The 288,358-nt window shown below is 38.9% G+C and overlaps 7 protein-coding genes across 17 annotated transcripts in view; 4 read left to right on the plus strand and 3 right to left on the minus strand.

The window, feature by feature from the left end:
* Window positions 1-981: 981 nt before the first annotated feature.
* On the minus strand, window positions 982-12,635 carry ADAD1 (adenosine deaminase domain containing 1). Its single transcript, XM_032997779.2, has 12 exons — window positions 12,161-12,635; window positions 11,670-11,864; window positions 10,077-10,253; window positions 9,471-9,638; window positions 8,867-8,932; window positions 8,179-8,301; window positions 7,087-7,210; window positions 6,710-6,880; window positions 4,805-5,031; window positions 2,514-2,751; window positions 1,861-1,993; window positions 982-1,441 (listed from the first exon to the last, which is right to left on the minus strand). The coding sequence occupies exons 2-12, from the start codon at window positions 11,851-11,853 to the stop codon at window positions 1,328-1,330; spliced, it is 1,725 nt and encodes a 574-aa protein (XP_032853670.1). The 5' UTR covers window positions 11,854-11,864; window positions 12,161-12,635; the 3' UTR covers window positions 982-1,327.
* Window positions 12,636-13,046: 411 nt separating this feature from the next.
* On the minus strand, window positions 13,047-139,365 carry KIAA1109 (KIAA1109 ortholog). 9 transcript variants are annotated; one of them, XM_042796302.1, is made up of 87 exons: window positions 139,271-139,365; window positions 131,125-131,254; window positions 127,390-127,506; window positions 125,469-125,547; window positions 124,733-124,797; window positions 118,881-119,067; window positions 117,585-117,666; window positions 116,870-117,063; window positions 111,953-112,032; window positions 110,616-110,766; window positions 108,551-108,707; window positions 107,669-107,747; window positions 106,807-106,898; window positions 105,817-105,934; window positions 104,564-104,719; window positions 103,479-103,576; window positions 102,298-102,476; window positions 102,048-102,154; window positions 99,795-100,003; window positions 96,419-96,646; window positions 95,709-95,846; window positions 92,447-92,623; window positions 89,328-89,456; window positions 88,282-88,401; window positions 85,904-86,181; window positions 84,874-85,124; window positions 84,162-84,420; window positions 82,913-83,756; window positions 81,961-82,031; window positions 81,305-81,478; window positions 80,865-80,985; window positions 79,830-79,976; window positions 79,324-79,451; window positions 78,687-78,889; window positions 76,331-76,528; window positions 75,321-75,532; window positions 74,822-74,973; window positions 74,321-74,471; window positions 73,010-73,162; window positions 71,487-71,727; window positions 70,038-70,186; window positions 68,013-68,232; window positions 66,950-67,108; window positions 65,108-65,283; window positions 64,403-64,578; window positions 63,051-63,757; window positions 61,616-61,855; window positions 61,086-61,179; window positions 59,557-59,607; window positions 55,768-55,974; window positions 55,387-55,625; window positions 54,542-54,786; window positions 53,050-53,155; window positions 49,062-49,159; window positions 48,590-48,775; window positions 47,411-47,579; window positions 46,691-46,902; window positions 45,341-45,539; window positions 44,665-44,724; window positions 43,189-43,415; window positions 42,485-42,685; window positions 42,156-42,286; window positions 40,587-40,710; window positions 39,536-39,645; window positions 38,027-38,117; window positions 37,464-37,526; window positions 35,570-35,814; window positions 34,723-34,938; window positions 33,259-33,439; window positions 31,637-31,829; window positions 29,320-29,481; window positions 29,069-29,208; window positions 27,818-28,019; window positions 27,221-27,424; window positions 26,926-27,105; window positions 25,111-25,248; window positions 24,485-24,742; window positions 23,181-23,331; window positions 22,737-22,894; window positions 22,020-22,212; window positions 21,609-21,826; window positions 20,704-20,955; window positions 19,913-20,116; window positions 18,263-18,457; window positions 17,237-17,371; window positions 14,730-14,895; window positions 13,047-13,768 (listed from the first exon to the last, which is right to left on the minus strand). In XM_042796302.1, the coding sequence occupies exons 2-87, from the start codon at window positions 131,219-131,221 to the stop codon at window positions 13,552-13,554; spliced, it is 15,270 nt and encodes a 5,089-aa protein (XP_042652236.1). In that variant the 5' UTR covers window positions 131,222-131,254; window positions 139,271-139,365; the 3' UTR covers window positions 13,047-13,551. The 9 variants fall into 9 exon arrangements, with proteins under 9 accessions (XP_042652236.1, XP_042652234.1, XP_042652229.1 ...); XM_042796300.1 differs by lacking the exon at window positions 42,485-42,685 and adding an exon at window positions 67,379-67,405 and having other exon boundaries at window positions 24,485-24,745; window positions 31,733-31,829; XM_042796295.1 differs by lacking the exon at window positions 42,485-42,685 and adding an exon at window positions 67,379-67,405.
* Window positions 139,366-178,843: 39,478 nt separating this feature from the next.
* TRPC3 (transient receptor potential cation channel subfamily C member 3) lies at window positions 178,844-224,252 on the plus strand. Of its 2 annotated transcripts, XM_032997863.2 has the most exons (12): window positions 178,844-179,492; window positions 188,440-189,211; window positions 200,098-200,283; window positions 207,386-207,550; window positions 210,392-210,608; window positions 212,329-212,562; window positions 213,907-214,171; window positions 215,741-215,936; window positions 217,715-217,924; window positions 219,490-219,573; window positions 220,660-220,735; window positions 223,282-224,252. In XM_032997863.2, the coding sequence occupies exons 1-12, from the start codon at window positions 179,263-179,265 to the stop codon at window positions 223,422-223,424; spliced, it is 2,778 nt and encodes a 925-aa protein (XP_032853754.2). In that variant the 5' UTR covers window positions 178,844-179,262; the 3' UTR covers window positions 223,425-224,252. The 2 variants fall into 2 exon arrangements, with proteins under 2 accessions (XP_032853754.2, XP_032853756.2); XM_032997865.2 differs by lacking the exon at window positions 207,386-207,550.
* Window positions 224,253-224,504: 252 nt separating this feature from the next.
* On the plus strand, window positions 224,505-244,290 carry BBS7 (Bardet-Biedl syndrome 7). The gene is made up of 19 exons (XM_042796808.1): window positions 224,505-224,648; window positions 224,972-225,037; window positions 225,749-225,811; window positions 226,637-226,812; window positions 227,443-227,629; window positions 228,335-228,407; window positions 229,335-229,451; window positions 230,783-230,913; window positions 231,668-231,752; window positions 232,909-233,011; window positions 233,589-233,781; window positions 235,277-235,351; window positions 236,408-236,473; window positions 238,391-238,530; window positions 239,520-239,684; window positions 240,807-240,916; window positions 241,016-241,119; window positions 242,631-242,754; window positions 243,794-244,290. Exons 1-19 carry the CDS (start codon window positions 224,613-224,615, stop codon window positions 243,928-243,930), a joined length of 2,151 nt encoding a protein of 716 aa, XP_042652742.1. The 5' UTR covers window positions 224,505-224,612; the 3' UTR covers window positions 243,931-244,290.
* Window positions 244,291-244,787: 497 nt separating this feature from the next.
* CCNA2 (cyclin A2) lies at window positions 244,788-252,988 on the plus strand. Its single transcript, XM_042796455.1, has 8 exons — window positions 244,788-245,007; window positions 245,157-245,400; window positions 246,453-246,568; window positions 246,920-247,143; window positions 247,720-247,924; window positions 248,766-248,879; window positions 249,406-249,539; window positions 249,975-252,988. The coding sequence occupies exons 1-8, from the start codon at window positions 244,879-244,881 to the stop codon at window positions 250,024-250,026; spliced, it is 1,218 nt and encodes a 405-aa protein (XP_042652389.1). The 5' UTR covers window positions 244,788-244,878; the 3' UTR covers window positions 250,027-252,988.
* Window positions 252,989-253,295: 307 nt separating this feature from the next.
* EXOSC9 (exosome component 9) lies at window positions 253,296-259,014 on the minus strand. Its single transcript, XM_032997777.2, has 12 exons — window positions 258,879-259,014; window positions 258,612-258,706; window positions 257,811-257,930; window positions 257,597-257,699; window positions 257,019-257,156; window positions 256,461-256,543; window positions 255,999-256,131; window positions 255,459-255,547; window positions 255,117-255,263; window positions 254,556-254,746; window positions 254,153-254,231; window positions 253,296-253,611 (listed from the first exon to the last, which is right to left on the minus strand). Exons 1-12 carry the CDS (start codon window positions 258,942-258,944, stop codon window positions 253,530-253,532), a joined length of 1,326 nt encoding a protein of 441 aa, XP_032853668.2. The 5' UTR covers window positions 258,945-259,014; the 3' UTR covers window positions 253,296-253,529.
* Window positions 259,015-259,300: 286 nt separating this feature from the next.
* ANXA5 (annexin A5) overlaps window positions 259,301-288,358 on the plus strand; it is a 52,551-nt gene continuing 23,493 nt past the window's right edge. The window contains exons 1-4 of one of the 2 annotated variants that reach the window (XM_042796457.1): window positions 259,301-259,565; window positions 279,368-279,427; window positions 283,404-283,484; window positions 286,969-287,012. In XM_042796457.1, coding sequence (XP_042652391.1) covers window positions 287,004-287,012 — 9 coding nt within the window. In that variant the 5' untranslated portion in view covers window positions 259,301-259,565; window positions 279,368-279,427; window positions 283,404-283,484; window positions 286,969-287,003. Of the gene's footprint in view, window positions 259,566-279,367; window positions 279,428-283,403; window positions 283,485-286,763; window positions 286,853-286,968; window positions 287,013-288,358 lie in introns of those variants that run through there. The other variant, XM_042796456.1, reaches the window with a different exon arrangement.

Genomic DNA, 288,358 nt, shown 5'->3' on the forward strand with positions numbered 1-288,358 from the left:
AAGATAAAACAGTAACCGATAACAAAATAGCAGAATAGCCAAAAAAGGTCAGACAGAGTTGTAACAAGTCAGTGAGCGTCAGCAAACTGAAAATCAACATAAAATTGTCTCCAGTAAAGATTTCACATACTAGTTAAAAGAAATAGATTAAGGGAAAAAAAAAAAAAAAAACTGGAAGGAAGTTTTTGTTTTAGAATCCTCTTAATATAAGAAGCTGAAACATGACTATACCACTATACTATTAATGATGTATGAAAACCCTTAACAGCTTCCCACACTTGTATGATATACAAAAACCAAGTAACATAATACTGTGTGCTATCTAGTTTAAACACACTGCTATTTCACAACACCACACAAAACTCAAGTATGGTACTTACCAACATCCTTTTAAACACTGTCATAATGTTACCATATTCTTACTATAACTTGCAAGGAAGCACCTCCCTCTTGACAGGTAACACTTTTCAGATTATTATGCATGCAGACAATTTTTTGAGGGCTTTTCATTGCAGGGATAAAGTAGTCTGTGGGTGGAGGAGTTCAACTAAGCTACAAGCACTAACATCTGATGGTTTTGGGGGCAGCCCACACAAATTCAAAGAACCTTGTTTCTTGTGAGTTCTGTATGACATCGCACTACTTTGTTATCTACAGCTCTGACACCTTTACACTTTAAATCCACTACCAAAAATCATGATTGTCACTGAACAGCTGAGTAACAGCTTGGTAATTCAAAGTTTCACATTTGGAAGTACACAGACTATTTTGTAACTCTTCTACCACAAACAATATACAAGCCACTTGGCAAATCCATGCTAAACAGAATGACTAGGAAAGGATGCCTACAGAGAAAACATATATTGCCAATTTTTGTTTCTGAAAGTGATTCTCACATTAGTATACTTTTTTTTTTTAAAAAAAAAAAAAAAGAAATCCAATTTCTACTGTTTTTTTTTCTTTCTTAAAGACAGTTATGAAAAAGGTGGGAAAAAAGAAATCAGCACACGGCAATCCCGAAACTAACAGGAAAAAAACACCATGTTAATTACTCCACGGGGTATGCGTGGGGTGGGTGTCAGGGTGAGGGAGCAGAAATGAGGTGGCGTTGAGGGGCAAAACAGCACCGATTTGCAAAGCCATTAGATACGCCTACCTGTGAGAAAACATCAACTTTTGGAAAAGATTAAGCTGCTACAGATCAATTAATAAGTGCATTTAAATTGAAAAGAAGCAGTTCTGGAATTATTTTCTTGCTGCAGATATGAACCCTACAGTTAAAACATTTTACTAATCAAAATTACATTTCATACAGTGTGCCTCACAATCAGTCACTGAACTGTTCAATATGTGGAGACTTCACAATCCAGGATCCATAACTATGTTGCTCTAAGTAGCTTTGTAGCAAGTTTTTAGCTTCTTGGTACAATTCAGATTGAACCTAAAAAGAGAAAAAGAAAGATCCTGAAAGGTCTCAGTAATGATGGTTACAGAGATCTGTGTTCTTTACCACCAGCATATAATACACACAAGAACAAACCTGTAGAAAACAATACTTACAAATCTTACAGTTGCGTCTGTTGCTGGCAGTGCTACAGACTCTCAAAGCATACTATTTTTCTATGTTTGGGCATTTACTCGGATGAATGTTTCAAAATTAATTCAGTAGATTGCTGTTTTCAGATAAAATTAATTTCATACATTCTTAGGCAAAGATTATAGGCAAGAAAGGAGATCCAGCTGGTCAGGTAAAGTCTTCAGCAAAACAGAATATCACCCTTGGCTACCAAACCAGCTTTGAGAATAGCCATTAAGAGACTCCTTGCTAAAACTATCCCCTCCATCCCTGTACCAGCGTACCTTAGCTTCATGGTATGTTGCAACTTGAAGCAAATCATTCCGTCGTGCTTCCTTAGCAAGCAGTCTGAAACGACTAAACATGGCTGCCTTGCAAAGGCGACTTGCCATGTAAGCGCCACTTCTGAATGGTGAGCTACGGTCCAAATGAAAAAAGAACAGTAAAACTCAGGAACAAATACATTACAGGTTTATTGCTTTGATCGTTACAGGATTTTTTCTTTTCCCTTTAATGCTTTGTGAACATGAACATGTGATTCTACTTCCACTTTCAGTGAGCAAAGCTAATGCAAAAAAGCAGCTGTGAGAATTTAAACAAGCCAACCAAAACCGGTTTTCAAACTGGAATTCATCTGAGCTAGGATGCCAATTGGTTTTATGCATTGTGAAAACTAAAACATTCCCTACAACAGAAACCAGAGATATCTCAATTCAAAATACTATTTAATTTCATGTTTTGGTATCTCACTGTCAAGTTCCAAGATCTCTAAAACTATGTCTAATCATATGATGTGTTCCAGTAACACAGGAGAGAAACTCTCATTTGGGTAATACCGCGGCCTCCATGCATAGCTTAAAAAATTAGTATGTCAATGAACCAGCACAAAACAGTAAGGTTAACCATTATTTTCAACATAATGAAAAAAAATTCTAACCTTTCAGTGGTTTTTCCATTTAACCCATCCACAACCTCCAGTGATGCATCTGACAATGTCCAATTCAAACTAAGAGACCTCTGTGTGAAGTCCGTTTGAATTGGGTATGCAGCATTCACTAAGTAAGTATGAGATCTGTTGACCAGGTAAGGCATGGGAAGCTCTGATGTAAATGCATCATCAACACGTTGTTTTATAGCTATTTCTAGCCCTCTTGTATCCTTGCAATTTCCATTTCCTATTAAACAAAGTAAGATCAGTCACATACAAGTACATCAAATTCAAAACAAAAAAAATAATGCAAAAAGCTAAGAATGCAGAAGTTTTCGTTGGTCTACATTATATTAATTTTTCTACAGAAAACTGATGTTTGGAAAATTCAGTTCCAATATTCAGCTTGCAGAACAAAAAATGATTTCAACATTTCTACTCCAGAGGCATCATTATTTTAATTGGGTACATCCTTTTTGGAACTCTTACTCTTCATCAACTCTTTACATTGCTTGCAGAAGACACCATTAAAATAGAAGTTGCAGCACAAACTTTGATGTTCCAGATTATAAAATATGCGAGGGAGTTTGCACACATTACTCCATATCCAACAGTATTTCTGGCTGCCTACTAAATAAACATACTTTGGCCCACAGCTTCTCAAGGAACAGGCATAGAATTTCTATTAAATTGAAGACCAATATATTACAGATTATTATGTTTGAATACCACTTAAGTGAGCATATTAGAACTTTTTCTATCACTTTTAAGTAAAAGCTCCCAAACTTCCTCAGAAGGAACAGACAGGCATTTACCAACTCTTGCAAGATCTTTTGGAGCACTTCAAAAACCTTGTTCTGTGTTGGAAAAGGAAAAGCTGATACATATTCAATGTCTGGGGAACTCAAGATGTCAGTGTACTAAACCTCATAACACAAATACTGAGAGGAAGAAACACCTGAAAACCTTCAGGATAATACCAGTTAATTTAATTCCACCACATAAATAAAAGCTACTGAAATGAGTTCTGATAATAGTATGGTCTTCCTGACTGCCACAAAATCCTGAGAATTCACTATCACCTCAGTAATCCCTATTCCTCAACAAAACACCTATTTACATTAACAAATACAAATGGGGGGAAGCAGGGGAGGAGGGGAGTGTGCAGACCATGGTCACAACACAAAACCAAACAAAGGCTTTCCAATAGAGCTCTCAAGATACCCCAGGGTGAAATTGAGCATTTTCAGTTAAAATACTGGCAGTTTTTCCACCAGTGTTCATTTCTACAGTTAAGTGACTAATACTGTCACATTAAAGTCAAGGTATTTAACTGAACAGTTTACGCAGCATTTGTCACGCTTGCTATTTTCTCAATATCCAAAATTTAATTTGTTATAAAACAATGCTGCATTTTTTCTGTTACTCTCATACATAGTCAAGGAATGGCAATATGGGAATGTTACCGGAAAGTGGTAATTAATTCACTCTCTAAGACTCAATTTTGGAGTTTTAGAAAGCAGGCATTCTTTATTACAGTGCCGGACACGCAGGGGATAGATCCTCCTAATGTGTGTGTGTGAGAATGAAATCAACAAGTATTTATACTACCCTACTCATACATATTCATTGCATTTTTATCATATTCATAACTTTCCCGGGAACTCATTTAGCATATGTTAATGTCTCTTGCACATGTCAGTTGGAGTCTTTGGGCGGTCGTCAGGGATCTTCAGATGAAGGCTCGCAGTCTTCTTCATTGTGTCCGCCAGTTGACCCTTACTTCTGCACAAACTCAGTCCTGTAGTCACGTACATCTTGTCCTTCAAGTCTGGCCTGGCCTGGTTTATTGCTAATTTGCAGCTTCTTTATGTTTCTTTGCACCTGCCACTACAAGGCCAAACCGTCTCCAATAAGATTAAGTTCCTTATCCTACAGTTAATCCAACTATTCCTCAAAAGATCAGTATTTGTTCTACAGCGCAATGGTTAAATGGCTAAACCAGCTTCAATTGATCCTAATAATTCTATTCCTCAAATATCTATTTTCTAATAACCTTAGTTCACAGGTACCAGGAAGCTAAAACAAACCCACACTAACAAAAGAACGAGCCAGAGTTTTACATTAGAGCATTTTAAAGATGAATGAAAAAAAATAAATATACATACTTAGTACCTTTCCAAGAAAATTCTGCAATTCTTTAAAGAACCATCTTGGTTTAGTTCATGTTTTATAAAACGTAACCAAACTCGAACATGGAAACATAACAAAAAACCCAGTGAAATTTGCACTTAGCTTACCTACAAGAATACTGTTGATATACACTGGTTCAATGAAGTGACTCAGCAATGCTCCCTGAATACCAACCACTTCCCATTTTGTTAATTTGTCACTAGCTGACATACTGCTTGCTCTAACAGTTTTAGGTGGACAACAAAGAGTCAGGTAAATCTTGCCTTCTACAGCAACATGAAGACTCATTTCCTCATTAGTTTCATAAGCAGATATAGATTGTGGATTGAGATGTCTAAAGTAAAACAAGAAAATGAATTTCAGTGAGAAAGTACTCTAATCAGATTACTGTAAAGCGGTATCTAGTACTGCTTCTCAGAAAGCAGTTATCAATAGATCTGGGCTGTACATTATGTTCAATATTTGTAAATTTTAGAAACACCATATTCAGCTCTCAAGTGACTAGAATACTGAAATCATTATTTAAATAAGAAATAGTAACTCAGGCTAATCTTAGCCATCAATTGTGCAAACATTAAAAAAGATCAGCATATGCTGCAAACAAGCCACCACTTTGTGTCTACTTACACTATGACAGAAGTTACCTGGGAGGCTGTTCATCTTGTGAAAAAGCAGCTGTAAGGTTCTTAATCTCCTTTAAAACATAATTTACACTCCAATTCTTCGAAATATTTAAAATGAGCAGATGCAACACATTAGGGATACACAACAGTGATTGTTCCGAAGCACCCCAGTTTTCCCCCTTAACTGAAGGGGGATAAGAAGTCAAAGCCTGAAGTTTTGAGCTAACTCTCCCCAGTTTCACTGTAATTTACAACGTTATGATTAAAGGTGCTTTTGCTTTACCACATTACTTCAAAGCAACCATTTAATTATGGCTTAAGTAACATACTACTGCCTATTAATAAGCAGACACATTTGGCTATTCAGTGGATTACTTGCAAGTTAGCTCCCTTCTAAAAACTATCTTTAAATAACTCTGTGCATTAGCAAACCTGCTGTATTTGAAGAAGGTACTTCACAGAGTTTGCCTCCAGAGAGCACACACCAGAACGGACAAAAAGCAGGAGAACAAGTGCTCAATCTGTGATGTGTCAACTATTACAGAGCAGCTAGCCAACTGCATCCAGTCTCATCAACCATTTCCTTGTAAGAGCAGAAAGTAATCTAACACAAAGTAATCTAATACCTTCTGCCATTCTAACAGGAGGGGCTCCCTCAGTCAGCACAACTCGCAATAAACTGGCTGTGATTTCTAGTTCAGAAGTCTGCCTTTCCAACACCCATACAAATACAGTATGAAAGCAGCTAGCTGTCTTGTGCCTATGAAAAAGCTGTGACTGTACGACTTTTGGGGACATTATTCCACTGCACCACTCTAAGGACACAAAATAATCCTGTTTGTACTAACTTGGTAAAACAGTGACTGCTGCTGTTAAATGTCAAAACTATTAAAAACCTCTCAGAAATTTAACAAAAGTTAGAAGGGTAAAGATAAGCATGAGAATATTTGTCCCATCAGGCTCCTCTCATTACCTTTTTTCTAGAAAGCAGAGCAATCAAGCAATTCAAGGCTTTTTATACTCTAGTCCTGTGGTGCAAAGGATGACATTAAGTCACCACATCCACTTGCTCAGTGTTAAATTAATGATTTATTAGTATTTTAACAGTATCTTGGATGGCGGGTTAACAGCTAAGTAGCTATCTGTAGCAAACACAGCATCATCCTGAAGCTATAACCCATGTAGAAGTTCTTTGTACTGTCATGTTGAGCTGTATCTCATACACTTCTCGCTACCACCCTCTACATTAATCCTTCCAAAACACAAAAATAGCCCACCCCCACCTTAGAAACATGTAACAATGCATATTTTCCACACTCAATATGTGTTTGTCACTGCAAACAAATTATTCTTCCACTACAACATCTCTAAAAATACCAAGGCACTTACATCTGTGATTTTAACTGAGCAGTTCCTTTGGGAAGCTGATTCATGTAGAGAAAGATAGTTGTATTTTGCTTTAGAGTAAGCAACTTTGAGCCTGGTGCTGTGCAAAATATGGACTTCTCTGTCCTTGCTGGATTTTCATTATAGAACAGCAAAAGGTGTCTATAAAAGTATCTAAAAGGAAGTGTTAAGTAATGGTAAATATGAAAAACACTATTTTGTTTACAAATACATGGACATTAACATTTAATTCAATTTGAAAGTAATCCAGAAGGTAATAACTATAAAATGCAAGTGCACTTATATTTACACTTGCAAAAGTAAAACTGAGAAGAACTGGATGCAAGAGAACTGATAACTATTTGTACACCCATTCTCACCTGAGTAGAGAACGCCTGGCAATAACAATGGCATGGCTGTCATGTAACACTCTTCCACAAGGTTGAAAGCACTGACTGTAATTACATTCTCCTGTTCCCAGAGCTACAACTTCATGCTGTCCACCTAAAAAGAAAACATTTATTTTGATGTGATTGTGATGGGTTAACATTGTCTGGCTGCCACGTGCCCACTAAGCTGCTCTCTCACACGCCCTGTCCCCCAGCAGGTTGGACTTGGTCTTCATGTTTTTTTCCAAACTAAATGATTCCATGAAAAAATAAAAAGCTCATAGGTCAAGGTAAGGATAGGGAGATGACCTGCCTTTTACCATCACATGCAAAACAGACTCGACTTGGGGTAGATTAATTTATTGCCAATTAGAGGAGGATAGTGAGAAACAAAACCAGAATTAACACCATGTTCCCCTTCCCCACCCCCCCCACCTCCTCCCAGGCTCAACTTCACTCCTGACTCCTCTTCCTCCCCTCCTCCCTGCTGGAGTGGCACAAGGATACGGGGAAACATCAGTTCCTAACACTCTGTCTTTGCTGCTCCTTCCCTGTTCCAACATGGGGTCCCTCCCACAGGATACATTCCTTCAGGAATCATACTCCAGCCTGGGTCCTTCCCACCAGCTGCAGCTCTTCACCAACTGCTCCAGCGTGCGTCCTTTCCGCAGGCTGCAGTCCAGGAGCAGACTGCTCCAGTGTGGGTCCCCCACAGGGTCACAGGTCCTGCTATAAAACCTGCTCCAGTGTGGGCTCCTCTCCACAGACCACAGTTCCTGCCAGCAGCCTGCTCCTCTATCAGTCCTCCATGGGCTGCAGCTTCCTTCAGGGCAGATGGACCCACTCTGGCCTACACAGCCTTACTCCTCTTTGAAACAGGACAGGAAATGCTTATGGAGGTCTTGAGTATTTGCTGGACTGCAGCACAGTTATGCACGTGACAGAGCCGTTAGAACAGATATCAAAGGAGAGACACCCTTTACATTTATTTACCAGATTAGAAATGCATTAATTGAGGCTCTCTGGGAACATAAACAGCCTAGGTCTTCCACTCCCCAATACCCACAATCAAAATAGACTTGCCTTTTTCAACGATGAAGGCAGCCAGTGAACTGCCACAACTTTGGTACTCAGGATATTTGGTAGTCAGGCTCTTAAATACTTCTTCAAGTGTTTGCAGAAGTTTTTGATACATAAGGTGTCCTCCTAAATAAAACAATGAAGGCCAGCAAGACAGAAATTTGGGTGGGGGGCGGGGTGTGTGGTGTTAAGAAGGGAGAAACAAACATGATCAACCACTTGCCAAACTATAAACAAATGGTGAAAGCACTACTATCAACACACACTTGAGGGATTCTGACGATTATCAGGATGGAAGTATATAAAGAAGTAAATAAAGGACAAGAATACCTAATTGCTTTATGCTTTTATTATTCATGATAATAAATCAGGGATATGGATCAAGTCTGATCACCTACTGCACACAGTATGTCAATTAAGGACAGAAATACTGTTTCTATTTGTGTCACCAATTCACCACCTAAAATTCAAGCTATTTACTGAAGTTCAACCATTGGTTCTATAAATGGACACATCTACTTTAGTGACACTGATTCTTAGAGCGTTCTTCACAGAGATGTTTAAAATCACAGTAACTTCACGGAGACTGCTAAATGTATTGAAACAATAATTTAAAAGAAAAGAAGAAAAAAATAAGCAAGCATTTGCTAGGTAATTTGAATCAACAGAGAAAAACAAGACTATTCCTTACCGAAACAGATCCTTGAAACATGAACGGAGTTTGCTGGAGTTTGGGGCCCAGCAGTACAGGGTGGATCTACAAATTTAACATTTCAAACTGAGATGGACATTCCAAATTTCAAAACATGGATCTCACGCTATTTCCAGCAAGTTAAAGTTTGTAATTGTCTAAGAATTTTCTTTTCTGATTTTGAAGTCCTTGTAAGTATAGAACTATTTAGGTAGCAACCCTTAAATAAATGTTATGGTAACTGAATTCTTTTGAAAGTATTAACTCAGTGTTGAAGCCGTTTAATCATAAAAATTTGAAACCTCTTAGGATCAACTTTATATTGATGTTACCTATGAGTAGCAAATCAAGTGCAATAGCAACAAATAAATAAATTCCTTCAGTATTCTCCACTCTCTGTTACAAACTGATGCAACTCCTAATGCACAAAACAAAGGAATAAAAGTTTCAGAACCATACAACAAATAGCTTAGCCCAAAGTATTCAAGAAAACTGACAGAGGCCCCGATACAGAAGCATTTAACAAAACTACACAGATATTTTGCATAGGAAACCTTTAAGCCAAGCTTTTCAAGTTCTAATTAGGTGCTGCTAGAATATTTACCTGACTTTTCAGAAGCCCTTGCCCCTGAATGATCCAAGTTAAGTAGCTCATTAAGAGCCAGTTTAGCTGCATTTAATTTAGATTCCTTCTTGTTTTTTCCCAGGCCAGTTTTGTAGCAAACATCATCTACCACAGCACAAAATGCAAAATAAGGCCTTATGATATTGCCTTTAAAGGAAAAAAACAAAACAAAACAGACACAATTAATGATATTATTTTATGGTACTTTTATCCATTGCTTTATGTGCTTACATTCATTCCAAAGACGAGTACAAGTCAAAAAGACAATTTTAGCAAAATACAACTCAAACCTTTCACCTCCACCAGAATTCTGGTGGCTTTCGCTTTATGTAGTGATTACAAAGTTCTGGTAGCAGCCAGAACTTTATACAATTCATCTGATCAAATTATGTAGTAATTATGAGAAGCAGCTGTGTAGACAATAAAAGGGCAGAGCACCAAAAGCAACAGATGTGGAGGATAGTGCAACCAACAGCAAAAAAAAAAAATCATCTGTATTAGTGCCATCCATAATAACTGCAGAAATTCAGATCATCTCAAGGATAAGCAAGTATTATTTTACTTAGGAAAAGAAACAGCATTTACCTGGTACACTAGTTTCTTTCAATTCAAGTCGTAAATGGTGCATTTGTGCAAACTGGTGCAAGGCAGATACTGGGTTAATTAGTCCTTGTTCAAACTTTGCAATGAACTCCTCTAGGTCTTTCTTTGGAGGAAGTGCTGATAATGACGGTGTATGGGCTGCTTTCAAAAGAAAAGGTTCTGAAACAAAAATCAGAAAAAAACACTCTCTGACAGTTTAAATATGTTTACAATATATGCTTTTTAAAAAGACAAAAACATTCACTCTAGAGCAATATTGTTTTCTACTGAATCCTATATTAACAATGCTAACAATTCCAAAATGGTGTGCACTTCCTCTTTTAAAAGCATCAATGTTTATACTTTGAGTACTAAATCCATTAACCTCTGAACACAGACAAATACTACATGTAAATGCAACATATATTCTTACTCCCTTCCCCTGCAAACCAGTGATCAAATGAAAGTTGCTGATGGCAGATTCAAAACAGTGGAACGTGGTTTTTCACACAAAACTACGAACTGCCTGTCATAAGGCACTATGAACGTCTTAGCAACCCCACACGTTATTCAAAAAGCAGATAACTAATTCAAAGAAAAAGAAACTCACCCACAAAGAGCTGCTGAAGACAGAGGCAGCACCACTGGCTGCGGTGGCCAGGACATAACACCGGGACAGCCGCAGGGCAACCCCCTCCCTGACCCCGCAAGGTCCCCCCACACCCACAACCAACCACACCGCGAACCAGCACTGCTGGTGGGCAGGTATTTCATCTGTCCTAGCACAGAGCCCTTACGCTCTTCGGAGGGCAATATGAAGCAAGTTAGTCAAGTCGTAAGAGACTTCTGTAAATTTTGAGAAGCAGGCCCAAGGCAAACCCACACTTCTGAGTTTCATTTGAAAGACAAACTCCTCCAAGGAGCACACTGTATCTGGGCAGTTGTCTCTGAGCTGTAAATCTCCTATAGAATAATGAAATTAACACTTCCTGCTGTATCTACCTCTGTGATGGATTGGTGTGGTTTTTTAGATTTAAAAGAAAAAATTAAATCTTTTTCCCTGTGTCAACTCTAGGATGGATGGAATCATCACCTTCAGGGTTGCCATATGCAAAGGCACAAGTATTTTCCAGCCAAATACTAAAATAAACTGTTATCTCCAAGTTTCATAAATAGATGCCTTTACCTCAATACAACTATTCAGAGACAGAATTCAAAATACATTCTGGGACATCTGGAACTGCAGTTAAAACTTTTCTCAATGATCTCTATGAAAATTCATGAAGCAGTATATGGCCTATTATTTTGTCCACCCCTACAGCACTTTTAATGTTAGAGCTTGGAATTGATAATTATGAAACTCTGCAGACTATATACCTCACACCACGAATCTCTTAACAAACTTCCAGTATGAAAGGACACAGGAAAAAGAGGAAGAAATTCAAGCAGATGCTACAAAGTCATTTAAGAAAAATACAGCTCTAACGAAAAGCAGCAGAGGGTTGCAAACTTTCAAAAAGAGAAAATGAGTTACTTTCCCTAGCTTTAACCGTTTATTTTAATAGCTAATCCCAGTGTATAAACGGAAAACTATACCTGGATTTGGTGTCATCTTTGGTACACTGCATCTTTCAGAAGGTAAAAGATTTGGCCTTACGGACACAGACTGAGAAAACTTTAAAGGCAGCTGCCAAGGACCGCGAGCTGGCAAAGTCTTCTTTTGTATGGGGCCAAAGGGGGGTATTTCAGCACTCTGAAACCAGTCGTTGCTGCTAGCCATTTTTGAGCAACCTAAGTAAGTTGAACAGTAAAGTTATGAGGTGTTAAAGGCATGCAGCAAATTCCGGTTTTCTTGGTTAAGCCGTTTCACAAGAGCTCTACGAACAACTCGCACTCTGCTTCCCTACACACTGAAGCAAAAAGAACCAAGACCCAGCGTCCCTCCAACCCCTCCCTCGCACCAAGAGCTTCAAAATCACTTCTCCGGTTAACTCAACTCCTTTCCCCCACGCTTAATGCGGCTCTGCACCTCCTCTTGCAGCCAGCTCTCGAGGGAGCAAAGCAAAAACTAAAGCAGCAAAGCTGACCCTTCTCAAGTTTCCAGGACGAGCTGGCGCTGGAGTTGAAGGCTTCAGTAGCTGCTCTCCTCTCCTCCTCTGCTGTGAGGAAGCCCACAGCCGTGGGGCGCGGCCGCCCCAGCCCTCCCGCTGCGGAGCACACCTGAGGGGAGCGGAGGGAAAAGGCGCGGGGGACGGACGGCAACTCCCCCGCCCTGAGGGGTGAGCTCCAAGGGCCAGGGAGCCCGCCCCCAGCCTCGCAAACCCGGCCCGCAACTGCCGCCCCCGCACCGCCAGGACTGAGGGCCGGAGGCGCGCACAGTTGCTCAGCGCCGCCATTTGGTGAGGGGCAGATCCCTCCGCGGAGAGCTCTGAGAAGGGAGGGAGTGAGGGAGGGGGCTTTCGCCTCGCCCCGGGGGAGCAGCGGCCGCCCACCCGCCTGCCCCCACGCTGTCTCTCCGGCTTCCCGTGTCGCCGCCCGGCGCGTCCCGGCGGGCAGGGCGGCACCCGAAACCGTGAGAGGCGTCACGGGCCGGGAGCAGCCGAGCGGGGCCGCGCCCTGACCCACTTGCGGCGGGAGCGGGCCGGGAGCGGGGCGAGGGGAAGCACCGCCCGTGGGGCAGCACCGCCCGTGGGGCCGCCGCCCCCTCCCTGCGCCTGGACGGCCCGCGGCCGTGGGTGCCGCTCTCACGGTTTCCTAGCCGGAGGCACCGGGAGCTCGCCTCGCCTTTTTCCAGCTGCCCGAGGGGCCGGGCGGCCAGCTCCAGCGGCTGGCGGGGCAGGGGGGCCGGCTCGCCGCTGGTGCCCAGTTGCGCGCAGTCACCTCGCCGAACTCGAGGCAAAGTCACACTTAAAACACGTTTTCTTAATCAAGGAAGTTGGAGGGAAAAAAAAAAAAAAAAAAAAAAAAAGGCAGTCCTGTAGAGTAGTTAAATTTTATTACAAGTGTAATAAACTTAATGATTTTTAGCACTAAGGCAATCACAGTTTCATAAGTTATATATATATCTATATATATATATATATAAAATTTACACAAGTCTACCTTGACAAATCAATTACCAGTCACATCAACAAGGGGTTCATGTTATGGCAAATAAAGTGTATGAAAATTCACAGTTAATCTGCAAGTATTTTAAAGATGCAGGAATCATATTGCACATAATAAAACAGTGGATGCTGAGGAGGAGATTTACAGTGTTCCAGCTATTCCTTCACAGAATATACATTGGTCATCATCATGCAAGAACTTCAAATACAGAATGGTATCATGTACCACAGTAAACAGTTACTCACAATGTAAGTTTTAAATAGAGTAGCAAAAAGCTGTTAGGTTTCTCTTTAAACCATATTTAAATTCTTAAAATACAATAAAACACTTTGATAAAATCAAACGGAATTACGGTTGTCACATTATACTTCTAGTATTCTTCTTTATCTTTTCCTTTCTTTTCTTTTTCATCCTGTAGTGCAGTACCAAGTTTCTTTATAAGGACTGACAAAACCTTGTCCAAAGGATCCATGACACCGCGCTGCAGCCACTTTGGAATAGTAGTCCTTGCATGGTGAAAACCCAGCTTTTGGAGGATGTAGTCAACTCCAACAGGATCAATTTTTCTCCCTGTCCAGGATATTAATCTAAAAAAACAATAAATAGTGGACTCAATCTGAAATATATAAATATAGCACCTGGCATTTGTATAAACCAAACATCCATTTTTACCATTGGTACTTCTGACCAACTTAAGTCCAACAGGCATTGTTTCAAACTAAATCTATACAGATAAGCTCAAGATGACCAATGGAACATCCTCTGAAAGGAAGAGGATGCTCAAACAAGGCAAAAAAACAGACTGGGCTGACTCCAGATCATGTTTAAATTGATTTATTATTACTGCTAACACAAAATAACAACTATCAGGATTTGTTTGGCCTGGATTGATGTTTTGTTTTGGTATGCGAACGAACATTTTGATATTTGAACAAATTGCTCCAGCAGTGTCAGCAGAGGTTAAAAAACAAACCAAACCTGACACAGAGAAAAGTAATTTTCAATGATTAGAAGTGCATATTGAGAGCAGCCAGCTGCTGCTATACACACTGTTATTTTGTGCTAAATTTAAACTGCCATCTAGCAACTAGTATATAGTGCTTTTTTTATTTTTAGGTGACTGCTTAAAGAAAAACTAAAAGTGGAATAGCTAAAAATGGAAAAGTGCAAGATGAACAACTATATGGCAGAAGGTGAATGGACTGTTGCAGGACAGAGTCAAACACAGTAATCTGTGGTCCCCAATGAGCTTAGTTTTACTGTACCCTAATTTTCAAGAGCCTCCAACAATATCTTTAATCTGCATAAATTCTAATCTAGAAGTTAACTGATGTAATAGCTAATTGCCTTATTCAGTTTTTGTCATGTCCCGTAGCAGGTAGTTTTCCTAGCAGCACTAGCAGCTGAAGACTGATGTGTAACAGCATCCACATGATTGATCCTCTTAGGAGATTAACAGCATCAACCTGGAAACACGTGTCATTTGCAGGACAGTACCCACAGATAAAATGCACAGACAAAGAGACTGCAAATAAGCCTGCTTGTTACCTGAGCGTGGGTTCCAAATGCCAAGTATTGCACATAAATTCTCTCCAGTCAACTGTAGTGTAAGTAATGCTTTCCTCTGCCTCTTTGTCAGTGGAGCTGTCCTCAAGAACACCAACGGAGTTTTTCTGCCCTGGACGAGCAGCCAAAATGCGAGGAGGAAAAATTGCTACAAAATGGAGAGAGGAAAGCCGCACACCAGTCAGTCACGAGCATCTCACTTGAACTCTCTTTGTAGAACATTTAGATAAGACAAAAGCACAACTCTCAAAGAAAGAGAGAACTACCTTGTCTTTCAGTTTTACAGAATTTCTGGCAAACAGTTTTAGTTTGAACAAAGTGCTAGTAAAAAATACGCTGTGAAAACTGTAATAGCCACTGGATACCACTGTAATTGGGGATTCTTCCCCTCCTCTGCCAGACCAAAGCATATACAGGGGCTTGCTTTCAAATTTATCAGAGCATTCAGCAAAGTGTGTTATATTCCCTAAGCAAAATTCAGACATGCTCCTAGTTCAGAATATTTTTTTAGATTGACAAAGTAGTCTCTGAGGAGAATAGTGAAGTTAAATCTTCTTCCAAAGGCATCAAAGGGACCTGAACGCAGCTCTTAAGTCCTGGGATACAGAAAAGGAAGAGGAGCTCCTGCTCCAAACAACATATTTCATAAAATAAGAACACATCTGTGAATCTGGATTGCATTTTGCTTTAAGATATATTGAAAACAATTTTTTTGACAAAGTTCCACCAGAAATAGTTATCTTCCCCTTTTGTTAGTTTCTGCACTTGCTGGAAATTTTACTATAAAGTGCTTTTAGGAAGTGCTGCTAGCTCTGCTGTACACATTTACACATAAAGGGATTTTGATATGGTTAGTTATAAAAATGTCAAAATACTGAATTTAGTATGTTCTACATCATATAAGTGTTACAGTTATACATCACGTTACATCAAATGAATAAATGTTACATTTTCTATACAGTTCAGTAGTAAATGCAAGCTACTATGCACAACATGAAATTTCACACACCCCAGAAAAACAAAATATGTGACTTTCACTGTGGTGGTAACTCATCTTTTACACTTACATTACCGTGTTACATATTTCTCTAAAGGCTGCCACAAGCGTAAAGTATAGAAATGAGGGTCTGGAGTAGGATTGCTGTGGTAAAATTTGGAAAAATCTTAATATCAGAAGTTGTAGAACTTGAAATAAGCAGCTTTTAATTTCAGTGATGACATCTCATCTGACCTAATATGTAATTATATAATACTTGCTCTCCGGAGCTTCCTGAGGAGGAGAAGTGGAGAGGGACGTGTTGATCTCCCTGGAATCCAGGGATAGGGCACATGGGAATGGTTCAAAGCTGCACCAGGAGAAGTTTAGACTGGACATTAGGAAGCATTTCTTAACCGAGAGGGTGGTCAAACCCTGAAACAGGCTTCTCAGATTGGTGGTTGATGCCCCACGCCTGTCAGTGTTTAAAAGGCATTTGGACAATGCCCTTAACAACAGGCTTTAACTTCTGGTTAGCCCTGAAGTGGTCAGGCGGTTGGACTAGATGATAGTTGTAGGTCCCTTTCAACTGAAACAGTCTTCTATTCTACTTATAGTAAACGTAACATCTGAAGTAATTTTATCTGTGATCAACACCTGCAGTGCTGTTAAAATCATTTTCAAGTCTTAATTAATTTAGTAGGTTTTAGCTACTCGTGGCAATAAGTACTTGTAAAGCATTAAAGCCACTAGACAGTGACCTTCCCTTCAGCACGCAGGTAATCACAGAGCACAGTCAGTCATTCAGGACCTGAACAGGCACTGTTTGTTCACCTTAAGTCTGCAACAATGAAAATCACTCTGTGTTTGGTGCACTTTACATCCAACTCACTCATCTTCAATTTCCTGCTCTTGGCAAAGACCACATATTGCTTAAGGATATATGTGCCACATTTGAATGCTGCAACTGGACATATTCATGTGGAAAAGTAGAGCATTCTTAAGTCAGAAAAATGCACATCTTGAAAGAAACTCCATGGATGAAAGGACACACAGAGATGTGTGGCCCTGCACAGCAGTGACATGTCAGTGTGGTGACACTACAAGGTTTGTAAGTATGTATGCAACTGCTTTGCTTCCAGCCCTACAGGAGCTGACTTATAATTAGCTCTAGTATTTCCTGAACAATGTTGCACTTTCTGAGAAGTGCCAAAATACATCTTGGTTTTCAGTCTAAAGTAACCCAGAATACATTTTGTTACTGTACAGTTAAATTTCACTTATCAGTGACTGAATGAGATAACATTCATTTCATAGCATTAAGTCTAGATTTCAAGAACAATTAATACTCCTTTTGTTGATTTAAGAGAAAGCAAAGTTAAGCTTTTTTTTTTCTAAATTAAATCCATTTTTAACAAGTCAACTCTATTAAAAAGTATGAAGACATTTACTATCAAATAGTCTGACAACTGCAAATTGTCAGATGAGCATTACCTGATAAACAACAACTTACCTTTTTCTTTTTCTTTTAGATAAGCAGATACCAAGTCATGCAGAAACATAATCAATTCAGCATCCATAGTTACACAAATGTGGTCTGTAAATTCAGTTACTACACTGCATTCCACCTTTGGTTTAACACTTGTATCTACAGTCAGATAAAAACTAGTATTAATAAATTTATAAGTAAACACAGTATACATAAAAGTACACAGAATTTGAATACAAATGATTTTGAAATGACACTGCTGTTACTGAACCAGAGACTCAAAAGAGAAGAAGGACCACTATTAACATCTGTGTTTAGCAGCCTTTGCATCTTTTAAACAGTTTTACCAGAGTAACTTCTGGTATTTTATAAAATGTGTTGTAAATACAGAAACAGTATTATGTAGCAACCTTGATCATCCTCAATGTGGAAAGTCAACCTAGAGCAGCATCACTACCTTGTGCTGTGCCATCAATGCAAGATTTTAGACAAGAAAAGCTGATAGAAATTTTTGGTAGTTTGGCTAATGAAAAAACAAGCAAAAACCAACAGGTTGACTTATCTAGCCATGTTACCCAGGGTCAGGTATGGAGTAAAACAACAGCTTAGCCAAGATAAATATCTTCATTAATGTCTTACACCTTCAGAAGTCTTATTTTCCACTAGTTCCAACTGCAGTCTAAAGATAACATTTTGAAAACAGGACCATAAAATTCAGGTTCCTATCTCATACTCCCTTTTTCAGAATGGCCCTCCTCTTCAACTTTTTAATAACAATGAGAAAAGCAACCCCCTAAAAACAGCCAACATAGCTGAAATGTTCATATTAATTTCTCTTAGTAAGTTTTTTCTATAGTGACCAGTCTCTGGACTGGATCTTCATTCTCTCAACAAAATTCCCTCTACATTTTATTATGAAATAGTATCCTTTCTTGCAGATCTGCAGTAATACTCAGATTAAATGTTCTTATCAGCGTGGTAGCTTTGTACTTAACTCCTCATTTATAAGAAATAGCTTTGGATCAAGGAAAAACCATATGTTTACTGCACCTTGTAATGAAGGCTCCTGGGGCTCTTGAACATGAATAGATTTAAAATCCAGCTGCATCCTTGGCAATGCAAAGATGGTTTCGGTTTCATGGTTGTAACTGGAGCCACCTCTGAAGCCACTTAGCAAGCTCGAGCTTTTCACTGTTGTGCTGCTTTCTGGGTTGTTAGCATCAACATTTCGAAGCAGGTTTAACTCTACATGGACAATGGGAAATTCCTGAATTCAGTAGTCTTTATTAAAACAAGGTTCTTGTCAGCAAATGTGACAAATTTTCACAAAATACAGCTCATGATAAGAAAGGGGGAAGAAATAAGTGTCAGTACCATAACATCTAAGCACTTCTAAGGATCTCTGTTAGTTTTTTGGAAGCTAAAAGTCCAAATTTTTTTAATCTGACCACCCTATCACAACTGCTCTAGTAATGAGCTTTTAGTTAAGTGAGATATAGACTGTATGGGTTCGAAGTATGCCCTTTGTGTTTGAAAACGTAGTAGTACCTAAAATGAAAATTAATCTTTCTGGATAATACAAGTAATACCTAAATTCACTGAGGCAGCACTGCTTTCAGAAATCAGCGCTGACCAGGAATCCAACTCTGTCACAAGACTTTTACCATAGAACACATGCAACATCATTTCAATTAGTTTTCAGTTCTTAAAATTGTGACAAAAGATTCAAAGTTACTGTTTTCCTTGTAGAACTGCTGGTGTATGATTATTAAGAAGATTAGATCCTTTTATCCTGCTCCCAAAAGCATGGCTACAAAAAGTCAAACAATCAAATGTTACTGTTGTTTATATACTGAAATGCTCCGGATGTGGCAAAAAAGGGCTATGTAAAAACATCTAACAGACAGCGCCTCTATTTGTGAGCTTCAATCACTGCATCTTGTTGTGTCTTTCAACAGGAATAAATATTAGTATATCAATAATTTAAAAATATTTTTTCAAGAAACTATCATCTGCTTATTTCTCACTATATGCCATATTCTGCTCTTCATCCTTTCACAGAAATTCACTTGATAACATTTACCGATTCTTAGGTTTGTGAATGAAATAGCAACATCTGTATTTTAAGACTTACTTTAACATTATCTTGAAAGTTTTATTTTCCAATTAACAATGACTTAAAGATACAATTCAAAGTATTTTAAGGCCTGGAAGTAGCTGAAGGTTGAAAAGCCTTAGGCAGATGAGTAATTTTCAAGTGTTAGTTGTAAGTGGTGACAGAAGCCTAAAATATATTCCTACTTCAACTTAATCCATAAATCCTTCATATACAATGAAATACATCCTCATGTTACTAGTTCACAACTGGATGTGAAACAAGAAAATTTTTTGGGTATAGTGAAAGAGGAAAAGACTAGAACTACTGTAATGCCAGATACGTAAATGTCCTGTACACTAACAGAACATTTTGGCTTTACTGCACAGTTTGAAAAAGGACTTAGCTCAGGAATGCTTCCTGCTGTTCAGCACACTGCTGTGCTTCACAGTTTATCATAAGGTTCTCAAGAAGAAACAACTTCCATTATTTCAAATTCCCTTCTACCTGGAGCCCGCTTGAAATTCAGCAGCTATTAAAAACAGCAGCATGTGCACTGCCTGGCAAGCAGACCAATCCCCAAACTTAATGAAGATGAATCTAACCTTCATTCCTTGTGGCTGTAACATAATTGAACCATTCTTTCACGCTGGCAACTCCATGTGGGGGGTTTTCATGGCGGCGCCTTGTTATCTTTGTGATTGTCGCCATAGGGCTTTCGAGGGCTCCACACGGTTTGGTGACCATCGTGTTGTGGCCCAGATGAAAATCCAGGGTCTGCACAATGTACGTGGAGTGTTCACTAGTACCTGCATTGAAGGTGGCGGTGGTATGAGGTCAGAGAGGATAAAAAAAAATAATGGAAAAAGCAGCTTGGTAAGGGTAGTAGGATTTCTCCTTTCACTCTCCTCTCCTTGCACAGGTATTTAACATGAATAATTAGTATGCCCATGGCATTTACAACTGGTATAAATCTTGCAGGCAACAGAAAAATGAAATCCTCTGTAGCTACAGACAGTAGAAAATTCTCAATATGGAGACAAATACAAGCAGTAAGACCACCAAAATTCATCATACGGAAACAAAGAACCACATACAGAGACATGCAACTGACAAGGCAGACAATCCGCTTGGTAGGCATATCATCAGGGACATATCTAGTATATTTGAAAGCGTACTTTGCATTATTCCACAGATAAAGCAAATTGTGGATGGAGAGGGAATTATTTTTAGGTAATCTTTAGGGAGATTATTATTTAGGTAAGTGGTATATTTTTGGGAAATAATCTCAACTCAGACTTAAAGTAAGTTTTTCTTTGCTTTCTTCTTACATATCAATACATTCTTAAAACTCATTTGAAGGAATTTAGAGAAGTGAGGAAATGGTTTAAATTACCATCTTCCCAAACTTTCTGAGCTTCTGTCCAAAATGCAATATTGGGTTCTTCAAGGTGAAATAAGGCCCACGATTTTGAGCGGAAATTAGGTCCATGAAAACAAGCGAGCGTCATATGGTTTCCATGCAGGCTCATGGATCCCCCAAATTGCATTCCATCTTCTGGCAATGGCATCTGAAATAAGGATATATGGCACCCAGACACCACTTTCAAAACTCCTGGCCAATGGCGATGATGGGCTGCATCTAACACTAGAAAGTAAACATGGAATAGCAAGAAAAACTTTAGGAAAGAGAAAGATACAGAACAGATAGCTGACATATTTATATTTTTTATAAAACATGTAATTATGAGAGATATTTTCTAATCTGTTTCATTGACACTCTTTCATCTTTGTGATCTAAGGTGGTTGTAGTTTAAGAGTACCAGAACAAGCATACTTGAAAATCAGTGACTCACTGAGTTCAGACAAATTACGGTTTCAGCTCATGATTAATAGAAAGTAAGAATAACGTGACACTTCCACTCCTACTCAAAGTAGAAATGTTTTTTTTTTTTTATGAAATAGACTTCAAAATAGACTTTGAAAACTACTTCAACTCTATTGAAATAGTTTGAAAAGAGCAAAAAAAGATTTTTTTAATTTGTAAATGAAAATACCTATTTTTAACTAAAACCCAAAAATAACATGTTAGTTCACTGTTATGCCCCAGGTCTAGCAGGGTTTGCGAGATACTGGCATTCCTCATTCAAAGATTATGTCCAGCCCAAATTTTCAGGAAAAATGTAATGAAGAAACTATTTCAAGTCCAATAGCTAAATTTGCATGCACAAAGTTGTTCAGATGAATTTTTGCAATTAAAACATCCTACCTGGGAAGTATAGCATTTTTTGTACCACTTACATTGCTCATGTGAGCTTCTCTCTAAGTTGTTGGCCATTGTCTTGGGAGGAAGATAAGGAACAGGTCCCCAAGTGGACAAAGCTCGCTTGCTTGTATCAAACTGCTGAGTAAAGAACTCCTGGAGTTTCATTCCTATTTTTATTAGGTCTGGTGTAGTCGATCTTGAAATCATCACTTGGAATATATCCCATTTCAAGTCCCCATGGACAAATATCTCACTAGATATTAAAAATAGCAAGAACATTAGCAGTTACTTTATTTTCTGCTGACAATAAAAAACCCCAACACCACAAACCCTTTGCTTTCTAGCAGATGCTTACAGTTTTGGTTAGCGATAGCGGACAGAAGACGTATAGGCAGAATTTGACCTTATCAAACATTATACATTTTAAACAGAGGAAACAGTATTACCTTTTATCAGAGATGCTTGAGTCTAAAGCATTATACAGATTAATTTTCCATTCATCCTGTAGTTTAAGATCAGCATTACTGAAGATCCCCATTAGGATACTGGACCCCATATAGTCAACACGTGCTTCAGTAGAACCCATAGTAATTTGAATTTTATGACTGGGCTGTTGGTTTGGGTGTTCAGAAATATGAGCTAAAATACAACCAAAGCAACACAGAAATACAGTATTAAAGATAAGAAAATCAGTTTTTCCAGTGATAACACCCATATGCCATCCCACATGAATCAGGCGGACTGAGAAAGCACTGGTCTTCTCCAGATGCATGGGGAGGTCATGACTCTGGTGTAGCACGAGAACACCTAGCCTCTTTCCAAAGACAGTTTTGTGTTTCCCAAACCATAAGCACTTGTGAAATTCTAGGAGGAGCTGAAATTCTATCAGATTTTCAGTTGCCGTCTATCCAGCCAGCTGAAGGGAGCTGGAGGGTTGCACAACTAGACAGTGTAATTTCAGAGCAACTCTGAGACTGAATCAGCCCCTGATCAGAAGCCTATCCCTTCAATTCAAAGTGTGTTTCATAGTCAGAATGCACAAGTAAGAGTCCAAAGTTTTTATATACTAGCAGGTTTACAAAGTCAGGTACTGTGTATATTCTTTACTTTTTCAGATTTATTGCCTGAAGCATATACTAATACCAGGCAGCTTTCCAACTTACCCACCATCTCCAGGGTATTAACATCTATGGTACCTCCAACAACTCCCCCTCTGGAGTCCAACTGTGATCTTCCCAAGCCAACAGACATGCTAATTTCCCGGTCTCTGCTACTACCCACAGATAGACGACCCTGGCTTTTCAAACCACTGGTGGTCCACCTAGAAGAGAGGTGAAAATAGGCAACAATTTTCTGAGCTGTTGAAAGAGAAACTGAAAACTGTTTACTGGAAAGCAGTAAATAATGTGATTTAGGCATATGTGACCTCAGGATTAAGCATCTGCCAGTATACATGAAGGGCTTCACAGTTCAAAACCGAAAAAGTTAGGATTTTAAAGCTAGAAGACGACAGGCTGTTAACAGTCTGTGGGGGAGAAAAATGTGGGTTTTTTTCACCCAGAACAACACCATCTGTCAAAACATGCTTGGTCTTGTTTTATACTTACGTAGTATTGCCCATTACATTGCTCATATTCATTTGAACGTTTAATTGTTTTAGGTTCATAGCAAATACAACCAGTGTTTCCCATGGTGTTCCTTGCTGGCTTCCAGCTTTATTTGACTTATTAAATGGAGTTGATGTTTTTGAGAGAGCATCTAAACAAACAAGTAGACAAAAATGTATATTATTCCACATGGTAGGAAAAACGGGCAGAATATATCCATTGTACACATTATAAAAGGACAGACCAACAGGAGCAGCAGAAAGCTACGAGTGAGGATAAGTGAGAAATAGAGGATTTGCAATATGCATTGCTTTAACTGTCATAGAAATGGACTCATTTTACAATTATTTTACACATTTATTTTTACTAATATCTTTAAGAGAAATTATTTTTAATTTTCAGTCATTCATGCAGGAGCATATTTCAAATGACTTATCTATTTAAAAATACCAGTGTATTCAGAAAGTGAATTATTAGTATTTGAATATTCAGGTAGCAGTTATTTGCACAAGTGCCAAGCCAGAATTTCAAGTATTAGGGGTTTTTCTTGCTCTTCTCACAAAAATCCAAGCAATACTCTTATAAGCCTGTGCAAAATTGCATTTCTTATCAACAAGCCACTCGACCAGCTGTAAGTCCTTCTCCAACCGTGTCTTCTCCTAAAAACTGTTCATGTATGACATCTTGCTTGTGTTCTAAATCGGCAAAATACCCGTCCTTTCTTTTCTCACAGATATTTTTCTTAGTCTAAAATAAGCACTGTAATTCTAAATCTCCTATATAATGCCATAAATATTCCACATAGCCAGTGCTACTCTGCCAAAAAATACTATACAATAACATCTGTAGCAAAATAAATTACTTTATTTCTTATATTGAAACTACCCTTATTTAGACCTCTTAGTATGAGCCCAAACTCTCAGATGAAATGAAGTAACTGACCTCACCTGTTGAACCTTGATGTTGACCCTCTGCTAAGATGGTGCTATAATCGCTTGGATGAGAATAGAGTGCCAAGAATATGACAATGCAATCAAACTAAGGTGGAGATCTCGTCTAATCCCAGCTGAACAACTCCTGCTCTAGTAAAAGAAACTGCAATCTTATAGAAAGTATGCTAGCAAGCTACACTGATTCATCCATTTCATTTTCCTTTCTCTAAGCCATTGACTTTCCACTTCCAGGCACAGTGGAAAAGAATGACTTTACGATTGCTTTGTCTACAAAGCAGTAACGACATACTTTTTTCATACAGCTGGTGAAAATAGTTTAAAAAACAAAAGAAATCATTGAAAAGAACTCACCTCTCTGAGGCACTGAAGAGTCAGACACACTCCTGGATCTTGTAACAGCTGGAGACTTTAAGCTATGAGATGCTGTCCCAGGTGACATACTGCTGCTTGCATTATGTTCACTAAAAACATTAGGTGACTGAGCCATATGTGTAAATGAAGCAGACTGGCAGGGCTGCTCCCACGTCCTACAGTAGGCTTTCCGTGATGATTCAGGAGAAAGATGCTGGTTCACCCCTTCAACTGAATCTGGTGTTCCAGGACCCGATGCTACTAGAGAAAAAGCAGCACATGAAAGGCAGAAAAACTATTTCCTTGTTGTTTAACAATATCCTCCCATATACTAAGAAGTATTTGGAGAGTGCCAAAATATATTTCATTTATTGTAACTAAAGGTTTTCTACTGTTTTCATTAATATAACGTCTTCAGATAATTCAATTACCAACTTTAAAAATTTTCCATTTCTTCCTTCCAGGATTTTCTATTAAACTTACTAGAGTGACTGCATATGAAATAAATGATAATACATTTATATCTAGTCACATATATAGTAACGCACAGGTAATAAGCATTTATAAAATTCCTACTCTAACTCCTTGTACAAAAAGGTTTTTCAATATAAGAAGCAGTATCTTACCTGGCAGATTTATTGTTTGATCACCTAGGAAAAGCCGTCTAGCAATGCTTCTCCTGTACCAAGCCCTTGGAAAAGCCAGAATCTCACTGAGTCGGCGCATATCATATTTAAAAGAAGCAGATCCTATATCACAGACAGCTGAAAAAGAAAAAAAAACATACACACAACTGTAAAGACTCAGTAGTAACAGGTTTTGGTAACCAAATCTAGTAAGTGTTCAATATAATAAAATACTTCTACACCTAGCAGTATAGTCTCTGCTGTAATGAATAAATAGCTCTGAGGTGTTGCCATTTCTCCAAATCCAGTATTAGATACAAACACATTTCAAAAAGGCAAGATGGAACCTAAGAAGGTAACTGATGTTGGGTCATACTGCTGTTGTATGTGCCTCAGGACTTGTCATCTGAGGCCTTTAGTATCAGATTAATCACAACCATTCTGCTGTTTGCCCAGTAAGTCATGATCCCAAATACAAATAAATAAATAACAAATCTTTAAACCCTACTTTCACTTCAGTGGTCCTTGAGAATTCCTAAGTCCAGCTCTCAACATAGATTCATAGGCACCAGGTGGCAAGGTGATGAAATTTGACAGCTGGTAATCAAACAGACTGCAGACCTACCTCACTGAGCTAGACATGCAACAGTGCAGTCTGAATTAAAATAATAACAGACAGCAAATGTCAGACAAAAAAAAAAAAAAAAAAAAAAAACGAAAAAAATAATCATGAAGAACATTAAGAAGGCAGCTTGTGATCTAGATTTTGTACGCTAAGACCATATAATAAAGTTGACATACTAACATTACTACTACATAATGAATTCAAATTACTTGCTTCTGATAATACCTGACAGAAATATTTGCAATACAACTAAAATGACGTGTAACTTAAAGCTGACTAAACACAATCAATCTAGGCTTTCTGTCTGTTGTGAGCTGGCCCTGGCTAACTGCCAAATGCCCACCAAGCTGCTCACTCATTCCAAGCTCCTGTGGGAGAGGGAGAAAACAGAAATAAGGCACAGAGACTTGTGAATTGTGGTAGCAAAAGTTTAACAGGGAAAGCATAAGCTGTGCATGCAAGCAAGTAAAAAAAAAAAAATTATGTACTGCTTCCCATTATCAGGCAGATGTTGAGGTACTCGCTGGAAATCAGCCCCTCAGTACACCTAACAGCTGCTTTCGAAGACAAATGCCATAACCACCAAAATGCCGCTTTCCTCCTCCTTTCCCTGAGCTTTTATTACAGAGCTCAACACCATATGCTATGGAATATCCCTTTGAACAATTTGGGTCAGTTGTCCTGGCTGTGTCCCCTCCTGGGCAGAGTGGGAAAGAGAGGAGGCCTTAAGGCTGTGCAAGCACTGCTCAGCAACAGCCAAAACATTGGTGTGTTATCAATATTATTTCAGCCGCAAATTCAAAGCACAGAACCATATGGGCTGCTATGAATAAAGTTAATTCCATCCTAGCCAGAGCCAGTACAATCTCAAAATATTCAAGGGTCACATTAGTCACACAGACTGATGCCAGAGATGTGCTTCAGCAAGCCCATTTAGTTACATTAAATGAATCAGGAGGCTAAAAAGGTGCATCTACAAATAGGTACACTCTAACTACCATTGAAATTTAATGTATCAATCGCTACTTTACTCAGAAAGAACAAAAATTTTACTACATGCTACAAGTAGATGGCTCTCATAACATCTACAAAAGCTGTAACACGTACAAAAGCTCCAGTGAAGTCTATCACTGGAACAGCAATTCTCTAATTAGCTGAATAGATGGGACTAAACCAAAACAACCACTTACCAGATATGTTTATCAATGTAGTATCTATCTTGCTAGTAGCTTTGCTCGCAGACTGACTCTCAAAAAAGGAGGAACCTCCTGAACGCCTTATTCGTGACAGGCTGACTTTCACAAACTCGAGATTAATGCTCAAAGAATCCTTCCGGCCAGTGACTGAAGTTGGTTCCTCATCCACATTACCTAGAAATAGAAAGGAAAAAGCTTAATCTTCTGTGACCTTTTCACATTCCCAGTTCAGAAAACCATGCCAAACTTGAAAAATGTTCATTAAAGCAAACAAAAACTAGTTCTGTACCTAAGGCTCCTGATCCAGGGGTTAGAACAGTAACAGCAGATTTTTGCTTTCCAGCTCCGTATGGATGGAAGACATAAAGAGAAAAGTCAGACATGCAGGCAGTAAAACTCAGGCCTGAAGAGCTGCTGCTAGAAGTAGTCAAGTCAGATTGACTGCTGCTGTGCCGTGTTCTGCCAAGAGGGCTACCTAGTCCAGGTGATGAACCTGAAGTAAAATTTTTTTGCAAATGTTAGTTTTCGTATGAAAGCATTTTCAAATGTGAAATAATACTGACTGTTAACAGCAATATTAAACAAATACACAAATGATGCCCTTGTAGCAGCAATGTAGCTTAAATATTCTATGTGTTAATGCTAGCCTTTTATAAGAGATAACTGAAGTCACTTAACCAATGGAAGAAAAACTCCAATATACTGTATCTGTGCAAGCTTTTATGGGAAACTGATACAACATGATGAAATCCTACTAAACTCATTAAGAGAGAAATGTCTAGCCTTAGGGTGTGTAAAAGCTTATCTTCTGCTCTAATTTTACAAACCAGAACATTATATTTATTTATGCCACAAGTTGTATATAGTATAAACATTAATTTGTTACCTGGTGCTCCAGATTTACTGACTGAATTCTTTGAGCCACTCTGTGAAGTGTTGCCAACAACTGACATGTTTTCTGATGGGTACGTTGTACCTAATGTTTCCAGTTCTCCTCGGTTTGAAGAGAAGACAAGATCCAGGGAAGGCAACTTCAGCATACATTCAACTCTTGATACTGGCAAGCAACTGAACTTGATTTGAGAGGGCTGAAAGACAGCAAGAAAATAAAGCATTCAATGAACAAACACGAAATACTAAAAACATTCCAAATTTGGCTTATGAACTGCTACATATTTATTTTTTAAATCTTCACAAATTACAGCCTTTTCAGACTGGTTTTAGAACTAATAAGGTAACTGTATACAAGTTGATGTAGATACATTAATTTCAAGGAATCCCTCCAACACCAGGGCTATTATCTGGACCAGTTTTTGGAAAACTTAGACACAGGAAGGCTGGATGCAGCAGAGAACATGTACCTCCTGCTCTCTTCCTCCTCCTCAAGTCAATTCATAGCTCATCTCATATGAGAACTATGCAGAATCACTGGAGCAGATGCTGAAAGCCTCAGCTCCCCTCAACACATTCTTGGCCACATCGGTTTGCGAGTAAAAGCTGAGAGAGACTACAGATGGTTGTGGTTAATTTTCATAGGCATAAAAAACCCAAAACCATATGTTAGAATATATTGTTCAATTTGGGAACCTAATCAAATTTATACCAGGAAAAAATGCTTGAGCAGAGTGGAAAAATATGATAGTAACATTCAGATGAAGCTCAAGTGCTCTGAATCACTTCTCTCTCTTACACCATAAAAAGCCCAGACACATTAAATATTAAGCCATGTGAATAATGCCTTGTAGAAGCATACATTCCTACATCTTCCACATAAACGGAGAAAATCTTTATTTACTATTTTTGTTTTGTAATGGTACCTATAAACAATGGACAGAAATACCAGTTATGAACAATATTTTCAATAAAAGTCCAAAAGAGACAAGGAAGAAGTAATGATTAAAAATGCTTGGAACTTTTGTGACTTCTCAGAATAGCTCATTTATTTGGTCTCCATGGGACTAAAATATGTCAGAACCTCTGCTGAAATAGGTCCTATTTTATCATCACACTAGAGATTAATATCTCAGAAAGACCACTTGAAAATATTTTTTTTTAAAAACAAGCTTAGAAGCATGGATTGTCTCAAAGACTGTGACTGAAGTAACTTACTATACTGGGTGTCAAGTTAAAACCTCACCTGAACTCGTACATAAACCACCACATCTACAGGGAAGGATGAATATGCTGATGTCGAGGATGATACTAACGATGTTGTGGACTCTTCTAAGGGATCCTGCATATCGAATTGCCCCATGTCTTCATCCTGTGAACTAACAGCTTTTAACAAGTACAAGAACTCATTAGAAAGTGGAATTTAAAGTGAAGAGCAGCCCAGTGCCACCAGAAGACAAAAATCGTAGAGTACTAGAATGTAAATATGCCACTTGCCTGTGTAATTCCTTTCAATGGGTGTAATTGGAATGGTTTCAAGAGCTTTCTCTAGAAAGTCCAGTAAGCATGGGCTAATCACCATTTCCTCTGGCAATGACTGGAGCGCAACCCATGCATATAGTTTAGCAGTTTTCACTCCACCACTTCCTTTCCCTTTGGCTGCAACATTTAAAAGATAAATTTGTCTAATGTAACACCACTCAACAGTCACTGATAAACATTAGAAGATACTTCATAACTAACACCGGTTTTCTCCAGTTCTCTATCATCATCTGAAAAGGCATAAATCAGGTTGGTTAGAAAAAATTAAGGCGTAAGTTCTCACTAAGAAAACTCTGTAAATACAACAATTAGTTTGTCATGCTTGATTTTAATACCATTGCACACAGGACCAAGCACTCCTATGTCATTGTTGCCACTTTGCTTTTTGAAAAATAGCACTGAAATCAGACGTGCAGAATTCTTCTCCAAATACACAATGCAAAGTAAACACAGCTGACTGGAAATGAAAGTTGAATTAGGAAAAATAAATGCATGAGCCTGGGAAGAATGTCAGTTTAAACCAAGAAACTACATTAAAAAAATTAAAACTTTAAATGGCAAGTGCTACTATATTTAAGCAAAGAATTACTAAAGATTGTAAACAAGCATTTTAAAAAGCCTGGAGCTAGACCGAGTATAAACTAATAAAAAAATTGTTTTCTTCTAAACCCGTGGAAAATGCTAGCACTTGGATCCACTCTCACCAAAATATAAATATGCACAGAAGGTATTAGGACCAGCTTAATTACTGTCTCTTATGAAATACAGCTATTAGAATGGAGATAAATACTGATTTTAAATTCTCCAAGAAAAATATAAACATTAACTAAATGACTAAACTGGAGCTTAAAAATCCTTTTATTTGCTAAAAAAAACAAGCACTGAATTTTCATTCTATGCAAATTATTCTGTCTATTGCCTCTGAATAGATTGTCCTATCTTGCTCTTACTGGAGACCAAAGACAGTAAAACAAGCTGGATTTTATTCCAGAGGAAAAGTAATATAAAAAAAAAGTAATATAAACAACAATAAATGTGTTTCAAAACAATTCAGAACTAATAAATATTTATAAAAATACAATGCATAAAGAAATACAGTAATTGCAATCCCTAGTTTTGGGAAGACATTTATAATCATACATGTGCAATTTCCATAAGCCTCCCACCAAATGTAGAGCTTACAGACATAAACCCAACAAGACTCAGTAACTGGAAATGACATGGTAAAAATTAAAATGCAAAAACTGGAAAGAGGATAGGAAAATACAGAACGAAAATGAAGAAAAGCAGTATAAGTCAAGATTACACAACATTTGGTAATCATAAAGGAGATGGACACTTAAAGGAGTAAGAGCTAATGGTTCAACAGCATGGGTAATTGAGGTAGGTGACCCCATTTCACTGTTCCCTCCCAGCACCTCTGCTGGTTTTATTAAAAAAACAACAACAAAAAAACCAAACAAAACATTCAGACACAACTTCAGTTATTAATTTTGCCTGCAGATCCAATTTTGACAAAGTTTTGGCTTTGTTTTTAAAGAAATATTCAAATGCCAAAGGAGAGAAGGGTGAATGTCTCAAATTGGAGCTGCAATCTAAATACCTTTAGATCTGACATCATGCAACAACAGACTCCTGCTTGAAAACAGGAATCAATGGAGATAAAACAAAACTTTAACTATTAGAACTCATGTTACTTCAAATCATGGTTACTTGAGGGCCTGCAACAGTTGAGGACACTGGTCTGGTGTTTTGATTAATACAAAAAGGTCTAAACAGCTACAAGAAGCAAGCCAGTTCCAGAAGGCAATAATTTACACATTACTTGTGCGGCAAAAGGCACTTAAAAGCTGAAAGTATCCTTTGAATAGTGTACTGTATGGAAGCAAGTATTTAAAGGATTTTTTTTTTCCTTGGACTATGAAGAATAAAAACAGTCAGCATTCACTTTTTATACAGATACTTAAATTTTGCTTTCCAGTAATAAGCATTATTTTGCTAAATGAAAACAGGGAGAAGGGAGTGATAGTCCATCACTGTGATAGAGCGACTATGACAGAAATATTACTGAGACTGTTTTGGCAAAAGATTTTTAAAAATGCAGCTTTATAAACTGCATTCATGCTTCTGGGACCAGGTCTCTGCAGCCAGACGTTAAAAGCTGATAAATGCAGTGCTTCAGGTAATGTGCAGACAGATCTAAAGCTAGTAGATTACAAAAAGGAAAGATATATATCCATGATAGTTCTAGAAGGTTACTGTCTAGAAGTACCTGATGGGATGGGTGGGGGTTGGGGAGGAAGTAAGGTGTTAGTCTTGCTGTGGCTAGTGCTAGATAAAGGAGGAGATGTGGCAGTATCTTTCATACCATACAGCTTGGACTCTTTGGAAAGGGTTCTTGGCAAAGAGGATCCTCGAGAAGTATTTGGCGAGTCAGTCTTTAAAGTCTTAGAGTTGTAGTGCAACTGGAAACCAAAGGAAGTTAAATTTACTTCATACAAGTAACTCAATTTCTATACATCAATTTGGTGTCACTCCTTCCCTTACAATTTTTTTTTTTTTCATAATTCAAAAAAATATAGTTGTAAGATACATTACATTCCAATTCATTTTCTACAGATATAGCTGGTGCACATAAAGATCTGAAATCTTTGTACAAAAAAAGATAAATTAATAACCTAAAAAAAAAAATATCAAGGAAACAGAAAGAAACAGAAGAAATTAACTATTTAGGAACAATGCCTTAAAGCTTGCTTCTCCAGTCTGTTGTATCGTACATGTTCTGTGCCATCAGCTATTTGTCCCTGTCCACATAGTTTGCTTTCTGTCTTACTGCATGGTGGAACTATTCCACTACTAAACACTGGCATACAGAAAGTTACATAAAAAATAAAAATAATGAAATATTCCAAGAGTCTACACCTCCTATATGTGTATAATATACTATCAGTGAAAATACAGAACATAACAAAAGCTGTAGAGAATGTTTAGGTATTCCTAAATTTCACTAAAAGCAATGGGCAGGACTTCAGGCATAACTGTTATCCTTGAAGATAACCTGGAATATTGGAAAAGGGACACACGTGGCCCTTCCACATCAAAAGACTAGAAAAGCCAGGTTGTTTCAAGTGAAGAGCATTTGATTTATGGCATTGCCTCAACTGAATTGCATGAAGTTTCCATGCAACAGTGACCTATTTTTCCTGTTCTTACTCCATAGGATTTCAAGTCACAAATACAAGAACACTTCTGTTAAGACCCTTTCTTACTAGGATATAGAAACAATGATTAAAAAAAGAAGGGCGTGTACAGTTTGACAGTGTTTGAGAGAACATTGTCTTAAAGAAAACAGTTTTTATACCAAGACTCTGACTGCTATATGAAGCAGTACAGAAGACACAGTAAGAGAGCGTTATGTGTTAGTGGGCCAACTACTAAGCTGCTCTTCCAATGAATTACTGACAGCAAACAGATTTTCCTTTAATTAAACATGGCAACAGTAAAAATTACCTGTCAGAGAAGAAAATATCCAAAACAAATGTCTAATTTATACACAAAAACGTTAATGGAACAGATTTTTTTTTAACTATGTATTATCACAAACACTGTTATGGAGCATCATTTGACATAGTTCTATTTTTGATGGTACGTACAAGATCTTGGGGACTTTTCTGCCACTAAGAAAACGAGGGTAAAAGCATCTACCAGTTTTCAGTGTAGTACTACAGAAATTATTATTTCCATTTTAGCATTATCTATATAACTGAAAAAAGATTTTGCTGAGGTGCTTTGTATACATGAACTTGTACATACTGTTACAATGTATTTGTTTTGAAATCATATTTGAGTGGAGAGAAAGAAGTGCTTCCCCGCTGAGTTATACGCTCCTTTTACCTTTACATCCACCCCAGGAATATAAAACACTGTTGTTTCCACATCACTGGATTTTGTCTGTAGAGATGATGGCACTTTCTTGCCAGCAAGTAAGTGAGTAGTAGATGCATAATTAGTTTGAAATTTCTTCTTCTTTGAAGGAGACTCTTGATCCAAACTTCTGGAACTCCTATCATAGCTCCTAAAATAAATGCACTGCATGTTATTAAAGCAAGCTTAGCACTCATATTAATTAGAGTATATCTTCTAGTATTGAAAAACCTAGAGATGTCTAAAGCAATTTTGTAGTATCACCTATATAAAGGAAGCATTTCAATCTCTGCTTTACTTTGTGACCTCTACTCCCTTCCTGTCTGCCCACTCTTGTTTCACCATTTTCATTATGTGATTAATTCACATAGTAAAAATCTACAAAATTATTGCTAAGTCGTTAGAGAAATACCTTCCAATGCTCTGTACTCTTACAGTGAAGTTCATCTACATTACCCAGCACGATCTATGAAAACTCTTCGATACACAGAAAACACTTATCAACTTTCTTTCTCTGCTGTAAAGCCTGTCTTTATATAAATGCTTAAGAGATTCTTTTTCTTTCTGTATTGATTCTTAGAAAGAAGTGTCTTGGAAAAACAGAAACCAAATTGCTTTCTTATTACAGATCTCCTAGGTATACCTCTCAGTATGAAAAAGTATTTCTCATTTGTTCCTTTCTTACAGTTGGAGTTAAAACAAGTAAATCTAATTTCCTTATACCATACTTATATTAATAATTATTTTTGCTGGCAAACAAGTTTCTTAAAATTCACCATATTTTTAGTAACATATTAAGAAGTAATGGAAAGCTGCCATTAGATCCCTAATCACATACACACGAAAGAAGGAGAATTTAAGAACCGAGGATCAGATCAAACCTCATTAAGCTCAGAAGCACTTCTGTTGCCTCAGGTAATTAAAAAAAAAAAAAAAGCATATTATTAAGAAATATACATATCAGCATGCTTTTACACTCAAAAAACAATGGAAGCCCTCAGAGATCATGAAAAAACACATTAGTAGCTCCATTACTAGTCAAAACATTATGTGGTTTCACTAAATTATAAAGTTACTACTTAACATTTTAGTTATGAAAGATAAAACGTGATTTAAAAAAAAATAAAAACAGAAGAAAGGCATATGCTGCTTCTTGATAAAGAAACACACTCCCCATGCCACACTTGGCCATAACAATTGCAACTTACGGTGATGTTGTGAAGCAGTGATAATTACTACAAATAAAGTGATGGTAACAAACTAATGCATACAACTTCTATGCTTTTCAAACAGGTCAGTGCTTCAGAGTCATTAATTATTGTGCACATGGTCATAACTGAAGTGATGGAAATATCAGATAGACTTAACAGCTAAAGCAGAATGAAGTACTCATACCCTGTTCTTCATAAGGCAATTAAGTAAAGTGTTTGTTACCTTCGTAAACTAATGTCATCATGTTCCTGCTGAAGCATTGTAGGGTGCAGTACACATTTTCCACAATCAATTTCAACCCTGATATCAAGTTCAAAGTCAATATTTCTCTCTGTGGTTGTGCCGGTCATACTTCTGTTGGTAGGTGTTGTTGGCCAGCGCTCAGTGAACAGCTGGTGGACAGCAGCGAAGCCTGTTGCTTTCTTGCGAGAGGTACTCCTGCACAGGCACAATCGTGGATTAAATATTAGCAGGACATTTACCTGAACAGATGGTAGGAGGCATTCTTAGACTATGTCCACACTCAGTATATAATCTTTCAAGACCTTTTCTGGAAGAGGCCTTATCTGATACACAGCAATACAGTGATCCATCTGCCATTAACATATTATTAAGTATCCTTTTCTTAGTATGGGGTATTACAAGAAACTAAGCCGTTCGTAAATTCTCAATCAAGAAAAGGAAATAAAAGATATATACAATAATTTTTATATTTATATATATTTACATTATTACATGCACTTGGTGGAGGTATAATCAACTGAAAGTTATGCTGTATTTCACAAATCTAGTCATTCGGTCCCACTACAACATGCCCTGTGCCTCAAAAAAATAATTTTCCAAGTTCTTTTATTCCGTTTCAAGCCCTGAAATTTCTAATAGTTGTCTCCAGATCAGAATTCCTCCTTCCCTCACAGTCACATCTGCCAAACACAATCTCCCCTGCCTTCCACAAACACGCTTCAGGCAAAATTCAATCCTTCATTAGTAACCGATTTTGTAGCTTTCAAGTCAATACTTCAAGTGTATTTTCTTAATTTCTGTGTTCTTCCTTAAGACCATTACTTACGGTGGCTTCCTATAAACATACATCCTCCCTTTCTCATGGTCATCCTCCTTCTCAGAGTCCTCACTGCTTGACGATAAGCTGTCATCCCGGCGTCCTTCTTCAGGCTGGAAGGGAATGCCGGGTGAGAAGACTACTGGAGTTTTGGGTGAACCAAATACCGAGCATGAGCCTTCACTAGTAGATGAGTAATGGGAGGGACCATCAATAGTTACAGACAAAAGGTCCATTTCTGTCTCCTCTGGAAACTGATTATAAAAAGACAAAAAGATATTAAATTTCCACAAATATTGTTTCCATTGAGAATGCATTAGATAGCTCTGGAAATAAAAAAAAAAGCAAGAGTGCTATGAGAAACTCTCACTCCCAAGTTCCTCATAATACAGAGACGGCAGGTGTAGAAATTGCAAGAAGGATTACGGAAAAGAAAGAAATGAAAGCTTGGTGGGGAGACATTTGCCATTGCCTGGTGATCGAGCTCAATCTGTTGGCTAAATACGTATCATGCTCTCACCGATTCACACCATCAGAAGGAATGGAAACGTTTAATTTAAATTTAAAAAATATTTTGAAAGAAAAGAACAGGAGACAGCAAAAATCATCATGAACCTTGTAGAGGGGCGAGGCACCCAGAGGTGTTAGTGAGGCGTGCATGCAGAATGCTAACACAGAATGTACGGCACCAGTTTGCAATTCTGGGCTGCGCTCTTGGGCACACGTGCTTTAACACGAAACGAACTTCAGGCCAAATTTCCAAAAGGGGCCTCCTGTTTCTCACATAAAGCACGCCACAAGCACCACACAAGCAATTTTCAAACATTAGCTTCCTAAAATGCCTGTGAAAAATATCTAGAAGTGTTAGTTCGACACCAGCACTACTTACGCAGTGTTACTATAGAGCTACACAGTCGTCATCTGCAAACTCAAATTAGAGCTCTGCTGGAGAACTGGCATTATACTGTCAGTAAATTTTTTTTTTTTTTTTAAATATTCAACATTTGATAGCTCTAGGTGTTTGATAAAATTTTGCTGTGCCAAAGTTAACTGGGCTTATACGTAGACAACCACAAAAAAAGGTAGGATAGCTTTCAAATGTGAACATATGTAAATGTGCAACGCACAATTCTATGTCTCATTTCCACCTCTCTCTCGGAAATAGGAACGTCCTGGGAGCACGAGGTGAGTTGGAAGGGAGAAAAAGTACGTTATTATCTCTTGAGTTTGTTTTCTTGTTTGTTTTTGTTTTGCTCTCGATGGTTTGTTTTTGTGTTTTTGATTTTAGTTGCTTTGTTTTTTTCCTTTTTTTTTTTTTTTAAGAAAAAAAGTCGTCTTTACTATTTACCCTCAACGTGTTTTTTAAAGCAGTTAGCAAATACCGCATTTGTTCTTTGGGTATAAGTTTTGGCACGTTCCCTACTCACTATTATTTGAAAATGCCTTACTCTCCATTAAATATAGGAATCCCAAAATAAATAAGATTGTGAGAGGATGTCTTCCCACGTAACAATTATTTTGTACTGGTGTTGAAGCCTGCAATCTTGGAACCCAATGTAACAGATGAAGGCACACACTTCTAAAGCATATGTCAAGACTAGATTTGCATCGCTTTATATCAGCCTTGATAAGTCTTCATAAATAAACAAACAAAATTCCAATAATTAATTTTACAAAAACTAGCAAGTTTTAGGTCTACATAGGGGTGGTAGAAACACTCTGGAAAGTTCATCAACAATCAATCATGTTGTTCTGCTTACTTTACATATTTAAATTTAAATATTTTCAAATTTGATATACATTCTGTTTAGCTGAATGCGAGAGAGATGAAGCATTGCAAAGCAGCTCCCTGTGAGATGAATTAGTTCTCTGGCAAAGAATACTTGTTTCTTCTGAGAAATACCTGAAAATACCCTTCCCCTGGACAGGTGGATTGTTGTGCAATCCCCAAATCTGTTTTATTCAACTTAATTAGAAGTGAAAAAAAATACATATAAATTAAAACAATTACAATAATCTCAGCCATGCAAAAATAACATACTAGGAATGTTTTCAGAATGAGAAAACAGCAACAAACAAATCCAACAATTCAACAACCCATTTCAAAAACTCTAAGTACATTCAAACACAAAAAATACTAGATGATTTTTTTGCACATTTATGATAAAAATTCCCAAACAATTGTATTACTACTGTGTCAGCCTAAAAGAAATTTTTTAAAAATAATTTTCGAATATGTTCTCTAATGATCCAATTAATTGCTGTGTTAAGAAACCAAAACACACCTGTCTTCTATCAAAAGAAATCTGTCTTCCAAAAACACGTCCATAATTTGAGGGACACACTGACAGAGACACACACAAAAATATACAGGCTATTCAGGTCTGCCTAGGCATACCTGTCTCATGAACTTGTGACCAAATGGCACAGGACATATAATTGTATGGCATATAAAGTAATTCTTACAGAATCCTGTATGTTGAAAGTTACTCTTGGCCCAGGAGATGCAGCATCTACACGGATATCTGGGAGGTCTTCACTGTCTCCTAGTCGAGAGCTATAAGCAAAACCAACACACAACAGCTTGTTGAATTTTACTACAGGATTTTACATTCATGCAAACATTTAGCTACACAAATATATGGCAATAAAAAAAGTGCAGTTAGTACTTACGACTTTGTTATGGAAGAAAGTATAAAATTATAATTTAAGCACTTAGGGTACATAAAAAGGAAAAAGGAGGGGGAGAAGGAAAGAGAAGGAAACTACACATTACTTGGCCGAAGTCTATCGCTAGCCAATCTCTGCTTATTTCTTTATGCAAATTTTTCAATCCTAATCCAACATGAAGAAATTATAAAAATATAAGATATTTGTGCTCTAACACGAGACAAAGCAAGCTGGCAGATTATGTATTCTCTGAAGCAACTCAAATGAATTATTTGGCCTTATAGTATATGCATGCTACTTCTCATTCATAACTAAAGTACCCAAGTTTTTCAGAAATTTATGTTTCTTATAGAGCAACAGAAAAGCCCCATTATCTTTTCCATACAATTTCTGGTTCTTTTCAGGTAACCTTGTGAAACGGTAAAATGAAAGCAGTTTTCATCTGACAGATCCTGAACTAGAACCTTCACGCCTTCAACACTTGCTCTGCTTTAATTCTCAAGAATGCTAATTAATTCAGAAGAAAGATTCCTCTTCAAGGACATCTTGAAAAATTCACTTTACAGTACTTATAAAGATTGTTTTATGCTGGACTATCTGCTGTCTGATATTTTCGCATCTGGATTATTTATACATTCCCATTCACTTCTACAGAAGTATTCACATTTGAAGCAAATTTCTATTCTCATGGAAAAAAAGCCCAAAGAATTCTAACCTGCCTCTCCACCTTTTTAATTTTCAATTCTCTTATACTTAATAATGCAGCACATAGTTAATTCCAAATTTTGAATGCTTCAGCTGGTTCTACAGGAGCAATAGATTCCAACGCACGTATTCTAAAAACAAAGCACTTTACTAGGAGGCAAACTATAATTTGCTCAGCAGCCATTAAATGATGAAACAAAACCAATACACATTATACAGGTGAAGAGATACAACAGCCCTTCTTTAATGCAGATGACTGCAAATTGAGTGTAGAAATCTAAATGACTACACTATGCCATTTTTCCTTCTATACGTTTCTTCAGTATGCCTTGAAAGCACTATTTGGTAGAAAAAGCTGAATTGCTGTCGAAGTGGCAACTTCTAACTTGACATACTACTGAGTCTGTCAAAAAAGTTTCAAAAATGGTGAAAAGTTGCTTTGTAGAACATGCCTGTCTTCCAAAATTACCTCCTCCTATCCCATTCCACCACATACAGCTGCTGCCTATAGTAAAAGGAATCTTAGGGCCAAAGTCCAATGTTTCCTCTGTTACATATACTGTTGTTGGTATTGCAGATCTCGAATTCCCAGAAGCTTACCTTGTTCTGTCCATTCTCTTCAGAGGTGGCCTTCCTGATGCTGAAATACTCTTAGATCGGCTATAGCTGGGTTTGTAGCTGAGACCCCATTTGTCTTTCAAGGAGGCAGCCTAAAACAAAAGTTACATTTAAACGCAACAACTCAGTACACAGGCAAAAACTCTGGCAAGCTAAAATACTATTTTATACAGGTGTGCCAGTAAAGCAAAAAGATTTTTTTGTTCCATAATGGCTAAAATGCATTTTTTATCAGCATTTGCCAACATCTGCATCTTGCCTCTGAATAAACATTCACTTTCCATACGTGCTGGAATTGGTAATGTCCTGTTGCCAAGAGAAAAGCATACCCAAAACTCATGTGACCACTTTGACAGACATCCTTCCTAGCTACCCCTACAGTAACTTTCTTATTAATGAAGCATCATACTTGGAGTTCATGCACTAGGTACACCCTGAAAATAGTGGCTTGCTATGTCTGTTAACAGGATCTGGGACAAAAGCCACATGTTTGTGGATTACCAGCAACACTGGGTTTTGTCCAGTTTCTTCTAGTGTCTATGCTTAGTAGCTCGGTTTTATTTTTATATTGCCCAACCCTGCAACTATGCTGCTTATTTATATATAGAACTCACTTATAGAAAGCACACGTGCTCCGTGGAATACAGTAGGTATCTATCATTTGCCTAGGCAGTTAACATGCTTGGCTCTGCATCTGCAGTTATCAGGCCAGCAAGGAATAATTTTAACATCTGCTAAGAGGAGGAGTAAGTTACATCTTCAGATTGACATTTTCTGACTATTTCTTTTGAGTGTGAAGATAAACCCATTTACACTACAGTATCCGTCAAATTTCAATTTTCCTATCACCATTATTACAAGGGGGAAAAAACTCTACCCACCCCCTCCTGAAGATAAAGGAGCTGCTGAACTAGTTGATATTCTTAACCCTCCTTTTCCATTACTAATGTTTTCTTTGCTCTAATCAACATGCAGACAAGAAATACGCAATGCAAGTGCTATCATATTTTTAAAGTAACTTAATACTGCTTACCCTCATACTGGACCTACGTAGCTTTTTGCGAACATCTCGACGGATGTCATTCACAGCCACAGACTCCAGTTGCTGATAGCGCTGAATTTCCTGATTTATAGTTCCTTCACTTGCACCTAATTTTCTGGGGATAAATGATGGCTGAGTTATCTTACAAGTAGGTGACATTATTTTCACCATTTCCAAATCTGTATTGCAAAGATGTTTGGCTTTCCCTGGGAATTATCCAATTTTCTTATTTTGTCAGTAGTTACTTATGACCAGTGCCAAATACTGCTGCAGAAGATTTATTCTTGTTTCATGATACAACTTTTTGTCAGGTGTAATATTTTTTCTTTAAGACGACTCTTTGATTTTAAGGTTTCTGTCTCGAAGTGACTTAGCAGAACAGATAGAGGATGTAGAACAAACCAGCGTGCAAGGAGACCCCCAAACAACAGTGCTACCATGATGCTAACTAAAGGGGAAAAGAACAATGGCTATGCAGCAACTCCCTTGTTTCAAAAAGCCCTAGTTGTAACAACTAGATTAAGCGCTTCTGACACACTTTCAGTCACATGACAGCTGTTTAATTAAAAAACAAACATAATGGGCGAATCTGAGAATCCCCAGCAGGATGAAGAAAAATACTCCTGCTGTGAGACTCCAAAGTCCTGTCACACACCAGTGACAGCCTTCTGCAGCAGACGACCTTCTACAGAAAAAACACACCTCTAATTTGAAAAACTCTATAAGCAACTGCTATTTTCAAAGAATCACAGTTTACTGAAGCATTCATAAACAGAGAAAAGGCAAGCACAGAACATAATTTTGATTCTTGAACTTGTACTAGAAGAAACACTTAACCTAAAATCCAAAGTTAAGATACAATTGCCCTCTGAAGGATGACAGCAATTTTATTTCAAGTACAAGCAGTAAAATGTGTCTCCTCTTCATTATTTTAACACATAATTACCAAGTTCTGTATTCCCATCCCAGACAGAGCCCATTTATAGTAAAGCCTGTCTTAGGGAAGGGAAGAAACCAAAAAAGCAAGCTCAACAAACCATGACTGTGAAAAATTATTAATAAAATTCACATAAGTTCAGGTGAAACTTATGAAATTTGAAATAATTATTTCTTCAGGGTTTTCTCAAGCACAGCACAGGAGATTTAATTTTTAAATATCACCTACAAGATGCAAAAATAGTCTATTTAAATATTATTCTTCCAGTGAACAAGACTAAGCTTATTACAGTTACAAAGTAATATGTTTTGTTAATCACCACAATAAATCAAGATGGAACTATGATTTTGAATCAGTAGTAAGTTGATTATAATCAGCCATTGTAACGCAGAACCAGAAATAATATAGACTAATTTGACACTTGGGGAAAAATTTGAGAGAGTACTTGCATATATAGTTTTGTCTTATGGAATCCAAAATGACAGTTTTTATTTTTTAAAGAAAATGATTTCCACTTGACCGTCACAATGCCAGAAGGTTTGTGATAAGAACAATAAACAGACAAGTCTGCTGCAGTTTGTTATGCCCAAACTTTGTGCAAGTTAAAGCAAAACCCAACTTACTTTAAGTCATCAATAACTTTAGCTTGCTCATTGAGTTCTCTAATATCGACTAAACGTTTCACAAATTTTCTTCCCCGCTGTTCTCCAGTTTGGATACTAGAAGCTCCCTGCCGTCGGTGATCAACAATCTCCTATTTAAAATAAACATTTAATTAATACCCTCATCAAAAATTGGACATTAGTTAACAATAGGCAAAGGGAATTTCACAGTTTAAAATTTGGACTACTGCATGCAAAAGAATCAGTTTCATCTCAAAAGGCAGCTGATTGGATTTTTCCAGTGATCCAAACCCCATCATTCAGTAAGACACACTGTAACTACTACATACATGTCCCCATGAGCAGGATCTGCCTGCTTTCATATGTGATCTGCTAGACTGAAGAGAATCACACTTCGCTGACCCCAATAGATATTCTACAGGAACAGAGTATCGATGGGTTGGGGGGCTCAAACCCAGCAGGTGATTTACAATCCGCTGCCCAAAAGTTAGCTTGCGTGCATCTCCACATAATGAACCTCCACCTGATTTCTAAACAACAAACAGGAACATTAGTGATCTGGCATAACGTTTTCACCATTGGCAGGCAAGAGATGTTTCAGATAGCCATTAAAGAACATCTGTTAAAATGCTTTTATGTGAAACCAAAGAGCAAGGTCAGCAGCATACTGGGTAGAAGTACCACAAAAGAATTTTTTTCTAATTTGCTCACGTTAGCAACTTATTCTTCTGTTAAAAAACCTTATCTACAGCCACAGCTTTTCCAATTCAGGTACCTGAAGTTAGGTATTTTCATATTTTCAAATCCAGATTAATACTTCCACGTAACACCAGTAGAAATATGATCTGTGATTTTTTGCCTTTGAAACATAGTGTTAGAAAACCAACATGAACTTCATGGATTTGCAACAAGTTATATAAGCTATAAGGAGTAGCATGCTGGACTCAACTCAAGACTAAGATTTTTCCATTTGACTGAAGACTTTGTCCTGCTTTTTCTAATTAGCAGCGCTTATTTTGGTTGATTCACTTACTGCATGTATGGTGGGAGACATAGTGTCAACTTCATCCTCATCTGAAAGGTCAGCTATGTTTACAGAGTTGAGGTCAGCAATATCATCAATATCTTCTTCTCCTGTCAACGTCGTGAGGGTGTTGCCTAAAGCATTCAACCTTTTCCCAATATTTGGATCCATGTGGACATCAATACCACACATCTTCCACAACACATTCAGTGTCCAGGTTCCAGCACTACTACTTTCTGTATTTATGAAAAAAGAAAAACAAACCCACATTTAATCAGTTTCTCCTCTTTTAAAAAAATCCCCCATACTGAGTAATATATTAGCTAGCGAAGACAGTGTCTATCAGTTAAAGTCTTTTCTGCCCACTCTGAGGAAAACATATTCCACAACTGAAATGCTTGCCAGAAGTACTTCACAGCTACAAAGTTATTACTTCTTTAACCAGTGATGTACCACAACAAACCTAATGAAAATATAGTCCCTTCAGCCAAGCTGATGGCCAGGTATGCATCTCAAGCTTCAGCTCTTACAATTGCAACCAAGTATATGATTCCATAACGGAATTTCTAACAGCAAGAAATCTAAAGGATGTCTATCTGTTTGTAAAAATGCTGACCTATTTACAGTTTCAGGTCTTGAATAATGATGCTGGCAGATGTTATATGTGTAATGTGCCTGCTGAATACCCTGTCTTCCCAGGATTTTTCTAATGACTACCATCTTTCAGTATCAAAATACAGAGCTTGTTATAAGCAGAACTCCACAACATAATACTTTTCCTCTTAAATAGACTAATCCTGGTTTTCGCCAGTCACCATTCCTCACAAATGTGAGGTTAATTTTTAATACTTGCACCAAGCGTTTCATATTTATGTCTCCTCAGCACAACAAAGGAAGCGGAGGACAATGAGCAAAACTATGGGGACAGGAGACACCGCTGATACAACATGTGGGTCAAAGAGATGAGAAGAAGCAAGCAGCAGGTATGAAGACCAAGACAGAGCTTGCCAGCTATTTTTGAAGTCTCTGGAGAATGTCCAAACAACTCAGCCAGAGAGACAGGGAAGAGACTGGAAAGAATAGAAGCCATCTCGGGAAGAGGTGAGAGAGGAATGGGAGCTCAGGATGCAAAGTCTCAGCATTAGCAGGACTGGAAGATTTAGTGCCCCTAGGACAGGAAGCAGTAGGACGACATTGCTGATATAAAGGACTATTCTCCAACCCAGGATCAAACAAATATACACCATGTGTTTTCCTGCAGGTAAAAGTCTAAACCCAGTGTTGCTGATGTGACTCAAAACCTGGAATAGCTTGAAAAGATGGAGTAGAGAAAAACATTGAGGAGTTTTGCCAGGAAAACAAGATACTAAACAAAAGTAAAAAATGAAACCACCAATTAAATTACAACACAGTTAAAGCATTAAATGTCCTATTTTATGAATGCTTTGTTTACATAGGACTTGATTTATTAAAAATGTGTATTACCTGCAGCAGCCTGTCCTGTTGTCCTAGAACATACTTCGTACGTACCATCTGGCACAACACCTATATGAAACATATGAAGTACATACACTGATTAGGCAGACAGTCAAAGCTGGTTTAGACCAGTCCTTCCAAATTCTACCTCAGTCTCTTACCCTCCGCATTTAAAGCATGAGTGGTGTTGGATAAGAGGTTTAGTTTTAATTCCCATTGAGTGACTTGACTGACTTAGTAAAGTGAGTCTACTTGGTAACAGCCAAGTTTATATCACCTTAAAATTCCATATAAATTCTAGAATCTTCACCATAAGGAAAGATATACATATATATATATATATATATATATTAAAACCATCTACATTAAACTATTAAAAACTTACTGAGATCTTATGAAATTTTATAAAAGCAACACATCCAACTCTTCGGACATTTCTGAGACAGAATTTAAATGCTTACAATGAGACATATAGCAACAAAGTTACTAGTAGAGGAAAACAACAAAGAAATGCAACCTTTTAGATCCATATTATTCTGCTTTCAAAGGCCAAAGTCTTTTCAGGGAAAGTTCAGCAATTTTGAAAATCTTGGGAAAGGGTAAAAGTGGATTTTTATCTGAAATACTATTGTCTCATGAAATTAAATGATGATGAAATATGTTGTATGAAATTACACCCACTTACAAGCATTCATGACTAGATCTCCTCTTATTTCTGGTTTCCAGTCATCCCAACTTGTCTCAAAGCCATCAGCAAAGCGGATACAGAAGTTTTTAAAATGACCTTTGCTAACCAAGGATTCTGAGGAGCAGGCAGTGATTAACGTGCTTTCAATAGTCAGAACTAAAGCAGAGCCAGTGTCAAGATCTGCAGTGTGGTTAGACTAAAAAATAAAATCACAGAGAGAATTTACTGGTCATTCCAATGTCAAAGTGTTATTGTAGATGCGTTAAATGCTGTTTATTTTTTCCTATTAAAAACCTGATCCCCTTCTCGTATCTCCTGGTATTTTTCACTCTCTGCAGAAAGTTTCAAAAGCATCACATCTGTTCATACAATGTCTTACACTGTTCTTTTCTAAATGCAACACTTACATTGTAAATATACTAGGGGACTGTGAGTCAAGCTCATCTGGTGAAGGAAAGAAAATCCATGTTTGATCCAGGGCTACGGACTCTATGGCCCCATGACCAGAGAACACAAGCCCAGAATTGATTTTTTTATTCAAGAAGGGTTGCACATGAATTGATTGAACAATGACAAAAAGTAGCTTTAATTTCTACGTGATATTTTGTGCTTATTTTGATATCTACATTTATGCAGAGTCCTAAATACACAGACTGCCTGATTATTTATTTTCCAGCTCTTTACATATGAAGGTCTGTAATTTTGTTTACTTGCAAAAAAGCCACATGTTCCCTTTTATAAAGCTAGACTTGATCCAGAATAAGTATGTACTACACTGTACTGTACTACAATGATAAAGTTTTTGTCAATGATTGCATTTTAAGTATCTTTCTTTAACCCAGTCTGAGTTCCTAAATAAAAGTAACATTGACAAACATATATCTATATCTCTCAAATAGTTATTCATAATCTCCCTCCTTTTTTTAGTTAAACAAACAAACAAGTCAGAATATCACATTCAAGTAAACAGTTTTCAGAGTTTTTTTATCTATAACCATATGAAAAATAAAGGAATAATTGGAATTTATGATAGAAGCTTTCAAGAAAATATGTTCCATCTGAAACAGTTCCAAGGACTTTCCAAAGTGCTGAGCTCATATGTTGTGTAAACAAGAATCCATTACACTTCCCCAAAACATGCACAACGTAGATCTATAAATGAGAACATGATTTCTATTACAGGCAATGTCACTACTGCAATAATCCACATCCTATGACTTTTGTGTTGCTGTGATGAAAAGTTATATTTATGGACATAAAAGCCATGTACCACATACAAATAGGTATTTCAACCGACTACTAATAGTACTTGCTTAGATATTTTGTTGCTTCAGACGTTTTGATTACCTGAGGTGTGTTTGTTATGGGCAGGCAAATTCCTAAATCATTGACAGTCAGCTGAAGAAAGAGGGTCCCGAAAGCCTGTGCGGAGGTTTGTTGGATTCCAGGCAGCATATCTACTACTTCTTTTGTGGCCATATGAATATCTTTATGTAAAGCCATTCTCTGCTCATTCCAGTTGTCATACGCAGCCTTGTAGTTCAGCCAAAATAGCACAGCTTTATGAAGAAATCAGAAATGCTTAATTGAAATCAACACATACACAAAAAAGCTGCACATTCACTAAATAAAGTTCACTTTTTAATTTTTTACGGTTTCTCCATTACTTTAAGACAGTGGATGTACAACAGTGGGCACATACACATATTCAGGATGTAGTGAAGAGGCTTATGCTGCAAAGGACAAGATGGACAAAGCCGATCATTTAGCATCAAAGTTAGCATGTTAAAATACAGAAAGCAGTGCTGTTGTCAGCATTGTCTATTTGTGAAGACTTACAAAAACAACTTCCCCCAAACCATCCAAAAACTAATCACACCTCAGCAAACAGAATTTCTGATGTTAGGAATTATTAGCCTGTTGGCATGCAGTAGATGTCCTAAGATTCTCAGCTACCTAATATTTTGATTTAACATGAAATATACTAAATCTTGAATAGTCAAACCTCTTTGAAAAAAAAATACATAGCTTCCGCAGTATGAAAATAAATTTGTAGCAATTCAATACCTCTATCAAAGGCCACAGGCTGCGCAAAAACAATTGGTCTGTTCAAAGTAATGAGCACAGCTTCTCTATCTGATGAGCCACTGATTTCTTCTCGGAGAGCATTTCTTAATCCAATTCTTGTCTTGAAATAGGCAACTTGATGAAAGTCTGAGCCAGCTTCTTCATAAACCTGAAAATGTTCAAAAAATGGGAAGAGGAAGGGGGTTATAGGAGGGAGGAGTTCAGGGGCAGGGAAAAATAATCAAATTATTGGTTTTGACAAAATGTAAAAATACAACAAGAAGTAAAGACGTTTCCTTTCTCCTTTTTCTCTTCTAGCCAAAGCTCCTTTGAGGATATTCTATTTTCTCACATTAAATTCTCATCACAGTGTTGTTTTCCTTGTTTATCATAAAATATTAACTAAAATCACTATTTTTATATCCAGATCCTCTATTGTGACAGTACATTTATAGGTCCTAAGACTTGTATTTGCTTGTTTCTATGCACCGCAAAGTATTTTCATACCACAGAATTAGTGATTCCAGGTAACAGTGGGTTTAAGAATCCAAGAGATACAACTGACAAACTAATACAGACAAACTAGGTCAAAATGTAGGTTTAGTCAAGTTTGGATCTTATCTGATCTCATTATTTCATTCATGTATCCTAAAACAAATAGCAATATCAAGAAAAATTTTGAATTTGACTCAGTAGCATTGCCATTACTGTTGCAAAGGGCTAATAAGTCCTACAATATTAACAGCATGAAAAAAATACAAAAGCGCCCATAACTTGACGCCTATTTTTTATGCATGTACACTGGTCTTCATAATGAAGATTTGTTAATTCTTCTGAAGAGTCATCTCCAGTCCCTTCCTGACTCAGTGAGCAAATTTATTTTGAACTACTATTTAACAAGTATGAGAGTGTATTCAGGAAGTAAATTTCTACAACTGGGTGCTGCAGAACGCTTAAATTTTTACAAACAACAACAACAAAAGCTGAAAAACAAACAATACAGCCCCAAAAAGCCCTCAAACAAAAAACCCAACACCCTTCCCAGCCCTCCTACACTATATACCCACTCCACCACCAGATCAGAAAAAAAAGCAGTGTAAGATAGCCCCTTGGCTTGGTTATGTATTTTTAAATCAGACACTACTAAGAACACCACACACACATATGTTGAGCACTAACCTGATGTTTAACAATCTGTCCTAGTGCCAGATTTAAATCCACCTGGCATTTCCCAAACAGTTTGAGGTAGCTGCTACTTCCAGGCATTGCTTTGGTTTGCAGTCTGTTTGAGAGTTCAAGTTCTATCAATCCAGTTTCAAATCTCACAGCTCGCATTGAGGGAGTTGTAGCTGTCACTTGAATTCCCTAACAAGTAAGGAAGGTACACAGTTATTAGGATCTGGTTCAGAGACATAAATAGAAGGGAAAAAAAAACACAACCAGAAAACCCAACAGAAACCTGTAGAGCAAACAAAGAGGACATAACTGTTTTTCACAATGCAATGCCACTAAGCTATTGTAAAAGATTACAGGAACCAACCTCAAGGTCTTTTTCTTCATGCAGAGTATTCCTCATTCAATAAGCTTTGAGCTAAAAACCCAAAAGCCATTAATAGCATCTAGGGCCACTGTTTTGTCATCATAATATTACCTTAAACTGTAGGCTCAATGAATAAAGAAGAATTTTTGGTTTTTCTCCATCAGTTGTGCCATCATGTTCATTCCAAAGAGGTATTGGCTGCTCACCTCCTGTACACATTAGATACATATCCAGAGTTTTAACAAAGAAAACATTTTAAAACACACATATAAAAAAAGTTGACAGTGATTTAAGCCTTATTTTAGACATAGTAACTAGTTGAAGAATTATAAAAACAAATATAGGTTCAAGATGGAAGACATTGGTGAGGATTCAGCTCATTACATATAGTTAATAGCTCTCTACTAAGAATTGAGGCAGAGTCATGTTCCTCCCTCCTGGAAGACTTTCCACAGGAAGGCTCAAAGCCTGTAAGGAATATCACCTAATTTTCAAAAAGACTTCTTTGTCTCCTGTATCAATGTGTCTCCTAATTATCTGACAAAAAAAATTAAACACTTGACTGAATACTGTGCAAACTGCACGAAAATAGGAACTGAAATTATATCACTATTTTTCAATTACAGGAGGAAGAAGTATCCTGCGGTTATTTTATTTTTGTGTTTATTTCCTCATTCTGGCAGATTTCATCCCAAATTACATATCCACACAGGCCCTAACCTGAATTTTTCCTTGAAATTTGATCTATATTCAATCTTAGTTCATATGAAGGTCTTGCTGTTGGAAAATGCTAAGCCATTAATTTTCTCCCTATATGCCAATTCTTTCAAATACAGGTACTTGGTGGTAAGAATAGGCAGCTAAATCATGGATTAAAAAATAAACAAACAACAACAGGAAATTTTTATCACTATTTTGTATCTGGATGTTGTTCTTCTCCAAATTAGTCTTAACAACCTCCTCCTCTTTCTGCTGTTCCCCCCCAAACGTTTTTAACTAGGACGATGTAAAACCTACAATGATAACCTAAGGGTTCTGAGCAAAAAAACTAACTCATCTTTCATGTATTCTCCACATGCATATTAGAGGCTATTTTTGCAATGACATTTCTTCATGAAGTTTGTAAAGCATTTGCGAGTTAAAAAAAAGGGAGATATTAATTTTAAATAACGTTCTTCCATCTACCCTCTCACTTAAGGAAGCATAATATTCTTAAATGAAACTCAGTTGGATTTGAATCTTTACATAAACTAGTGCAAAAAGTGATACAAGTTTGAAAGCAGACACCAGCTATCTTTAAATCAACACTGCTTTCAACTTGCAGATAGAATTATTATGAACTTCCAACATGAGGAGGACACAGACCTGCTCAAGTGGGTCCTGAGGAGGCCACAAAAATGATCAGAGGCTGGTGCACCTCCTGTATGACAGGCTGAGAGAGCTGGGGTTGTTTAGCCTGGAAAAGGCTCCAGGGAGACCTTATAGCGGCCTTCCAGTGCTTAAAGGGGGCTACAGGGAAGCTCCAGAGGGACTCTTTATCAGGGGGTAGAGGGTTAGGATGAGGAGTAACAGTTTTAAACTGAAAGAGGGTAGATTTAAATTAAGGAAGAAATTCTTCCCTGTGCGGGTGGTGAGGCACTGGTACAGGGTGCCCAGAGCAGCTGTGGCTGCCCCCTCCCTGGAAGGGTTCAAGGCCAGGTTGGATGGGGCTTAGAGCAGCCTGGGCTGGGGGAAGGGAGCCCTGCCCATGGCAGGGAGGTGGGAAGTAGATGGTGTTTAAGGTCCCTTCCAACCCAAACCGGTCTATGACTGTATGCTCTGTTCATTAACTAGCTTTTAATCTGTGGAACTTCACTTTAAGTAACTGGTACTTACCCAGTTTTTGTATGAGGATAATATGCAATCAATATTTTAGTGCAACAAAAAACATAATTAGAAAAACCACTTTAGTATATTACATTAATTGGAATTTTCAAGCCATGTAAAATTACTTTGCTGCAAGCAAAAAGGACAGCAGCTATTTTCCATCCCCAATGTTCTGTTTTCAGCACTCAGATCCATGGATCGCTGGCACCTGACTGCGTTCCTGCTGAATTACCACAATGTGGAAGGTAGCAGTCACATTTCAAAAACCATCAGGCTGCTTACTTGCAGTACAAATTTATAGTCTGGAAAAGCAAAGAACCAGCAGTGGTAATAAATTCCTTACATAAAAACAGAGGAGAGATCGACCTCTAGAGACTGAGAAATGTTGTAAAAGAAACCTAATACAGATTTTCCACTTTACCACTTTATGCTCCTCTATAAAAACTGTTCTAATAGAATAATGACAGCTGTTGAAGGTTTATTCTTCCCCTAAGTGTTCTCTTACTACCCAATGCTAATATATTTTGCCCAGAACAAACATCAGTGTTTAAAATGTGTTTCTTCTTATCGTTCAGGAGTTCTGACATTTTTCATTTTCTCCTCTGCATTCTTTAACTCCCTTGAAGGCATGTCATCTGGACCTGCACATTTCTTTTATGTACATTGGTATGCCCAAATATATACACACACACACAGAGGTTTATGAAAGGAACGTGTAGATGCACACACAGACACTTCTTTCACTTAGTTACCACTTTTTAGTTTATCTTTCCTCATGATGTTTCCAACTATTAATGAATCCACTTAAAATTAGCTATATTTCTCTAATAGTCTTTTAGGGTAACTCAGAAAGTGTTAAACTATGTGAGGTTTCACCTGCTTTTGAATATTTATTCACATCTGTCATCCTGTAACATTCTTCCTCTAAAAACGCAACTAATAAAATTCAAATTCCCTTTATTTCCCCTGGATATTTTTTTCTTTCTTTTTGACTTTATTATTAGCAGACAGTCAACACTTCTTATTAATTATTGCTTTTCCTTTTTCCAATTAATTTATTGTTTATCTCCATCAGCCAATTCTTATTTTGACCTAAAGAACAACAAAACACTTCTATATTTACTTATTTATTTGCTTTTCTGTTCATATCCTCATCTGTCATGTAACAGCCACAGTAAATTATATTCCTGTATTTTTTTAAAAACTACCAAACAATAACTAATGTATCAAACAAAGCTTCCAGTCGTTATGTTTCCCCTCAGAGTAGTCACATATCAGAAAAAATGGTATAATTTTGTACTATTTTTTCCAGTGCGCAGGGTGATAGAACTTGCCTGTGGAGTGAAGTATCATTGTGTGGCACAACTTATCAGCTCTTCAGTTTGCTTTTAGTTGTTGAACAAAGACCAAGTGTCCAACAGCAAGGACTAGGAAGTGAGTGGATGTATTTTTAAATGCTGTGCAAAATGTGATTCAGTCACATAGACAGAGTTTTTTATGTAAAAAAATAAATGTTGTGTAACCTTGACTGTCTACTCAAACAGATGAACGCACAATTCAGTTTGCAATTGCCATTGCATTGCTGAAAAAGAGACAGCACTGAGGGATTTTGCAACTGTTCTCTACTTCAGTTTTTAATCAAAACACTATTTTTCTTCTGAAAATTTTTTGAGGACAGAAGCCAGCCTGAATGACGGAAACAAAGCAATCATTTCTGTAGTATACAGCATGATACACAAAACAATCTAATGAATTGTGAAATGCCTTTTTCATACAGTTCTGAAACATGTTCTCTGCAAAGAATTGAAGAGCTAGGAATCAGGAGACACTAAATAATACCAATATTTACACTATTTTCCCTGGACGTGGCTGTTTTCCTTTAAAAGAATATGCTGACATTATTTTACAGAATGCAACATCAGTATCTGTATTTTACAGGTGAACAGTGAATACAGAAATTAACCCAGCCAAGGTCATGTCATAGATAGACACAGAGGCTGGTATTCATAATGACAAACTATCCTACTTCCCAATAAAATGTCTTGTTTCTGATAAAGCTACAAAAATTTCCAGAGCCTCTGTTATCACCTCAAACTGCTGCTTGCTGCCGCATGGAGTGCTAGATGTGAAATGATGGTGTCTGTGAAATAAATAGCTGATCCCCAGAACGATATCATGTTGCCATCGAACAAGGTTTAAGGATCTTCAAGTTGGTTTTAAGTGTTCTGCTTACCTGAAACCTTCTGTATGACTTCATTTACTTCCTTCATGAACACTTTTTGCACAAATACTAAATGATTTAAAAGATCGGTTGTGAGATTATGTTCAAAGGAACCAACCTGCAGAAATAGAAAGTTTTAGAACAAAACTTTAGAACAGTTACCTATGTTTTCAAAACAATGCGGTTTTTGTTTCCAGGCATATCTTTTCAAGTCCAATTATACTGTTATTAGCATAAAAACATGAAATAGTTTTATATTGCAATTTTTCTGCTGTTAATGCCTATCAGAAAACTGAAGGACATACACTGTTACATGAAAAAGTTTATTCTCCTGCTTCAGTCTAGCTTAGACAATAAAATACAGGACTTGATTAAGGTTCATGGAAGTATGCAAAATGCTACTAAATTCCAAATAGTAAATCATGATCAGAACAAAATAGAAATGAGTTGTCAATCTCTAGAAGTGCATTATTCTAGTTACTGTAGATGATCAAGTTTACTGATATCTTCAATGGTAAATTTATATGCCCTATCTAACAGAATATTCCTATAGAATGGGAGTCTAAGATTGTTTAAATTTGCCATTAAGATATTTAGAAATAAAATTAAAATACAGATATTTTCTAAAACTACTTGGGACTTGGCTTCTGCCTTTGCTAAGCAGCCTCTCCCTTTTGTTTTACATGCTGAACAAATTCAAAGACCCTAAGATCTTTCTCCAGCCAGGAAATAAATGGGTTGAACAAAGAGCAACACCTAATAAAACTTCTCCCATAAAGATGCAAGCATAAGAAGTTTCAATTATAAACATGCTAGACTATTTTTATGACTAAAGAAATGCAGTTAGTAGAAAAGCCCTGCTTTTCCCCAACAGATAGGTTTCTTCTAAGCAGCATCGCTTTTATCTCTGTGAAAAGTAACTGCGGAAATTGGTATGCAAATATAATTTGTGAGTAGAACACTGTGTCAAACAGAAAATTTTATATAATTAAGTAAGGTTATATATAGTCTCTCCTATCTGTGGAGGTGTCTAATCATGAAAAAATAAAAAAGATACAAAACAATAAAGTTGTTTTCATATTTTTCAGTATTTCTTTTTGCAAAATATACATCTGAAGTGTTAGCATAAGCTTTCAGTTTAAAATTAATTTTATTTGAATCATCAGCATAGTATACTTTTGTCTACTTCACTGATGAGAAATATTGTAATTCAAAAAAGTTTCTAAGCGTATCTTCCTTATTTATTTGCACAAAGTAACATATTCAAAATCCTCCGATACAGTTGTCTTGATTGCTTAATGTGTTGGCTGCTCATCAAACTAAGGACTGAGAAAGTTCTATTTCAATGTCACACAATTACAAATGCTCTATTTAGATCAACCCGTAAATCTGAGAGTTCTGGAGTAGGCAGGTTATTAAAATAATATGGAGATGAACATACAGAAATGTAACAGAATGGAAATAACAAGTTATCAAAGATGACTACACCGTCTTCAACACTTACTTCAGCCACACAACGTAAGTAGTTCCCCTGTAGATAATAGCCTTGCTTAGCAGGTAGTTCATCTATGCTCCAAATTTGGTCTGAGTAAGTATCATGTTCTTCCATGATATATTTGCCTGACATAGTGACAGGAGGAAGGTTGAGACTTGCTGAAGGAGGAATGGTTGACATATCAGTGGCAGAGACTTTTGAAGTGAAGCGCAATCTGTGACTTGGAAGCTCAAAATTAAATCTAGTTTGGGCACCTGTAAAAGAAGATGGAGAAAGAAAACCTATGAACTGGCAAAATAATATTTTATTTATCCTTAAATTTAAGAACGCTTTTGGAATTAAAAAAAAAAGAATCTTTAAAACTTTACTGACGTGCACAGACCTCTAAAGCTATAAATATCTACCACATGATTCTGGATTTTCTTAATTGTTAAAGAAAATGAAGACTTCACTGCAGTTAGATGGAGAAGGGGGTCTTACAAAGTACCTCATCTGGACTGAGGGTCTATAAAAGTATTCTCAAGTAGCCATACGAATCAGAATTTAATTAATCAAGGATCATAAACTGATTTTAGCAGTCAGAAGGAAGATTCCTGGGAGGAAGCTATATATGAATGTATACATGTCTTCATCTGCTGTTGTATTCTGCCTCTGACAACCGTGTATAACAACAAGAGTGTAGATTTTTTTACATGGCCCTGTCTGATTGAAGTCCACATTAAAAAAAAATAAGCTGATAGCAACAGATTCAAAGCTCTGGCAGTAATTCAGCAGAAGTATTGAGTCCTCTTGGATGCTTCTAGCAAGGTCAAACTAAAAGCCATCAGGTTTTTAAAGTTTCAGAGAACTGTTACCTGTCATTCCATGACTCCTCATTCTTCCCATCTTGTATTCCGCCTTTAGAGAGGGCAAGAGTGCTGCTCCAATAGCTATACCATCTATCATGGCACTGAATTTAAGAACTATAGGCTTCTTTTCTAAGCCTTCTGGCAGCTGTGGAAATTCATTTGTTTCAACAGGTGTTTGATTAATACTTGTTGGAGTCTTTTCAGAGGGCAAGGGAGTCGCAACATCTTCTTTAGTAGGCTGAGGCCTATTTACCAAAAGAAAGATCAGAAAATGCTTTTTGACGGTATATGACTAGCTCAACACTCCCAGATATGTTCAGAGAAGCACAAGCTCATCACTGGATGGCAACTGGCAGCATTTGGAAGCGCCATGCAAGCAGCACTTACGCGGTTGATGGTTGCCTGATAAGATCTGAAATCTGCTTGGAGAGCTGGTGGGAACTGCGCACCATCATGCTGTGCAGCGTGGCAGGGTGCTGAGGAATATTGATGCTGATGGCTCCGACTTTGACCACAGCAGCGTTGTTTGTTTTCAACCCTCTCTGCGCACTATACAGGGCCTGGGATTTGGCAATACTGCATTTCACGACAGTTCTAACAAAAAAGGAAATAGGGCTTATTTGCAGGTCTTTCTGAACAGTTACAATTTTATGTTAAAATGGGTTTTTAAGTGTTAGCTGATTTTTAAAGTATTCGTAAGTCATTTTATTTATCAGCTACATACACATTCCTTTTTCTTTCACTTTACACACATAGATGCACTACATGCCACAAACAACTACACTACATTTAATAGAAGTACAAATCATGCGTTGCCAAAATACCTGTTAAACTGTTACTCTTGTATAATGTAAGATCATTTGAGTTTATAGACACTAGGCTGCACATACACAGACAAATTTGCACACATGGAAACAAATAAGAGCCTTCAATTTCAGCTCCTTCTCAGGAATAATCTTGAATCATCCTTTTTATAAGGAGACTTAGTAAAATCTGATTTTAGCATCCAAAAAGGCCAGTGGAAGAAATACTCAGCAATAAATACAAAGCAAGTGATAAATGGGCTTGTGAATTAATACCAATGCTTAATTGACACATATTATTCTAAAACATGAAGTCTAAACTTTATTTTAATGTTAAGGAGGATATGGTTCCCAATGGTTAGACAAGATAAAAATACAACTGCACAAAGCTGATAGTTTTTGATGTCAAAATAAAATTCTGTCATATCAGAATTCACTAAGCTCCCATTAAAAAAGATACATGGGTAACACATTAATGTTTCTCATCAAAGGTCAATGACTGGAGGGTTACCCAATGGAAGTATATTAGGTAGCCAGCACAGAACATTACAGCCTCAAAGAGAAAGACATATAGTTGAGAAGATGCAGTACATGAGCTAAAATGTCTGAAAAATAGAATCTATAAAATTGCAACGTTCAATGAGTTTCTCAAATACTAAATTTTAAGGAGCATACCTGAAATAATTTTTGTATCATGATTTGAATAGTTCTATAGACAGTGTGGTTTCATGGTGAAATTTACAATATTCTATGAATGCTACTCCCTAAGTAATGTTTCTTTTGTGAAGGCCTAACACAGGGCTCCTTATTCTGATGCTAAAATACCAGCTAGTCCAAAAGCATCACAGGTGTGGAAATTTCAAAATCATCCTTCTGCTTATAATGAAGAAATGCACAGCACTGTAATGCAACCACAGGTCTATCAAGAGCAGATTAGGTTTACTGAAGCTCTAGAAACATTTTCAGATTTTCATAGCTACACAACAGCTACACATGACCTAAAGCCATTATGGATTAATTTTTAAGGGTAGACCGTCAAGTAGAAAGTATTTCAAAACGTTTGAAGAATTTATACATATATGAAGGAGGAAACAAATCTTAATTCACAAGTATTTTCAGAAAAAAATTACACAAATAAACATTACTAAGGAAAGGGCAGACTTATTTTAATCAACCTCTAAAAGAGACATGATTATTTCTCTGTTGATGTTTGCTTATTTCTTATTCTCTTCCTGCTACCGTTCTGACTGAACTATTGTGAAGCCACTCAAGAATACATTCTTTCCCCCATCTATAAAACGAAATACTGCTACATTAGCTATTCAAACATGACAAGAACAACTTTCAACTTAAGTGAAGTTGCAGGATCTCTTCCTGCCTTGTATCAGACAGACAGCCTCATCTTAACCTATCCTTGTGTAGAAGTTAAAAGTAAATGTAGTTGAAGTCGGTACTGAATTTACAATCAAATCTGAACATGGAAATTCATCCCATTTTAAGCACTTCCTTAATTAAAAAAAAAAAAAAAAAAAAAAAAAAAAAATCATACCAATATAGCCATCACAGGAGAATCAGATTTCAGCGAGATTAATTGTGCTTCTCTGCTAAGGTATTTCCACATCTCATTGAATCAATTAATTTCACTGTCACCTGTCTGGTCCACAAAAAGCCTAATTCCATGACAGAATGATATGTAGACTGTAAGTCTATTTGGACTAAAAGTGTGACTATAAGTTTATTCGGAATGAGCATTGTGCACTATATATCTGCAGTTTGCTTACCTATGGTGATATACCTATAACAGGTCTGGCTGAATATTATTCAAATCATTAATCAACATTTCAGTTATATAGCAGTAATGCATTCAGAAATAAATTCTATGTTCTTGCATCAAGTCCATAATGATGGACTTTCCAGACAAACTTGTGGAAAACGTCTTGGTCCCACTACACAACTGGCTATAAGGCCACCACTCAACCTAACAGATTTTTGGGAATGTTAGAAAAAGGAGGGGGAAAGAAGACAGCAGGAGGCCAGTAACAGACACACAAACTACCATACCAAGTCAGATGAAAATTTGGGCAGTATCAGATATTTAGGGAATAAAGTGATCCTGTGATTAATTCCAGCCATTAGGGGTTTACTTTTTGAGCCAGAGGCCGTATTGTGTCCATGACTCACCACCAGACCTATCCTACCTGGATTTGTCCAATCTTTTTAATCATTTATACTTTTGTTGACCACATCAGATGGCAACGAATTCAACTGTTCAGTGATACACTATGCAAAAAAGTACTTTCTTTTGCTGGTTTCATGTTGCTACCAGACATAGCAGAACAAAAAACCTGAATATTTTCATTATATTACTTGCAGTTTTACAGTCCATCGCCTCTCCTTCCAGAGCTACCATCTATAAGGACATTTTAAAGTTAATACTCTATTATTCCAACACTGAATATACACAAGTGTTGTAACAAACTGCAGTTGTACTAAGTTCTTCTAAAAGATAAGTACCAGTGGTCTAAAGCAGGAAAAGAAACCCATGCTCAGAAAACTGCTTTGAGAAAAATAAAGAGAAAAAAAAAAATAAAAGAAGAGCTTTACAATTTTTGGCTATATAACTTTTCTCCTCAGAGTATCGCAGCATCATTGTGTAACAGGGCTTCTAGGCTGCCAGTGCACCATTTCCTACCCTGACCACTACTCCAGTGAGACCCTCTGGACTTTAACATCAGGAAGTAAGGAAGCAACTAGAAAGGAAACATTGCATCTACTGTGAGAGAAAAGACGTACATTCACACATAGGGATCTGGGGGACATGAAGAGAGTCACCTTCTCTAGCAGTAGATGCAAAGGCATAGTTTCAAGGAAAACATTTTGTGTTAGCATAACCTGGTCAGCACACCTAGTAATTAAACCCTGCACAGAGGTAAATAAAGACAAAAGGAATGGTCCTAATTCATGCTGATATCACAACAGGTACTATCACTCCAAGAACAGCAGTTCCTTACCAAGTTCAAAGCAAATCTAACCTGTCTGCTCCTTTACATTTATCAGCCTTACTTTACCTCATTAAAATAAGCATAGAAGCAGATCTAAAGAACTGCAAAGCCAGTGAAACCATTCTAGCATTACAGTAGTGACTGTATAATGTAATACCTGCCCCTAAAGCTAGATTTTTAAAATTTACAAGGGATTTTTTGACAGATATTTAGCAGGCTACGTTAAAAGCGTACCTAGGTAATATTAGATGTTAAACTAAAATGTATTCAAGCAACATCTGCCTACACAGTCACACACAGTAGGAATGCAGCCATTAGCTACACGACACAGAGTTAATTGCAAGACTATTAAACATAATAATATGACATACAGAAACTCTTGTTTGGCTGTGCTTGTAGGAGATGTAGGAAAATCCTCCAGTCTACAGATGAAGATTGAAGAGAAAGCAAGAAAAACAAAGCAAATAAAGAATAAACATTCATGCAAAATTAGTCAGTTAATTACTTGTAACCCACAATATGACATTTATTTTCAAATTTACCAAGTTGAAGGTTTTGCTTTTGTTAGGAATTGCTGTTTGCTGATGCTGTTGTTGTTGAAGATTTATCACTATTTTTCCCCCTTTCCTTTTGTACCCTCCCTATATGGAAACTCAGTCAGATTACGACGTAAACCAGACCTGAATAACCTCAGCTGTCTTCAGAAACCCAACGTGTCCATTGGATTAGAACTTCTATTTATCCCTCTGCAACATGCTTATCAGAAGCAATTTAGCTGGGGACATCAGCAAAATTCTACATATTTTAGGTTCTATATAGCATCTTCCAAACTAAATAGGAATTAAAAGATGAGAGAAACTCAAGTCACATTATTTAGCCCCTTTTCCACAACATTAATATTCTAAATCACATACTGAGGGTTACCCAGCTACCACTCAAACTGCACGAGGGTGGTCTACATTACAAAGAGTTCTGGTTCCAACTGCTGTTTCGCAACTCAAACAGAAAGAAGTTCAGCTAGAAACAAAGAAGAATAATGCATGCTCTTTCTGAGTTTGTGAACCTGGCAAAAAAAAGTAACAATGTGGATGCTGAGCAAATCATTCAAGGTGTTCATGCACAAAAAGTGATTCTCCCTTCTAGCCCTTTCCAAGTTGTATCAATTATGTAAAGGCTGGAGAACAGATATTAGAACTGTAAAAATAACACAAGGAAATCTGCATCATGGGAGTTCAAAAAGATATCTATTAAGGAAACAACATAGACCTTAAATGGGAATAATCAGCATCAGTGGGTTAAATGCCTCCTAAAAATCTTGAATGGTTTTAATGGAACCTATAAGCTTCAAAAGGCAATTAGAAGCTTAAGAGAAACTACCACAATGTGTACACCCCATGGAATAAAATTAGTGCAGAAAGCTCTGCTTACATGAAATTTCATTTCTTTCTTTTTATGAAAGGACCTGTCACCTACAATTTTTCATTCAAGTCACCCATTTACACTGTGATCCTACAGTCAGTTCTGAACTTAGTAATATCTTTTACTAGAAATGGAAAGGAACAGGAATATTTATAGTCAACGAACTATGTTCAAGACTTGTGAGAATGTGTGCCCTAGACAAATCTACTACTTCACTGTATTCCTTCTCAGCTTTCTCAGGTATGCCTTTCATAGAAAAGCCTCCTGTCAATGGGCACATGCAATTAGTTTTACAAGTTGAACTCAAGCCCAATTTTGCAACAGCGGCGTGGTTGCCACCAAACTCTACGACGTCTCAGATTCTACCTAAAAACATACCACTAATGCTTTCTCCATATTAAGCTACATACCTTTATTGTCACACAACTGATACCACTTCAATGCACTTGAACAATTTTAAATTGTCAGGCTTCATACTTACTGAATATTTGGGGTAATTCCCTCCAGCAGGACGATATTGACACCTCCTATGTGAGCAGTGGCACATGTCTCAGTCATCTTTTGATGTAGTACATCTTTAAGAAAAAAAGATACTTAACAGCATTTTGTTCAGTAAAGTACTTCCACATGTGCCTACTGCTTTCAAATATATAGTGGCAGGAAAATAACTAAAAATTTTAGTAGTCACATTAAGTAATATCAAATTTACACTGTGACAAGATGAAAGCTTTTGAAAATTAAAAGAATGACTGTGTTCTAAAAAAAAAAATCTCCTTCACAGCATTTCCTGAAAATCTTGTACCCCTTTAAAATCCTTCAGCATCCTAGTGATAGTTTTTAAAAGAATGTGTTGAATGTTATGCTATCCACACACAGACATTATGTACATCTGTTTACAAACAAAACCTATTCCACACACATATACAGACGCACTAGTGGAGGTATGCGCACACATGTAAACATGTAAAGCTGCCACTGAATTTAGTTAGAGTACGTTTTAGCTTACCCCACCTTTCATTTTTTCTTTCAGGGTGAAGCTGCCATGAATTCTCTTCAGTTCAGATTCCATTGTGAGACCGCCGATGTCTGCCTCCAGGTGGGTTCTGTTCACCATACCTATTCCAAAGACGATGAGAGTCACATGCTGTGGCTCCGAAGTCACCAGGCTGCGCTTCCTCTGCGTGTCCCGGCCATTATCCTGTTCATTCTCAAACACCACTCTACAAGCTGGTTCAGTTGGGCTTCGAACACCTACAAAAATACAAATGAGTTATGTAAGGACACTTTACAAGGAATCTTTGGCATATCTGATTTATATTTGTGTTTGAAACCAAGGATCATATATCTTGCACAAGCAAACTCTTCAGGCAAATTATCTGCGCCTCACTTATTCCACTCTAATAACATTGCATCTGTACCAAATCCAAGACACAGTGAGGACAATAACGAGTGATGCGATTTCATTATTATTCACAGATATATTCTTATGCATGCTATATAAATATTCATATTTGAGATTTTATTGTTATACAATAAAAATGCTCCGACAGTTTCCAATTGTCCTGTTTCTTTTTTGATCATTTCACAGACAAAGGTTCTTATAATTTAGTTTTGGATGTGCAAGGTTTCCTTTTCAACACTGAGACCACAAAAACAACGAAAGATTCACATTTTGTGCAGATATTATAGCTGTGGATATGATATTCTGTGCATGAAAGATACTGCCTTCTGTTTAACAGAAGCTCTCATTTGACACTTTATCAGTTTCTCATTCTTTAGCTAAAAGAAGTCTGAAGAAAATAGGCGTAACTAGTAGCTATACCATCCCCTGCATATTTACAGCAACCTAAGTACACCAACAAACAGAATGATACTAATTCAGCTCTCAAATTTACTCTGCTGTGCTGAAATACATTAGAGATAGAGAGCAATAATCACCCCAGATCTCAAAGTTTTGGGTGAAATTATGGCTCAAATACCTGTAATCTTTGCTGGACTTCATCGAAATCAGCATTTCACCTTTTACCCTCTCAAAATTAGGTTCACAGGTTATTTTTTTATTCAGTCATTCCCAGGGCAGAAATTACCTCCCTCAGGATCACTTATGTATGAGCTTACATTATTTCACAGAACGATAATATACAGCATTTCCATTAGTCAACTGAGAACAAAATAATACCTGGAGAGGAACAAACTCAATCCACTCTGTACACAATTAGACAAAAAAGTTAACATTTTAACATATATTTTTAAATATTTTTTTTTTTGTACACCATCTTGGTGAACTAATTACAAGCTGCCTCCGCATCCTCACCACTTGCCCCTCAGACCAAAGTTGGATGGGGTGGGCAACCTTCAAAAACTGCCTGATGATGAAGCTTTAAAAAAACCACACTTGAGCAAAAAGCACACACTCTCAAGTATTTGGATTCATTAACTAGTTTACCTGTTGGCCCAAAAGTTTCAGAAGACTTTTCTAAAATCCCGGTTGGATCAGAAATGAGTGAATAGAAGTTCAATAGCTTATACATATTTTGCCAGCACTCAGCAGAAGGTTCGCTCTGTTCCGACACAGTAATAGAGTCAGAGTCATCCATATGAATAGTCATGTGGTCAACTACATCTTTTGAACCTTTCCTGGATACTTTAGAAGTTCTTCTTTCTGACCTCCCCAAGGAATTCTTGTTTCTAGACTCCTTTTTATTGTTCTCATTGTTTGTTCGTTTGTTCTTGGTGTTGTTCACTCTGTTCCCTCCGTTAAGACTTCCTCGAGAGCTTCGGCTGAAATCAGAAGAGCGGAAGTCTCTGTGTTTGCGGGTTTTAAAAGTAGGTGTCGGAGAGGCTGATCCAGCTGTGTATCTGCTAAGCTTGATGTCTGTCTGCGTGGCTTTGATATCATCAATCATGGTACTGAACTGATGAATGAGACGAACCAGTGCCATATCTACGTGTTGGCTTATGGACTGGCAAGAAATTGTAAAATTACAGTGAAAAGTATTATAATAGCGTTTATTCAAGTCGTGAAAAGAAAGGGCATTGGCGGAGTTGTGAGGTGTGCACATGGATTTCTCCATTACAACAGCACTAATACTGAAAGTTTCTAACATCAAAGCTGGTTTGAATTCAAGAGGAGGAAGATTGACAGCTCCTTGCCTAAGGAAAGGAAAGGTACATGTTACTACTCGGTTTCTTTTTACAGGAGTCAAATACATTTTTACACAGTGGTACATCTAATTTACTGAATGCAACCTTTTACACCCATTAGGATACTACCTTCTTACCATAGTTCTCAATATAAAAAAATCAACTTTCATACTGCATGCTGCTAACACAGTAATGATTCAGTTCTATGTAACTCAGTTTGTCATGCCACCTTTCCATCATAACCTAAATCTTTGCCCAAAATCATTGAGAGGGCAGGGGGCAAGATTCAGCATTTACATCAAAAGTAACATCCTCATTTACAAGATTAATTACCAAACAGCATTTAGGAGCCTCTCAATTTCCCCTACTATTATTCCCACTAGCTTTCCCTTCCCCAATCTCCAGTTTTCAAAAGTAGCTGAAATTAAAACACTTAAAATTTCCAAACCGTTCCATAGGAATAATTAACAATAACAAAAAAAAAAAAAAAAAAAAGAAATTCCAACAGGAAAACAAAACAGATAAAAGAGTGAAGGACTGCTCCTTATTCTGTGCAAGTGCTTTGGAATTCTATGTCTTCATGTGAAAAACATTAAACATGAAAATTTCTGTTCTTTAACCAATATACACATTTTCAAATCTCTCCCAACATACCTCCGAGCTCGCTTGCTTTTTCTTTCCTTTGCTGTATCTGAATCTACTATATCTGCTCTTAGGCAGTCCAAAGTTCCTGAGAATGAAAGGTACTCTCCGAAGTACATTCTGTAGCAGAGTGGCATTGCATCCTGAGACTGAATTCCTGTGTAACTTAGAAGAGGTTTGAAAACAACCTACAAAACAAAACCCACTGATTTACTACTAATTGTCTAGATTATTCCTATATTCTTACTCCATCATTTGATGATCTAGAGTATTTAACAGTGTCAGCTACATAATGTACAGCATGAAGTTTTACTGACAGTGCTGTAAAACAGAAAGAAGGGGTATAGAAGGGAGAAGCTTTATGGACTTCTTGAGTAAAAAGATTGACTACACAGCAAGCTAGCACTGAATGCCAAGCTATGGGAGCAAGGTTTCTACATGTACCTCTCAGTAGAAAGTACTCTGGAGAACTAGGTTAACCTCATAAATGCTCCAATATGTTCTTTGAAGTGATAAAGCAATGCTCTATTAATCACCATTCATAAAGTTTGATATGGGACACCTCAGAGGTTTCTTGAGCCTTTCATCTTTGCATAGGAATGCATAAGAAATGTGTGCAAAAACAGGATAACATTTTCATTGTTGTAAGGTTTTTTTTTTTAATAACTAGTTTTTTCCTCCAAAGAACTCCAAAATACATCAGCAAAGCACACCTACCTGTGCATCTGCTAGCTGGACAGCAGGAAAGCCCTGATTACCCTCTTCCACACCTGCAATGTCATCCTGACTGGTGCTGTGCTGTGAGTGTGTGCCATCCAGGGTGTTCTGGTCACTAGACAAAACTGTGTTGAAGTCTGAAGCAGAGGGTATAGTAGGAAGATTGGGTGCCACACCTGAAAAATAAATACCCATGGAACACTAACACTACAGCAATTTTTAACACCACCAACTCTATTAATTCAGCAAGATTAACCGTATAGAAACACATGACAAACATGGAGAAAGTTGAAGCCCTAGTCAGGTCTATAACCTCACAAGAGTGGCATTAAGGATAAAGAAACAGTCTGATATTGCTGAAGCAGGTCACAGAGATAGTCCAGCTCATATATGGAGAGCACAAAAATATTTCCTTTTTTTTTCCCTCCTTCTCAAGGCCTTCTGTCTGTATTGCATTCTGTAGGGTACTTAACTCCCGTTTAAACTTAAATAGTTTATAGGCTGAGTAGCCTATACCATGAAAAAAGCAAGTATCTGCAACTGTGGATAATCTTTGAACTTTCAATGTGCTATAAGCTTCTGGGTTTTCACTCCCAATGCAAGATCCATTAATTAGATCTCTATAGATTAGTGTCTAGACAAATATGCTCTTCGTAAAAATGACTATGGACAGCCACTTCCCTGCAGTTTCTCTATTCACAAACAATCAAGACTTGCAGCACAAGGGCAGAGCAATGCTCAATCGCCTGCATATCGAGTCTGGACTGGACCCAAACTCCATGGAACAGAATTGCTCTGCCAATGTAAATTAATCCTGATTCTTCAAAACTCAACCTTACAGCACTCAGAGAGCCCCAACTACACGCCTCCACAGAAAAATGGTTTGGATACAAATGTGTCCAAGTTAAAATCACTGAGTCTTAATTACAGGAACGTGAGCTTGTGAACAAACTCTTACAGTTCCAGTAGGAAAAAGTACAGTTTTTTCTGGAAAACAAAACAAAAAGACAAGAAAAATTGAAAGCTATACTTTTACCCTATGATTTTGCAGAGAAAGGCATACCAGTTTACAGAGGAGCCACACCAGTTAAGCAGTAGGTACAGCACAAATATGTTTTGTAGAATCAGACTACTTGTTCAATATTAAAACCCAATTAAATCCACTTATTACTGCCTAAGATTAATATATTACAACTGAAAGACTGTTAATAGAAAAAACAAAATTTCAGTGTTAGTGAAACATAAAGATACACATATTTGAGAATTATGAATGATGACAGACTTACAAGAATAATAAGCTGCAATAAGTTGTTACATATCTGTTTCTTTAATACACTTATGACTTTCAGTAATGCTTATTTTCTTTTCTCCATTCCCTCACTTCTCATCCCTGAACAACATTACTCTCAAAACACGTGTTTATGTTTAGTCCAGAAATTGAACTGAGAAAGAGCAAGGATTCCAACCTACAAAATGTTCATTACAAAAACAGCGTATGGAAATCAGATTAAAAGTAGCTAACAAAATCCAAGGAACTCAGCAATTGATGATCATTTTATAGCTTAACTTCTGGCAGGTATACATGGTTTTAGAAGGTATATTTACAGTTCCGATTGTAAGAAAAAGCTAGATTTTTGGAGGCAAGGTGAGGGAAATGAAGACAACCGTTTTGCTTAAATCACATTTGTTCATTTTCTGGTTTGCTGAGAAGTCCCACAAGTAAGATTTATGTCTGTTGAACTGAAGTCACTTGCTCAATTACATTCAGAAAGAATGTGGTAAACACAGGAACAGCCAACTCAAAATCATCTCTTAAATTCTGTAAGCTGTAATTAGCAATACCTGTTGGAAGACTATTGTGTCCAGATTTGGTGGCTGGACTTTCTTGTACTACACTTCCTCTGTTGCCCACAGCATTTGACATCCAGTTATAGAAACTCACAGAAGATGGTTCAGACAGCAAAGGATGTTCAGATAACATGTCTGTGGCCACAGTATTTCCTATACAGATAAATCAGAAGCTTTAGCATTTGTTATACCAAAGTCAGCAAAAACCAGGAATGCAGCATAATTTTACTGACAATACCTATATACTATAAAAGCAAACCTAATCCTCAAGGTTTTTTCCAGTAAAGTATGTGTCAAGCAGCACTGCAGGTGCTATCACAGAAGTTATACTATGACACTAATGGATGTTGCACTAAGCGTCTTTGCATTTGTTAATCTCTACAATTAATTAGAGGAAAGAAGTCATTAAGAAACCAAAAATACCTTTTCTTCTGAATAACATTTTACTCCCTGACAGCAAAGGAGAGAGGTTTCAGAGAAAATGCAGTATCAAACTTAGCTTTCTTTAAATAAATTATAACAATGCACTCTGAACAATAGTATAGAGCAGAAAAAATTAAAGGTATGAATTTCAAGCTTCTACAAACCACATTTTTTCAATAGACCATGACTAAAAATCTGCCAATTATTATACACAAAGTTAATGGAACATTAGTTTTAGTCTACTTTTTGAGCTACTTACAAGGTCAAGAAAAAATGACAAATACAGAATGATCACTTCATTTCCTTATTCATTCAAAAAGGCTCAGATAATTATGTATTACACTGAAAAGTAGTAAGACCAAGTAAAAAGAAAATATTTTATTTATTTTGTTAGTTGTAATTTCTTTTTCCAAGCTGGTGGAACCGCTGTTTGCTTCTAGGAAATGGTACAGTGCAGCGATGTCTAGGAACTGCTATTAAAAACTATGGTTCTTATTTGGGGGAAAGGAGGAGGGGGTGGGATTGTAAACATATATGATAACTCATAATGAAAATATAGTCCCTTTTCTAAATTGTTAATACAAAAATCAATCCTTCCTTCCCCTCCCTCCAGTTTACTTAAGCTACATCATACCTGTTCTTGTTAAAGAACTACTTTTAACTGCAGTTGTACTTCTTTGAGGAGTCCCTTCCAAAAGATTATGCAGGCTAGGAAAACTCCCAGTAAGATAGCTGAGCAGACTCTCTTTTCTTGGACTTTCTTTGACTGCCATTCCAGAACGGCCAACGTGCACTGGTGAATCTGTAGCTGTATCTCCACTAGTGTAACTTAAGGAGTGATACGGATGTATACCCTTATGAAGAAACCAAAGAAATAAATGAAATATTGTGTAAACTGCAAAAATGAAGCAACATTTGGTCTGAATATGAGATCTGAATACAATAATGTTAAAATTCTCATTCCTGCAAACTTTTCAACAAGTAGGACTTCACTTGGGGCAGGTTATTCACCATACATGTATTGTGCATAAATGTACTATTGAATTCTCAGGCATTAAAGTAATTTTACATGTAAATACAGTTTACAAAGCCAAACAAGTAACTAGTGGAACTTCAAATGTGTAGAATTCACCCAAAGCAAGTTTGCAGAAGGAACAGCATGTACCTCTGAATATAAGCTTCATTTATATAACCCTTCCATCCCTAGTATAAGGGGAAAGTGAAGAACAGAAGCTGCGGACTTCTGGCACCAAGAGGAAGACTCCTGGTCCAACTAAAGGCTTAAAACTGAAACAGGTTTCTCTGCCCTCAAAACAGAAGAGCCAGATGTCCTTCAAAGCATCTGGGCCACTTAACCCTAAACCATGCAAGACCACCAGGAGGGAGCAATAAGTGGCAGTAGCGGGTGACTATCTGCTAGATATGGGACAAATGCACCAGCATATGGTGGGATCTGACCAGATGGAAAGCAGCTTTGCATAAAAGGACCTGTGGGGTCCTGGTGGACACCAGGTTGAATATGAGGCAGCAGCATGCCCTTGCTAGGCTGCACTAGGCAGTAAGTCACCAGCAAATTGTGGGGAGGTGATCCTACGCCCCAGCTCAGCAGTGGTGAGGCCACACCTGGAGCACTGTGCCCAGTTATGGGCTCCCCAGTACAAGAGAGAAATACTGGGGAGAGTCCAACAAAGGGCCACTAAAATAATTAAGGGCCTGGAGCATCTCACTTATGAGGAAAGGTTGAGAGAGCTGGGACTGTTCAGACTGGAGGAGAGAAAGTTCAGGAGGGATCTTACAAATGTATGTAAATATCCAAAGGGAGGAGGCAAAAGCAATGGATCCAGGCCCTTCCCAGTGGTGCTGAGTGACAGGGCAAGAGGGAATGGGCACAAACTGAAGCACAGGAGTTCCATCCTGAACATCAGGAAACATTTTTTTATTGTGAGGGTGACTGAGCACTGTCACAGGCTGTGGAATGTCCAATCTTGGAGATATTTCAAAAGCCATCTGGACATAACCCCGGGCAACTGGCTCGGTGGCCCTGCTTGAGCAGGGGTTTGGACAAGATGACCTACAGAGGTCCTTTTCAATCTCAATCATTCTGTGAAAAAACACAGCTGAAAAGGATCAGTACAAGACACCAAGCTGCCTAACATACATACAGAAAACAAGCTACTTAAAACAAAAAAACAACCCCCAAAACCCGTAAACATTCATAGGCTCTTTCTATTTAGAGAGTAGAGATAGAAATAAGACCTTGCAGTTTTCTGAACAGCTTCTGGAATAAAAAAAACACATTGATTTTACTACAAGTTACCGGAGAGCTTTGTCAATTTTAGATTTTGTATAAAGATAGTTAAATCCTCATTTCTGCTTCCATAAACAGATGAAAAGCCATAAAAGTTAACGTACATCCTTAAATGATGCACATATATATTATTTTTAAGTGTGGCTCTAATTGCCAAGAAAATCAATAAAGTACAGATGTAGAATACAGGCCAACTGATCAGGCATCACTTTTATAATGTAAGGAGCATACCTTCCATGTGTTATAGTTACTTTTTAGACAAGTATTGCTTCATCTGCAGACTGAGGAATTGATTCTGAACAGGTCAGCTACAAACTAACTTTACCCTTGTGCACAGCTCTAGAAGCTTACCTTTATTTTCAGAACAGAATCACTGTGTGTGTGAGTCTTGGATAATTTCCTCATGATCTCAGCACCAGTTACAGGCCCAGAAGAGCCACCAGCGGGTGGAGGGCGATTAGCTGTTCCTTCTAAGAGCATTGTATGCTCACTGACAGTAGCTGCAACCAAGCAAACAATTTTTCTCATTTGTATATATATAGGCAACCAAGATTAGCTGTCATTAGGTACATTTATTTACAAGCAGTCATGAACTTCCAAATTCTGCCACACACCTACACACAGCTGTCTAGGTAATTTTAAGACAAGTAAGAAAACCTCAGATATGGGCCTACTGGATTTTGTGTAATAATCCAAGCACAAATCTTTCTGTCTTCCTAATGTCATACAAGTGTTGCTCTGTGCTATAGATACAAAGGAAAATTTCCAAGTTTCACTTTCTTTTGCTGACTCTGATATGGCTGATCATTTTTTTAATTAAGATGCTTATATTTCCATGAATTCCATCTAGAAGTAAATGTATAAGGCAGCAATATTGCCACTTCCAAAATTCTTGGTGAAAAATAGAATAATATACACAGGGGGAAAAAAAAAAAAAAATATTTCCCCGGTTCTAATGGGCTTTTTCTGCTTAATCAAAGCAGGTGTTTTAGAGGGGGCAAAAATCATTACATGTAAGTTTCACACACAAACACCTTTGGTTTTGTTCTCTTTAAGCTGATAACTGCTGCCTGGCTTTTAACTAAAAGAAAATTCTCCTGATTTTTTTAAATTATTTTTTCCTCGATGTGATGTAATTGTTCCGTGAGAAAAGAAAAACATAAATATTGTATTCTTGAGAACAGTAGCCTTGTACATAGATGTTCCAAACCAAAATAACTAAGTCGACTCAAAACAGCAAAAAAGAGTGCTCCAACAACATATATTTATTTATGCTCTTCCTTTCTGTGATTCTTACTTAAGTCAGCTCTATACCAAGTACAAAGCGAAATCAGTAGCTTATATGAAATTGGCAATGTGTAAACTGGCAACAGAAATCTACCACATACAAAGTAGTAAAAATAATGAAAAAAAAAAGTCTTCACAAAAAAACAAATAAGGTAAATCTGAAGTTTTCCCTAGGAGAGGTCATAGAATTGCATGTTACAAATCTCAACCAAGGTCAGAAGCTGCACAAACTCCTGATTCCAAGCTAGCAAATAATTCAGTTGATGTATTTTGTGCAGTAAATAACAAGACAACACATGTGAAAAAAGTCTCCTATTTTGCCTTTCCCCAAATGAGTAATTATAATACTACAATCGTCAGCATCAGCTTCAAAATGAAGATGATGCTAAAAAAGAAGCTTGATGATTCTAAAAAAGAACAATATAATGTATTCAAGCATTAAAACTAAAGAAGATACAAGAGGAGCTACCAGTCCCTCTGAATTTTTATAGAGACAGCAGAACAGAAAAATACCTGCATCAAATTCAAACTCTGCCCCATCTGCACTTGTGTCACTCTGAAGACCCCCTCCGTTGTCTAATCCAAGTCCATCCTCATGCTCATGGCAGGCATTTGTCTGCAGTTTCACTGGCTGAGTTGGTCTGTGTAAGCTGACTCCTTTAAAGGCTGGGGTCACCACAATGAACTTCATCCATTGCCTTGCTAAGGCAACTAGACCTTTCTTTAAGGTTACTAAGGCAGGCAGGCCATCACTCTTAAAAAAAAAGAAAAAAAAATAAAAATGCATATCACAGGATTTTAAAGTGGGAGGTTGCTGAGGTGGGAGGTCAGAACTCCCTTTGTGCTCAAGAGGCTTATGACAGAAACATCCTGGCATCACACACAACGTCCATTCAGATGTAAGAAGCCATAGTGCTAACAGATAAGAAGTACAGCTTCACTGAACACAGTAAATACATTCATCTACATGACTCGAGGATCTAGCCCAAGGGACCAAAAATAAACAACAGCAAACAGGCTTATTGAGTATGAAACTAAAAGTACTTAAGTAATTACAAGGCTCTGAACTATGGACTAAAATTCACAACTGCACTAGATTGACTGTAGAAACAGAACTGAAATGAAAAATATGAGGTTTCTTCCATTGTTGGTAAGCAGTATTTTAAAAACATAAACTTAAAGCAAAAAATAGGGATTGATTATATCACTGAATGGTGCTAAAAAAACATCCAAACCCAAAACAAACAAACAACAACAAAAAAATCCAAAACCAAAAACCCAACAACTACTTTTATTTTGATTACCAATCAAACTGTGCTATTTCTGCCATGAATTGTGCTATTCCTGATCACTGGGCTCTCAGCTGAATACATTGACAGCCATGGAACTGGATCATGAAAATGACAAAATCAGGAACAAACACTCCTCCTTATGCCTAATATGTTTGTTCAAACAATTATTTACCACTACAATCCAGGCATTTACATTCTAAAGCTACCAAGAAAAAGATTTGATTCTTAAGCCTTAAAGTTTCTACAAAACTAGCTCTTTTATTTATCTGCCTGAATTATCCAAGTATTTCTAAAAGACGTGAAAACTAGTTCTGAGAAAATAATTTGGAATAAGCCAATCAGTGCATGCACTTGCCTTAATAATTGAGATTAATTCAGTTTTAAAACTACGGACACAAATTTTTACTACTTTGCTGTTATCTTCAAGGAAAAAGATAAGCGATAAAAAGGCCATTAACGATTTAAGGACATGCATTTTTTGTTTATGATTTCCCATGTATTTACTAATAAAATAGTTTGATAAAAATTATGCATATACACAGGCCACAACAAAACCAGCCAGATCTAAAAGAAAATGAAACGAGAGAAGACATATCTACTTATCAATTTAAGGATATATATGAGTTTGGGTTATATGTTCTTGTTTGTTAACTTTCCCTAAACTGTTACCTAAGTTAAGACATTAGAATTGGTACATTTGCAACTAACACCCGTAGTAATTTCCATTTTTACAGGGTAACTCACCATGGTGGCATCCTCAATGATGGAGTAATTTGCTTGATGAAGGTAATGGTGCAATATATTACACAGTAAACAAGAAGGATTTTCTTGCAAGAAACGAGCCACTTTGGTAAGCCTGTTGTACTTGCTTCTCAGAGGAAAGTGCACACTTTTATTCTAGATTAAAATATAAATGATTTTTCACATATGAACATATTTATAAACAGAACACATGCATGAACTACAATGTTTCACCTATGATATCACAAACTTCTATCCCTATTTTGAAATTCTGTAACAAAGATTTGCCACATGAATACCTACCTTATTTTAAATACTGTATATGGAAAATCATACCTGATATTTATTTATATGAAGCAATAAAACAGAAGGCTGGATTCGAATCACAGACTTTGTAAATTCACTTCTGGACTATCAGACATATATGCATACTTAGCTGAGATTTTCAAAGCAACTGTTTATTCCTAGTTAAAGAAAAAACAAGCACTTTTCTAATTTGGTTTAATGCTAGAAAAAGAAATAGGAAGGAAATGTTAGGAAAAGAAAGAAGAAGAGAGGAAGCAATATGAGGCTGCTGCTAAGAATGTTTTTTGAGTACAGCAGAAAACTAGCCTGATACTAAGCTCATGAGTGTTACAATGAAAGACAGGATTCTCCACAACGGGTATCACCTCAAAAATCTCCCCACTAGATGGTGCCAAGTAAACGAACAGCAGAAAAGTGCCTACACACAAGAAAGCTCCTTAGCAAACCGCAGAAACACCCAATTTGTCACAAAAGCTCTACCTATCCTAGTTTTCAACAAAAAATGTGTCTATTTTGCCTTTCTTTCTAGAATTTTTCACCCTCACTATGCTTGTCCTCCCTTCCACTAACAAACAGGTCCAATTAACCCAATGATTCGGTACAATGCAGCAGCACAGAAATTCACATTTTTCCCTGAAAGATACCCTGAATATTTTATAATTCAGCACACTTTGGTATTTCAGAAAAAAATACCAGAAGCTACAGTCATATTTCTTATTCTTCCCTTTCAAAAGACAGAATCTCCAATAATTTTACCTGGTTATGCACTCCCGTAAGAGACATGAGAGCTTTTTACTAGTAACAGCTGAAACGTTTTTCCACTGAAATTTACATTGTGTACAGAAAGCACAGGTAGTGAGCTCTTGTAACCGATTCTGGAAGTAAAGGCTCCTAAGAAGTGCTGTAAGTTTGTCAGTGAAAATATCCAGAATCCCAAACAAATATATATCATTACATATTACACGACTCTGTTCTAATATACCTACTGATATTATGAAGGTCATTTACCTCTAAAGCTTCTGTCATAATGCAACCCATAACAGCACAAATTCGCAGGGTTCCCTCAGTTTCTAGTTTATTTAATGATGATTTCACTTGATCAATGGGAACAAGCCAAGCACCAACTGCAGGCGTCGCAGTACTCAGGAGGTTCAGCTGCCTATTGAGAAAAAGAAAAAGAATCAGGTATTCACATTCAGCAGCAGCAACTAGCAAAATTTTCTAATGCTATTAAGAATGCCATTCAAATAGGTGGAATATGACAGAATAAAGTTACAAAGCAAAAAATGCCAACTTATGGCCCAGAAAATGAAAACTGTCTGTCCTGGTTTCAGCTGGGATAGAGCTAATTTTTCTTCTTAGTAGTTAGAATATGACATGTAAAATCCAAAATTTTAAATTTCCAAAAATTATTCAAATATTATTGAAATTACACTCAGAATCTACCAAATACAACTGCAATTTAACAAAGTAGAATTGTCATTTTCCTTAAATTTGGTAAAACTATACCTTGAAAATATATGGGCTGGAGAGCGCACATTGGTAGGGGCTGCAAAACTAAACCAAATTTCTTTGATTGTTAATTTCATGCTGCAAGAGTCAGGGGGAGGAGGCATCAAGGGTATGTCTTTTTTTAGATCATCAGATTCAACCCCTTCATCCTTAAAAAAGGAAACACAAAATCAAAAGTGAAATTGTTTTCCAAACTGATTACACCAAAAGGCACTAACATACCATACTGTGTACTGATCATAAGAAATAGCTTCATATGCATTTAGGCAAAAAAAATAAACTAATAATGTCCACCAGCTCTGCCAAGGCAATACCAAGAGATCTCACAGAAAGCCGAAAATTTAGCCTGCAAGTAGACAATATGAATGCAGTTGGCACAAGACGATATCTGTTAAATTGTTGTTTTTTTAAGAATGTTAATCACATAAAAAAAAAAAAAAAAAAAAAAAAAAAAGACAAACCAACCACCAATCATTTGTACATAGTATGTACGTACCTGCTCATCTGAAACTGAATTTCCATTAATATCTGAAGAGGGACTTATTCTATCACAAGGAAGGTTATCATCAGACACATCAGTATTATAGCCACTACCAGTTGGAGAATCTGAAGAGTTATTTGATGCAAGCAATCCACCTCTCTCCGTATCTCTTGATTTACCCATGACTCCAAATGTATTATACAATACTGCTCCAGATTGTCTTCCTCCTATAAAAGCACACATACCAAGACTGTAAATGTATGCTGTGCATGAACATCTGTAAGTTAAGTCCCATAGAAAAGATCTGCACTTAAGAGGACAAATACATATGATTTTGGTTAAACAAGATGTGTTAACATTACATACAACAATTTATCACCACATTTTTTATACAACAACTTAACAGTTAGTTGTAGAGCTTCTGGTAGTTTGTTCCAAGTAGATGATGAGTACTCACATGAAGACTGTTTTTAAACACTATTCCCTGAAAAGAGTAACTTGGATGACAGAAAATACATACCCACTGTTTCGTTGTTGTGGGTTTTTTTTTTTTTGTTTTTTTTTTTTGGTTGTTTTTTTTTGTTTGTTTGTTTTGGTTTGGTTTTTTGTTTGTTTGTTTTTTGTTTTGTTTTTTGTTTTTTTCCTTCTTTTTGAAGCTAGCTTTCTTCTCCCAAAGCAAAACTCTGGACCTATATGCAGACACTTACTGTGGGTATGATTGCAAGGTCAGAATTTAAGTGACCAGTGAAAGTATCAATTTCCACCTTTATTTTAAGTTCAGAAACTACTGAAACCAGTTTATATGAAATTGTTTCATACACTATTATAAGTAGTATCGATTACTGAAAGTTCCTTTATTGTATAATCTACTATGTGATCTAATTAATTTACAATAGATATATACTATTTAGTATCACCTATATTCAGCAATTTCTAACCAAATAATTGCTAAACTAGAAGACCTAACAACAGAATTGTTACCAGTTTCATAAAACAAAATAATATAAAGCCTACATAAGTTTTACCTTTAATAGTTAAATTTTCAATTCCACACTCGAACATTATCCAACCCCACTTCTCTTGACTAGGACCAATTCGAGTTACATCTGGAACAGCTTGTTGATCTGTTTCATCCACAAAAGCGAACTCATCCAACTCTTCCAAAGTAAAAAGAACTTTTGATTTCCCAAAAGGAATAGCTGTTATTGCACAAGTTCCAATATCTGTGAAAACAAACATATTTACCACTTTGTTACAAAATGAAAAAAACTTTACATCTTCAACCAGCTTTCTGAAGTTTACAGTGTTTCAGGAGTGTTGCTCCATTAGTATTACTCAAACAGGAGCTGGGGGCAAAAGAAGGAAAAAAGAAAAAAGGTAAATTGAAGCATAAGCAAGAAAAAAAGAAGCATAGAAAGAGGAAGAAAAATCTTTCTCCTGTTATGTTAATATGGGCAGAGTCATTTTTCAGTTTGGAAAAAACATGGCCCAAGTGACACAAAGTTAAACCTTCAAGACATTCCCAATCCTAAAAAGTCTGCCTTCTCTGTTTTTTTTTTTTAGAGTCATGATTCCAAAGACGTGTACAAACAAGCTCTTCCAATTTTTATCTGAAATGGGCAATTGGCCTGAAATTACTTTGCCAAAAAAATACATCCCTAATAAATGTCTAAAGGTTTGATAGAAACATATGACAACGATACTGACAGTGGTCTTGGATAATATGTTTTAGTACAAATACATTTGATATTGACTATAACATACCTGAAGGATATTTAGAAATAAAGTTCTAATTTTAATTCAAAGATCACTTCTTGATTGGAAGCATGTCTATGTCTGTGTTTGGAGGATGTAAAGCACTGAGTCTCACTGATTCCTAAGAAAATACAGACTCAAGTAGTTTTTAATTCATTATGATTTCGGTGTCTAAGATCCAGGAGGGTACTATGCTACATTGATTTCTTTGAGGTTAGGATGCAGCTTAAATATAAATCCTTTCTTCTAGTGACATTTCCAAACAAACATTTTAAATAATTTTATACCTATTGCCTATTAACTCTTACACAGAGCTAAATGTCAAATATCTGATGAAAAGAACTACACAAAGTAGTAATTTATGTACCTTCCAATCCTCACTTTCTGCCCCCAGCTAATAACTGCAATCACTTGTGAAGTATTCAGGATATGCTAAGACCCCCAGAAAGACATTTTTCAAACCTGTTAAATAGGAGATGATGAGTTTTCCTGGTTAAAATTCAAAAATTCCTTGGCCTTCCTGAATGTCTGCATCATACCTATCACAGGACACTACTGCCAAGATTCTACCTATAACTAAGTAAAAATGGAGTTAACCATTTTAATGTTCTCTTATTCCTCTTGTTTTCTTCCAATTTCATGTGCTCCAAATCTTTGCAAGCAGTCTTTTTTTTTTATTATTTCTTTTGTTTGTTTGTTTGGGGATTTTGGGGTTTTTTGGTTGTTTTTTTTTTGTTGTTGTTTTGTGGTTTTGTTTGGTTAGTTGGGTTTTTTTGTGTTTGGGTTTTTTTGGTTGGTTGGTTGGTTGGTGTTTTTTGTTTTTCTTTGGTTTTTTTTTTGTTTGTTTGTTCATTTATTGTGTGGTTTTTAATCATAGTTGTTTCACAGAGCACTTTCTCATGTCCTAAAGATTCCTATTCTTTATGGGACAGAGTAAAACACAGCACCAACTGGTATCGATTCCAAGAAAATTGAATCAGTTTTAACAAAAACTGCCTGTACTTTTGGTCATCTTTTCCAGGTTAGCCTTTCCAGGATCAAGAGTTACAGTCACTGAATTTAACGCATAGCTTCTTCAAGGGATTTCCTTAATACAAACAGGAAGGACGACTGAGTAGATTTCATTTTCAGTTTTATAGTCACTATAGTTGAAAATCTACAGCTTGGCATGCTGAAATTAGGAGTACAACAGGCACATTATACCTATCTTAAATTTGTTAGAAAGTAGTAAGAAAGCAAGGAAGTATAATTCATTCCCCGCATCGGTGACAAAAAATGGTAGCTGAAAAGAGGTCAGCTGGGAGGAAGGAAGTCCAGGCCTGAAATCCTACCAGTGCATATCATTATTTACAGTGCAATGCATCTGCCACACAAGCTGCTTAGAAGTTTGTCTTGATAGTTTTCACTCTGCCTACATTTAAATCTAGCACTTTAGATTCAGAAAATTCAGAAAATAATTCAGACCAACTATCCTAAACTCCTTTTTAGAGCATCTGCAAAATCTCCAGGTTCAAGTGTCTTTTTATCTGTGTTGATAAAAAAAACACCAAACTACAAGATCAAGGCCAACTATAGCTACTTGCTTCTATGAAAACTGGCATTTCCACAATTTAATAAAAGGCTTACCCGTTGTATCAAGGCCTCTAAGTTGTCCATGAACGCGATGGATGTTCAGTTTAGCAGCAACTTCTTTTCCTTTTTCTGCTCCAGCATTGGATCTCAGTGAGCCAGAAGACTGGGGCTGCATTTTACTGGTTTGGATGTAACGATCAAATGTCACAGAGTTCCTCCCAGTTTCTGCACTGTTTGAAGTATCCTCAACTATACCCCTTTGAATATAAGAGAGAAAAAACAATTAAGCACATCTCATATAGATACATTTTGTTTGATTATTTTTGTTTAAAATTTTAAGTGACATTGGCACACTAGTGTTAAAAAGAATTATTTGTAAGACAGAAGATATATACGCTTTGGTATAAAAATACTTTAAAAATTAATGTTATCCTTCATGACATTTAAGCAAGAAAGAGTTAAAATTCAAGTTCCAAAATTATTCCAGAAGGGATCCTCCACTTGTTAAAGAAACTACAATTCTAATTAGTTATTAGATGTGAATTTATAAAACACAGAAGACACATATTATTGCTTAACTCAGTCATGACTGTTTCAAATACTCTTCATAACTGCAAAAAATTAGCATCACTAAGTCTTTTGACTAACTTAACAAGAAAGAGCCACATATAGAGATACGTATTATTCTTACCTATTCATACGAACTTGTGTAGCAATTCTATCAAAACACAAAGCTACTAATGAAACATGAGTCACAGTTTTGCCAGAAGAAAGACCTGGGGATTCATCAACAGACGCTTGTAGTAAACACAGGTTCACCTATATGTAAATTCCCCCAAAGAGTGAAGAAATTTAGAAAAACATGTTACATTAAGTATACATCACTCATTTCTGATACAATCTTGTCTTATTCTTCTCAGTAAAATGAAAAACTAAAAGATAAAACTATCACACCTAGAAAATGAAAAACATAATTTAAAAACATGGCAGTCATTTATCCCTACAGTGGTTGTTATTTAACTTGCACACCTGCCATAATAAAATTGAGCAGCTCCAAAACAGTCTATCCTATTTAAAACATTAGTTATCTAATACAAACACTCAGCTTCACTTAGGCTTTTGGGGAACTAACAGGGATGCAAAATATGGGTAATTTGTGAGGCACATCTACTAATAAGCTAAACAAAAAGTTGTTACCTTTGGTACAGTAACGTTGGCCTGAAGACCTTTAATTGTCACATTATCTTGCTTTAGTGAGAGATTGGTCTGTCCTGGACCCTGGTTTGTTGTTCCTGTAGTGGTAGTATCTATTTTTGTTCCTCTAATATCCTGCTTTGAAGATAACTCAGAGGGGAGAAAAAATAATTTATTCTCACTGAAACTGAGAGCTACTACGCTAAAGAGTAACGTGATGGTTTATTAGCATGGATCAACAAGAGATTCTGACTTCATTTAAAGCACAATACCATGATTTCTAGAACAAGGACTGTAGCACTTACAGATACAATAAGTCTAGATCCATAAGGGTAGCAATGCCATTCTGCAATAAACTTTCTAATGACCAGATTTTAGCTGGAAGTTTGAATTCTACATACATAAGTTATACAGAACAACTAATTATGAAGTAAATAATTAGTGTCCATTACACTGTGAAGTCAAGAAATCACAAAAATATAGATATGATCATTAACTTGGACAGAAAGCACTACTAATTCTGTAGAACTACCACACAATTCTTTTCAAGCTAAATTAATTTTGTAAGGTATCAGATGAACTGCAAAAAACCCCAAACCCATGCACCTTCACAGCTTAGTTTTAACTTTCCTTTCACAGACACTATCTCCCTAACTACCAGAAAATAACATGATAATAACAACAATGTATTGCTAATATGATTATAATACATAAGAATATCAGTTACTGTAATTTCTAAGAACAGAATGTATGATCTCCTGTAAATTACTGTAGCTACTGACTAGACCATCCAAACTAGAAAAACTTCGCTTCAATTGCATAAGAGAGATTCCTGGTCACTGAAAGACAGTGCGTAACAGTTGATTATAAAAATGCACGTACATTAGGCATAAGAGAAAAACAAATCTATATTCCAAATTAATATAGCATTTAGATACTATATCTCAAAACACTGAATTAAATTATTTTTTTTTAAACTTAAAATACAGAAAACAATATTCTTTCAAGTCTGTGCATTTTTCTTGTTCTCTTTCTTACATTTTCTGAGAAGCTCGTCTTGCTGTTCTGTACAGCGTCTCGAAGAACTTTGCAGTGCAGATCATCAACGATTGCTGCGGGGTGTCGAGAGCTAGCACAATGCACCATTGCTTCTATATACCTGTGAGAAGAAACAAGCCCACAACAGACCACTTAAAATTCCAGTTTTGCATGACACACCATCAATAATCTTTAATTAACACTACAGAGAAAAAAATTAAGCACTGACAGATATAAAGAGCACTTCCTTGGTCAGCACAGCATTCTTCTATCTTAAGGAAAATGCAGAATTACATTCATTGGGTACAAGCCCCTACTGTTCCACCAGTCATGTTACTCAATCCTTCTATCTAAACCTTTGCTGAACAGAACAGCTTTGATTTTAGACAATTTTTAGCATAATCGATTAACACTGTAGTAGTAAAAATAAAATCAATTACCTGTCCAGTGCCTCTGCTACAAGAGGAGTCAGAACTACATCTACAGTTCCTTTTACTTCTACTATTGCTGTTGTCCGTGTCTGGAAGACAGGGTGATCCGATGTCCATTCTTCTGTTATTGTTTCATCATCTGTATTTTCTGCAGACTTCTTTTCCAAAGGAGTATAAGGTGTACTAAACAAGTCAAATACATATTAATAATCTAGGTTTGTAAAATAAATAAAAAAGTGTCTTGGTATCATTTTAATTCTTATTAAAATGCATATAATGGCAGATTTCTTCTACCACATAGTTTAGAAAGCACAGAAATATATCCCAGTGCAAGGTCCTTCCCTAGTTCAAGTTCTGCAAGGTTTTCGCAATGCAGTGGATACTTGCCATAAGCACTTGCCACATTTATTTAAATTAAATTTAATTTCTTAATCTTGAAATTGTATGGGTGAAATCATTTAATGCTTTCACGGTGCACTTTCTTTTTGACCAAACCCAAACATTTTATAATAGAATACTCTGTTCTAAAATAGATCTGTACTGAAAACTACTGCTTCAAATCAAAATTTGGAAGGGCTAGCAAGAGCCAAAATATTTAACAAGAGTATCAGGAAAATCCTACTTTTAAAAGATATGGTAATAATGTTATGCAGTATTCAACTTACTTAGATGTTGATCCTGTAAGCTGCATGCCTCTGTCCAGTAACGAATTAGCTGTGAGACCCTGTTTAACAATCTAAGATAGAAATGCAAACAAATGTATTACATGCCTTCTATATATGAAAAAAATACCCAAGGCATCTTCAAATAAAGATTCTCCATACAGTTTTTTTCTGAAAAGGATCCGTCGTATGTAGATTCTCTATTATAGTAGACAGAAACTCCTAGGTTTATTTTTTTAAATTACTTGAGAGATTAGATTACAAAGGTTTTTCATTGATAAATAGTGACTAATTGCTCTTAAAAAAAAAAAACAAAACAAAACAAAAACAAACTTCGAATACTAATCTATGAAAGGCTTGCATAAACACAAAGCTTTTGCTGCAAATTGATAACAAATTAAATTCCAGAGGTTAGACACCAATTTTCTATAAAGTAATTTCCATTATTTTCCATGTATTTAATTTCAGCTCCTTCCTTAAGCATGTACGCTCATATCACATACATCATGAGGAAAAAAAAGCACGGACATTTACAAAAATCATTTGCTAAATCTGAATTTCAATTTTACTTTAAATAAAGCATTTACACTCTAGATTATACTTTAGCAGTTTTAAATGTACTGCTACTGAATTTCTGTGTAACATATTTTACACACAACTCACGTAAATATCCTTCAGCTGCACGTCATTCAAAAGGCAGCATTTTTAAGGGCATTAATGAGAATTCAGAACATACATCTTATCCACAGAATTCTAACTCCCTCTTTTTTTTTGCACAGTCTCCCAGCCACACTGCCCATGATCTGAAGTCAGAAATCCAAGGTATTCCTTAACTAAAAGCAAAGAAGTTTCAAGTTTCTCATAGCTTTATTTACACAACCAGTGTACTAAGCAATTCTAATTTCCTTTGAATTCATATTCCTTTTTCTACTCCTCCTTCCTCCATCTTCCATACCTTAAAAGTTGGGACAGAAAGTTGCTCAAAAGATGATGAACTTTCTTCACTCGTCGGTGTGTCAAGGTCTAAAGGGCGATGTAATGAGGATTTTGAAGTTCTTTTGTTAGTTGGATGCTTTACTGACCAGTTGATCACCTGGAACTGTGTAAGATAATTTTGGTAACATGCCATTACAGGCTGCTGGGAAGTTATTTGCTCACTTTCCACAGTCTTCTCAGATTCCACAACATATATGTTCTCAACATGCTCATCTTCTCCTCCCAGAGCTGAAACAAATGAAGCCTGTGAAGGATGAGTCTTAATTGGCAGTGTTTTAACATCTTGGCTGATTTCTCCATGGATTGTGCTTGTTAAGGGCCCTTCCACACTGTGATAAATAGACCCTCTACTATATTCAATTTTCTGAGCTTGCTTTTTTCTCTTCTTCCTCCCTGGATAGGTTCCTGGACCTTCATCACTACTTATTGGCTCAAACTCTTCTGCTGCAGAAAAATAAGCTTCACTATCAGCCATTGACATACTGGAATCCATGGAGCGATACTGGTGAAATGAGTTTGAATCTGCAGATGGAGTATACGGAAAAGAACCAAAGCTCCTCCTCTGCTTTGGAGAGTCTAAGACATTCTCATCACTGCGAGACACATCGCTGCTGAACTGCACACCAACTGGAACAGGCTGCTTGTCTCCGTAGAAGGCTGCCGTGAGGCTCTTGGTGCTCCCGAGCCGGGTGGAGCAGACAGACGCTTGCCGTTTCAGTGGAGACCTCATGGGAGACTGACCAACAGGCCTTTCCTGGTTGCCAGGGGATGCAGGGCTGCCCTCTGCACCCTCGACTGCAATGCTGGAAACAAAAATTAAAGGTTCAATAGCTTATTTTATTATCATTGCTTCTCTTTTTATATTACAGAAGCTTCCAAATGATTTTGTGACTTTCTATTAGTGTAGCAATTAGTTTCATAATACTGATTACATGCTAAATTCTGCCACTTGTTAGTCCACTTGTCTACATGGAGGATGGAAAAATAAACATTAACAGCAAGTGCTGCTGTCTTACATGCTGGATTTTCTACTCAGATAAGGTAGTCATCCCCATTGGAGACCTAAATTTACATTCAAGCTAGGAAATGCATTTCAGCAGTACCATTAGAAAACAACCAATACTTTATAAATTGCTAAATTTAAGGGGTTTTCCTGTCATAAGGTGTTCAAGAGTAAAATTATCCTTCTACTCAGACAGAGTACTAACCTTCCATGACCATCCTCCCTTTTTGCACCAGACAAGAACTCCTTCTGTCCCAAGTGATCCTCAGTAGCTGATGACGGGCTGTCCTTCTCACCTGCAAGCAAGGGGAGTGCAGCACTAGAACTGCTCGTTTCCTCTGAGGAAGATGAGGAGCTATGGGAGCGCAATGGCACTTGTAGGCTCAGATGTTGTGCTTTTCTTTCTATTTCTATGCCCACAGATCTGCAATCCCAATCTTTTCGTTTTACACCATTTGTTTTACCTAGGATCAGAAACAGAAAAGAGAAATTGATAACGCAACTGCAGTGGTCTCTTCCCTGACCACTGAAATAAAAATCCTTCTTAAAGACAAGCCCTAGTTTTGAAATACGTACACATACTAGCATGTTGTACTAACAAAAATTAATAAAATCATAGCAGCAAAACATCAGATGGTCTCACCAGACTGCTTTCTATTTAAGTAGAACAGATGCAAGGCAAAAAACTTCTTAGTCAGGAAGGAATTGCACATTAATATAAAAATTCAGTATATGTAAGCTTGCTCACTACTTTCAAGCTACTGTCTGCTCTTAGAAGGGCCCATGCCACTACAAGACCTCTTGTACAAGAGCACAGGTAGTACTACTCATTACCAGAATCAGAAATAATGTAAATACTAATGTACAGTTAAGAAATTATACTTTGGGGCAAAAATTACAGTACAATGCATTCTCACCATCTAAAATTTTAGGAATCTCCTTAGTAATTATCCATTCTCCTGGCTGCAGTAACGACTGCCCATAAAACATATCAGATTCTGCACTTGTACTTGAGAAAGCAGAGCTGCTTGAAGGTGTCAGTTCCTCAAGTTTGAAAAAGTCTAGTCCTGTTAATGTGCCACCGAAGAATCGACAGCCACCAAGACAGCCACACTTGTTCTTGCTTCTCTTATTCCTCAAATTATCATCAGGCCACAAAAACCACAATCTACACAAGAGCAGAAAAACAGAAATGATAATGAAAACATGACCACATCAGGCTTAGTACCTTTAAATTCAGTGAAAGCAAGATTAAAAGATATCCCTCTGTTATATGTGAATTCTTATGTCACCTGGCATGAAACGAGCTAGTAAAAGTTTAACTGAAACACAGATGTCAGACACAAAATGAAGGATTAGCTCCAGAAAGGAGCAAATCACACGTGTATATGCAGCGCTCAGGCAGCCGTGCTCAGGCACAGACTATGTTCACCTGCCACAATACATGCTAATATAGTAACAACCGTTTCTCTCTGCATGGAGGCCGTCACTGCAAACACAATCCACGCTGGTGGGCGTTGCTTATGTCAGAGGCATCTGCTCTTTGGGTAGACATACAAATCACAGTTAGCACCAGGCATCTTGCACACAGCTGTTTATCAGCTTGCTCAAGACTTTTTGAGGCCTGTTTTCAGTCCAGCCTGAGAACAAAGAACAAATTCGATTCCCTCCTGTCCCCGATCTTCATTTTGGGAAATAAAGGAAGGTAGAGACAAAAATTTAAGTTTTGCAAAAAAATCATGCAATTCTGTATAGTCCCAGCACATTCAAACCACCAACCCCATGAGCTAAGCATTCAACATACTCTAAAAAAGTGACAAGAAATTGTAATTTATGTAAGCAATTCACAACCTCAAAAGAAAAAATAAAGTTCCATCATTAGATTAATGTACTAACTTATACCCCCAAAAAAAATTTAATTGCATCTTCTTCAATCATGTCTCTTACCTCTTAGTTCGGTTATCATGCGTTTCTAAGAAATGTCTCTGCACTTCATGTTTAGAAGGATGATCTGCAGCTAAAGCGATGTCAGCAGTGATAAGCCCCAAGTTGACAGAGCCAGCTTCCAGCCAGTATGCCCTCCTTAATATTGGCTGAAGACCAGTTCTGCAATTGTTCACCTGCTCAACGTATTGTCTCAGTTGGAAGTCTTGAATAGCAGCACTTACACCTTCTCGAACAGACTGGTTGTGGAGGTTGCAGTTTGCAATACGTATAGCACCCATCTGAAAACATAATTTAAAACATGAACTCTGATTAGTCATGAGTGAAACAAAGAAAGCATAGCCTTAAACCAGCTAACACATCACCTACTACATTCCAGAAACATCTCCATTAACTATTCTCTCCAAAAAAGACAGAGAGCCAGTTTCATATAAAAGCACGCACAGACACAAAAGAAGGCAAGCTTAGAAATTAGTTTCAGCCAGTTGTTAAATAACAAAAATAACATCTTTATTTATGAGTCTCCTTTTGTAAAGGCATTAAAAAAGACAGCTCAACTTTGGACAGATGTTGTAATGAACCTTTAAAAAATTAAATCATTATTAAATTCTTCACTGTCATCTAAAACCAAAGAAATCTTAAACTTTCAAAATCAGATGATTTGACAATATATATAATTCTATGTCCTTAGACTAAAACATTGATTATATACTTTGAATAAAGCAGTATTAACTCTACAATTAATAAATACCTCAGTGAGACAACCATGTTAAATACTGCAAAACTCAAGAAATTCTAGATACTAAACCTTAACTGAGATCTATATGAATTGTGTTCTGGTAGCCGTTATATGACCACACTAACTCCAGTAGTTTTCTTGAACCAAACAGGAGGCTGCCCCTCTCCTATGGCAAACCTGCTACCAGCAGTAGCCAACCCTCCCCAGAGACAAACCAGAAGTTCTTGCTTTACCCCCACACTCAGCTGTGGGAACTGGTCCCTGTACAACTAACCTGCCTGCCCATACAGTATCCATCCTCCCCGACACTGGCGTACACTACTAAAAGATGACATAGCCCTGCCACATATGCTTAGTCTTCAAACTTCAATCTGAAGACATTGGACCAAGTTTCCTGCACAGCTTGAGTCTTTTCCAAAAAGTCACCGTGAAGTACCTGGAAATTTCAAATTGAGTTTTCAAACTTTTCACAAGGAAAGGAAGGAAAGCTGAAAAGGAACCCAGCCATGGAAGAGCTACCCACAGAGTTATTATTAAATTAGTACTTCTCATCTCTGTCACAGACTATAAAAGAGCACTGGAAACTTTTTTTTTTAAATTCAAATGAAATGCAGTCAGGATATAATTTTCTATAGTGGTTCAGGTTATTAAGCTGCCTTTGAAAATACTGCCATTCATATTGATGCCTATAAACACGGTTAGTATTTGTGGTGGTGCTTTTTAATATTGGACTCAAAAGAACTTGGAGACTCAAATACTATTTTTTTTTTTTAACTGTCACAAGGTAGCAAGCCATTCAAATGGCAAGATACCATGCTGTTAAAAATGTCTAAAATAATTACCACTTTCCTTCAGTTAGATTCTTGCTCATAATGTGAAGCTGTCCCCAAAACCTTACATGTTAAGTTTGGTTTTCACAGCTGAATTCATTAATGGAGAGCACAACTACTAGTCACTTAAACCAGCATAGCACTTTTCTCCTTTTCTGTTGCTACCATAACTCAATTGTCTCTTAACTTATATTTTCCTACATTGAGTACCTCATTCCAGTTTTCTCTTGTATGATAGGATAATGGAGAGAGTATCTGCTCTCTCTGCACATCCTTTTTTGAACGGAGGATACAACATGCAGTATTCTAGATTCAGTCTGGCAGTAGCACTAACACTTCTCCCATCTCTATCAAAGATATAACTTCATTCAAGCAGCTGTACCACATAACCTGATTATGAGGTATCAATCACTGACTTGTACACAGCCCATATAATTAATTTCCAGTTGCTGAGTTACTAACTTACAGCACAAGTTCTTATTAGTTCTCAGGTACAGACACTGAGATTTATGTTGCCCAGTGTTTTCGTAAATTTTTTTATGCCAATCCTGCAGCTTCCACTCTTATTTTGGCAGACATCCACTCCTCCTTACCATTTTCCAAGATCAGTAATGGAATTACTACACAGAAGCCAACCTGACCTACTCCTGGGCAAGCCCAAGCCAACCTTTTATCACTTAAATTTTCAGAGATTCTGCTTAGTCTGTTGCATGTAAGCAAGCAATAAATTCAGGTAGCTATTCTATCAAAAAATGCTAAGAACTCTATGGACAAAGGAGTATTTTAATTGCTGTTAGGATACATATTTTTACCTTTATATTGGTGGCACAGCCATGTTCTACCACATACAGATCTGCTCCGTCCATGGCTAAGCGTGTCATAGTGTACTTTAAGTCATCAGATGTTGGGCATGGCCCAGGGATGCAGTTCATCTGAAGGAAATAAAAAAAAAAAAAAAAGTTTAAATATACATTAGGTGTTTTAGTTTAATTTGTGCTTATCCTTGTTTTTATGTTCTAGTTAACAGAGGACTCAAACCAGAGCAATAAAAAGTTACTTATTCTACATTATCAACATGAGTTTCAGATTGGGTGTTTCTGTGCTAAGGTTTCATTTTCATTAGTGTGTGTTTCATACTTCTGTCCAGCAATGCCTGGGGACCCAGCTGGCTCTCCTGGCTTCCACCAGCAAAAGGCAAATGAAGTCTCCTAATAGAGAACATCACAAAAACTGGAACAAAACAAGAAGGATGTCAAGAGATGAAATCTAGGATTCATACTTAATATATGGTAAGCCTCCTTCCGTCTTCAAGTGACCGTGCACATGGATTCCAAGAAATAAGCACGAAAAGCAGAATTCACAATTGCATAATGGTCAAGTAAGAGTCCTGTGTTAAAACCAACAAAATTTAAAAGAAAAAGTGCATGGAACTTGTAAGTTGCCAGCTTAAGTCTCACACCAAAGCACTGTTTCATCAACAGAGGATAGAGGATGAAAAAGTACCATGGAAATGTTCCAGAAGCATGAGGGAGAGCATGACCTTTGTCTCTTAAGCGACACTGGAGTATGCCTTTTGGCTCTTAACTGTCACAGAAGAGCTAAGAATCTAGGCACGACTTCAGCGGATACCGTTTCTCAAAATGATTCATAGAGCTCAAAACCATTATGCATATTCACAGGAAAAATCCAGAGAAAATTGCCTTTCTTTCTAAAACATAATTAGCTATACTTTATCAAAGGGAACATCCAATCTGACCATATACTCCATGTGTCTTGGTCAACTTTAAGGCTGGATTTCTAAACTGTTCCAAAGATCCTATGCAAATATAGAAAGCAATTAAGACAGATGAAAGGTTACCTTAGAGTCACAAAACCGCCGATCAATTCCATGCTGGCATATTATTACAGATTTTGGCCTTTCCAGTTCAAACTCCCGGCACACGACATGAAATACAAAAGTCTGTCCCCATTCCAGAAGACAGGCAAGCTGTAAGCACATAACAACACGTTGTCTAATAGTAGGTACATAAAAGGAACTTTCAGTATTCAACAGAGCACTGAAAGAACATCACCAAAGGCAGAAGGTGAGCAGGAGCAAAAACAAAGACCCCACCATAACATTCTGGCTGCATTACCTTGCTTACTCATAGTCTATTTACTGTTACTTAAGATTAATTTTTTGGTTTTGTGTGCACCACAATATGCAAGTCTCTGTAGTTTTTCATGGAAAACACTGTGACATTAAACAATTTCCTACATTATTTCTTAATATAAAGAAAAAGATTTTGCTATTACAGTCACCCGAGAACTTGTAAAGACAGAGCTCCCCTTATTTTACCTCAAAAATACTCTATTACCGTTCATAATTTAAATCTCAGACTTCCTTGCATATAAATAATAAAGTTACATGTAGAAAGCATAGAAAAAAACTGGCTAAACAGAACACTGCTGAATCTCAGTAGATCTTGTAATGACCCTATCATTGACTTAAGTCTTTTATATACTTATCTCATTCATAAAGGAAATGATTCATGACTGACTGTCTCTATTATGAGAGGGAAATGGAGTTTTTTTGGCTAGTCAAAGGAAAGGGCATTTTGTCTTGGTTTGGGCTGAAATAGAGTTAATATTCCTTTTCAGGGACTAGATGAGTGCTGTGTTTTAGATTTAGTTTTGGGTTTGGTATGAGAAGAATGCTGATAGCACACTGATGTTTTCAGCTGCTACCGAGACTTCAAGGACTCTCCAACTCCTCATGTTCTGCCCGTGCGCAAGGGCACAGGGAGCAGGGAGGGAGCACGGCCACAGCACCTGACCCAAACTGGCCAGTGAAATATTCCATATCATGGCACGTCATGCTCACTATATAAAGGAGGGGTGGTTGGGAAGGAGCTCTCTCGCTTCCGGGATTGCGATTGTGGGATCTTGGTATCTCGGGGTCGCTGGCCGGGAACGGGCTGGATATTGGTCAGCGGGTGGTGAGCAATTACGCTGTACATTGCCTGTTTATATATTTCTTTTTGTTTTCCCCCCATCATCGTTATTGTTTTTGTTTTATTGCCATTATTAAACTGTTCTTATCTCAGCCTGCGAGTCTCCCTTCACCCCTCTAATTCCCTCCCCCATTCCCAGGTGGGGAGGGGGAAGGGAGGGTGACCAGCTGCGGGGGTTGGTTGCCGACCAGACCCAAACCACACCAATTTAAAATCAGCAGTAATTTAAATGGAATTTAATATAGCTATGCCTGTCCTGCGCAAAATCTCTCCTCTTCCCCTTAATATTGTCCCTTCACAAATTCTCCCAATACATCACACTGTGGGAGGAAAAAAGCTAATGACCCTGAAACAGCAAAGTCAAGTTTTGCTCCATAGCAATGCTGACAACAAAACATAAAATAAAATAAATATCCTGTACAAAGCATACAAATGAGAATAGCTTTGTAAGGGAAGAAAATCCTTAAGTTGTGTCAAGCATTTAGAAATGTTCTGTAACGTTAAAGTACTTTGAATCAGCTAGGTTTAATTTTGAAGCATAGAGCAGTGGAGTAAATACTATAGCTTGTCTAAATAATTAGTAGTATTTTGGGAAATACTGACACATTTTCATGCTACAGATACAGTTTTTTGTATCTGGAGTCTATTCCTTAGATTTACTGAAATTGCTTTTATGCCTTATTTTGATTTTATTTGCTGCAGAAGTGAAATGAAATACATGTTTAATCCTAGAAAATAATGAAGATTTTTAGAGGAATAAGATGATGTTGAAGTGCCTTTAAAAAAGGTTTAAAAATAAATACATGAACCAAACAGTAACTACTAAATAGAACTTGTGGACTTTTCTCATGTCTTGGAACACACTGACAAAGCAACCTTTTTTAAAGATCTGGCAGCCCACACCATAAATAAATCAAAGTGATCTGCCTATTGTAGACTTGGAGTCATTACTATGTCCTGAAAAATAAAAATAGCATAAATGGCAAAACTAAAAGGAGTTAATGCTAAAACTGGCCCAAGAAAATCCAATACTGTGAAAGCAAACTATGTTCCAGTGGGACCAAGCATCAGCATTTGCAGTGAGTACCATGACTGAGCTATGAGCTACTCTCCATCCGAGGCTTGCCCATACCTCACTCCCACAAATGATCTCCTTTGTCTTCTGCTTTAAAATGTGGCTTTGTCCATCGCTTTCCATGGAAAGGCAGAGCTTTATCTTCAAGCTAAATTCTTGTCAGATACTCAACTTGATATCCTTACTGCTGGCAGCATCCCTTCATGCAAATGCCTACATATCTCCAAGAACCTTATATCCAAGGGATCTTGAATTGCCTTTCAGACTGCAATCACAGCTGAATACTTCGTTTGTCCTTCCCAGAGAGTTAACCAGCAGGGGTAACAAACCTGCATCTCCAGACATCAGCATCATAAAACTGAAGTAACCTCAGAGGAAGTCACAGACAACTAAATCACCTCATACTTTAACCTTTTGAATAGATTTTTTTTTTTTCTCCTCTTCATCACATTACCTAGTTTATGGCTGAAGACATCCCAAAACATCCGCTCTATTTACAGAGAAGTATTATTTACTCTGCAATTAAACCACTTACAGTGCATGTAGATACTGTGGTTGCCTTTCTAGTCAGTATTAAATTACTTTAACATACACAGATGTAACATTCATGTGGTTTACACGTAGTGACAACAGAGTATTCACTACTGATTTTTTCGTGCTCTCCTACCAATGTTGTTTCAAATTCTCATACAACACTAGCCACTCTGTTATACCTAGGTTTAATATAAATATCAGGTTCAGCCCATTTAGCATCTCCTATCCATTTACAGAAATTATTAGATTTTCTAACTATAAAACTAAGGTTTACTTAAAGCACAGATGCATCCAAATCCAGCTGAGATCACATCCTCTCCAAAAATCCGCGCTACACCAGTTTTACAAGGAAGGTAAATAGTTTCTCGATGGTACCTGTGGTGCCGTAACTTTGGCTGTAAGACTTCCAGCTTGTACATCTATCAGCCATGCATATTCTAAAGTATCACTCCCAAGAGGCAGGCCTTCTGCTGAAAACATCGCGTGAGCACGCAGCTGCAGACCTGACAGGCTGATGTGACCCTCTCGAAGAACTTCATCCACTGCAGGTCGCTGTTAAGAACAAGTAAGGTAAAGCTAATATTTGCAAAGAATACATCAACAGAAAGGGTGAAAAACTGTGTAGCCAGAGGTACTTCATTACGCATTCATCTTCACCTCTTAAATCCTGTAGACTTTTGTACAGCCAGAATGCCTGGAGACTTCTCAACATGACCCACACATCAACATATATGCAAATCTTACAGGGTGGGGGCGGGGAGGGAAATTTATCTAACCCAAGTTTGTTCTCATTTTTAAGCAACCATTATAGACAACCTTCCCTTGGTGAACTCCACACAGTGACATCTAGACACCATCTGTTAAATATTACTGCAATAAAAGATAAACAGGGAACGGAAGAGCATGTTTAACAATGGAAGTGATCAAGAGGTTAAAAAACATGACTTATGAAGGTTTGCTACTATCCGAAAGCTGACACATCATAAAAAAATAAATTTAAAAACAAGTTTAAAAACCCAAACAACAAACACCAGAGGCTGTCCTCTAAGTCACACTTTTCACTGCAGTATTTCTTAGCTACCTAAAAGCAAAGTTACTCGTTTGCAAATATGAAAATTCAGATACAATACTTTTCAGAAGAATACTACTCCATCAGCCAGATAAGAAACTGAAAAGATAAAAATGGCACAGGCATACACTTGTAGATTGTGCCTGCATGGAGGTAAGCAGTGGATTAAAGGCAGTAAGTCAGCCCCAAAACTTCTCTTTCATTCAGTTTTTTTAACTTGTTACCCTGCCTGGTTTGTTTTTCACAGTCAGCAAACCTTGTGGAGTTGCTTAATGATGACAACACATGCTCTACTCTTTTGATATGACTCTTGACTTATGTCTTGGTTTAGAAGCTATTTCAAGACAATATGAATGGGAAACACGAAGCAACAAGACTTGCTCAGGCTAGGCAGGAGGGAAATTCCTGTTCTATCTACATTAGTACTGTGAACTTCTCACTTTGAGGTTAAACTGGGAAGTATCAAACAGCATTTTTGAGACATGTAATATGAATAGAGAATCAAATTTAAACTTTAAAAACCCCCCCAAATATTAGTGTTTACAACATTAAGTGGCAAGAATTAAAACAAAGTCAAACACTAGGCAATAGTAACACATAACTGATCAAAACTTTCTTCACGGTATTTTAAAAAACATGTCACCTTGCATGTTTATCATTTCAACCAACAAAAATTCCCAGGCAGAAGTCTTACTTGTCTGAGTTAATGTTTCTGAATGAAAATAAATCCAACCAAACTGAACATATAAAACCTAAGACAAAATAAGTTACAGATTTGAACAACATTTAAGGGTCTCATTCAATGCACAAAATAGACTGTGTTCTTAAATAAGCAGCTATTCAAATGCTAGGATTCCTCATAGAATAAACAAAGAACAAACAAACAAAACACCACAGAACATAATATACAAAACCTTCCAGCAGACTTGGGTACCATAAATTGAAATTCATAGGATGCAATTTTTCATTACATAAAGGTTTGTATGTTCAAGCCGTAATTGTTATTAGCTTCAAACTGCACCTTCTGACTTCAATTGAAAACCAAGCCCTACTACCCGGCTACTTAGCTCCTGACAAAAGCTATGAAGGAAACGGCCACCATGCTGTCAGTACGTCCAATTTCTGCAGCTCTCTCAAAAGGCAGCTCTATTAATCCCATATAGATTATGCATCTGCAATTCCTGCGACTTCACACCATCGCTTTCTTCAGATTGCTGCTAAAGATTGTTGCCACAAAATTACAGTGTTGCCACAAAAACCGAAGATGCTTAGATTCTACCTTCTCATTGGGGATTTCTCTATGAATCAGAGGTTGACAGAGTAACATCTCAAAAATATGAGGGCTAATGTGGAACCTTGTAAGATGTCATTTAACTTTTTTTGCCATGAAGAACATTCATTATTTCTTCTAACACCTTTATCTATTAGTCAGTCTACAGTCAGTGGTTATACTTAAGGTTCTTTTGTGCTTGTGGTGCACTGGATCCAAATTTGAAATGACTAAACAAGCATCAACCTATTCCTTTCATTAGCTTAGTGACACAGGAGTTAAAAAAAATACAGTGACGTACATTTTCATCTGTATACAGCATTCCAGTTTTCAAACACTGGAATGTGCATAAGAAAAACATTTTAAGTTTTATTTCATGTAGACCATTGGCAGCAATGTATTTCAGAACACACAGACGGAAAACAATATAATCTGTAAGGCCCAGTCTTAGTATCAACTAATGGGTGCATAAACAAAATATGAACTCCAACTATTCTCTAACCTGCACTGAATCAGGATAACTTCTTGTGTTCACAAATTTCAGCCTAAACTCCTCCCCGAGAAATCCTTCCATATGGGCAATTTTTGCCATTTATTAAAATTGTAGTAGTATACAGCTAGCTGACAAGCCACAACCACTCCTTATCTGTGTCTCATTAAGTATTTTCTGAAGTATGGCTCATGACTCCCCCACCACAGGAAGACTGTAGGTTATAACAATATCTTGACCACAAGATCCAGATCCAGATGAGCGATTTAGTCTAGTAAAAGTCATAGAGAATATATGAAAGATGCAGTTATTCTATTTACTAACACATGCGTGGTTTTATAACTATAAGCTTAAAAAAGTGAAACGTATCCAGCCACTGAACAAAATTGACATGTGTCTGTATTTACAGAATTTTTAAAACCCAAATTCTTTAAGAATAGAAAAACAAAAAACACTCACATGAAACAAACAACCCACACACAAAAATCAGAGATCACTTAATCGCTCTAAGAACAGTCTGAATATTATTCCCTGTTTCCTAGAGAACCTTCTCCAGAAAGATTTTAAGCAACATTAAGAAAATACAGTATTTTCTTTTTTGCATTTCACTAAAACACAAATGGACAGAATTAAGGATTTTTAAAAAATATGCATCAGATTGTTCTTTAATACCTCTTATAATTCATAAACTTAATAAACTTTGTATGTGTACAACAGGAAAGTTCCCAACAAAAAATAATTCAATTTTAAGATCATCGCAACTTCCACAATACAAATACACACAAACATGTAAAAAACAGCTTACTACCTGATAGTTGTCATTCAGAAACAAATTCACTGGAGACAGTACAAGTTGAAGCATTGTTTCTCTAAATCCTTTCTTCATCTCAAAACACAACCTTTCCAAGAAAGCTGTAGGGCACTCTGGACCATCTGGACTGCAATGCTGAAGTAAAAATGGAATACATCTGTTTCAGAAATTGAAAGTAGACAACATGGCTGAAATTGTAAGACTAGAAGCAAACCTGTGAGCAGGAAGAATGCTAATTTTCCTCCAAGTGGAGACTCAAAAAGAGTTGCCTGTGCAACTCCAAAAGCCTTTCAACAGTTACATAAACAGAAATTCAAATCCATTTGGCTGAACCTAATTTTTTATCTGGATTCTTATTTGAATTCCTGGATATCCCTCAGAATGCAGCTGCACAGAGCCGAATGCAACATTAGAAGACAGTTATGCTAATTAGCAGAGAAATCATAACGGTCAATCAAAAATACTATCACACAAATCAAGTTCATTAAATAAAAATCATATAAGAAATTATCCGGTTCTGCCTCCCAGGTAAGCAAAATAAATCATGTCTCAAATTGGTTTCAACAGCCAAATTTTAGTAGAGATTATATACACACTTTGGTAAGCACCACCTTAACTTAACATTCCAAGGAGTTAAATATAACTCAGATAAGGAAATTAGGAAAAATTACATAAAGCAAAATATTTTAAGATTCTAAAGTACTCACTACTGGTAATCGCCCATGAACTTTGTACAGATTAACAAGCACAGTGATATCCCATGGGCGTAAAGTGAGAGGGTGAACCGGCTTGACTGAACTTTCATTTTCTCTTCTGTCATTTTCCACTCCAACAGCTGTCCACCCAGAGCTTGAAGATGTTGACAGTGACAAAACAGGGCTTGAAATCACTTCTTCAAAATCAGTGTACATGTCATCTTCACCAAAATAATTTTCCTAGGAGAAGGAATTGTTATAACCATATGGAAAACAAATTAAAAATGTATAGGCAGCGTAATGACATACAAATCCAGCCTTTCTCTGTATGCTAGCCCTCCCTAAAATAAGCGATATAGCTACAAGCTATAGCCAAAGAAACATATATACTTTTATTTTATGAAAAATGGACACCTAAAGTGAGCAAATTTAGGCCATGTGCTTTGCAAGAGAAGGAGCTCTCAGTAGTTCTCAAAGTACCAATATTCTGGATGCATGCAACAGAAATAACTACTCTCAAGTACCACTACTGACAATTTAAACAGACTTCGTGCTTTTAAAAATAGGTAAGAGTAAGAACACAAAACATCCTGCAGAAAGTCAGTCTCATCCAAACTTCTGAAGCTTGTTATCAGCATATTTCAAACCCTTAAACATACTTTTAAAATACTAGTTCATAAACATTTCTCCCCTTAGATCTAAACCCCACTTTGTTTAAGCCAATTCCCCTTAGTTATCCAAGACCAAAGCAACTTTGCCAAATTCTAATGGGAAACAGAAAGTCCATCACTACTTAAAAAAACAAACAAACAAAAAAACAAACAAACCAACCAAAAAAATCAACTTCCTGGTGTTTTAAGTGCATCAGAATCAGAGAATCAGATTTCTGATCATTTGTCACCTCCTGCCACCCTTAAAAAAAAAAAGTCGAGACTATCAAGAAGAATTTTCTGAATGATGCAGGTTATATTTTCTTGTTAATTCAGTGCGTGAGAGGTGTTGGGGACTAAGCATTCTGTGGAGCAAAATCTGACCAAAGAGATTACAAGACACAAATGTTGGTCCTCATTCATTCTTAGAAAGTAATTCAGTCCCTCAGCCTCTCATGTTGACAGAAATGTTCCAACTATCACAAACTCCACTGGTGGTTTGTAAGATGTACACAAATGAGTACTGGACTCAAGACTGAACTGAAACAGGTTTGAATCTTACGATGTTTCTTGCCCCCCTCCTTCCTTTTTCTGTGCCTTATTTGCTTTCCAAAACTTCTTTGTTCTTTTGTAAGCACAAGTCTGCAGCACAAGCAAGTAAAGAAGAACTGTACAGCAAAAAGAAAGCAAGCAATTGCAAGGTACCTGTGTCCTTGAAAATGGTCTGCAGAAAAGGCAGGCTCATTATCACCCTTGAAATAATGACTCTTGTGGACATGTAATTTTACCATCTTGTACTGAGTCTCAAGTATTTCTGGTGTTAACGCGTATGAATTAAGCACTACCCTGTGGCCAAACCAAGAAACCCTCACAAGTTAAGCAAAGCTAATCCACTTTGCTTTTTAGCAAAGAGAAAAGATAAATGTCAGTGTTGTAATACAGATCTTGAAATATTATAAGGCAGACCCAGCAGAGGGTGCTAAGAACTCCAGTAACTTACTCCTGGTACCTTCTGCTGGGGATGCAAGGACTTATAAATCATTCATTCCTGGCCAGTAAGCCCTTCAGTAAGAAACACAGTGCACTACAGCAAAAAACTACCTCCCAAGAATAGAAGACATAACAAAAGTGCATGAAGAACTCGTGTCCAGGAATCCTTCCCGCATGTATTAAAAAAGATCAACAAAAACAAACTAAAAACAACAATTCAGCCACAAATCAGGGAAAGATGCATAAAACCCCCCCAAGAAATCTGTTAAGAGATGCTTCCAGCACAGCTGGACAATAACATGCAAAGAGTCACAAAAATACTAAAAAAAACAATAAATGTGCATTTTCAGAAAAGGGCTATTCATCTAAACTTTATCTTGAGACTTAGAAGATCAAAGCTAGATTTACTCTGAGAAATCTGCACCTAAAAAAATTTAAATCATCATAGAACCAAGCGATCTAGTATAACACCGCTTATATATACCTCCACAGGCAAAGAGCACTGAAGAAACGTTGCTTTGCTTGTAAAGACAGAACCATCTCATGAATTTATGGGCTACAGAAGAGGAGCTCAATAAACAATTCAAACACGGGTGCATTTCCTTTGTATGAGGAGATATGAAGTCTTCAAGATGCAATACTGGCCTAATTTTAATGCTATTTACTTCAGTGGCGACATGAAAAAATAATGAGCATTTTTGAAAGTCCTATACTCTATTTTCTGCTATTCAATGCTTACATGCAATACCTTATTTAAATTAATTGAAACTGTTTCAGTATGAGTCCTGATACTGATGACCTGTCTTCAGAAAATTCCTCGTCCTCTGACCCAAAATGAAAGCCTTTAGAAACACTACCTTAGCCTAAATCTGCATAGGCTAAGCCAGACCTTTTAAAAAAACGAACAAAAACACACCCACAAAAAATAGAAAAGAAAAAACCCTCCCCCCCCCCCCCCCCCCAACCCAATCAAAACCCAAACATTTCACTGTTAGTCAAACAGAAGCGACATGTTCAGTCACCTCCTCTTTTGTCACACAAGGCAGGGTGAGGAAGGTGGGAAGAAATTAAGCTGTTTCTAGTCACCCTGAAGATCATTAATGGAAGAGGACACAACACAAACATTTTAAAGCATAGTAGATGAACATCAAGAAAAGGATGAAAAATTCTTCTTCAATATTGATTGAAGTAGCTTTTTAAATTGAACTTATTGTCACGTCCCTCCCTCTTCCCCTCCATGTTTCTAACTCCAGAAATTTCACAGAATCTAATTAAAACAAAGCCAAACAAACATTTGGGACACTGCAGAACTTAAAATGAACTAAAAGCATGGGTTCTGATATATCTTTGCATACAAGTGGTTGTTAATATAAGCTCTGGTCATAATAATGGAATTTTTAATTTTTTTTTCTTACTACTGCAAAAGTCAAAGGAGAAACTTTCTGCACATGAAGTCTAGTGCATATACTTTCTCTGAAATGAAAACAATGCTGATATGGGTCTAATACATATATATATATATATATATATATATATATATAGGAAGTCGTCTCATCAGCCTGTGACAGCTGAATACATCCCAGCTACGTCATATCACCAAACAGAGTCATTCCAAACTAGTACTTTTAAAAAGTTTTCATGTAAATGCACATATTCTGCAGAATTCTGATTTTCTATTTCAAATTAATTATTTCTCTTTCCTACATGTAGTCATCCATAAATTTTACAAGTTGTGTTCCTACACCTACCTTTATGGACAGAAAAGCTTTGAGCAGGGGTCCATACAGGGTTATCTGGGAATCTGGGGAGAGTTCCAGTTCCACATGGAGCTTATCGGGGGGCAGCTCTGCGGGGTCAAGGGGAAGGCGGGCTGATGCTGAGGGAGATGAAAGCACACTGTCCGCTGTTTTCTGCGATGGCCGTAGCACGGATAACATTGTTTCTTCCATTTCTGACACTTTGGAGCAAAATAAAGAAAGCATATTTTTGTTACAGGTTATGCATCTGATGGACAGAGTTCTGCAAATACGAATGTGTAATAAATACATAACTTTTTGCAGCTTTCAAATTTGGTCTGTATAATCATGTTAATATGTCTATGCTACGGAACTGGTTTCGCATATCTAGTAACGATGGGAAGACAGGAAAATATAGAATATTTTAGTCAAAGTTAATTATGCAAAACAGTCCTTCAAGTCGCCCCCAAACATTTCATTTATTTATCTTGCTTTTCAAGTTAAATAAAGACATGCTTTCATTTCAGTGTAGCAGATTTCCCACAGCCACATAGCTACTGAAGAATAAACACAAGTGAATAAACAGGAAAACTGCAAAATTTGTATTAAAAAACTATTCTGAACCGGTAGCTCTGTAGGCCAAAATTTCATCTCAAATGACTCAACTATTTTAGTCACAAAACAGTTTGGAAATTAAAATCTTACTTCCTACCCTTTCTTTTTGAGTTAGGGAGAAGAAAGTGCTTTTTTTGAAGTGAGGAACAGCAATGAGAAGCAAGTGATAACTCAAAGTGCTTTGGGGATGTAAAGCAATTGCAGGGATGTAAAGAACTCTGTGGGAATACCATATCAAATTGATGCTCCAGATGGAGTAAGGTTTCAGATGCCAGTTTAACTGGAAGAACCGGCACATACAGAACTATTGTGAATACACACCTGTAGCCAGAAAACCTTCAAGGTTTTAACTTACCATTATTGCCTGCAGTGCTTGCTCAGCGCTTGCATTATGTTAGGCGTTATACATTAGCTAAATGCCGCAGTGAGGTCACCACTTTTTTGGAACCTGCATCTCTTGTAATTCAACGTATGTGTTTCTCAGAGACTTAAAGAGTTCTATCATTTGACTCAAAATAAAATACAGATGTTGCTACTGTAACAAACACATTCTATCAGCATCACAAATTAGAACTGAGCTGGACTGTGCTGGATTACTCATTGAAGGAAGGCACAGATGCAATTACCTGTGTATGTACAAACTTTCAAATGCAGGTTCAATTGCTACGATTATGAGTAAGTGTTTTCAGATTTGAAGTAAGCACGTTTAGCACAAGATGACAGTCTCACAAGAGCACTTAATGAACAGCTGCAAGACAGAACTTTATTTTTTCTGCTTCATCCTCCAAAATCCGAGTTCTTTTAGATTTGAATTGTTGGAACTCAAAACCTGAAAATGCTATCCAGCATGTCTTCTAACACCTGCTGATTGAGGCCCATTCAAATTAGCTCTTATTATTCTTCTAATACCTCTCCTTCATTGGTTCTGCTTTTAGCATCTCAACCTCAAAGACATTTATGTAACCCCATAACTTCCTGCATACCTCCTTCTGCATTTAAAATAAAGTATTTTATAACTTTTTCATTGCAAGCACATACTTACAGAATATTTCTTATTTAGAAATATTGTTTAGACATTTAAAATTTAAATATTCTTAGTTAGAAATCAGTGTTAGAATGACCAGTCTAACACTTGTATCTGATGGCCATGGTTCACGTCAACAGTGCTAGCTACAATGAAATCTCGGAGTTTCATATTTGTAAAGGTAAGACGTTGTTATATCTCATATATAGTGTATTTCAACATTTAAATCATAAGACATCATCACAACATCCAAAGGAAAAAAATTTAGAAAGGCTAAGGAACATGACACTGCCAAAAATATTGTACTTCATATTCAACATACCAAGTGATATTTCATGTTATGCAACAACCCATTTAAGAGATCGACTTTGTTAAGGAAAAGGAGAAATGAACTACAGACAGTATCCTTTTTACACAGGGAACTGGGACGCATTCTGAAATTTTGCATCACAAGATGTTTCCGGTGTTTAAATCAAACCTGACGCATTCTGAAGATTAGCATTTTACCATGTGACATATAATAGTAGTTAGATTCAAAATTCATTTCTGCAAATTTAAGCTGTGACCAAAGTCACAGCAGTTCCTGAAATGAAGCATGCTAACAAGAAGAAGGTAGTGACACTTACAGGATTGTTTTAACTGCTCATCTGCCTTCTGAGGATAAATTGGGTGCCATGAGTAGTCAATCGTAAACACAACACTCGGGACTGTCCAGCATTCAACCCATCCAGCCCTTTCAAAAAGAAACATCACACTTTTATTTGAAGTACAATAGTGTCATTAAATATGTTCCAGGAACATGAGGCTGCTTTCATCACAAACAAAGTAATATGAAGAGCCAATATAAAGACATCAGCATATCACAGTAAAACTCACTCTTCTTGAGTAATGTTCCTCCATTTGGGTTTGCCTGTTTTCTGACCACTTTGACATTCGGCAGAAACACAAGATTCAGGACTTATTTTATTAGGCTGACAATCTTTCACCAACATAAAAAGGGAATATTTACTAGGATGACAATCTGGTAGATACAAATGAAGATCGACATCTTCTCCCTAAAATGAAACATTAGTAACAGAAAAGTTAATTTACATTGGCTTTATGCATAATGCTCACCCCATTTGCATGTTCAGATGCGTCATCATCTTCTCTTTACAGGCAAGATGATGCAAGAAATCTCAATTTTCACATGTGAAATAATTTCTAGTACGATCCCAACAGCTCTCTAGTCCTGACCAGTTGCAAGTCCAGTAACTTGCACATAACGCACCATAGCAATCTGTAAAACACAGGGGCATGACTTGTAGTGATTCCTGTTCTGCTGCTTAAGCCATGCTGCAAAAGTTAAGTGACTGGCCCAAGGCTACCCTACATCTCAACTAAACCATACTTAAAAAAAAAAAAAAAAAGATAAAATTTCTCTTTCTTCGCTATCAAATTATACAAAATTACCAACATCACCATCTAATAGTTTTTTATTTTTAGTAGCAGTAGATTGTTTCTATTTTAGGGAAGACAAGAGGTAGTCTTTTAAAGAATTATCTGTGTCTGTTAAAAACACTTTATCATTATTACTTATTCTATTCTCTTAAAAGTGTGGAAGTGGCTTTCCGAAATGGTTTGGGGGTACCCATTCCAGTATTTGACTTTTATCTTTGAACATACATTAAATTTTAACATTTTCTAAATAAATGGGAACAGACTTCCAAGTGATAAAATACACAGACACACAGTCTAAGTACATATAGTAAATATACATAATAAATGTGTGTATATATGCATGTATGAAGCATATGTGTCTATAATTTTTAAATATATTTTTGTTTGTGTATATAAATATGTATATATGAAGTAAACCAGCCTATGATTAGATGCTTCATATAAGCAACAGAAACCCATCTACCTCCAGGTTACTTAAAATAAAAATTCTATGAGCTGTAAGTGAGAGAGAGCATTTTTATTTCAGGAAAGAGTTTATTCAAAATTTCCTGACTGAAGGAGGTAGGGAAACTATCTCACATTTAGGAGACAAAAGCGAGGAGGGGGTAAGAACTTACCCTTAAAGAGAATCTAGTATTGCATGTGGTTGGAACGAAGTCAGTGAAAGGCAGAGAAAAAACAATGTTCAGTGTTTCTCCACAAGCTGCTAGATAAACTGGGAGAAAAGATGAAAACCAAAAAAAAATCTGTCAAAATTACTCCTTATTTTCTTCTTAGACAAATTATCAAACATACAGGTAAAAATACTGAAAATATATTCAAGAACTCATGACATAGGAAATTGATGTTTTAACTACTGCATATTTCTAAGAATATGTCATACTAACTTATTCTGAAATTATTTACTCCCTACAGTTTGTCCTTTATAGAAAGACACTGTACTTAGCACAATGAAATTGCAAGCAGACAATAAAAACAACTGTAACTAATATCTTATGACTTACTTTATTGCTTCACACACCAGTTTTTGGACAAGAAAACACATATTCAAAGTTCCTCAGGCTTCTGATGAAGTAGTGAGCCTTATTTTTAACTAGAACACAAGTTCATGATTTTTAATCCACCATCCTCTTTCTAGGTTGAAATTATAAGAGTCTAGTACAGTGTAGACCGCTGAAATACGTATAAACCAAACTGCAAGTTACACAAAGTTCTGGCTTTTGAAATGCACCTCTTAGTTTTGTCTAGAGTTAGCAGCATTATCTCCTATTCTGAAATGAACAGGAAACACATTTCTAGTTATATGGCGTTCAAATGGAATTTTTCCAACATTAAATTAAAAGTGTATTCCCGAGTGAATGATTTCATTTAGCATATTGAATGTATGTCAGGACCTCACAGTTGCTCTCTGCAAACTGTTGTACTAAACCAATGATTCAAAGGGTCTTGAAAAATGAATGCGAAAACATTATCTAAAGCTGCACTCTCCCCCCAAAAGGTATGCATTTGTACAAAGTTAGAACTTAAAACAGATTGAGGATGGTTTATGCACATCAACAGTAGCAAAATGGGTAGTTATCACTGAACACACATTTTCTAGTAAAAATTTCACAGCTCTTGTACTCTCTCTATATACACTCTAGATTTTGTAGCATAGTTTTTGTAGTATGTACTTTTCTTGCAAATAAAAAAGTGATCTCACCATTTTCTTGTTGTTTGGTGGAACAGTCAATCCAGTTGTGTTGATTTGCTGCCCAAATCATTTCAAATTGATGAAACATGACTTTGAAGTTCCACATATAAGGAACAAATGAAAAAATATCAGGTGCACTATCACTGGACCAGTCTTGGATCAAATCTAAAGCCACATAAAGTAATAAAAGACAAGTTATTAGCAGTCAAGTGAGAGATTTCCTCTTTTAATTTTTGTCTTTTCATAAATTGTAAATCTTAACCATTTCCTCCTTTACAGAAAAGGGAAAATAAGGAGAACAATACACAGCATCTATTTCTCAGGCAGATGTTCCACAAACACTTGCTATGATCCATTTCCCATTTCTCACCTGCTTTTTAAGTTGGAAAGCTGTAGGTTTAATTAAGTTTTCTAGTTTAGTTTTGTTCAGTAGCAAAGTCACACTAAAAGCACTGGCCTGCCAACTGCTTGCTTTTGGTTTTCCACTCTGAACGTGTACATCAGTAGTATTTTCTAACACAGCAAAACAGTCTTGTAGACATTCATGTTTGCTCTGAATAGATTGGTAGACTATGCTGCGTACTGCAGCACTACACAGATAATGGCTCCGGTCTCACTAGGAGAATAACTTTATTAGCATGGCACTATGCCTGCACTAATTAATCCTTCCTCCCAGCAGGGCTAATTAGCCCAGACAGTGCCACATTGATGGGGCTATATTCTGTCCATTACTGCAGCTGGAATGTTCAGCAACAGTTTGGTGATGCTGTATCACATGATACTGCCTTGTGCATATACGTTCTTCCAAACAGCCAAACTTCTAAGGAGCAAAATACTTTCTCTAATCATTTGTCAGCCACAGGGACACAACCTAAAGCTTAAGTAGCTGAAAAGCAGTCAGCCAAAGAGAGATATATCAGAGAAATCAACATCCTAGGTGACAAATATTAAACAAATCAGTAGCTCTGAGAGAAATAAATTGAACTGAAATTTAAAATCACTTAACAAAACTGCAGATCAAATTTAGTTTAGAGGTTAGAAAATTAAATTATTTGCCATCTCTACACAAACATACAAATATCTTGTACACAGACACTTACAGACAACAGAAAATATCAGGAACTTGGTCCTCAGAAACAACTTGTTCTCCTAAATATGTGAAATTAGAGTACCTGACCTTGTATACCTTTGCATAATTTGAAAACAAATTCTAAAGAAAGAATATTTAATTTGATATGGAACTTATTTAGTAAAGAAGTTACCTGTAAAGAAGCTTTTCTGAGCAAAGATGAAATGATAGGTTGCTTTATAAACCTCAAGTTCACATTGCCATGTCTGTGGCATGTTCCATATCCGAGGATAGCTGGCATTAATATGAAACTGTGAACAAGATATTAAAGCATCAGAATTACTTGAGAAGATGACAATGCCTGACCCTGTAGCTCAGCAGTTTTCACATATGTACTCTGCTGAATAATTAAAACTCTTTTCCTGCTGGGATGAACAGAAGGCCTCTCCAGTTCCTTAATAATTTAATCTCTCTCCCTTTCTGCATTTGAAGGTCAAGTGTTAGCATATTCATTTATATGGAAAAGTATACTATGAACTTCTGTTGCAGCAGATGTACCAAGCAATTTATAAAACTAAGTTTTCATTAAAAGCATCACTTTTCACAATACACTAACAAGAAAGTCCCTCAGAACACAATATTTTTCAACCATCGATATGAAGATCAAATTTAAACATTAAAAACATCACTCTAAGAAGTTCATTTAAAAACCAGTGAGAAAGATAATCTACAAAATTAGAGTATTGCAGAAGTGAAATACTAGGCAAACAAATGATTAATGAAGTATTAAAATTGTCTCAAGTAATTTAAGCATTCTGAAGTACTTCACACTCACATTCTAAAGCAAAGCTAACAAGTATAATAATTTACTAAGGTAAAGCCTATATGAACACATGCCTACATCGGAAATGAGGCAAGATTTGTAAATGGTACTCCAACCCCTCCACTGCTTTCAAAACACATATAACGTGGTATATAAATTCTGTGTCACTGGAAGTTAGACACATGCACTTATGTGTGTCTATGTAAGTTCCTTACATATTAAGGTCTTGCAAAATACATTAAAAAGGCATATTTCTGGAATGTTTAAGAACCTAAAGAACTGCCCCACAGACAAATAAATACATTGTTTATTAAAAATCCTCTAGAGACTGAAGGTCTGTGCTTATTAATGCAAACTTACAGCTAGCATTTCAGCTTCTAAGAGAGTCCGGTACTGCATACTGCTGGTGGCATCGACATGTAGAAGCTGCCCTTTAATTGTAGGTGAATAGCCTAGCAAACAAGACAGTAAACATAATCATTCAGATGTAAGACACACAAATACTGAAATAATTTTCACCAGTGATTTCAGCAGTCCACTAACAAGCAAGAAATACCATGATGGAAATTAGTAGTATAATAATTCTGTCCTCTACAGTTTGTCAGTGAAGAGCTTAACATGTTCTGCCTTCATGTAGGAGAGATGACAAAAGTCTTCTTGCCAGGTCTGGAAATGCTCAGGTTCCGGAGATCTTGGTTAAAGACGCAGAATAAAACTCAAATGTGCCAGAAAGATTCAGGCTAACAATCCATTTAGCAAAGGGCTTCAAACCAGCCAGCAAGTAACTCCCATAACACTACATTTATCTCCACTTCATCTTGGATTTGGGGATTTGTTATGTTTAAATAAACTACTACTAAAGTAGTTTTGATAACTCACTTCTTGGCATGATTTAACTACTATGCTAATCCTACTGGAGATGTCCTCCTGATTTGAGTTGATAATGTATCTGTAATCAGCTTCAAAACATACTTACATGATACACTGTCTAGTATTGTGTTTCCTAATCCAAACAAAAGAGAGGTAATGTAACTATTTAAATGAGTACATACTTTAACATCTTACAATGAAATGAACACGGAAATACTTTTTGCTCCTTTACATAAAAATATACATCTCAGTCACAAAGGAAAAACACTACAAGACATTCACACACATAGGAATTAAGCTAACTGTTCAGGAAAAACATTAGGAAAAACAATTAAGCTTAGCCTTAACTCACCATTTTCACCTACTGTCATAGGAATATTTATTTCCAGATATGATCCTGCACCAACATTTACATGTACAGCATTAGTTTCCTGTATTGCAAGAAAGGAAGAAAGTCCAAACATTATTTCTGGGCTCACCACATCAGCCACTGTACTTCATGCCTCTGGCTACCATTATCCACACCTGGATTAAAGCAACCAATGACTGAAGTCTTTCTTGTCGTCAGAAAAAATTAGTAATGAATTACCTATCTTCACTGGTACAAAATAACACCATATTTAGGTTTAACAAATGCTGATGTAGATCCATTAATAGGAACAGTGCAAGACATTCTGACTCAAGGCCTGAGAGGTTAGAGGAACATATATTTCTAACACTACACTTCCTAGCCCTTTCAGTCACCAAAAAAAAAGAAGTGTACAACGAAGTCACGCTATATCTCATTTATAAAAGTAGCAACAGGGGAAAGAAAAATCCAGACCCCTACAACATACACATCTTTTGCTCCCCCCACTATCGTCTCTCCAGTAATATTAGATATTCATCCAATGTCAGAAGAAATTATCTTTTCATCATGATGAGCTTCATTTTAATGGAAGATTGCACAGGAAGTCTAGATCATGAATTCCCAAGACTGTAGGAGCTGGCATGGCTTAAGATGTAGCTTTAAGGCTTAAAAGAAACTTAAAATAAACCAACAAATATTAATGCCTCTCAGCTAGTGTTTCTCTTTGAAGGGTTTGCTTATAAGAAGACTAAAACAAGAATTGCCTAGCTTTTAAAACCATAGTTCTGTAATAAACACCCAAGACCAGTAAAAATACGCACAACCAAAAAGCATAGTGTTATCACAGCAGGCAAGTTATTTTCTAGATAAGTTTTCACTATTTACCCTATTTTTGGTAAAAAGCAAATCAATGGTGGCATCTGCAATAATATTCATCCGCAGTTCAAAAGCAAGAATCTGTCTTGGTTTCCCAGGCTGTGCAATTTCTGAGACTTTCATCACTTGATAGTCTGGTGGGAAGAAAAACTTCCACAAGCAATCCCTAGTGGGGGGAAAAAATAAATAAAAAATTTAGAAAGCATTGGTTTTATTCACAGAAGGAATATATACACATTCATACATATTTATGCATCTATTTGGTTCATTTAATTATTTTCTAGTTAGCTGAGTCTTTAGTCAACCACTGGATGTGATAAGAAACAATGTTTGTTTAAATTCCTCATCATGGGAGCCTTCTAACTCATTACTGAAATCTCCAAAAGTTTCAATGACAAGAAGTGACTTTTGGATAAAAGCTATAAATGGAGAGAACATAAACAGTTTGGAACAAAAATATTTTCATTCAGACAGCAAACAAGATATGTTTTTCTTATTGTTCCTAATCTTTGGTTTACAAATCTGCTACAAAAACATAGTAGGATATAGTCTGTTTATGTTGCTGTTCATGCATAAATGATTGGTGTAATGGCCAGAAGTAAATAAAATACAAAACTTTAGGACCTCAGAACGGGAGTGAAATGAAGCCTGCACTTCTGCAGACTTATATCTGAACATGCAACTACATGAAAGGAAAGCCACATAGATGAACCACAGACAGCATAGCTTGTAAGTCTCAGGGGGGTGGAAGTAAGTCTTTAAGCTTGGTAGTAGTTTCCTGCACCCAGCAGCTGACCACTATAGCAACTTAGAAGTTTTTTTTAAAAAACAAAATAAACCAAAACACACACAAAAAAAAAAAAAAAAACAAAAAAACACACAACCAACCAACGAAAAAAAAAAAAAAACACAAACACCACACAACATACACTCTCAAAATCCTGAGGAAACCCAAGATTTTATTGCATGATATATTAAAGATCAGTATTTGTAGGAGCCCTTATATGAATTGAGAGTACAGAGTCCACTGAACTCCTACAGATCTGTGCTTCTAGAACATTTAGGCACTTTCCAAAATATCTTCTATCTATGGCACAACACAAAATTTTTCCCAGGTACATATCTATGATTTTTACAGACACTGCATAGGCACCAAACTGCCTTCTGTCTAGCTAGTTAAAATTATAAAAACCATACTATCATTGAGTGAGCTTTCTTTGTAGTATTAAAAGTATCATTAATGATTCACCGACTGTATGTTCTAGAAACTAGCATTTTCTCTTAAATTCTCTAAAACACTGTCATATCTAATGATTATTCTTTGGTCTGCCATCCTTACACTCCTAAGAGACAGTTAATGATAATAGTTTCACCAGAGAATTAATGGAGTCCAAGAGAAGTATCAATCTGTAATTAATAGGGGAAAGGAGGGAAAGCACTGCTTATGTCACTTTTAGTTAATAGTCCTTTACTCTCTAAACAATCCTATCATCTCCACCAGAAATACTCATGTGCAAAAGAGTGAGGGCTAAGGGAAGAATAGTAGTAGAGCACTGTCCTGATATTTCACCACTAAAAGATCTAAATAAATACTTTGGAGACTGTATCAAGTGGTTGATTTTCCTACACAGGGATAAATTATTCCCCCCTCATTATTTTTGCAGACAGATTTGTACTTCCATAAACCTTTCCTCATCAGTACGCAGTGTATTCCCATCCATGAGATAAAAGAGGCATAACAAGTATAAAGGTAACCAGTTAAAAGGTTAAACTCTTACTTATGCAACACTTGATAAATAGTAAAATTACTTTGTTCATAAAAAATAGGAACATACTTTCTTAATTTAATAATAAAAATTCACTGAGTAAACCTAATTTTGGAAGGACAACAAGATAAAAAAAACAATGAAGTCACTAATCTTAAACCATTGTGGCAGGACTCTTCTTTTAGACTGCCTAGTATAACCCATACAAATTAGAAGTCTGAGCAATCACATACTGGAAACTTTAGAATAATTTTTCAATAGTAATAGATATTAAAGATTAAAACTGAAGATGTAAATCATGGTAATACCTCTGCCTGTCAGCCCAAGGTCCATAATTGAAGTCTGTTCCTTTTCCGCAAACAATGTCCAAACCCCAACATGGTGGCAGATCCTGTAATTTGCTGTCCTCATTGCTTGCTTCTCCGTCATTACTTTCCTCCATCTCTTCTGGTACAAGACCTATATTACATAATATAATAAACAGATTATTAAAGGAAGCTGCTTCAAATTAGCAGGAAAAATGTTTGCTAAGCATAAAACAATTAAAGTGTCCTGATGACAGTTTTATTTGAGACCACTACAGTATGCAAATATCAAGCCACAATTCAATGCAGACTCCCAGTGGAAGGGCAAGAATATGACCAAAAATCCTGGGGATTTTCTGAAGTGCTGCTCACTGATGTCAGTGAAATGCTGACATACACAGCAGCTTTCTCTTAAGTATGCTTTTTACCAATACAGGCTTTCACACATCCACATTCAGTTCCAACTCGTACTTACAAACCAAGTTTCAAAGCAAAGATCAAGTTCAAATCATTTCTACAGACAATGCAAGTAAATAAAAAGGAAGACTTACTGCAGTAGACGGAGTTACTAGTAAAAATTCAAGCAGTAATTTGCAACAATCCAAAATTGCCACCTATCCTGCACCAGTATACATCATTATTGAACGTGTTACCTTTGTTCAAGATTCAGGCAATACTTTAAGCGGAGTCAGCAAAAGCTTTTGTAAACCAAAAACTCCAGCAAAATAAAGTGGTAACACAATGCACTGGATTTAAAGTGAAAAAGACACATCGGTATTCATAAACCAATGCATCAAATAAACTTGCCGAAAACTCCAGTAGGTATTGACTATAAATCATCCCCACTCCTGAAATACATTTGGAAACTTACGTCATGTAAGTTTACAGCTTAAAACATAACTTCTTTCAAGAATAAGTATCAAGATTAATTTGCTTCCATGTTGCACATAGACTTGCAGAAAGCACTGTTGACAGAGAACCTACATTAATATAACACTACTCATGGATAAAAATGTTAGTTCTACATGTACCGTTATTTCATCTATGGAATTCCTCTGGCCTCTTACATGAAACAGTCTAGAAGTTGACAACAACCACTAAAAAGAATACAGCTCAGGATTTCACTACCTTCTAAATACCAAACACATGAACTCTCTTCCCATTTGTTTCAGTGGAATTTTTTATGTACACTTTTATTGGCTGCAAAACATTATACTAACTCCTTCAGCACAGAAGTTTTTCAGCATTAAAAAAAAATAAATTGTCTAGCAAGTGTAGACAATTAAACAAATAGCCTTCAAATCCCTTAAAATTTTATATTTGTACTTAACAGAAGGTACCTGGTTCATCCATATAGTAATAGATATCAACGTCATTGGACTGCATTACAACAAAACCTTCACCCATCAGCCTTGGTGGTCTGCAGTGAAAGAGTGCAAACAAAGATTAAAAGGGAATGCACCGAGATTAATTTTTATGAAATCAAGTCATTTTAAATGCAACATATTGGGCATAATGGAAGAGATTACATAGGTCAGGTTCACTTGTAGCTTGTACCTAGTACATATTTAGCATTTTATTGATGATTCCATGGTTATCTGTATCAAGCAAGCCAACAGTGGAGATAGAGTAGTATGTGGTGCCTGATCAGGAAGATTTTGTGAGCAAGACTCAAGTTTGACACGATCCCAAGACACCAGCTCTGTGCATCTATATAGCTCTTGGCAGCAGCCTAACTGCAGGCTGCCTGCAAGGGCCAGGGGCTGCCTTGTCTACCACACATCGGTCTTGTGTTGCCAGAAGGGTGGACGGAACAGACAGGAGTGCCCGGGACACACCACTGCCTGTCCAAATGCAGCTGTTTATAACTTAAATTTGCAGTGCATGTTCTAGGTTCAGTTTCTTGCTTTCCCTCTCTACCCCACTGTGACTCCTCATGTATCTGCTGCCTCAGAATAAATGAGCTTCTGAAAATAAACACTGTGAATATTCAAGTCTATCTGGTCTCAGGTCCCAAAAAGGCAGCTGTCATATTGCTAGGCTACATCTATCCTGATTCGCAAAAAATACTTGATCATTACATTATTATTATTTCATAAAGTAACTTAAAAGTTTAGTTAACTCGAGCATGAAGATATCTGGTTCCTCTCCACAAAGACATTTCTCAGGTATTATAAAGCCACAACCAACTACTAAAGCTTTACTTTCAACGTTTCTGTCTATCAAGAGTTCCTTTCTCTCAAGAGTTCCTTTCTCCTTGCCCTATATTGTTCTTTTACCTGCTAATTGTTTTCTTACTAAAATAGCACTCTAAACCAAAGGGACAAGACATCTTCAGTAATTAGACCATTACTTAAGAAAAAAAAAAAAAAAGAAAAAAAAAAGGCTGTTCTTCCGTAATAACATTTCCCTCAATATAAAAGGGTCTTAATGATTAAACTAATATACAAAACATTTCTCCTGAGACTATTATATTGGTATATTACAATCCCTTTCTAACATTGTTACCACTTGTTAATTTACATAATTATTACTTTTTATAGTAGCAATAATACTATAATGTGAAAATTCTATTTTTACTGCAAAAGACAGTTTTGCCACTTTTCAGCCACTTTTATAAATCATCACCTCTTAACAAAAAAAGGAAATGCCAGTGACAGAAATACACAGTCTACGAGTGTGACCTGTTAGAAGTACATGGCCCATTTTACCACAGTTGAAACGCAGAAAAGCTTGGAAAATACGGAAGACAGAAGATGCAGATCTCATATACTGCCAGTTTTTCGAAAACAACAGACCGGGAACCTTAAAATCAATTTTACTTTGAGAGTAATGACAGCAAAGAAAGATTAAATACTTTCTATTCACTCCCAATTTTCCAATTATTTTTTTTTCTGTCCAAAACTGAATTGGACTCCCCAATGAGATGCAAATAGAGTAATATGTGGAAAAAAAAAAAAAAAAAAAAAATAGCGGTGCAGGAATAGAAGTGGGAAGAAAAGCATTTAGAGATACATAAATAGTAGTTCGTGGGAAGAGCTGAGTTTATTCTGCCCACGCTCCTCAGCAGGCACAGGCAGGTCAGCCAGACTGGGAAGCGCCCCGTGGCACAGCACCGCAGCACAGCACCGCAAGCTGGTTACTTCAGCCTCTCACAGTGTATCAATATCACCGACGGGGCTCAAAGGAAGCCACTCTGCTCTGTAAAGCAAGAGGGGAAGCTCCCATTACATAACCAGCTGTAAAACTTAGGAGCCTGACAGTAACTTCTGTGTGCACCACAGTCATTTGCCGCTGCCTGACCGCACCCTCAGCGGGGCACATGGTCGAGCAAAGGCAGCAGCTCAGGTCAGCCGCTCAGCATTTCAGCGTGCGGGTCAGCCAGCCGCAGAGCGAGGCGGCCTGGCTGGGCGACGGCAAACTGTACTTGCTCCCTGCTGCTCCATCCCGTACGTGCTTTGGTCCCTGAAACACAGAATACTATAGCCCTTTCACAGGAAGTGCGTTCCCCTCTCTGACAACGTGGAGTGCATAGGTCTCAAAACACTACATACAAATTTACCTAAACCTATAAAAATACATTGGAGGAACTACATTGCTATTTTATTAAAAATTAATAAATTTTTAATATTGCTTACTTCTGCCTTCCTAATAGTGTTTACCTATACTGACTTAGAATAGTTAATAGTTTTGTTTTTATCTGAAACACTATCTTAAATAGAATCGCACAGTTTTTGAGCTAAGTTTTCTTAGCTCAAGATGGACAGTTTGACTTAACTCCACAGCCTAATAGAAAGTGTCATTTAGTTGTAGGAAAGAGAAGTATCTACATGAAAGCTTTGGGAGATGACAGAATGGCCAAATCCTCCTGTCAAACACCCACTGCCATGTCACTTTCATCTTTTGTCATACTCCACTTTCTGGAGGAAAACTAGATCTTACACTAAATGGAAGTGCAGAGAGAAAAAAAAACACACCAAAACCCCATGTGGTAGCTAAACATCTTCCTCAGTCCTTTTCCTCCAATCCTTTTAGTGTACATCTTTACCGTGTCTGCGTATTCCATTAAACACTTCTCTTTCATACTCTTGTTCTGGTCTCTCTGAACTCACTACACTTGTATAAAGCTTTTTGTCTATTCAGTGTGGGTTTTTTCCACAAAAAGCAAAGTTCTCTTCTGTATCATCACATCTTGTCAACAGTTTTGATTCCCTTTTTAAGAAGAAAATATATAGTATGTGACTGAAGCAGCTTATAGTTTTACATTCCCAAAGCATCACAGGCCATAGCAAACAACACAGCAGGTGGTGAACCCAGTAGCAGAACTGATTTAGACTTAAGACCAACATATATTTTTCTTAATAGGGATGAATTCCATGATCCGTGTTCACTGCACAGCCATGCAAAACAGACAACAGTATTGCTTCTTTTTGCTGCATTCTCAGCTTAAAGTGCATATGAAACTACCTCCGCAGAAAATGGAAGAGAAAGGTACCTAATGAGGCCACGTAACCCACCCTCAGCAGGAGAAGTCCAGACGTTGCTGGACTTCAGTGATGGAGGTGGCAGAACCCCAGAAACCCCAACACAGGCTATTTGCAAAAACAAATTAGATAATGGCAATGAATGATAATAAGAACATCATCATCATTACAAAGTATTTCCTGATACGTATCCTAAACTTTACTTTGAGCCTGCTGACTTAGTCACTGCTCCCCAAACTTACTCTGCTTTGATCTGCTTTTTCTTAGCACAATCTTTTTTTTCTTGGGTTTTGGAGGATTTACTTGCAAAAAAAGACGGAGGTGTTGAGATGTCTGTAATATAATGACTGTTTTCAAGGTGGGTTTTTGATGTTTGTATCAATTAGTCTATTACAAATTTCATCAAGTCACTTAGCTATTTTTATATACGTGCATCGCCTGCAGGAATTTCTTACAGTTAAGACACTCAGCTTAATTTTTAAGACAAAGAAGTGTAAGAGGGCGAGCTCTAAAGATTCAAACTTTCCCAGTTCCGGTGAACTGGGTCAGTTGTTGAATCTACCCAGTAAATTAGGGCACGTTTTCTGCACACATGCCATCCTTCAGCCATCAAGAGCTGTAAGGATGGTAACAGCATAAAAAAAGTTTAGCAGAAGCAGGAGAAAAAGCTAATAGTTTGAGTATCTTAATCCTATTTTGCTTTAATCTTTTTTGTTTTCAGTATTAATTGGGGAAATTTCCTTTGTGATAACGTTGGAAGAGTAAGATTCTGTACACATTCACAGAAAGCTATTTGAAAATATTTAAAGGCATATTATAGATGGTAGTGTTTGGCTGATACAAAGCCACTTAAGGTACAGTCAAATGATGTATAGGTTCTTTCCAAACATCATAATTAATTCTCTGGATATTGTTGCTTAGGAGGTAGAAAATAGCTATTTTCATTTTACATAAATTCATACACACAATTGTCCAACTATAGTATACGTTATTTATTTTTTGTTGAGCAAATAACACCTGTGAAAGACTCTGAAATTTAACAGTTTTGTCCAAATTATCTGTTGAATATGTAACATTGTAAGCATTAAATAAGATAATGCAGAAAACTCTGGCTATGACCTTCATAGCATATCAATCAAGAATGTTAATATAATATGCACATAAAAGTCTTGCTGGTTAAAGTGTAATAAAACAAGAATCCTAGTGTCAAATAATTTAATGCAAGCACCCTTTCTTTTGTTTGATTTATTACCATTCTGTTTCTTAAAGCTGCATAACCCTGCTCATGTGGAATACAGAGAGGTAAAAGAATCAGCAATCTGTCTTCAAAAGATAACATGATTTCTACTACGGTAAATACTGTGCAACTTTTGCCCATTTTTAAAAAGTATTTTCCAAACCATATGCAAATCAGCTCTACAGAAGTCAACACCTTAAGCCTTGCATTTATCCTAGAAATTTAGTGCTGTCAAATCCTGTGTACAGCTATAGTACCAAAGTGAAGGAAAATAAAAGCTGAATGCATTATATTAATCATAGAGCAGGACACACCCTCCCACCCCCCAAATCTACAATGAGATAGAAAACCAATACTTTTCTCCATAAATAAAACAGTTTCAAAGATCCAATATTTAAAACCTTCAGCGGTAAAAACAACAACAGTCTAAACACACAAAGAAAAGTTAAGTCACCGAAACACAACCAACACTATTTTATTCCTTATTTCAAGAAAACAAAGAAAGTAATGTAGAAACAAAAAGCCCCAAAACTTACTCATCATTTTGAAGACCAACATATCTTGGACTTGGAACCAGCATGACTCTAACATTTTCCAATTTTCCTTTCACAATGTGCATAAACTGATCAAGGTGGCTCGAAGGTGGTTTTGTGGTGTATGTCAAAAAAGCATCATCGAAGTTAATGCAAAGTGTTTGTGGCTGATAATGATTCCCAAATGCCAAGCGACCCTAAATCAAAAAAAAAGCCCCAAAAATTACTATCTCCTATCACCTCAATAACAGTTTTCCTGTTTTTTTTGGGGAGGCTACATCGACTTTTAAGGACTGTGTCCAAATATCCCTATTAAAAGATGTAGGTAAAAAAAGAAAAAAAATTTTTAAAAAGCAAAACAAAACAAAAACAAACAAACAAATAAAACAAACCAAAACAAAAAAAAATACCTACCCAAGCCCCAGCACACTACACATTGTACAACATCCACTACCTAGCTTAATTACTTGGTGATATTCTTGAAATCATTACAAGTCTAAAACACAAGTATTTTCCAAAAGGGAGCACATAACCATGTTTCCATCAGCACCAGCAAGATGTGTGACTGTCAGGAGTGTTGGTGGTGTTATTTTAAAACTTTTTAAAAGCATAAAAGAGAACAAAAACTCAGAAAGAATGTGTAAGAAAAACGAATGACAACACTAATTTTTAAGGGAGTACTGCTAAATATTTTCGTTGTCAGAGTCTTTTCACTTACCGTGCTCACATTGACTTTAATGACTGGAATAAGTGATCTCCATGACGAGGAAGGGTCTTGAGATTCTGTTTTTACTTTAACACTACAGAAAAAAAAATGGGGTTTATTATTTTGTCTTTTTTTGCAGAAGAACTAACCGAGCTTTTCTTCTAGGGGTTTTTAGGGCACAGCTCTCAGGGAACAGTCATTCTCAAAGGAGCGTCTCTTGTAAGGGACCTGCTAGCAGTCTACTGCAGACTCCTCCAGGGCCTGGAAGAACAGCAGGAGGCAGATGCAGCTATGCCTTGGGTGCTGGTATACTATGCTGACACAGGCAGAAAACAAGCATATCACGTTTAACACAGAGCAACGGTTAAATAAATCTTTCTCAGAGGAACTTTGTCGGTTCTAAATATTCCTAAACCAATGCTTCTAGGTCTTTGGTGTTGGATTTTTACTTTCCCAAGACACATGCTCCCCAAAGGCAGAAGTCCTTCCTGCACCTGTCAATAAGGGTGTAAGATAAAAACATGAAGAGACTGGCTTGGAGGCACAGCCCTTCCCCAAACTCAGGACTGCCACAGCATCCTGCAGCTGCCCATTATGTAATTTAGTAACACGTACTGGCCTGGCCAGCAGCAGTGGAAGGACTCGAGCCTCATTAGATCGTCCCTGCTCCTGCCAATAAATCAGTCTGCTGTGATTCTGCCCAAAGAGAGTCTTATTATATATATGTAGTGGAGTCAGGTATTCAATAAGTCATGCAGAAAAAAATCCTTACAGACACACACCATGTTTTCTGGGGCATGCCAAAAAGAGGAATAAAATAAGAAAAGGTTTGTGTAGCTATATGCAAACACACACTCCCCTAAAATGACAACATGTGAAATCAGCCTGAGTTTAAAGCTCAAAAACCAGTAAGTCCTCTCAACACCACACAGATCCTTATATTCTGTCTATTCAATGTCTTGAGCAGCTATTACTTCTACTGAGAAATACCATTATTATTCTTCAAGCATAATCCTCTTCAACACATGCTCCCTTTCCATATTGTGCTTCAAATAGATTTTTCCAACCTGTCTCTGATCATTAAACAAGGAGTGTTTGGTTTGTTTGGTTGTGTTTTTTAATTATTATGGTAGGAAGTCTGAGGAAAGGAAAAAGATTTAGACTGTCAGGCTTGTCACTGCAATTTCTCTCTCAGCTGTGCTTCAACCATTTGGCCTCCAGAGCATATGTTAACAAAACATTACCCAATTAGTTCAGCAGTTTGCAGAACAAAGCATCAACAAAATAGCAACACGAATAATAATTTACCTTTCAAGATTGGTATGCGTTCTCTGCCTCCCATTTACTTGTGCTTTTTCATCATCTTTCTTTGTTGGAATGATAGTGGGATCCAAGCCAAATAGTTCTTGAAGTTGTCCATAAAGCTCAGAACGATTGTACACATGAAATTCAAAGTCATTCACCATAATATATAGTCGTGTTTCTGCCTTTGGATCTAAACAAATAGTAGGAAAAGAGTTTCTAATTCTACTCCAACATTCCCTTGCAATATTTACAGTTTTTCAAATATGCACATTCTGCAAAAACAATCTACATGGTAGTGAACAGCTGCTGAAGTACATGCTAAAAAAAGCATTAAAAAACTCCACAAAATAATTACAATCATTCCAAGAAAAATCAATAAAACTTGGCAAAGAAGACAGTTGCACACAAAATATAAAACCTGAAAGGCATTTCACCCTTAGGTCACAATCCAAAAATAAATCTAGGCAGGAACTGCACAAAAGGGTAAATAAGGTTTATTCAGTCTCACATATAAAAACAAACAAACAAAAGTCCCTCTTGATGCACAGCACAGAAGCCTCGGTGCCAGCTTCCGCTTTTTAGCACAGGTATCAGTACTTGAGAGCAATTCAATCTCAGAAACCAAATGGTTTTCTAGCCAAGCTCTGTGGTACAGCAGGCTGAACTGGGAAAAAGCTTTCTTTTACAGAGAAATAGAAAACATTAATATGCAAAACTAACAAGAAGCATACTCATTTTCCACAATTAGTCAACATTTTCACAGATTTAAAATTTTCACTGTAGTATCAGCTTGATTCTCTGGTACTTAAAAACTAGTTTAACATCTGCTGATGGCACACAGAGCTACGTGTGACATACTTTGACATACTTTTGCATTAGATAGTATGACCTAATTATGTAGTTGATGTGAGGAAAAAGCTTGCACAATTTCCCCCTAATTACCCAGTTGAAAGAGTGCCCGTTACACACTCACTCAAGAGACCTGAGCTGCTCTAAAACCTGATCTGGTCTTTCTAAGTCAAACAGACTTTAGGAAGTTGAAGCATGAACAGTTGTAACAGCAGTCCCCAGTCTGTAACTCAGGGAGTACAAACTGGAGGCAACAGTTCCCACAGATACTAGAAATTAAAAAGTCAGAGTGAATGCTTTTGTAGTCAGGGTCAAGAGAAGAAATGCAGCTGTCCAAGATCCAAAGTTGAGAGACACCTGATTTATTACATTCACCCTCTTTTCTAACAAACTCATCTGTCCCCTGATGTTATATGTCTATACAACACTATGTCCCAACAACAGCAACCCACCTTTTACCCCTCACACCTAAATTACCACAGATTTCCATATCATTATAAAAAAAGTAGACATATAATAAATCTCCAGAAAACACTGACACCATGGTTTTCTTGAAGAGCAGACAGAGAGAAGTTAATGAGCCAGTTTCAGTTCCTTCCTGATTTCATAAAAGCACTATCAAATCCGTTTGTTGGTAAGGTTAACTTGCATCAATAAGATATAAGCAAAGGATGATATGGACAAAGGTTGGGATACACAATTGTTCACTTGGGAGATCTCAGTATCATCAAAAACACAAATAAATACATTTTTTCAATTCCTGGAGGCAAGCATTAGACTTCATTAACTAAATGGAGTAACATGTAGTAATTCATTTATCCAAAGGGGATTTAAAGACACAACTACCTCTGTTTCCTAATAACAAAAGTAAGATTTGCCCTCCACACATCGACTGGGTTGCCTAAGACACTTCTGGAAAATTAAAGAAAAAAAAAAAAGGCAAGGAGAAAGAGAAAAATGAGACAAGCACGTCCGAATATCATATAGTTAAATGATTCAAAGAAGCATATATGTAGGTCATGCAAAACTAAATACCAGATTGATAGCAAAATACTGAAGTTTTATCAACATTTGTTGGAATCAAGGTGACCAGCGTAGCCAAGGTTTTGACATTTGCTTCCTACAGAGTTTAATCAAGATGTATTATTTATTTAGTATTTATTCAAATGATTGTATCACACCTATCCAAACAATTCAGCCTAAGTACACCCACTAAATAAAACCTAATGGGAACATGAAACAAGTCACTCCCAACAATAAGGAGCAGAGGAACTGGTTCTCAAAACAGTATTCCCCCTTCAAAAAGTACCTCACAAACTACACTATGTAGTTTTCCAATATGAAAACTGACAACCTGCTGTGGCACCTAAGCCAAGACACCTGGCTGTGCCCCATTCACAACATAATCCTCCAACTTCTGTTCCTAAAGGACTTGCACTTCTCAAGTATGTACAAAACCTACTCTTAAAGTCCCAGTATTGTTTGACTTAACACTAAAGGCAGAAAGACAACCCACATAATAGAAAAAGTCAAGTAAGTTCTTTCAACACTGGTATGACATGCCTAGTACAAACACAGTGCCATGATGAAAAACAGACTGCACTCGCCAAATCAAACTGAGGAACTTTTAAAAAAAACACAGCAGGAAATACAACTTTGCTACAGGTTATCAATAATCATTTTCCAAACTTTTGGGGTTCAAATATTCTCTTATGCAAGGAACTGTGATTAATTCTTTATGAGAAGCATCCTTAAATTACAGTCCAACCCAACTCTTACAGCAGCATTTACTTTAGATTCTAGTGGGCAGGTAGACAATGCATCAATTTAGGTTAGTTTTCCTCTTCTCAGAAGAATGGTTATGAAATAATTCTCTTAGCTTTAGAACAAATGTGGAAAAAAAAAAAAGAACATAATGCAAAGCATTTTCATTTTTCCTTTTTCTGACACAAAGATTTAACAGTAATGCTTCCTAGCATCCATTCCTGTAATCTACCCTTTGTTCATAAGCACATATTGACTACCAGAAGGTCAATAGAAAGAGTATACCATAAAGCATTTTGCAAAGCACATACACCAGAGTGAAGGAAACTTCTCTGAGTTTGCCCTCTTTTTCCTAATAACCTTCACTCTTCTCTGACAAACCTCAGATCCCACTCCTTGCTCAGTTTTTATTTCTTTGTGTATCCTCCCTAACATTTGCAAAGTCAGTGGAGATCAGTGGGTCAGCAGTGACTGGAAAGCACTGCCACATTCTTCAGCTCTGCAGGAAGAGGGCTGAGAAGCCATGTGATTAGAAAGCAGGTATCAGGGAAAAATATTTCCAATAACACATAAACATATTCCATGAGCATATGGAACAACACTGGATTTTTCTTGCCTACAGGAATAACAACCTGGAAGCTGAAGTTATATAAAGATTGAATATGTAAAACCTAGCATTAAAAACAATTTGACTTTGGCATAACTTATTGAACATGTCAAGTACTCGCCATCACTCAATCTTCTTAAAACGTCACTTATTTTGCTTCCAGGGAAAACTTTACAACTTGTATGACTAGGTTGGATGAACACTGAAGGCCTTTCTGGTTCTAAAACCTCTGAATATATGAAAGAATTACTAGTTGCTCTCCCTCCCACAAGCTTGGTGGGGAATATATAAGCTTGCACTACTTCTAGCACATTCCTTCATAAGATGGAGACACATACAAGCTTCATACACATTTGAACAAAGATAGCTTTTAGAAAATGTAAGATGTCCCCATGTTGAAGTTCAGGTCCTCGCATACTATTGCAATGGCACTTAACGCTGATTACCTTACCACTGAAAACTGGATTAAGTACAGCCCTTTACCAAGAGGTGACTGTGAAGGACACCTGAAATGATCTGAATTGGAGTTCCCTTGCTAAAGCCTCCAAGTATTTCAGGATCTTTCACTAGCTTCCCCTTTGTGCACAAAAAAATCCCTCCTCTAATACTCATATCAGAAAAAAAAACAGAATGAGGTCACATAACTTTTATGCTAACAAGACTAAGTTTATCACAAAAAAACCAAAATCCCACTCCTGTCACATTTCACATCACAGGTAAGAACACGCTGCACTTCAGTTACAGAACTTAAAAAAAAAAAAAAGGCACAACACTCAGAAACTAATCATTATTACTTAGATATAAGTCTTCATAAAATGATTTTTTTCCAAACAAAAATATTTAAGGCTTGTGTTTTTACAAGAATCCAGGGGGATTTTTAAATTCTTAATAGCCCTGATTCAGCCTATGTGCTTTTCTATAGGAAAGTCTCAGCCCCAATTTGGTTTTTTGTTTTATGAATGATCTGAAACAAAGATATGCACCAGTAATGTCTACCTACAACAGGTTTTCCAATTATTCTATGTGACAGCTGCAAGGGAGTAATCCTTGAACAAAACAAAAATGTTTAAGATGCAATTTACTGGAAGCCTTCACTGTTCGGTCAGCTACAGGTATTCCTGTTGCAATCAAGCAGATTAAAACTATTGGGAAGAATATACTACAATAGGCTAAAAATCACTGAAGATTTTATTTTTCCTTTAAGGTTAAAAATGAAAGTATCTCTGCTAAATAATCAAAGCGTCAAGTGAGCAAGGTTATTTTTCCTAGGAAAACAAGTAGTTATTCAAGAGAGTATTTTATTCATGTTACTTTGCTGTCAGACCTATACACCTCTGACCTCCTTGGTTGCCTGGATTATTTGTCCACTAATTACGCAGTCTTAAATGCCGGCAGAAAACGTCAAAGCCTTGCAATACTGCCATGCAAAAATACCATCACAAAAAACAAACACAATTATGTTTATTGCATTAAGTTCAACTAGTTTTTTCATTCTGTGAGCCACTAGAGAAATTCAATTTAACTAGCAGATGAAGAAAACTCTATGAAAACCTGTTGGACAATAACCTGTGGTTGGAAAAAATCTAATTAAGACTAGGTTCCATATTTTGAATTAGTCTTCTTACAGTCTAAAGAACTCGGAATTGTGTCCCATCACCTCAGAAGCTTAGTAATACCCTAATAAAAAGAAGTGAGCAACTCTTCCTAATTCACGTCACAATACTGAACCGTGTCTCTTACTTACCTGCATAATGTGTATGCAGTACTCCTACCACTGTTGAGTTGGTACTGGCAAAGCAACAGCTGTACAAGCTTGCTGACAAGTCTAAGAGGCTTCACACCATCAGAAGCCACTTCCAAAGGGAACATGGGGGAAAAAAAAAGGCCTCCAAAGTTCAACAACCCTCTCAATTAGCGCTCTCCACAACTGTAGACAGTTGCTATTTCTGGACCTCCTTGAATTAGCAATGGAGCCATGATGCTTCAAAAGTCAAGAGGGGCAGGACCAGAGATTCATTCAACCAGATTCTAATCCTATAAATGACTAAAAACACATCACAAGGCTACTTATGTTTTCTCACAGTGTTTTCTGCAGATACAATTAATCTCTTGTATCTGGTGTTAATCGTCCTTCTTCAGCCAGAGATAAGAAAAAAAAAAAAAAATATTTTCACACATACCCACTTCTCTGACCACAGATGTCATCAACACACAGGTTTATCAATAATAAAGAAGATCCCCTATCATAACACTTTTGCTGAAATACTGACAGCACAACACTAAAACCTGAAAACTAAAATCATTTCCAGAATATAAGAACCCTCTATTTACCAGTTATAAACTTCAATACAGGGCCAATTATGCTTAGACTACAGCTAATGAAGGCCACCATTAAGATTAATGATTTGTCTTAAGAAAGGCTCAAATCCGATAATGAATCCTGTATTTATTCCATTGTGTTGTTCTAGTCTACTAACACAGATCAACCAGCTAAAAGAACCCATACCTTCTGATGATTCAGTGTACTTCAGGTATGTATTAACAGACCAAGTATACGCCTGCGATTGTGCAAAGGAAGTATTTTTCTGTAGGCTACCTGTAAACTTAAACTTTGAAACATTTTTGAGACACCTACCATGCTGTTTCTGTTTAGGGTTGTACATCTTCCACCAGCGAAATATGATAAATCCATCTTGAATTCTAAAAAAAAATAAATCAGATAAAACAGAAGAGAGTGATAATGCAAACTCCTATCTGCAGCTGCATAACATGTTGACTTATACACTGCAGAGATTTGCAGTTGCAATAGTGTACAAGCAATATTAAAGCATTAAGCATTACAGGATAAATCATACAGTATAATATTACACAATTACTGCATTAGCTGAAACTTGTATAAAATTCCATATCCACTGCCTTCTCAAGGCTCTCCAAATTTAATAGTAAGAATCAAAATTACAAACTATTAGCTAGTGTGCAGTTCATGAAACAAATTATTCTCAATTCCAGTAAACAAACACAAGTTACTTGGCCAAAATGTCTTAAGAGTAGGAGCATGAGGGAGCGAAATACATTAATGAATAAACAGTTCTCCTGCAAACTTTAAAGTGTTTTATTTCTCAAATATTAAGGACAACTAGAATCTTACCCAGTAGTCATTTCCAACTGATAGTACTCAAGCAACAAATGAGCTAACAAGTATCCAAGAATGTCTAAATACTACCATCAAAAGAGTCAGTTTATTTCTAACATTTATCAACATATTTATTGCTCATTTATAATACGATAACTTGATATGTGCTATTTAGACATATACATTTACTGTATTTGAAATTGCTACTTAGAAGAGTGACTCCCTTGGAAATCTGTACCTGATAGACATGTCTTCTGTGATGAAATAAATTTCACGAACCATGACTTTTCCAGACAGCACAGAGAATGAAAAGGAACCTAGTGTGAAAATAAGTGTTTATCAGACATTATCCTGAAGTTGTTGATGCTTTATTTTCTGAACAGGAAAAATACAGTATTTGACTATCTGAAATTCGTTTACTGGGTATCTTGAGTTCTTCCTCTGAAAACACACTGACTTTCAGAAGAGAAAGGAAGTCAGAGATTCTGAAGATAGAAGACAAAAAGTATGCAAATCTAAAAGGTGCTGGGTTTGGCACCACCCAAGAATACAATTAAACCTGAGACACACTAGTCACTCAGGAACATTCAGGTGTCTTGCAAAGCTTGTGAAAAGAGTTAGGAAAGCTATTTTGAACATTTGTAAGTATCAACCCATTGTATGCAAGACAATAATTAGAGCAATAAAGATTCCTGACAAAATAATTTTTCAAATTTTAAATGGCTATAAAGTTTTCAGTCCAATTATTATGACAAATTGTGTTTACAGCAAAATGGATTAATAAGCATGAAAAGACCAGCAAGTAATGCAATAGCCCATATTTTTCCTAAGGCTTTTCACCTCACCCACATAAAGTTACATAAACCATGATTCGTGGTTTTTTTTAAAAAAAAAAGAAAAGAAATCAACGTTAATCGATTGAAGCCAAGCTGTAAATCCTGGGATTTAATTAATGTTATGTTCTTCTGCTGATTAAATTTATAAAGAACACCATATATCTGGCCAGCTATGTCCAGCTGTCTTTTCTTAAAAACAATTTCACAGAGAAATTTTAATAAAAGCCCATAGATCAGGTGTAGCAGCCAATATTTATTTCATCTATATTGCTGTTCAAAAAGTTGGATTTGAAGATTGTTTGGATTACAGTTCTTAAATTCTGGAGGACATAATCAATTATCTCAGGGGTCTCTTTGGCAGGTGGGTATGGGTGTATTGGTTATTTTAAAGTTTTCACTACATTTATGACCAGTAGTTGCAGAAGTAGTCCAAGACTAAAGTCACTGGCATTCTGGGAAGCAGACAGAGGAAGAATACGAATAAATGAAAAAAAATTAAAAGTGCAGTCAGAGCGAGGTTGTGGGATACAACCCTCTGTGATTCAGCATCAGATATTTTTGTAATGTGGGTAAGTGCCCAAGTGATTTGTACTGACCTGTTTTATTCAAAAATGTTTTAAAATAATAAAAAAAAAAAGTTAATGGATTTTGATGCAAATGTTCTAGCCAGTATAAACTCTATGTATCACAGTCCCAGTATGGATTAACATGATTAGCTGTTCTGACAGCTTATTTAGAAAGCGAGGACACTGCCACAACAGGAAGTCAAAGCTTGAGACTCTACTCTGCCCCTCTGAGCCCACTCCAGCAGTTGATTCCCACTCTTTAGATGCTGTATAACCAGCCTCAAAGATGTGGGGAAGTGAAAAGTCACACCCCTTAGCACCAAATTATGAAGCAAATTCATAAGTGGCTCAGGCAGGTTCCATGGGGGACTGCGGTCAATCTCCTTTTAGGACACTAGCCATTAGGATTACAGAGATTTGACAAAGGGGTAATTGGAAATAAACAGATTGTAGTCTGTGTATTTTGTGTAGTTAAACAGAAAAAAGTAAACTCGACTTAAAATCAAAAAACCTGTCAAGTAAACTTCGATATAAAATAATGAGAGACTTCAATGAAAAAGGGGATGTTTTTCTACCTACACCAAGAATCCTCCCCTAAAGTATGATATTGAACTTGTCTTCTTAAATTAAGCCCATGCTGATCATTTTCAAATTGCTATAATAAAGGAACACTTTGATTTTACTTCGAGTTTTTAGCACATTAAAGTATAAGAAAAAGCAGTAGATAAACAGCAGCATTACAGTAATCATAACTTACCAATATGGATGTAGCCATGTTTATATAATCTGTTAAGAACCAATGTTAAAATGAGTCCAATGTTCCGGGAATTATAGTAAGTTAGGTAGATAATCCATCCACAAGACAATATTGTTGCTGTTGAAAGATTAAAATTAATTAAAATATTTTTTTAAAGTATGCTGACCTAGATAAAAGCCTTACCTATTAAGATTATAAAGCACAACAGTGTTCTTCCTGCTCTCCAAAAAAATTTGAAAGTGATGGGACACTTTAATGGGTGTTTTCAGAGAGACAGCGTGAGAAGGGTGTGAAGAGATGGGGGGGGGAGCAGGGCAAAGAGGAGGTTCAGAAAAATATAGATTCTTCACTGCACTTCCTTCCCTAATATAAAAAAACCTGTCCTCTGAAAGACCTGCAAAATGCACCACATATTTCATTACATCCCTCATCATTCGAGAAGTTAACTTTCATAGATCAAATCATAACATGCATTATCCCACACAGTCATTTATTTCAAAAAACCCTAAAAAAACAACACCATAGAAGTCATACTACATTCCTTCTCCACCCTCCTCCAAACCATGAACTGTAATTGAAATTTCTACTCTTTCATATCTTAGCACAGGAAACAATACTATCACATCTGAAACCATTCCCTAAGCTGCTGTATCCCAAGAGAAATGTACCAGTCCTTGGCTTAGCAGAAATCTGTCAACAGTTCAGGCATGGAATTTGATAGCAAAAAAAGGAAATAGCAATCCTATGAGAAACATGTTTAAAAAAAAAAAAAAAATTAGGTCTGCTAATCCCTAAAGTAATTTTTACTTTAGTTGATTAAGAGCTAGTAACCTATTTGTAACTACAAGGGCTCTCAAAGCTTACAGAAGGACAAACCCAAAAGGAATGGAACTGCCAGGGAACAGACTAGTTCTAACTCACTCTACTGATAATTACCATTCTGCTTCATCCAAAGCAGAGTAAGTAAGAACGCAATTTTCGTATTTGAGGTACCTCTACTCATTATACTAACTGGACTTTGTAACAGAAGTTTTCCATTTATGTATACATTTCATACTGAAAAACTCAGATTTAGTGTGCCTTTTATGAGAAGGCTGAAGTACAGAAAGACAGATGGATATAATGACTCCACTCCGTAAAGAGTTCAGATATTGAACACAAGAAAAACATAGAAAAACAAAACAACACAAAACCATTATAAAAACAACCTGTCCTTTTACTACCCCTTAATTCTTCTGCAGGGGGATGCTCCTCTGCTTTGTAACAACGCCTGTGCTTTGTTCAAAGATGAGGAGAAGGTAGAAGAGAAAAACTTGCATGACTGTCTTTTATTTCCTGGAAAATGGATCCAGTGTGGCCAAAATTCAAGTAGCTCATACGCTCGGGCAGGTAAGCTGCTTGACATGTAACACAAATCAGATCTGTGTGGGTGACTACACAGGAACAAGGCAGGGAGGGTTAAAGCTACACCCCAGGAGGCATTCAGAGAAGGCATACTGCAAGGACAGTGTTCACATCCTTGTGTTCAGATGAGTAAACTACTCCCTGATGGTCCTCTATCAGTGTAGGGAGAAAGGTGGAATGACACACACTCAGAGGGTCTCATTCTCGTAATAAAACTTAATTTGAGATTAAAGTTCAACTACACACTTAACTTCTAGATACCTAAAGACAAGAAGGTTCCCTCTCAAGGTGACATATACTGAGAAAAATCACCAAACTATCGCAGGTTGCAAGCACTATGGTCCTAATCCACTGCCTTTACCAATAGTCTCACCTCTGCCACAAATTGCAGACTTTTATTTTCCCTCATAAAATTTAGAGTCGCTGCTACTAACAGACTGACAGATCCCATAAACGCTATTCATCTCATTATTACATTCTTGATTTTAAAAGCCTCTTCACTGAAACGACATTTTGGAAATTACATTTGGAAAGTTTTATTGCATGCGATTTTTAGAAATTTTTCTAGAATTGAGCAACAGCTCTTTGAGGAGCATGTTCATTTCTAGAATTCATCACCTCTTTTACTGGGATCAATAGTTAGCTGTTTCAGGATTCCAGAGAAGAAATTACTGACATCTATTTTTTGTTCTCATATAACAGGATGCCATAGATCAGCAGATGAAAGCAAAGGAGGAATGGCTGGTTGAAAGCAGGTCAGTTAATACATATTACTTTAATATGTTTCTATCTGAGCCTCATAATAACAGGAGGCTACCCAGCTTTTTCTACTGTTTGTGCCATTGTTTCTAGAATACCAGGTGGTTTCTTACAATTGAAGAGATCAGCAGCTCCCCAAAACTGCATAATTGTATATAGGTCATTCGGCCCATAGAAGAAGGGGATCGACTATATTATTTCTTGAAGTTCCACCCACCCTTCTGTGAAACAGAAATTTGTTAAGTTTAATATATTCAAGCAAATAAGAAATCTAAGCAAAATTTTTGGTTCAAATTATAGCTGTTACATGGAATTGCTTATATCCTACGTGCTTTCCAAGTAGAATTACTAATAGCTTGCTCTAAGAATCCAGTGCAGAGAGGGAAAAAACAGAGAAAGAAAACTCTGCAGGCTGCAATTTGACACTTTTATTCTTTGGTGAAAGGCCCAAACATCTCAAGTCAAAGCTTCCAGAGACCAATTTCTCAGATCTGTTCCACATATTACCATGAGCAACTATCAGCATTGTGACTTCTCTTATTTTCATCTTCATTATAGTTAGCATTTTATGTTGAGTATGAACTTTTCACATCAACATATTAGAAGTGAAATAAATAATATTCAGAAAGCACCCTTGGCTAATATGTCTATGTCCTTTTAATTCAGTTTGGACTAATGAAAAATAATTCCAGTATGTCAATAGCCAACAGACATGCTTTAACTTCCCAGAAGTCAAAAAATAAAATTATTTTTCCTGTGCTGCCTCCCACTCCAGATTTAAGAATCAAGGCTGAAAAGCAGGTGTTGTCTACCTTTGGAAAAGTCCAAATTCATAACACGCTTCTAGAACTATCATCTGGACCTGAACACAACTTAATTTTTATTTTGATGTTCCTGATCCACCTGTTCATCAATTCAGAAAATAGAAGTACCTACACACAAATATAAACAATAGCACTAGTGTTATAAAAAAATTAGGATACTTAAATGAGGCACATTTACAAAAACAGTCCATAACAAAGTACACAATGGTTTCGCTTAAAGGCTTATTGTGGCACATAATTTAGTCCAGAAGTTATGTCATTGAACACAGTAGTCTTTATATCACTATTCAAACTATATCATATTAAATGGCAGATATGTACATATTGGTATAACAAAGTTACTGTATCTTCCTGTCATTGTGCTACAATGTTGATCTTTTGTTATGGTATTACAACTAATCATCAGCTTATTCTGGTGTAAGAAAAAAATGTATTTAATGAAGTTCTCAATGAGTTCTTATTTTGCAGAGTTGCAGTTGGAGAGCATCGTCCTTTGCACATTGGACTTACCTCCCAAGAATTGCAGCATGATTAGTATTGGAAACAGGTGCATATTTTTTTCTTGCTGAATTACTTAAGTAGCATTGCCATACCCCACTAAGCAGCTGTATGACAAATAAAAATCTATTTTCAATGCTTTGATGCAATTTGGTAAGAAATTCAATACTGGTATGCCAGGACTTAGAGAAGCACATTTAAAAGTACACACAAAAAAATATTTAACCAAAACAGAATAGATTCACCTTACCTACTAACAGCCAGACAACATTGGAGTCATGTTCTGTTAGGAAGTCTTCCAACTGCGTGATACTTGGGACAAAGCTATCATTTTTCCTTTGATCCATTGCTAAACTTTTTTTGCACCAGCACCTATAGAACTGAAGGAAAAAAAAAAAAACAGAGTAACAAGCACCGTACAATTTGGAGAATTGAGTATGTACCATCTTGAATGATCTCTAACAGTCTGTTTCACACAAATATGAATTTACTTATTATATCCCTTCAATAATTCTCAGCTACCCTTCTTCTAACCCTAGAGCTCCAGAAACCCTTCCACTCATCTCTGCTGAAACTGACAGCCTCCCTAAAACAGATCACAGATCAACAGAATACCAGAATATGCTCTCCCAATGTAGTATGAATGCCTTATACAGCATATAATATCAAATAAATTTATAAAACTGATGTACCATAGCAGTAAGTCAAAAGGTAACTGAACATACAAGTAAAAACGAGTCTGTATTAAGCCTTCTAACATTTGAAAAGGGAATGAGACAATATGAGACGGAATCCCCAGACTGCCCCTGCAGAAGGAAAAGCCAAAGCAGACACTCTGAGGAGCTATGGAAAAGTCCCAGAGCCTCTTAATCCACCATGTCCATTAATTCTTTTGCTTTAGGATGGATTTGTATCATCATATAAAAAGTGACTACATATTGTCTCTGTTACAGAGAAGAGAAAACCAGTGCTTCTGATTTTACACACTTATTCAAACCACTCATAAATCTCTTTGCAACTGGATTATATTAATTAAGTGTGATTAACAGGGAGCAGCTCAACTCAGTAAAATCTGTAATTACACAGCAGTATTTTACTTGCATTAGTTTCATTTGAAGTCTTCTCTCTTGGACATTCCCTGTCAAGCCTTCTTACAGGAAGATAAGCATTATTTCTGCCCCTTTTGGTTTTTTTAAACACCTTCCAGTTCCTGGCATTCTGTCTTGTGTCAGTATTCTACCCGCAAAAAAAAAATTAGTAGACTTTATTTCCTTTCTTTATGAAGTGTCCGAGGCTCTCCATCAAAATCTCGAGACCATAAAACCAAGTAATACTGATAAGACCTTAGTTTTTGAGCATAACATCTTTGGAATACTCAGTATTTAGAAGTGTTAGCAATAAAACTAACAAGTTACCCATTTTTTTCCTGTAATATTCATACTATTATATATTCTCACTATTATAACTTGAAAACCAAATGTGGGAGAAAAAGTTGAAAAAACCCTGCTTTTAATGCACTTGTTTCTCCCCTACATTTGGGTAAATACAGTACCTTGAACAAAGAGCTTATGTTTTGAACTAAAATCCCAAGAACAAGTGCTAACAATTTGTTCACTACCTCTTCTGTAAGGAGGAATAGAATGAGGAGGGAAGCGCTTGAAAGTAATAAAAACAAACAAAAAAAAAAAACAAAAAAACAAAAAAAAACAACAAAAATATCACCCCCAACACCAGTACACCAGACACTGCTTCCAGTAGTGATGATAAAGAAGCTACCAACTTAGCTCCCCTACAAAGAGGAATAATAAGCATCAGACACACTTTACAATAAGAAGCTCGTTTTAGAAAGGACATTACATCGGCAAATTAAATCACATAATGGCACTGTGATTTGCTCTAAGACATTCACAGTACCTTAATAAAAAACCCACGTCAACTTCCATTATAAAGCAGATGATGCCTCTGTGGGCAGCCTCTAAGAGCCTTTAACCTGTGAATGACAGTTAACCGGAAAAACCAAAACCAACACTTTCAGCATAAAGGAAGAATGGACTTGTTTTCTCCCTTACTAACCAAGAGACAACAGGGTCACCCTTTTGTGCTCAAGACTACTGTGGAAGTGCTGTCCATGGGTGAGGACTGCCTATCACCTTAATAAACACCACCACTATTTAATCCCTCAGGAAAGCAACTTGTGGCTTTTTCCTGAGAAATTATCACCCAATGTTATGTGATACTGAGACGGGACATTAAATATCGTTATGCTCTAACTAGGACTGTGGCAGGACAACTCGGAGACCGCAAGCCGCTGGATCCTCGTACTTATTTACTTAAACAAAGACAGTCTTCATCATTTTTTGTTATCACTGTCCATAACCATAAATTAGATAACTTCAGAAGTTTCCTGGAATACATTTGCTATTTTCATGCAGATAAACTCATGAATCCCCCATCAGGCATCATGTGTCATTAAATCATTTTGGAACTCCACAGCTGATCATTTAACACCCTGCCCCACTAATTTTTTGTGTCAGGGCACATTTTGCCCTTCATCAAGTCACCCGAGGAAGAGGATGATGGCAATGAAAGTGTAACCACCCAGAAAGAGACAGCAGCAACACCTACATTAGATGCGGGCTCCCAGTATGCATCTCAGGAAACGGATGCTTAATCTACTTAGATTATGAAGCAATTTTGTCTATATGAGTTAGTGTAATAGGAGGAGGATGTACGCAGAGACTTAGGTGGTACAGGCTGTTTATAATGTCCTTGTGCATTTATACAGCATGGAAGATGGAGAGGCGGGATCTGGATCATGACTGTTAAGAGGAAGAGATGCAGTCTTCTCAGGACAGATATTAGCTACCTTCAGTAACTAGCATTTCTTTGTGTTGACAGTCCTGCACCTATCTATCTTCCTCTTCCATGGTCTACATACTATACCCATAGACTTATATCATGCACACCTCCTAGCCGCCTGCACTCATCCACACCTCATTTGTTCCTCTGGGCAAAATTACTGTGTAATCAGACAAAACATTAACTGTTGCACTCTCCAGCAACACTGACCCATGGGTTGATGAGCCTGTAATTTACATTCTTAGTGCTACTGTATTCTTCTGAAGTAACAGTATACTCTCCCAAACCTAAGTAACTACACTTGGAGGGATGAGACCTAAGTCTGAGTGGGAAATCTAAATTTTACCAACCCTCTTAATACAAGAAAGAAAACGCACTGGAGAAGAAGAGAAACACAGAACTTCACATTTACTTCTCTGCACTTATTTATAGTATTTTCTCACAGTCTCTACTGTTTTGTAATGATGAGCTCAGTTAATATGCCAGAATATAGTCCAGAAACCATGACAAGTGTTTCAGTTTATTTGCCTTTTACCCCTTCCATTTTTTATTTTATTTTTGTAAGCACATCTTTAGTATTCAGCATGTCAGTTGTGGCTGTCATTTACCACAAACCATATTAACACATAGAAAATGTATTGGCTTTCTCTTGGGAGGAGGACAGGAAAAGAGGAATGTTCTGTGGCACTGAACTGACAGAACCCCAATACTTTTATTTATCTTCACAGCAGTCCTTTAAGGCATTACATAGTCTTCTTTCTGCAAACAAGATATCTGAAGCAAGTAGAGATAAAGGCTAAGTCCTTTATTTATGATGCCTAAACTGAAATACTTGGAGCCTGCTTTTCAGGTTGTGCATGTTTAGTCTCACAGTGTCCAAAGCAGACAGCAGACTGGCTTGAAGATGTGAAGGTTCGATATTGCTTTAGATTTGCTCCTCCTGGTCAGACAGGCTTTCTTTGTAACAGAAACACACACTTAAGAGACACTTAAAAAAATATATTTTTAATTACTTGTGTCACATATCAATCCATTTTTCTCAGTACTAAGAAAATGCAAGTGACATTATAATCCGGGAGGGATGAAATCCATTTCCGGCCTGCTTCCATTATTCCAACCTCGATCTGATTTTCACAGCAAATATCTATCTCCAAAAAGCCAAATGCTCAAAAGCTGCTGATTCAAATCTTTATAAATACATTTCAATTGCATCAAATAGGTAAACTAGTTTTAACCTCAGCCTGACATGTTAATGTTTAACACAGAGAACAAACCTCTGCTTGAACGAGGTCATCAAAAATTTATAGAAAGCATGCATATATGAAAGAACTGACAAAAAAAAATAACAACAAAAAACCACAATAGAACCTGGGGACACCTGGCGCTCGGTCACTGAAGTGCAGTTCCCTGGCAGAGACAGCTACAGCCCAGGGAACAACCACCCACCTGTTAAAGATCTTTCCTGTGCCTACAACAGGGGATGAAGGCAACAGGTATTTTATTCAATTCCGAAGAGTGTTAGGGTAATGTGGGTCTTGGGGTTTATAAAAAAAGGAGAAAGAGAAATGTCTGTCTATCACATCCTTTGTAACTCACTTTTACTAGCACACCTTGTAGAAAAAGCTGAATAAAACTGGTATCCAAAGGTGGGGAAAAAACTAGCATTTCATGATATTGAGAAGAAACACTTTTAAATGGTTATGAACTGGGTAGGGAAAAAATGGATGCTGCCAATCCCCTTATTATTACTAGAATTCATGGCAGGAATACGCTGGGAGTTAAAATTTGTCAGATATGTTCCTCAAATCTTCACAGAAATCAAGCACCAAGTAAAAATTAATTGACATTATTAGAGATTAACTACCATTTTGAGGATATTCAACTCCCAACTTCTACAGCAATTACAAGACAGTGGAGTCACAATTACACCCAAAATGACACATTAAACAACAGGAGGTAAATCCCTCTAGTTTCAATAACTGAACATTGATAACACACCTGGATTCTTCACATGTCCAGCAAAGCAGCCATACCCACAGCAGTTCCTTAGAAAAAAAGGAAAAAAAAAGGCATTTTTGTATCCTACACACTCCAACACTTTCTTTCCAAGGATCTCCAACAACAGCTGCCACAAAATTAGAGCTTTAGATAATTCAATTATATTAGAAAGGAGCCTCTTAAACAAGTACAACTTCGCTGAATTTTCCTCTGAAGGTGTCCTGATATTGTTAGCACCCAGATACACATAAAGCACATCTCGCAAAACAAAAAGCTGCCAACCTTGGCACCTTTCCCAAAACACTCCAGCTAGGTCCCAAGACTTCAAGCCTGTCCCAGCACACCTTAGGAAGCTCAGCTATTCTTTAATCAACAAGCAAGAGAAAGAGGAAGGAAGAGAAGGAAAGTTGTTCTCAAAAACCACACGTACACAAAGTCAGCTATGTGACAGCACCCACACAGCAATTCTGCCATCTGACATGTTGACTTTGTACCTTACACCCAATTAAAGATTAGCAGTTCTCTTCTTAAGAAAAAAACTAAGATTCAGGCCTATTTTCTTCCCTCTCCACTAGTGCTTGAAATAACAACAGCAGTAAATGGTAAACAAACTACTGCTTTAATTATACTAATGAAATCTTGATACAACCTCCAGCGGTAACAGCTGAACTAAAAACAGAGCACAGAAGAGACTCACACCTAGTTAAACCAGTGTGTGGACAGCCTCAGTTGAACATAATTTGTACTACATTAGCTTACATTAGCAAATAACATGTTTACATAAAAATTAATCAAATTATAGTCAAAGGAACTGTAAAATATAAAAGACATTCTTACAGTAGCCTACCTGATGAGATTTATTTTATCTAAATAGAGAAATAGAAACCACCAGAGAAGGACCTACAGTGAAACGATAAAATTTAACACTCTTCTGAGAGCAGTGGGAAAAAAACACAAGAAAAATCTAGTACCTACTGATTCAGTTTCCAAACCAGTAGAAGCGATATATTTTTATTTATTTCTTTTTAGTAGTACAGGACACAAGTTTTAATACATAAGAAATCAAAGCCTCCTGCTATGGCAACCAACATACAGTACTCCTTGCATCACTCAACTGCTGGACCAGGAATGCCTAATTGATTGGATGACTTTTATTTTAATTGGGGGGGATGGGGGAAGAGGGGAGTTAAATCAAAATACATTGTTTAACCTTGCCTCCCAGATTTGTCCAGGGGAGAGGCTTGTTTTCCTGATTACACTAACAGCTTTTGATGTTGCAGAAGAAAAAAAGGACAAGCCAAACAAACAAAAAAACCCAAACAAAGAAACAAAAATAAACAAACAAACAAACACACACACCAAGGAAACAAAAAAAAAAAAAAAAAAACAAAAACAGAATTTAAAGGGTCTTGAGTAGAAATAAGTAAGAACTTCACTTATGCATACTTCTCTACTTCGAAAAAGAAAAAATAATCATTTTTGGGGCTGGTGTCAACACCAAGGCAACTACCTTCCTCCCCACCCCCGCTTTTTTTGATTTGAACTACAGCACTTTACCTCTGAAATACTTTATAAAATTGAGTCTTCTACACGTTACGTATTATTTTTTTCCAGAATTGCTTCCTCTAAATTTCTCCTCTGACACATCACCACAATTTGGGAAAAAGGAGAAATCTGCCATAAATCAAACTAAAAATCAGTCTTGTGGCTACATATACCATCATTCTTTGGTGAACTATATATAGGTCTTCATTAGTGTTTGTTCCAGTCTGCAGTCAACCCCAAGATTTTAGGGTAGCAACAAGTGCTTTAACAAGAAGTCAAATGAGAAGATAAGAAGTTCATAGGAGAAGGTAGCATATCTCAACACCCCTCTAAACACAAGTTTTGTTGCACTCTGCATGCTGCTAATCAAGAGTGGTAAACTCTTGCCTATTTCCCACAGGATAAAGTTCGGCAAAAGGGCAATTACCAAAGAGCAGCTGATACACATTTCAACATGCCAAAGTTTCCTAACAGCATACCCAAAAGGAGTAAGTTACTTCAGCATGCCACACGTGAGGACGAGAGCTCGCCATGGAGAAGCCCTGGACGCGTATGTATCTCCATATAACGCAATTCACCATGACCAAAATCTACTCATGCATGAACACTTGTCAAATTGTGCACATTCAAGCCATGATCTGAAGCAAGCATCCCTGAACATCCATCTAGAACCAATTGCCTAACTGGATCTCTAAGACAGTTTTTACCAACAATTGTTTGAATAACCTATTAACATACTTTTATAAACAAGAGAACTACTCCCCCCCCAAGCTCCAGTTTTTCTTCTCAGTTGTCAAAATTTCTCACCTAATAGTTTATCTGGTCATTACATTGTGCACATAAAAATTAGGAAAAAATTGTAGCATAGCTACAATTAACAGAAGACAGAAAGATAGAATTAACCAAGTTACACAATGTAACAACTCCCATGGCAACATTCATAGTCTTTTTCATATTATACCTGATACAATTATATAAAGATACATTTGTTTCAATAAAGTACCAACTTTGGGAGTCTTCACAAAGTGTAGTGAAGGTTGCTGTGGAGATGTGTCTTAAAATGGGAAGCAAATCCAGAGGTGGATTATGACTGGAATACTGGCTACACTCTAATCTGCAAAATACACCTCCACCATGTTAATATGTTAAAGCGTGCCACACCGATAAATTTACATCAGATTTTTTTATTGATAACGTGAAGTGAAAGCACGTTATCACTAAAGCTTTAGACACGTCAAAAAGCAGATGCATTATGTGTTAAGTCAGCGTGAGTGTGTGTGCATTAAACCCTCTCAGGACCGCAGGCACTAGCGGAGATCATCTTTCACTGGCCAAGGAAAGGAAGAGCAAAACTTTCCTCGCAGGCCAAACAAAACTGGAAGCGCCTGAACTCCTGTCCCCTGCCCTCATGCCCTTTCTGCACGGCGCCAACCTATAGAAGACACGTGCAAAGGAGGGGAGAGGGGGGGGAAACAAACAAACAAACAAACAAACAAACAAACAGGAACCCGTGCAACCGGCGGGGCTTCCTCTCGCACCGCTTCCACAGAGAGTGGCGGGGGCCGGCGGAGGGGCACGGCACGCCACACCACGCCACGCCGCTGCGGAAACACAACGCCCTGCGAGGCGGGCAAGGCAGCACGCCGACACCGAGACCGAGCCCCACCCCGAGCCTCAGCACCGGCGGGCGCAGAGAGGGCGCGGCCCGGTCCCCGGCGGCCCACGCGGGCCCTCCCCTCCGCCCGTGGCGGGGGCAGCTGGCGCCCCCCACAGCCGTCCCGCGCGCGGCCGGGAAGCTTTTCCCTCAGGGAGGCCACCGACGGCGCGGCCTGACGGGCCCAGGGGCGGGCCCGAGACCTCCGCGCCAGTCCCCTCACCGCCTTCAGCCCGCAGCAGCCCCGCACCGGGTCCAGCCCGGTGGGAACGGGAGCACGCCGCGGCCCCGGCCCCGAGCAGCCCCCACCCAGCGCCCCCCTTTCCCCCCACACACTTACGCCATCGCCCTCCGCGGCGGCTTCACCACGGACCCGGAAGCGGCGGCGGCAGCAGCGGCCGGGGCCCTCCCGCACCTCACGGCGAACGCGGGGCCACCCCGCCCACAGCGCCGCCGGCCCGCAGCGCCGCCGGAGCCAATCGCGAGGCGCCGCCGGCCAGCGGAGCCAATGGCAAGGGCGGTGGCTCCACGAGGGGGAGGGAAGAAGGGGGGTGCGCCGCCAATCGCAAGAGGCGGTGCCTGCTCCGTGTATGTGTGTGTGTGTGCGGGGAGAGCCTCTCCCACCCCTTCACGGCGGGGGAAGAGGAGACACTGCGCCGCGCATGCGCAGGCGGTGGCGGCACTGGCGGGCCCAGGGCTCGTGGGTGTGCCTGGTGGTGTCTGTAGCGGATAAACACAGCCTGTGAATTGTGGTCTTTTTGGTGGATCCTACAACAGGCGCTCTCGTCCGCGGGTGTCATAAGCACGTTTGGGAGAAGCGCTGCCAGCCTTGCCGCCCCGGGCTGAAGGACGGAGAGCCCGTCAGTCCACGGCGCGCGCTGCATCCCCATGCCCTCGCAGTTCGATCATGTCCTAATTGGGAGGCGCTGAGGTGGTTTGTTTGCCAGGTGGATGGGTAATTCTGTGTTCCAGCTGCTTGTTTTTCTGTCCGTTGGTTGTTCCTTCCAGAGCAGGTGGACAAACACCCCTGCCAAAAGACAGACAAATAAAAAAGTTAGTTGTCAGACGTTTTTGCACACAGGCGTGGCCGTGACCTCACTGCCAGGTGCAGTAAAACATGATAAACACAAAGATTTCTTTAAAATCACCCAGGCATGCATCCTAGTGCAAGTGCCTCTGCCCGTGTGGCGCCTGCATGCTGCCAAGGCGGGTGCTGAGCTCTGTGTTCTCTCAGCTCCTCCAGAGGCTGCAGCGTGCCATGTCCCCCACCCTCAGGCATCCAGATTAGAAATCTGGTTGTACTGCCTTGTACCTGAAAAATAAATCCTTTGGAGGGGAAGAAACACAGATCCCCTCAGGCAGGGTCCTGCTCTCACTGGCCTGGCGGTGAGGCCTGCCTGTCTGTGGGCTGCGTGGATTTGCTTGAGCCACATGGAAACCGAGCCCAGCTGAGCAGAGGGCCTGGTGGCCCCTCTCTCTGAGCCACGTGTCCTTGCCTCCTGCCCCGCGTTGGCTCAAGCAGACCGCACAGTTTTCCCTGCAGAGCCGGCTTTCAGCTGGATCGGCAAACAGCGAGCATGATCCTGCTTGCTGCACAAGGGCACGGATGCCCCTGGGTGCCTGGAGAGAGCTCTTAACCTGGTGCAGAAAGGCAACAGCGGGATTATCCCTCAAGGAGCATCAGGATCTTGCCGCACCACAAACCAGAGGCAAACCCTCACCCTGGCTGCACCCCGGCATCCTCAGCGGCACGGCTGGGCAGAACAGCTTCAGGCATCCTCAGCCCAGCAGATGAACTACCATCAAAGCAAGTGTTATCTAACAAGGTTTATCCTTCATGTTTTTTTATTACATTCTCATCATACTAAGCATAGTAAGAAAAATATTGTTTAAATACTTCTGGGTTTCATAGTGAAGCCCCCCTTTCCACCTCACTCCCCGCTGTTGCTAGAGCTGTGCACTCCAGCAATGCTCTGACCTGCTGCTCCGAGGGGATGGATGCTCAGGGTCTTGGGAGGCTCTTCCAAATGTTTTTATCCACATGGTGCCTGAAGGCTCTAATGAGGACCATCCAGCTGAGTCACATGAAGAAATTTTAGCTCAAAACTCCCACTAGAGCTTGGGGAAGGTGGGTCTTTGCCTGGTGTAAGAGATGGAAAGAAAAGCTTTAATGCTGATACAGACCTGGATAAAAATTGAAATACAGAGTTAACGCAAGGAAAAATATTTACCCCATTATGACTTTGAACCTATTTGTTTCATAAAGGGCACTAATATTTACCTTCTCTTTAAAAGAAACATGCACTTTCTTCTCAAGAAAATATTTTTATGTTTGAAAAGGCCAAACTAGATTTATTTTTAAACTCTATCAATTACAGGGCAGAATGTCCCAGAATGACCAAAATAAGGCAGATGAATAAACGGTTTCTGTTCCTAGTATAATACCACAACTTACAGTTACCAGAATTGAAATAGAAAAGCTGGGGTAGCTGAAATTCTGGGTCTTCTCACAATTCCAGTGGCACAGAGGAAATGCAGAGGCTTTGAGTCTACTTGTGCAAGAGATAAAATCAAGAACAGAAGTTATTCCACACAGTATTTTTAAATAAAGGCCAGCCTTAGTCCAACATGCCACCATGTTTACATAAAAAATTAGTACGTGTGCATATTTGTAGCATGCAATCTAACAGCATGCTTCAGTTTGCTTTATGATAGCCAACAGCATTGCAGCTTTACATTTCTTTGGTCCCTTCTTTGCTAATGCATCAATACTAAGAACTATTTCAAAAACTGATAACAAAGAATAATTTTAGCAAATAGCAGCAACAGTTTTATATCATTTTTAGATTTATATGTTTTCAGTTTTCAGTCCCTCTTTTTTTACACCTGAGAGTTATTTTGTCAGTATCAGCTGGCTCGATCTAAACAAATTTCATCTTCACAGGCTCTTACCAAAGCGTGGGACATGGCCCGTGGACAACTGCAGTGGGTCACTGCATCACAGCCTGGAGTTGTGGAAAGCTTTGGGTGCTGGGCTTTTCTTTTTTTAGGTGGTCATTTGCTGTTATGTTGAAGTTTCTGACCCTGTGAGCACAGTTCCTTGGAGGCAGGGGTGTTGCATAGGTGTGACGGGGAGTGGAGCTGGTGGTTGCTGTGGGTTAGTGCGGACAAGAGGTTTGTGGATTCTCACAGCACCCCTGCCTGATTGCCTGCTGCTTTTTTGAAGATTGCATTTTTTGGGATGTTTGTCTGTGTTGCTGATTTCCATCACCAGTTTCATTCCTTCCATTGCCTCCCATGACCTTTTGGGGGAGTGTCCACCAATTAGATCCTGATATTTTCCCCCTGCTTTCTTTTCCTTCTCTCTCTTCTTAAAGGAGTTTGCCCTTCATTTTCTTCCCAATAAGTAATGATGCTGGATTGCTTCTTTTAGCTCTTCCTTTTGTGTGCTGATGCCAGACCATAAAATATATTTGACATTTGAAATTTATTTGTAGAAACTACTTTTGAAAGGTTACCCAAATAATCAAAACTTCGGGATATGTTATCCACATAAACCAAAAAGCTCAGGTGACAAGAGAAAGGAGTTAATTACCTTTGTCTTCTGTAATCCAGTCAATGATTCAGATCTGAAGTACCAAGAAAGCTTCTCCTGACACACCAAGCCATTCTCAAGGTGGTTTGAGATTAACAGATGAAACATAATGCACTGCAATACAACTCAATGCCTTAAAAGTAGAGTAGCATTATGATTGTCATCTCTAGATTCATGTTTCAGGGTGGGGGGGGGGGTGTGTGGAAGGGGAACTAAGTCAGGGGTTTCTTTCAATCCTGTCTGCTCTCTAACATACCAGAGACTTGTTGGCTTTTTGGGGGGAAACTAGCAGCTTCTTATGGCATTATATACATGCACAGGGCACAAACGGCCTCAGCTTGAACATTGTCCCTGAGGTATAACTTTTCAAGCTTGCCCAAAATTTTCTCATGGTCAGAAAACAGAGAGTAGTTCATCCTTAAATCTTTCAGTGTATGATGTTGCGTCTTTAGTTATCAGCATGGGAATTGAAAAGAGATTTTATAAATGTTGTCTCATCATATAATTTTAAAGTTAAGGAAAATTATAACCCCATCCTCTACACTTTAATTTATTTTACATCAGGTGGCATTCCCATTTGCCTCAGAATGTCTATTTTTATGCCTAAAACTTCAAAACTTTCTTTGTAAGGAAAAAGGAATAGTTGAGTAAAAGCATCATCTTTAAATTATTTATACCTCCTCAGTTTTGCAGTGGAAGACACTTCTCCAAATATTGTTCTAAAAGCTCCCAAGTCTTTTAACTCTTATGCTGTATCTTTGGTTGATGCCAGACAAGGGTCAAAGTCAAGCTAATGTTGAAGCTGCCAGAATTTATTTATACAGAACCGGAAGCTGCTGAGTACATGACACTATTTAACAAAAGCAAAAATGTGACCAGGAACATTCATACTCATTTCTCAGACTTACACTATTTAGCTTGTTGAGTCAGCTGGATACTCCTGGCATTTTCCAGGGGAACAGAGGAGTCACCACCCCAGCTGACATTACCTGGATGCTCATGGGTGTGACCCCTCTAAGAATCCTGCTTGGTCACACAGGTGCTCCTCCTTGAGTAATGTGGCTGAAAGCCTCCCTTACCAACCATTGTTTTTTTCTTGCAATTAAGCTAGAAACTTCTTAATAAACTGTCATATGCAATCACTTAAATAGCAAGGATCTTGTTTCTCTCTCAGCTCGCTAATCCCGGCAATGTCCTTTCACAGTGATCTGGGATCCCCTCCCCAAGCAGTGTGAGAGCGGGCAGGAACCCAGCCCCAGACGCAGCCACAGAGCCTTGATCCTTCCCTTCCTTCTGCCACTCCTCTCCTCACCCTGTCTCCCATCACCACACTCCATCTGCATCCCCCAAAGCAACCAGCCTCCTGTAACAGCCCCCCTGCCAGCCAGAGTAAGCAGAATCAGGCATTCACCATTGAGGAGTTAGAGGCTGATTCACCAGCATCTGTTACTTTATGAGACAATTCATTTAATTAGGAAACCATAAAGAGCCCCTTAATAGTCTTTATCAGATTGAAAAGTCCTTGTCAGGCAATCAACTTGCAGGGAGCTCTCTAACAATATTGTAGGGGAATTGTTTTCCTGGTGCTGTGTTCAGTATCACAGGAGGCTGCAGAGCACAGGCACAGGTGTCTCATACCTTAGGCTGGGCTCCAGCTGGGGTGGAACACAAACAGCACAGTAACCAACTCAGGATGCAAAATATTTCCCTCATTCTCCCAGCTCTAATAAAATGATCAAAAATAAATAGAAAAAAAACATGTTACTATTGCTCTGTATGATATGAAACTAAACTCTGTTTTCAGCTGTGCTTTAGTGAGTGCTTTGAAGTTGCTGGAGCTGTGACTATATAAATGGAAGTAATGGCTGGTTTACGCTTTCTCTAAATAACATCAGTGTTTACTATAAGAGTTCATTCTAGATTACATTAAAAACAAGCACTGACCTTAGACATAAATAAATATAAATAGTCCTTATGCGAACTATTTGCAACACTGCAAAAACTCACTATAACGTAGGCCAGCAGTCGGTGGGTCAGAAACATCCACATCCTTTAACTTAGTAGCAAAATCTTAGATTCTTTGACTCTTTTCATCAGAAGATAAAATCACAGACATCCAGTTCAGAAAACAAACAAATATTAATATTTTGCATTAAGTACATAATTTGCCAGAGCTGGAAGTCACTTGTTATCAATTACAGAATTAATTTATTCCATACTTGACCTTTTGGTACTCACAATGTCTTTTTTGCTTCCAAAGCATATTTATCCAAGGAGCTTCATTGAAGGTTGTTGGTCTTTTAATGGAAGTTGTCCATCTCGTGGTGTACCCAAAAACTGACTCCCAGAGAGGTTCCTCCTGATCTGGAAGAAACCCTGCTTGCTGTGCGCGTAATTTATTGGTGTCTGGATCAGTGCACCCACATCTTATGTGAATATAGGAAAAATATAGAAGGATCAAGCTATTTTTCATTAAATCCCAAAATAAAAGCTAAAGGAAAATATAATTTACCCTACATAAAGGATATGCTGTCATATTCCTCTAAATGAAACAATATAGTTTTCACTTTGAGCAGCAGTCAAGATGGTATATGAGAATTACTAAGAAAACATGTCAGTTTTTATTTTAGTTTCTTCAAACAATCAATTTTATAAACCTTTTCCTTCTGATGTGATTAATGAGTGTGACTGTAAAACAAAACTGATGATAAAATCTGCATTTTATAACAGGTGCTGTTTAGCCAAATTCACAGGAAAGATCTAGTGCATCTCATTCAGACCTCTTGCATACAGATTATCCTGTGAGGAAACAGGCATCAAATCACATAAAATGAACGCTGATGTCAGCAAGCCCAGCGTTTAGCTTGTAGAAGCCAAAAGCTTTTACTGACAACTTGTTAAAATTCAACTATCAAAACCGTTTTCAGACAGCACTAAAAATCCTATTTCTGTGAAAAATTATTACTTTTAATTTCAGAAAATGACAGGCGAAAAGAAGCAAACAGGTAGGGATCCCATGATATCCCATCACTGTGTCTTGGCAATTACTAAAACACACTTGAGTGTCCTTATGTTGCATGTTTTTATCACAAAATCCTTCACTTGATATTTTAAAAAAACATCTTTCTCACCTGTCCCCACATCACTCACTAGATTTGCACACATGAAACTTAATTGTGTTACTGCTTCCTTTTTTGGTATGGATTTTTTTTTTTTTTTAATGGATTATAACTTCCTTACTATTAAGGAAATTGTTGCTATTAAGGAAGTTATTGCTGTTATTATGGTCCCAGAGATTTCCTTTAGCCTGTTGTGTTTTCCTATGATCTGTTCACTGAACCTATTAAAAACCTGTGGCTGGCTTCAGGTGCATATTTGGAAGACCGTAAAGGCCCTGGAAATCCACCCTGCTCCCTGATGTGACCCCAGTGCCACCGTGTGTACCACAGTTAACGGCAATACCCAGCACTGCAGAGCTTCATCTTGAGTCTTTCTCGCTGTTTTGTTTCTGCCTGGTTGAGTTATTGATTTATACTGGATTTTATTGTGTGTCTATAGTGCTATAAATGATTGTCTGTAGGGTAACTAGAAGCAGGTACGTCCATTACTTCAGTGTTCACATCTTAGAGCACCACTTTATTAACAACACATTGCATTTTATGGTGTTCTGCTGGTAATAAATGTCATCAGGTGGTAGGTTAGCTTTAGTTTTCGTTCTTGAATTTCTCTTATTTTTAGTTATTCCTGCTCTCAAAAAAAGTGCACTGTACTGAAACACACTATTAGAAGACTTTTGTGCTAGATGTATAGGCAAATTGTATAAGCCTTTTGTCCAGGCAATCTAAAACCTGTTTTGAACATACAATGAGATATATTTACCAAGTAAAGGTTCTTTTTTAAACTGTAGACCCCATTCCTGGCCCTACTAGTTATCTAGAAGAATGAACTGGCACATAGCAAGTGGGTGTAACACTCTGTTGCCAGAGAAAGAGGTGAAAGCACAGTCTTTTTGGTGGTTCATGACTATTTTTAACTTTAATTTCCTTTGTAATTATTTCCTTTCCTGGATTCATAAATCTGCAGTAGCTTGTTATATAAATCTCATCTATCCAATGTTTACAAATAATTCTGGCTTAGATTCTGTGTTCTTTGCACTTTGGAAATTCCCACAGACTTGAAGTTTGGATGTATAAAGACATACGCAGGATATCACCCCATGTTTAATACTAGCTCTGTACACTAAGCCTTTGTAATGACAAAAACCCACCTACGTTTCTTTTAACCTCCTCTAGTGTTTTTGTTGGAGAAGCTACTTTTCACTTTCTGTCTCAATGACTGCTGTGTACTAGAATTATACTTTGTGGGGGTTTATTCCTTTCATTATTTGTTCATTTTTTGTTTTAAAAAGAAAAAAAAAAAAAGCAGTGAATTCTTCATGCAAAAATATAACACGGATTTTAAGGGGTGATATAATTATGCAACTGCAGGAATAATCACACTTAAGTGCTGTTTTAGGAAAATTATTTAGAGGTGAAAGAATTGATAAAGAGGAAAGAAAAATCAAACATACTGGAAGGAGAAAAAAAAGTAAAGGGAATAACTGTGACACAGAAAAGCAGGCCAAAGGCTCTCAAAATTGTGCTCATGGAGAACCATTTAACACAGGAGACAGTGATAGTCAGCTGTGCAACAAATTATTGTGCAGTGCAATTTGTCTGTGTTCAGCGCTTGAAATGCTTGTGCTCTATGTGACCAAGGGCTTTGGAAGTTGCCTAGGAGATGCTCTGACACATTATACATCTATATATAATGTCATCTGTTTCCAGTCTTTTGGGAATAGCTGCTTGTGCAGTATTTCTACAAGAGCACAGAGGTGACCACACTCAGCTGGAGCAGTGCCTACCTCTATAAGCAGGTGAAGCTACAGATGTATAGGCATTTTCCAGGTCTTCTGAGAGCCTTCCAGGATAAACGTGAAAAACGTAGGTGAAGCATTGACCAAACTGTAAGGACAGTGTCTTAATTCACTGTGGATACCTGTCATATTGGAAAGATACTGCATCTTACCTTCAAGGCTTACAACATTTAAGGATGAGCAAAGTGACTTCAAAATTGTCACTAAAATACCAAGCAGCAGTAGCAATAGAAGGGGAACTACTTCAAGATGCACTGCATTCAGGGAATTAATCAGTGAGGAGTCAGGACCAGCCATGGAGCTCTGACCCCTGAAGAGCTCCCAAGCCCTCACCTTGGAGACTGACACAGCAGGGTCATGTTGGGAGAGAGAGCAGAGCAGCACATGTAAGGCTTGGTCCTGTTCTTGATGAAATTACTGAACATTTTGACCATGGCATCCCTGGAAGCAGGGTACATGCCTTTAATAGTCCCCAGACACCCAGATGAAATGTTGCTGACACATTGGCAGTGTTGTCATCACAAATCCCACTTAGCCTGGGTAGTGCACAAAGCAGTACAAATAAATATATTGTTACTGGTAATAAAATGATGGAAAATATGATGGTAAAATATGATGGAAAGTGGATGGTGGTAACACTTAGCAATAATCTGACTGTCATTGCTAATATGCAAATCAGAACCTTGGAGACATATGATTTTGATGATTTTACGTAATAAATACTTCACAAATTATATTTACAAGTAGCAAGAAGTTTATAAACAGGCAATTTATGACATTTGCATTTGTTAAACTATGCAGCTTCCCTGTTTGTATTCTGACTATACTATTCTGCTGTTCGGCACTGTGCAAGACTGAGTTGGCTTTTGCCTTAAAAAAGATCAGCTGTCTTCATTTTTTCTTTCTCGTGTATCTGGAAAATGATAGCTCAGCATTTTCTGTCTGCACACCATGTCCTCTCCATCTACCTGAAGGTCTTAAACCATCCCTGAAAACAGTTACCATTAGCATGTATCCTTGAACTAAGTGTGAAAGTTATTTAAACTGTCGATGTTAAAAAGACAAAACTGGTAGTCATTTCTGTGCTGTTTCAAAAGCTGTTATCTCAAATGCTGGATGCCTCTTATGGCGGCGATGAAAATGGCTTTACCCCTGTTACGACAGCAGGTTTCATCTCAGGGCGAAGGGGAACCGCTCTGACCACAAGCTCATTCCCTAGTGCTGGAAGGACATAAAGCAAACTCAAACTCCAGCTGAAAACCCACTGAAATTATTTAAGAGAGCAAATGACAGCACAGTTGATCGGCTTGAACTGGGCTCTCTCCAGCACTTCCAACATTCCCACATTTCCCGGTGCCTGAGCCCGGTGGGGCAGGAGCAGTGCCTGGCTGCCAGCGGGGGGACACAGGGAAGCGCTGCATGTCTTCTAGCAGAAGGAGCTGCCCAGCTTCCCTTTCAGCGTGCGGTTAGCCTGCTTCCTGGGCTCAACATGTGCACAGGAAAGAAGGGTTTGTATATAGACTTACTCCCTTTCCTCCTTCCCATGATGGCCAGAAAGCTTTCTTTTAAGCAAGGAAAGAGTCAGTAACACTTTGGGAAGTGTTACTCTATTTCTAAGTGCCTTTTCAGAAAATGTGCTTTTTTCTGAGCAGTGTGCAGAATGTTTTCTGAACCCTGCAATGCATCAGGCTGGACAGTTTGTAAAGAGAGGGAGGGGTCTGTGAGTTGTTTTCTTTCGCCTGTGTTTAGGCATTCCTCGTCCTCAAGTATTCTTCACAAACATTTGTGATTTCTCATGAATGCATCTACCTGGCCATGCATAGGAGTAAATCATATTTTTCTTTCCAGAGAGATTTTCTTTGTGCTTTAAACAATGCTGCATTGTGGCAAATGTGACAGCAGTGTGACAAATATTAACAGATTTTCCCAAAGATGCCCAATAATTAGCTAAAGAAATGCAACCCTATACTATTTGTGAGTCAAGAAAACAAACCTAGTGCCAACAAATACCAGATTTGCCACGAGTCAAAAAATGGTAGAAAACTGTTCAAAAGTCTACAGATTTATTTCCTAATTGCTGTGTGTTTCTTTGGCGAGTTCCTAAAACAAACTTCCCTTAGAGATGCTACCAGAGGACAAGATGTGACACAAGGTTTTAAGGAACACTGGAGATTTTTAGATTTTTGCTTTGAAACATGTTTACAGAGTTAACATTTTATTATTATTATATTTACATTTGCAAGGAACAGGGAAAGAGAGAAATTGCATATCAAACTTATTATAGAAAATGTTTTCAGTATTAACTGTGCAATATAAACAACTCTGCTCTTACTAGATTTTACAAGTATGACTTGAAATTCATTAGAAACTGGGCCTCTGCTAAATAGACAGTATTCCTCTGGCTTTGGCCATAATAGTCATTGCTTTTGCAGACTTAGCAAAAAGGAGAACTGCTTACTTTATCAGTAGCTCTTCCACAAAAAAGCAGATCTCCTCTCTTTTAGTCTACTGTATTGGAGATGTCAACTTAGTATTTCAATCTAGAATGAATGATCAGTCCAGACTCAGCTCTTGCTGGCAGGGAGCAGCCCTGTCGCAGCTCTAGATCCAGTGGTGTCCCCTAGATGTATTTCTTCTTGTCATTGTCACCTGCAGACACATCCTCTGAAAGCAAATAGCCTAACAGTGATGCAGGTGACTGCTGAGCAAAGTGCATCATTCAAGCACTAAGACGGCTTTTGACTGGCCAAGCCCCTACGGTTGCCACTGTTTTTAATCAGCTCTTTTAATACTTTATATTGATTCCAGATATAATCCAAAGCCCACTGAAACCAATGAGGATAGGTTCCCACAGGGCTCTGATGACAATGACATAAGTGATGGATTTGGTATAACTATCTGCAATCACATAATCCCCCTGAAGTCTGATTTACTTTTTAATATTTGTTCTCCGTTTTCTTCATGATATCCTCTTTGCCACCTGCTGCTGCATCTCTCACCAACCCCTCCCCATCTCCAGAGCCCTGGGGCATCTGTGATCATATGCAAGGTTTGGGGATGGAGGAGCTTGATGCTGACGTACTGGGAAGAAGCCAGGAGAGCAAGGATAAGGAGAAAGTGCACACTGGCAGAGCAGTGAGCTTCTGATGGTGACCTGGCAGCCCCTGCTCCCCTTCCCGGGACTGCTGAGTGGATGCACCTCCTGCAGAACTGAGAGAGAAGATGAGTGATGATGGGGACGGGGAGCTTGGAAAAGGCTGGGAAGCTGCATCCTGGATGTTTGCCAGCTGCGTTGTTGATATGTCTTCTGAACAAAGAATCCCAGCCTGGGACCTTGACATGGACTTTTGGTGGTTTTAACAGCCTTCCTGATCTGAAGACACACTTGCCTCAATTTGGGTCTGCCTGGGACTTAGAGGTGATGTGTGCTCTGCCTAGGATGTGCATGTGGTAAACACTTCCAGCTCTGACCTACCAGTCACAACCAAGGATCTCACCAGGAGTGTTAGCCTCACCTCTGAGCAAAACACCCTGGTTTCCTTCCCAGAAATATGCCTGGTACACATATGAGGAGATACGTATGTATTATATGAGGAGAACAGGAGGCACCCACGCTTTCAAACAGGGTAGAAAACCACATGGGGATGGAAAATTTAAAACAGAGCTCCTGTAGTTTAGAGCAATAATTAGTTCTTTGGGTGTTTCTTTCTAGATAGCCTGGGAAAGACAGTTATCTGAGAGCTGAAATTAAGAAGCATCATGTTTACTTTTGATTATGAGAAGGAGGTAATAAAAGCTGATAACATCTGTAGAAAACAGCAAAATTCAGTAAACTCAGAAGGGCTGCTGTTGGGACATTGAGGGTGAATGGGGAGATATTTGTTTGGGGGGGTGTTTTGTTTACATTTTAGACTCAGGCAAGAGAGTCCAGTCCATTCTTGTGTGTGCTGTTTTGATTTTCTTGCCTGAACTGCAGTGCTGTGTATTTTAAATTCAGAAAGTAGAAATCTCCAGCAAGTACTTCAAAAGTATTCATAGGCATAAGCAATCCAAGAGGTTCCTGGAATGCATTAGTGATAACTTCCTTCTCCAAGTGATAGAGGAGCCAACAAGGAGAGGTGCTATGCTGGACCTTGTTCTCACCAACAAAGAGGGGCTGGTGGGGAATGTGAAGCTCAAGGGCAGACTTGACTGCAATGACCATGAAATGGTGAAGTTCAAGATCCTTAGGGCAGCAAAGAGGGCACACAGCTAGCTCTCTACCCTGGACTTCAGGAGATCAGACTTTTGTCTCTTCAGAGATCTGTTTGGCAGAGAACCATGGCATAAAGCCCTGGATGGAAGAGGCACCCCAGAAAACTGTTTAGTATTCAAGGATCACTTCCTTCAAATTCTGAAGCAATGCACCCCGAGAAGAGAATAAGTTAGGTAAGAACACCAGGAGACCTGTATGGATGAACAAGATGCTCCTGGACAACCTCAAACAAAAAAAGGAAGCCTACAGAGGGTGGAAGCAAGGACAGGTAGCCTGGGAGGAATACAGAAAAATTGTCCAAGCAGCCAGGGATCAGGTTAGGATGGCCAAAGCCCTGGTAGAATTAAATCTGTCCAGGGGCATCAAGGGCAACAAGAAAAGCTTCTATAGGTACATTGGTGATAAAAGGAAGACTAGGCAAAGTGTGGGCCCTCTCTGGAATGAAACAGGACACCTGGTTACCGGGGATATGGAGAAGGCTGAGATACTCAGCAACTTTTTTGCCCCAGTCTTCACTGGTAACTGCTCCAGCCACAACACCCATGGGGCAGGCGGCAAAGGCAGCAACTGGGAGAATGAAGAACCACCCACTGTAGGAGAAGGTCAGGCTCAAGACCAGCTAAGGAACCTGAAGGTGCACAAGTCCGTGGGACATGATGAGATACATCTGTGGGTCCAGAGGGAACTGGCAGATAAAGTGACAAAGCCACTATCCATCATATTTGAGAAGTCCTGTCAGTCCAGTAAAGTTCCTGATGACTGGAAAAAGGGAAACATAACCCACATTTTTAAAAAGGGAAAAAAATAAGATCTGGGGAACTACATGCCCATCAGTCTTACCTCTGTGCCTGGCAGGATCATGGAGCAGATCCTCCTGGAAACTATGCTAGGGCACATGGAGAATAAGGAGGTGGTTGGTGACAGCCAACATGGCTTCACTAAGGGCAAATTGTGCCTGACAGATTTGGTGGTCTTCTACAATGGGATTACAGAGTTAGGGCGTAAGGGAAGAACACCTGATGTCATCTACTTGGACTTGTGCAGAGCTTTTGATGCTGTCCCACACAACATCCTTGTCTCTAAATTGGAGAGACCTGGATCTGATGGATGGATCACTCAGTGGATAAGGAATTGGCTGGATGGCGGCACTCAGAGTTGTGGTCAACGGCTCGATGTCCAAGTGGAGAGCAGTGACGAGTGGCGTTCCTCAGGGGTCAGTGTTGGGAGCAGCGCTGTTTCACATCTTTGTTGGAGACTTGGTCAGTGGGACTGAGCGCACCCTCAGCAAGTTCACCGATGACACCAAGCTGTGTGGTGCGGTCGACACGCTGGAGGGCAGGGATGCCATCCAGAGGGACCTGGACAGGATGGAGAGGTGGGCCCGTGCAAACCTCATGAAGTTCAACAAGGCCATGTGCAAGGTCCTGCACATGGGTTGGGGCAATCCCAAGCACAGATACAGGCTGGGCAAAGAGTGGATTGAGAGCAGCCCTGTGGAGAAGGATTTGGGGGTGTTAGTGTGTGGAAAACTGAATCTCACCTGGCAATGTGCACTCACAGCCCAGAAAACCAACCGTGTCCTGGGCTGCATCAAGAGAAGTGTGGCCAGCAGGTCGAAGGAAGGGATTCTCCCCTTCTACACTGCTTTCATGAGACCCCACCTGCAGTGCTGAGTCCAGCTCTGGGGCTCCCAGCATAAGAAGAACATGGACCTGCTCGAGCGAGTCCAGAGGAGACCACAAAGATGATCAGGGGCTGAAGCACCTCCCATATGAGGGCAGGCTGAGAGAGCTGGGACTGTTCAGCCTGGAGAGGAGAAGGCTCCAAGGAGACCTTATAGCTGACTTCCAGTACTGAAAGGGGGCTACAGGAAAGCTGGGGAGGGACTCTTTATTGGGGATGTAGTGATAGAATGAAGGATAACGGTTTTCAGTTGAGAAAGGGTAGATTTAGATTAGATCTAAGGGATAAATTTTTCCCTGTGAGGGTGGTGAGGCACTGGCACAGGGTGCCCAGAGCAGCTGTGGCTGCCCCCTCCCTGGGAGGGTTCAAGGCCAGGTTGGATGTGTCTTTGAGCAGCCTGGGCTGGTGGAAGGTGTCCCTGACCATGGCAGGGGGGTGGGAACTAGATGGTCTTTACAGTCCCTTCCAACCCAAACCAGTCTAGGATTCTATGATTATCATATATCCTTTTATATTGTGGGTTGGACCTATAAGAATGTATCTGCAGTTCTCTGAGCTGTGAAAGTTCTTCCTCAGTCCTCCTGACTCAGTTCCAGTAACAAAGTGACTTCCACAACCCGCTGTTCAGCTAACAACTTCCTCATGACCCTATAACAAGTTTGTCAATGCCTTACTGTTACCCAGTTCCCGTAAAAGAAAAAGACATGCAATATTGAATTAAATGTGCTTCTTTTTCCTTTTTCCTTTGCATGTGCAATGCTAAGGGGCATACTCAGACAAAATACTTTGCATAATTTCATTTACTGCTTCAGTAAGAGCTTTCCTAATGAATCCCAGTATCAGTAGACCTACATTGCCTCAAATGTCAGCTTTATGCTTTTCAAGCATTTAAGATGCTGCTTCTGTAGAGTCTCTGGCTTTATCCAGATTGATAAGTAGTCTTTACAGCAATCCTTATTGATTCCAGTCTGCCAAAGGTAGCACTGGCAGCAGCGTTAGGCAACCATCAGACGATCTATGCAGAAGGTCTCTCCTATTTGTCAGCAGCAGCTATCTGCAGGCAGTCACATCCCCACAACTCAGCCAGGGAACAGACTACATGAGCTCTCCTCACCCACTCTAGGGTAAAATCAACCGAGTTAACTCACACAGCCACGGCAGCAGTTTGAATTAGATGGGCTGACTTCTGTGATGCTGGTGATGAGGAGCACTCCAGTGATCTGTTCCACTAGCCAAACCGCCGGGGTAATTTCTGGCAGAGAAGTAAGAAGCAGCTGTGGATAGCTACATCTTAAACTGCCTACCACCCTTCCAGCAATGATTGTCAGATCACAGCTTTACTCTAGGAAACGCTCAAATTACTGTTGGGATTTAAACCCCAGCATCATCTACTCAGGAGTACGTGGTATCATTGTAGTGTACTAGCATTTTCCAGAACCTTCTCTACATACATGTTCTTAATAGCGGGTGCTTTAAAGGGCAAAAGGTTTGTGCAAATACCCTAAGTAGTAGAGGGCTCATTCTCACTAACATTATTGACAGTACTAATTGTGGACTCGGATGCAAAATCATAATGTTTAAATGGAAGAATGACACTGCAATCCTTACTTGTATGCATAATCTCCATCACCATTTCTTCTGCAAAACTGTGACTCTTTGCTCAGTAGATATAAGTAGAACTGGCCAAAGTTAATTTTTTTGCATACTAACTGAAAATTTGTGATGAATTCACATTATATTTAGCAGTATCTGTAGGTAAGCAGACAGCTGACACTTTTGTGCTTCCAAACAGCATGTGGCCCTTTGATACTGTTATCTATAAATGAGCTCTCCCACCCGAGTATTTGTATACCACAGTCCAGACTTGACAGCAGTGCCCCACAGAAAGCACTGGTTTAACTGGCAATATTTGCTCTCCCTTCCCTTTTGCCGGTTTGTAAATTCTTCTCCTAGCTCCTGCCTTTCACAGGATCGTACACACCTCCAGCCCCCGAAGCACAGGGCCCAGCAGAGACACTGGTGTCCACGGGGACTCAGAGCTCAGCTTGTGCCAGGGCACAGCGGTGGCCCGGGTACTACCGAGATGTGCTTTCTGCTACCATGAGCTCACTGCTTTGGGCTGTATGTCTAGCTCCAGGAAAGCTTTCTATCATCACTTCAGGAGTGGCATATCGTACTTACTATGGTTATAGTTTTACCTTCTATGGAACTTCAGCAGTTTTTCTTCCATCTGTAGCCGTACTTTTTTCCTTCTAACCTGGCCTCCCTTTTCTGACTACATCCTGTAGGTTCATCTTATTTTCTCTGCAGCCTATAAAAGAGAAACACGCATTCAGAGTCCCTCATTTGTAGTACTCCAGAACTTTTGAATTTGCTGGCCTTTTTTTGAATTGATCTGTTAGTTATTTCAAGTTCTGCGTAAATAAAAACTACAGTGACAAAAGAAGAAAAACATTTTTCCACCTTTGTAAACTTCTCATAAGTTAATTACCAGTTTAAATTTAAAATCAGAAAGAAGGAGGCCAAATCATCTATTGTTCTTATTGAACCACATACAAAGACTGAATTTTATTATGATGCAAAAGGAAAGAATTTGTCATCATTAACTGTAATGTTTTCGGGAAGGAGGTTAGATAGGAGACTTAGCATCATTAGAGGTTTTTATCTAAAGATTTCCTGCCTCAAGTAATTGTTCTGAAGAAGTAAACACGGAGAGATTATGTCATTAATTCTCTTTAATGAAGTTCTGTTGTAAGTGTTGTTTTGTAGGCTCATTTGAAGAATTTTAACAAAATCTCTGGGTATTTATTTATTTATTTATTTATTTTGCAGATGCTTTGCAAAACTGTGACTGAATAATGTATTTTATTTTCACTGTATTGCTACCAGCATAGTTCTTTGAAATCAAATGAGGCGGCTGGTTATGTCGTTCCTTCTCATATTTGCCAGCAGCGGTCTCAGGAAGCTAACATGGATACAGCAAACATGGTTACAAATATGTTTGTTTTTTTTTTTATTTTGTAACATTCATTTCTAAGGCTAAGCATCTGGTCAACTGATAGACACATCTGTACACTGCCGTACTGTATAGTCTATACAAAATATTTGTAATGGATCACCTACTCAAACACTATCAGTATCCACTGTTTAGATCTTCTGAATAATCTTCCTGTTCTCTGTTCTTAAATATTATTCCTGTTGGAAACCACAGTCTTCCATTCTGCAGGTAGCAGAATTAAAACAAGAGAAAGTGTTTATTTTAGGCAAACACGCACACATACACATTTGTGCACAGACCTGCACAGGTGAGCACTACTTTGAAGACTAACAGAAGCATCTATATTAAGAACATCCAACAATTCTTACCGGAAAAGTCCATTTTCAACTGTTTATAGTTTTCTTAAATTTGAACTGCTAACAGCCTGCATGTAAAGTTAATGGGGTTCTTCACTGTGATAATTTAATTTTGCTGTTTCTCAGAGTGGAACATAGGGAAAATGTTGCTGTTTGGTATTAAAAAAAAAAAAAATTAAGATATCTTCTTCTTTGGAAAGTCCTGGTCATCTCCCCATCCTGTTTAATCCTAAGGGTTTAAATTTCTCTGGGAATTATTCTTTGTGTCATAGATGGGCCTTCTGCTTTTCAGACAGAAACTGAGCTACATTTCAGTGAGTGAAGGTTCCACAGAGGCTGTTGCTGAGGATACATTACTAGCTGGAAGGGTTATGTGCTGTCACCCCCGTGTACCCAAACATCCTCCATCAGCCTTGGAACCTGCCCCTGGCAGGTGTGCATACCTCTGCCGGCCCCACACCCCCTTGCTGCAAATCTTGTAGCAGCTGAGGCTGGGGTCCCACAAAGCCCCCCAGTTTACAACCCATTCTCTTCCCTACTTCCCAGGGTGAAAAACAGCGTAAAACGATCTGATGAGAAAATGGATGGCAGTATATGTGTACAGAGGGACTGAACGGAAGCTAGGCTGATAGCTTTAGAGCTTTGTTTGGCAGTTCCTACCTTTGCAGTCTGCACTTGTCCTGAGAATTAGTCCACATTGTGCACATAGCCACACTCTGAGCACTTTATTCTTTCTAGCTTCCCACTGCTTGAAATACTGAAGTAGAATAACAGAGACTGGTTCCTTCAGCATTTGGAATATGTGTATTTTCAACTTTTATGACAGAGTATAAGGAAATTTCAGTACTCTTTCTATCAGCAAATCTGACAAACAGTACCTTTATCTTTGTCTTTTTATCTGGTAATACAACATTTTAAATGCAATTTTAAAGTTTTCCCAAAGAGACTTCTCCTGAAGTCCCTTAATAAGACGTTTCTCTAAAGGAATCTCATGAGAACTTTTTATCTGTTCTTCTATCACCGTCATAGTCTATTAGAAATTAACTTAAAACATATTTTCCTGAGTGGAGCTTCATTCTAGCAGCTATTGGTGGTGCAAGTAATACTCTGTCACCAGTGAATCATCTGATTACATAATCTGGGATGTTCACAACTGCAGAAAATCACACACACACAAAGGCACACATTGCTGATGTCCTTAAAACTGGTCTGCCCCAACCAACTGCACTCCAAAAAGCTCTCTGATTAAAATAAGAAGACCATTTGACAAAGTTCTTTCTGTACTCACAGAGACTCATTCTGCTGAGGAGACAGTCCCTCACAAGGCAGACTAAGGAACAAGAGAATTTCATGATCATTATCTGTATTTCCTGCTGTATTCTTTGTTCTTGTGGCTTTAATACTTTGCAGTGTTATCTGACAATTTACCTTTCTCAGCTTCCCCTGTGCACTGTGCGATCTGAGTACCTTGCAGGATCTTTCAGTCTCCATTTTTTGATCTGGTTTTCAGTATATTTGTTTGCTTTTTGCATGTTTAACCTCCAGTCAATAAATTAAACATAGTTTGTTTCGTACATTTAGCATAGAACCTGATCCTCTAACAAAGTTTTGACCCTTTTTAATTTGCAGAGCACTGTAAGACTTGTCTTTACTGACTTTATTATGGTATTACATCTCACCTGTAACTCTCAGTGGGGTTGGAAAACATGGAAGGTGAGGGGAAATAATCTGCCATTTGCCTTTTCATTGCATTATCACAGTGGAATTGCAGGTAGGGAATCTGTAATGCCAATGATTTCTCAAATACTTCCATTTCCTTCAAAATTTTCATTGAATGCTTTTTCTTTTCCCACACTTACATATGCAGAAAACTGGATAAAATTTGGTGAAGGAAATAAAATGATGACAATTTTGATAACTTTGAAAATTATCCAGTATGCTATTCACATGAAAGTAAAACCTTGCTAAACTTTTTTTTTTTTTTAAGAACGCATCCTCTTTCTATAAACCAGCACAAAGAATATTCTTTTCCTCCTAGAAACTCATACATGCCTTAGAGGAGTAACAGCAAAGAATTACATTCTTAAGCACTTTCAGCAGATTCTGCAAGAAATGTGCAGGGTCAGTTGCTGTGATATACAGAAACTGATGTTTTCCGGCGCCTCCTGGTCTCACTGCACGGGTGGGAGCAGTGGTGTGGAATCCCAGTGGGAAGCCTCCATCCACAGCCTCTGAACAGGGGCTGGCGTGGCAGTGGGAGGCAGCGACCACTCCCTCTGCCATTCCCACTCCTGCTCCCTGGCACCTGCACCGCTCCGTTAGTGAGGACATCATGGAAGAGATTTGAGTGAGGCTGGTAAAAGAAACTGTATAGCAAAGGCTTCACCATTCCTCCCTTGTGAAGACTGTAAGACTCCCTGCTCCAATTTGCATGCTACTTTGTTCCCAAAGGCACATTAGAGAAGAGGGAGCGATTGTTCTGTGTCTGTTTCTTTCTGAATAATGAGTAATTCTTCCTGATATCTGGTTAGTGCTTGCTACTGTCCAAATTAATTAAAACCACCACCACCAACAAAAAAACAACAACAAAAAAAAGAGGAAAATAATTATTTTAGTATTATATACTGTTGAATACCTCAGACAACACAGCTGCTTGACTGTATGGTTTGGAACAACTACTCTTGACTGTCGCAGCTGTGGGCACGCGGAAGACAGTAATGGTGGTTCTGAGCAAGTATATTCTCAAAATAAAACCCATTGCTTGTGCAGTTTCTTGGGATTATGTCTGCAGGAGCCAAAGTACTACAGGTCCCCATTCTCTGAGGTAAGACTCCTTTGGAAAAAGTACAATACGCTGTTTGAGGTGTTTTGTTAATAGCATCCAAACACGCAGGTAGGACGTAGCTTTCCTCCCACAAAGCAAAAATACATGAACGATTAATAAAAGGTCTCAAATTCAGGGGATTATTCTGCCTGTGACTTAAGCCTGAGGAGGATCATTATCACCAGCCAGCAGAGGATCTATAAATAACCCATGGAGCTGAGTTTAAAGCATTAGTTTAGCCTCTCAGTGGAAATTCAGTGCGTTGTCTAAGTGTGGTTAGAGGCAAATATTATCTTAAAGCAACTTATTGTTTTACTTCACAGTGACAAGGAAATAAACATTTCTTGTTATCAGGACAACTGACATTATTTCAGCCCATCACTAATACTTATGGCAGAACAGGAAGAAAGAATGAGGCAAAGCTGCAATTCCCCAGCAAGCGCTTTTTCTCAGAAATGGAGAAGAGTGGATATATTAATTCTGAAAAGCCTGACTAATAGTTCTGGAAATCAATTCAGCCTGCCCCTTCATGGGCAGGTAGAGCAGAAGAACAGCACTGCAGCAGTCTGCCACGGCTGTGACCTGCCAGCAGGTCTCCAAGCCACCTGGAAGCAGTACTGGGAGAGCAGATTATGCGCCAAGTCCCTCAGCTGTCTCATCAAAGTTGCCAGCAGAACTGCTAGATAGCATAGGATTGGGATCTTTGTAAGGTGGTTATCTGTCCACAGAGAACTCACCTAACTACTAGGTGGTTTTGCACAGAGGGTAAACAACCATTAGGTGGTAACAACTTGTTATCTCTAATATCTTAAGCCAAAGTGGAGCAGGTGACAGCCCTCACATACCGCCATCTATATATCTGTCTGTCAAGGCAGGCAGTCTCCTCTTCCATGCCACATTCTGAAGAAATGTTGTTCTAATAAAAGTTTCTTTTATGTGTTTCTATAAAGGGTGTGCACATATTCTACCTGGCCAAATATTTTGCATTTCCTTCAGTTAGCTGGTTAGCATGTAAGGGCTTGCAAGCTTTCTCAGATGGTAAAGTTATACTGTTAATCTTAGTTTGTACATTCAACCCCATGCCTGGTAATACGGTCCTTACATCTTTAGTGAAAAAATTTTGCATGCCTGCCAATGAAAACATACAGTATTTTTCTTGCTAAAACAGTGGTATTACCTCCAAAACCGTTGATAAATGCATGTGCAAAAGCAAAGCAGTCTAATACCAAGCTGCTAGTCTGTGATCATTTAAAAATCATGCTTGAATAGGCTAGATCTTCTCTTCTTCCAGCTCAACAATTTACTTATTAATGACTACAAAAATTGTTTAATTGTTCTTCAGAATACTTACAGCCTCTCTGTTTATATTGTCTGCCTAGAGATACTGAAGCAGCCTGATACTTCCCTTCCTTACAAAACAAGTTGCAGACAAGGGGTAACTGGGAAAAAAAAAAAAAGGAAGAGATTTAAAAATACTTTTCTTTTACACATAAAAGCTGTGTCACTGTACTTGGATAATAGAAGTATAATAGTCCATCCAGTGTGAATGTAATTATGGATATACCAGCCTATGGAAATACGGGCAAGAGGATAGGCACTACCAGTGCAAGCTACCCAAAGGGAAACTGTTCGTGAAGCCTATGACTTCAGAAGACTGTAATGTTAAGGTGACATGGCTGTACTCAAACTAGGTCAAACTAGGTTTCAGTGAAAAATCCCATTTTCAGTCTACACATTGTACAATGAAATTAAAAAAATAAGGTAAAGAGGAGGGAAATGAGTTACCAAAAGCCATCCATTGTCAGGGCCCTGCATGCACTAAGAGAGTCTGCAACTTCTTACACGCCTCTGAGGCATCTGGCTGCCTGTCAACACGGGCAGGTCGGGAAGGCAGGCCAGCTCTGAAATGCCATCTACCCACAGCCATATAATGTTGGGACAGGTTGAGGTGAGAGCGAGCTGTGGGAAACCACATCAGGGCTTCCTCCTTCACTTGGAAGTGTGCTTACAGTCAGGGTCTCCATCTTCGGCCCCTGCCTGAGCTATGGCACAGGTATGCCTGTGCCCAGCCTTCTACTTGGCTGATCTTGCCCTTGCCCTGCTGAACTGACTTCCTGGCTTGATCTTGGGCCTGCCCCATCACCACAGCCGTGCCTGGCATCCGCTGGCTGTGGCCAACCCTGGTGAGTGTTACCAGACCTGCCCTGCCTTGCTGGAGTTCTGGGGGATTGCACCCAAGTCAGCGAGGTCACTGCCACTGCTTGTTTTGTCATCATCCCATAGTTTCTGGCTCACTTTCCCCTCCTGCTGCTCCCAATTACCTCTTAACATTCACTAGAGAGAGGTCAGGAGAATAAGACTGGAAGACTTACAGACCAGCCAATGGCACTTTGATAATGGAACAAATCACAGACTGCTCATTTTTTATTCACGCAGGAGACAATAAGGGGATAAAATCGTCCAACATGGACCCGACCAATACAGGTCAAGTTCAGCTCTTCTGTTCTAATGGGTAGGGGTTAACTTGTAAGTATGGTATAACTTCACTTTAAATAAGACTGTTGGTACAGTTTTGCTATATCAAGACATGAGTGTTATTCTCAAATGAAAACTAAGGAACACTGGATGAAATGATGTTGTTATTACTTAAGTGTTAAAAGCTCGTGTTCAAAATAGTTTCAAAGTTGTCTCTTGACTGTGTCAGACCCAGATGTGGGCTTATTTAATGTTTTAACTAATAGCCTAAATGATAGGCATAGGGAATACTTTTAGGTAACACTCTTTCCAAAAGAAAACCAGCAATGGTTCTAGGAGGTATCCACAGAGATAAAGCCTGTAAGTGAGGTACTCTCTTGTACTTTGAACTTGATATGGCCTAAATTGGAACATAATGCTTCCTTATTTGAGTACCAATCTCAGTGTCAAAAAGGATTAGGATAAATTGGACAGGTGAGCAAGTGGTGGGAGGTTTAGAAAATAAGACCTTTGAAGAAGAGTTTGAAAAAATGGATTTTTTCTGCATGGGAAAGTGAAGATGTGAAGAAAGATGGGTGACATAAAATGTGTAAAAAATTGTCATAAAAGCATGGTGACCAACTGTTATTCTCCATGACAACAAGAATAGAACAAGAATTGATCTACTTTCCTTATGGCAAGGGAAAAAATCCATCTTAAATATTAGGAATAATTTTCTAACTACATTTTAGCACTAAAAGAGATTATTTCCAAAATTTGTGGAATCTGCATTGCCAGACATGCCTAAGAACAGGCTATACAAATATCTGTGAGAGTTACTAGAACTGATCCCAGATAATGCGACTGGTGGCTGGGATTATACCTAGTCCTACATTTCTATGGTTTCTGAGACCTCTATTGTAGCAAAGTAGATTTTCATTTAAATGTGATCTCCTATAGTTAATCCCCCACTACACTATAGTATTACCTTAAATTGGTCACTGAATAGTCTCCTAGGTAAAAAAGTTCAGTGTGTAACTTATAAGTTATTTTGTACACTAGTAATGGATATATATTAATACACATTTTCCACAACCTGACTAAAACTCTCATCACATTTGGCCAACCTATTGACCTCACTGTCTAAAAAGGCAGGAGAGAAAATACATTTAAAAAGCAGCTAGCACTAAGTGGAGTGAACTGTACACATTCAGTATTTCATAATCTGAAAGACCAGTTGTATTTACTGTTACTGCAACCACAATACAAATATGTATTCCCAGAAGCATTCCCTGGAATAGAGCAGTGGTTGTTAATACAGCAGCAAGATGGCCAATCCAAATTCAGGGCAAAAGGAGCTGGGCAGTGACCCAAATGTATTTTCCTGAGCTGTGAATTAGTGAATGAGAAATTAACATTTTGGTTGTTTGAGATCAGCTCTCACACAGAATGTTTTAAATGTATGTCAAAGTTATTTTTTATCCTTGAAAATTAATGAAAATAATTTAATTTCTCATGCAGAGATAAAGATGTATGCATATTTCATATCAAGTAATATTTTTTGCTTTTTGCCAATGCTTTACTTAAAAGCTCATAAAATGAATGTTTTTGTTCTAATAAAAAAGAAAGCCCTTGAGACCTCATATTGCCTGTCTGCACAGAACTGCACAGATGAGGGCAAGATTCTCATAAATCCCCGCAACCTGAAGGCTATAGTAAACCTTAGATTTAATTATGTTCTGGAAGATGGGAGGCATTTGCAGGCATATGCAGCATCAAGGGGTGTAACGGTTTACCTACATGCTCCAAAGGAACACATTCAGAAGGTAGAAGACATCAGGCCAGGCAATTTGAGAAGCAACCTCTTCATGCAACTGTCTTGGCATATTACCCACAATCTTCTTTGTTATCTCCACTTTCATCATCAGGGTTTTCAGAAATTACTTCAGTTTTTGCCCAAGATGTCATCAGTGTGAAAAGCTACCACTTTGCTCATCATTTTCCATCTCTCCCAAAATCTTGCATGTCCTGTGACAAGGAAGTTGTTATTTGTGACAGTTTATGCCTTTTGGTGTCTTTTCTGGCTGCTGCAAAGAGAAGTGATCATCTCTTCACAGCTGCCAGATATGACTGCTTTGGAAAGCAATTTCAAGCCTTTTTTGCCGTGGAGAAGATGATCTGGCCCTAAACTTGTTATGAACATAGATTTTTGCATAACATTTTCAGTAGTGGGTACGCTATAGCAATTATTTATGTTCTTTAAAATCTTAAGAAAAAAAAAAAAAAAGCACTCTGTAAGCATTAAACATCTGTATGTATGGCAACATGACCTTTCCCAAGTGAATACTTGCACAGTGTTGAAAGGCCTAAAATGAAAACACTTTTAAGAAGCGTAAGATTCAGATATACTCAGATCTCCTTTTTGTGCTCTGCTCACAGGCCTTGCTAAGCAATGCTCACTCATCATGTCCATGTCACTCCTTGCAAGTGAAGCTCTTCGGCTGAGTGTGGTATTACCAGGATGGAGGAAGCTGAACCCTGAAAGCTTTGTCTAGAAAGGAGAAGTAGCTTTGTACTTGATACCTAGTAAGAAGCTATGTAAAAGACAAAAAATAGAATGCAAAATGATCTTTTGTGCAAAAAAAAAAAAAAATCAGGAAAGGAAAAAAAAAGTAAATAATTTAGTTCCTGAAGAGAAAGTCACCATTCATTTCAGTCATTTCATATTTAATAGAGCATTTTACTTTGAAGTCAGTCATCAGCAAACACAGGTGTGATCTCTTTTCAGTATGCATGTCTTACAACAGGCAAGTACATAGGAACTAATTTGGTGAAGAAACAGATTTTTAATAGGTTTTGAAACAGATTTCCTGCTCCAGATTTCTCCATACAAGACTCAAACATACCTCTTTAGCACCTGAAGTGAGAATAAATCTTGTCCATCATAAATGCTGGTCTGACAATTAAGCAAAGCAGTGTTTTGTTATCCTCATAAACTCTTGTTTATCTTATGTAAATACTGAGGACAGAAACACTTTCTTAATAAAAAAAATGGGATTTTGAAGCTAAAATCATTGGAGTGTCTCCACACGCTGTGATGTTCAGATGAAATCTGAGTCAGGGCAATTTTCTTCTGCCCATCTAAATGCCATCCAACTACATTATCTCTACAGCTCTGAACAGCAAGAGAATAGCAACTAGTAGTCTAGACTGAGGTTTTTAAATGTCTAGAAAAAAAGAGAAGGTGTTTCAAAATGTTTTTAATTTGCAAATATATTGTATAATTTTAGATTAGAAAGAAGCCACATACTGCAACAAAACCAAAATGCATGTGAGTGGTCTGATGGAAATAATTGCCACTTAAGAGTATTCAAGTTCTATAAAGAACTTATAAAATACTATGAAGCCAGAATTTTAATGAAATTTCCAAAGTGCTCATTGGAAGCTTGCTTTTATTATCAGATTTAAGTAGAAATGGCCAGCACCTTTCTGGATCTTTCACTATTAAAAAAATAATTTGCTACACTCCATCCCAGGACTTGCCATAACGCTGTTGAGTTTTTGTTTATCTGAAGCTGACAGATACCATGGTCAGATGCAAATGTTGAAGCAGATGTCATCAGGATTTTCCCAACTTTCCTGCCAGAAGACAGTAATCTCATATACCATCTCTAGGATATATGTTTCCTGCATCCTTCTCCCCAGGAAGTGTCCAAATCCGATAGGAGTCAGAACAGATCTTATAGTAACTCTTTGGGCACCTAAAAACCCACTTCCAGCAATGGATTCTAGTAGAGCTGGTGTCTCAAAGTGCTTAATATGCCTCCAGTATGCCTGTGACAATACAGAAAAACTTAGATAACACTAGAAAAGCAAAGCTTCTATACTCCTCTTCTGTATGACTTCCCAATGGCTGAAGTTCAAGTACAATTGGCAGTAGCTGTTTTTTCTTCACTTCTGATAGCCTTTGACCTCTTTCTCTCCACGTTTGTAAATTCTTTTCTGTTGTTTCAGTTAAAAACCCATGAACTCACTGACAAAAAAAAAGAGTTACCAAACTTAGTTGCTCCTCTTCCCAACAAGTACGTTATGAATCTGACAGTTCAGAGGCTGTCAGACAATTCTTTTAAAAACCTCTGCATAAGTTTACATATATATGGCATATATGTAAAAAAGCGTGTATATATATCCTTTTTAAAGAAGCAAAAGGAGGAAAGAACAGAGGAAAAAGGTGGTATCAAGAGTAACGTATGTTTCTGAGTTGATCTTCTTCACTTTTTTATCTTTGCATTTATTACTGCGATAATATTGTAGCTTGTGCCCTGAAAAATTGACATGCACAGATCACCTGTATGGTGCTGTGTTACTGCATGTAGTCACTAGACCACAAGGACGGTGTTCAGCCGGGGACCAGCCATGGAAAATTAGTTATTTGGACAAAGAGGTGAGATTTTACAATAACTTTCAAACAAAGGAGGTAAAAAACCTAACTACTAGAAAGTAGGTAAAACACCTAACTACTTTCAGGATAGGTCCCTGTAAATTTAGAGGGAGGATTTGGTAGCACTTGCAACCAGGCAACCATACTAGATGCCCTGCCTTGTCCTTTTTCTAAGGGTGTGGACCTGCCATGAAGAAAACAGTGGGGAATGATGTAATTCTGAGATTCTTATCCATTCCAGTCCTGCCTTTGCCTGTAAAAAGGTTTAAATGTTTTTTATTTCTTAATTTTGGGTTAATTCTGATAAGAGGCTTTATGGCTGTGAGCTAAGTAGGTTTGTGGCATTATACTTGCTGAAAAATAATAAAGACAGTGATCACTGAATTGCATCTGGTTTCCTGAGACTATTCACTTCATTTTAACTAGAAGTACTTCTTGTGTCACAAGACCACCGCATTTCTCGGCTATAGAAATATTAACACCTTACTTGCTCGTTTACATGGCAATTTAGAAAAACAGCCTCCTCTCACATGATCTTGTTCTAGCAAAGCAAGCTAGAAATGTCACATATAAAATAATTCACCAACACCACTATTCCCTTTTAGATTTCAGAATAGCTCTTTTTCTTCTCACTTGGTCTCATAATAAATTATTGTTATTCTGAGGTCATCTGTAAATCAGAGTGCAGCACTAAAAAAATCAGGCTACATGAAATTAATAACTTTTAACAGAAATCAGGCAACTTGTAATTTTTTAATATAGGGAAGCTCAGAAGAATATATACATTTACTTTTAATAACAAATCTGTGTTTGGAACAATGCCCTCCACCAGTCATTTTTAATAGGAACATAGGATCTGCCGTGCTCCATTAAGCCAATGATCCATCAAGTCCAATATTCTCCACTCTGCTTTGCAAATGCAAGATGCTTTAAAGGAAGGCAAATTGCCCGTCATGCACTTGGCCAATTTTTCAATTTAAATCGTGCATTGTGCAAAAGCCATTCCATTCTTCATGTCAAGTCCTTGTGCCATATGGTTACAAGTGTTCAAGTAATCAATTGTCATGAATAACCTGATGCACCATTTTAATAATATTTAAGGCTATGTTTGTGTTCTGATTGGGTCTGTTTCTCTTGAACTGTCAATGGGGTTTGTGTACAATGCTCCTCACATTCATTCTCGTTACATCGCCTATTTCTACTCAGCAGCTAAGCAAATTGACAGTATTTACAAATCCCCACAATTTTTCATCAGGGTTAAAAAATCAGTTATAATTTTAAGTGGGCATTAGAGGATACTTCTATTAAAAAGCTACGTGGTGAAACAAAACAGCATGCACTGATCAGAGCATTACAATAGTGCTCCACTGAACTTCCTTCATTTGATTCATATTCTATTGTTGTATGAAAGTGTCTTGAAATTTCTGAGGTGAGAGAAGTTTCTAATTCAGATCTCAATACTTTGCAGTTTTGACCCACGCCTAACAAATGCTAATGAATTGTTGGCTAGGGGACCTGGTGTGTAGTTAGATACTAGAAACCACAGGAAGATATTTTCATTATTTCTTTTGATATAATTTGCCTATTTATTTATTTATCACTTTCTGGGCATAAAATTTTTGTCTTCTTGTTCTCTGATGTTTTCCTTCAGGATTTCATTTACCATTTGAGGGCCTGGGATATATTTTGCAATGATTTCACCTTTCTTCTCCTTTTGCTATCTTGTACCTTGGTTATAATTTAGGAATCAGGGTTTTCCAAACCATCTCAGACATGTTGGTTAGGTCCACCCTCCTACATCAAAAGTATCTTATATTCTGGGCAATGCACAGTATCAGAAGGCAGAGCAATAGGAAAGGACTGGAAAGTAAGGTCAGAAGCAGCACTAGAGTGAGTGGTACATTTTATATATATATTTATAGTGTGGGATTATATCGTATGTTCTGTACTGTTGTGCTCCAAGGCCCTGCAACAGGTAAAAGAGGACTCTATGAGATAGTGACTGTATGTATAAGAAGCAGAAGGAAAAACTTTCAAGATAAGTACGTGAAAAGACATGATAAATGGATATTACAAAATGCAGATTTTTCTTTTCTTATCTAGGCTAGTTTGGGTAGAGATTGTCTTTTCCAGCACTGCATGTCAGGGAGTATCGGAGGGATCTGATAGCTCTAAGAAACCATGGGAAAAAAACAAATATAAGAATATAATACAAGGGGGAGAAAAAGGTAGAGGAGACAAATGGCAGAAAAAGTTTATACAAAACTGGAGTGGCTGAGAGGGCAGAAGAGAACAATCACAACTTTGACTGAAGTCCAGTAAAACAATATGTAAAATGCAGCAAGGGTTGATCCAAAATGCCCAGGTAACATTTGTCTTGACATCTCCTCCCCCAGCTTCAGACAGAGTCCGTGGCAGTGACAGCTATTACCTGCCAGGGCTTTGCTGCTGAACTGGTTCCAAATGCCTCAGTGAGAACTACTGATAGTTGTTGCTCCATTATGTGAGGACAGCAGCGTAGGGGACAAGAGAAAAGATGGGCAAAGTAGAGGAATATAAGTAGGGAACTTATATGGAAACAGCAAGCTTTACCTGCCTTGGTACACAAAATTTCTGGCTTATTTTTCTGCATGGGATGAAGAGTCAGATTTAACATCTTGGTTTGTCATATAGATCTTTCAGTTCCTTCAGAAGTCAAGGACATCCTAGCATCTTTTATCTGGATTTTATTTGTGGTTCCCACAAAACTGAATGCCAATTATTTAATTGGGTCAGCATAATCAGACAATGGGGAATCTAGTAGGGCTACAGAGAGACACTGATAAGGAAAGTGTCTAGCAGTGCTTCTATGATCTAATGAGCTGTGTTGTATTAATTGTGGGGGTGTCATGAGGAGAAAAGGATGAAAATGCTGATACACTCACACTTTATTCCTTCCATTTCATCTCAATATCTACCTCACTTCTGTGGTGATGTTATCTCTGAAGATGACTGAAACAAACTGCCACCTCCTCCCCAAAATCTTCTTCATTTTCTCTGATGTATCTCACTGGTTTTGGACAAGTCAGTGTATCGTTGTTGGCCTTTCTAGAACTTTGCTTGCGTTCTAAGTTTCACCTTCCTCTTTTTACAATGCAACTGTATGCAAGGTTGGGTGTCTTTGATGCAAGGATCTTCATTACAAAGTGTCAAGAAAAAAGAACAGAGAAGTCAAGATACATTCCTGTCACTCATGTATGACTGAGACACCATTTCTATCAGATAGTCATATACCCATGTGCAATCAATCCTTTTCATTTCTGAGTGTCGGACAGAATAGGAAACACAACATTCACTCTTTCTGAAAGGTTTGCTGAAATTATGCAGAATTATGTTAAGCGCTATCTGAATCTGAAAATGGACTGTTCAAAAATGGACAAAGTTAATAGCCTATTTTAAAGTGAAAGTTCCTCAACTGTCAAAAGTTAAAGAGTTCCCCTTTGACGACTTATGATATCATTTCAAAAATAGAAAGTTTGAGTGTGTGAGGCTCTTGAAATTTTTTTATCTAATACCAAAGGTTACTTATTTATTGATGATTATATATGTAAAAGAGATTTTATTAATTTCATAATCTAATTTTGGCCATATTTTTATTTTTGCAATTTTTAAAAATACTCCTGCATGTCTTTTAACATACTGTTTTTACACCCAGGATGTATATTTACATCTACGTTTTTAACAAGCCCTTCAATAATCCTTGGATCTCTTCAAACGAATTCCATGACCACATCAATGTGAATATTCCTAATTTTCCAAAATCTCTGACTTGCCAGGCACATATTTCTGTCAACAGCTGTTTCATCTACCATTTGTATCACTTTTCCCTTATAGACTAATTTTGATGCTCAGTATTCCAATTTTTCAGTGTTTACCTCTTGCTATTAAGATGAAATTTTATTCGAGCTCTCTATTGGCATCAAATCCCTGATAGCTGAATCTAGAAGCTGGGGCAGAGGGAGTGGATTCATAGACAAAGACTTCATTCTTGCAGTTTCCACACAGCAGCTGTGGTAATGTAATGAAAAATATTGAAGGAGATGGAAACACCTCTATTATGAGCATATAAATGCTTTCTGCATGAAAGACATTTCCTTATGTCTGTCATGTTACTGTGAAATGGTTTGCCTTCTACTGCTCTTCTGCTGAATAAGCATCTCTTGTCTCATTTTCTGAGTTTTAATGGGAATGTAGTTACTGTTTTCTCCTTAAAATCAGGACATGGGTGTTTTAAAAATTAATGCAACCTGTGAGGGTCTCCTGAGATTTACTTTTCCTCCTTAATTTGTCTGAGGTATCGGTCCAGCTGGATTTGGCTGTGTTCTGAAACCCTGGGAAAATGTATTCCAGCTTTTCATGAACATGGGTTACTGTCTGTATACAAAATTTAAACTCTACTGAAAGTGACTGCAACATTTCCATTGACCAGAACTCACCAAAAAAAGTGACAATATCTTAAAAGGTCTCTGCTTTCCTGAAGTACGAAAGGGAAGTCAGGAATCTGACCTCCATACCTCTGTGTCAGCATCTGGTCACACATGCCAGGGTACCACAGGGACTTCTGAAAGACAGTAGTGCTGAGGCTCTTTAGCCTTGCTTTCACCTCTACAACCATATTTCTCCCCAACACACATAGTAATTGAATGGGACATCTACCTGTTACTGACAATGGTAGAGCTATTCTAATTTTCACGGCAAAAGATATTGCATTTTCACTATATTTTAAATTGGCTTCAGGGAACAATTTATAAGTACTGTCATGTCTCTCTTTTATCACACTTTCCCATTTTCTCTGTTAGTCACTTTGAAGATTGTTACCAGTAAGTGTAGTCTCTTCTCACAGAAACATCGCATTTGTTTTTTCCTTTCTTTCTGTTATTAAGCACCTCTCAACTGCTAGAAACTTTTGCATTTCCTCACTTTCTTTTCTGAAAAGTGGATTTTCTTACATAAAAGGCAGGAAAACTGTAACAAAAGTATATATTTGAACTTTTTCATTTCATAACACAGACTATATATATGGGATCCCCAACCTTGTAGGACACCTGAACTTGGCACGAGTTAAATGCGTTGTGTGCTACTCATAAGCAGGCTGTTGGCATCTTGTGGCTGCTTTAATCAGACAAGTTTACAGCTTCACTGTGTCTCATATAAATTCTGATTAATTTCTAATGAATGTCTCTTATTTCAGAGATAAGATGTGGCCTCTTCATAAGAAGTTTATTACCAAGAAGCTTAAGACTAATCCACCAGTTGCCAATATTATCTCCTGATTACTTGGGAATGATGATATTCAAAGTGCTCAGTGCTTCACTGTGCCCTGAAGAGCAAAATATTTCAAGGTTAATAATTATTAGGTAGAGCTGGAAACATGATTTTTGCCATACCAGATACTAAACCATTTTTTCATTTAGCCACAGATGACTTTCAAGCTCTGCAGGAGGATGTACTCCCACTCACAGCATAGCTACACTACTTAGCGAGATCTTTTAATCTCCTCCCCTTGTAGGTGCCCATTCTTCCAATATAGCAAAGAAGCAGTTTTGGATGACCCACTGTCACTCAAATAATTAGCACCTGTGATTGAGTGCTATAATCTATTCCACAGCAGCCCATGGAAGCGAAGATTACCACACTGTGCGCTTGTGGTATTTCACAGAATCATAGAACCGTTTGGGTTGGAAGGCACCTTAAAGACCATCTAGTTCCCACCCCCTTGCCATGGTCAGGGACACCTTCCACCAGCCCAGGCTGCTCCCAGCCCCGTCCAACCTGGCCTTGAACCCTTCCAGGGAGGGGGCAGCCACAGCTTCTCTGGCACCCTGTGCCAGTGCCTCACCACCCTCACAGGGAAGAATTTATCCCTTAGATCTAATCTAAATCTACCCTTTCTCAGTTTAAATCCATTAGCCCTCATCCTATTACTACATCCCCAATAAAGAGTCCCTCCCCAGCTTCCCTGTAGCCCCCTTTAAGCACTGGAAGGCTGCTATAAGGTCTCCCTGGGGACTTCCCTTCTCCAGGCTGAACAACCCCAACTCCCTCAGCCTGTCCTCATGGGGGAGGTGCTCCAGCCCCCGATCATCTTCGTGGCCTCCTCAGGACCCATTCAAGCATGTCCATATCCATTTGCACCTCTTCCAACAAGAAGAATTTAATGCTTTGGGGTATGGCAAATAGTACAAGATGGTATTTATACAAGAGTTCTGATATGGTTTAAGAAAATTAGGGTCTGAATTATGACAGAATCAGGTAATGTTTCAGTCAAAATGGCCAGACATCCTGTACAACAGAGCTTTGAATAGTGCAAACCAGGATGAAGGATTTTCTCCTCCTCAGGAAGCCATGCTTGTCACTCAGATTTGTCTTTTATAATGGTAAACTGCTGTTTAAATTTCTTTGTGTTACAGTGTCACAAGGCAGAATGTGTCCAAAAATTAAAATGTATTACAATATAAATCCACAAAACAATGTGAAAAATCAACTTCTTTCTGGGTTTAAAAATAATTGTGAACTGGTTTAATTCATAACATGACCTGTTTGTCTCTTGCTATTATTTTTATTATGTCCTGCTTCCCCTATTCTGATTCCCACAGTGACTCAAATCCTGTTCCCCCCACGTAGAGAAAGATCAAACTGTGTCCAAATATATTCAGACTTAATTACTTGCACAGGACCGAAATCATTGCTAATTTGCTAAAATAAGAGCTACTCTGCACTCCATACATCCATTGCAACTCTCGGTCTCATTAGTTGAAACATTGAATACATCTATGAGATTAATTTTTCCATCAGCCAGCAAGGGGACGGTAGGGTGCATTGCATTCATCCACCCATATGTGAAGCACTATCAAAAAGAAAATAGTTGTTAAGGATATTGTCTTGTGAGAATACATTTACTTATCACATGGTTGCCAGAACTCAGCAATAGCCTAAGATTCTTGTTTACATTTTCAAGGAGTATTGACTGACACAAGGACAGTGAAACTAATTCAAGGAAGAAAATCCAGCCTTATATACAAGTGGTAAGTAAAGCAAATCATATGAAAGTAGACTTTTTAAAGTTTATAAGCTACATATGGTCCCCAAGGCAAGGTACAGATAAGGGAATTGATTCTGTAGTCCCTTTCCTAGTAGCACTTCTGTTAACTTCTAATTTCTACTAGTGTGAGTAAAATGAGAGGAATAAAACTTAATTGGCATAGGCTCAGGATCCTGTGGATTTGTTCAGAAGCGTGCAAAGACTTTGGATTTGTTTAAAGATATCTGACTTGCCTTAGAAAAAAGGAAATAACAGGTGTGAATATGTAAATTTATACACAGTTATCTCAAGATGCAAAAAGAAAAAAATAGAGTATTTGTCCATTTTGTCTAGAGAGACATTTTGCAGACCTTTGAAAATGTAGCTAGTATCTATCTAATGGTTTTATTGGCAGGAAACTTCAGTAGCGTTTTAATATCATTAAGTAGACCATATAATACCACTGCAACACACAGCTCTGAGGGCCTGGTTTCCAGTAGGTGGTTTGACAGTATTTTATACCCACTCACTTTGCATGGGTCTGAATGGCTGCACAGTGTGCACAAAATTACAGGCTCAAAACTGAGGAATTTATCTTTTCATCTCATTTAAAAGCCTTAAACCATAATATTAGTTCTGAGGCTAAGATCTGCTTACAGATCAGTGACATCACATCACTCCTCCTTTTTTCTTCATGCTGATTAACCTGTTTAGACTTTCACAGAAGTCCTTGATGTAGGAGCTAAATGTCCTTGAAAACACTGGGCTCTTGGCAAGTAGGCAAATTCCCAGTATGAGGCAAAGAAGGCCAATTTTGCTTTCATTACACTGTTGCTATTCCCACCAACTTCCCAATTTTCATGAAAGTAGTACACACACACGTTAGAGAAGGGTTCAGTGTACTGCACGACCTGAATTCTATTTCTAGCATTACCATGAGTGTCTTTTTGCCTCTCTTCACCCGTCACTTCAAGCATATAAAAACCAGTTTTGTCTCTTGAGAGAAGATACTCTTACTTTTTTATAAAGCAGGAAAATAATCATTTGACATAATCATATGACGTACAAGGTTGTTCTGCAAGGGAAATTGTTACTAGAAGTTTCTTGGATCTTGCTGATTCTTAAATCTAGATCACTTAATTTCAAGAAGAAGGTGTTAGTGTCAACAATACAATTTTCAACAAGTAGGTTAGATATATTTTCAAATTAACACTATTGAAATGTACCTCTCAGAGAAATTCTGGTAAGAGAAAACCCCAGAGAATATTTATTAAATTACCTTTTCCCCGGTCACTTGTCACAGTCTTACTGATTACACCTAACTTACAGCTCAGTTAGGTCTCTCACACATCTGGAAGGTATTACTTCTATGCTAGTTCAGTTTAAGAATCTGAATATATTTTCTGATATTTTTATGTACTGAATGCCAGCTGTGCTATCTGTTTTCATATTTCAGATCTTTACTCCATTCATTTGCCTAACTTAAAGAAGCTGAAAAAATGGGAAAGAGAAACATGGAACTCATGTTTTCAACAATATTTCAAGGAAATTTATTGCTCTGGGTTTTTTAGACACCTTATTTCAATTTAGAAAAGCTATTTTTTGAATCACTCCCTTCCAGCAGAAGAATACCGCCACTAAAAATTTTAAATTCTGAATTGTGTATTTCTCTTAATTTTGAGGAGGACAGAAAAATTCCACCAGAGAGAAGTTGATCCGTATAAACAAAACCCTGCTCCAGTCTAATCCCACCATGTCTTCATGAAGCCAGTCTGGTGAAAAGAATGAGGGATTGTATTCTGACTGCAATTCCAACTCGAAATAGTTATGGCATAAAATCCATGTTCTTAAACAAAAAAAAAAAAGTATGAAGAATAATTTAGCACCTTCAGTAATATAATACCACATCTGCTATGTTTCACTATTTGCTGTAAATCTTTCAAGCTTTTCTGTTCAGTCTCTGTCCTTATAGTAGTATGCTTTTCATTATTTTACTCCTATCTCAGCAACTTCCACGTACATTTTTCTAAATTAAAGTGACATCACTTCAAAACCCTATAAATTCCAGTCAGTGTTCACAAAATGGTGAACATTGGTGGCCCTTGACTGTAAAGTCTTTAACCAGCTGAAGAAACAGATGGCACAAGGTTCCTTGTATTACCCTGCCTGGTATTTCAAGTTTACTCATCCTTTCTCCCTTGCTTTCTGCAGTTTGCTTATATTGAGTTCTATCTGATACTTTGATAACATTAAATATTTTTGTGAAGAATAATGATTTTGGAACATTTGCACTATTGACATTATTGTTTCCAAAAATATGTAAATGACTCATGAACAGAAATCAGCCATGCCCAGGATTTAGTAGGTGCAATCTCACTACTATTAGGTTTCTCACTTGTTCTGGTGTTTCAGAAGGGTAGCTTCATGCATTTTTTTTTTTTTTTTGTCTGAATATGGTGCTTTAGAGCCTCAGCCGTACCACCAAGACACGGCAATGATTTTTAAATTCTTACTGTCAGGTAAGGCAGTGACGGCTGAAGTTTAATCAAACAAGGATTCTCATATCCCTGTTCTGATACTGTGTTCTGGTAACAGCCTGAAACTTCAAACTGTGGTGAATTTTCTATGCATAATTTTATGGTGACTGAGATTGTTTCCCTACACATTTCAGTTGGAACTACAAAATCATTCTAAGACTATAACCATGCAAAGTACATTTGAGATATGCAATGAATTCTTCTGTTACCATCCTGGCTGTTTTTCAGGTAGGATTTCCTTCAAATAAAGGGGAAAATTTCTCCACAATTATTGTGCTACAGAGTTCCAACACAAGTAAATGCTAGCCAAAATTGACCAGAAAGCAAGTAAAGCAGGAAGGGCAGGATGAAGAAAAGCACTTAATCTAAACACATATTAGGAACCATGTATTTCAGCTTGGTGGCTATGTAACAGTATGGTGAGAAAGAGAAAAGGATTTGGTCAAATTTTCTTGCATTCTTCTTTTCCTTCAGTATCAAGAAGTAGTGCTCACTTCCCTGAAAACTTTGACTGGCATTTCCTCTCTAATATAGGCAGTGAGGGGAATCAGATTTATCAATCCTTGTGTTGCAGGGGTATTGTGTAGCAGAAGTGGCTTCCTACACAGTGCTTATAGTGCTGCACCATGACTTTAATAATGGGTTTTTTTGCTACTGTCTCATGTGGCATCCTCAGAAGCAAACAACAGAAACAGTTTAGGTTAAAGTTCTAGAGCATGAAATACACACTGTAATATATAGTATTGTAGTTACTTGGAGAGTTATTATAATTTTGCCCCTTGAAATGGAGTGATGTATCATGAACTCTTCTGCAAGGATGACTTCCAAGTCAAATATCAGTAACTTATCTGAGTAGCTAGTAGTCGTTACCCTTCACTGTAGAAACAGCAAACCAATCTCTATTTAGGCAATACTCAAATCATGAAGAACACTGCCCATAGAACATGCAATTCAAATTAGCAATGGGAAGCACAACTTAAAAGCAAGAATGTGACCTTTTTAAAACTAAGAACTAATATTAAGACCCTCTCTTATCTATTTCTGAAAAGCAAATAAGCCTTGATATGTGGAAACCTTGTTCTGAGGATACATTTGAGAAGCAAGAGCATTTCTCATCTACTTTCATCTGTACTTTTATGTTTTGTTCTCAAGGGAAGTTCTAGAAGCAATTGAAAGTCCATTCTTGTAGCCCACTGTAATAACAGAATATTTTTTTTCTAAAAAAAGGAATACAATATGGACAGTATCATTTTTTAAGTCAAAGTGCCCCTGCAAGAATACAAGGTTTGATGCAGATTGTTCCACGGCTATGCTCTGAAATATATAGCACTGCTACAGTATGTATGATTAGGTTAGGCACCTAGACTGTCCTAAATGAATAACCTCAAGTACTTCAAAATCACAATAGCTACACAATATACTAGTTTCTTAGAGAGAAATTTGCTCTACCGTGTATGTAATTCCACTGAAGCTCAACAGCTTTTTGCATGCAACAAAAGACATAAAACCCCACTTCCCTAAGTAGTTCCAAGATGCAAACTAATTAAACTGACAAAAACAAACCTCAATTCTTTCTTCAGAGCTGTATCTCAATATATTAACTCTGTGAAACTCTCGGCTAGCTTTTCCTGTGCTTCACAAGTGCAAATTTTGTACATATGGAAAACAACAAAGGCAAAACCATGGCTGGTAATAAAAACACTGTGGCGTGTGAGGCAATACACATCTTATACTAAGAGACTAGTTAATGATGCTCAGCAGTGAGAATTCGATATAAGTAGTCATACATGGATTTAAAGTCTCACTTTCTAAAGTAACTGGAAAACTTCCATGAATTTCAATTTCAGTAGGACCTGCATTTCAGAATACAAATTCATGCAAATTTACACTAGTACAACATAATGCTTTTAAAACGTTTAAGAGAAAAATGGCATCTCAGCAGTATGTAGACAAAGGAATAGCTTTAGTGTATATATAAATTGACATATGCAGTCTATGTGTACCTACTGTTCTGCATACTCTGCGTATAAACACACACATGCCCTGCCTCGACTTTAATGGTGTTGCAGTTTTGCCATAGAATAATTTTCCCTCTGGCATAGTGCACCAAAAATCTCATAATAAGAGAGGTAAGACATCACCGTACAGCAAGAATCTATGTGACTGGTATCTATAGAGTATAATTAGCTCTGATTACATGCAATGGGTATCTTAACATCCTCCCACTGATTTTTAGTTTGACACCACGCAGAATTAAACCAGTCAAGTCTAAGGCAGAGACGTCTGGAACACTTTGGAAATCTTGACTCGCTTTTATCATCGGTAAGCCAGTCAACGGACTCCCTTTTTACCTGAAAATGTTAACTTCAACTGTTTCCAGTGTAGGGCTGAATATTTCCTCCAAATAACGACCGAGCTTTACGCGGGCTGCACACCGCTTTTGTGTTTGGGCGATTTGAGGGGAAAAACTACCTCGCTGGCGGCAGCCCGCCGCCTCACGCCGGTTCTCCTCGAGCCAACCAGCCCGAGCTTCGCTCGTCGCACGGCGGGCACCGTCGGAAGGGCTCGGTACCGCCTTTGCAGGCACCGTACGGCGGCGGGGACCCGCCGAGGGCTCCCTACGGCCGCGGCAATGCCAGTACCTGAAGACCAGGCGTGTTGGGAGGAGACTTTACCTCAGCGGCGGCGGCTGAGGGACACTTGTAACGGCCCTGTGGCAACGGCGCCTCCCCCTCACCCCCCCGCCCGCCCCGGGCCGAGGCGGCCGTTGGGCGGGCGGGAAAGGCGTCCCCTCCTCTCCCGAGCGCCCGCGGCGGTAGGCGGCTGCCGCTCTCCGCCGCGGCTCGCCCCTCTGCCTCAGTAACGATGCTGTCCTAGCGAGGGATGATGACAGGGAGCGGAGAGGGGCAGAGCCGCCGCTGCCGGGAGCCCTGTCTCTTGCTCGCCCGCTCGGCACTTCCCGGCTCCCGCTGCCGGGCGCCGCATCGCGCCGCCTTCCTGAGGGGCGGCAGGAGGAGAGGGCGGAGGGGCGGCGGTGGTTTTATGGTGAGGGTTTTGTCCTCCCCAGGTGCTCTGCCCGCCGCCGGGCAGGGCTTTCCTCTTTCTCCTCCTCCTGCCACCTCGCCCGCCACACACGCTGCCGGACGAGGCCGGCCGGGAGCGGGAGCAGCCGCCACCACCGCCGCCGCGGCCGCTGCCTGAGGGGACCCTGACCATGTCGAGCAAGAGCAGGAAGAGCAAGGAGCAGGGGAGAGTGACCTTCCCCCCGCAGCAGGAGGAGGAGGAGGAGGAGGAGGGGGCAGAGGAAGAGGAGCAGCAGCGCCGGCGCCGCGGCTGGAGAGGCGTCAATGGGGGGCCGGAGCCCCCTCCGCCACCTCAGAGAGCCGTTAAAACCCTCCGGGAGCCCTACGGCTACTACCCGCCCCCCCCTTTTGCCAGCACCATGTAAGTGGGGCCCGGGCTGGAGAGGGAGGATAAGAGGGGGCCGGCCGGCAACTTCCCCGCAGCAGCCGCGGGGGGCCGGCCGCCGTATCCCCGGCAAGTTGGGGCGCTCGGCCGCCTCCCGCCGAGCCGAGCCGGGCCCCGCGGCGGCAGCGCAGCCCGCCCGGCCTGGGCAGCGAACGGGCGGCCCTGGTGCGGCGAGCCCGGGGCAGACGGGGCCGCTTTGACGTGGCCGAGGTGCGGAGACTTCGGGGAAAGTGCCCTGAGGGGACAGCCCGGTCGCGCCCTGCCCTCGGGCACCCCCTCTCCCCAGCCCGCGGGAGGCGGGGGCAGCGCGCAGCAGAAGGCAGGCTGGGGTGCTGGGGCGTAAGAGATGTCATCTCTTTCTGTCTGTCTTATTTTCCTGGCGACTAGCATAGCCGCCGAGAAAACCTTATTACTGCCTCAGCTAAGGTTTAGTGAAGCCATTGCACCCTTTTGCACTAGCAGTGCTAATGCATCCCTTCTATATTTTTTAAAGTCTAGGCTGTGATAAAACCAGGCTCCCCACAGAAATGTAGGACACCTATGCAGAAAAGCCTCAGTTCTTGAGATACATCTTATTCTGTTTCTTGTCTCTGGAAGATTCAGTTTGTTGTCTTCTAACATGTAATTATGTATCTATATATATAAATACTGACCATGACTAGACTTACTGCAAGAGAAATAAATTCAGTTTTACTAATAGGGTTGTTAACTTTCTTTTCTTGGACTTGGAGAATGTAGGTTGTCCATGAATTATTCACGTATTTTTATAACACACTGCAGTTTAGATAGACATACCTCTGAGCACTACTTGAGTGTTTTATACTTTCAGGACAATATTTAGTTCCTAATCAAATATTTTAATTACCATATGACAAACAGTTTATTTTGAGTTTTAAGTTAACATATTCAGCATTTATTGAAGAAGCCTTAATTAAAGTCACCCTAGAGATAACTGTAAAGTACAGAAATAATTAAGGTGGCACTTAAAATGGGATAACTACAAATAAAAGTGGTTTTTATCATCCCAGTGCAGAAGTTCTTCACAAATACCTTGTACCCCCGCAGCAATCCAGAGTTCAAGTGAAGCAGTCTTTTGCACTTTAGTTGTCTGAAAGTTAGTTGCGCTTTTCTTTGTCTAGGCTCCCTCTGTAGTTGATGGGATGAGAGAGCAAATAGCAGTGGGCAAAGCAACATAGTCATTTATCTTCTTTCTTGAAGTGCCTGTCGTTCTCCGTTCACCATAAAAAGAGCCTAGAGGATTAGTTTAGACTCCAACACTTTATTTTTAGACAGTTGAAGCTAGATCAGATGCATTGTAAGCCATGAGTCCTAAACTTCTGCATCCCTTTTTAGGTTCATGTCCTCCTAGAATCGTTGGTATACTCCTTTCTTTAAGAAATGTCTATTATGCTGCCAGGGAATAAAACTGGAGTTCAGTTTGTACAGCTATAGGCATTTGAGCCTGCAGCAAGCTCTATCTGATAGAATTGCTTCCTGGTACATAATTCCTGTCATCCTGTCCTGGGAGTCTATGACCGCAGTGATTGCAAGCCACTGCCTGGTGGAGTGACAAAAGGGCTGACATTAATCAATGTCACAGGAGTGTATTGAACTGACAGGGCATAGAGGCAAAAGACCCATGACTACCATTTCCCTTGTTATGTGCCTGTGGTCATCCTTGGCATAGCACTGGGATTTTTCTTCTGGAGTAACATTTTGTGTTTGGTGCTAACAGTTAAAATTATAGTGTATGTTAATGAAAGAAATATGAGTATCAGTTTGCTCACAGTGCACTCTGACACATGTAAGGTTTTAGTGTGCACAGAGTGAGTATGAGAATCCTTGACTGAAAGAATTTGTAGTCTAAATATTCAGTACTGACAAACAGTGCAAGGGACAAGAGGCAGGGAGATGTGAAATTTGCACAAGAAGATGCGCTTAGTTGGTATTTGAAACGTCTTCGCTCTGAAAGCTGTAACCTGTGCAAGGTACCCGTCAATGTACAGCTGGCTCCCTCCTGTGCCAAATATTGCTGGAAAAAGTAATTAACCTCAGATTCCCACTAAGACTGCAGACTGGATATAATACTTGTTTCACAAGGTACTATATGACCCAGTGGGAAAAATGTACAAAACCTGTAAACTAAATGTAGTAGGCATCAGATGCCTGGTTTCCTGGGTGTCTCTGAAAACTGTACCTTAGTTTCCTGAGTGGAATGACAGAACACAAGTAAAGGACTGAGTGTAAAAGGAGATTGAAAAATCTTTGTTGCTTCAGCCTTGTTAACTCGGTTCTTTCCTGGTGAGATTTTTACCTTTTTCTGTGTGTGCATAGATGCACTCTTGTCATCGAAATATAGTCCTTATTTTCCTACAAGAATTCAGATGGTTGATATTTTCTGTTGAGGAGTTAGTGAAGAGTAATGGTAGCAAAAAGCTCTGCATAGTTTGTGGGACGGGAGGGGAAGGAACAAACTAAGTGTGTGTGTACCTCCTCCTGATATCTCATTGTGTTTTGTTCAATTTTTTGACTAATTCTTTCCAGTTCGGAGCCAGAACTTCTGTGAGCTGACATGAGGGCATTTCAGATGATGGATTATGTCATTTCAGACCAGTGGGAGAGTAGAGACCTAAGTCAGATCTTGTAGCTGGCCTGATTTATGTTCTGCTGTTCAGCTGAATTAGCCTCCCTCTTCTGGAAAGCCCAGGCAGTAGCTCACAGAAGGGAAAAGGAAGCTCTCATTTAATACATTTTAGATTTGGTGCAGGGATTCCCAAATTATGTGGAAGACGCACAAGATTCCATGCAAATGTACATGAATGTGACACTATTTTTAGTGATGAAGAAACAAATTTACCAGCAGTTTCTTCTGGCACATGGCTGTAGCAGAGCCTGGAGGGACGGCAAAGCCTTCATTTGGGAGAGGTGGTGAGGCTGGGGGAATTGCCCCTCTAATGCTGACTGTGGCCCTTCAGAGAGCCAGGAGCTGCTACCTCACATGGAACAACACAGCCTTTCCCTGGGGTGGTAACAAAGCAAACACTTGAGATTGCTTAGTTTAAGAGATCTCAGGAGTGATGAGCTAAAATGCTGCTCATATGTATGTGCATGTCTGAGCACTTTTGTGAGTAAGGCAATTATCATTCCTTAATTTTAAAACTGGGACCTCAGAGGTTACTTTTGGCAGGGCAAGAGGCGCAATCCGCATCTCCTGTGTGGCTGACTGCGGTGGTGTTGCTTTTAAATGTGTATGAGCATTGCTATTCCCGTGATGTACTTATCTGATCTGTCTGTAGTCACTAGACTGCATTTCCTTTTCAAGGCTAGAATAGAATCATGATCACTAATGTTGTACTACAGTTTAGCAATGGGATACACTGCTTGTAAATTGGTGGTGCCATCTTTTATTGCATTTAATAGTTTAATGAGAATAACAGCCTGTTCTTCAGAAAATTGCTCTGCGAATCTGGGAAGATCCAGAATGAAACCTCTGATTCTCCAATTTCTCGTTTTTTTTTCATTTAAAATTGCTTATGCAGTTTGCAGTGTTAAAAAACAGCCTTAGAAACAAGATTATGAATCTTTTAAATTGCTGTTGAGGAGATGATGAACAGCAAATGCAGGGAATTTTCAGGGCAACTGTTTGTCCCACATTTCTTTCCTGCTACAATTCTGAAAGTTTGAACATGAAAAGGCATAGGTAGGCTAACAGAGAAGAAATCTGTAACTGAAACAGCCCATGGTAGAAGCAGAGGAATCACCATGCTTACTCCAGTCCTTTGCGGCTGCGGTGCTGATCAAATTTCTGGCTTTGGACATCGGAGTAACTGTCTAGGCAACAATATGATGCAATAGAAGGTCATAGTAAATGGGATGCATGCAAAACTCAAGAGACAAGTCACCTTTGCTTGTTTAGTGGAAATGTTTTTAAAAATATTTTTTGTTGCACATAAGGTCATACATTTTAGATGAATATATTTAAGGTAAACATAAATGTGTTATAACGTGAGAGGTTTTTGTGTCTTATGACATTACCTCATATGTAATGAACCAGTTGTTCAGAGTGTACATCACATTGCTCTATCTGAAAGCCTGTGATACTTATAATGGAGTAAAGGTCTTGAAAGGTGGTATACTCCTTTAGGAGCTGTGGCCTCACTAATGTAAGAGTTCTGCTGCAAAGCTGAAATGGAGGTGTCCTACTTTTGTATTCAACAAGGGGCTGATTGAGGGTCTTATCACATCTCGGTTAATTGTTAATCATCTTGTAGTGAGTTATGTTCATTTACGGCTATCACTGAAGTTACTGCGAGTTTGCCTAAGTAGGAGGCAATGAACTAGACTTCAGCTGGAAAATGGCTAATGGTAGCAGTATAGTTAGGAAATAAAACTTGTAACTTGAGGCCATCCTTGTTTTGTACTGATGAATGAGTGATTCTGCAGGTTGATGTGCTGTTTCTGAAGTTTGTTCTTCTTGCCAGTGAAGCTATTTGGTTCCTTGAAACAGCTGTCTAACTGGTGCACGTTAGGGCCAAGTGAAACATGCCCAGATGTGGTGGAACACACACCAGTTCATGAGTTGACATGATTGCTCTTCTCCAATGCCATCCTTATTTGTGCTGAGCAGTGAACAGAGGCTTGAGGCTTTATTAGACCCCTTAGCCATTTTTCTACTGTGAAATGTGAAAAATAGTTGGGGAAAAAATGGAGGGGATCAGCTGCTGCTTCATGTCAGCAAAAGGGGACTGAATTCTGTCCTTTCAGCTTCCTGCTACATATTGTGTAGTATAATTATGAAACTCAAAGTACTAGGACTAGAACTTAATGTCATGGTATATCTCTGCTGAAGAATTAACATAAAATAATTGGGCATTTTTCTTGCTTGGTGTTCTTGTGGATTTTTTGCTGTGTGTTCTACAGATTTTTACTTTTTTGTGTTCTTTCAACTATTGGGAACAATTAGGAAGAGAAGTATCACAATTTCCACCTCTCCTTCCTTTTAATGTAAGTTGTCAGCTCCTTACAGAGGCAAGGTTGAGAATATGAACTTTAAAGGCTTTAGGAAATAGAACACAAATAATTAATGCACACTTAGTTCTATTTTAATCATCTTTTTAAGCCAGTCTAATGATATTTAGAGATGCAACTTGAGATTTTGTTGTTTTGATGATTTCAGTTGGCAAATATTACATATAAAATGTGCTGAAAAGAGTTAAATAGTTAAGACTAAAATTTTAACCATTTTCTTCATGCTTTGGGATAGCTTAAAAATATTAGATGTAAGAACAGGAGAGCAGAAAATGGAGTAGGGGACCTTGTACCTTATGCTTCTCGCATGTGCTACTCTGACCAGAGCTGTGCTGGCTTCCAGGTCTTTGCATTTGCTGAGGGAAGAGCCAAAGAAGAGAGGAAAGATGCATGGGTGAACCTGACAGTTTTCTGGCAGTGTGGTGCTGTACAAGATTTTTTGCTTTTTATTTTTTTGTGAGGTCTTGGCAATATTGTAGTCATTAAAATACCAAGCAACTTTCATCTTTATTTTGAGAAGATACTGCAGTCGCTTCAAATTTGTCGTTTCTATCACAAGATTTATAGCTAAGGATGTCTCCCTTATTGGGAAGATGCTCGAATGCAACACCTTTGGAAGGATATATCTCTTTTTACAGAAGTCAGATGAGTCACCTCAGCCAGACAGTGGGTTTTGAAAGAAAGATAGAGAAAACAGAAAATAAGAGTCATATTTCAAAATATTTTGAAAAATTAAACTGAATATATAGGGGAAAATGTATATTTACGTGTTTCATAGAAGATAAATGAGGTTCAGGATGGCAGTTTAAAGTCTTCTTAAATCAAGAAGACACCATGAGTCAATTCGTTCGCTGTCTTTTTTACTTTTTTTCTTCATAACATTACAGTAAACAACTACATTTCTGTAGCTGTATGTTTTTAGATGTGAAGGAAGAATAGAAATGTAATGGCATAGCAGACAAGATCTTGTTTAAAAGGTAACTGTGAAAAGGCACTATTTCTGGTTTTACTTCTGATTTTGTTGGGGAATAAGGTAGTAGCATACCGTGGCTCTTTACCATCTGCACTCTGGGCTCAAATCTTTATATCTGAGTATTCCCAAATGTGAAATATGCCTGAGCTTTAAGATCTTAAATCAATTATATGTTTAACAGAGTCACAAATCCTCTCTGTTATGCAGCCCTTTTCATAGATTTAAAGAAGGTGGTACAGAGGTGGAACGAAAAGAACTTGATCCCATCATGTTTGGCAAAGCAGTTTTGGCACATATTTCAAAAAGTAAATACCAGTTAGCACTGCTTATACTGCAGTGCCACCCAGGTCATTTCTGGTAGTCCAGAAATACCAACCACGGATGAAAATGTAAAAAGATCAAATGCTTCACCCCAGGAGAGACCTGCCCTTGGTACTGAGTTTTACAATCTCTTCACTTGGTCTGCAGTGGAACTGCCCGTTTGTGTTAACTGAAATGTTCAGAGCACGGACTGGCTTTTATGATTTTTGTAGCTGTGATAAAGTGATTAAGATTTTATGTCTTGCTGAACTTATTACAACTGATGCAGAGAGCTGGAAGGCCAGACATATTCTTATAACCTGAATAGAATTAGTTATGCCCAATTAAAACAGTTAGGGTTGACATTGCTGCGTATGGGGAAATCCAGTGATGTCAACAAGCATTTTTTGTGCAGTGGTAATATAGCTAAGCTCATTGTTGGAAGATCACACACACACAAAACCCCACATGTATTTAAGAGGTTGTCGCTCTGGTTGTGGAATTGAACCTGCAGCAATTCAGATATGCAGCTTTTGAAGCTGCCCAGGCAGGTCCCACTATGTTCACTTCAGTATGTAGTCTTTGTGTGCGCTAAAGGTGCGTGTGGTGTTTTCTCCTTGGTTCTGTCCTTTCACAGACTGGTGGGCTTTGCTTAAAAAGGACTGTTTAATATATTGTTTTGCCCTCAACATTCATTATGTGGACTCACATCTCTCCTAATACGCATTACCTGGCTTTTGCACTGGGGGTAAAAGGATTAATTTCCTCTTCAATTTTTCTGTCTGGCTTTTTACTTTCGTATCTGAGTTTTTTGTTGAAGTGAATAAATTAATTTTCACAATCCTCCTGTGAAATGGGAGCCAGTTCTTCTTTTTCTAGATGAGGAACAGAGGCACATAAGATTTAAGGACCAAATTTGAAATTTATAAGGCCTCTATGTAACATATATATAGTGTTATATGTATTCAAAGCACACCCTCCATTCACTGATATATTGTATATCAGCTGCACTGGTGTCTCTGTGCCCATCAAATCAGCTCAAGTGATCTCTATCCCTTGAGCTAATGGATTAATTGATAGCAGCTGGAGGCTGTCTTTCTCAATATTGAGTTAGACTTAGAAGGGAAAGGCAGATTGTTGATGGGTTTCACATTAACTTGCAGACAGTAGTGGAGGAAGGTTATGGTATCCCAAGTACCTTTTCCGGCCTTTGGCCTCTGCTCTGGCAGGCATAAATGCTTCTGTTCTTCCCCCAGCTGTGACCACTTTAGCCTGTTCTCATCTATTCTGTTGTTTCAGACCTCGCTAGGCAGTTGTTTCTTGTTGTTGTTTTCTTCAGCTAGGTAGTATCTGCTTCTCAGCCTCTCATTCTGGATCTGTTTTCTTTGCAGCTTCTATCCTTGCTTCTCTGAACCTCTTCTCCCTTCTCTAGTTTCTTTACCTAGCTAGATCCTGCTCAGCATCTGGTTTGTCTGTTCTCTCAGACCTGTTTGTTCCTTGCTGCTTTCAGCCAGTATCTTCCCTAGTTCCTAATTCCAGTTTTTGTGTGTTCTGAATCAGCTTGCTCACCTTTTCTTTTCTTCCACTTTCTGCTTTTGCAACCAGTTTTTGAGGGGACTTCACAGGCTCTCTGGTTCTCAGTTCCCTTTCCTAAACAACCTCACTTTCCTACACTCCGGTTTCCTCTCTTCGGTGCAGCCTGTTATCCCAATTTTTATTTTCATTCAGTAGCTCTTTGACTTTCCCATTTTTCTTGACTGTATTACAAGCATGCATGAGGGATTTTTAAATATATATATATATATATACATATATATATATGTTCGTGTAATGACATTGGATAGCTTCTTCCTTTCAGCTTCTGGAAGGGTAGGTGTATAATAGAAATAGGCCCGATGTAACCCACAGCACTGCAGAAGGCCAGCTGGAGTGAGAGCTGAATCCAGTCGACACTGAATCATGCCCAGTGTCTGGAATCCGTGAGCAGTTTAGCTACTAGCCTCCAGAAAGTCTGTTGAACATGTAAGAACCATTGTATTTCAAGGATTTATAATTTGACCAAATTAACTCATGAGTAAAATCTTGCAGATTTGGTTAATGTTTTTAGTAGTAATGCTAGAAGGTGTGAGATCAGGCCTCACTGTGTATTGCTTGGCAGGACATCAGGAAGAAAATCTGTTTTCACTTCTCATTTACATGAACATACATATGGTAAGCATAAATACTGCCTTCCTTAAACCATCAGCATAAATGTCTATGGTGTATAGTATTAATCACTACTGAAAGTCATATAGTAGATGTGTTTTCATTTTGTATATATACTGAAGTGAATTGTGAGGGATTTCTGAAGAGAAGTGATGTCTTACATAAAGTTAAAAAAAAAGCAACCACCAAACTTGAGCACGCTAACAAAACAGAAATAACCTTTGGCATTGAACCTGTAAGTGCCTTTAGATTGCAAACAAGCAATCAGGAAGGTAGAAAACTCATGAGAAATACTTGTCAATAGATGGGCGAATGACAAGGGGCAAAATCAGTCATTGTTTGTGTAACCACAGGAGAAGTGGAAGCTGCAAATAACCAACGTTGTGAAATTCTGTTACTTTTTTGTTTTCTCATTAGGTACATTGAAGAAAGTCCATCTCTGAGACGTATGACTATGATGAGGGAAAAGGGAAGGCGGCAGGCCATTAGAGGCCCAGCATTCATGTTCAACAACAGGGGCACGAGTCTTACAGCTGAAGAAGAGCGCTTTCTAGATGCAGCAGAGTATGGGAACATACCTGTGGTGCGCAAAATGCTGGAGGAGTCAAAAACACTGAATGTCAACTGTGTTGACTACATGGGCCAAAACGCCTTGCAGCTTGCTGTAGGGAATGAACATTTGGAAGTGACAGAACTTCTGTTAAAAAAAGAGAACTTGGCACGGATTGGAGATGCCCTGCTGCTCGCAATCAGCAAGGGCTACATTAGGATAGTGGAAGCAATTTTGAATCATCCTGGGTTTTCAGTAAATAAGCGACTGACTCTGAGCCCTTGTGAGCAGGAGCTCCAGGATGATGATTTTTATTCCTATGATGAAGACGGTACCCGCTTTTCTCCAGATATCACTCCCATAATTTTAGCTGCCCACTGCCAAAAATACGAAGTTGTGCACATGCTATTGATGAAAGGAGCAAGGATAGAAAGACCTCATGATTATTTCTGCAAATGTAATGACTGTACAGAGAAGCAAAAGCATGATTCTTTCAGTCACTCTAGGTCAAGAATAAATGCATACAAAGGACTGGCTAGTCCGGCTTACCTGTCCCTCTCCAGTGAAGATCCAGTACTCACTGCTCTGGAACTCAGCAATGAACTTGCCAAGTTGGCCAACATTGAAAAAGAATTCAAGGTAACGGTGTTTTGGTGTTTCTGTCTGTTATTGTTTTAAAGTTGCTGCTACTTCACAATGTCTTGTGTCTTTACTTTTTCAATAGCAAATGCTTTCATGGTATTTATTGTCTCTTTTATTCTTGATTTTGAGTTTTCAATGCATAAGCCATTAAAAAAGAGTTCTTAATGAAAGGAAATTGCTTTTGCACCTACTGTGTATGGAGAAAATTGGAAAAAGGAACAGTGTGTATTCTGATAACCTCGAAGCAGATGGAAAACAATTTGGATTGCTGTAGCAGGCAAAGATCATTTTTAGTTACAAATGCTGAGTAGTGCAGAAAAGGAGAAATAATATGCTTTCCTTGAGCATACTGCAGCATTGATCTTATTCCCTCTTTTTTGTTTGACTGATTTTGACTTATGTCTCGAAATTGTTAATAATACAGAAAATGGCTTTTTTTTGATGCACCTTTGAGGAATGTAATTTGTTCAAAACCAGCAGCTAGGCTGATACAGATATAGGTCCTGTTATCTGGTTTTGAGCTGTATCTGGTTTAGTATTTCAGTGCCCTGACTTTTCTATATATTTCAGCTTCTTCATCAGGCAATTAATGACTTAGTTAACTGTTGCTCAGTGGGTTTTTTAAAATGATTTTGCAGTTCTGTTGAATACCTCGAAAGGTACAGTAACACCCACTTTCCCTCTTGCCTACTTCCCTCCCCCTCAGCATTACCCCCAAAAATCAAACCCCAGTAAACTACATGTAATAAGAAAAGCTCAGCATGGGGAATGACAGATTGTTCTCAGTGAGTAGTGGTATTAACAGCATTGCAACTAGTTTTAACAAAAAATTTAATGGAGTTCTGCATGGTCAGTGTTGGGTACCAGTTGTTCATTTAATATCTTCATAAATTATCTGAGAAAGATCTTTTCAAACAACAGCAAGCATTGCTAACACTGTGGGGTACTCAGAAGAAATATACAACAACCTGGAGAAATATAGGCAGAAATTAATAAAGTGAACTTTACCAGAAAGGGAAGAAACACTTTTAGATCCCAGAGAAATAATAGCTCCAGATGGAGCTGAGTGAGTTAAAATATAATTTAAAAATAAGGTTTCAGTGCTGAGAAGGATCAATGCATTATAGCATGCACTAATAAAGTGTAAAAGTCAGCTTAAACCTTTCCTCTCCTTCCTTTACTGAAGGAACCCCCTCATACCATGCTGCGTATTGTGTAATTTGGCAAATGGATTCAATACTTCCTCAATGTATTTATTGAGGAATATAGGAAAAATGTCAGTTTTTTCTTTTTTCTCTGCTGAAAAAGTACTGAACTAGGAAAGTTCTTTATGAACATAAAATTGAAGAATTAGAGAATTTTATTGTATGTGTAGAGCCTGTTGCCTTGTGTGCTTCACACAATGAATTGCAGTTATGTGCCTCATTTAGAGACCATTATAGAAGGTTAAATCTCAGCGCTATTTATCACTGATTCCTTTTCAACTAGGCCAACAACCTGAGAAACACAAGGTCTCCAGAACTGTGTGCCCGAGATAGAAATTTACGGATTTTCTGAATCATGCTTTGGTAATTGTGGATACAAACCTTTTTCTGTTTTGCCTCCTGCAGTTTCTTAGTGAGAACTTTTATTCTGGGTTGGCACCTTAGAAACTATACCATCCATCTTTTTCTTTGTGATACTGCATACAAATTTTGTTATTATACCTGTCTTCAGAAACACGGGGGTGCTTAGGAACACAATTTAAGTGTTACACAACTCCCTAGGAACCCAAAATACAATCTTTGCCACCAAAAGCTAAATTAAGGCAAGCTGTAACATGTTTTTGTAAGGGGAGGATGTAGATGATTAGAACTGATTATAAGAATTTCAATAAAAATATAAATTCATGGGAAGTTCCTGTATCATAGGTACCAGGAATACAAATTTTATCAGAGAAAAAATAGCTTGAAATTTTGGAGGTGAAAAAATGATATTTTTTTGTTGGACTTCTCATTTCAAACCAGAACTTAAAAAAATTACTTCAGTTTTTAAGAAGTTACACTGTTACAGAATAAAATATTCTGGTTTTCAAGTTTTTGGTTTTGTTTTGCTTTTTTTTTCTTTTTCTCAACTGTTTAGCCTCTGTTCATTGATATTTTGGGATGCCTAAGAAATCCAATTTTTTTTCCCAGATTTCAGTATTTTTGGATAGTACTTACACGACTGCTAACTTTGCCAGGTGTATAAGATAATTCAGTTTTGTCACCTACAGTAGAAATTGTCCCTGGCTTCTGGCTAGCATGGAAATTCCAGCTTCCCACCAACAACAAAATATTCCATTAAAATAATGATTCTCCTCATTGTCCTCACATCTATATCTTTTCCTTCTGGTTCTTAAGCATCTCAGTCTGTTCTTCCTGTTTCTACCAAGCCTGGTAGGAGTTTTCCTCTGACAGAGATGGTTGGCTGTCCTTATTGGGGAGAAGGGGTAGTGCAAAAGGGAAGGAGTGTGACAAAGAAGGGGGAAGGGATTTTTTTAGCATCACCATTAAATGAGGTCCAGGAAAGGCTGTAATTGCAGGGCTGATGAGAAGAACGTGCATTCTGCTGGGTCTGTGGGCAGGTATGATGGGGCTGCTCGTGGCATGGATGTCATAGTAGGTGCTGCATGGAGAGCTGTAGAGGTGGATCCAGGAGAAAACAAGCGGCTCTTCTGTGTCTTAAAGAAGCCCCTTGTGAGAGCTTGCCGCATTTGCTGCCTGTTCAGTGCTTTCTTTTCTATAGGTACGTCATCTGAATGTGTTTTGGTAATAACTGTGTGCTTTGTCACGTCCCACATTTGCACCCTGTATGATGCAGAATGACTGATAGACTTCTGGCACACCCTCCGTTAGGATCATCACTGGAAATGCTTAAGTACTCCAATCAATTTCAATCTATTGTACAACATTAAGCAAAACTGTTTCAGGATAAAGAAAATAGGCAAAACAGTTCATCTCCCACAAAAAATGGACAAATCTGTTTAAAGGGACTTTTGATGATATTAATGATTTATTCTTAGTACATTAAGGCTCATAGCACTTCCTGTGCATGCTCACAGCAATGCACTTCCTGGATGTGGAGCACTTGTACAGAAAGCACTTCTCTAGGTGGTTTTCCCACAGAAAGAATATAGGGTGAACCTGTTCAAAACCACCTGAGGGCAAAGCTTCCTAGTAAATGCTTGCTAAATTGAACATTACATCTTTTGCATATGCAAAATCCACTCTGCCTCTATTATTTATGATTTACACTAATGAATTCTGATGTTCATGTGCAAACCAGAGTTTACTCAAGTGTGTTAGAAGTGTGGGAAGATGGTTTAGGGCACTCATTCATGACAGTCAGTTGCCAGTGGATATTAAAAAAACTTAATTATACTGATTTTTATTTTTTTTTGTTTTCCCTTCAGATGTAAGGAGAAAGGATTCAAAGAAACCAGTGAACTCTCATTTTTCCTGGTAGATACAAGACATGTAGCCAAAAATAAGTACTAAAAATAAGTAAAAATAGATGGGGAAACTGGAGCCCTAAAGACCATTTCACTCTATTTCTTTCATCCTCAGGCTTCCTTCCTACTCCTTTGTAAAATCCTTGTTCCAAGCTCCTGTTGCTCCTTTTGCTCTTCTTCATCTATTTTATTGTAGTTTCTTCTTGACACTGTTACCACTTTTTGTTCTTTGCATCTACTTGTCGTCTTCCCCTATTTTCTTCTAGTCAGTTCCATCTTTGGATTTTCTTTTTTCTTGTCTCCCTTCTAAGTGCTTGCCTAATTTTTTTTTTTCTTACTCTCTCTCTTCCTCTATTTAGGTTCTTTATTGCATTTTGTAATCCTGGTAAAGCATGGCTGATTTGACTGAACATGCCGGTGAGTCCTCTTTAGGTCTGGAAACCAGCTAAGGGAACAGCAGAGATTATCAGTGCCTGGCTGTCAGAGCAACAAGACAACATTTTAGTGGCCAGTATAGCAGGATATCATCCCTGTGGCCAGGGCAGGAACTACAGTATTTCTCTTACCTTCCTTTGTGATCCTAATCCCAATTCCAGGGATTGACAGCAGGATTTCAGATGACATCAGAAATTTCAGTTTGTTTTATCTGAGTCAAGACTGCTACCAAATCATAAAAAAAAAAAAATCATTCTTCTGTATATATTATGTGCTATCACACCAAATTTCAATCTCTTAAAGCACCTGATTAGATTCTCTCCTGTCAGGTTTTTAGGGATATTTTATAAGTAGTACAGATAATCATAAAGAAAGCAGTATTGTTGATGAAGTTCTGTGTCTAAGCTGCAAAACCAGATTTCTGCTTTTCTTTGGGCTTCTTTACCAATTTGGTATTTATAAGGGCTTTTATAACCAATGTGCCTGTCAGAAAGTGCTTTCAAAACGTATCAAATCTGCTGGTTCGATTCCTTTCTTCTGTTGAAAAGGACAAAACCTGTTAAATTAGAAGTTGTTATGGAGTGGTGTTCTACTGGAGTGGTTAGAGATCTCTGAGGTATACTGCTTTGTACCGGATGGACTAGCTGAGGAAGCTCAGTGTGGAACTCTATCTTGTCTTAATGTAAAAAAGTATTTATTACCATAGTTGAAGAATCATGTTTTCCAATCCCAGTAGCACCACAAAATACTATGCAATACAAATATTCCCAGTTTTTATGTTTTCTTGTTCTTCTATTTTTAGCAGACCCTGGCCACTGCGGCTGCTGTAGGTTACTAAAGTTAATTGATATTTACCCTCGTCCCTGAGAACTTTAAAACTGTTACTGCACAGTGATGGGAGGATTTCTAGCAGTCAGAACAGCTGATGGAACTTTGCTTTGGAGACACCATAGAAAAAAACAGGATGGGGTAGCTAAAAAGCCACATGATAGTCTCTGCATACCAGCTTTCAACTAAATACTATGCTGTGTAAGCAAGCTCAATTCCCCCAGTGGAAATTGTGCTAGCTGATGTCATGTCAGAAATTGGTCCATCATAGCAAGGATCAAAAAGATCGCAGTCACGCTTTATGTAGGATAAATCCCTGTTCCCAGTTTTGCTAAAAGCTCCTACTGAAACCAACGGAAGATGTGGACGTGCATCTAAAAGCGGAATCTGTAACTGTTCCAAGTAAATTTACATAGTGTTATCTCAGCTGAACTAACAAAGAGTGTTCAAGCTTGATCTACGTTTAGGTCCAGCTTTTAAAAGGACAGGGCCCAGATCCATAATCATTAGTGCAATTAAGTGCTTGATTTGCATATACAGTTCCTGTAGTTATATATGTAAACTATGTATGTGATCTCAAAATGGCCATTTAATACGTAATACTCAACATAAATCTATGATTGCATATAATGTGTGTGAACTAGTTATGCAGTTGTGCAGAGTCACAAACTGTGGTGCTTACAGGGATGTGGATCTCATAATAGAAAAGAGATATATATATATTTTGTTTGACTGCATGTGATTGCTCAGTATAAATTTTCTCTGGAATAGTTAAAAATCTTATGGGCGAAATCAGCTGAAGATTTTTTTGTTTATATGCTTCATTTTTTGCACACAGATTGGTATGCTCTTTGTAAGAATTCTAGGTGATCTCACAAGGTAGTCTTTAATGTTGCGAATGAGAACAGAATATGGAGAGTTGGGCAGGCTGAGATCCAACCATTGATGTGTGCCAAAGTCCTCGAAGCTGCTCATGAGACGCAGTTCTGCAATTCCAGTCATCATCAGTTGTCCATTATGTACTGGTATCAGCTTCGGTATCTGTGAAATGCAGAATACAGGCCGATATTTTTAATGTTAGATGTCTGTGTAACCTTTAAATTTTTTTTGAGAGCTATCATTTAAGATGATACAGCTAGTAAAACCAGCCAAGTTGGGTTGTGAATTAATTGAAGAAGCACTTTATTGATGAAGGAAGCAAAGTCCCTGAATGATGATGAAAAATAGGCAAGCCCAACTGTATAAGCAGGTCTGCTGGTGCCTTATGCTGGTGCTCCCCAAAGGGCAACTTCACATTAATGAATTGGCAACTTACACAGTATGTAGCAGGGCTTTTCAAACATGGATGGTTCACATGGGTTGTTCTGGTAGCCTTGTTTAGGACAGGGAAGAGCTGAGTGATCTGGTGGCTTCATCTGTATCTTGTCAAGAATGAGCAGAAGTGTATGTGAATGACAGGCCACAGATTCTGGTTTCTGATATTCACACAACGCATTAGAGGTAGAAGATTGAGATTTGGGCCCCATGGTTACAATGTGGGTAGTGTTTGTTTAATTCTGTAAAGCAATCAAATAGACTGAGAAAAATTTGATTTGCTAATACATAAGTAAGTAAAGACCTGGAGAGGGAAATCTGACAAGTTTTCCTAGCTAAGATACAAAGCCTGAGTCAGATATTAGCAATGCACATACTGGTTTTCAGTTCTCATAACAGCATTTGTAGGTAATGTAGCCTGTATTTAATCCTTAAATTTGACAGAATAAAACTTAATACGCCATAACTTTAATCTTATCTGGCAATAAGCATAACTTTTATAAGCAAGTGGTCTATCCACCAATCAAGAAACATGTAGCACTGTTAATTTTCCAGTAGAAATGTGGGTAGCTCTTGTGTAGTAGGCAAAGAGGTCTGTCCTTCAGGAACCAGCAGGGCTATTCACAGAGTGGATGGGTGTATTTTTGGGGATGTCAGTTAATACAGTGTGAGCTGTGAGGGCAGGAGCTTTGTACCCTCTGCCAGGATCAGTCAGGAGCTTTGATGCAGTTGTGGGGATGAGTCTGCACTCATGAGAGAGCAGCACAATGAAACAACCTCTAGTCTATGGAAATAGCAATCTTTGTGATATTACTGCAATTGCAATTTGTCCCCCTTTTTGCCAAAGTAAGGTGATTTTACATCGCTTTGCCATTTGTAGGCAGTATTTGACAATTGTAACTGCCAGTGAAAACGTGTTCTTGCTTAGTTTGTACTAATTGAGAAAACTGTGCTAACTGATCTTTTAAGCTCTGTGTATGACTATAGCAGAAACTTACTTGGATGTTTACATTTTATGAACCTGATGCTAGGCTGTACTTGTGTACTTGCATGTGTGTGAGACTTGGTTATAGATTAAACACAAGGAAACAAAATTAGGTTTTCATTACTTTTATTTTGGAAGTTGTTAGTTGTTTTTGTAACTTCATAGTAATGTAACTTTTGGTATTGCATTTCTGTGTTAGTTTAAGGAAAAAGGAGAATAGTTAAATGGTAAAGAAAATGGAGTGAATCTTTATCAGGAGTAACTACTGTTATTTCCTAACAATTAGAAGTCCACTATTTCTACTTCTCTTTCTTCACAGTTAGCAAAGGAATGAGAAAAGTCATAGTAAATGAAGCCACTCCCTGAAACTGGACAGCCCATGTTCATTTATCCAAGGACAAAATTTAGGTTGTATTATGTCATAAAGCACTTGAATAATACAAAACTATCTAAACTAAACTTTATTAAACCTTAATGAAATGTCACCTTTGAGCATAGGATAGACAGAAATAGTACTAAAACAAAGACTTCACTTTTTTTCTGTTAAAGTTACAAGTCCCTGCAAATTCCGGTGAGAATGTAGTTTCTCTTTTAACTGTATAGTACTACTACTGAAGTCAGTGAAGTTAGTGTATCCTCTGCAAGTAGCAGATTTACAGCTACTTTTGTGTTTAAGAAAAACTGATTACCAGATTTATTCCTGTTGAGTTGACATTATGCTGTATTTGATGATTATCATGGTTTTTGCTCAGCCATCTCAATAAATGCCTTGCTTTAGCTGTAGTGAAATGTGAAAGCAGTTCTTGATTAAAATTGGAAATTTAAGGGAGAGCGTTCAAGTTCTTACAGCTATATAATAATCCTGTTGTGAAAACAACGTAATATAAGCAGTGTTAAGAACACAGAACTTCAGTAAGTGAAGGTAAGGTATTGGTTTTGGCTTTACTAGGGTTGCCTTTAGTCTCTACTTTGTCTTCACTGACGAAAAATCACCATCTTCTTTTTACATCCTCTTACCTCTTTGTGCTTTCCTTAATATCCTTTACAAGCCTGACTTCTAGCAGTTTATGCTTACAGTTCTTGGCCTCTGTGATGAAAGTGTCTTTCTTGACTAGACTGTCAAGAAAGACCATTCCCTTTGTCTTTAGGACTGCTATTCTGGCTGCCACTCTGGAGACTTCCTCTGCAAGTTTTTTTATCTTCGTAGGATCTGATGTCTAACCCCTTTCACATCTTTTACTTGGAAGCCTTCTCTGCATTTGGATCTCCATGCTTATAAGTATCTTTCACTTCCCTGACTAGCTTTATTATGAGACTTTGCCTTTTAAAATTTCCTAAATCTTCATCATACGTATGCTTGCTTACCCTTCCACTGAATTTAATCACTCATCCCAGTATTATTTTTATAATTGTCTCTTCTGTACTGTTCTCCTTGGTAACCAAAACCAAATCTAAAATAACCTTACAGCCTGTTGGTTCACGGACAACTGAAGTAATTTGTCATCTATGACCAAAAGAAATAACTGGGTCCTCTTTAAGTCTCTGATTAGGACTGGCTGTTTTCAAGCCTGTATCTGAGATGTTAGTCTTTCATAATAATACAATTTCTAGTAGTATTTGTTTGCCTCCAGTAATGTTTCATTTTGATTCGTATCTGAATCTGACCAATGGGATTGATAGCTGATTCCTGAAAATATCCTATGCAGCCTCTTTTCCTGTCTTTTCCCAAAACAATTTGAAACTACTGATAGCATGTTAGTTTCTCTACCTCATTTTATAGATGCTACGTTAAAAATATAACAAAACTAGCAGTACAAGTAGGGAAAAGTTAGTTAGGCAAGGAGGAAATAGTGACGGTTTCAGGAAGGCAGGAATCATAAAGGAAAAATCTGTAGTACCTAAAAGTGATTTTAAAAAGGCAGTGTCTGAAAATGAACAGTAAACACATAAAAATGGAGACAGAGGATTTAGACTAGCCTTTCAATGGCCTAGTTGAGGGGGAAAAAATAAGAAGAAAATCTGTGAAGTAATTGAAAAAGAAGACTATGCTATTTTCAGTTGGGCGCTGAAACACTTTATACAACAAGGTAAAACTGACAGGTTCAGTCAAGTTTCTTCCTCCAACTATAGCCTCATGTGAGGAAATCAGAGGCTGCACCTCAGATAAAGAAGTCCTAGAAATCTAGCTGAGAGGACATGGACACGTAAATGAAGACCAAGGTTTCTACTGAAGTAGGCAGCAGATAAGAGCTTATATGTAATGTTATAGAGATTGTGAAAGACATATACAAACATAAACAAAAGTGCAAGCAAATATTCACATATGCATGCTTTATAGAGTTATCATAAAATTTTGAATTGTAGCCACAAATGTGTTGTCAGAGAGTAGATTAGACAAATGGAAATCTTTGTGATGTGGACATAAATGAGCAACTGAGAAGTTTAAGGGTAGCATCTCCAAGATAGACATAAGCTTGCTTATGGGGAGGCAGCAAAAAGAGTAAGGATGAATAGCATGAAGCAGCTTGTCAGACAGCGAAAATCACTACCACTGTACCCTAGATGCAATAGTTTAATAGCTGCACAGGAAGGATCACAGCACACGGGCATAACTCAGGACATGGTCCCAGAGTGTGGAAGGGTTGAAGAAGGCTGAGGAAAGATAGGAACAGTAAGGACCAGCAAAAAGTAATTGCTTTTTCTGCACAACACAATAAGACTTCATGGCTATTGTCAACAAGCTACAGGTCTGGAAAGGGCCAATGATACTGTGCAAAAATGGAAATATTGAGGGGGAAAAAGAATAAGTGCTCTACTAAAAGATTAGGTTCTGAAAAAGATCTGAATAGGAGGAGGGGGGGATGTTTTCAATAACAGAAAACAAATTTTGGCTTTGCAGACTTTCAAAAGGTAATGCAAGCAGAGCTGTTGACTCCAGCAGTAATGGAAGGTAAAGCTGATAGAACGAGAACAAACAAGACTGAGATTAAAGTAATGGTTGATTTTTTAGAAAGGTATAGACAGGGAAGTGAAGGCAAGAGGGAGAGGAGGGGAAAGGTGGACAGAGCTCTTAAATAAAAAGGCTGAGGTTTTCAGAAGTGTCTCTAATTCAGCTGTGTTTTCAGTGGAAAGGTTGTCTCTTAGAGATTGATTCAGGAGCTGAATGTCTTTCAACTGTCTTTTGAAGAAGCTGGTTTCTGTGTTGCCTATACAGGAAATTTGGGTTGTTTTGCCCACAGCGCTGGTTGGTGTCCAAGTTCATGCCACAGTTATTCTACGCAGTTACTTTGTAACCCACTATACACATTTGTTGTGTGTGAAGCAGTTCCAAGGATAAGTGGGAAGTAGAGGGGAGAAAAAAAAAGGGTGAAAAGAATAGGGTGTACATCAGAGTAAAGAGTAAGCGGCCGGTTTAGCAGTGTAGAAAGAGCAGAAATCTATTCATAGCCTGGGAGACAACACTGCAAGAATTATTTCATGAATTGTCTGCAGAGTTTTTGCAAAGGTGAGGTGAGTATCTCAAGAGTTCTCACCCTGGTTTGTTTGTGCAGTTCTTATTTGTCCATTCAACTTCCCCTTGCTGCCCATCTGGGTTATTTTCATCACACTGTTATGCTCCCATGCTCCATTAAACAGCTGTCATCGTCTTCTGTTCAAGTGGCTACCTTGTGTCAGAGAGGTGATTCTGCTATACTAGAGCTCTGTAATGTCTGATACACTCCTAACTTGACATACTGTGTAAAAGTCACAGGCTATTAATTTTTAGCTGCTTGTACAGATTCTTTTTTCTTTGCCATTGACTCTTAAGCATGTTTGTCACGGGCCATTTCTCTAACCCTTCTGTTTCAGAATGACTATCGCAAGCTGTCTATGCAGTGCAAGGATTTTGTGGTGGGTGTTCTTGATCTCTGCCGAGACTCAGAAGAAGTGGAGGCCATTCTGAATGGGGATTTAAACTCTGAGCCAGTCGAAGCGCAGAGACACAGAGCGTCACTGAGCCGTGTGAAGCTGGCCATTAAGTATGAAGTCAAAAAGGTAACTTCTCATAGCCAGTGCTTTCAGATGGTGTAATCAGAATGATGGTGTCATCTCATTATTCTGCAGGTGTTACAAACCGGAGGTCAGATGCATTACTGAGACATAGTGTGTGTAATCAAGGTTCTCGCAAGGCAGAAGCTGGCAGGAGGGGACTACAGTGAAGGAGTTTAGTTTAATCTACTTTCCACAGCTGAGAATTGGGATATTTGAATGACATAAATCAGCTGTGCTAGCAAGGTTATACACATCTGGTCAGATCCTTCTCCTGATTAATTAAAAAGAAAAGATTGCAGTGGAGCCACATTTTCAGTCAGTGAAAGTGAGAATGTGTCTTCCTGCCAGTCTGTGTGATAATATCTAATCCAAAGAGAAGGCTGTATTTGTGAAAGTGTTTGCTTCAACCAATTAAATAACTGATTTGTTCATTATTTCTTTTTATTACTTTTGCTTTCTACCTTAAGTAACTTAATTGGGCAAGTAAATTCTGGGAAGTAAGTCTTGCAGCTTCCTATTAGTGTTCCTATCAACACATAGATATTTTTTCCCCCCCTTGGAAAAAAAAATGTCTTTACTACTTTGAAAGAGGAAAAGAAAAAAGCTAAGTTGTCATTAAGTATATTATTTTTTAATTTATTTTTAAAAATTACAGTAAATCAAACTGCTCATCTGCAACTCTGTGGGTTGTAGTGAGAAATTCTACATGATTGACTCTGTGTGTTCCTTTAAAAAATATTTTTAAATTTAGTCCTGCAAATGTATGGAATGTATTTGTGGCTAGGTAATCAGTTGAGTCTTCATCTTTGCACCTGTATTTATCACTGTTTTGTAAAATGCAGTGTGTTTTCAGTTGATGTCTCTCTCAAAGTAATTTTTAATGAACAGTTATTTTGTGAATGAATGTTGTGTGTTGAAAAATGGAACCGTGTATCACACATTTGACATAACACGTATCTGTTTATCGTAGCAGTTGTCATTATAAAGCAATGTTGTTCTTTTTAAGATCCCACTACTCTAGCACAGAAAATAGTTAATATGGTGTTCTGTGTGAGAGGACTCAAGAAATACAGCAATGCCTATGTATTATTTACAACTACCTATTTACATGGTTAGCAACATTTCCATTCTTAACAGCCATTATAATTTCATCATCTCTGCAAGAAGCCTTGTGTCTTTCAGAATTAATAACACTGTATTCTGGGGCTACCTGTTGAGCCAATCTGCCATATAAAATGAACCTGCCAGAACAACTGGGAAATGTTGATGTTTATTATGTCCCCAAAAGATGGTTAACAAAAATTGTAAATGCAGATCCCAAACAGCAAATCGTTGTTTCCAGTATAGAATGGGTCTACAGCAGATAAATACATGTTAATTACCAAAATCCAACCTAAATGTATACAAGTATTAAATTAATTAAAATAATGGAACAGGGAAAGAATCAAAGTAAATAAGCATGTTCCCATATCTAAATAACATATGAATTCTTTATGCTGTTGCATATTAACATTACCAAACCTTTGCTGAGTCTTGTGTCTCAGCTTTCTTGTTGGAGACTGTGGTTTTCTTCCAAGAGGTCATTGTCACTGATTAAATTAAGTGCTGAGCAAAGGGTCACACAGGTCTGTTAAGAATAAAACCTACATAGTGCAAAAAGAGACAATTCCATGTAGCAAACTTGTTCTCTTCTCTTGCAAGAGATTAATTATTTCTAGATAAACTCAAAGTTTTGACTCCCAATTCACAACAAATACAGTTCAGAACCTACAAGGCTAACGATCTTGGTGGAAGGCAATAAATAAGTGGTGCAGAGTTGTTACCATATTCATACCTATGCTGTTCCCTGTAAATGGCTGTTATAGAGGATGTGACAAGGCTTGAGCCAGGAAATGTCTCTGCCATGGTGCTCCTTTGATGCTGGGATTGGCTTCATTGCAGCTGTGGCAGGTTAGAGCGACATTCTGACTGTAGAACAGATTCAGATGTGGGAAATCCACGTGGGGTTCTTTCAGCCTTATAACTGTAGGAAGAAGACAAGGATGCGGCTTATGTTTCTTAGCTTTCAGTATTTCTAGCTGCACTTCTGGGTCAGCTACGTTAAGGTCAGTTCACTGTTGCAAAAACAGTACAGCCCAACAGCACTGCAGGTCCATTAAATAGTTAATGATCCGTATGCCCTTTTCAGAGGGAGGAGAGACAGGAAAAAGCAGATGACAAGTGAGCAAATGTACTCAGAATTTCACTGCTAGGGAAATGGAGTTTTTAATTCTATTAGTAATGAAAGTCTTGCACTTAATACCCTGGGCACTGGCTTAAAGTGTAGCCTATCTTGTAAATAGGATATGATTTTGAAGGAAAGGTTCAGACTGAAGCGGCAGCCCCAATAGTGAAGGACTAAGTGAATTAAAAACCCAAGAAAAACTAGTTAGAACAAATAATCTTGCTCTGTATGCTGAGTTACTGTTGCAGTAGTGCTTTCAGTATAGTTTCTTAACTCTGTCTTCAGATTGCCAGCAAAATTTCAGAGAAGTTGCTGACACTGAGCCAAGTTCTGCAGTTCTTGCTGAGATAAAAATCAGAGTGGAATTTCCAAGTGAAATTGATAAGAGCTTGAGTAAAATCACAGGATTTAATTTCCAAACACTGAAGCTTCAAATTGATAGATAAGAAAGAAGAATCAAAACTGTCTTTGTATGTTGTGTGTTTGTGTAGCGGAGTGTGCTGGGATCTATTTCTGCTATGTCTAAACTCAGTGATTAGGATGTTAGGAATAAATACTGTTAATGTATGACTAATCACTCTTAGTCATACAGAAAAATATTTACATACTGATGACTTGGTTGCATAGTCATGAAACTGAATGCATCTGATATGTTATAGTCAATTATGCCCGGAAAAGCAGCTAAATTAAAATTGGGATTTTTTTAGTGACCGGATACTGTCTTCATGCATCTTTGTTGGTCATTGGGGTTTGGACTGGATCCTAAAATATTAGATAAAAGTGATAATAAGATAAATGTGTAATGAAAAGTAAAAACCTGCATGGAAAGTAGGATGAGAGAAATGTGGAAGGAACAAGTTTATAAGATGATGTGATTGGTAGGTGAAATATGATGTGAATCTACTGTTCTTGGAGGAGACAAAGCGGGGGGGGGGGAGACATACACAGGGGGAAGAAAATGTGGAAAACGTTGCAGCTGCTGAAAATAAAATCATCAAAATCATAAATTCAAATATTTCAGCAGAGCTGGAGAGAAGGATGAATTTCAGAGCTTTTATGGATGGGAGAAATGACATGAGTTGCTCTGAGGGCTTGGAAGTGGTGCATATTGTGCAGTTGCCAACACTTAAATAAGTTGCTAAGATCTCAGCAGCCCTTAGACTTGCTGCCAGAGAAGAACTTGCCATAACCATTGGCATCTTATTCACTAACTCCTCCCTTTTCTGGGGAAAATTATAGTACAGGCAGATCTCCTCTTAGTGTCAGATCAAAATGTTGATAGACCAGGAGGAATAAACCAGCACACAGCTCTGGATGAGATGCAAGAGGGCCCGTGGGTGGATTCATGGCCCTAGGCAAGCTTCCTTAAAGCTCCTTTGCTGTTTCTTCCCATTCCCTCTGGTAATAGGAGGAATGATGTGGGTGTTTCTTCTCTCTCCTCTTCCCTACAGTTTTAAGCCTGCTTTTTAAAAATGTCTTAATAATTTGAAATAACTGTTTGCTTTCCTGTCTTTGGCCACAGTTAATCTGCTGTGGGATTTGTTCCTTGATGTCCTGAGTTGAGAATGAAATTTATGCTAGCAAAAGAAGAGACTGGGAGTATATGTCGGAATGCACAAACACACAAAAACCAGACTCTTCTTTTCAGATGGGCCAGGCTGGCAGTTTTTATGGTGCTTAAGCTTCAGAGGTGACAGCCTAATAAAAAGAATACAAATATAGTTCAAGTTGACATTAATTTCTTAAGACCTTTAAAATCTTTTTGTTTATTTCTGTTGGCCTTTCCACTATAGGTACAAACTGCATTAATACGTGATCTAACTGGTTAATGAACCACATACCAAAATACTTCGGGACTTTCATTTTAGAGCAAAGTAGATTAAAATATGAAGATTGATTCCCTTTTTAAAGTTCATGCAACAGCTTCAGTTCCTCTTCTTCAGAGTTTTAAGGTTCCTTGTTTTCATTGCCAATGATTTAATTTGTTTTTTTTATAGAAGTCTGCCCTATTGTACTACTGTATGTACTTTTAAATGAGATTTGGAATATAAATGGAGTTTTGCTGGCAAGACCTGGCAAACAACCGTGTATATAGTACATTATGATCTCAACAAAGTACAAAGGATAATAAAATGGATAAAATGGATATTCAAGGTTTACAGTATTTTTTTTTTTTTAAGTATAAGCAACTCAGATCAAATCTCTTAATCTAACACTATTTATCGGTATTATTTTAAAATCCTTTTTGTGAAACTGCCTAGCATTCTTTACTCTGATTTACTAGTTATTGTCAACTAATGTGACAAGTATATTACCATATTTCTTCAAATTTCTGTGATAACTAGGCTGTTTATTCTTCTGCTTAACTGATGTCCCACATGCTCTTGTGATGTAGCAGTCTCACAGGATGTGGTGATAAAGATGAGTAAGATAACACTTTTGAAATGGACTTAACCAGAAATGTAAAGATAATGTGCAAAGAACACAGGGAGCTATAGAATTCTTATCCCCTCCCACCCCTTATGTTTCTTCAGTAGCAGCACCCAACATGGCTAACACACTCCGGTTACACGGCATGATCCTGATAGAGGGGCTGCACAGTCTCCTCTGTCCATGTTGCTTCATCCTAAAGAAATACAAAAATGCTTTAAAAATAAGAGCAATACATGCTCACCCTTCAATAAACTTGACTAAAAGTGATTTTAGTAAAATAAAACTTAAAGCATATCTAAATAAATTTGTTGGCAGCAGCTTGTTTTATTGTCCCATAATTAATTTGGGATTCAGTCCCTTTCCCTGTGAAAATACTGAAATCTTATCGAAGCTAGGAAAATACCATTTGCATGTATTTGCTGCAAAGGAGAAAGATGGAAGTTGACTGTTTGGTGGTGTTGGGTTCTTATTGGTGGGGGTTTGTTTTGTTTTGTTTTGTTTTTTTAGTGGGTACTAGATCCTTAATATGTGCCAGTTTAGTGCCTTAACGTTTCAATCTTTGATCCCTCTCAGTTTGGGGACATTTAAGGAAGAATTTGTGGAAGCTAGGGACAAACAAATCTTATACGGAAGGCTCAGGAGAGCAAGTTTGTGTTGTCATAACTGTCTGAGAAGCTGAGCATTAATCCTAAGCCTATTTTTCCATTTGTCTGATTGTCTTTTAAAGACTAGATCCTGATAAATTCACTTGATGCCCTATTTCTTTGTCTTGATATTTGTCTGGCTTCCTCCCCCCTCGTTTTAAAGCAATTGGTTACAAGAATCCTTGATGATGTCTTGGTTCTGCTTAGTTAAGGTCAGCTGAAATGTTACCACTGACTTCAGTGAGCATCATAGTTAGATCAAAAGAGAGTAAGAATATTTGAAAATCATCTTTCACATGTCTGTGTCTGAGTACAAGAAAACTAAGTACCAGAATTTGGCTATGGGGTTGAATATTCCAAAAATGACTTGACATTCAATGATTTGAAATTCGGTGGTAGCTGTGTGTGCTTAGACTACTGATAATCAGGACATTCTTGTTTAAATGCCTGAATATGTCAACTTTTGGTCATTTTATCAGAGACTGTATTTATTTAGGTATTTGTACATATCTACTCTTGTGGTTTCCTGTGCTATGTTCGATACCTTTTAGTCCTTTTGCTGTGTAAATAAATGAGCAAATACTTAATATTGATAAATAATAATGTAAACTAATCAGTAAATATAAAATGAACATCTCATAAAATAATTAATTTAAAATAAAATTATCTTTCTCAGAAATCACTGAAATGTTTATATTTTTAGTTAAAGTATACACCTCAGATTTTATCTGAGTTTTCTGCAGTGTGTAGTTCAGGTGTTAACAACTCATTAAAACACAAATAGCCTAAGACTGTATAGTGATAACAATTTGTACATTCAGAGTCCTTTAAAATCTTAAAATAGTGAAAAATCAAAAGTTATTTTTCAAAACTGTCAGATTTGAGGGTTTAATATTTTTCAGCTGAGTTAGTATCAAAGGTATGAACTTAGAGAAAATACAAAACTGCATCAAAATACAATCTGTTACAAAGGTCTTACTTAGAACATCATCAAAACCATAGGATCATCTTTTCATCTGGTTTGCAAAAAGGAATTTCCTTGTACTACTGAATGCTAAATTTTGTTTTCCACGAAACATAAAAATGTATTTGTAGTAAGTGGCTTCTGATTATTTTCCAAATCCCAAGTGCATCTAAGTGGAGGTGATAGCTAGCACCACTGTTGGTAGTAAGAGAGAAGAAACTCTTTCAGTATTCATCTGGGTGTTATGTAATTTTCCCCAGAAAAGGGAGGAGTTAGTGAATAAGATGCCAATGCTTATGGCAAGTTCTTCTCTGGCAGCAAGTCTAAGGGCTGTTGAGATCTTAGCAACTTATTTAAGCGTTGGCAACTGCACAAAGAACCAAATCAAATGTCCATGATGTTTGAGGAGGTCTGTGAAGAGCATGTGCAGGAAGGGGAGAGACTAACAGTGAATTACTGTCTGTCCAGAATTTTCAGTCTCCGCAGAAAGTTTGCATGTACCTTGGATCAGCTTGATTTGCTGAGGAATTGTTAGAAGTTAGGGCTGAGGTTCAACTCTGACAGGATCCAGTCAGATATGAGAAGCTGTTCTTATAATGAATAAAAGACTACTAGCAGTGATGGCTGTCCACATGTGCAGCCTTGTCCCCAAAGCACTGCTTTAAATCAGTTCAACAGTTTCTTCTTTATTTATTAACCTTGGTTTTAAAGGAAAGGAGGAAACACATGGTTCTTAAGTTCTAAATTAACACCAAATATTTAAGGATCATGTATGTAGCACTTATGTAGTTCTTCTTCTAAATTGTAATATGTCTTGGTTTTCTTTCTTTTTCTTTACAGTTTGTGGCCCATCCAAACTGTCAGCAACAGCTACTGACTATCTGGTATGAAAATCTCTCAGGATTACGGGAGCAGACCATAGCTATCAAGTGTCTGGTTGTGCTGGTTGTGGCATTGGGCCTTCCATTTCTAGCCATTGGTTATTGGATTGCACCATGTAGCAGGGTACTGAATTTTATAAATTATGTATCTTATACTGTTCTAGGAGCTGGTTTTCAATTTCTGGCATTCAAAATGCAATATTGTACCTCTAATTCTGCTGCCTACAAATTTTAACTAATTAATGATCTTTTTAGTGATCTCTGGTCTTGAGCCAAAAGATGCTATTTGTTTTATTTGTACTGCATAGAGGGGACCACAGTGATGAAGCATGAAAATAAATTGTTGTTAAGTTTAAAGAAAGAAAAAAAACCCTTCTCTGAGAGCTTTTTTTCCTTTCTTAAATTTCTTCAATTTCATGATCATCTCACAATCTCTGCTATGTAATTGTATTTGTATTAGTAACGTAGATTTTTTTGAAAGTCACCACTCAGATTCTGTATTAGGTCTCCTCTGATGGCATATTTAGACCTGATGATGTTCCCATATAAACATAAAAAAGATGTTAGCAGAACATCTGTTGACTTCACTGATGCAGAACTTAAAGTAAAATTAAGTAAAATATTTGTTATTCCTGCCCTAGGAAGTCTGTCTGACAGGTGAACCATAGAGCATAAATTAATTTAAACTCAGTATTCCAACCATGTGGTAGGGTATATTTGTAAAAGCGCAACTGTGAACTCTTACATCCTTAAAATTATATGAAAATATATGGGTGTTTCAGCTTTCCTGATGATCTCACAATGAAAATAACAGCATTCTTTGAAATCCTTATAGTCTGTAGCATGTGAATTGTCTACAAATGAAGCATATTGGTAGATCTTTGGTAAATTAGAAGAAGGAAGATTTCTCTGTTACCTTAACTTAAAAAAAAAATTGAAGTAAATTTACTTCTGTGCTGAATGTGGCCTTTCAATTTTATTTCCTTAAGAAGTGTGAAGCAAAGAAATGTGAGTTTCACTCATTTATATTTTGCTCTTGTAGTTCACCTCAAAAAGGGTAAGGTTTTTCTCATCTCCTGCATATTTCAAGGGAACCTGATGTTTTCTCTAGGTTAAATATTTATTTACTTTAAATATAAACCTTTATGAAAATAGTATAATTGCTACTCTTCATTATTCTCTGAAATGTCACTTTCCATGAATATCTGTAGTAAAGATATTCCTCACTCACAGCTCCATATGACAGAAATGTATTAATATATTTAACTGGTGTCTAATATGGAAAAGTGACATTTGTCCTTGAGCTTTAATTCCCGGTACCAGGAACACCTGACATTTTTCTTAGTGCTCATGTCAAATAAAAGTACTGTACATTCAGGTCAGTTGTTTGATACTGTAATTTCAAAATGCTTTCTAAAGGTCAGGAGCAGGAAGGGAACCTGAGATTGTTTGCACAGGTAGTAAATGCTGTTTAGTGTGTGCTGGTCCTCTTAGTTCATAGTAGCTGACCCCAATTTCAGGAAAACCATTCCTTGAAATAAGAAAGATGCTTCCAGTTCCCCATCTGCTGAACTTGGCTTTTCCTTCTTACACAATACTGCTGATAAGGCAGCTCTTCACAGGGGATTTGTTATATTGCATCATGTGAGGTATGTGATAGTTTATCACATTAGAACTGTATATTAACATTAATAAAGGTTGGGTGTTATGTGTGGAGCAATATATTGTTCTGTTCTACTGAAGGAGACAGGAGACCTTTGGCCCTAAGAGGTGTGCAGCAGCTGAGATGAAGTCTGTCTAGCATCTACATTGTCACACCTTGTGCAGAGAAGGGACAAGCATTGTCCTGCCCATGCCACAGAAAGGAGGTGTATTACAAAGGTGGTACTACTCCTTCCTAAGAGAAGTAGGCTGAGAAGGACAAGTAAACCTACACATGCGTTCTTCCCCAAGAAGTCTCCAAAGAGCGTTGTTAGGGAATCACAGTGCTTGAGCCAATGCACAAATTGCTGTCTGTGGTGCAGCCTCAGTGATGATACCTGCGTTTTTGGAGTATGGGGTGGGAGTTGCCGCAGCACTGGCCACACGAGACCTTCACTGCCTAAATAAAGGATACTGGCAGTACTGCCTGCAGAGGAGTCGGCCTGTAGCTTGGCACTTCGGACGCTGGCTTAAATGATAAGGCTCATACTGATGGGATCAAAGCCTCTTTTTTTTTTTTTTTTTTTTTTTTCATACAGTGAGTAACAGCGACAGGCCCATTGCTTTTTCCAGTGTGGTGGTCTGCTACAGACAGACTGCCTCTGCTGTTCCTGTTCTGTCCTTCTACCAGGTGCAGATGTGAATGAAATCAGCTGAATTTATTTGAAAATAGTAACATTTCTGATCTTATCATTATTAGTCCATTGTGATAAAACAGTCGTTATTTTTAGTAGACACGGGTTATTTATTTGACACTTATAGCCCTGATTCCATTCTGGGGATGGAATACAGTAGCCAGAGATGAGAAGATGAGCCTGTAATTTTTCATAGAGCTATAACCATAGACCTTGTTGGTAGGGAAAGCACTTTGCTACTTGGAGATTGTATTTGTTTTTGTATTTATTTTCCATGGGCTTGCTTCTGCCTCCCCATTGGTACCTGTGGGCATTAGATCAGACTTTCTGGTCGCTGCCATCGTACGTTTGTAATTCCTTGGAGTGTTTCCCCTCAAACATTGCCATCTAGAGTTTATGGAATAACATGAACGCTCACTAATAGGACAACATACTCCATGAGGTTGCCTTTGGGAGACTTTTGCCTGAAATGAAAAAGCATCACAGTTCAGTGCAGTTGGAAGAGTATCCTTTAAAAATCAGGTTTTGGACTGTCCTGAGTGCCCATTTATGCTTCTAGAATGCCTGATGAATGAAGAAGTTTGTTTCGTTGAGACAAATGAGTGATTGCTTTCGTTCTGCCTTTGCAGCTTGGAAGAATTCTTCGAAGCCCATTTATGAAATTTGTGGCACATGCAGCATCCTTCATTATTTTCCTAGGCCTGCTGGTGTTCAATGCTTCAGACAGATTTGAAGGTATAACAACGCTTCCAAATGTCACTGTTACTGATTACCCTAAGCAGATCTTTAGGGTGAAGACCACTCAGTTCACCTGGACAGAAATGCTGATCATGGTATGGGTACTTGGTAGGTATATTGTCCCTTCATCTTTATGTCAACTGTTTTCCTGAAGATATAAATTCTAAAATAAAGGAGAGAAGCCCAGGTCCCAAACCTTTGTTCCAGCTGCTGCATGGTTAGAATAAACCCTTAGGGCAGATAACGATGCATTAGAACAGTGAAAGCATCAGAGTATTTCTGTGCTACTCCCATTTCTGTGCTACTCCCTCTTGTAACATGGGGTAAAATTTTGTTTACTGGTTTGCCATACTGTTTGGTAATTCTGGCATTTGTAACAGGAGCGCAGGTTTGCCGAATAGAACACCACAGAAATTATACTTTACTGAAGTGCTGTTCTTAAATAGTGTCAGGAAGCCTACGGTGCTGTATGTGCCAGAAGGTCAGGAGTTCACACTGCTTGGTGTTAATGTGCTAGCACACGGGTGCTTATGTGGCATTGCTGCCTAGGTAGCATTTGGGGAAATCACAGTTTCTACCAGTGTCAAGGGGCTAATGAGTCAGTTCTTGTTACTCAGTTATTTTTTTTTCACAAAACCTGATCAGCCTGTTTGAAACTCTGTATGGCAGAAAATGGTATCTTTTAGCATTTCGTCGAAGTCAGGTGCTTTACGAAGCAAAATGTCAGTTAGCCACATGATAATGTAGCATTCTCAGCTTTTACAGCCTATGGAAGAGAAAGGAAGTGTTACTGTGACTGCTACATGAAGGTGCCTTGCTCTGCCTTTTGAATCACCTGTATCTCCTGGTTTCAGCACTGCTTTATCTTAAACTATGTTAGGGTAGGGAGATGCATATCCCTTGTGTGCTGCCTTTTGGTAGTCCCAGCGTATCCTTGTAGGGAGCAGCTTCTTTATTTGACAGAAGGCAAGGACTGTGATTTTGGTCGTCTCTAAGACTCAGTCAATGAGAAGTTTCTTGAGCACTTGGAGACAACCAGCCTCAAGCCAATCCAGAGCATGGCTGATGTGTGTATGGTTGGGATGGTAGCAGTACCCCTCTCAATTACTCAGTCAGGGAAACAAGAAAAAAAGTTTCAGAGTTGTGGTTTTGTTGTTTGTTTTTTTCCTAAGAAATCTTCTTGAAGTAAGAAAAAGTCTCGATTCCCAACAACTGCATCTCTATGTTATGATGAGGCTGTGATCTGGATTAATTCCACGTAAATTAATTTCTGAGGAGAAGCTTGAGTAAGAAAACTGAATTACACATAGCCAAATTCCACTTTCTGTGCTGAAAAGCATCTTATTCTGTAAAGTGGAGAACCAGTAGTATATCTGTGCCATTTATGTTTGGTCATCTCTGTAGTTGGGTAGTTGTGTTCCTCTGTAAAAATCAATCCTTCTGATTCAGAAGTGGTTTATGAATGTAAATGGTAAGGAAGTGAGAGGTGTTTTTTTTCCACATTTAACATTTTTTCTTCTTTAGAAGTACGGCATACTGTTATGTTGTTAGGCCATAAACTTTCACTGCAAAGTTGTGGCTCTGTGCTGCCCTGTGTATAGGTGTCTGAGCTTTATTCCTGCATATCAATTAATACCTTGCCATTTGATCAACCCTGTTGAAACCAGGAGGGCCTTACTCAAAGTGTATGATGAGGCTGTGAAACTGCATATAAGTGATTTTTTTACTCCACTGGTACCACCTGGTTTCATGAAATGGGATACAGAGAGTTTAAAGGAAAAGAGTTTGGCCAACATTGCTATGTTTTTTTTTTCATTTCTTGTTGCAGGCATGATGTGGTCAGAATGCAAAGAGCTGTGGCTGGAAGGACCCAGGGAATATATTTTGCAGTTATGGAATGTTTTGGATTTTGGGATGCTGTCCATTTTCATTGCTGCTTTCACAGCGAGGCTTCTGGCATTCCTGCAGGCCACAAAAGCACAACAATATGTGGACAACTACATTGAGGAGAGTGATCTCTCTGAGGTCACACTTCCGCCAGAAATAGAATATTTTACTTATGGTGAGTTTAACTTTTCTGCAACACAGATCTGAACATAGAAAAATCGGTAGGATGCGCTAGCATTTCAAAGCCTTAAGATGAATGTTTGCATGTGTTCATGTTCATAGCATTGTCTAACCATTTCTGCCTCAGTATTTTTGTTTCTATGCTATTTAAACAATAGTTATTATGATGATAATTTGACAAATAAGTTTGTTAATATATTAAAACCAAACAATAGCCATAAGGGCAAAGTCTGTTCAAATGCAGCTGTCCATAATTCTTTTGTAACTGTTTATCCTAGAGCTAAATTTGACCCTCTTGATTTTAAACATTTGCAGGCTATATTTTATTCTTGGCTTAATGCACAACAGATAAAATTTTGATGTGCTTTTTTTTTTTGTTGGTTCAGTTGTTTGATGCAGTTAGTTATCCATATTTGTAAGCATATTCATATTTGTCAGCATTTCCTGCTGAAGGAAAGATGCTGGCCAAGTAAAGATCTGCTCAAATAGAATAAAAGTTATTGCAGTGCAGAAATTGTAATTAGAGGTGTGATGAATCTCTGTTTGCAACACCAGCAAAGGCTGTACTTACTGCACTTAGCACATGCTTTATGACCTTCATTATATTATAATAGAAGATTTGGTTTTGTTATTTACATTAATTGCTATATAATCAATCTGAATTTGTACATATGTAAATACACATTTAGAAGCACATGGTATTTTGATATGAAACACAATTCAGTGTTCTTTTGCTAAGATGGTTCATTAATTCATGTAAACAATTTATGAATTTATATATCATTCAACTGTTTATGTACATATTGTGTGTAAAAACCACGATCCTACTTCCATTGAGATAAATGGCAAAAATCTTCATGATTTCAATGGGAACTAGGTTATATCCTGAACTTGTAACAATGGAAAAAGCTTGAGGTGATTAATAAATGAAATTGTTCATCAACCAACACTGTTAACTTCCCATGAATAAAACACAAAATATGAAGAAATTTCTGGCTTTAGCAAAGTCCTTATTAAGACAGCGAATAATACAGTTGTGTTAAGAAAAGCAATAAGGAAATATTTGTTGTTACACAGTTTAGGTTAAAATGCAAGTTGTAGAGGAAAATGTCATGTTTCTTCAAGTACAGTATTTCTTCTAACAAAAGGTAATATCACTTATATTCATCATTTGTGACTTAAATGAAATAGGAATAGAGTAGCATCTAATAGACTCTTCAAATATTTGTCTCAATTAGATTCAGACATGTTCATGGAAAAATCCTACCAAGATTTATTTTTCAACACTGAGATAAATGAGTAACTCCTTATACTTACCCCTATACTTTCTATCTTCCAGCTAGAGATAAATGGCTCCCATCTGATCCTCAGATAATATCTGAAGGCCTTTATGCAATCGCGGTTGTTCTCAGCTTTTCTCGGATCGCGTATATCCTGCCTGCAAATGAGAGTTTTGGGCCCTTGCAGATTTCACTTGGAAGGACTGTTAAGGACATCTTCAAGTTTATGGTCCTTTTTATTATGGTATTTCTTGCATTTATGATTGGAATGTTCATACTGTATTCCTACTACCTTGGAGCTAAACTAAACCCAGCCTTTACAACGTAAGTATGAAGTTATGTTTAAGTAAAAAGCTGATACAAAACTCAGTTTTTTTACTAAGGGAGCAAAGTCTGCAAGATATTGTATTCTCTCTCCTAGCATTAAAATAAAACTGAAAACAGTTGAAGTCATCAGGCATTCAGGTATCTCAGAACCTCAGGAAGCAGAATACAAAAGACCAGTTCTTTCCCACTTGTGTAATGGAAGCTTTCATTGCAGTCTAAAATAATTTTCCCTGTATATGATGTTAATCACACAGACCTGCGGACAACCAATTGCAAGAAAATATTACTGATAGCTTCTGAATGACATTTTCCCAAAGCAACTGCTAGAATTGTAATCTTTTAGCTGGGGTCTGTCAGACCTAATTGATACGCAGAGAGATTTAAACTAGGTGCCAATAATAGGCCTCCAAATATATTTGATTTGTCAAGAAACAGAGATAGTGATTCTGTAGATGGCGTGTTTCTCCCTTAGACCGGTACTGAAACAAATCTGTAAACTGCATTGGACTCCTTTGGATCCATTTTGCTTGCTCTGATCTCTAAAGTTTTTGTTTGCTTAATTTTTTTACTTCCTGAAATGAGGTGATGCTGGAAGCGATAAACATTTAGGATGTTCCAAACCAGAAGTAATTCGACAGGATGGTGAAGTTCAGAACTTTTGCCTTTTCTCCCATTTTTCTACAGGAGACATGACTTCTGTAAAAACTGCTGTATTTTCATGTAGTTGATTTCCATGATGCCTCCTTAATTTGAGCCTGATTTTTGCACTTATTCTTTCTCATTGTCTTGTCTTTTAGAAAAATAATGAAATATAATGATACTTTTGTTACAGTATTTGATATCAGGTGTTTAGTATGCATACTATTTGAATGTTTAGTTATCCAGACAGCTGTCTGGCAGCTGTCCGAGAGCCCTTGGCAGCTGGGTTCCTCAGAAATCGTCCTGACCATGGGATGGAGACAAGAGCATGGAGGCAATGGGTCCTGGACCCAGAGCCTTTAAGTGTACCTAGGTGCCTGCCTCCTGTTGAAGTGCCTGGCTCCTACTGGTTTCAACAAGTCTTGAACAAATTCCATGAAATCTGTTTGGTTTGTCAGTTTTGATGCTGAACCTGCTACTACCCACTTCTGAGTGCCCCCTTCCTAATAGAAGGTTTAATCAGAAGCTCTTGAAAGGAGTGCAGCAATTTCCTTCCCATCAGCCCTATTTTTAGGTTTATTAGGACAGAGAAGGTCTGCCTCCTGCGGAGTTAGACTGGCAAATAATGAGATGAGAATATGTTCCATCTCAAAACCTGGAAATGTAATACCTTCCTAATTCCTGGACTGTTGTTTTGCATGTATTATTACAACTATATTATATATGTTGGATAGGTGGAGCACAGGGGAGAAATTGAACACACTGTGAAAAATATTTTCATGCATGTTTATTGTTTTGATCATTGCTCTACAAACCTGGTTCACAGGCAAATTCCTCGAGATTGTTTATTGCTTACTGTAAACACAACTTATATAGTTATTTGTGTAGTTAGTAATAATGCCTTCCTCTTTTTTTTTTTCCCTACAGAGTGGAAGAAAGTTTCAAGACCTTATTTTGGTCAATATTTGGCTTGTCTGAAGTAACCTCTGTTGTCCTCAAATATGATCATAAGTTCATAGAGAACATTGGTTATGTTCTTTATGGCATATACAATGTAACAATGGTGGTAGTTCTGCTCAACATGCTGATTGCTATGATCAACAGTTCATATCAAGAAATTGAGGTGGGCTCTGTTCTCAAGTTGTTCTCTGTTATGTTGAAAAGGGGAAGAATTATTAGGAATTATTTCAATTAGAGTTTATTGATATGCGAAAGTACAGTGAAGAGATTACCTCAGTAAAGAATTATCACAAAAAACACCGTGTTCCCAGGACTGACTTTATCTAACAACCCAGCCAAGCTGCAGAACCTTACAGGATCTGAACAAGTAGTGCATCTTGTGCCACATATACGCATCTAAGGAGATGCCATCCATCCAGAAATCTTAAAATCGAATGTAATATTCAAATGAAGACTGCTGTGAAGTAGAAAACAAAGTCACTGGACATAAGATTTTAGACATGGGTGGTTCATTCCCAGTTTCTTTAGGATGCTTATTGCATGTTTCCTTAATGTAGTGCCCTTCAATATTTGACAGATCATTAGAATACAGATTAAATGTATGTGTTCTTTAATGGAAATCTTTTTTTTTTAATTCCAATCCTCAAACTTCTTAGATAAACATGCAGGAGTTAGACACATGCACAGCAGTGATACATGGGCATACTTTATTACATTTAAATACCTTTGTATGTGGAGTATGATACAGGTGCTTATTCAGGTTTGTTGACTGAGTCACACCTCACAATGCTTACACACTTTGCTTGTAGTATGTGCTTTTTTCCACTTTAAGTACAATATTAAAACTTGATTCTAGATTTACTGAGCATTGCCATGTGACCTGAAAACACAGTGGCAGTGTTTCTCCACATCTGCCAAATGGCTCAGTTGAACGAATACTTGAATTTCACACAAAGTTATTGGCTTTATTGCTTATTAAAAGAGATATATTTTATCTGAATTTCTTTATGATGACAAAGTATCTTTGTTTTTAAAGATAATTAATTAGAACATTTATCATCCAACTCCGATAAAAAATTCAGATAATTTTAAGTAGTGAAGATCCATGAGTTTTAAAAAGAAATCTCAAGTTGCTGAAATTAAGGTATATTTATAGTGCCAGTTTTCCAGACCATGAGTTCTGGTATTACTCAAGAGTACTACATTCACATAGACGTGGGCGCGCACCCACACTAGCAGGAAAAAAAAAGATTATCTAAGACATAGTGTGCAAATAGATATATAATTTCCAGTATTTTCATTGGCTTCTGGAAAATGTCATGGAATACAGCAGGAGAAGACTAGTCATAATAAACTTTTCACTTTTGGAATAAACCAAGTCCAGCCTTGGAATGCTTCAGTAAGAAGCTATTAGAACAAAACCAGTTTGTCAGTTTTTAACATGATTTCTTCATGACAGCAAAGTCTGTATTTTTCGTTCTCCATTATAAATCAGAGTTACTCTTCATGGGTATGTAAAAAAACTGCGACTACTACCATTTCAAACCATGTCTGCCTTTAAGTTGATACTTTGTCACTTGTGCAAGTGCCAAATTCACGTGACTACTGTAATGAGAAAAACAAGACTTTAAAAAACAGAAAAAGTTCCACTTCAAATAGCAAGAGGTTTGTATGTTGGCTTTCACTCAGTGCAAAAATAACAGTTGTTTAAATGGTTCACATGTTTTAACTAAATATTGTCAATGAGAAGTTGCCATAAAGAGTCAACTGAAATTTAGTTAAAATAGACTTGATAAAGCAGTTGCAATTTTGCAGGACTAGCAAGCAAATAACATTTTATATAAAATCAGAGAGGGTTCATATTTAAAAGAAGTTTAATTTGGAAGAAGTTTTGCATTTCATAAAAACAAAGCACATACCTGTTTTTATATCTTAACACAGGATGACAGTGATGTAGAGTGGAAGTTTGCTCGTTCTAAACTTTGGTTATCGTATTTTGATGATGGAAAAACATTACCTCCACCGTTCAGTCTTGTACCAAGCCCCAAATCTTTTTTCTATTTCATCATGAGGATCATTAACTTTTCTAAGTGCAGGAGGAGACGGCTACAGAAAGACATTGAAATGGGAATGGGCAATTCCAAATCTAGGGTAGGTACTGAAATATTTTAATTGCAGTGAAGAACTGTGTGTCCATTCCAGCACTCTGCTTTTCTTTAAGTTTTAGGGTATAGTCTGTGCTTCCAATGATAATACGGTAATTAGTCAAGAATTTATATTAATAGATCTGTATTTCAGACTGCCTAAACGTATTGCATAAAACGAAAAAATAGCTATAAATTTTCTTGGGACAGTAAGGTCCAATGACTGGAAAAACACAATTAAAACAAATAAATGAGTAAGTCAGAGATGCAAATAATTCCCGTAAGGAATGTCCTAAATATTACATAAAGATGCTTTCAACCTCCATTAGAAAGATTTTTAGTTCAGGGTGAAAAAAAAAAAAGGAGTTGGGGGTAGATAAGGAGAGAAAACTTTTCCTTTCACTAGGACAGGAAGAGGACAAAGTGTAGTCAGTGTGATACGCACTTCCTATTGTCAAAAGCTATGTTCTCAACAGGAGACAGAAGGAAAGTGGGGGGGTTGGTGATAACAAACTTCAGCACTTCCATGACATTCTAAATTTGGGTGTCTAAATGGTTTTTACAAATATTAATGGAATGCAGTGTCACAATGCCCTTGTGTGAATTAGATAACAATCCCCCTTGTTTTACTGATGGCAAACTGGGGCACAGATGAGTTAAAGAGGACACGTGGCTTTTTTTATAAGTGAGGCTCGAGGTCCTGTGTGTTACAAAGACTGAAAGCAATAACTTGAAAATACTTCTGAGCTGCTGGTGGTACTGAATCTTCAATAAAGAAAATATTTTTTCCAGTTTTCTGTAAGTAGTAAAAGTAGATAGATGTTTATAAAAAAGTCACTTTAAATCAGTTTAGCTACAAGTACTTTTTTTGGTACTAACTGCTTATCTTTTGCTCTCTAGCGCTCTGAGTTCCTGAACTCCATTAGTTCTCTCCAGTCACTGTACAGAAGTTGTGTTTAAAGAACAAAACAAAGAAATGTCAAGACCCTAAGATACACTTTTATAACAAAATATTCAGTAGTGCTTACATATCATGCAGCAGTACTTGCTATCATACTCAGACTGGAAGTCACTAAGGAACCGAAATCTTGTCTGAGTTACTGCTGAGACAGGTTAGGTGGAGCTAGTTTTCTTGAACTACAAACCAAATCGTTTTTCTCTGGGAAGGGCAGCCCACAGCCTCCTCTGAGTCAGGCTGGGCTGACACACTATGTATTACTGTACAAAGCTAAATCAAACTAAGCAAAAGTAGTTTTGAGCATGTATTTGTAATTAAAAGTATGCTTAAGAGTACAGATCCACAACAGCTCTTTGTTTAAGCCAGTTTAGAGAGTGTCTCCTTGCTCTGGCCGCTCATCACTGCCTCCAAGTCATAATTCATTATTTCCTCACCTTTGTGAGCACATTTGCTTTGAAGCTGTGCTGTCAACAGCATGGCTAAGATGATCAGTGTTTGAAAAAAAAACAAGACTATGGAGACATCCCCAAGATGTCTCCAAGGAAAAAAAAATGAAGCTGAATTCTAACTGTGAATTCCATAATATATTTTAATTTTGTTTTATTTCTTCCTAGTTAAACCTTTTCACTCAGTCAAACTCCAGAGTTTTTGAATCACACAGTTTTAACAGCATTCTCAATCAGCCAACACGCTATCAGGTAAGTACATACAGTGGTCACTGTTTTGAGTAGTAGAACTATGTGAAGGTACTGGCAGAATTTTGTGTTTCAAGTACATTTTGCCTTCACCAGATAAAGAAGACGACCTGTAGAAATCAAATTCCAGGATGCTACTGGGAAAAAAAAAAAAAAAACAAACAAACAACAACAACAAAAAAAAAAAAACAGGGCTTGAACAATAACTGTCGTTTGAAGAGTTTAAAAACTAGCCCATACAAAATTTATGTCTTCCTTTGATGTCCTAATTTGGAAAGTGTGAGAGGATAACATTTGAAACTTTTTTACTGGGGAAGGGATGTGGTGAAAGCATTGAGCTGGCTAGGTTAGCATTACTTTCCCTTCCTTTCTTCTCATGATCTGAGATGTGACATTCAACATTCCTGCAGATGGGAATGGTCATTTATGCTAAGAGGAGTCAGATGTTATCTTCCTGTCCTCTTTCTGGTTCAGAAATAAAAGACTAAATAGGAGCTCTTGTTCCTGTGGTGAAAATGTTGAAGTTATATAATGCACCTGTGTGAATTCTGTTAGATGAGCTCCATTAGATAAGGTATGGTAGCATAGTGAAAGAATACTGGTACACATAAGGAACCCTGGCAGTTACAGTATAAAAATACAGATAGAATCTTATTGAATCCTTTATAGCTGACATTGCACTGTCATACTGTAAAATCTCAACTTTTCTTTCTTTCTTTTTAAAAGGTAAATATTTATCTCTTACTATTACATTTCCTTAACATAGGAACGGAGTTTAACGAAGAGTAGATCTATTTTGAACCTACTTAAAACCTAAATTAGGTGTGGGTAGACATATTTCCCTGTTGTCCTGTTCCCTACAAAGAGTTGTGGTGCTCTGTAAATAAGAGGCAATTGGTTGGGAAAGGTGCTTTATTGTAATGATGAATCTCAGCATGCCACCAGAAAATCCCTTATGAGGCGACTGCTTGATCTGGGGCTGTTAATTCTTCCACTTACACAGATGTGAGGGAGATAGTTAAGAAATAAAAGTGAATAGTGTTTAATTATATATGCTCACCTGATTATGTAACTGTTTTTATCTGGCAGCAAATAATGAAGAGACTGATAAAACGTTATGTTCTGAAAGCACAAGTGGACAAAGAAAATGATGAAGTAAATGAAGGTAAGAAAGAGACTGCATTTGCAATATTTGGAGACAATTTTTGTCATGTTGAATTAGGAATTGGTATTACAGTGATGCATGGATATTTCAGGTAAAAAGATGGTTTGTTTCTACTTCAGATGCACTGAACTCATATAGATAGTAGTGGAAGTATGCCTGTGATGACAAAAATGGACAAATAGGACCAAAGAAGTAGAACTGAGAAATGCTATGGGCCCCATTTTAGAGGTGGAAAACAAGAGCCCAGATATGATGCAAAGTACAGAGGAAGCCACTTCCAGACTGTCCACACTTCCAGAGTTCTAGTCAGAGCTGCAGGATATAGTTCTCTCTTTCATTCAACTGACCACACATCTTACCACTTTACACCATGGACTACTGGCATTACCTTTCTTCATAAAGCTGTGCAGAATATTCATCTGTGAAGCTGCACATCATTAAACAAAGCTGCATAAGGTTAGCTGCATGGCGAGAAAAATTACAGCTGTAGCCACTACTTTAGTGTGCGACCAGAGATCTTTTGAGAAATGATGGATCTGAGCTTGGTGCCTGCTGACAGTGCAGAAGTTCCCCAGTAGCGGTGAGGGGTGCGTGCTCCAGGCACACACCCTGACTCCCCACTGAGATGAAAGCAAGAGAAATGCTGTCCTCCTTCCTCCAGCCTTCCAGGAATGAAGCACAGGCTGACAGGCCAAAAAAAAATAAACTCGAGCTCTGGGTAGGTCTGCAAACAAAATAATAGTGGGGTGTGCAACATGGGGCATATTTACTCTACACTCTGCTGAAAGATTATCAGGCAATAGAACGATGTCCCTTCCAGGGCTGGCTCTGCTTTTGCAAATGTAACACCCCAGCAATGGTTTTGTTCTCCATAGGCTGGAGGTTATAGCCATCATGGTTCAGCCAGTAAGAAATCTGTGTGACTGCCAGCAGAAAAATATACTTGCATGGCATAGGTACTTCTGGTCTGGGCTAGTTTAGTTGGTTTCGGCGCACCGGGAACGCTTACCCAAGCCAACTCTGCTGTCAGCCTTGTGCTCACCAGCTGGTGTGCAGTGATGAACAACTTGAGATCAGAACAGCTTTTACTGGTGTGGAAACGTCAGGCAGCTGCGTGCGTACGTGATGCGAGGGGCCTGAATGGGCTGTGCTCTCAGTTAAGGCAGCATAGGTTTCGTTTTGCTTCGTAGTTACTCTCTGCTTACCTGGAACATTTTGCAGTGAGAAGCAGGGAGCAGAGAAGGCTATAAATTAAATTCCACACTGTGCCTTCAGAAGGCAGCACTGTGCATTGTCAGTTACCCTGAGTCTTCCCCATCCTGTGGGGCTGTAGGGCGGAGCTCGTGAGTGACGAAAGTAGCAGAAAAGTCCCTCAAAGTTTCTTCCTCTCAGTGTGTGCCCCTCCTGAATTCCCATTGCTTTCCTCCTGTTCCTGCTCTGTGATGGGGGAAATCATCTACCTGGTGGCTGATGAAAAGACTGTTCTCTGGCCAACAGTGCAGGGCTGTACAAGTCCCTCCACTTCCCGGATGCCTGTTTGATATTGGCATGTGTGAGTTTAGATAAGCAAGACAGTGCAGAAGAATCACAGTTCGGGGACATCATGGTTCTCGCTTTATCACCAATTTTGTAGAGAGTCCACTAAGCAAATCAGCTAACCCCTGCACCTCAGTCATCATGCCCATCTCATTGGTACCCAAAGTATAGACCCAGCCTTTAAAGATAGGATTTTTGAAGTCTACTATATTCTAAATAGAAAACTTCTGCATTCTTATGTACTGCAGCAATTTAAGTCTAGGGACTTTTCCCTGTTCTGCATCACTAGAGAATGTAGGTGTTCTTTCATAGCCTTTTATTTCATGTGACAAATCATTTCATGCAGTGGATACTGTGTAAGAGTTCACATACCTCACACTTGCTGGAAGATCAGTTATTTGAATATTTTAAAAAGCTTCTGCTCTTGAACTGAATATCCATTAATGGAAAACATGCTGTTGCTTGTTATGAGCCTGGCCTTGACAGTTCTTTTCTTTTAAATGTGTTTTTTGTACTTGTGTCAAATTGTAACATATTTTTAAATTGGTTGATTTTTTCTAATTCAAAGGATATTGGTAAGGAAGAGGAGAGTGACTCAGAAGCTGTGAGTTTTGTTGCCAGCTCTGCCACACTTTTCCTGTGTGATCTTGGCACATCACAAAAAAATCTCTTTGTCTTTTCTCTCTAAATGGGGGATACTAATATTTACCAGCTGTTCAGCAGTGTTGCTGTGATTAATTCATTAACTTTTGTAAAGCGCTTTTTGAATCTTTGATGTTCTGCACAACATTAGAGTTCAATGGACTATTAAAATACCCTTAGCACTATTTAGGGGTGGAGATACACTGACATCTCATTGAGAATGAAGAAGAGGTAAAGCCTCCTGCCCCACCCCGTACGTGAACATTTTGAGATAATAATCTGAAATACGCGCTGATGTGACTTGACAGAATGGTATTGAATGAATGACAAACTTTGCTAACAAGTATTTCTTTCAATGATTAATACAGGTGAATTAAAGGAAATCAAACAGGATATCTCCAGTCTTCGCTATGAACTTTTGGAAGATAAGTCCCAAGCAACGGAAGAGTTAGCAATTTTAATACATAAACTCAGTGAGAAACTAAATCCTAATATGTTGAGATGTGAATGATTCAACAAAGGAACCATGGCTTTGACTACAGCACAACTATTTATTGGCAATAATATTTCAGTATCTTATACTTGAAAAATGTATTGTAGATTTTTAGCACTAAATAACTTTATGTACAGCTTCTCTGGAATTTAGTCTTAGGAAATTTTATTAACTCACCACAAAAAAATCACTTTCTTCATTTTAACTGTCTGAAAGCAAGAATTTTTTTTTTTTTTGCACTTATGCATTTAAAAAGGTATAATGGGGTGAACTGCTGATATTTTAATGGATTCATGAGTACATATTGAGAATTCTAAATTGCACTAAATTTGCAAGAAAAAATGAAAATAACAGATACAGCCATTCAGAACATCCTGTTCCTTGCAGCAACTGGGTACAAATAGGATTTTTCATCATGCCATAAATCACCTAGAGATCAGTGGAGGATTACTTGAAATCTTTGTTCTTTAATAGTGATGCTAGTACTGTGTCTAAGCTGAGCACTCACGGTATGATTACAAGGAATTAATGAAGACCAGTTAAGTGTGGATGTACTTGTAGTAGCACTGTTTAACATGGTTGTCTATACACGTACCCACAACTGCCCTTTCTTAATTTAGCATATTTACTATCGAGAGGAAGGACTAGATTTTTTTTTTTTTTTTTTAAAAAAAACCCAGACAGCTCTGGAAGGTAATGTGAACTCAGTCCAAAGCTACTCTTTATGTGGTAGAAATGATTTTTTTAAAAATTCAGACTCGGCGCCGGGCTGGTATTTTGTTACACTGTTCTAAACGATGCCTCCGATGCTTCATTGTTAAATAAAATATTCCTACTTTACTGATACTCCATCTCGTCGCGGTAGCTCGGCACCAAAGCCTGGATTACGGGGGGGGGGGGGGGGGGGGGAGACGGGGGACCGGCCAGCCGCCCGTGCCGCCCCCAGTGCTGCCCCGGGGGAGCGGGGCGGGTGGAACCGGGCCGGGGGGAGCGGGGCGGGGCCGGCCCCGGCCCCTCCCCCTGCCGCTAGACGCTGTCCAATCGCAGCGCTCGCCTCGCCGCGGCCCCGCCCCCTCGCCGTCCACCCCAGCCAATGGGAAGGCGGCTCGGGGCGGTACGGGCCGCCGGGCGAGATTACCGCGGTAACGGGGGCCGTGGGAGCGCGGGGGCCGCGGCCGCCGGTGGGGCCCGCTCCCCGCCGGCGCCATGGAGCTGAGCCTGGCCCGCGTGGACTACCTGCAGGTGGGCCCGGGCTGCGGGCGGGCGGGCGGTTAGCCTGTCACCCGGCGGGGGGCGGGCGGCGAGCGGCCTGGGCGAGCGGGGACGGCCGGGTGGGGCGAGGCGGCCGGCCGGTGAGGGGGAACCGGCCGGCGGCCCCACGCGGGGGCGGAGGGGCCAGCGAGAAGCCCAAAGGAGAGTCCCGGTACTCTGGGCGGCGGGGCCGGGGCCGGGCAGGCCTCAGGGGGGCGGGGACGCTGTCACGGCCCCCGCGGCATCGCGCCTCCCCTCAGCCCGGCCCCTGCCGCTGCCCGAGCCTGCTCGGTGTCACCGGTGTGTTCCGCCAGGTCGCGGTGACGGCTCAGAAGACCATGAGGCTGCTGCCCGCCTCGGGGCGAAAGGCCACGCAGAAGGTAACGGCTGTCGCGGCGCCGGGCTCGTTCCCGGGGCTCCCGCCGGCTCCCGCGCTGGCTCTGGGGCGCGCCGGCATCTGGGGGTCGTCTCCGCAGCTGCTTTAGTTCGTGCGGCGGCGGGGAAAACTTCGGAGCCAAACCCTGGGAACTTTTTTTGGAGAACTTTTGAAAAAAAAATAAAATAGGGAATAAAGTCTGAATCTGTTGCTGGAACACTTTCAGAACCTATAAGGAATTTTCAAAACTTAAGCATCGCTGAAACTGCAAGGAAGTTCTTGCATACTTCTACATTTCTGTTCTGCTAACACTTAATATAGATTCAATATTTATTTTTACATTTTCCTTAACACACGTTTAAGCTAAGGGAACTTAGGAAAACACAATAAAAATAGTAGTGTTTTTTTGTTTTAATAATAGATTCTCAGTATGAAAATACAACTGTTCCCAAATATGCCTCTCTGGAGCGTTCCACCTGCTGGTTCCTGGCATGTGCAACTAGAAGCAGAAAAAGGGTTCTAAATGCTATCATTTAAATTATTGCTCTTAGAATTTAGTGTCCTATCTATTGTAGTTTATCTAGCTTTCCTACATATAGCTATGTAAATTAAGTACTGTAGAATTTGAAGTACCTAAATACAGAAAAACATGGTTAATATAGGAAAAAATATTTGTGCATGTAATAAAAGATAACGATGTATTATACTTTTGAAGGTGGTTGTTGGAGATCAGGATGGGGTCATTACATGTTTTGGCATTAAAAAAGGGGAAGCTGTGGTAAGTGGAAATGTACCTTTTAAAAGTTTATTTTTAAAATATTCTCCCTAATGAACTTTAAAAGCCTGTTTTTATTGATGTGGGAAATAAGATACCTGTGGACTGATACCTAGCTGTGATGAGGGCATGTTGATCTCATGCCTGGACAAGCACATGGTCCTCCATGGTTGTAGAGTTGGACACTAGTGTGTATCATCACAAGGAAGGTCACTTTAACACCCTTTATTTTGCGATTCAGATGGGCTTAAGCCTGCACACATACTCAGTTACTGTGACTGGACAGAAACTTTCAGTGGTTCACTAAGTCACCTTAGGGGATTTTGACAAACTGATTGCTTTTTATGAGCCTAGACTTATGCCCAGCTTAATAAAAAGTTATCATTTTATTTTATGGTTTTTCTCCTTGAGGAAGTTCATAGCCATCTCATAAAGACTCTATAGCATTACAAAGAAATCTGTGTAGTCTTCTGGAATAAGAATGCAACATGTAAGAGGGAGGAAGGGATCACATGTGTGTGTGGTGTTCTTTTAAGAAAACCCCAAAGAAACAAACAAAAAAATTACAGCTACTACCAGTGCTGAAATTTTCCTGTGGATGAATAACACTGAGATAATAAAGTCTTACTTTATTATATTTTACAGGGGTTTATATTTACTGACTTCTAAATGATTCTGAAGACAAGTGTACGCGTTATTTTTGTCTGCATATAAGCCATAGTATCCTTAGTTTTGGCAGAAATTGTAAAGCAAATTTATTATTCTTTATGTTAAAAGATTACTGTAAATACAATATCGTGATAATGAAAATTGCTTTTCTGTTTACAGCCAGTGTTCAAGACGCTGCCAGGCCAAAAAATCGCAAGATTGGAGTTGGGAGGAGCTCTTAATACACCACAAGAGAAAATTTTTGTGGCTACAGGATCAGAAGTTAGAGGTTTCACAAAAAGAGGGAAGCAGTTTCTGTCATTTGAAACTAACCTCACCGAAAACATCAAAGCTATGTATGTATGATATTTTGCATTTTTTTCATAGCTGTAGCAGATGATTAGTTTATGATTTTCTGAAATAATTTTTTACTATATTGTGTGCTTGTAGGTAACATTGAGTGCCAGCCCAGCTTTAGCTTGTGCTGTGACTTGTAGGAAGGAACTTAGAAAATCATGGTGAAGTTTAGAATGTGTAGGGGAGCTTGGGAGGGGTCTGCAGGCGCTCACATCAATGCAAATACAGGTGAAAGGAGCTGGGGTTATTGCCACAGTGTATCATGACCGTATCCTTTCCTGTAGCAGAACAGGAACAAATTTTTTATTTCTCTTTTTGGATCGTGTTGGAAGATGCTGCCATATATAAACCGGCTTGAGAAGAATTAATATAATAAAAATTTATTAGTGGCACTTTTATAAAGATATTCGTAGGATTTTACATGAAAACAAAATAGGAAATTTGAGGGCTACAGAAGTCATGTGGTTTTAGCATTCATAAAAAACTTGGGTTTTAATATCTGGAACATTTTTGGGAGGCCTCTAATACCTTGAATCTGCAAGAAGTAGTGCATGCATATAGTAGGGCTAAAAGCCTATCAGTGCAGCTATCCTGAGAAGACGCTACAGGATGTGTTTTCTTTTTCCCAGGCACATTTCAGGAGCAGATCTCTTCCTCTGTGCAAGCTATATCTACAACCATTACTGCGACTGCAAAGACCAGCACTACTACCTATCAGGAGATAAAATCAATGATGTTCTCTGTCTTCCTGTAGATAAAGTGAAGTGCATTACACCGGTACTTGCATGTCAGGATAGAGTCCTCAGAGTTTTACAGGTTAAAATACTTGCTTGTTTATGTTTTATGTATTGATGCCATAGAATTGGACTAATTCTCGAGGGAATTGGTATATCAGCATGGCTGAAACATTCTAAGGATAAGTATACTGTGTCTTACTTGACAGTGTTACTGTCTATAATGCTGGTACATTGTTTGTTTGTTTGTTTTTTTAATGGAAAATCATGATTATAAACTTGCAAAATTAGGATTAATAAACCCACTATAAATAGATTTTGGAATTCATAGGTGGAAGTAAATAACAAATTGGCCCCTTCTAACTAGAAGTGCTCACACAAGGGAATTAAATGTATATGTCTGTATCAGTTTGGAAATTCTTGCTCTCACAAATTACTGTTGTGACAAGTCTCTGAGTGATATTAAGGGGTTTAACAAATTTATTTGCCAGACAAATTTGCGGGTTATTTTTAATAATAACACATTTCAAGACTCCTATGTTTTATTTAGATAAACTTCACCATGTTTTGGCTTAGAAATGGTTCTCACACTGGTATTGAGAGTCTGTATAAGTAGAAGCATAGCCATTACTATTGTCCATAATAATTTTATTTTTATGCATGTGGAGTTTTGATTTGGTTTGGTTTGTGGTTGGTGTTTGGGTGGACTTTTTTGTTTTGGTTGGTTTTCTGGTTGGTTTGTTTGTTTTTTATGAAACTCATTCAAGATAGCTCTCTCTGTCTTTAGGGATCTGATTTGCTGTATGAAGTAGAAGTTCCTGGACCACCTACTGTTATTGCTTTAAACAATGGAAATGGGGGTAACAAGATTTTGAATATACACATAACTAAATAATGTTATTTTACTACATTTTTAAGATTTTATTCCTTGTATTTGTTAATTACGTTTTGCCTTGATTTTTAAGCTGATGTTAAAAACGCAGCAGAAAACTATATGAAGTCATTTCTTACATACAAATGAATGTACACACACACATATGAGTGTTTTAGACAGTCCTGAATTATATTCACATGTAATTGCAAACCTCTTACAAGAGCAGTGAGACATAAGGTGGTCTCATTGTGTAAATATGAACTGGACTTTTGGGGGCGTTAGCAAAGTTCTGTGTTTGGGTTTCTCTTACACATGGATCCCCATAACTAGAATCACTTGTTGCATCCATCCGTGGATGGATGATAATACTGAGTAAAGCTCACAAACTGTGGAAGGGATCAAGCTTAAAATAGTGTGATCATTCTTCTTGCTAATCTGTTCTAACCTAATAGAAATCGCTTTAGTGTGTTAATCTGGTGCTTAATTTAGTTTCAGTTAGATTGTGTGACAATGACATTCAGAGCTGGTTTGGAAAAATAGTTCTTACTTGCTTAAGTCTTGGCACAACATTTGCTACTGAATGTGTGTTCTGAATGAATCTTTTTGTTTCTCTTCTGTAAAGGCAATTTAATAGCCTGTCTTTACTAAAATTTAAAGTATTGCATTATGAATAGGTTTTAGGTAGAATTCCAGTGCAGGGGGGCGTTCATACACAGAAGAGTGGTAGCCATGAACAGGTGTAGTTTTCATGTATTTAGTTTTTGTTTTAAAGCCTGACAGTTCTGTTACACAACAGTAATGTTAGTATTTTCTTTTTCCCTTGGTCTGTAGAGGGTGACTACACCATACCTGGAAACCTTTTCAGTTGATGTACTTGATTTTTATCAATTCTAAATTCAGTTTATGTGTTTAGGTGATTCTGGAGAAGAAATTGTGTATGGAACTTCTGATGGTAAACTGGGTGTTACCCAGATTACTGGTTCCAAGCCTATACCTAAGTGGGAAATTGGTAATGAAAAAAAGAGAGGAGGTATGTGTCTCAATCGCTTGCTCTTTAGCTTTCCAGCACATCTGAGGATTTATTACGAGTATAATAATCAGGAAATATTAGTCATAGATACTTTGGAGGAATACTGTAATTATGTCAGTATGCAGTATTAATAAGCTCTCTTTCATTCTTCTGATTTTCTTATAAATAATTATAATCAATTTGTCTTGCTTTGGGTTTTCTGTTCATATTATTTCCAGTACCTTAGTATACTTTTGTTTTTACAGTATTTTTGAAGTGGTGTTTGCAAAACAGTGCTGAATCATATATGATTACTTGAGGTTTTTATCATTTTGCACTATTTCTAAGTGCAAATACACCTGCCAGATTTTTCAGATGTTCAGTGGTTTTAAAGTCACTTCAGAGGAAAGGTTAGCATCTTCCCTGCAAGACTTTTTTTTTTCTTCTGTTTTTTTTAAAAAGCCATTATAAGGGTTTTTGTCTGAAAATGGAATAAGGCTTTCATTAAAGCTGCACGATGAGGCTTAACTGATCAGAGCATAGTATGCCACTTTCCCTGTTTTAGCCTTGTTGTGCTGCTTCTGCAGCAAGTATTAGCCCATGCTCCTTTGTAAAGCAGAAGACCGGGAATAGACTATATAAATATATTTTAATTATCTCATAAAAGCTATCACTGAATTATTTTCTTAAAATGCTTCCCAATATGTCTGTACTCTTCATATGAAATATGGTAGAGTCATAAAAATTAAATTCCATCTCATTTTTCATATCAATTGATGTACAAACTCTCTCACTGCTTTTTCCTTCTTCTAGACCCTAACTGTCTTTCCTGTCCAAACAAGGCTAGTTGTCCTAGGCTGGTTCCACGTGTGCTAGTAGTAGGTTTGTCCACTAATGTGTCAAGTAGCAGTACCCAGTCCAGGTCTGGTGCAAGTCAGAACCCTCTGTCACCTTAGCCACAATTCACAATAGTCCATTTACCGATAGTTCTCAGTCAATTATAGGAAAAGACAGACAAACAGTTCATCTGGGGAAATATTTGATGAGGGAGGGTAGGTTAAACCTTTCATAAGGAAAGTATTTAAATATCAGAAGGGGTCTCTGTTCAAGGGAGGGGGGTTCCTTTTCAACAAGGGAACTGTAGTGGATTGGTTGCTGTTAAACCCACTGTACAGTCTTGAACCTCCGGCGCAGGTGAGGGACTTCAGCCCTCTAGTGGATTCATCCAGAAATTGCATTAATAAAACCTTAAAAGCCGACCAAGAATCTTTTGTGTAGCTGAATGTGGCCTGTGTATTATTGTGTCATAAATGACTAAAGATCAAGTGAGCTTTGTTTTCTTTTTCATATAGGCATCTTATGTATTGATAGTTTTGACATTCTGGGAGATGGAGTTAAAGAATTACTTGTTGGACGAGATGATGGAGTGCTAGAAATTTATAGCTTTGAGAGTGCAGATGATCCTGTCCTACGATATGATCATGTAAGCCCACATTCATCATACTCGTCTTTGCTGGAAAAATGAATTAAAAAAAAAATTGCATTTCAAAATTTAATGTATTTACAAGATCATTACTACTAAAATGTGTGTTTTGTTTTTAATTTGATAAGCTCATCAATATTGACAATATGTAATTCAAAGCAGTATCCTATTTTTTAAGAACCAGAAAGTGAAATAGTCCTGATTTGAGCAACAATCAAAATATTGTAGAGGGTATGTTAAAGTTTTGGCTCTGTTGACTACTGAAGCCGCTCCTGGTTGAAACCTAATACTGTGCTTCTCTCTCAGTGAAAAAACAACCCCATGTTGTGTACAGTCTGTGGTTTACATGTAAAATAATAAAAGTAAGTTGTCAGGACTTTACTGAGAATAATTACTTTGATTATGATTGTTTAAAAATAGTAGATTTGATCTACAGTGATTATTTCAGCCTTCAGTCAGATTGCTAATTCCTGCTAGAAAAATGTTGTCCATCAGTGTTTTGACTGAACCTGCTTTTTAATGTCTTTGTTATGCAGAGTAGAATTGGAAATGCATTTGTTAATGCACCCCGATTTAGCTGTGATAATCACCAGCTGGTTTACTCCTGTGTAGGTCTAGATGTTGTAGGTCTATGTAGGTATTTTATAATGCAGGTAAAAGGAGGAATGCAACCATTAAAACCCCCACAAACCCCCTCAAACTTCTAAAATGAGTGCAGTGATATTTCCCTCTGCTTGAATGTATTTATTTCAAGGCTTTATCAGAGAGCATTGCATCAATCCAGGGTGGCTGTGTAGGAAAAGATGGGTATGATGAAATTTTAGCATCCACATATTCAGGTAAGCTTCATACCGTTCACTCAGTAAATGTTGCATATGGTGATGTGATAAAGATGAAGCAGGCTATGTTGTTAGTGAAGCTCACATCTCTTAAAAGGACCAGGATAATGTTTTGCTGAAAATATCTCTTCGATTTTAATATTTAAACTTTAAAAGTTTCCTAGACTTAAGGGTGTTTTTATATTTTAAGATATTCATGATGTGTTCCATGGTGTAACACAGTGGGTGGTTGTTCTCTGGTGTAGACTGCTGCCTAACTGTGATGAAATAATGAATATGTCTGAAGGAATTATTTGGAGGTTTTTTGTATTAAAAATATTGATAGACATACATAATTTTTCCCATCTTTTATGTAACTTCCTTCCTTTTCAGCTTCACAGAGCTTTAAATTGTGTTGATTTTGCTTTTGGTAGAAAATAAAGCTTCCCTGTGTGAGGTGTCTCAGCAGCCCTTCTGTAGGATTCCAGTTATTGACCCGTCACAGAGGCCATGATAGATACGCTGCATATGTTAACTGCTGGGAGCTAAAATATTGCTAATTCTCTATTTTTGGTTATCTTCAGTGCTAAAAAATTAGCCTACTGAAACCTCTTGTGTTCAAAATCATGTATTTTGGCAAGATACAGTTCTCAGTTATTGAGAAATAATTGCGTTCGACTACTTCTTTTAAGTAGTCTGTGCATGATTGGAAGACTCTTATACCTCATCTCATATGAATTGTTTTGTTATGATAGGCTGCTGCAATACATTCAATCTAAAAGTGCACCTTTCAACATACAGTTTGCTATAAACACATTGCAGCTTTTGTTTTGTTTTGTTTTCAACTATAGTACTGCCAATCATTCAAAGTTTTGTCAGAGAAACAGAGGTAGGAAAAAAATTAAGCTCTCAAGTAAAATCTGCCACAGAGTGATCTATTGCTTGAAGTACTCAATGAAAAAGAATAACTAATGTTTTCTAGTCTGTAAGTTAAGAATGAAACCCATAAAAAAATCATGCTCAGTGTCTAGATTAATCCTCCAAAGAAAGGAATAAATTAAAGTCTCCATTCTCTCTACTTAGTACCTGGAACAAACATCACTTGACGCATACAAAAGCTGAGTGTAGACTTTTCTTTATAGCTTACAAGGAATATAAACTTCATATATTGGTTTAGGCTGGCTGACAGGACTGACTACAGAACCTGTCCATAGAGAAGGTGGATCAGGTGAAGAACTAAAATTAAGTCAAGAAATGCAGAGCAAGATTTCATCCTTAAGGTAATTGCACTAGAAAGAAATTTAGATGGAAGAATTGAAATGTTAAAAGCTGAAATGTCATCTTTCCTTCCTATCTCACTGGATTTTCTATGTCATTAATGTATCTGGAAGCAGAATCAAGCATTTTCAAAGTAGAAATGAATAGCAGCCTCATTTCACAGTCTCTTTCTATCTTGCCTTCACACGTTGATGTGTTAATGCCTTCTTCCTCAGTATCAGCAAGATAAGATTCCCTTCTTCCATGCTGCTTATAGCTTCTAAATGATGGGAGGAAAGTAGTCACTAGCACATAATTCAAAATGCATTGTACTCTTGAAGGAAAAAAGCTATCCTTTCCTGTGACTCATAGAAATCTCTTTTGGCAAGGTACAGTAGTATCTACATTTTCATGTGATACAGTTAATGTTTTATCTCTTTTATGTATGTGGAAGGGGAGTCACCAGCCACTTCCGGTTGGAAAATTGTGGACAGAAGATAAACATGATTGCCTTGTGAGCTTAATCTACCTAATTTCTTGGGTAGCTTTTATAGCTGATCTTTTTTTTTTAAGACAATATATGCGGTTTCCCTTTTCTAGGAACGAATTGGAACACTTACAGATTAAAGTACTTCAGGAACGTGAAAAATACCAGCAGTCTTCTCAGTCCAGCACTGCTGTTTCATCAGTACCTGCATTTAGTGTGAATGATAAGTTTACATTAAATAAGGATGATGCTAGCTACAGTCTCATCTTGGAGGTGCAGACAGCTATAGACAACGTCCTGGTACAGGTGGGTGTGGTTTTGTTCTTGTTGGCTTTCTTGAAACATTCAGAGACTTTCTAGTTCAAAAAGCTGAGTTATAGTATCTTGAATATGTGGGGTTTAAAATGTCTGAATTGTTTTAAGAGGGAATTGAAGTGTATAGCCTGGCAATGTTGAAGTAACTGTTGTAAATGCATGTTAGGGAACAAATGCAACTTAAACCTTCATTGAACAGAGCAACATTACACTACCAAAATAGACCAAAATGCCTGCTGTACAGCAGGTTTCTATAACTTTTGTGTTTGCTTTCACATGCCCCTCCTTATTTAAACAGTCATTAACTCACTAAATCTTAAATGAGGTGCAGATTCTCACTTGCCAGTTAAATACCCTCTGTAATGGAAAATTAATTTTAGAATGGTATGGGCCACCTGTGAACTTTCAGTGTGCAACAACATCTGATTTGTGTGAAATTGGTCATAAATACTCCTGCCAAGTAGAGCAACCTTAATTAGTTATTCCTCCTACTGCATCAGCTGAAATTAATGTTATCTCTGGTAGTCAGAAAGAGTAGTGGTGCTGAATTACCTTCTTTTGGTATATGCATGGGTAGAAAAATTTGACAAGGAGGAATTTGTGAGGTGAATTGGCTGTAACAAACAGGACAGAACTACTGGAGGATTTTACTCTTCACTTCTTAACAAAAATCTTAATAAGGATGTTATTAGAGCAATGATAAGCTACAGCTAATTTGCAGCTCTGTAGTACCTGCTGTTTTCATAGCTAAGTGAGGAATAATGAAATTGTTTGCTCTAGCCCTGAACTTAATGTAGAGTTTAGAACTTACAGCTTTTTCTTTAAAGAAATACAAAGCAGTATCTGGTATTCCTCTGCTGTGAGAAAACAATAAAACTGTTTTTAAAATATTTTTGGGGGAAGTAGGTTGCATATTTATTAATGTTTCCTGACACTTCTGTGAAGTTATAAAGCAGTACCAAATCAAGTAATTAATGATTCTAATGCCCTTTAATCTCATTTTTAAAACCGTGTTAGATTTAATTTTAATTCCAGTGAAAACACATCTGGATAAGAAATAGTCTGTTATCAGAAGAGTTCCTGTAAGTAAAAGGATCATTAATAATTGTGTAATATGATCCTTGGTTTATTGAATGAATATTGTAATCCTCCAATTAAAATAGGGAAACACTTCAATTGTGAATATACTTCATGCATATGAATGAAGTATACTTTCATGTCTGAAAGGTAGTTACACATCTTACACTGAAGTAGTTGTGAGCCAGTCACGCAAGGGTTCAGGACTCCATAAGAGAGTAAGAGAAAGATCATCATGTAACTCTGGGATTAAGTAGTAAACTGTGTGTCTGTTAGGCTTTTACATCTTGGACGAATCAATCATTGCCTCTCCCTTATTAAAATAATTGATGACAGTTAGAAGCTAAATACATTAGAAGCTACTCAGGAGCCTAAGATCTTTACTTTTCATTCCTCTCATATTCCGCAGAGTGATGTCCCAATAGACTTGCTGGATGTGGAAAAAAATTCTGCTGTTGTTAGTTTTAGCAGCTGTGATTCTGAGGTAAGCGAAACAAATAAGATTATAGAGATCGCATGATGAAATCTCTTAATACTGGGTTTATATATTTGTAATTTTAAATATATTGAGTTTAAACTACTCATTTGGTAATTTTGAAGAGCTCAGTTTCATTAGAGATACTGCAGAATTAGGAGTCAGTGCCAGGTCCGGACATAAGGCAAAGCTAAATATGTTCAAAAGGCTCCGGGAGCAGCTGCTCTCGTGTTTATTTCCTGGTTCATCAGGAATGTGACAGACACATTCATTATTGCTCTCTTCTCTGGATTTGCCAGATATACTTCTGAGAAATTGAGGTAAAGAACATTGTATTTCTTAGTTCATCTCTTAAAAATCACTTTAGAGTGTGAAAATTCTGCTGTGTGGGGAGTCATATGCCTAAATGCATTTTTTATATCATAATTATAAAGTTCAATACTTATGGAATTACTAATGAAGCTTAGGGCCAGGGGAAAAATACAAAAACTACCCTAGCATTATAAAATTCTTCTGTGAAGTCTTTTTTTCTTGTAATGGTCCTCTAAGTATTTTAAGAAATTTGCATAACATTGGACTACCCTGGAGATTTCAGGAATAAACTTTTTATTTTAAGTTTCTCATAATTTATAATGATTAATTGGGGGGGAAGTGTTGGTGTATTTTCTTACTGATCTTACTTTAGTGTTTGGATGTTGGACTAATATTGCAGATGTGTGGGGCAGGCTGAAATGCATTCTTCAGATGAAAAGTATATATCCATGTAACTTTTATGGTGGTTTTAAAGACTGTAAGAGGCTTCAGTTGAGTTCTCCTTATATAGAGAAATTTTAAAAATTCTACCGTAGTTAAAATAGATTAGAATATTCAAGGAAACCAAAGATTACTTTTCTGTATTTAACTTTTGTATGATAGCTGTACTTAAATAGCAAAAAAAATTACTGAACATATCAAAGTTAAAACCCACCAGTAGAACGTTTCTGAATCCCCAGGCCTGTTTTGTATTACTTTTCTGTTTTGTTATGGGGTTTTTGTTTGTTTATTTGTTTTTTTTCCTGTTTACAGCCAAATAGCAACTTTCTTCTTGCAACTTACCGATGCCAAGCAAATACTACAAGACTCGAACTTAAGGTAAAATGCTCCAAATAAAACCTGTGGGAAAATCACAGATTGTGAAAATACTTGATTCTGGAGACAGTGTGTGGAACTTAGAGAGGGGCATGGGAGGGAAAGCTCTGGCACTGTTTGTCCTCAGAAGTGTTTGAAGGAAGTTACACTGGGGAGTATTCAGGGAACATAGACTGGATTTGTATTTTGGAGAGGAAGCAAATCCGGTCATTCCATGCTTATTATACTAAAGGCATGTGGGTGTTTTTTTAACAATCCACCAAACTCATGTGTTTTGTGGCCACCACCAGGGGAGATAATGAAGGAAATCATAATTAGGAAAATCCTCAACATGCATGCAGGCTCTAGGTTTTCTTTTTATGTAGTCACCTAACACTGCAGCCTCCGAATCTGATATGTTTGTGTTTATGCAAAACTCTCAGTCAACAGATTATCATTAGAAACTTAAGCCTGCATAATGTGTTTATTATCTTAATTAGAAAATTAAGCCTGCATCAGATGTGGGGAAGTTGGGGATGGTTATCAGGTTTTTTTGGTGAGGTCACAATAATTGACCTAGTGTGCAGAATTAAGACTCTTATTTCCCAGGTCCCCTTCTTAAGAAATGCTCTTAGTGTGCTTATTTCTGGGCAGGTCACTTTATCTCCCTGTGTCTCAATTCTCTTATTTTAATTTAGGGATATGACCTAGGCCACCTTTAATATTAAAAATACTAGGCAAAGAGTAAGTAACACAAGAAAAATTAATCAAATACATTCATGATACACAAAAAGAAGGTTGTTTTTTTTTACTCTCCCACTAAAAACATTTATAAACTTGCTGTTGTGTGTGATCATAGTGCAGTGTGTCATCCAAACACTGTACTATCACTGTTGCTTTTGGCTCTTGATGAGATGGATTCGATCTGTGCAGGTTCTGCTGCCACCTTGCTGCAATACATTGAGGATCCCCAGTGGTTCACACCTGCCACATGGAGTTCATTCTTTTCGTACTTTGGCTGTGCACATGCAGGCAATGCAGCTTTTAAGTCTTGGAGATTTTATTTCCAAAGACTCTTTACTAACTTATTTTTATTATAAACATTGAAGTGGATGTCTTCCTGCAAAACACTGCTTTTTGAGTTCTGAGACCCTATAAAATAGGGGATATAATCAAGGTTATAAAGCAAACCTGTATGTGAACCCCAGTCTGCTCTTTTGTTTACATAAAGCTGTTACAGTAGCTCTGAAACCTCAGAACCTGCTTTCACAGCTGTGTCGGTGGTGTAGGTGGGACACTCCTGTTTCTTGTCAGTGCTGTGTGAGTGGCAGATTTAGTGCAGTTGGGGTAGCTGGTCTCAGCAGAGCAGTGCCTGGTGCACTGCGGTGTCCTCGGAGGCGTGGAGAGTGCATACCGTGTCTTGAATGTGTTTGGACGTCCTGCTTGTTGGGTGTTCTGAGACTTGAACTTATATCTGGCCTCTTTCTTTCCCAAAAATAGCTCAGGAAGAACTCTGATTGTTACGAAGGGATGAACACATATTTTGAAATTCAGTTTACACTTTTAAATTCTTTGATCTATTCTTTATGGCCGACTGCTAGAGAATGTATTTTTTTCCTTAATTAAAAAAGAAAAAGAAAAAAAGTAACAAGGCCACTGAAGAATTAGAAACAAGTTACAGACTTTTTATTTTAACTGATCAGAAAGTAAGTTAGCGGGTTTTATTTTCTTGATATTTCGTTCATCTAGTATACCAGTACTTCATTGGACACTACTTTATCTAGTTTTAAAGCATTCTTCATCTGTTCTATTCATAGTGGCACCATTCTATCCAGTAAATCAATATTCTTGAAGTATTACAGTCTTACAATTTTCCAAATCATGGTAAATTAATCTTTTCCCTTTTGTTCTTTTTTGTGGGTTCTGCTTTTACTTCTGCAGGTTCGATCAATTGAAGGACAGTATGGGACACTTCAAGCATATATAACACCAAGAATTCAACCAAAAACCTGCCAAGTTCATCAATATCAAATTAAACCACTTTCGCTTCATCAGAGAACTCATTCTATTGACCATGACAGGTATTTGCAAAGAATATTTAATGCCTTTTTCTCTTGGAAAATTGACACAGTCCAGTTGGAACATCATTTACTCTTAAGGATGTCATTTCTAAGCCATAACCTACAATTTTGAGCCTGTAGCTCTGTTTTATGGGTTTTCTGACAGAAAATGCAGATTTAATGGGTTCCCATTTTCCTTGCCATTCTTCATCCTTGTGCTCATGTTATTTTTCATTTTACTGACCTGGGTTATAGTGCAGCCCCATGTATTAGTACAGCTGAGGGTGTGGTGAAAAGGAAGCTCTCCTCTGTTAGTAACCACAGTCTTTTCAGTTTCAGCCTCATTCTCCCCTCCACCCCTGTAATGTAATTCTTTCCTGTAGCTAATTTTGCTCCAAAACTGAGCCAAAACTTCTTTTGTCCCTTACCTCTCTGTTAGGAACCTACTGTTTTATGCAATTTCTACTTGATTTTTCCCCACCCTCAGTTAACATCTTGTATTGCCACCAAGGTATTGGCTACTTCAAAACAAAACGGAAGGAGTGATACCAAATGCTTTTACTCAATGTGCAAATGAGCTCCATTATGCCTCGTTCTTGATGTAAATGCTATATTTGTGGTTTACAACATGGGAGACTGTTGAGGCTCTTAGTCATATTTGCTGTGTTGTTAGTTATTTACTTCTGTCATGAGTTTCAGGTTTAACAACTTGAAATGGGATACATCAAAAACTTCCAACTAGTTTCTTATTTAGTTCTGACATGCCTACTAGAAGATAGAACTTGAATGTACACATAGCTTTTTGTCTTGAAATACAGAAAAGTAGCTGTAATCTGCAATATGTAATTACTTAGCAAGATACCTGACTTTTTACAGGGTGTTGATTAAAAGGAAATCTTCGTGTGGAACTAAACTTTTTTTCATATGGATAACCAGTAAACTGACAATGGTCCTCCTTCATAACTATTAACTTTTGGTTTGTTTTGTATTTTTTTTCCATAATGTCATAGACCCATGAATACACTGACGCTTAAAGGCCAGTTCAGTTTTGCTGAAATTCACTCGTGGGTTGTGTTTTGCTTGCCTGAGGTGCCTGAAAAGACTCCCGCTGGAGAGAGTATCACCTTTTATTTTCAGAACACCTTCCTGGGTACACAGCTCGAAAGTACTTACAGGTAAAATACAATTACTAAAGTGCAACGTGACTACGCTGGGGCTTTTGTCTTTTTCATTCTTGAACAGTCTGCAAGTACCGTTTCACACACAAACTGCTGTTGACCTCTTCAGCCCCAGCCTCATGAAAACTCCCATTAAAGAGAACAGGAATCTTTTTTTTAAAAAGGATTGTCAGACATTACTAGGGATGTGCACTATCCAGCAATGATGCAATCTGTAACTTGAATAGGGTGTTTCTTGGTCCAAAAAGAACAAAGTTGCTCCAAAAAAAAAAAAATGCCAGGGAGGAAAGGCTTGATATCTTTTTAAGATGATGGGTTGCTTTTAGAATTTAAAGAACATAGGTAACCAATATAGTGAAATGATTGTGTAATGCCTATTGTTTTCTAACTTCATTTTTTTGGTATTGAGGAACAGAAATAACTTAAAAGGCATTTAATACTCATACAAACAAAAACATGATAAGCATTAATCTGAAAACCTTTTTTTGCAACTTATATTAGGCAATTATTATTTCTGTGTTTAAGATTAATATTCTGTTCTCAAATTAATTAGATCTATCTTACTTGAGCAAATTACATACATCTGCCTGAAAACGGAACTGTAAAGTGGGGAAAAATTAATTGTAGTTATACAGATTGCAGCCAGCTCCCAGCTTACCATATATATTGTCAACTCATAATGTAGGAAGTTGTTGGGTGGTGTTTTTTTTGCAGGGAAGGAGAGAGTGTTTTTTTCCTATTGGTATTGAAACTTGCTGTTTGGCTTCAAGGTATTGCGATGATAAAACAGGAGGAATTATACAGGCAGAAATCTAACTTGTATAACCTTCTTGCATACAATAAAGATAACTGCTTTGTGTATATCTGAGACTTGTTTATAGTACTTTGTCTTACTGACTGGAACAATCTGTTCTCTGTCAGGATTACAGGGGGAAGGAGGGAATAGTGTAGGTATGTATACAGCCACTTGATACATGGAGAACTGTTCCAGCCTTTAGAGAGGTTGCTTTATTGGATTTGGGCATTAATTTACAGGCCTTCCATTTTAACATAGGGACAAATCTAAGGCATGTATATGTGTTTTAAGTTTGTTCATTTGAAGTTTTCCTTCCTCTGTAGAAAAGGTGAGGGATGTTTTAAGTCTGACAACATTTCTACAATATCCATCCTAAAAGATGTGCTTTCCAAAGAGGCTACTAAAAGGAAGATTAATCTCAACATATCATATGGTAAGACTTTCTTCTCTATTTTGTTGTCCTTGTCTTCATTTTATGTTCTTATCAATGGAGTATGTACTGCTCACTTGGATTTTTTTGACTCCCTGCTAGATATAAATGAAGAATCTGTGAGGCACACATTAAAGCTTATCCACCCCAAATTAGAGTATCAGCAGCTGTTGGCCAAGAAGGTTCACTTAATAGATGCTTTGAGAGTAAGTATCTGAACTCCCGTGGAAGGATTTTAGGGGGGGATTATGTTGTCAGATACCAAGATGTAGGGCTTAAGTCGGATGTGTGTCATACTGGTATCTGCTCCATTTCTATTCCCAGGACATGTATTTTACTTATCTAGGAGACAGACTTCTTCAAGGAAAATTCCCATTTGTACTATATAACTAGTGAATTAACATGTAGGATTACTGACTGATGCTGAGGATGCTTAAATCGGACAGTAGAAGGCAGCCAGCTTTATCATCTAATGTTCTCTTTCCCCCTGCTGTTATTTTCCAGTTCCTTCTTTGTCTCTTCCCACTAACCTTTGCAAGTATTTTAGGTCTGGGGGTGATCATCCAGGCCAGGTGTGACTTCCTTGCTTTGGAACTTCATCGCAGTGTGTCATAATATTTGAATTACTTGCTTTATAATCTTTTGCTCAATACCCTCCTCAACGGTTAGTCTTTGGGAGGTACCAGTTAGGCAGCTTGTTTCAGTTCTTGGACGTTTTCCAACAACCAGGATTTTACTGCCCAAAACTTGCCATCATCTCTTTTGGTATTTTTTTTGAGGGGGCAGGGAAATGAAAATGGACAACTAGTTCTCTGTTGTCCTTTAGGGGAATCAAATACTACTCGTCAGAACTCTTTGGTTAGTAGAAAAACTGACTACCAATGAAAATAATGTGTATCTTTATTATCATCAAAAGTATTTTGCTTGGGCTTGATTTGGCAAACTGGAGAGATAGAGAATAATAGAGAATTTATTCTTAATGCAATTTATATTTGTGTAATAATAATGATGTTGCACATCTTGCTTGTTCTAGGTTTTTTTTAGGCAGCAAATATTTTTTGACAAATTTTTTTTGTCACTTACTTTTTCGATAACTTGTTCAAAGGCAGTAAAATATCCCGATGACTGGTGAAAGCTGTTGTCCCAGCAGACTCATGATGCATAGCATAATTACCTTTCATCTAGAAAAGAACAAACAGCCTTTGTGGGAGTTAAAAAGATCTATACTATTGACCATCTTAAATTGGTCTGATGGTAGACTGGGGCATTTTAGAAGAGGTCTTTAAAACTTTTTGCTGTCACAAACGGAGTGATACTTTCAGAGTTTACTTTTACCCTCAGACTTTAGCATGTGCTATGCTTTCTAGGAATTCACTTATTCCGAAAATGAAGACATGGTGAAGGCTGTGAGCCTTCATTAGGCTTCATTCTGTAGAGGCTGGCTGTGGTGTGATCCTATTCTGGCAGTACTTGGAGCTGGAAGCCGTAACACTCGGGATTTTGAGAATCTGGTCTATGAAGTGACAGCTAACACCTGGCATTTCATTAGGAGATCAGAAAAAGAGGCACTTTGAAAATAACTCTTGCTAGTTTTGAAGGGGATTGTCTTGTCTCTGAAGTACTTCCTCCTGTCACACCCAGGCTTAATTTCTTCTTACTTTTATGCTCCTATGATGCTTAACTGCTATTAATTCTTACAATTTACAATGTCTTTGAGGAGTTACAAGTTCATGAAGGAAATGTGGACTTCCTGCTACCAAAATACCGCAGCATTTTGGAAGAGGCAGATCAGTTGCTTGAGGAATACAAGAGACAACCTGCACATCTCGAGAGACTTTATGGTTTGTTGATCAATTCAGCTTCTTATTTAAATGCAACTTAATGTCCAGAGAGCGTGCTGGACATGACTGAAACAGTTACAAAGTCAGTATGAGCAGAACTGAAATACTTTGGTAAGTGAGTAGACTTGGGTAGCTTCAGGACAATAGGTACATAAAGTATATATGTCTGTTTGGTCATACAGCCAGGGCTTCATATTTTACTTGGTTTTGATCATAAAAATCAGAAGTTCAATGTGAGGCACTAAAACCTACCACATACTGAAAATGGCTTGCATGCTACTCCAAACTTTGAGTAACTCTAAAGGTTCTCAAGAATTGTGCACCCTAGAACTTCTAAAGTTGTTTTGGCATCATAAGCATATCACTGAGAATTAAAATACCAGGATTATTTGCAAGTGACTTTTTTACTTTTTGTTTAATAGTCAGCTTCTTACATTTGGGTGATCCTTGTCTTTTATGGACATGATTAAGGATTGTATTCAAAATCAGGATGGTATTTAACAGTCTATACAAGTTAAATGAGTGATTAAGTGGTTTAGTGTTACAAAATATGGAAAAACAGAAAAAGGCCCATGGGTTGGAAAGGGAGACTTGTAGAAGATGATCTAATTTAGTGAAGGAAACTTCAAGCTTCTCTGGCATTCCCTGTACAGCTTTCAGATCAGAGAGTCTCTACCAGACTCTCTGATATATCTCTATCTATCTGTCCATCTGTCTATCTATCTATCTATCTTACACTATATATAGATATACATAGTGTAAGCAGAGTCCTGTGATAGTTCCTCTCTCCAGTGTTTCAGATGTGGGTAATTCTAAGGCAGAAATATAAACTTTGGAATGAAGCTGGAATCTGGGCTGTTTTAACAGTGTTTTGGGTTTCTTTAAAAGTAAATAATTGTTTAAAACGTGAAGTTTTAGAAAGAGTCTTGTCTCTAAACCCAGAATCAACTAGAACAGTTGGTAAATAATGAGGTAAAAGTAGAGATACCTCATAATGAAAACAAGGCAAATAATAAGTCCTGGGATTTTACCTTTGCAGGTATGATCACGGATCTCTTCATAGATAAATTTAAATTTAAAGGCACCAATGTGAAAACTAAAGTCCCTCTTCTTCTGGAAATTCTGGATGGCTGTGATCAAGATGGACTAATTGCTTTTTTTGAGGCTGCAGCCTGACAAGGAAAAAGCAGAGTAATTTTTCTTTTTTTTTGTTGGTTTTTGTTTTTTTAATCAAGGCAGTGTGGTATCAAGTCCAAAACACTTTTTAAGAAAAACACTTTCACTATTTTGTTGTACTGTCAGCTTTTAGGCTTTATTTATTATCATACTGGATACAGCAGTCAACTTCAGCTCCTGTAAACTGTTGTGTATGTTAAATGCGCAGAGTTTCTATGTACATAATGTTCTTCATAGTAAAGCAAACTTAGATGTAAATACTAAATGTTCTTTCTGCAACAACGGTTTCCGTACTGTTCAGGACTGCTCTCCACGTGTAAGAATGCATGAATAAACTGGTTTTTCAGAGGGCTAACCAGATTGAGAAGGAATTTGTGTGTTAATCTGTGCGTAACGGTGACATCTGCCTGCTGCCCTGAGAAAGCAACAGGGGCATCTCGCCAGCCTTGGCGGTGTGCGCGTAGGAGGGGGAGAACTGAGCATTTTGGGGGGAGGGCGGCTCCGGTTGCTCCGGGGCGTAGCGGGGCAGGGGCTGAGCTTCCTCCGGGCTTCTCCCGCGTCTCCACTTGAAAACTCCACCCTACTTCTCCCTCGTTCTTCTTTAAAACTGCAAGAGACGAGCTTGCTTGCGAATACGAAGACTCGTTCCCCCGGGAAGTGAAAAGGGAAGAAATCGGCTCCGCGGCCGCCAGGCCACGCCCCCACCCGCCAGGCCACGCCCCGCGCCTGCGTCCCCGCGGGACTCCGCCCCTCCCGCCCCCGCTCGCGCTGGCCCCTGCCGCCGCCCGTAGGCCGCGTGACGCGCCGCGGCGCCGCGCTCTCCCATTGGCCGATTCAATAGTCGCGGGCTACTTGAACGGTGAGAGCGGCGGCGCGGCGCGAGACTCGGCGGCCGCCGGCACGAGCGGCGCCCCGCTCCGGCCCCCACCGCGCTCCGCCACCGCCACCATGTTGGCGGGGCAGGAGAACCAGGAGAACGTGCCCCCGGGTGGCAAGGCGCCGCCGCCCGCCGCTGGCACCCGCGTGGCGCTGGGGCTGCTGCGGGGCGCCCAGCAGCGGCCCGGGCTGCCGCCGCAGGTGAGGCGGGGAGGGAAGGCGGGGGGGTGGGGGGGCGGCGGGCCCGAGGAGGCGAGGGGCGCCATATTGGGGCGGCGGGAGCTGTCAGCGGCGGCTGTCAGCGGCGGGGCCGGGCTCTCGGCGGCGCTGACGGGCCGCTCTCTCCGCAGGCGGCGCGGGGTAGCGGTGAGGGCCATGGCGCGGCGGGGCGGCCGGTCGGCGGGCAGCAGGCCTTCGCCATCCATGTGGACGAGCCGGACGGAGAGCAGCAGCAGCAGCAGCCGCCACGGCGGCGGGGCGGCCCGGCAACCCAGAAGGAGAAGGCGGCGGCGCCTGGGCTGCGTGCGGCCGTCTGCGGCCTGGGGGAGCGGCGGCCCCTGGCTCCCCTGGGCAACGCCATGGAGCTGAGCTTCGGTACGTGACACCCCCCCCAGGGCTCCGGCAGTCCCCGAGCACCCCCCGCCCGGGGCCCGGCTGGTGTCCCCGCCAGCCGAGCTGCCCCGGGGTCCCGTCCCGGCTGCGGTGGACCTGGGCAGCGCCCGGGCCTGCAGGGCCCTTCCCCCAGGGGGCAGGGCGGTGAGCGGGGCTGTGGCGAGGTGTTACCTAGGAAGTGGTTTCCAGAGCAAACTGGAGCAGGACTGTAGATCCTGAAGCCGTTCGGGACATGGACTGGTGCGGGGGGGGCTCGGAAGACACCTTTTCGGTTACTGCTGAAACCGATTTGGTTCCTTTGAGCCTCCTGCTGCAATACAACAGGTTTTCAGTCCAGCTGAGCTATCGATTACTTGAGCTTCTACACTTCCATCCCCTGCTCTTTGTAGGTAGTTTTATGTTTCTAACCTTAACTATCAGTACCTCACAAGAGAAACCAGATTACAGGCCAGAGCAGCCCATAAAGACTCACCCTTTGCTACCACTGTGGAGTTAAAAGGGAACTTTCCTCAGGAAGATCCTGAGACTTCATAGACTTTTCTCCCAGGCAATACCCTGTACTAGTGCAAGTGTTTTGAGCTCTTCCCAGTATGTAAGAAATGGGAGCTCTCGGATCCATCTTCTGTAACACACGTGTGAATATCTGAGGGTTGATTTCATTATGGTCCACTTTTGCAGTCTATAAAAAGCTCTGGTACTCTGCCCTGTTTTAAGCTGCAATAGCTAAGCTTACGGGAGTCACATCTGTGTAGCAAGGTAACACAGGGTGCACTGGGCACTACAAAATTGCAAAAGGAGTTTTCCATCCCTTTATTCTTAGGGGAAAGAACTAAGAGGGGAATGGGAAGCTTCCCTAGAGCCTCCCGAACTCCCAGTCTGGTTGAGTGTCTGCCCTCTCTGCCTGCCCAGGAGGCAACATACTCAGTGGTCCCGGGGGGCCACTGCTGACACCCTGCAGAGCAGGGTGCCTCCCAGTGCTGTGAGGGAGTGGTGTGACAATGCCAATTTTAACATGGCTATTACCTTCTGCTTAGATTCTCCAAGTATTATGGATATTTCAATAACCTCAGAAGCAGAAGAGAAAAAAACAAACGTTAATAACGTGCCAGACTATATCAGTGATATCCATACGTACCTTAGGGAAATGGAGGTGAGTTGCTGTCTCTTTTCTTATTTACATATATATAGCTTATAGGGGAGAAATTTGGGGTTGAGAAATACATCTAAATGTTAGTTACTACTATGGTGACTAAACTGAAGCTTGCTAGATATAAGAAAATAAGATGCTGTGAATGAAAGACTGGTTTCTTGTGATGAAGTTGATTGTGCAGTGCACTGAACAGAAGCCAGAAAGCAAGATTATGGAAATATAACTTACTGATCCTGGACTTACCATTGTTTACTTCTGATCTGTTTAAACTGTGGTAATCGGAGCTTAAACAGTTGCTTCCCTACTGGCACTTAGTCCAAACTCAATTTTATCTGTCATTTAAACCTACAGGTGAAATGCAAGCCTAAAATAGGTTACATGAGGAAGCAACCTGATATTACAAACAACATGCGGGCTATTCTTGTGGACTGGCTGGTGGAAGTTGGAGAAGAATACAAATTACAGAATGAAACCCTGCACTTAGCTGTGAATTACATTGATAGGTTTCTTTCTTCAATGTCTGTTTTGAGAGGAAAACTTCAGCTTGTGGGTACTGCAGCTATGCTGCTTGCATCGTAAGTAAAATTGCTTAATTTTAAATTCCACCTGCTGGTTTCATTCAGGTGGAAGTCTTGTGGTGATCACATTTCTGTTGCTTATAGCCAGACTGACTTGGGAGGGCTTTGCACTAGGAGAGAAATCGGGAGTTACCACCTAAAGGCTTGGTGGTTTGTATGAAACTCTGCAAGAAAGGTTCTAGGCTATCTTTGTGGATTGCCCTAATGGGAGACTTCATTGTTTCTAGCTGCAACAGCAGAAGGCTTCTGAACAGCATTTGAGGGAATATGACCAAGGCATGCAAAAAAGAAAGTTTTGCTTGTATCAATTATTAGTTTAGTGGGTTCTTCTGGAATTTCTGTAGCTGAGTCCCAAACTGCTTAGTGCTAAAATACCAGACTATCATAGCTCTGTAACTTCAAATTCTGCTGGTTCAAGAGCTACTGAACCAAGTGCAGCAAACTTGTTTGGTAGTGATGCCCAGCTACTTCACAAGTCAGAATTTCAATTTCCATGCTGGCTTTCATTAAATGTTACTGGTTATCTGTGTTTCTAGCACTCAATTATTTGCTCATAACTATTTCTCCTGGCAGAAAGTTTGAAGAAATCTATCCTCCTGAAGTAGCAGAGTTTGTCTACATCACAGATGATACCTATACCAAGAAGCAGGTTCTAAGGATGGAGCACTTAATTTTGAAGGTTTTGTCCTTTGACTTGGCAGCTCCAACAATCAACCAGTTCCTCACTCAGTATTTCCTACATCAGCAGACAAACACTAAAGTGGAGAGCCTATCAATGGTAAGAATTACTTGGCTTGTAGAGTTCTGTTACTATTAATACGCTTCACGAGCTCTGTTTCCTAGTCCCAGTAGAAAAGAAAAGAAATGCTGACAGATTCTTCAGCCCAGGCTTCCCTGCCTCTTCCTATTTGTAAGTATGTGGTGTGGGTGAGCTCTGGAGGGTGCATACAGTGTGGTGTGGCACCACTGGAAGCGAACGCTCCTGTTGCCACTGAGCGTCTCGGACGCTCTGTTCCTATCGCAGGCTGGCACTTGGTGTGCGTGCTTGAGCCAGGCCTGCTCGGAGCAGGCAGAGATTGATTAACTTTAATGTGGGGCTTGTTTCCCTGCTAGATGTTTCCCCTCTTTTCTTATCTAAAGCTGGCACACCTACTTTGTCTAAAAAAACCCTGTTGTTTTGGTTTTCCCTTCAACAAGCACTGATTCCTAAAACTGGGGCCTGATTTCTAAAGCAGAGCACAGATTAATCTTTCAGCTAAAGTTACATTAAATCCTAACGGTATGGCAGGTACCAGAGCTCCTAAATAGAAGCCTTTGTCTCATTGTGCACTCTGCCCTCTAGATCTTATATACCTCTAAATATAAAAGGTGGTGTTTAAAAAAAATGCATTGGGAACATAAATATAAAAAGTGGTGTTGAAAAAGAATGCATTGGGAACACTGTTTGTCAGTAGCTAACAGTAGATGCTAAATGAGAAAGTAAGTAGAAACTAGTAAAAGCTGTTCCTCTGCCTGATGGCAGGATTGGAAGCTTAAATTAGGGATCTGGTGTGACAGGTAAATGCTCTTCTAGTTCCTTTTGGAAGCAGGTGATTCCCTTTCTCTTGTTTCCCTTGCAGTACCTTGGGGAGCTGAGTCTAATTGATGCTGATCCTTTCCTGAAATACTTGCCATCAGTTACTGCTGCTGCAGCATTCCATCTAGCAGGCTATACGATCACTGGACAAACTTGGGTATGTAGCACTAAAACTTGAGCCTTCACACACCTTCAGGCATGTTTAAGCGTATTTGTACGTGGTTCTGAGTGCTGGGGCCTGGGCTGCAGGAGTCGCAGCCCCTCCGTGCTCCTGGGTTGTTAATTGGGGATTGCTCCCTATGATGTTGGAAAATGGCGGGGGGACACCACACACCTTTTATTGGATAGGAGGAAGAGGCATCTACTGATGCACTCCATTCTGGTGATCCTCCTCAAAGCTGTGAGCAGCTTCCTTGTGATGAGGAAGTGGGCAGTAAGAAAGCGTAAGTGCTGGAGGCAGGGAATACTTGTTTAGAATATGATAGTTTTCAGGATTACTGTAAATCTACATGAACTGCTAAAATCTGAGTAGTATTAAACTACTTTGTGCTTGAGGGAAGGACACTCTGCCAACCTACTAGAACAACAGAGTTTCAAGAGGAAGCTGAAAACTCCACCAGTGGTTGTCAGCATAAGCAAACAGAAAAACTTCAAATGTCCCTCTTCCCTTCCTTTTCCCTTAGCCTGAATCCCTGTGCAAAGTAACAGGCTATACCCTTGAAGACATCAAGCCTTGCCTCATGGACCTATACCACACCTACCTCAAAGCAGCACAGCACACACAACAGTCCATAAGGGAAAAGTACAAGAGCACAAAGTGAGTATCTGTAGAGATGTGTGATAAGCTGGTGTGTTACACTTGACTTGTCCCACTCAATGGGGCGGGGTGGTGGGGTGTATCCTGAGTCTTCAGTCAGACTCAACTAACCAAACCTTCCATGTAAGTGAAACAGTGACAAGACTCCCCGGGTTTTTACACGGTGTTTTGTTGAGCAATACTTGGGTGTTCACCACTGGGCCTGCTATCCCTGCCTGAACCATCAGGTAGGAACTGGAGGAATTTTCTTGATGTTCCTACAGTTGGTAGGCAGGAGATGGTACCTAATGCTCCTACAAATCTATGGCAGCCAACAAGCCCCAAACTGTTTCCTGCCTAGTGGGAGATGTGCTTCGCTGCAGTATGTATGCTGTTCTTCACAGCAGAGAGCACCTGAGCAAGATGACATCCTGCGTCTTTTTTTCCCCTCTCTAGGTACCATGGAGTATCGCTTATTGACCCACCAGAGACACTAAACTTATTGTAATAATCAAGAGACTGATCTTTTAAAAAGATGTATATTACAGGAAAATTATGTACAGTTTTAAACATGGTTCAAAATTCTAGATGTGATCACTCGGAATATTAATGCAGATTTTGATGAGCTTAATTATGAAGGTAGTTTTATGTGGTTTTAATGTAAATCTTTTGTACATGCAATCTTGTTAAAATATTTAGCTGGGTTTTTATAAAAATGTTCTCTTCAAGCACGGAATTAACCATGCAGACCAAGTGAAGTCTGAGACTGCTTATCTAAGTATAGGCTAAACATGAATATTAGCAGTGCATTATTATAGTAGGGCTTAATCTTGTGTGGAAGGAGAAAGACTTGGGCTCCGCATCAGTATTTGTAGCATTTTTATAGTCTAGTTTAAACTGGGACTTAGCCATTAAGCCACATTCTTATTCTATATTGTAATACTGGAAGAAACTATGTAGCTATGAGGAGAACACCTTGCTGGAATTGAGTCTTGCGAGACTCTTTAGGATGTGCAAGTTACTGGAAGCCTGGATTGCTGTGTATTGCATTGCCAGACCTCCGTCAGGTTGAACACTCTGCTGCAGGGACTACTCAGCTAAAACCACTATACCAGTTCATACGTCTCTTCCAGTACGTAGAAACTGGTCTTGCTACAGGCATTTGCTAGTCAAAGTGTAAAACTGATCCTGATTTAAACCCATGGAGTTCCTATTGATGTGTTAGCTCTCCTGAAAACCGATCCATATCTACTAAAATAAATGAGTCATGAGTCTGCTTATCTAGTACCTCTGTAGGGATGGTGGAGGGATTAAACTGCAGGAGGGCGAACTACTGCTCCGTGCCCTCTGAGGGAATGTCTGGTGCGGGTGGGCCATGTGCAGAATTCTGTACATCCCTCTTGCTTGGGAAGGCTTCCTCTGCGGCATGCAGCAAAAACATAGACCAACGGGTCTTATTTTTTCGTAGTTGTAGAACCATTGCATGAGCAAACTAGCACCTAATCGGCATTAGATCAAGTAGTTTACCTTCAACCTGTGTAAATGGAGTGATGCTGCCCTGTACCTGCTGTTCTTTGCATGTAAAACAGTGAGTGCATGGAAGTGTGTTTAATTAAGCCATTTCCAGGTTGGCTAATAAAACAATTTTTACATCTGATGTTAGTGGTCTTGCCAATACCTTAAAACCACAGAGGAGTAGTACTACCATCTTAAACTGGCATTAATTTCTAAAGCTTTTTGGCAAGGGCTGCCCTGTGAATCCTGTGCCACTTCAACTTGGAAGTTGATTCAACGCTGTCCGTCGGGTTGTCTGGATGCCCAGCAGGTAGCAGTACAAATTCTTCACAGCTGTCGAACAGCTGTTACGGTGTGGGCTACTTAAAATATATTTTTAAAAAAATCAGCCCTTTGTCAAGCTGGCAAGCACATGCTTGAGTGAGACAATTTGCTTGTCCCAACTAAAAACTTGTTCTGCGCCCACCCCTGCTCTGCAGTCTGAGCCCTCCGTGAATGAACTCCGTCACAAACCTGCTCAAGCTGAGCCGTGGTGGCTTATTCAGTCAAGACAAAAGTACGCAGCAGAGGCTGCCTTGTTCTGGCCAATCTGAGCTTTTTAGGATGCACTTTTGACTTATACACATTTCCAAATGTTTAATGAAAAAAAAAAAAAACAGATTTTGTTGGTCTACCAGGTTTTCCACTAGCCTTCCTTTAGCTTAATTTCAGTAGGTTGCCACCAAAAAGCTAAAACTAGGTGGGGAAGAAACTGTGCAGGGTATTGTGTCTGGTGCTGAGTCTGGAAATGCTCTAACTTGGCAGGAGAGGCAGGCTTGTAGGTACAGCAACACGTTTGCCACGCTGTTAGCATCAGTTTGTGATCTTGGGAGGCCAACTCCAAAGGTTGGCTGGCAATTACTGTTTGAAGATGAGTGTGCAGCGTTCTTCCTGAGAAACGGGGTTCTGCTGTCCCCTTTGTGGGGTGTATGCTGGAAACTTCCCAAGACCACTGACAACTACCAACGTTCCAGTAGAGGACTAAACTAAAGGAGGCTTATAAATTACGTTCCCCAGAAAAGAGCATAGTGGAAGAACTTTAGGGAGAAGACTTCAGTGGTTTCTTGTTCAATTTTCAATGGAAGGTGTTCTGTTACTGTTCCTGTAACACAGAGAAAAATTCTCCCTTGCTCCCTGAGCTATACTTCCAACATACCACTAGGACTTCCTCTACAGCCTCACAAAACACTTCAGCCATGGGTTGGCCTCTGCCCACTTTGGTGATGTTCCTCCTTCCTCACCTACAGCTCTAACTGCAGCAGGAAGTACCATCTTCTTACATCTTCTCATTTTCTGAAGTTAACATGGGACACTTCCAGCTCTGGGTACCAAGCGTTGAACAAAATTATTCCAGGCTGTACTGTACTACTGTTTTGCCTATTCAGTTTAACTTCTGGTCCTTTCAAAATGAAGCCTCTGAGGAATGCAGGGTTTGAGAGGGTATGTGTGTGGAGAGAAACAATAGTACAAAGAATACTGTTTCCTGAAGAAGTTTTAAGGTCTCGTGGTACAGTGGAAGTAAGAAGAAACAGAATCTTCACTCATTCTTGTACTCTGGACGGTCCCTTGGACTTGGAAGCTCTGATGCTAGAACACACTGGTTTAGCTCCTGGAGGCATGGGGCTTTCTGTGTTTATCCTTTTCTGAAAGAGCACAACAGTAACTTCTCTCCTGTTTGTATTTCATTAAATACTCTGGTCACATGTAAAGCAGTCCTACTCTGCTCTTGTAAATATGTGCATGTTTCCAATTTGACTTGGCTTTCAAACAGAGTAGCTAGGTCAGACATTTCAGAGCCTTCCTTGTATCTTTGTTTTGCCCAATTCCGAATTCAGAGCACAATTCTTTGACAACAGTTCAAGAAACATTCCTGTCTGTTGCATGTAATATTTAATTAAACTTTTTAAGAAACTGCACTGTTGAAGTATGAGTTGCTTCTCTAAAAGCTCTGCAGAAATTCTGTGCTGTTTTGTTGGTTTTTATCCAAAGCCCTTTCGGTGAAAGGTAAGGTGCAGGGACAGGGGCAAGGTCTTAAGTCACAGCACACCATTTTTCCCACCAAAGAACATTCCATGCTGTCACGCACTTCCAAGGTGTGCAATATCTACCTTAATTAAAAGAAGCTTTTCCTGGCATTGCACTTGAGCCATAATTTCTTTTACCACAACTGACTATACACACATCACTTCAGTGGTGGCAGTATTTTGTTAGAAAAACTCTCCCTCTTACATCTGCAATTCAAGGTGTGGAAGTAGTGAGTTTGCTGCTGCTGGATGCTAACCATGGAATTTCACTTACATGCAAGTTTTTTTATTTAAAGCTGTGTACAACAGTTTTATAAAATATACATAAAAGCAAGACGAGGTGGGAGGAAATAAAATTATCTACAAACATAAGTTCAGCAATAATAGACCAAATTATGTATTATACAGCATTTCTGAAGGAGGGATGATGGCTTTAATGAGCAGCTCTCTTCTTTCTTCTCCTTTTGTTAAATGCTTTCTTACTTGTATTTTCTTGTTTCGAGTTGGTCTGTGCTCTGTGAGAAGAAAACAACATTCGTATCAGAGAAATGTACTGAATAGTTTTATTTCAAAAGAACACAGGCTGATTATCTGTAACAGGGCAAGCACCCACCACGCCTAGTGCAAAGATCAAACTCAGTTTCTAGAAAGCGTAATACACACAACAATGAGGGTGTCCAGGGCTCGGGCAAGGACACAGCAATAAATCTCACTTTTCAGAGATAAAAACTTAAGATCAGCTGTAATGTAATGTGTAGAATCACTGCAGCATCTCAAAGGAGCAGCTGATTCAAATCCACTTTTATGCTCTCACTCCCTTTGGAATGATGCAGATCAGTCAAGTATCCGTAAGCGTTTTAGACAGCTGCAAGTGAGCCAGGGAGACTGGCCTCCCCGGACAGGAGCCAACTAGCCTGGATTTAAGCTTCCTTGCTCTTGGCTATCTCTAGTTCCCCTTGATCAATCAAGGCCTTTCTTGGCCTTGCCAAAATCCTGTCCTTCCTAAAAACACTCCTTACAAACTCCTTTCCCCTCCTAATTTCACATGACGGTTACCTTGTTTTCTTTGGTACTGCCTGTGGTTCCAGAACAACTACTTCTTCCTCTTCACTGTCGGACAGTACAATAGGTTCATCTGAAAAAACAAACCAACCAACCACAAACCATCAATCAGTTTTGTACAAGCAACTTCTGTAACCAATAACCACAGCATTTTTAAAGCAACATTCAGAAGGGCAAGTGTTTAATTCTGAGCTTTCCATATACTACAGAAATAGTTTTCTTTTGAAGAAAACAGAAGTGACCAGGTGAAGTGAAAGTAGCAAGTGGGTGTAACTCTTAAGTGGAACGTGGCTACAGTGATTCTCCTTTCTTGCTTAGGACGTCTTTCACATTTTTATTCTAGACTGGTAAAGTGATATAATAAACATATCTGGTATCAAGGTAAGTACATACTTACCCTTCTTAGTTTCCCCCATTGTACTTGTATCCTCAGTTTCCATTTTCTGACATTCAAAAGCAGTAGCCTCACTTTCACCTTCCTCTTCCACTGCTTCTTCCCTCTCAGATTCTTCAAGGTCTCCCCAGGCGTTCTCTATTCCTTCCCCAATTTGGGCTGTCCCAGGAGTATGCAATATTGGTTTGGTAAAACTGAAGTAGTCAAGAAAAATCTTGGTGTTTGGTGGTTAACTTTATATTCTGAGAGCAAAGCAGCTGGTTTTTTAAGCTGTACCTTTTCTCCCCAAGGGAGAACACGCTTAAAGGGGGATTTGAGAGGGAAGAGTACTTCTCCAATTACTGTACCAGTCAGACACTTCAGACCCCAGTTCTTCACTTTAGTCTAAGAATTAAGATACCTAAAACCAGTTAGAACCAGAACCAATATGATGTTGATATTTCCTCTGAAGGCCATAAGGACCTAAGCTCCGAGGAACCCTGGATGTGTGTTCAGCTTCTAGCAGAGCTAACGCAGGGGATGGGAAGCCTGGTTTTCTCCTGAATAATACAACCAAAAAGATACACTTCTGAAGGAGGGTCAGCTTTAGTGATGATTTCTTCTGCTTGTTCCTCCACATTGTTGGTATCAACAGCAGCACTTTCCATTTTGAAGGCAGTGATCTTTTGATTCGGTATAGATTCTGCAAAGCCAAACTTCCCACCTTCTTTCCTAGTCAATGTCAGACATTCTTTCAAGATGTTTCACACTTAAAAGAGTGTGCTTTCTCTTTTCAAGTCCAAATATACAAACACTTGGTATTTAAAACAAATACAAGTGAAAACAATCTGCTGTTCAAACTACAGGTTGACACTACTTTTTAGTAAATTTCTTAAAAATACCCATTTTCCTTCCCAAAACACTCACCTAACTTTCTGGTCGTTTTCCAAGGCTTTCTGAATTAATTCTGTTATTTCTGCAACCTTAACAGCTGTTATTTTACTGCATCTCAGAACCTGTTTGTTACACATACAACAACAGTTTACAATCATGAAAGCACGATGTTTTTAACTAAAATGGTAGAACATCATAGCAGTCACACAAACACTTAAAATATGACATCTTGGTACGAGGGACTGGATATATGGTGAGTTGATGCAAAAGGTTATAACAGCCTCTAGCTATTTGTGAGTGCAGCCTGAATTAATTTACAGATTCCCTCGGCCAAATCACAGGGAAAAAAAGACACACATATCTCACCAATATGCCTTTTCTACATCTCTTCTTCAGCATGATACACAGTACTACGCTCTTCTGCAAGGACTAAAGATATATCATCTTTTCCCATTAAATCAGACAGGTAACTGATTTCTTAGCTTCCAAGTAGCAAGGGTATTTCAGTATGAAGATTACAGCACACGAACTAGTTTATATACAAGAGAAGGACTGGTCATGGCAGAGATTTACCTGATCCTTTACCAGCATAACCCCTCCACTGGACTGGATGGTGCAAATTTCACGGTGTTTATTCATGGCAATTACAAGGAAGCCATCCATTACACATTCCTCACGTTCACTTGGATCCACCAATAAATACGTCCTAGAATCGTGTTTTTAAATATAAGGCAACAGTAAAAGTTTGAGGTGAGTTACTATCCTTAAAATAATTAAACAAAGGAATTAGTTTACGTAGTAGTAATTATGGGTATACGCCCCCCCAAAAAAGTTTTCTACATCATCTGTGGAAAGCTGTTGGTTAGTTACACTGTGCAGAACACATAAATATCTCCCCGTGGCACATCACTTCAGATAAAACGTTTTAAGAAATAGGCTTGTCAATATAAATATTCTTAGGACTCTTCTATGTTTAAGATAAATTCTGCAGAATTGATAATAAGCTGTTTCTGTCAAAAGACTTAAAAATCTTACCCTTGCTGGAAGAAAGCAAAACTGACACAAATAGGCATGTGGTGGATAGTCAAAGGGACAGGATCACGTTCCTCAGGAGTGTACTTTGGAAAGAATTGGCCCAGAAGACAGTTATTGGCAAAACACATTTAATTTTTAAATTATGTTCTGTACAAAGACATTTAAAGAAAGAAACAAACAAACAAAAAAAGACTAACAAATGTTTAGTCATTTCCATATTCAAAAAATTCCTTTTTAATCTTCTTGTGCAATTCTTACTGTTTACTACAAACACGGGTAAATACAGCACATACATCAGCCTTATGCTTGATTTGGTCAAAATACTGTAAAATACTTGTCTCTGACAATTAATATTCCCCTAAACTGAGGCTGATAAAGTTCTGCATTCGGCAGGCTTCCCTAATATCCTTTCACATTTTGAATAGCAACACATCTATCCTAAAACTTAAGTACCTTGAAGTTTATTCGCTTATCCAAGCGTTTAATTCTCCATTTTAGACAGAAAGAAACAAGCTACCTGCGATGCCACAACAGTTACGTTGATCTGGTACAACTTACCACAGTTACTTCCTCTCCTTGTACAGACACATCTGGTCTGCGAAAATGACTCAGAGCAACAATTCCTGCGATGCTGGCAGCATCAATAATGTTACCATCATGATTCAGAAGGTGCAGGTCCAGACGAATTTGCCAAACCTGAGAAAAAGCACACATAACTGCTTGGTAATTTGTGAGGTGATTCTACAGAAGTTATTTTTTTTTCAAAACAATTTAATTTTTTAAACCATACAAAGAAGCCACACATACTCTTCAGGTCTTTGTTTAAGACAACAAAAGATCTCAGTATATTCCAAGACACCCAGTATGCCAGATTTAATTATGACAAAATATGTAACACTTAAGTACAATTTAAACTTTATTCTTCAAAGAAGTATTTGAGTGCGCAGGGTCTCAACTACTTCAGAAAGCCTATGTAGATATGTAAGTTAAAAATATCTGTAAAGTCAGGTGTGTGGATCTTTACATTAACCTAAAATCAGAATTTCTAGTTTCCAAAACAAGACAAAGACCACCTTCAAAACAGACCATATGTATCCTGTAGTGTAAAACCACTTGAAGTTAGTAGGTTTTCATACCTTTTCACCAGCAATGACGCAGAGTGATTCAGTATCTATACATCTGGAATTTCTCAGGCATCGTTCTATTAGTCTGTTCAGCTTCACCAGTAACTCAGATTGCCTGTTAAAACAAAATTAACCCAAATTGAGTAAGATTACACTATGTTTTTCATGCATCAAAACAGTGGCTCTTATGTCACCTTCGTTTAGTCATTTTAAGAAAACTACATACCTGCCAGGCTCAAAACCAGGTGCAGCCATTGGTGAGAGCTCAAGATTAAAGAAAAGTATACCTTCTGTGGGCTGATTTGGCTTGGGGGGAACAAGTTCACATGAGACTTGTGCAAGAACTCTGCAAAGGTAAATAAACCACTCGGTCATGGAATTTAGCAGGAAAAAACTCCCTATCACTAGAAACAAAATACATACTCTTAAAAAGCATGTGATTAAGCTCTTAGTTTGTCTTTCTCACTCCTGACAGTTTCTCATTCAATCTCTGTCATACATATATAAACTCTGGTCAAAAACTGAGAGAACCAAATGTATTAGAACATTCTCCTATCTTCTATGATTAAAAACAGACTCAAACACTTGAGAATCTATAACTAAATGTTTATGTAAGTGCACAGATTCCTCTTTTCCACATACAAAAACGGGCTGTTTGATTTGTGGAAAAATGCAAAATGTCATGTGAGGTCAGTGAACAAAGGGATGAAAAGTTATAATAATTTTGTATTTTATTCACTTTGTAACCTACAATCAACATGGAAACCCCATCCCTTCCCACTCCTCCTCTACAGTCCTATCCTTGAATTCCGATGCATTTTAGGCTTCAGACCTTAAAATCTGTTTACTGGGATCTTAGCAGGCTTTCAGACGCCTAACATTCAACGCTATGCACTCCGTTTGCTTCCACAGATCTGGAACCGTAACGCTTTGAAGCGAGAACCGCAGCGGCACCTGGAAGCCTCCCCGCAGCCCAGAGACCAGGGTGCCGGCCAAGGCCCCCGCTCCCTCCCAACCCCGCGTTCACCTGGTCTTCCCCAGCTCCACGATGCAGCAGCCGTAGTCGGCGCCGAAGGAGATGCGCACGTTCCGGTAGTCATAGCACTGCCGCCCGTCCAGGCGCTGAGGGCCCAGAGACACACACTAGATTACTGCGCCATCCCTCAGCGGGGTGGGGGGCCGGAAAGGCGGGGAAGGCGAGCTCTGGATTGCCGCCGGACGGCGGCCCCCACCCGCCCCAGGGAAGGGGAGGGGGACAGGGAAGGGGAAGGGGAAAGGGAGAGCGTTACCGCACCTTCCTCTCCTCGATGGCGCGCAGGAGGAAGCGCCGCTCACAGTTGGAAAGCGGCGTCGCCTTCATGGCGGACGGCTGGCAGCGGCGCGCGGGAGGGCCACCGGCCGCGCGCGTGCGTGCGTCATCACCGCGCGGCGGCCGCGGGTGCCGGCGCGCAGGCGCTGAGCTCGCGCCGCGGGCGGGTCCTCTGAGGGTGGCCGGAGCCATCGCTAGGCCCGGGGGGTGGGGAGCATCGCCGCCGTCGGTCATCCTCCTTCGCTGCTCACGGGAGGGGCGCACAGGGGCCTGCCTCATCGCGGGTGCCGCTGCGGCTGCGGCTTGGCGGTCCGCTGCCCAGAGCGGGGGCCTGGGAGGGGGCGGTGGGAGTACCCGCCCCAGCGCGGCTGTGCGCGCGCCGCCAGCGGCCGAGGGGACGGAGGCTGTGCGGGCTTGTAGCGAAGTGCCGGTCGGCGGGGAAGGCGTCTGGAATTTAAAAAAAAAAAAAAAAACAAAACAAGTCGCATCCCAGACATTTCGAGTGCTTAACGTTGTTGTAGTGTCCAGCCTTCAAGAAGTGCATGCTCCTGCTGCCCGTAGAAAACAGCCAAGCTGGTAGCGCAAGCAAGGCAATTAGTGCTGTAGAGAAAAACGCAGCAAAAGCTTCAAAATTGTCAGAAGAACATCCTTTCCCGTTCTGAGGTGTTGTCTGTAAGTAAAAACTCAAGGCCTTTACATGGGGCTTTTGTGCTTACTTTGAGTTGAAACGAGAAAATCGATTACTGTATCTTCCCACCGGTGTTAAGCCCCAGATGATGCCTTTTTCACACCAAATTGTTGCAATATCTCGGTTATACTGTCTTTTTAAAACTTAACTTTTTAAAACTTTTTAATAACACACTTAAGTTCTAGGGCAGACTAAAAGGTGAGCCACACTTCAGAAACTTTTAAGTTTTTGCAAATGAGGACAAGCGCTGTCTGATTTTTCCATACAGGTTTTCTATTTTCAGAATTGGATAAATGAATATTGTCACAAATACTTATTGTAAAACAATATTGATAACATTACAAAAAAGCCACTTTTTCTCTAGGGACAAAAATAAGCAAATAGTTTTCCCAAATGGCACTATATGTGAAGAAACAATAAGGAACAAAATGATGTAACACTTGCCACTTTAGCCACAAATACAATATTTGGTGTAAGATTTTTTCTCACTGCAGCTATAGGATTGATTGAGTATTTTCCTTGGAGTTTAACAGGCAGTCCTCAGGTAGAAATTCTATCTGGTTTTGCTTTTTTTATTGTTTAAATTCAATAATAATATTAATTGGTGAAAGCTTGGGGCTAAATTCTGAAACTTCAGTTACTATCAACAACCTCGGAAGTGTTCGTATTGTTTGTAAGGAGCTGTCTAAACTATGTTACTTACCATCAATTACAAAAATGTCAATTTAGGTATATGCTGGGATTTGTGCTTGGGACTAGTGTGGGAAAAATTCCTGTCCTGGCTCTCCTGGTGAACTGTCACATGCATCAATCTGTCCCGCTGGTGGCAAAGCATCCTCTGACATCACTCCTCATGGCAGAAGTGAGTGACTGAGTGTTTGCACTGGTGAGGATCTGCAGTCTTGTTGCTTAGCAAATCACAGCAATAACTTTCTTGCGAAAGAAATTTTATAATGGCTTAGATTAAATAGTATTTTCAAAGGAGTCACATATTTGACAGTAAATCAGAATTACCAACAGTGTTGTCAGTCATTTCCATTAGGTTTTCTTTCACTATTACATGTTCTGTCAGAAACATTTCCAGAAGTGCTAATTATATCTTTATTGCCAGGGAGGGAGATATGGTGGATTTTTGCTTCTGAAGCTGGTCCTGTTCAAGATTAGTACACAGGGAAGTTGATGGTGAACTTCAGGAGGAGCTGGATGTGATTCCAGGGGAACCAAGTTGTGTGGGGAGGCTAGACACCAGCTAGCTCCTTTGATTGATGACGTCTTCTTTGCATAAAATCTACTTTGCAGATTTTGCGTGTGCCCGTGTGCTAGAAAGGGTAAAGAATTTCATGCACAAATTAAGTAGGCATAAAATCACAGCACTGGAAATCTGAAGCAGGCTACACGGAAAATAAGGTCAATATAATAGGTTAATGATCTAGAAGTTGAGCAGTTACTACATTTCTGTACAGTGAAAGGCAGAGTTACAATTGTAATCAAGTCATAGAAATACTCTGGATGTTTAAACCAGAAAGAAAAGGAATGAGTGAATAAATGCGTGAATAAATCACAGGCACTTAGGCTAAAGCAGGAATTGTCAGGAAAAAAAAGCCTAATGATCCATTGTGCCTACATAGAAGCATTTCTTTCTTTGAGGTGAATGCTCTGTAGGCTGAAATGCTTGAATTGGATTATCTTACCGAACTAAGCCATGAGGGAAAATCACATTTGAGGACTGAAGAAAAAAAACAAACTGCATCAGAATCTCAGCATCTGACAGCAAGCTCCCAGCAGCCATGTTTTATGGCCTAATAAACATAAATAAATAAATAAATAAATAAATCTTCTTTTTTCATGGTAGCCTTAACAGTAATGTGTCTTTGCGGGTTAGGTGCAAGTCCTGCTCTCCAGTGCCTCCGGTATACACGTTTACACATGTATGCACAACAAGGTGTATACAGTATTTCAGTTTATAAGATTATTTCGGAAGAAAAGCTCCACATAGATGTAGTAATATAATTTATAATTAGTTTTTATGAGAGCCTTCGAGGCTCTGAAACAGATACGGTTCCACATGGGTGGGAGGACAGGTAATCATTGCAAGCAAAGCAGCCAGCAGAAATAAAGCATGAGCGGTACAGCTTGCATACCAGCTTGACGCAGTGAGGTGTGGGGGATTCTGGCCCTCATCCAGAGAAACACTTAAACAAGCTTGCTATCTGAAGCACAGCCGTAAGCGGATTTGTCCCTTACTTATTAGGAGGAGGGGGTCACAGCTTGCATGGCTAAAATTGAGGAAAGTAGTTGCCTAATATATGTGCTCAAGTAATTTTATTCTGAAACAAGGACCCAGAACTGTCAGCAAATCATCCAAAAACCAGCTTAAAACAAGTTAGTAATAACTTCTGCTTCATCTACTTGCTGGATGTGTGTTTGATCATCTTTCATCTGCTCAATTTCTGAGTAAACCCCAAAATATTCTTGCTGTTTCCATCCATATTTAGCTAACTTCATGTAATCTCCTGGGCTTTATTATTCCTCTGAAAGAAGTCTTTTGCACCAAAGAGTCCCGCCAGAAGTTCTGATCCTGTGAACAGTGCTGCATTCAGCACTTCCCAGCTCTCAGCAATCCTTTTGGGAAAGTAGGAAGTATTTACAAGGCTGGGATCTAGACAAGAAACAAAGTTGGGGGAAAGGAAATTTCACCTTTTTTTGCTGCTGCCTGTGACACTGTAGTCTTCTGAAGAGCTACTGCCATGGTCAAAGTGCTGTCCTGCCACACTGTGAGTGCAATTCATTAATCAGCAGTTTTGAGTCTCAGCACAATAGCAAAATCCTGAGAGGTCTGCTGTCTCCACATACTATTTGTCAGACAGGATAAATACTGGCTTGATACAAGAACTCAGGAGTGTGAAACTGAGTGAGTATCGATTTGGAAACTTATTTTTTTTCTATTAGAAAAGAAGACAGAAAATGTTTACTGATGCCACGTATGTGTGATCTCATCCCATATACTGATACTCCTGCGACACAGAGAAAATCCAGAGTACTGAAAAGCTTATAGGTCACATCTGATCCGTTAGAGATGATAGCACATTTAATAAAATTGGGGGGATAATTTTCTCTTTTGAAACCTGAATTATTTTGGTTTATTCAGTTCAGTGTTATGCCACCCTTCTCACAGTCCACAGTTCTGTTAGTCTTGAATGCCAGATCACGCTGCTGCTGGTGTATTGGTGGCAGAAATACCTATGGAGCGCTTGGATAACGTGATCTGGATTTCTGCTGCCTATGAACTGAATTTGCCTGGCTTTGTAGCGCTAACAAACCACTATCATCCCCCATTCCCAGATTCCCCAAAGTGCCATTGTGACTCAGAGTGATAACTGAATGAATACCTATGCTCGGTTACAAACGTGCGAGGAAAATCTGACTCTGCATGTGCAGCATCGCCAGCTGTAACCACTAGGACAGCGTGTCTTGATGCAATTACAGGAAAGGTGGTATCAGCCCCTGGTTAAGTGGGGTAAATAATAAAAGATTGAGTTAAACCATTAAATCAGAACTGCTCTTTTCAATTACTTCTGCTTATTCAGCTTCCAAGTATCTGTTACAAACCAGAAATTAATCTGGACCACCTGATTACTTAAAACGCTGAAAGTCATCATCTTTTCCAAGCAAGTCTTTGTTGTTCTATATGGACAACCTTTTTTGAGACTAATAAATCTTGGTGCTAAAATGTTTAAGTCAGGAGATACATTTTAGAAAATTCGTGCATATGCCTCTTCTGAGTAATTCTGTTGCCGTTGTTCTGTAGAGCCTGACTGCTTCTTTAGGTTGTGTGTTATACTTTCCTTTACAGACTATAAGAAACAGCCTGCATTATTTAGGTATAAGATTGTAAAACATTTCAACAGTAAAAGAAAATGAACTATTTCTCTTCAGTACAGCTTTAAGAAATTTCAGAATTGTGTTTTGGTTATAAAGCCCACAAACAACTCCCCGGGCAATGTATATATTTGTTGATTCAGCTGATTTGAAATACAATTTCACATTGTATCTTAAAGCACGGTCACTGTTAAAAGTTAAAGGCATGGTTTAGGAGTACCTGCTGTCCTGTACTGCAGCCACCACGAGGCGTTGTATCACCAGTGTCGCTTGCACAAGGCCAGGCTGTCTCATGGAGCTTCTGATCAGTATTCTGTGCGTATCAAATGCAAGCGTTAATCTTGCCATATTTCCCAAAGATCCTAATCTCAATTCCTCATGAATCAATGCTAAATAAGAAAACTGTGTTTTGAGTAGTTCAATTTCTCACTAATAATCCAAGTGAAATGCAAAAGTGCTAATTATCGTGCCTGAGAGAATACAGAGCTGGGATGTGTGAGCACTGGAGAATGACAGATGCTGGCCTTTCCTTTTTCTGCCAGGTAATATTTTTGTATTACTGATGAAGATGTCAGAATTAAGTTTTGCTACATCAAGAAAAGGTGAATGATCATTTCCCCAGATTGCTTCAAATTGTTTATTGAGAATTATGAGGAAGTATTATTCTAGAGATCCAGTAAGGATAGAAGATTTGGTGTAAAATGGTAACCCAATATGTAGTTATGTCCTTAGCTCAGACTTGCCTGATGCTGTACTTATGTTAAGAATCTGGGAGGCTTTATGAAGTAGAATGTATGCATTTTGGATGTATTTCTTCATGAAGCAACACACTTTCTATGGCCCTGACAAAATTTCCAATATATGCAGCAGTACTTACGTTCACTCTGTGAAATTTCAGTTCCAATGCTTATAAATCCATGGAGTCATGGGGGATGTGACTTCAGCTGCGACAAATCATGAGGGCAAGCGGACAGATGGTACCCCAAAAGTGCGAGTAGGGTTTTCCCTAAGGATAGCAGCAAGCTGACATCCCTCCACTCCCTTTGCCTCATCTGCTCCCCTGCAGCCTCGGCGCACGAGTGGTCTGTGGGGAGCAGGGAAAAGCAGGGGGAGATTAGGTGTAATAGTTTGAGAGTGTGAAACGTGTCTGACTTTTTTTCCAGTTGGCACTGCTGTCCTCAGAGGGCCAGTGAGCCACCACCGCAATTTCACCTCTCACTAACCTGTCTCTTAAGTCTGGAGGCTCATGCTCTGAGTGGGTGCAAGAGCCACTGGGTCGTTCTGGATCTAACCCGGGTGTGTCCCTCAGCCCTGTTACCCGGCCACCAGCCAGATGTCAGTCATACAGCACGACAAAGGGCACCTGGTATTTTTAAAGTCTGTTTTTTCATCACCTTCAAAGCAGAAGTCAGGGCAGGTCCATCACAATTATATTGCTCACTGAAATCTGAGTCAAGTGGATAAAAATCTGAGTAACTTTTCTATTCCCATGGCAACATCTGTCAAGTGTTTTCGCTCCTGGCCGAGGACAGTTCTCAAATGTCTTCAAGGAGAGAGACATTTTCTGCTACCAACGAAGTTCTGAACTGGTTGGCTGTGCTGATGGACGCGTGTGAAATGCGGGGTGGGGAGGTAGGGAGGGTGGACACTGCCTGCGGTACCCCTACGTGGGCATTTCATGTTTGGATGGGAGGCTCCGTTTTGGAAGCGAGTCACCCCAGCGAGCTTCTCTTGGTGTGACAGGCGGTCTCGGAGCGTGGCTGCTGCACCAGGAGCCCGGTGCCCAAGGAGCAGGGCGCCCAGCGCATCCGACCACGGGCCCAGAAGTCGTGGGGCGGCCACGGTGCCCTCTGCACCCCACCGCTCCCCCCCCGTCCCCCCCCCCGCGCTGCCCGGTGCTGCCCCGTCCTGCCCTGCCCGGGCAGGGAGGTGCCGCAGAGGCGGGGGTTGAAGGTAGGACCGGCCCCGAGGGCGCCCGGTGCCCCTCTCCGCCCGCCGGCCGCCCTGCCGCAGGGGAGGAGGCGGCTCCGGCACCGGCACCGGCATCAGCCCCGGGCGGTGCGCGGGGAGCCGAGCCGAGCCGCGGGGCGGCATGGAGTGGGAGCTCAACCTGCTCCTCTACCTGGCGCTCTTCCTGCTGCTGCTGCTGCTGCTGCTGCTGCTGCTCTGCCTGCTCCTCCGGCAGCTGCGGGGCTCGGCGGGCAGCACCCCCGGCGCCCCCCCGCGCCGCCGCCCCCCCGCCCCGCCGCCGCGGCAGCCCCGGGGTGCGTGCCCGGAGCTCTGAGCCGCCCGTCGCCGCCGCCTCGGGCCGCCCCGCAGGTGAGTTCGCCGCTTCTGCGGGCGGCGAGAGGCCGGGAGGGACGGGGGGGGCCGCCCCGTCCCCTGGGAGGGCACCGGCCGGCCGCGCTCCGAGCTCCGGTTCTGCCCGCTGCCCCCGGCCGCCCGCCGGTCCCCGCTCGCTCTGGAGTGGCTCTTTGCCGCGCAAAATTCGGGGGAAATGTGAAGGTGGGCTCGCCCTGCGGCTTTTACTCTGTAACAAAGTATTATAAAACTCCCCCGGGGACCTCTTCGTGGAAGAGCTTGTGTTGGCTTTGCTTCAGTTTACGAAGATCTGAATTTCACTCGTTTAGAGCATTTTTGCATTTAGTGTTTTCCAGCGCAGAAGACACTCATCTTTTTATGTTTTTTTTTTTCCTTTAACTACATCTAACCCAGTTTTCCTCCTTTTGTTCCCCAAGAGTTATTCCTTCATATGACTAAAACGCTAAGCAGGCTTCACTCTCCGTAGGCAGGGACAGACCTGGCAACATCCCACAGCTGACCTCTCCCCATCCCTGATGTCCCCAAGGACCACTTTGGCCCCAGCACAGTGGCTGCTCTACCCCAGGTGCTGCCAGGGAGCCCTGGGGCATCGTGCACCCTCCTGTCGGCTGCCCCCACCCTGTGCTGGGCATCAGGGGGCATGGAGGAAGCAACTTGGCTGCTGGGCCTTTAGGAAACTCGTGCCCGCTCACAGCATCGTTTCTGATAGCTCCCTTGTACCATAGTGGCTTTCAGAGAGAGAGCTCAAGCAAGTGTGAGTTCTGTGGTGGTGTGTGACCTGACACAAGGTTTGATCCAGTCATTTATTTACGAGAGCCTCTCACCATTCCCACATTTATCAGTACGAAAATCTACAAGAGGGAGATTTTGGAATGATCATTGATGGCTGGAATGGTGTGTACATACCTGCTGGGTCTGTGAGGCCGAGGCAAGCTTCTCAGTAATGCACTACGTTAGGCTTGAGGTTACTGAGCCATTGTGGTGGCAAACTGGCAGACACCAAAGCAATCCACCTTGCACTTATGCAGGACAAGGAGGTAAAGCTCTCCAGTGGGTTTCTGCACCATTGCAAAGGGTGGACACAGATTTGTCCTTACAGGAAGGACACGTGGAGAAGTTAAGGAAAGGTGCTAACAGCTGTACCATAAGCTTGCCAAAAGGAAAATATTTTAGAAGTACTATAGAGCTGGTGTTCTTGTTTAAATGTGAGGGGTTTAGGGTTTATTTTTTAGGTCCCATTAGATGACAGCTGTTGGGAGCGGTCTGGCTGCAGAAGAGGAGGCAGCCAGGTGTCCAGTGTTGCTGTGGGACTTATTTCACAGGGCAGAATGCATGCAGCTAATTCAAACAAGTGCCTCTTGGTACGTGCTTTGCCTTATTCACGCCTGCTGTGCATTTCTCCGTTGCAAGGCAGCGAGCATGCTGCGAGGATGAGGCCACTGTTAGAGGCCCGAGTGCCCATACGCTATTCTGGCTTCCCAGCCCTTGCTGCAGTGAGTCAGACCCCTGTTCTTCTGCTCACTGCTGGGTAACTTGGCATGGGGGAAGAACATGTTGAGAGTGATAAGATATAGGCCATTTTATTTGGGCTACTAGAATGACAAGCTTGGAGCTGATGCCATCCTGCCTCACACATCTCAGGCCGTGAGGATTTGCTGTCTGTAGCAAGCTGGTAGGAGCTGGTGAAGTCAGGACTGTGGCTTTCACTGGCCGTAGTGGCCCTTCTGTGGTTCTTGGAACCTGGGCCCATAACTGGGCCATGCAGGCAGGAACAGCAGCACTCCCCCATGCCCAGCGTGCTCCTGCACCAGGAATATTTCAGTGCACAGGGTGACAAGGACAAATTCAGCTCAGTTGAAGGAAACTCTATCTGTCAAATTCCCACAGAGCAGGTGCACGGGTGAGGGCCAGAACCTCAATTCTCTCTAGTTTTGCTATGCCTCCTCCTGGTGCCCCAGTTGCCCGTCTGCACTCTTGGGTGGGCTTTTTCAACATCGTGGGAAAATGGTGAGAAAACAGTGCTGTGTAGGTTTTCCTGCCTGTGACCAGACAACCTCGTATCTATATGGTTTCCTTGTTCTTCCTCTGTGGGAATGACTTTGGCCTCACGCCAGTGATTAGAAAGAAGAGTGGCTATTGGTTTTGCTCAATTAATATAAGTAACCATAAATCTGTAAAGCGTATTCTGCATGAGCACGAAGAGATTACCTTTATACCCAGCTGACTTTGCAGAGAAGTAGCCCTGGAGTATTTCAAGTCATGCAAATGGTTAAGGCACTTTTAATAACTTGATTTGCAGAAGCACTTCATACTTACCATATTGCATGGAATAGAGGTAATCTGACTTTTGTAATGACTCTTCACAAGTCTGACTTGGGCTCAGGCTGAGTTTCCTTTATTTGGAAGATGGAAACTAATAGATGGTTTTCCTCTGACATATGCATATATTACACCAAAACAGTGCAATAGAAAAGTTTTGGGGGGTTATTCATTTAAACATTTGGAAGCTGGAGGATTATCAGCTCTTTGCTTTGTCTTGTTTTGGTACTAGGACTGCATCTTAAATGTCCTAATTTCACAAATACCTGCAGTGTAGGAATCAATACCCCAAACTTCCAGTGCAGGTAAGATGAGCACTCCTTGTAAGTAAGCTCCATATTTCAGTGCTGTCACCTGCAGCGTAATTTGGAAGAACAAGCAGGGGAGTTGTTTGGCATCACACACACAAGTGGTTTCAAACATCACCAGTCAAACAAATTTCCATTTCTTGATATGGATTTTAGGGCACAGCTGTGGAGGCAACACCTTCCCCTCTGGTGGTATGGTCACAGGGCACAAAGGTGAATGAAGATCAAGTTCTGTGCTGATGCTGTATCTGATTATTTTTCCAAATGAAGATTGATGCTGCCAATAGCCCCTTATCATTTTGCTCAGAGAGAAGGGCAGGCTACCTTTTGTGCAAAGAGTTCCTGTCCCACTTTCCAGAGCTCTTCTGGGAAGTTACTAAATTCCCAGTGTCCAACTTTACAACAAAAGACATGCATCACTTTGTTTAATCAGCGAGGAGAGTCAGAAGTAAGATGAAGACTCTCAAAGATTAGCCAGATGAATCATCTTGGAAAGACGTAAACAAATAAACTGCAGGGCAAGCGAAATACAAGATGTAATCATTAGTAGTAAATTAATCCTGAGCTTGCAAAGCAACGGAAGTGTCCTGTGTGTTGCTGAACTGCATAGGCATAGGTATCCTGTGTTAGCACGGGGTAAGGTCTCCTTTCTGTTCAGTCCTAACATGCTGGGTGCTGTTAGGACAGCTCATTACTGGGCCATTGTTGACAACCAGAGGGAATTCAGATAACAGCAATGAAAAGACTTTGGGGAATTTAGAAAGAAATAATAAAGTAGTTAAACAGGTATGCTTTTGTTAGCTGGCAGCTATAGGGGAATGCCATCATCTGCAAATACTTGAAAGATGTAAACACTGAGGAAGAAGATGTCTTATTTAGTGTAATCTGTAACTAGGCATAACAACACAGAGTATGGATAGGGACTAGTAAAACTAATAGCAGGAGAAAGTATTTGATGATAAGGTGTGTTAAGACAATAAATATTCTCCCAAGGAAAACACACAAAGCTCAATGTTTGTATATTGAAAACTAGACAGTGTACAAGAGGGAATAAAGCTGTGCTTTTATGAAGAGGCACTGGCTATGTAATCACCTCTTTTCCCATCTCTAGATTAAAAAACACAAAGGCTCAGTGGACCAAAATCATTTCTGGTGAGGCCTGAAGAATTATTCCAGAAATGTCCTACTCTGGGCATTCAAAAATACTCTAAAACAAAATACAGCTACCCATTTCCCTTTCTGATGGTTAATCTGGTATGAATATTTTCACAGTGACGTGTAGCATACCTCTACTTACAGCCACAGCTGTGCAGGACCTGCTCAGTAGCTTTCATTTCTTGGCGTTCCTGAGAAACTATTCTTTTGCTTCCCTTCAAATGCTGTTGCACCTCTCACATTTTACATTGAAAATTCACCTCTGTGGAGGGCTATCAAAACTCCTACAATCATTTAAGACCTGTTTTGAGGTGCCTTTGTGGGACTTCAGCCAAATGGGTTTTCCATTCAGGAGTACTGGCCCATCTGAGCTGAGCCTCCCGCTCCTGCGGCTTGTCTCACGCTCAGAAGACTCGGTGCTGGTGTGAGGGTCCTAGCTCCTGGACTTGGGTGGGTGGATACAAATCTGTTTCCATTCTCAGAAGGCTCCCTAGATTGATGCAAGGAAGAAGTTTGAAAGGGAAGAAGGTCGTCAATCAAGATCTTGTAGTTACATCTTACCCCTTGTGCAGAAAAGACCCGATCCTTTTATCAGATAGCTGGAGAACACTCTGAATACACAAATCTTTCCGTATAGAATCTGATGGTCCATCTGATTTGGGCTTACAGAAGAATTTTTTTTTGTTTGTTAAATTGATATTTTAGCTTCCTTCATGTTAATGACTGAAAGTTTTAGAAAATGGGGAATATGTTTACTTGGCATAGTTACAAAAATTGAAGTGTGATTCAGTTCTATGAGAGACCTAGACAACTATTGGGGGAATTGTTTAAGGAAAGCCTCACAAATCCAAATGTCCCATGTTTTTATTGTGACTTTTAGTGAAATTCAGCAGCATATGCTTCAGGTGACTTGTCTCTGAAAATGCATGTACTTTATTTCTGATTTCAGAAAATAAAATTCTTCAGAACAGAGCATGTCAATAGCAGTGGTCTTAAAATGATATTCTACTTTTTTTCTGGATTTTTTTTTTTTTAATAATCAAGGATAAAATGCACGTCCTTGTTCTGCTTAGTTTATTATTTCTGTCTATGTGTGTATTTTTTAGAAATTAATTTTGTACTCTTTCTGAACCTGTCTTGACAGAAACAGCACTCTGCAAAAAGAGTTAGATGACTGAGTTCCTGTTTGCTGAAGATATGATAGAGAGAACCAAATTACTTTTCATTCCAGTCATTGTGCACAAGGCTTTACTTAATCTTTATGTTAGTAAATGGCACCTCTGCTCTTCCAAGAAGATTCAATGTAATGTTTTCAATATCTTTAAATGCAGAATTAACTGTGAGTCTTCTGTGATCACCAAGGCATACTCACACCTATTTTACACCTGGGAATTGGTGTGTGCTAGCATGCCTTTCCTGCGGAATGTTAAACCTTGATTTCCTTGCTGTAAATATTATTTTTCTTGTGCTTATATTTTCTAGAGCAGTTGGTGAAATAACTCCTAACACAACCTTTCTCCAGACTCTTGCACTGGGGTGATCACAAGCTTGGTGTGTTCCCATGCCAGTGAGGGATGCTCTGTTTAAGATAAATGAATGTAAGAATTACTCAGTTGCCTGCCTTTGATTTAATTTTCAATAGCGCAGTCAGGAGACAAAGTATGAACTAGAGAGGTTGTTGAAAGATGATAATAGCAAATGTGAGGACTTCTTTCTCTGCCCGTCTCCCTGCTTGGTGCTTTGGACTGGTCTCCTCCAAGGGCCTTTCTCTCATCTTTAGCTTTTCATGAGCCCCTGCATCTAACCTGGGACAGGAGTCTCTTCTGTTAAGGCTGGCGCCCTGTATATGCTGAAATGGCATGAACTGCTGAATGGGGGCAAGAGCTGGGTGCCACGTGAGCCCTACCCACCGTGCTGGGAGGCCACTTTCTCTCAGTACCTTGGTGGTCATGACGAAGCTGCTTAATGATCTTCTCAGGCAGTCCTCCAAGCCACAGTGACTGAAAGAAACGAACCTTATTTTGGTTTCTTAAATAGGAGCTGTGTTAGTATAAGGCAGTGGTGGAGGCTGAATCCAAGGGAAACTCTAGCACTAAGGTGAGATGTTTCTGTTACTCACACTCTTACATACCTATTTTTCATTTTGAACTTAGGTTTTATTGTGCTCTCCTTCCAAATGAAGTGAGCCTTCACATGCCTGGCTATCCTTCATACAGATTAATGTTACTGTGAGCTCTTTCTGTATCAGTGTTATCAAGATATCAGAATTTAATAATCAGTGTGCCTGTAAACTAGTACAAGTCCAAAAAAACCCCACAAATATTATGTTAAAAATTAATTCCATGGCTTGGCTGCACTATTTGTGTATTGACCTAAGAAACACAGAATGACCTAGAGTTTTTTTCGTTTTCTCCTTATCCTACCAAGTACCTGTAGAAAAAACTTATCCATTGCTTCTGACCTTAATACTGTCCCCTTTTAATAGTGTTTTTGCTATCCGGTTAATGATTCAAAAAAGCAATTTGGATTGTTTAAATGACTTTGTAGCAGCTGATGTGAGACAAGTGATTAGGAAGAGCATGATGAATGTAAACTTAAAACCAGCCCAGGAGCCTGCACACACATGCTGCTGTTTCTCCCACCTGTGATTAGCAGATTTTCAGCAATACCAGGACAGGAGGTGAAAAAGAGCCATAGAGAATTGTTTTCCTAAAGCTCAGTAGAGTCTGTGAGCTGCATTGTAGCAGGTCATTTGTGCATGCCTTATTAAAATTTATGCTGTGTTAAGGAGACTGTCAAGAGGCAACTCTTTGTCTTAACGAATGGTAATGAAGTTTTCAGAGGTATCTGTTCTTTCGCAAAAGATCATCTATCTTTGATAGAACAGGTTTTGCTGGAGCCTTGATTGATTGCTGGAGACACGTTTAGCTGTTCTGCTTGGTGAGAAAGGATCGCTGGCATATACTTTTACTCTTTTGTTTTCTCTTTGGTTGGGGTGATTGATGTACTCAAACTGGTCCTTTCTACATGACATGAATGCCATGTAACATCAGATGTGTGATGAAAACTCAGTATTCCCATGCTGAAATTTATAAAAGCCTCCCAAACCCAAGCTCAGACCTTCATATTATGACAGTGTCACTGGCTTGCTGACTCTTTGGGATAGCCCAGGGCTGCTTCTGCAAGCCCTGTGGGATGCTGCTGGCCAGAGGGAGCCATGGGAGGAGTGAGGGGTGGGCAGGAGGTGGAAGGGAGAAGGATGAAATACAGGAGTTGCCAGTAGAAAGGGGACCTGGCTTGTTTACAAGGGTTAAGAGGAGTGGGACAGGCACCTGAGGGGATTTCCTGGAGAGAGGCGAGGGCTGGGGTGGGCTGTCTGTCCCAGGTCTTGCCTGCTGACCTGGGCAGTAGCTGTGCCCTCTGGGGCACCCTGGTGAGTGTCTGTGGAGAGAAGCAGGTAAGGATGCAGGGAGATGGGGGGGCCCAGGGCAGAGGAGGTCCAGGAAAAGCAGATGGCATATATATATGTATTTTGGTACACTTGGTTTCTGATGTGTAGGAAAGAGCAGAGGCCCTGTATGATGGGGTACCTCTATGGAGGGAAAAGAAATGTGTTGGTTTTTTTTTTTTTTTTGCTTCAGCCAAATAATTTCCAGAAAAATAGTGAAATTTTACAAAGCATTAGGTATTGAGACTTCTCATGCTTTCATTTGCCGAATCAGGGCATGAGACAGACCCCTGGGCCTATGCAGGAGACATGCTGCCTTCATCTTCACCTTTGGACCCTTGAAGAGGAATCAGCCACCTTGTGCCAGGCATGGGAAGGGAGGTCCTTGACACCCCTGTGTCTAGCAGGGGCACCCCAAGCCAACACAGGGGGAGATATGGGACACTCCCCAGCACTTCTGTAGGGGTTTCTGTGTTTGTATAGAGGTCTTTCTGTCTGTTAGCAGAGATTAGTACCCTCCTGCAGGAGGGAGGCACATCTCACTTTAGGGTGAGTTATGCCCTCTTTTACTTTAAAGCTGGGGAAAAAAGAGAGTATATCTTTATGGTCTTTTCATAAGTCCTTAACAAAATGGTCTTGTTAAGAGTGACTTAAGGTAAATTGTCAGTAGTTGAAGTGATGTAAACCCCTTCTGTGTTAAAATGCACAGTTTGGTTAAAATAGAAGTCTTTAAATTTTGTAATTTTGATTTACTGAAGTCTGCTTTAACTGACCTGCCTGTGTCTGTTGCCCTGATTCAAATATGAAACCTCTGGGGACTCTTCAGCTGTCAGAAAATTATGGCTGCTTAGCAGAGGAGTTAGAGGTCTGCAATATATTACTGTGCAAAGAATAAACATGGAGAAAAAGATGATTCATCACGGCTCTACACCAGCCCTCTATTCACATAACTCATTCAAACAGCTGAATTCAATCACCTTGTACATGGCTAAAACACCCGGGAGGGAAACGTGCTGCACCCAGTCTGTGTGCACACTGCTCATCGTCTCCTGGCTGCTATGTTTGGCAAAATCCTGCTACCCCAGTCCCTCACGTGGGGGAACTGAGGCATAAACTGGCTTTGAGCACTCAGAAAGTCAGTTACTGGCAGGAATACAGCGCAAGCCTCTGGTGGGGATCACGGGTGGGGAGCTTGTGTGGCTTAGAGCTATGCTTGTGTGCGCTATTATCTGCTGCTTAAATGCTGGTCAGAAACCCAAAAGGCTGCCAGGAAGTGTGTTATAATGCCAGGTAAACAAAGCTTGCAATTTGGCCTTCAGCTCAGGGAAAACGCAGCATTTTTTCCCCTTGTTCTGTTGCTGTGTGAAAGGCAGGTGAAAGTTTAGGGGGAAAGGAATGTTTACTGGTCAGGCAGGCTTGTTTTGCCACTTAGCTGGCTGGTTACTAGAGTTGCCTTGGGGGAACTTGCTTAAGGGACCCACAAAAGTTGCCCCCCTTTGATAACAAGTTGGTGGCTATTACTGGTAGCTGGAAGCCCCCAAATAAACTTCCTTTCAACCTCCCCTTTCTGCCACCAGCAGTGTAACTAACAGCAGGATCCACGGAAAACTGGAAGGTGGCAACCTTTTAGAAAGTAAAGGACCTCAAGCACCAACAAATGCTTGTGACAGAGCAGAGCTGTGTGATGTGAGAAGACATGTAGGAAACTAATCTGTTTGCTTGTCTCAGCCTGCAGCTCTGAGAAACAAAATATTACCTGGGAGTTTCTGTAGCAACTTTTAAAATAAATGCATAATCTTGGAACTGTGCAATGTGAAAGAAACTACATTTAAAATAGTGGTGTGGTGGGTTTGTTTTGTTTGTTTGTTTTGATTTTTTGTTGTGTTTTTTGTTTGTTTGTTTGTTTGTTTGTTTGTTTGTTTTTATCTAGTATCTTCAGTTTAGTCCAGTCTTTTGAGCATAGCAATGCACGAGCGGATTTCTCATTCACCATTTAAAAGCTGTTTTGCTTGACATCTTTTTTGAATATCAAATTTAAAAAAGGGTTTTCTTGACTGAAATCTGACTCGACAGAACAGACAGCTCACTGTTGTGAAAATCCTTCCCCCTTCATCTTTCCTTTGAAGGAAGTTATTTGAATGCTAGAAAGTACTGAAAGTCTATTCAGTGCTAGTGAAGAGGGAGAAATGAAATGCTTTTATGAATTGTTATGGTTTTGATTGCAGCCTGTGCTGAAGTAACCTGACTGATCTACAGGCTATTTTCTCCTTATTTCTTCCATGCTACTGTAGGATTTCCTAGTATGCAGTTTCTCAGTCATGAAATCTATTTCCTCAATGTGTAACACATAATCCAAACTTAAATGCAAAGTCTCCTACAAAAAAAATCAAAAATCTCAGGACCTGTTATTTTTTTTCTCCATTGGCCCTATGGCATCTGTATTGGGCCCATTTCCAGCTCAGAAATAAGCTTTCCTGTGTTAAAGACAAGCTCTTGGCAGGAGATTATCTATCAGCATGGAGCATTTTACTTGCAGAAACCTGCTCATGGTTTCATACTGAAAAGTGCAGAACTAGCGAGGGATCTGCCTATAGCTGCTGGGAATGCTGAGTAAGCAAAAGTATTCTGAGATCAAATACTGGGATGTGTAGGGGGGGTAGTGTAGGTAAACAAAGCCTTTATTTTTCCCCAACACCAGAGCTCTCTGCTTTAATTTAGTACAAATAACAGCAAACCCATGGTATTTCGAAGTGTGAATCCATAATTCAGATGCAGCGGGATGGCATCATGTAAACCTTTTGACTGTTTTGGGGGAAGAAAGGGAAGCAAAGGGCAAGTACATGATAAAAGAAAACCCCATCAACTGGAATACCTGCCTGATCACTTGGTGGTGTTTTTAAAAATTATTTGAAAAGGGAAATTGTTGCATGAACTCCTGTAATAAAACTTTGCCGTGTGTCAGGATTTTGGAGGACTCTTACGTGCTGTCACTGTTATTCCTCTACCTTGTCACAGTTTTCACGGAGGAGGGATTGAGAAGGCATCGTGTTTCCTCCGTGCCGCAATTCCCGTGCACTGCCACTAGATGTCCCGTTTTGTATAAGTTTTATGCTCCTTCCAAGATCACTGGTATTATTTTGTGTTTAAAATATGGGAAGAGATTTCAGCAAGTCAGAATTTACATTATTCATGTTTTCACTTCCCCTTTGACTATTACTGGAGCTTTTTTTTGAAAAATTTGCTAAGACTGCTTTAGCATGGTTTAACTGAAATTCCTACAGCTGCTGAGATTGGGAACGTCTGACAAAATGCGGGCATCCTTCTCTGTTGCTGTATTCAGCAGAATAACTTGTAATAACTTGGTTTTGAATTGTGGTATAGCAGCACGGCTATACTGGAATATACATCTTAATGAAATCCTTGTACAAAACCCAAGCTGTTGGTTCTGTAGCTACTAACAGTGGGAAATATTTGACTTTTTTTGTGGGTTCCTTTGATTTAAAAATAATTTTGAGGCAGAGATATGCATGAATTGTGCTGTGTGTTGCACCTCTGTGTAGGTCTGAGCAGAGGGTTTGTGCCTCTGTGCAGTACATGAATTAAACTGTGAAACACTACCAGTGCATATTCAGATGGTGACAATCAACAGTACCTTCATGCAGATTATATATGTTATGGCTCCAAAACTAGGCAGGTGCAACCAATATGAGTTTCTGGACTCTAGATCCCAACGGACGGTTTCTTGATCCTCTTGCCATAAGCCCCTGGAAGTTTGTCTGGAGACCTCTCGTAGCAAGTGCCAAAGCTGGCTCTGCAGCTCTGACTCACAGGGCCACGATGTGGGGCAGGATGGGTGTCGCTTGCCTTTAATGACTGTGCAGATGCAGGCTGGTGTTGCTATGAAATTCCTGTGTTTACTGTTTTCCTCCTGTGGTTAGAGACCCAGAGGCTGCCACCCACTTCTGGGACGTATGGCTGCTCTGCTCAGCCTTGCTGCGTTGCCTCTTACTGCAGCAGTTCAGGCAAGTGAACACTCACAACAGAGAAAGGGAAGTCCTAATTAGCCATAAATATTTATTTATTTTGGCTGAAGGAAAAAAGGTAATTTATGTCTGCAGCTGTCTTCAGAAAATAACACCAGGAAGCAAATAAGTTGGGTATTAAAAAAATAAAATGCATCTGCTCATGTTTGGTAGTTTAAATGCAAAATTTAAATGCGCTGATTCGCCTAGTGCTATTGCACAGATGGGAATGCACCACCTTCTCCCACAGCTCCCAGCCCGCTGCTGCAAATTCGGCCTCTGACAGTGGTGCTACAAGGCCTGAGGGTTTTAAAAGAATGTTGGAGGGATCAGGGCAGGAATTTCTCCTGTTTTCCTTGGTCTCACCAGTCCAGAGCTGGGGGGCATGCAGTTCTATAGGAGCAAGATTTGCCATGTTTAGAAAAGCTGTGTGTCAAAACTTTAGTGCTCTCTAACTCCAGTTTCACTGATCTGCTGCTACAAGTGCAGGCAAATGTGCAAAGGGATAGTGAGGTCTGGATATTTTCTCATTCTGAGAAGATGATTTGGCTGGCTCAGTCATGGCATCTCATTCCTCCTTAGCTCCATGCATGTATTTGCTCAAAAAAGCAAGCATCCAATAACCTCCAGACCTGAAATGTAATAGCAATTTTATTTGTAGGGTTTTGATTACCTGGGACATGGGCAAATGGTGTTGCAGGCAACCCACAATTAGTCATTCAAAACCACTGATTGGAAATAGATGCAACAAGATGAAGAGCTCAGGATATCCAAGAAGGAGTCAGGTAATGGCATACAACATAAGGCAATCTGTGGTTCCCCTTGCAAATACGCTCACCCTGTTGCATTTGAATGACAAAAAGCAGTCTGGTTTTGGGCTGGTAACAGATTGGGATATATGGCAGTAGCTACGTGCACACTGTGAAAACAAACAATGATAATCTATAGTTTAGGATTTAGTGCTTATTATTAGTTCTTGTGTAGGCATTTTCATTGTCATGCTTTTATGAAAAATAAATATTATTTTAACCATATCACTCCTGGAAAAAGAGACTTGGGGTTTCATAGTAGTCTAATAGTGAATCTTGAAAAGGACTCACAGCCCTTGACTTTCAATTCATCCTTTTAGTCCGGAAAAATTATCATTACAAAAAATTGTCAATATGATCAAGAAAACCAGGTTTGCCCTTAAGAATACTATACCTGAATAATAACTAAATCTATGTTCTTGCTGGGAGGGGGGTGAAACTGCTTTAAGTTAACAGAACTACAGTTCACAGTTCTGTAATTTGTTACTGTGTTTCCATACCCTAACTTGTCTTTAGTTTACCTAAAGCTCTGCTGTGATTATTGCTACTGGAAGTTGTTGGTGTGCTATATGAATAATTTTATGCTTGCAAATGCAAAATAAGGTAAACAAAAACTCTACCAAAAGAGGAGATGCAAAGGCAATGAGGCTTTTTAGAGGAATGTTACCACAGACATTTCTCCCAAACAGTTTATTTTCCAGACAAACAGCTAGTTTAGGAAGAATAGAAATATTCTGTCATATGGTTAACTCTTAAAAACACAATGGGGGTGAGAAGTTTAAACTACTGGCAATGTTGACTACACACACAAATTTATCAGAAGCTCATTATATTTGCTGCCTTGCTTTGCTAAATCTTGGACTCCTTGAATCATGTTATCACCTGGAAATCTCACCTTTCATTAAAACAAACACCATACACATCCTCCCACCCCTGCCAAATACCCAGCATTTGTTACTATAAAACGATTGACAATATGATCCAGAGAGAATTATGAAAGAAATGCATATCACACTACTTGAAACCTAGTCCTATTTTTGTGATCCATGGAGGAAAAAACCTTGTGCCTGGCAATGATCAAGGTGGGAACAGAAGAATGCTGAGAAATGCTATTTAAAAGTGTATTTGGATATTTTCTTGAGGTGATGATTGAGGTTTAGACTGCAGCAGGCCCTTCAACCTTGTATGAGGGTGAGTGAGAGGTTTATGGAATTGTGTCCTATACAGGACTACACCCAAAGTCTCGTGTTTGCTTGGCTTTGCCCATGCATAAACCTTTGAGTGACTTGCTCACCTGTTAAGGTTTCAAAATTAAGTAAAGAAATGGAGCATTTTTAAGCTAGAGTGTCTGTGTCTGGGAGCGGATTGTCAATGATTTATCAGGAGAAATTAAAAGAGACTTAGGTGTTGTCACTTTAGGTAGATTTGCCCTAGGTCAGGGCAAATCAAAAAATAATGCAGAAACCTGGAAAGGGGCTTTAGAGGTTTTGAGCTAAGCACTGAAAATGTTTCTTCTGTTTACAGGAGCACTAAACATCCGATGTCAGGGGAATATATGAAAAGTTACGGACAGAAAGAATGGAAGTAAGTTAAGTTCCAGATAAATTATTAAAGCTCTGTAAGATGCTAGTGCCCCCTGATAAAACTCTTGGGTTATCTAGGTGGTGGTGTGGGCTGCACACAGTCTGTGATTGAAGCACTCTGTTATTTGGGGTTTTGGTGAACAGTGGCTTGGATTGAGTTCAACATGTTTTAGAAACGTAATGAAGGGCTGAAGAGGAAACAAGTCAATGTAGGCTTTGTCTGGTTTTGCCTCCAGACTTACTTCCTCATAATCAAACTTAAATTTTGTGTGCCCAATTCTGCTCTTATTTACGGGAGTTAAGGCTTATGCTCTTTCAGGTGAGAACAGCTGTGCAGAGTGCAGAGGTGGGAGGGTGCTTCTTATCCTGGCACCTTTAGAATAATTTATGGATTCTTTTTTTCTTCATCAGTGAATATGTAAACCAAGGAGGCAGTTTTCAGTGACACTGAGGCCCTTTAGCAAAGTAAAGAGAGAAAGAACAGAGCAGTGCAAAGTCAGTAGCTTGTGACTTGAAACCTGGGTTCAGTTACCAGTCACCAGCTGTGACCTTGGGGAAACCACTGAGCCTCAGCTTACCTTTATTCTCCACTTGAAAATGAAGATAATAGTGTTCCTGTATCTCAAGACTCTTGTGGGGATGCTAGTGGTAGGTCCTTTGATGAGAAAGAGGTCTGGTTACAGGACCTCAGTTAGAAGTATTTGGGAATAATAAATGCATAGGCTGAACTTGTTTAGTGATGTTATGCCAGTTCATTTCAGCTAAATTGATTCTTATTTCTCTTCCCCCCAGAGAGAGAGGCAACCACTCATGGATGATTTTTGTTTTCTTCCCTCAGATTTTTTCAAATTTTCATTATGCTAACAGAATTGAATTATTTTTCTTTCTGTTCCTTTTTCCTAAGTAGAACTAATGGCCTAACTAGTTAAGGGAAAAATCTTTCTGAACTTACATTGGTTACTCTTGATAATTACTTAGTGATACCCCAAATGTTTGTGATGGCTCTTAAATTTGTCACACAATGCTTCAAGTTCCTGGTGGGGGGAACAGGAAAACAACAGAAGAAAACAAGTGTTCTGCTATTATTGATGGGCTGTCCCCTCATACACCAATGTGTGGAAGTGTGTGGAGCACAAAGCCTAAGTGATTTGCTCAAGATGAATTGTAGTGCAGAACAGCCGGAAATACAGAAATATAACCTAAGCACCTGGCTCCTTTTCTCTCCCATTGCCCCAGAGGAGGAGTCCATATCACTAGTCATCAGGGGTGGAAATTCTGTTTCTCAGGAAGAATTAGGTAGCTTGGAGATCAAGCTCTGCCCTAGCATAGTCCTGCAGAGCTGTCCTAGTAATCAACATTAGCGTCCAGGGCCTGAGACAAGTACTGAAATCTGGCTCAAACAATTTATCTTTCCTTGAATTGAGATTATTGCATTGATGACATCCTTGTTATATGTCTTTTTCTAAAGACAATTTCAAAGAAACCTGTGTCTCCTCTGACTAAAAGAAAATAAACGTTTCTCCAGTAAGATTAATTCAGCTGCCTGATGCTGTGACTGGTATGAATGCTCTTAGCTCCTATTAACCTTTTCACATTGTGCTGATGTCCCAAGAGAAATCAAGAATCTGATGGAGCACTGCTCTGTAATGGGTTGTGGATTAGAAGTAATGAATCACTTACAGGAAGTTGTCTTTGCTGGAATATAGACCAATATTTGGTCTCCAAAGCAAGTCTCAAAGTGCTTTTTAAAAAAAAGTAAAATCTTCTACTTTGTACTCTTAGCCTGTTCTTCAGCAGTCCCTCATGCCAGCACACGCAGCATGGAAAGAATTTTAAAAACTTTCTGTCAGTATTAAAATCTGAACTTTTTACCCTGCCTGTAAACCAGTATCACCCTCCCCTCTTCTCCCTTATTTTAATAGTGTTATTGCTTAGTGTTCACCTCATACCTTCTTTCCATTTGTGCTAACAGTTGAACTGTTTGCTGTCCTCGTGTAAGAGCAGGGGGAAATGAGACACTGAGAAATTCCCATCCACTGGCACCCAATCTGGAACAGAAGTGATTTCTTCTCTGTCAGTATTGATCAAAGAATGATCCTGAAATTGCTTTTTTTTTTTTTTTTTTTTTTTAACTTCTCCCTCACCTTTGTTTCTGAGTTGTGGTTCATCAGGCAGTTTTGACTGTTTCACTTTCAAAGAGACATCAAGTGTGGAAAAGCATTTAAGATTGATCTTCAGTTATAACTTCATAAGGAAACTGTGCTCCATGAAATTTTCCAAGCCTGAAAATCTCGCTTGGAGAGATTTTAGGACACTTAACTGTCCTTGGCTTTTCCGTATCATCTGAAAAAGGCTCTAATGTGATTACTGTGTTCCAACTCTGTTAAATAAATTGAAGGACCTTTACCTTTTCAGCAGCCATCGGATACATAGTGGAAGAAAACATTCCTTTAATATGGGCCTTGCTTCTTTTTTTTTTTTCTTCTGTGATGCACTTAAAGGTACTTACGTAGTGTCATATAATAGCTTAGAAATATTATTGGTAGCAACATGATGTATGGTGCTTTTGGGCAGAAGATGAGGACACCCACTGGAAGACTGTCTCAATACAGCAAACCATCCATCTTCCTATTTATTTATTTAAAAAAAAAAAAAAAAAGAAGTTATTGGTCTTTCTGTGATTTCACAGCAACTGCAAGAGGGCATGCTTTTGAAATGAACTGCTTTTGTGCTAACTCTTCTTCCTCTAAGACTTCTACATTGTTTCTGAAAAAATATGCAGATGCATTTTAGTGCTATAAGCATACTTTGAAACATTTTCCAGCCCCTTGTTAGAAACTCCATATCAAGTTAGTTATTTCACATATCTGATAATTCTTGTGTGCAATCTTTGCCTCTCTTATACAGCTGTCATGACTCTGTTGTGTAATTGTGGTGAGATGTTAGTTTTGGACTCTATACTGTGGCTAGTGCTCAAGAAAAATTTGCTTGCTTATTTATTTTAAATAAATATGCCTAGACCTGCTTACATATCTGAATTTCATACAGGAGTGAGAGGGTTTACTGAGATCACGCTTCTTTGGGTGGCATGTGCATAGTAGTTTTGTCATATGTAATGTGCAATGCTGCCTCCAGGCTCTTGAGCCTGTAGGTGCAGGTTATATTGGGAGTTTGGATTTTTTTTTTTAAAAAGGAAAATAATATACAAAGCAATAACTTCAAAGAACAAAAGGTGGCTTTTGGAGCACTTCCTTGGGAGGCAACAAAACCTATGTTCTCCCAAAAGTAGAGAAATGTTTGGCAAATGAAGATGGGTCCCCATCATAGTCTTCCTTTCTTCTCTCCTGTCACAGCAGGAAGATGCTGTGAAGTCCCATAAAGTAGGGTTTCAGGCTAGCTGTATGACTCCTGGGTCCTCACCTCATCAGGAGGAACAGAAACACACAGCGAGCAAGCCCTGACGCAGATCAATCATCTCATTTTTTTTTGGTCATGATGCAGTTTTGGATTAACATGCAGCTTTTAAAGTCCCTATTCAAGAGTTTAGGTCAAGGGAGTGGCAAGCTGTGACACAGCAGGACTAGCAATGTATCTCCAGAGCAAAAACACTGACCCCAGAGCGTATCCTCAAATGGATGCAATCCCATCTTTGCCTCCCAAGGAAGTGCAAGGTTGCTAATGTAATATGTGCTTCTGAGGTTACTTTGGCTTTCTGGTTGCTGAATTATCACTTCTAGTTGCTTAATCAAGGCACATTCAGTCTCAGTGTGATATTTCAGCATTTCATTTCCCTTTGAAAGTGTGACTGAGACCAACTCCAGAATTTCACTCTGTATGGATAAGACCTGTGCCTTGAAGCATGTTGGGAACTGAAAGGGCCCTGCTTGCAAAGTCACAATGTGTGTGAGAGCTAAATACATCATTAAGGCACTGCCATTCTGTTTCTCATCATATTTTATTGCTTTTTGTTGTTCCAGGTGTTTGCAGCTCAGTGTTAAGGAAAGATTGGAAGTGCACTGTGCCAGCAGCAGCACTGGGAAGCAGACTGTTACATTCTGGTATGATTCTGCTAGTGTTTGAAGATGCAGAGAGCAGGGAGGAGCTTGGAAGGGGGAGGGACTGTTTTCACCTAATATGTTTTTTATCTTGTGTGAAAACTTGGCTTCATTTAAAAAAAAAAAAAAAAAAAAAGAATTATACTAAATCTATAAGACTGATCTGTGGCTTGTGGGTGAACACTGTTCAATACTGAGCTGCTGTCAGGTTAAATACGTGCCCATGGTGACCACAAAGGTCCTGCATGTGATGCTTGTGAATTGCTGTCTGTAACTGGTTTAGCCTAACTTGAATTGTTTCCACTGATGGCAGTCAGTGCAATATGCATTTCCCTCCAGCTATATGTTCATGTATTCAGGTTTGAATAATATGTTGGTATAGCTATTTCTGTTTCTTCCCTTTGCATTCAAATCGATGCAAAGGCTGAACTTCTGTGATGATCAGGAGATTTTATTTTTTTTTTCCCCAAAAACATTTGCTTTTGCCAAATGAACTGGCAAATCTTTCACACGGTGTTACTCTAACATTTCACCCTGCCCCCCTGGCCTCCCTGCTTCATGAAGTTATGCAGATATTTGCTTGCTTAAACACATATTGATGACATTTTAGGTTGGCTAAAGTAGATTTTACTCCTAACTTCAACTATTGGCAAAAAGATAGTTTTCCTCTCCTCTGTAACCTTTTCCTACTGTAGCAGTTCATCTTGGATCATATATTTCAGACCTCCTCTAGAGGAGGAAAATAATCTGCGTTCTCAAATCCAGGGTTCTTTTCCCTGTCCTTCACTGATTAGAAATCCAGAGGTTACTTTCAATTGACTGGTCATTACCTCATGTTTGGCTGAGGGTAAGGCTGTTCACATAGGTTAGAAAAACAAGCTATGGTGCATAAGCTGCTCAAAGGCAGAAGAGTGGAAAACCATTTCAAATACCTTGAAATGAAAGAAGGTAGACTTCTTCCACTAGAAATGAGAAGCAAAGCGTATGCAGACACTTACTGCAGGACAAAAGACGTGTTAATTTCCTTCCAAATCTGCAACCTCCAACACAAAGTTTAAAGGGAAAAGTGGAATTGAAGACATCTGTTTGATAATTTCCTTACACTTTAGAGTTGCTATAAATTAATAAGGATACTAAATAAAGCATAGGAAACAAAAATCCTGTAACCCAGAAAAATCCATCCTCATAAATCAAAAGGTATGAGAAAAGGTGGGGAGGAAACAAGCTTTCACCCCTTGCCTCATAAGGTGCTATTACACACGACACTTGCAACAGTTTCATTAAGCTGGCAGAAATTGTATGTCACATTGCCTGCTGTAAACTACACTTGGCATTATAGGAAGGCAAAAACTCAAAGCCTGTATTGCAGGGGAGGGGAGGCAGAACTGCTGTCTTTCTGATGCAGTGCAGTTGCATTCCAGGTGATCACATACTAACTGCTAAATAATTTGTTAGACAAATATACACCTTTTTCCAAATTATTCAAGGGTTTGTTTTATATGTGAAGTTTAATAGATACATTACATCAGTAAAGGTAATGTACCAATCTTTATATATGCTATTTGCTGTAGTAGAGAGGTTCTATTAACATGTTTCAAAGTGATGAAGACTACAGGTTTATTAGTTTCTAGATACCTCATTACTAGTTCACAGGATACTGATAGAGCCTTTTTTCAACATTAATGTTACCCAATAACTTTTCCTTATCATACATTTGAGTCACTAACGAGGTTTGAATTCCATTTGGCTGCGCTCACACCTGTGTCATGTGGTGCTCGCCTGCAGTTACCGCTGTGTTATGTGACTCAGTCTGACTGACAGAATTTTAAAGTGTGGTAAAGAGCACAGATTTAGATCCCACTGCATTTCTTTGTGTGTGCATGTGTGCACTTTCTAGATGGTAAAGCTTGAAACAGGATTGCAGCATGACCCCTATCTACCCTGGATATAATGTGTAAGAAGAAAAAGACTTTTGCAGAAAGAGGTGGGTGTGTGTAAGCAAGGTTGTGCTTAAACTAAAAGCAACCTGCTTGAATGTCAACCACTGTTTTAAAAACCATTTCATAACATGTTTTCTTAAATATCGTTATTCTACATCTAATCCAGATGTGCATTTCCACATGCATATTATGAGCAGCTCACTATTCCCTTCATGCATTTTTGAGCATGTGTGGAATGCCACTTCAATGGATTAGATTAAAATTAGACATTAATAAGTAAAACAGGCCATTTTAGCAAGTCATTTGATCCTCAGCCCTGCAAAGGAAGCCAGCTTGGTGGATCTCATCTTTATGCTGAACTGTATGTGCATTTCTGGATCAACAAGAAATTATGCACAAAATATTTAAATGTACATCAGAGTCTGCATCTCTGCCAGTGTTTTCTAAGGTAAACACAACTCACTTTAAGACAGAAGTGACTGTTACATGTTAAAATGCTCACGGAGCAAGATTATGTTCATGTCTTATTTTGGCAAAGACACTAAATTCCATTTGTGTTGCAGTCTCTTTTCCTTCTTTCATCTGACACGCAGCTGGATTGCATTTGTATGGGTGCGGGAGCAAGCCTCCAGCTTTAGATGAAAATGCTCGCTGAACGGCCAGTCAGACTGCATACTTGTTGCTCTCCCAAACTGGATGTATCTTCCCTATACTCGGGTCTCACTGTAAAATGTTGAGGAGAAAAGAGCATCACCACCCCAGCTGCTTACCGTAGCGATAGTCTAGAACTACAGTCCTTGTGTTCTGTTCCAACATTGTGCTTGTTCCGCTGACCTACCTTGCTTGGAAGCTAACCTAAGTCAGCTAATAAATTGCCTGCTTTAAAATTCGGTGCGGTCTTGTTCCTTTAGTGATGGGGTATGATCCTCCCCACATTAACAGGAATTGATTTTTGCACAGATTTCATCAGGAGGGGGCCTGAGCACCTCTTGCAGGCTAGCTATCTGCAGATGTAACTTTTGTTTTAAAAGGCTTATTATTACTCAGAAACAAAGCACTAATCACACCCTTCAGTGCCGTAACAGGAGTTGGAGGCGAGCCCCCGGGCGGTGGAGCGGCTGGAGGGGAGGGAAGGCCCTGCGCCCCCTCCGAGCCAGCCGCGGTCCCGCGGGGGCCAGGCCTGCCGGCTGCCCTTCCAGCAGCGCTGCGGAGGAGCTGGGCCCGGGCACTGCCTTCCCGGGCCGGGCGGGGCCGGGCGGGGCCGCGGGGCCCTGCGAGCTGTGATCCGCCGCCTGCCCGGGCTCCGGGGGAGGCGGCCGCGGCCGGGCGCCCGCCCGGGGTGGGGCCTGGCCCGGCCCCCGGGTGAGGCAAGCGGCGGCGGGGCCCCCTCCCTCCCGCCTTACTCGGGGCTGAGGGCGGCGGCGGCTGGCGGTGAGGGCGCCGGGAGGCGAGGCGAGGCGAGGGGAGGGGGCCGGGCGGGCGCTCACTCACTCACTCACTCACTCACTCACTCACTCACTCACTCACTGTCGCACCTCTCTTTGCAGACTCGGACTCGGCTGCGGCCCGGCGGATCCCAGAGATGGCGAAGGTGAGGCTGAGGGGTCCCGCCGAGGGGCCGAGGGCCCCCCCGAGGGGCCGAGGGCCGCCGCGGTCCCTCGGCGGGCTCGCCCCTGCCCCGGCCGCGGCCGATCCCGGGACATCCTCCTCTTACTTTTACTCCTCAGTGATTTATTTTTCTGTCTGCCCTAAATTAACACATCCCCACGCCGGGGGAGAAACGGAGGGGAGGGGGACGGGGATGGGGACGAGGGAAAGCAGCTCATCATGTGAGGCACACGTCAGACACAACTTTTTTTTTTTTTTTTCCGCCAGTTTCCACTATTTTGGCCAAGTTTTCTGTACCGTGTGTTTATATTGTGCCTGGGTGGAGGCTCCTTCCACTGGAGAAGGAAGGAGAAAAAAATACTGCCGTGGCTGTGCCCTGTGGAGACTTGGAGCTCAGTACTCCTGTCCCCAGCTTTCCCAACTCTAATTTGAATTTTTCTGGAAGCCTTGCAGCTATCGTGCAGTACTTCGTCTGTTTTTTTTTTTTTTTTTTTTTCCCTTTGCAGACCTTGTGTCGCTGTGGTTTGAGCCTGGATGAAAGCTTGGAAAATGGAGCAGACTCCAGCGTTTGTTTCTATAGTTGTATCAAATGCAAACACTTAAAAGTAAAATGAGAGTTTAATGGCTTATTTATGGGTTTTCTACTGCAGTAGGAAGTGAAAGCCACCAAGTTGTGTGAATGCCTTCATAAAGCTCGGGGTAATTGCAGGTTAATTTTGTACTAGTTTCATTATTTTAACTTAATGAGTGATTAGGGGTGTTCTAACACTCCTGGGAATAAATATTCACTCATACAGTGACTAGATTTAGTTTTAAAAGAAAGAAAGGGTAATTCATGTTAAAAAAAAAGTTTTTAATAGTATTCCAATAAATCCTTAAAGTTTGGGGGGGTTTAGGTTTGGGTTTGTTTTTTTTTTTTTTTTTTTGTTTTTTTTTTTTTTGTTTTTTTTTTTTTGAGGGCCAAAGAGGGGATTTTTCTTTCCTGAAACAGGCCTGGCTTGTACAATGAATCTTAGGAAAATAGAGACACCTACCCGTGCCAGTGCAGGGCATCTGACCACACAGATCGACCTGGGCACCCTTTTATTACGGTATATGTAGCACTGCTTGTAGGCTTAGGGTAACTTCCTTTTAGTAAAAGCATGGAAATTTGCAATTCTCTTGTCTATTCCAGAGATAAAACCTTAATTCTTGATCTTTATAAACAGAGTATTTCATTCTTCGCTAGTGCAAAGCAGTTACTCTTGTCTTCACATAGCAGAATTTTCTACTGCCTGAGGTAACGCTTGGGGCTGGGTTACTAATTGTGGTGGATGGTGGTAGGATGAA

Source organism: Tyto alba, unplaced genomic scaffold (assembly GCF_018691265.1).
Source record: "Tyto alba isolate M040663 unplaced genomic scaffold, T.alba_DEE_v4.0 Super-Scaffold_23, whole genome shotgun sequence".
NCBI classification, from domain to species: Eukaryota; Metazoa; Chordata; class Aves; order Strigiformes; family Tytonidae; genus Tyto; species Tyto alba.

Bases quoted from the DNA above. Each gene is read 5' to 3' on its own strand.
- ADAD1 (XM_032997779.2), bottom strand. From the start codon at position 11,853: ATGGCTAGCAGCAACGACTGGTTTCAGAGTGCTGAAATACCCCCCTTT. The intron at 7,211-8,178 runs GCAAGTCTATTT...TTTTCTTTTTAG, and splicing joins TGCCTTCATCGTTGAAAAAG to GTGGACAGCATGAAGTTGTA. The intron at 1,442-1,860 runs GTACGCTGGTAC...TTCTCTTTTTAG, and splicing joins CAACATACCATGAAGCTAAG to GTTCAATCTGAATTGTACCA.
- KIAA1109 (XM_042796302.1), bottom strand. From the start codon at position 131,221: ATGGATCAAAGGAAAAATGATAGCTTTGTCCCAAGTATCACGCAGTTG. The intron at 117,064-117,584 runs GTAAGTGAAAAG...TTTTTGATTTAG, and splicing joins TTAAAGTCAATGTGAGCACG to GGTCGCTTGGCATTTGGGAA. The intron at 53,156-54,541 runs GTAAGTGTTGAA...CTATTTCTGCAG, and splicing joins ACTTACGTTGTGTGGCTGAA to GTTGGTTCCTTTGAACATAA.
- TRPC3 (XM_032997863.2), top strand. From the start codon at position 179,263: ATGTCGAGCAAGAGCAGGAAGAGCAAGGAGCAGGGGAGAGTGACCTTC. The intron at 189,212-200,097 runs GTAACGGTGTTT...CTTCTGTTTCAG, and splicing joins ACATTGAAAAAGAATTCAAG to AATGACTATCGCAAGCTGTC. The intron at 210,609-212,328 runs GTAGGTATATTG...TTCTTGTTGCAG, and splicing joins GATCATGGTATGGGTACTTG to GCATGATGTGGTCAGAATGC.
- BBS7 (XM_042796808.1), top strand. From the start codon at position 224,613: ATGGAGCTGAGCCTGGCCCGCGTGGACTACCTGCAG. The intron at 233,012-233,588 runs GTAATTGCACTA...TCCCTTTTCTAG, and splicing joins AGCAAGATTTCATCCTTAAG to GAACGAATTGGAACACTTAC. The intron at 241,120-242,630 runs GTAAGTATCTGA...AATGTCTTTGAG, and splicing joins ACTTAATAGATGCTTTGAGA to GAGTTACAAGTTCATGAAGG.
- CCNA2 (XM_042796455.1), top strand. From the start codon at position 244,879: ATGTTGGCGGGGCAGGAGAACCAGGAGAACGTGCCCCCGGGTGGCAAG. The intron at 247,144-247,719 runs GTAAGTAAAATT...TTCTCCTGGCAG, and splicing joins GCAGCTATGCTGCTTGCATC to AAAGTTTGAAGAAATCTATC. The intron at 249,540-249,974 runs GTGAGTATCTGT...TCCCCTCTCTAG, and splicing joins GAAAAGTACAAGAGCACAAA to GTACCATGGAGTATCGCTTA.
- EXOSC9 (XM_032997777.2), bottom strand. From the start codon at position 258,944: ATGAAGGCGACGCCGCTTTCCAACTGTGAGCGGCGCTTCCTCCTGCGC. The intron at 257,700-257,810 runs GTATGTAGTTTT...TTGTTTTAACAG, and splicing joins CCTGGTTTTGAGCCTGGCAG to GCAATCTGAGTTACTGGTGA. The intron at 254,747-255,116 runs GTATCTTTTTGG...TGACTACTTCAG, and splicing joins GCTGACCCTCCTTCAGAAGT to TTTTACCAAACCAATATTGC.